The 236,940-nt window shown below is 46.5% G+C and overlaps 2 protein-coding genes and 1 non-coding gene across 4 annotated transcripts; all 3 read right to left on the reverse strand.

Annotated features, from left to right (window-relative positions):
* Nucleotides 1-24,008: 24,008 nt before the first annotated feature.
* Nucleotides 24,009-155,216, reverse strand: LRRK1 (leucine rich repeat kinase 1). Of its 2 annotated transcripts, none has more exons than XM_087428849.1 (34): nucleotides 155,129-155,216; nucleotides 150,272-150,490; nucleotides 104,813-104,976; nucleotides 97,381-97,552; nucleotides 93,331-93,507; nucleotides 92,760-92,908; nucleotides 73,077-73,303; nucleotides 71,896-72,023; nucleotides 71,644-71,807; nucleotides 70,422-70,559; nucleotides 68,277-68,389; nucleotides 67,108-67,184; nucleotides 62,141-62,270; nucleotides 61,318-61,430; nucleotides 60,671-60,885; nucleotides 58,168-58,332; nucleotides 57,435-57,607; nucleotides 56,200-56,320; nucleotides 55,773-55,932; nucleotides 55,055-55,331; nucleotides 51,562-51,733; nucleotides 49,067-49,230; nucleotides 47,928-48,067; nucleotides 45,815-46,064; nucleotides 43,212-43,378; nucleotides 40,452-40,649; nucleotides 36,576-36,853; nucleotides 34,753-34,947; nucleotides 33,816-33,967; nucleotides 32,594-32,711; nucleotides 31,352-31,468; nucleotides 27,775-28,625; nucleotides 27,281-27,382; nucleotides 24,009-25,469 (listed from the first exon to the last, which is right to left on the reverse strand). In XM_087428849.1, exons 2-34 carry the CDS (start codon nucleotides 150,366-150,368, stop codon nucleotides 25,292-25,294), a joined length of 6,042 nt encoding a protein of 2,013 aa, XP_087284975.1. In that variant the 5' UTR covers nucleotides 150,369-150,490; nucleotides 155,129-155,216; the 3' UTR covers nucleotides 24,009-25,291. The 2 variants fall into 2 exon arrangements, with proteins under 2 accessions (XP_087284975.1, XP_087284974.1); XM_087428848.1 differs by having other exon boundaries at nucleotides 24,009-25,487.
* Nucleotides 155,217-158,245: 3,029 nt separating this feature from the next.
* Nucleotides 158,246-195,217, reverse strand: ALDH1A3 (aldehyde dehydrogenase 1 family member A3). The gene is made up of 13 exons (XM_004431890.3): nucleotides 195,005-195,217; nucleotides 189,875-189,979; nucleotides 187,703-187,843; nucleotides 183,160-183,289; nucleotides 182,787-182,848; nucleotides 179,990-180,118; nucleotides 178,142-178,255; nucleotides 175,570-175,672; nucleotides 173,076-173,260; nucleotides 168,252-168,416; nucleotides 166,695-166,852; nucleotides 166,005-166,079; nucleotides 158,246-159,866 (listed from the first exon to the last, which is right to left on the reverse strand). The coding sequence occupies exons 1-13, from the start codon at nucleotides 195,101-195,103 to the stop codon at nucleotides 159,794-159,796; spliced, it is 1,539 nt and encodes a 512-aa protein (XP_004431947.1). The 5' UTR covers nucleotides 195,104-195,217; the 3' UTR covers nucleotides 158,246-159,793.
* Nucleotides 195,218-229,425: 34,208 nt separating this feature from the next.
* LOC147917663 (U7 small nuclear RNA) lies at nucleotides 229,426-229,488 on the reverse strand. Its single transcript, XR_015551791.1, has one exon. It is a non-coding gene; the product is annotated as a U7 small nuclear RNA (small nuclear RNA).
* Nucleotides 229,489-236,940: the final 7,452 nt, after the last annotated feature.

Consider the following 236,940-nt stretch of genomic DNA (forward strand, 5'->3'; position numbering starts at 1 on the left):
CTGCTGCAGTTCACTGATTGCTGGCTGGAGCCTGGGATATAAATAAATATCCCAGAGGCCTCCTCTGATTGGGTGCCCACAGAGACAGGGCACCCATGTCCCTCCAGGTATGGCTGATGCTTCCTCGCAGGCCTCCTGCTCTGGGGGTATTGAAGGAGTTTCTTTCAGCAGCTACTACACCTATGGGGGCAGGGAGGTGGGGCAGCAGCAACATCTGGGCCAGGGTGTCAGGGTGGGCTGGCAGGAGGCACAGCGAGGATGGGAATCGAAGGAGGGCCAGAGGCTGGAGCTGGACAAGAGGTTGGGACCAGGGTACGGGCCCTCCATCATGGCAGCACATCTGCGCCCCCAACTTCATCTCTGCTCCTTTCTGCTGGATTGGTCAGATCTTTTTAAGACTGAAAAGTATTCCATGGTGTGGAAAGACCACACTTTCTTTATGCATCCGTCTGTCAGTGGACACTTAGGTTGTTGCCACTTTTTGGCCACTGTGAATAACGATGCTATGAACATTGGTGTGCTGCTTTCTTTTAAAAAATTATGTTGTGAATATTTTCCTTACTGGTGTCTGGCTAGAGTCGAGGTTAGGAAGCAGAGGAGAGGCCTCTAGAAGGCCTGAGAGGGAGTGCTGTGCCTAGCCTGCGAGCTGACTCCTCGTGTAATGTTGCCTCAGCAGGGACTCAGCGTTTCCAAAGGGGAACAGAGTCAGAAAAGATAGAACGATGGGCTCACGGCTCCAGAGTGTGGTCCTGGCACAAGTCTGATGTGTATCCAGGGGCGGGAGCGCTGATGTTGAGATGTCAGACTGCGTGTCTGCAAATGGATATGACAATATCATTTGGCTAATATTGGAATTAAGCAAATTAGCCAGCTGGCAATTACATTAAATGACGAGATTGGTTTTGAAAAATAGCCATTTGCTAAAGTGTAGTCAGCCAAACAGAAAATGATTGACTTCCTGAATACATTTTGGCCCGTGTTGAAGGTACGGAGGAGTGAGAGTCAAGCAACCCTGAGAACACGGGCCTTTGATCAAGGCTCACTGTGTGCCAGGAAACGTGGGTTGATGGTAATGAAGGGGAGAAGGTTCGCCTCTGGAATGGGTTGAATGATGGCTCCCAAAAAGTGATGTTCATGTCCAAATCGCTAGAAACCTGTGAATGTGGCCTTGTTTGGAAAAAGGGTCTTTGCAGATGTCATTAAGTTAAGGATCTTGAGATGAGATCATCCTGCATTACCTGGGTGGGCTCTCCATGCAATGACAAGTGTCTTGATAAGAGATAGAAGAGGAGAAACAGACACACAGAGAAGCTCATGTGATTATACAGCCAGAGACTGGAGCGATGGAGCCACCACAAGCTGGAAGAGGCAAGGAACAAGATGTCCCCCAGAGCCTCTGGAGGTGAACACGGCCCTGCGACCCCTCGAGTTGGGACTTCTGGCTCCAAAACAGAGAATAAATTTCCGTTGTTTTAAGCCACCCAGTTTGTAGTAATTTATTGTGGCAGCCCCAGGAAACTAATATAGCCCTAGAAAATTAAATTATTGAAATCTGCAAACAAGGGGTGGGTGATTAAATTGAAGTGAACTTCAGCATCATCTGTCCATTTGAGATCAACCAGAACTTCAACTGGGTGAGGCAGGGCGGGAAAAGGTGATGAGTTAGCAGGAGGACAAGGCTCGGTAAATGGAGTGGCAGCAGCCTGCAACAGGAGGATTCCAGAATCCTGAGGTCCTGTGGGAGATTCCCCAGATGTTTGATTTGAATTTCATTTATCAGATATTTTTAAGTATTTGCAAATTGTCCTGAAAACCTCTCTCTCTCTCTCTCTCTCTCCCCCTCTCTCCCCACACACACACACAGACACACTCACACTCACACACTCACTCGGTGTGACTATTTACACATCAGAGCCCACCAACACGTTGACTTGTGCTGCGAGCTAATTCGATTTAGCATAAACCTTAGAATAACGCTTTTGCCATCTCTATGACAAATTTGTCAACAACAGTTACCATTTGCAACTAATTGTCTCTGTGAATCAGAATTTCCTTAATACTCTATAACCACCAAAAAAAATTGGAAAATAAGGCTGATATGAAATTGTCAACCATAACTTTCAATTTTTAATTGCATCCAGGCCTGAAGCTGTGTCATACTTAAAGAAACACAACTCAGATAATAATTTCCAACTTTATTTACATCTTCACAAAACATTTAAGTATTTGGTCCATAACGATTTTTACTGAAATCTGTATGTGTATTCCTATGCTGTAACAGTGACATTCCAGGGAAACCTCTGCTTTCCTAACTCCTTGTGCCCCCACCTTGGTCCCTGCCCCATGTCTCCCCTCACTGTGAGCCTGGCCACAGTGAGATCCCCTGATGACTGGCATCCTCTGTGGTGCACATCCCTTTTCCACCCTCATTGCTTTCTTTTTCTTCTATTGTGAAAATTCTCCTTCTTAGCTTTTGTCCCTTGCCTCAGAGTGAGGGAGTGTGGAGGCTGTGCAACCCCTCAAGTTAGTAATTTACATCCTGTCGCATCATGTTATATATTTGAATCCATAAAATGCATTTATACCTATAAACCACCACTGTTGTCTGTTGTATGTATAATTGTTGTGTATCGTATTTTATTTAAAGCCGAGGAGGTCACTACTAGACACGCCTTGCAGAGAGGAAGCCGAGGGAGGGAGTGCTTGCTGGATTATCTGTCAGGTCCAGGGGGACGATGCTTGATTGCGCCCCCAACTTCACGGGGCCCCCGCCTTGGTCTGGAGGCAGGATGCCCCACAACTCCCCACCCCCGTGCTCACAGAGCACGTGCTCACCAGGCGCCATTCCTAGGACTCGGCTTTCTGGATATTCCAGCCAGAAATCCTTCTGGGGAATCAATTAATTTCAGCCCCATGAAAAGAGCACCCCTCAACGTGAATGTATCATTTGGCAGTTCTGAGTTTAATCACATGAGTCGGCTTCCCGGAGTCGCCCAATTGTGACACATGCACGCGACCCAGGGCCAACCAAGAGCCAGGGGACATTTGCCTGTGGAACGACACCCTGGGGCTTCCTGGTGAAAGCCCAAATCGTCACCACCCCTTGTCAACTTTTGTCAAAGCGGAATCAGATGATAAACAACATAAGCATTAGCATTAGTTGGTCAAGACTGGAACACTTGGGCACAAGCCACCCAGCCTCAAGCAAAGCACCACCAGGCATGGATTTGTGTGGTAAGGAAGGCTCTCCAGGAGAGACTCTGCCCATGGGAAATGTCCCTCGTGACCCATGCTGAATATCACAGCTCCTCTCTCTGGACGCTTGGCTGCCACTTGGTATATCTGTCTGATCTGTGGCGTATGTCGTGAGGGAAGCTTCCTGGCATGTCTGGAGCCTTGAAAGGGTTTCCGTGTCCAGGTGTCTGAGAATCGGTTGGTTGAGACTGCCTTAGAGGGAGGTTTCCCCTTGAAGCTTGGGCATGTGCTGCTTTCATTGCAAACTGCCTCTGTTAGGAGAACGTGTTCCATTCCATCGGAGGAGGGCTACATGGTTCTGGGTCCTGAAGGAGGGCGTCCTGTGCTTGTCCATGAGGCCACTCAGCAGGTGCAGATCCCCTAAATGGAGCCAGAGTGCAGACGATGACCCAGGGCTGCCCGCTTCCGGATTATGACAGAGAAAACGTGTGCTTTACAAAGGCTGGGATGTCTGCTCGTTCTCTTCTGTCTTTATGACAGCTACAATGTTTCTTGTCTAAAACCTGGAAAGGGAGCCACCCCTGCAAGTGTGCTCGGCGTTCTGAGGGATGGGGTGTCGCCATGTTGTTGTTTGCTCATTCGGCTTTCTTTTTTTTTTTAATATAATTATTTATTTATTTATTTTTCCCCCCAAACCCCAGTAGATAGTTGTATGTCATAGTTGCACATCCTTCTAGTTGCTGTACGTGGGACGCGGCCTCAGCATGGCCGGAGAAGCGGTGCGTCGGTGCAGGCCCGGGATCCGAACCTGGGCCGCCAGTAGCGGAGCGCGAGCACTTAACCACTAAGCCACAGGGCTGGCCCTGCTCATTCAGCTTTGAGATTGGTTGGCAACTCCAAAATGGATCTGAAAGTGAAGTTGCCTTTAATTTGGAATTGATTGGGCATGCCTCCTCGGTTCCTATTAGCAGGTTCCCTATTAACAGGCTTTGAAAAGAGCTTTAAAAATTCCCTAATTCTAATTAGCATTCAAAGCAAACAGCCATTTCCAAGCAAAAAGCTCCTGTCCCAGCATAATGGGTCTGGATTTTCTATTTCAGACCTCTTTTTGCGAGTAATAGCAGTGCATGCTTTAAATTTATCAGAGTGTCTTTCAAATGTTCAAATGTGATTTGTGGGGATTGGGAATATCACTCTGGAGTCCAGCTCCTCTGTGTCCCACTGGGGAGAACATTATGGGCTTTATGGTTTGAAGACGATGGCTCCAGGAGGACTCCAGATGCTAGCACCTGTGCCACCTCCTCCCAGCTCCACGCCCATGGCAGACATCACTAATCGATCACAGCGTCTCTCCCTGACTTGCATACCCTTCTCAACACTGTGCTGCAGGCAGAAGCCCAGTGAGGCTCTTGGCCTGTTTGCCTCTGGGAGCATGTTATTCAACAGTTATTAACTGCCAGGCACTGAAATAGGTGCTGGGAATACAATGGTGAAGCAAAAGAGAAAAAGTCCTGGCTCTAGTGGAGTTTCTAGTCTAAGGGGGACTGACACAGTGAGGGGCCCCCAGGAATAAATGCACGATTACGCCGGTGATAGGAGAGAGGTGTGGTGCTGGGACAGCTTATCCTGGGGCTGTGGAGGAGTGAGGTCTGGAGGATAGGTGGGCGGGGAGAAGGGGAGATGTGCCTAGAAGCTGGAGGAGGAAGGCACAGCCCAGGCATAGAGAGGCCAGTGTGGCTGCAGCAGAGATGGGCTGTGAGTCCGCAGAGTTGAGAGGACCTGACCACATGGCCTTGCAGGTCATGTTGAGGACTATTGTCTTCACCGAGAAAGAAAAAAGCAGCCCCTGGTCCAGGAGCTGGCCTGGCCCTGAGAGCTGGGCCTTGGTGTCGGTGGTAGCTGGCCTGGCGCTCCCAGACCAGCCCTGGTGTCCTGTGGACACAAACACCCACAGAGCGCCAACACCAGGCAAGGTCACCCTGCAGCCCTGATGAAGTGTCACAGAGCCAGGCCACCTCATATTCATGTCTAAGCACAGCCACCAACAAGGTCACTGTGTGGACCACAAAATGGCAAATGTCCTGTCTCAGTTACAGTGACTCACCACTGCTTCCTCCCTCGCTCCAGGCTGCCCTCCCTGCAGACAGCGTTTAGAGGGACACTCAGTCAAGTACTGTCCCCACTTCCTGACAGCACCCAATCTAGAGCAAAGCCCGGCTTCCTGGGACCCACCCCAAAGCCGGGACACAAGCCAAGTCCTCAGCCGTTACTAGCACCTTCTGCCCAGACGCCCCTCAGTTGCCCTGGGTGTCCGGCCACTCCCTGAATGGGGCAATGCACTCACTTCGTTCCTGGCGGTGTTCACAGGAAGCCTGGAGTTGGGGAACGGGTGATGTCTTCTCTTCCTCCCCATCTCACCTTGCTCGGACTCTGATGCCTTCCTGGAAGAGATCAGAGTGGGCAGCCAGGAAGCTATTACTTGGTGAGTACTGTCATTATGATCTCGCATGGGCTCCTGCTGGACCAGATGGTTTTTTTCAAAGGATTCTCTTTTCTAGGCACTGTCTGTGTTCTCCAGGGGACATTCCCTGGGGTAGGCTCTGCTGAGTGCCCTTGACCCCGGTGACCACCTTTCCATAAAGGTTGACACCCCCAGCTTCTCTCTAACTGGGCCCCACAGCAGCTATCTATCACACGTGGCCCATGGCACTTAACCTCTGGCCTGACTTTGGGGGTGCAGTCCGCCCTCACCTCCACTGTGCCGTCAGAGCAGCATGCGAGCCCACCGAGTGCCCTCAGACTTTCCAGGTGGGCCTCAATGCACCATGTGCCCTGCACTGCAGGGGAACAAGATGAAGATTCTGGGGGGTCCTCTCAGGGCCCTGCTTCTGACATTTGAGGTGAAAGGGGAAGCACCCTCTGCTCTCCTTCTCCTTTTGGGGTTAGAGAGGGGACTCACAGGAAATCAATGGCGCTTTCCAAAACTCCGCGTCTTATCCCCAACCACCCCGCGTGCTTTAGACCCTCAACGTGCTTGAGGAGTTGAGGTGCCTTCAGAGTCTCAGCTGGAATGTGGAATCTACCGTCTTGGTGCTTCAGAGGGCACCTCTACAATGTCCAGGTGGACCAGGCTCTCAGCACTTCGACCACGAGGCTGTTCCAGCCCGAGCAAGTCAGTTCTGGGCAGCCTGGGAGCAGGAGGGGCCCCAGAACTCTTCCTGTCCCCACTTTCTGCCCTCGCTTCTCAGCGCACCCTGCTCTGGAATGAATGAGCTCCGTGCATACTCATGTCTGGGCAGCTGCCAGTTCTGGGCCCACTCCTGAGGACCAGAGCGTTTGCCTTGGCCCCACGTCCCTTGGCACTGAGGGCCGTGGCCATCAGGGTGGAGCAGAGCTGTGGGGTCAGCCTTGGTGCTGAGACCTCGCCGAGCGAGGGGCTGCAGTGCCCATGCCAGATGGCTTTCCCGGGTGGGGAGAGGCTGTGACAGCCACCCACACCCCAGTGCGAGTCGAGTGGACCCCAGCTGTCCTCCTGAGAAGTGTGACCATTTAGTCAGAGGGGACAGTGGCATCCTGAACCCCCAACAGTGGCTAAGAGGGCTCCAGCTGCCCAGCTGCCCTCTCTGCCCAGCAGAGGAAGCCATGCCGAGACCCAGCTGTGAGACAGTCTGCAGTTTCCAATGCCATCCACTCAGAAAGTGTCTTCGTACAGTCAGGGACCAGCATGATGGGGAGAAAGAGCTCTGTTTTCTTCTTGGAAGTTCCAGCCAAATCGGGCTGATTGAAACTCTTCCCTGAATCCCAAGAGAAAGACCCATTGCCTCCAGCCCTGAGTGTAGGATTCCCGTTTGCATGCGGATTCTCTTCCAGTGGAATTTGGAGAAAGGCCTGGACTTGGAGCCTTGCACGCGTTGTGTGATCACAGGCAAGCCACCCAACCTCTCCGAGCTTTGGTTTTCTTGTTTGCACAATAGGCAACAGGAAACGAGTGTACGGTGAGCAGTTTCTAGATGCCAGGCACTGCCTCAGGGGCTCTGTCACTCAGGTGCTTGTCATGAGCTCCACGGCTGCTATAGGAAGTGACTATGCCGGGGACCACCAGCTGGCCCCATAGGTGACTTATTCTCTTTATTCTGCTGCAAAACCTCCAGCCCCTCAACTGCAGAGATTGCTCCTTCCATTCTTGGCGCTCAGCCCTGTGACTACCACATGGAAGGTTCTTGACTAGGTGTTGCATGGATGCATACTAACTGGGAGGTTAGGGAGCATGGGATGCATGCTAACCTCTGGTTTTCACACATGAAATTAAATTTTCATAAACTCATGAATCAACAAGAGAAACTAAGTAGCGTTTTACTGAACACCTACTATGTCTGATGATTTACATATGTTTTGTTATTTAATCTTCACAGTAGTCCTGCCAGATATTATCTTTTCCATTTTGCAGGTGAGGAAATTGAGGAAGCTCAGGCCTTGTCTCGAGATCAGTCAACACGTCAGAGGGAGGGGCGGGAATTCAAATCAGAGTCTGACCCCTCAGACTGCGCTCTTTGCATTTCACTAGGTAGACATCTGGTATACTGTGGCTGTTACGAATTTGAATCGTGGTCTAGCAAGGGGAATAATGAATCCCAACTGGAGTCTGAAGGAGGCTCCTGCAGAAGGCCTGCTGCTCCCACAGGCTATGGGGATGAGGGACTGACACCAGTGCCTTCCCAGGTTGTGCCTGGAGGATCCTCCATCTAGACTGTCTTGGCTCCAACCTCAGGGCAGCCCAGGCAGAAGCGAGGAAAGGCTGGGCCTAGGTCTGCCACCCCTCAGCCCATTGGCCCTGTGGATGCTGCAGTGCAAAACCACACTATTTTGTTTTGACTTCCTCTTGGGTTCCCAGGAAGTTTATTTACAGAAGTAAAATTGCCTCGTAACTTAAAAAATTTTTTTTGTTATGGTAAAATATACATAACATGAAATTTACAATTTTAACCGTTTATAAAAGTATACAATTGCAGGGGCCAGCCCAATGGCATAGTGGTTAAGTTCGCGGGCTCTGTCTCAGCAGCCTGGGGTTCTCAGGTTCAGATCCTGGGTGTGGACCTATGCACTGCTGATTAAGCCATGCTGTGGCGGCGTCCCACATACAAAAAATAGAGGAAGATGGGCACAGATGTTAGCTCAGGGCCAATCTTTCTCAGCACACACACACACACAAAAGCGTACAATTGCATGGCATTAAGTTACAATGCGTGCATTCCCAATGTTGTGCAACCATCACCACCATCTGTCCCCAGAACTCCCAAACGGAAACTCTGTACCTATTAAACACTAATTCCCCATTCCCCACTCCCTCTAGGCTCTGCTAATCTCTAGTCTATTTTCTGTCGTTATGAATTTGCATACTCTAGGTACCTCATGTAAGTGGAATTGTACAGTATTTGTCCTTTTGTGACTGGCTGATTTCACTTAGCATAAAGTCTTCAAGGTTTATCCACGTTGTAGCATGTCTCAGAATTTCTCTTTTTTAAGACTGAATAATATTCCACTCTGTATATATATATCACATTTTGTGTATCTGTTCATCTGTTGATGGGCACTTGGGTTGTTTCCATCTTTTAACTACAGTCGTACGACTATACAGCTTAACGACCAGGATACGTTCTGCGAAATGCGTTGTCAGGTGATTTTGTCATTGTATGAACATCACAGAGTGTACTTACACAACCCTAGATGGTATAGTCCACTACACACCTAGGCTATATGGTACTAATCTTATGGGACCACTGTCATATATGTGGTCCGTCGTTGACCAAAACATCGTTATGTGGCTCATGACTGTGTTGTGAAGAATGGTGCTACGAATGTAGATGTACAAATACCTGTTCAAGCCTCTGCTTTCAGTTCTCTTGGGTACACACCTAGGAGTGGGATTACTGGATCAGATGGTAATTCTAGGTTTAAGTTTTTGAGGAACTGCCATGCTGTCTTCCACAGCGGCTGCACCATTTTACATCCCCACCAACAATACACAAGGGTTCTAATTTTCCACATCCTCATCACCACTTGTTATTTTCAGTTTTTTTTTTTTAATAATTGCCACCCTAAAGGATGTGGTTTTGTTTCTCTTAATTTTTTAAAACCCTCATATCCAATTTAAAAAATTCTAATTGTCCTATTTTACATTATTTATCATTATTTTTTTTAGTATAGGTGCAGTGCCTTAACATATTCTTTAGAGAAAAATATGAAGAAATGGGACACTTGGGTCCAGGGGTGCATAGATTTAAATGTTTAACGGCTACCATCAAATTGCTCTCCGAGGTGGCTGTTCCTATTTGCCTTTCCACTGGCAGTGTGTGAAGGGTGAAATTTCCTCCCATCCTCACTAACATTGATGTTATCAATCTTTTAAAATTTTGACAATCAGTTTGGCAAAAAGCGGTGCCTTTCATGATTAGATTTCCAAATCTTATTGTTCGCTATGGCTTTGTTCTCATGGCTTGCCCTTGGCAAGGGCAGGAAGCAGTGTGGTCACATTGCACCAGCTCCCCTCCCCTCTGCTTGGCTGCCCCGTCTCCCCTCTTACTCAGCCCTGCAGACAGATGCCCGGGAGCTGCCCCAGGATCCTCCTTCAGACTTGGAGGTGCCTCTGTGAAGGGGCAAGCACAGTGGCATTCAGAGACAGCACCAGCCAGGCTGGGTGAAGTGGGGCGTGAGCAGGGCAGTGCAGCTGTGTGAGACAGGGTGAGGGCCTGGGGAGATAGCTGCCTAAGCCCGGGTGCCATGGCGGGAGCTTGGGAATTAAGAGAAGGTGGTAATCCCTGGTCGGTTCAGCTGGCCTCCAGGTTTGCCCCAGCTAGATGCTCAGGACTTAATGAGTGGAAGGAACCTCCAGCAGAGCCTATGCTGACTTGATTTCTTCTGAAACAAGGGAAGCTGGAATTCTTCCATAATTATCTCATTCCTCACAAAGAAGTCTGGAGTCATGTCACACGTAGCTGGATTAGTGCTGCTTTTTGGTCTGATGTGACAATTAATTGAATGTGTGTGACAACATGAAATCATGACAAGTGACCCCCTCCACTCCCCTAACTTTTCAGAGAAGAGAAAATATGGCAAGCGCATCATGTTAGAGGCAAAGAACTCAATCTTTTAACCTCGTTCCTCCAGGAAAGTTGCTGATTGAATGAAGTAGACAAATGCTGGCAGGACGCTTGGGTCTCGGGCAGGAGCTGTGCACGGGTGTCTGGGAATCTGCAAGGGTTTCTGTTGGAATGTGTCGCCTCTCTGCCTGGGTTTGCCCTTTCAGGCGGTGTGCAAATGATGTCGTGTCCTGGAGCAGCATTTTAAAAAGCTGATTTGGTTCAGGCTTTTTAAAAATCAAAACAAAACAAACACCCACCCATGCTGTGAGGAACAGCAACTTGTTCCCAGGCTTGGGAGCCAGCGAGCCCTGCAGCCAGGTTGCCCCTGGTGACGACACATTTTGGGTTGGCTGCTCCTCTGGGCCTTTGTTTCTCGTGTGCACAATGCGGGTGGGAGAAGGTCAAGGTCATTTTCCCGCTGCACATTCTGAGAGGCCAAACCCACACCTCGGGCCTCTCTCCTGCCCCTTAGGCCCCTGGCAGGCATGGCAGCAGGGAGAATAAAGGCGTCTGTGTTGCAGGGTTCCCAGGGCCTCTTGCCTGGAAACAGATCTTCTGGTGGCCTAGGAAGGCAGCTACTGACCGCCCCGGGGCCCTGTCGGCTGTGGGCCACTTGGGCCCCTGGAGCTGGGAGCGCTTGTCCAGGCTGCCCAGCCTCCTACCCAGGCCCACCTCCGCAGCGACAGGGACCTGCTGTCCTTTTCCCCTTTCCTGGAAACCTCCGTCCATCTGTCCACTCCCAAGCAGTCAGAGTAGCCGATGGAGAGGAGGGCAGAGCCCAGGCCAGGGACAAGGGCAAAAGGAAGCCCTGTTCCCTCTCCAAGTTCACCGTCCCACGGAGGCAGTGCTTTGCTTTCCGGCCCCTGGTGAGGATTGGTTGCTGCTGTAACCCATGACTCGAGCCTCCATTCATCCCTCTGGCTCAGAAACGCCGAGCACAGCCTGGCAAATCCAGCCCTGGAGCTCAGCCAGTGTGAATGGCCAGCCCTCGGCCGCCAGCGCCTGCCTCGGCCCTGGGAAGGCGCAGGCCAGCTCTGCCTGGCAGGGCTTGCCGACTTTGCTTCCCTGGGCCCGGGGCCATGGAGGCTCATGGTTAAGCTGCCCCGTAGGAGGCACGCCCATGGCCGTGAGCCTGGGTCCTTATCTGCTGAAGGGGGGGCACGTCTCCAAAGGACCTGTGGCCTCTCAGTCCCGGCAGCATGCATGAAAGGGAAAAGGACAGGAAGGTTGACTGACACAGCTTTCAGAATGCCTCCCTTGGCCACCCGTTCCAGTTTCTGTTGCTGCGTAACAAGCCACCCTGACGCTTAGTGGCACACCCTCTTCCTATACACATGATTCTGTGGGTCCGGAATTTGGACAGGACACAGCAGGCTGGCTTGTCTCTACCCTGCGATGTCTGAGGCCTCAGGCGATGGCTGAGGGTGACCAAACGCTTGGAATTATCTGAAGGCACCTTCTCTCATGTTTCCCCCACATGGTGCTGGCTGTTGGCTGGGACCTCAGCTGGGGCTGTTGGTCAGAGCATCTGCACATGGCATCTCCGCGAGGCTTGGCCTTCCTCTCAGCATGGCAGCCTCGTCAGGGTCACACTTCTTACCTGGCTCAGGGCTCCAGAGGTGGGCACCCAGCTTCATTGCCTTTTCTGACTGAGCTTTGGAAGTCACACGGCATCGTTTCTACCACATTCTATTGATTACAAGCAAGTCACAAGTCCCCCAGATTCAAGGGAGGGGACACAGACTCCCCCTCTTAATGGGAGCAATGTCAAGGCCAGTCGTAGAAAAGCACCTGGGATGGAGACATTGTTGTGGCCATCTTTGGAAAACACAATGGAACACATCACTCGTCAGCTTTCCTTCCCGCTCCGCCCCAGCCACAGTCCAGCTGCACAGATGGCTTTGGCTGGGCCTCCCCAGTGCCTTTGTCCCCTCTTGACCGCTGGGGGGCCAGTCCTCAACAGGCCCACTAGTGAGCTGGGCCACACAGCACTGGGAAGGCCCCTGCACCTCTGCCTTTGTCACTGCAGCTGGGCTAAAAAGGCAAGTTCAGGGTTAACTGGAGCTCAGTGGCCACTTGGTTTGGTGGAGGATCCCTGACAGCCTGGGCCCAGGGCCTCCCTTGGTATCCACTGCTCTTCACGTGGCTTTGGGCCTGTGTTTCTTGGCTCTTGAGCTGCAGCTCTGGAGTGAGGAAAGCCAGGCAGAGCCTCACCCTGGAGCCAAGCAGCCTGGGCCCCCAGAGTCCCCCACTGGCCCAGAGGGCTGTCTGTGGATGGCTGCCCCTCTGCGGCTGTGGTTCAGGGATCTTAGGTCAGAACCCTTGGCCACCTTGCCCCTATTTGTGTAAAGGGGCAGGTTGTCCCCTGTGGAAGCCAGTGTCTACGGGAAGTGCACACGTGCTCCCTGCTGTCTCTGGTGGCTGAGAGGCCCCGAGGCATTTAGCTGAGAACAGCGCAAGGATTAGTAGGTCCCAGCTGTGAGAACTGTGGGGACTTCGTAGGTCCAGAAGCTACTTTTGTTGAGAGACTCTCACAGGAGCAATTTTCTCCGGATTTCCCTCCACTCTTTTGCCTGCTTGCAATGTGCTGCTGACCCTCAGACCTGCGTAGTCCCCAGAGTGCACACAGGGCCCTACTCAGGACACAGGGCCTGCGCCTGGCCATGGGGCCACACGCCAGAGATGAATGCATGTGTGCGTGTATGCGTGCACACACACTCACACACACATGCACACACCACACACACACACATCTTCCCATGTACATCCACATCCACACAACGCCCCCGACACGCACACACACACATACCACATCACACACACATATACACATACGTATCCCACACCTCCCACACATACTCCCACACCACACCACACATACACATGTCCTCCCATGCATATACACACCCATACACCACATACCACACAGCCCCCACACATATACCACACACATACACCATACACACATACATACCCCAGCCCCCACACACACGTACCACACGCATACATACACACACCACCCACCCACAACACACACTACAGACACATGCACGCATACCACATACTACACTACTAAAACCATACACCACACACACATGTACACCACGCGCTCCACACACACTTCACCCCCCCATATCACACCACACACATATGCACACACGCACACAGAAAAGCCTCTTCACAAGTCTGTGGCATATACAGAAAAGCCAAGTTACATTCTTAAAAATTGCTATTATGTGAGGAATGCGAGATGTCGATTAGAAAGTTCCATGAAGTCCCGAGAAGAAACTCTGCCCCGCCTCCCCTCCAGCCAGCCCCCAGGCACGCTGGGCTCCTTTGGGCCTCTGCCTGCCCCAGCAGCTTGGGTGTCTGTATTTACATATGTCCACATGCAGCCACAAGGGTTCCTTCTTCCCCAGATGGGATTATACTTGGGAATACTTGGTAAAGTAAACTCATCAAGCCCACAAACTCTTTTCAGAGGGCCAGGAGCCCAGGGCCTCCATTTTTCCACAGGCCCTGTCGAGGCTGGGCCTGATGGACAGGCAGAGGGCAGGGGCTGGGCTTATTGGAGTGGGGCGCCCTCTGGCCGTGGGTGAGGGAAGTGCTCCTAGGAGCAGGGTGAAATTGCAGGGTGGGGATGGGAGTGGCTGTAAGGAAAGGGGGTGGAGAGGCCACATTAACTCTCCTCCTCTCCTGGGCTCCAAGGAGGGAGAGGAGCTCTTCTATTTGGGAACAGCATGTCTTTTTGGCCAAGTCCCCAGCTGCTCGCTGTATGGTTGGTCGAATTCCTTCTCTGTTGTGGGAGAGGTGGGGCCTGGCCCCAGGGCTTACCCAAGGATGCCACCATCACTGTCTGGGGGCTAATGATGGCTGGAGAGAACTGGTTTACAAAGAGGGGCCACACTGAGGAGTGTCACATTTGCTGTGTGCCCGGAAATCCTCTGCACCACCCTCTCCACATTTCCCTGGTTCAGGATCCACCTGCCTGTTTCCCCGGCCCCTGACCTCCACGCAATCCCTGCCTGAGGACCATGAAGGGATGAAGAGGGGAAAGGTCCCATCGTGAGTTTGTCCACAGTCAGCCCTGCTTTGAGCAACTGGAATTCTTCTTTAGGGCCTTGTTGCCTGGGGAACTGGGCCCCTCAGCTCTGGTCCCTATGATGGGGACAGCCGTGTGCAGGAGCTGAAGAAGAGCATGAGCACAGCCATGCCTCTGGGTCCAGTCTCCTCCCTGGCTTGTGCAGATGTGGACAGGAGGAGGGACGGGCTCTCTCACCAGGGGCTGACACAGCCCTTGGCCTGGAGGGCGCCAAGGTGAGGAAAGGTCTGTGTGTGTGTGTGCACGCATGTAGGTGATGTGAGTCTTCAGCTCTGGTCAGTGGATGTCACCTAAGAGGAGTCAACAGAAAAGGCTCAGAGGCCTCCGGCCAGCACTTGTCCCATGTGCTGGGAGCCAGGGTGGGAGCTGTGACATCTCCCCTAACCCCTGGTCCTCCAGGGTGGTTGTCCTTGGGGGGGTTTGACCGCTACGTAGTCATCTCCACAGTGGAAAGTCGGTCTATGAACACATCCTGACAACCCGCTGTTCTAGCCTTGTATGGGCCCAGCCCCTGAGAACCTGTGCACTGCCCCAGACACACACATACACACACACACACACACACACACACACACACACACACACGTGCGCGCGCGCGCACACACACGTGGCTGTGGGGCCCACTACTGGGGCACAGAGACTTTCCCTTTAACTCTTATTGTGCTCGTGGAGCTGTCGCTGTCACCCTTGTATTATTTTCCCAATCTGTCAATGAGGAAACAGGATCTAAGAGGCCGAGAAACTTGCCCTGGACTTTAGGGCAATTGGCAGAGGTTGGATTTGAACCTGAGTCTCTCCGTCTCTACACCCTGCCCCCACCGCCACGTGGGGGAACTCCCTTAATCCTCAGCAGTCCTGAGAGGCAGGTTTGCGGGAGTGCCCAAGCCTGGGCACTGGGCTTTTGGAGTTTAGAGAGGCCGACTACAGTACCACGCAGAGACCCTGCTCCTGGCCGCCCCTTCCCTGTGCTCGGGGTCTGGGGCTTTGTGTCCTGAGGACCCCTCGGGCCTCCTCACGCTGGGAAGTGCTAGTTCACTGAGCAGGTGCCGTGGGTTCTTTGTCGCTACCCAGGAGCTGGGCAGGATGGAGGAGCTCGAGGTCCCAGGAGAGAGGGTCTGCCGTGGGCCACCTGCCAGGAGGTGGCAGACGAGGGCAGGCTCGGTTTTCTGACTCCTGCCCCAGCTGCCGCTCCCCACATTGAGCTAGTTCAGTGTGACTCTGTTCTCTCAATCCCGACCCCTGCAAGCGAATGTGAGAGAAAAGGAAACCACCAGTGGGAAGCTTAAAGGACAGAAGTTTGGGGGACGGGCGGACCAGCAGCTGGAAGGGGTCCATTCTGGCTCCTGGGATCACCGAAGGCCCTGGGTCCCCGCATAGCAGGTCTTGAGGAGGGACTTTGGCCTCACTGATGAGTTGGCTGGGCGTGAGTCTTCCAGTGAAGGCTGCAAACACTTAGTGGACTCTGATCAAATTTAAGCCATTTTTATAAATAAAATCCAGATAAAATGTTACTTTATTTTCACTTCCCCAGCTCCACTTGACTTGAGGTTTCAGTGACCCAACTCAGCTATTTCAGAGGTGGCGGTCTTTTCTAATCCCTTCCGCTACGTGTCTACCAAAGCTTCCACCCCAGCTGCCCCCTCTTCTCCCCGCTCCCTCCTTCCATCGTCTCCCACTGCAGACCTGGCGAGAGGTTACACTGTGCGGAGGGCAGGGCTGACAGGGACCGGCCTTGGTAGGACTTGAAGATAGAGGACTGGTTTGAGGCAGTGGGAACGATGTCACCTTGCCCTGCACAGCACACACGATGACTTGGAGGCCACCTGCAGAGGAAGTGAGAAGCCAGGCTGCCGTGCAGAGCTGTTTAGGATCCTCATGAGGGACTTGTGAGGTCTTGGAGGGCAGAGGCAAGACATGGCTCTCCAGAGAGTGCTGAGAAGCACCTCTAGGAGATTTGAAACATGCCCTGCCCTGCCACACCCACATTATTTGTTCCCCAGCTTTATTGAAGTATGATTGACAAATAAAACTTCTACATATTTAAGGTGTATGATGTGATGTTTTGATATACATGTACATTGTGAAATTATTACCACAACCAAGCTAACTAACATGTCTATCACCTCACATAGTTATCACTTTTTTTTGTGATGAGAACACTTAAGATTTACTCTCAGCAAATTTCAAGTACATGATACATTCTTATTAACTATAGTCACTATGCTGTACATTAGGTCTCCAGAATTTAATCATTTATAACTGAAAGTTCGTACCCTTTTGACCAATATCTCCCATTTCCCCCATCTTCCAGCACCTGGTAATTACCATTCTATTCTCTGTTACTATGAATTTAACTTTTTTAGATTCCACATGTAAATGAGATCATGTAGTATTTATCTTTCTGTGTCTGGCTTATTTCACTCAGCATAATGCCCTCTAGGTGCATCCATAGTGTTGCAAATGCCAGGGTTTCCTTCTTTTTTAAAGGCTGAATAATATTCCATTGTATCTATACATATACCACATTTTCTTTATCCGTTCATCTGTTGATAGACACTTAGGTTGTTTCCATATCTAGGCTACCGTGAATAATGTTGCAATGAATATGGGGTGCAGATATCTCTTTGAGGTCGTGATTTTATTTCCTTCATATATACACCCAGAAGTGGGATTGCTGGATCATATGGTAATTCTATTTTTAATTTTTTGAGGAAACTCCATACTGTTTTCCATAATGGTTGCGCCAATTTACATTCCCATCAATAGTTTATGAGGGTTCCTTCTCTCCACATCCTTGCCGACACTTGTTATCATTTGACTTTTTTTTTTGCTGAGGAAGATTCGCCCTGAGCTAGCATCTATTGCCAATCTTCCTGTTTTTTTATGTGAGCCCCTGCCACAGTGTGGCCACTGACAGATGAGTGGTGTAGGTCCACGCCCCGGCCGCAGAAGCGGAGCGTGCCTAACTCAACCACTAGGCCACTGGGCTGGCCTCATTTGACTTTTTTATAGTGGTTATCTTAGGTGTGAGGTGATATCTCATTGTGGTTTTGATTTGCATTTCCTAAGGATCAGTGATGTTGAGCATCTTTTCATATACCTGTTGACCATTTGTATTGTCCGTAATAGTAGTGGTTGTTTATTTCTGCTTTTGTTACCTGTGCTTTTGTTGTCAAATCCAAAAAAATCATTGCCAAGACCAATGTCAAAGACACTGGTCTTTTTTTTTTTTTTTCTTTTTTTGGTGAGGAAGATCAGCCCTGAGCTAACATCTGTGCCTATCTCCCTCCACTTTATATGGGATGCTGCCACAGCATGGCCTGACAGGCGGTGCATCAGTTCACACCCAGGATCCAAACCCGGGCCGCCAGCAGCAGAGCACATGCACTTAACCGCTATGCCACGGGGCTGGCCCCAAAGAGCTTTTCTCCTATGATTTCTTCTAGAAGTTTTATGGTTTCAGGTCTAACGTTTAAGTCCTAAATGCATTTTGAATTGATTTTTGGGTATGGTGTAAGACAAGGGTCCAATTTCATTCTTTTGCATGTGGATATTCAATTTTCCCAGCACCATTCATTGAAGAGATGATCCTTTCCCCATCGTGTATTTTTGGTGACTTTGGCAAAGATTAGTTGACTGTATACGGATGGGTTTATTTCTGGCCTCTGGATTCTGTTCCATTGGTCTATCTGTCTGTTTTTATGCTAGTATCATGCTGTTTTGATTATTATAGCTTTGTAATATAATTTGATATCAGGAAGTGTGATGCCTCCAGCTTTGTTCTTTTTGCTCAAGATTGCTTTAGCTATTTGGGATCTTTGTGTCCATATGAATTTAAGATTGTTTTTTCTATTTCTGTGAAAAATGCCATTGGAATTTTGATAGGGGTTGCATTGAATCTGTAGATCACTTTGTGTAGTACAGACATTTTAACAATATTAATTCTTCCAATCCATGAACACTGATAGCTTTCCATTTATTCATGTCTTCTTCAATTTTTTAATCAATGTTTTATAGTTTTCAGTATCCAGATCTTTCCCCTCTTTGGTTAAATTTATTCCTAAATATATTTTTCTTTTAAATACCATTGTAAATGGGATTATTTTGTTAATGTCTTTTTTGGATAGTTTGTTTTTAGTGTATAGAAACACAACTGATTTTTGTATGTTGATTTTGTATCCTGAAACTTTACTAAATTTGTTTATTAGTTTTAGCAGATTTTTTGTGAAGTCACTAAGGTTTTCTATACATAAGATCATGCCATCTGCAGAGACAGTTTTTCTTTTCCAATTTGGATGCCTTTTATTTCTTTTTTTTGCCTAATTGCTCAGCCTGGGAATTCTAGTACTACGTTGAATAGAAGTGGTAAGAGTGGGGTCCTTGTCTTGCTCTTGATCTCAAAGGAAAAGCTTCCAGCTTTTCACTGTCAAGTATGATGTTAGGTGTGGGCTTGTCAAATATGGCCTTTATTATGTCGAGATAAATATTTCTATACCTAATTTGTTGAGAGTTTTTCTTTTATCGTGAAAGGATGTTGAACTTTGTCAAATGCTTTTTCTGCATCTCTTTAGATGATCATATGTATTTATCCTTCATTCTGTTAATGTGGTGTATCACGTTGATTTGCATATGTTGAATCATCCTTGCATCTCAGGGATAAATCCCACTTGATCGTGGTGTATGATCCTTTTAATGTGTTGTTGAATTTGGTTTGCTAGTCTTTTGTTGAGTATTTCTGCATCTATGTTCATCAGAGATATTGACCTGTAATTTTCTTTTCGTGTGGTGTCCGTGTCTGGTTTTGGTATCAGGGTAACGCTGGCTGACAAACACCTACATTAAGAAAAAAGAAAGACCTCTTGGTCTCTGTCTACACCAGAGGTTATGAGTTTGCAAGGATGTTTCCAATTTCACATATTGTGCTGCTGTCCCCCCATGCCCCACCTTTCTTTTAGGATGAGACGTTTATTCCCGTTTAGACCTCTCTTCCCACTCCCTTCCCTTGAGAAGCTCCTGGCATGGGGAGACAGAGCTGGGGCCATTTCCTCTTTGTAGAGCAGAATGGCCAATACCGGGGAGGCTGGTGCCCAGGATGTGAGACCTGCGTGTGAGTGTCCTGGGGGGTGGGCATGGAGGGTGGTCGGGCGTCGGTGTCACACATCAATCAGGACAGCTGAGTGAACTCGGGTAACAAACCCCAAATCCCAGGGGCCCCAACCAGAAGGTTCACTTCTTTCTCTTTCTGTGTCCATAGTGGGATGTCTGGGCACTCTGGGTCATCTCTCCAGGATCCAGGCTGACTGACCAACCACTAGCTACAGCTGCAGGTCTCCGGGAGCGCCCTGAAGGGTCTCCCATAGGCAATGCAGTGCTCCCAGCCAGGTGATGGGCACCCCTTCCACTCAACCCCCCTTTGCCGGAACTAGTCACGTGGCCTCTCCTGAAGGCTGTGGGCAGAGGAATGCAGCCTGACCACAAGCCCAGAGCACTGGTGACATCCCTGAGGATGACACAGACCACAGATGGCAAAGTGGAAATTTATTTTATTTTATTTGTGGGCCTATCCTTATTCTTAGTTCATTTTTGAAATGATGTGTTCCAAAACGAGACTCCCAAACATTTCTATCATCTTTTTACACAGCAGCTTTCATTATTGTTCTATGTGCTATACCTTAACTCAGTTCTCAAGTAAACGTGTTAGTAAAAGTCTTCCTGATAGTCAGAAAAAACAGAGAGGAGATTTATTTTTAAACTTGGGCTATTTCGTGGGAACGAACCACTTGTGTTCCCCTGAGTGGTTCTCAGAGAGGACTTGTGTGCCCCCCTGGTGAGGGTCCTGGGTGCCCTTCCCAGGCAGGGGAGAGGGTGGTCATGACCAGGGGGCAGGGAGGGAGTCCTGGCCCTGGGTCGGGGGCTGGGCTGGGGCTGTCACATACACGGTCACTCTTGGTCCCACACCCATCTTGATGGGGTAAGAACTGTCATTGCCATTTCACAGAGGGGAAACCAGGGCCACAGAGGTGGGGGAGCTTCCCCAGGGTCAAGGATTTAAACTTTCAGGACATCAAAGCTGGCCTTTGGGTGACTAGGTTGCAACCCTGGACCCCTCTATAACCATGGTAGCTCCAGGGAAAAGAACTAGAGACCACGCCATACCCAGCTCTCACGATGCAGCAGCAAGCAAGCTCTTGGGGCACATCCAGTCACAGAACATTCCAGTCCATCGTTGCTCAGGCCCCTCTGCCCCAACGTGAACAGAGCTTGTTAGGGCCAGCTCCTGAGCAGCCCTTGTTAGCTCTCAGGGCTCTGGCTGGGCTAATGGAAAACGTACCTGAACATTTAGGAACCGCATTTGGCTGCTAGTAAGGGAGAAACAACAGAAAGTGCTTTCTGGCCCCTGAGGTAATGAGGAGACTGGAGGTCAGCAGCCAGGGCTGGCATGGAGGGCTCCTCTCCTTCCCTGTCTCAGGCCCTTGCGGCACCCCCAGGGGGGGCCCCGCCCTCGTGCTCTAGCGAGGACCAGTGGGGCAGGAGCAGGGTCGAAGGGGGTCCCACTGAGTCAGCCCTTTGACGGCACTTCCCTGAAGTCCTACTCAGCCATCTCCACGCCATCCCTGGCTGAGCTTAGTCCCAGGGCCACCCCTCCTATAAGGCAGGCTGGGAGATGATGCACTCACAAAAGCAGAGTCTGTTACTGAGCAGATGAGGGTGCAGCGAGCAGTTTCTGTCACAGTCATTCTCCAAGTGCTATTATAACCAACCCCCCAGCCCCCATCCCCGTTTCTTTCCAGACTGCCCCATTTGGCCCAGGATGGGAAACACTGTTACGCTCTCAGGGATGCAGAGTTTGAGGCCCCAGGCCCTGCCGTGCTGGAAGATGCGGCTCCTTCCAGGGCAGCAGCCTGCTGGCATCTGGAGGGGTTTCACGTTTGCTGGTTTTCCAGTCTTGAGTTGGGGGTGATTCTGTGTGACCCTGCCTCCTTTGGGGCTCAGCAAACACTTTCTGCAGGAGGAGCAAAAGGGAAAGCAGGACCCAGTCCCAGCCCTGGACGTATTTTGCAGGGGTGGGGGGAGTCTGGCATACCACCAGGCAGGGTCATTGCAGAGACTGCAGATCTGAGCAATCAGTGGCCCTGCACGGTGGTGGTGGCGGCTCAGCCAGTGACCATCTGGTGACCAGTCATCAGAAAGGCTGCTGCTTTCCCAGGTGCACAGTGGTGGGTGGCAGGAGGCTGGGGGAGGGGTCTCGACCCTGCGGCTGGGCTGCTCGTGCTCTCAACACCAGGGCAAGGGTGGACCAGGGTCAGAGCCTACTGACCTTCGCCGACTGTCCCCACACCCCTACGCCTGTGCCCCTGCTGTGGACGTCCACCTCAGCCTTTGACTCTGCCTACATTCCAAAGACAGCCAGGGCGGGTTCTGGTTGAGCCGTGCCATGTGGTCAGACAGATGTGACAGATTATCGTCCCTGCCCCTGGCATCTGATACCCTCCACGGTGGTCAGGTGGCCCCACGGAGGAGAGTGGACAGAGGGGGACTTCCCATTATTACCTCTGGACACCAGGGCCAGGCTGAGGTGTGTCCTTCCTGGGGTCCAGGGGAGAAGTCCCTCCCAGCCTGGTTTCCCTTCTTAAAAAGGCGCATATACAATTCAAACAGTACAGAGAGGACGGTAAAAACGAAGGGCCTCCTCCTCTACGCCAGCCCTCAATCCTCCTCCCCAGGAGCAACCAATGTCTACCAGACCCTTGGGCATCCTTCGGAATGTTTTCCCTGTGCATACCTCTGTAGCTGTACAACATTTTTGACGCAAATAGCAACTCTATACACACCGCACTGCAAGCTGCTTTTTGGAAAATCAATGCATTTATTATACCTTGGAGAACCTTCAGACCAGCATCCCCAAAGGGCTGCAGAGTATGGCATTGCTGGAGGTACAGGCATTTTATCACTTCCTTCTGGATAGAGGTTTCGGTCGTCTCCCGTTTGGGACCATTATAAGTGATGCTGCAATGACATCCTTATTCTGTATCTTTGGGCACTTTCACAGATATTTCAGGATCAAATATTTGGTGGGACTGCTAGGTCAAAGTTTATGTGCATTTGAAATTTTGATGGATATGGCCAAAATGCCCTCTAAGGGGTGGCCCCAATGTAGATTACCTTCCTTTTAGTTCATCTTCCACTCAGCAGTAAAAGTGATTTTTAAAGACAGTCACCTAACACCCCTGTTTAAAACTGCCAATAGCTTTGATGGAGACCCATGCCTATAATGCGGTGCCTAGCCGGCTCCTGAGCACCCCACTCTTCACAAACTCCAGCCACACCAGACTTTCATTGGTCCCTCCCACACAGCAGCTCATTTCCACCACAGGGCCTTTGCACACACAGGTCCTTCCACCTAGTGCCCTCAGATCTCCACATGCCTCTGTCTCTTCACCCATTCTCAAGTGGTACCTCCTCATGCAGGCCTTGCCCAGCCTCAGGAAATGCAGCAGCCCCCGTTGGTCATTAGCTCCCGATTTTCTCACTTGGTGGTCTTTCTGGTTTCCTAGCTCCATCATCTCATTCGTCTATTCATTGTCAAGTCCATCCACTAGAAGTGAGCTCCTAAAAGCAGAGATTCTCTTCTAGATTATCACTGTGTCCTGTGGACAGTGCCTGACACTTAGTAGGTGTTTAAGAAATAATTACTATTTAATATTTGCCAACATGAGGGCAGTAAATGGCAATTTATTGCTGTTTTTGTGACTCTTTCCTTACCGCTGGGTGAGGCTGAGTGTTGATTGTCATGGGCCTGTCTTTGTGATTCAGTTGCCTGCTCATGCCCTCTACCTGTTTTCCTGGTGGGTTTTCTCTCTGATAGGTACAAACTCTTTGTATACAAGATAAATGAGCTGTTTGTCTCTCACTTGTGACAAGTATTTTTTCCCAGTTGACTGTCCATCTTTTGACTTTAATTTTTCCACTTAAGTTTCTAATTTTTACGCAGTCAAGTTCATTAACCATTCATTTCCTGTCTGGTTTCTAACTTTCGTGAAGACATTCCCCAAGCTCGCTCTGGGAAGCCACGGGCTGAACCGGCCTCTGCTTCCAGCAGCTTGGGCCTGGGGCTGGGCTTTGCTCAGGGACAGGAGGAGCTGAGGGCAGAAAGGCGGTCTGGGGCCGGATCGCGGCGGCCCTGAGCTGCGGCACAGCAGCCTGGCCACAGGTGATCGAGAGCGCAGGTTTGGGCTGGGCAGGGACAGGACCCGGTTTGCATTTGGGGGTTAACTGGGCAGCTGCGGGGTGCTGGGATGAGAAGAGAGGCAGAGCCCTGCCGAGGGACCCGGGGGGAGACTGGTGGTGCAGTGGGCAGGAAGCACAGACCCTCTGCCCTCCCTGGGACTCGGTGCCCCGGCTAGTAAAAGGAAGTGAGGAGACTGACCAAGCGGCCATCTCTGCCCACGGAAAGTGCTAGGGGGCAGCCTGCATGGGAGCAGCCATGGGCCAAGGCGGGGCTGCCCACCCGCCCCGGGCAGGGATAGGCCTGTGTGGGATGGGGCCTGTGCTGTTATTACAGGCACTTTACAGACGGAGGCCATGACTTCATTCTTGAGAGACTCTGTTTATTTTCAGATAAAAGGAATCACATTTGCCCGCAGACCCCAGCAAATCTTAAGTTTGATTTTTATAATTTAATTTTAGAAAAAGGTCAACAACTTGAACTGGAGTCTGAGCTCATACTCAGATTCCTGTTCTGGGTTAAGCAGCCTCAAACGGTCACTCTTGGTAACGACGTGGATCCGTGTGCATGTGTGTACATGCGTGTCTGTGCATAACGTATAAAAATTCTTGCTGTGGTACCTGTAAACCCCTCCTTAAGGATTTCGCTTTTTATACTCCGCTCTACATGTGTGTAGTAAGTGTTTCGCAGATACATAATTTGGTATAAGCCCCATACGATGTGATTTCACAACCAGAGGCCCGACCGCTGAGCTATTACTTAATTTGTTAAAGTGATAAACAAGATTGTTATGTGCAAACAAACAGGGCTTGTGCGCCAGCTGCGTCCAAGTTTATTTTACAAAGCTATAAACACAAGGCCCTTTCTCGAGTCCTGCTGACTGAGCCTCTCCTTCCTTTTGTCGGCAGGAGAAGAATGTGAAGGCCGGGTTGGTGCTCTGGCCCTGCGCTGGCTCTTGGCTCTCAGCTGCATGACTTACTTAAAGGAGCCCATTCATTCCCCGGATTGGGCAGTGCTCCTCACTGAGGGTCCTTCTGAGGGTTTCTCTCTCACACAGAGACTTTCCCGAGGAGACATCTGATCTCAGCTTGCCCAAGTGGGGCCCTGGGCCCTGGGGACTCAGGAGCCTGTGAAATGTGCTGAGAGCCTGGGGGCCACTGGGGGAAGGGGCAGGGGTCACGGACCTCCTCTCACCCTGCCCCGAGCTGCTCCCCAACTGAGAGCCTCTAGTGTAATTCCATCCCAGACCTGGGGAGGAGAATGGGCAGGCCCATTATGCTGGGAAGGCCCAGCCCCCCGCTTTGTGTGACCCGCCCCAGAATGGGTCCCCCTCCCCTACTCCTGGAAGTGGATGGAGGAGGTAGGGGGAGTGTCTCCCGACCAGACCCCACTGTCTTCCCTTGGGGTGTAAACCCAGCAGTAGGGGAATGGGGTCTCCCAGTAACCGCCCTGGAGAACCAGAGAACCCCCAAACCACCACCAGGGTGGTCACTTCTCAGCATTTCTTAGCAGCAAGTGGTTGACGGGAGAACCAGGTCTGTCTTCTGGGTCCTCAGAGGGCTGCAGGCGGAGGGGTCAGGCCACTGGCCCCGGGTGGGTCAGCTCCGCGCGACCGTCATTCCACAGGAATTACCTTCTCTTCCGCGTGCAGGCCTCCAGCCGGCCCAGCTCCTCGTAGGACTGGTAGAAAACGTCAAACTCCCTGGTGCCCCAGCCCCTCCAGACAGCCAGGCACCACTCCATGTTTTCGTTCTCAAAGCCGCACACAACTGTGTCCTTTGCCACCACCGCCGCATCCACAAGCGCCCTGCAGAGGTGGGAGGGTCTGAGAAAACCCACAGGGGTCTCCATTTGGTTGGGGCTGGGACTCTTGTCCTGCACCTTCTCGGGATCCTGGCTAAGTGGGGCATTGCACAGCCCAGCCTGGCACCAGTGACCTGCTCTGATGCCCTGCATCTCCCTGGTGGTCCAGCCTGTGGGCAGAGGCTTTCTAAGGTCTGAAGGGTCAAGGGATTCATAGGGATTGTCTGTAAGTGACTGACTCCTTGGAAGGCTACTGATGTAATCTGAGCAGGTAGCCTCTGTAACTGGACTCAGACCCCCAAGTATCCAGAAAATACCATCGACTCTACTTCCTGCTGGTCAATGGCCCCTGATGGATCGTAAGCTTTAGTTTAATCCCCTGGCCATCAGCTCAGGCGCGATTCTTCCCCCATTCTAAGTTTCCACATGCTTAGGAAATACAGGGTAATATATCAGGCAGAAAACCTGCGCCAACAAGTCCTAACTATATGCACTTGTTTTTTGAGGCTGTGGGTTGTTTTGCATGATCTTTGCACGCACCACGAGTTTCTCTCTGGGCCTCCACCAGGCTGTGCAGCCTACCTCTGCACACTTACTGCCTGCACCTCCTCCCCTAGGGCCTGGCACCGAGGCCAGCATGTAAACCACGATGTCCAGGGCCTCCGGCTCCCTCGGGGCCTTGCAGGGCCTTGCACATTGCAGGCACTCGGTAGCTATTTGCCAAGGGAGTCAACATTTGAGACACATCTCAAAAAGCTGGCAGGCTCAGGCTACGACCCTCCTTTCTGGCCACCTGGGCTGCTTTCTCCCTACAGCGAGTGTGCCTGGCTCTTGGTAAACCTGCCTGTGGGGGCTGAATAGGAAAAACAACACCAGGGAAAAATTTGGGGACACTAACGGTAGACACTCTGAGGTAGACAGGCCTGGGCTCTATAGACCCGTCTGCTCCCCAGAAGCCCAACCTTTGATCTGGGAACTACTTTAGCCCAAGGCTGCCACCACAAACTCAGCCAGGGCTCAGCAGCAAACCCAGATCTTGTTTCTAGAATCACTGGCAGGGCAAGGGTCACTGGCCTTCGTGACTCGGGCAAGGGAGGGGAACTGCTATATATGTTTCCTCTGTCATTGCCCTGCTCTGGGGAAAACAGGCTGAGTGGGATTTCTCTATAAGGGAGATTTACCAAATGAGGCAGGGTAGACAAAGTGAGGGGTATAGACATTGCAAGCTGCCAGAGGGTTCTGCGAATACCGGTCAGCGCCAGCCTCCCATCTCCACAGCCATGCAGACCATGTCCAGAAAGGCCACTCTGTCCAGAATGACCCTCACAGTGGAGTCTGGCCTCCCTCCTGATAGGAGCCCCCAGCAGATGGGTATGGAGCCACTGCTGAGCCAGGCTTGGGCATGGTGAGGGGTGGAGGTGCTAGGCTGTGTGGCCCCACTCAGCGCCGTCTGGACAGGTGGGGCACCTCAGGAAGGACAGTGAATCACCTGGCTCATTTCAATTACACCTGAAGTCTGGCCCTGGAGACATACTCCAGGCAGGGCACCTGGTCCACAGGTGTACTGGATACCCCAGAAACAGGCAGTCATAACCAGTGGCTGATGTCTGGTTCAGCTGGTATTTGCTGAATCCCTAGGAGCTGCCTGGAGGACCCCATCTTGCTTCTTCTCTGCCTTATGGCCACGTTGGTGGATGTGACGTTTATTTGTGGAGGACAGAAGGGCGGGAGGCCATTGTGCAGGGTTGTGGCAGCGGGACCTAGATTCCCTGCCAGCCACACCGTGGGTCCTAAAGGAGTTGCCCTCCATCTTACCCACGTGGAGTCAGCTCTCGGGCTTTTAAGACGGCGATGACTCGTCCCCGCTGGGCGCCCGCATCCTTCTCCAGGCCAATGACGATAACATCTCCACCGCGCCTAAGAAACCAAAACCAAGAAGGGGAAGCGTTTTGTTCAGGGCTGGGCTCTCCCAGGGAAATGGAGCCAGCTTGCAGAAAGGCTCAGCAACAAATGTGCAGTTTCTGCAAATGGATTGAGTTACGGAGAGGGCACCGGAGCCTGACGGAGAGGCCCTTTCCCAGTAGGAAACTTGATCCCCGTTGACCTCGGCTCTCCTTTGTGGTGCCCTAAGCTCTTGGGCGGGAAGATGAGCTTTAGTGCAGCCCTTCTTAGATTTGCTAAAGAGACCCCTCCAGATCCCAGAGTAGAGGGAACAGCTCCTGATGGATCTCAACAGCACTGAAAGCTCCCCTCCCTCTGCCCTCCAGGCAAGAGCAGTACAGCATTGCACCCCCTGCCGGGAAACCTACCTGGGGACCCAGATGACATCTTTCACGGCAAGGACCTTCACGGCCTGCAGGTGCTGGCTGAACGCCTCCCCATCCACAGGGGTCAGGTCGTACTCTGACCTGTCGGAGCCCACGGTGGGCTCGCGCAGCCGGTCAGAGTCCTCGCAGTCGGTGGAGAAAGGCACACTGGAGGAGCTTGCCGGGGAGCAGGGCAGGCTTGCAGAGGACGTGGGGATCCGGTGGGATGGGGACGAGGAGTAGGAGGACATGGAGCAGTAGTCGGTCAGCGAGTCCTGGTGGGTCAGGATCTGTGTGCCCAGCTCCTCGCTGTACATGATGCTCACATCCGCGATGACGTCCCCCTCCGGCTCCTTTGGGCTGGCCACGTGGCTGTCTGAAGACTCTGGGCCCAACAGGCGCACAGGAAACATGTCTCTGAGGGGACTGGGGTCCCCGCAGAAGTACCGGGCACACAGCTGGTAGGTGGCTGAATGGTACATCACCAAGGAGTTGGCCCTGTCGTCCAGGCACCAGACCACCTCCTCCCCGCTGCACTCAGAGCTGCACACAACCGACGTGACCACTGAAGGGGCCGAGTAGGGTTCCAGCCGCCTGCTGATCTCCAGGGCCGCACAGTTGATGATCAGCAGGCCTGGCCCGTTGCTGTACCAGACCTCAGACCCGCTGTTGACCACCTCCATCGCCTTCACGGGGTAGGGGTTCTGCCGTGCATCTTCGTCTGGGATGCTGAACTTGGACCTGTTGGCTGTGTGTGAGCACAGGTAGGAACAGCTGTCGTCCGGGGCGCCCCGCACCACGGGAAACACTGCCACAAGCCCGTCAGCCAGGCCCGCCAGCACCAGGTAGGAATTCTGCCGGGAGAAGACAGGGACTGGTGATGATCTTTCATCTCATGTATTCCAGGAGAAAAACAGAGTGGGCACAAGACTCATCTTCTGCACAAACCCCAGGTGGGCATGTGCTTTCCACCAGCACACTGGAGGAGCAAGGCTCCTAAAAAGGCGGGGGCTGCCAGATGGAGCTTCTGGGCATGCTCCCAAAGGAGGTGCAGCTCAGACCCAGAAGACCCATACCATCCTCCCTGCTGTGAGCAGGAGAGGACCGTGCCTTTGAAGAGCATGGCTCACAGCACCGGCACCAAGTGAGAGGCATGCACCTGCTGGACCACCTGGCCCCACTTTGCTCAGGCTGGGTTTGCTGCAGGCTGGCTTCTTGCAATGCAAACAGTAGTGAGCTGCCTTCTCCTTCAGGTCACCAGAGCGTCCTTCAGAGGCAGGCATGGTTCCCTCCCTCCCGTGAACTCTGTTAAGGTGACAGCAGTTGGGGGCACCATGTGGGTCTACTCGCTGCTTCCCGCCTGCTGTCCCCACTAGGTGGGCGCTCCGTGAGAGCAGGTGTGGGTCTGGCCTGGCTCAGGGAAGGGCTGAGTCTCACTCATCAGTGTGTCCTCATCCGGTGTTCTGCTCGAAGAGACAATACGTGCCTGTTGAACTAATTCTCGAAGAAATTTTGCTTCCAACTCCACCCTCTGGTGGAGGCGCTTCTTGGCTGCTGTGCCTACACCCCCAGTTTATCATATCTACTCTGAAATGCCTATGGTCCGGCTGACATCGATGGGGTCCTTGGGGTGCCCTCCATCCCCACAATGAAATATGAGCTCTTCCACAGCCACCAGAGGTCACCGAGCAGAGGCCAAAGTTGCTGGGACCGGGCTGCACGCTGAGCCACACCTGAGCATGTGCGTAGAGCTGGGAGCAGAGCTCAGCTCGCAGCCTAGACACCCGGGTGGGGCTGGGGTGGGGCAGGAAGGGTTAAGGAGAACAAAGCCAGAGCCAGGACAGAGTGGGGACCCAGGACTTGTGCCAGTGAGGGTGAGCGGCAACAAGCTCCCTGGTTGGGAGCTGGAGGATCTTGGGAGGTTGGGCCGGCGAGGGTAACAAGCATCCCAGCCTCCAGCTCCACAGCAAGGTCACTAAGCCCTAAGAACGTTTATCGAAATCTGTCTTCAGGATTTTAGGAAAGAAAGCAGCCAAAGCAAACAGGAGCAACGTCTCTATCTGGAGTCCGGGCTCCAGGCCCCAGCTGGGGCGGTGGTGAGCCCCACATCCCTGCAGGGTGCGCACGTGTGCGTGCAAGAATGCAGGGATCTGCCGTCCCGGCCGCGCGGCAGCGCAGCCTCGGAGGGGCAGGCACCCTGGCAGGGCGGCTCCGCACAGAGCCGGCTTTATTCCCTCTGGTCATGCGGGCGGTGGTGCCCTGGCTCAGGGGCTCTGGCCAGCAGTGGCCTTAAATAACGCTTTGTGTCGTGTTCTCCTGCGCTCTGGTGCCGACCGGGTCCCGAGCTGCCCAGCCGCGCCCATGGGACCACAGTCATAAATGACTCTAAGGTTGATTTCACACATTTTTATATAAAGAAATGAAAGTGGAGAAGAGTGGAGAGAAGAGTGCATGTATTTCGGGACCGTCAGGAAGCAGTAATAACGCTCACATTTACCCAAGTGCACCGCCCCAGAGCTTCGGGGAGGTTGTGCCCAGAGATCTTTCTCACAATCTCTTCTTATGCCCGTTTTGCAGATGGGAAAACTGGAATTGCAGTTTGGATGAGGACAGCCAACACGTTTTAACCAAGCAACACCAATGACGACTCCTGTTTGCTGTGAGCGGGGAGCGCGTCTGCTGCACCAACAGCAGGGCCCGGAGTCCAGAGGCCAGTGAAGCTGGGGAAGGCCACTGAGGGGCTGGGCGAGGGTGGGGGCAGCTTCTCAGAGCCGGGGTCATGGCCATTGACCTTGAGAGCTGAATAGGACGTAGCCTAGAAGAGGTATGTGTGGCAGGGTTGCTCCTGGAGGGAAGGGCCCCCTCAGAGTGCAGTGCTGGGTGGGGATGGGTGTGAGGGGCCAGCGGCCAGCCTGGGTCTGATTCCGAGGGGCGGCAGAGCTGCCTGGGGCCCGGGGCCGGGGTGAGCACCACTCAGGATTCATCTGAGAAAGGCAGGGCCTGGAAGGTTGAGGAGATAAGCCTTCGGGGCCATATTGGACAAAGACGGACTGAGGTCTGGGACTGATGGCGAGCACTCCAGAGGAGGCAGAGATGGAGGGGAGGAGAGCTGGCTGCCCTACAGGTGTGGAGGCAGAGCCTGCCAGGGCCTGGTGACTGAGTGGCCATGGGGAGGTGCTGGCCTAGGTTCCTGGAGCCACTGCCATCAGAAGGGGAATCGCGTGCGCACACGTGCAACTGCTTCTTTGCACCATTTGCACCAGAAAAGCATTTCATCTGCATCTGGGGCTGCGACATTTGCATGTGGAATGCAAGCTTTCTATTTAGCCTGTAGTTTTACTGGTCACGTAAGTTCTCAGAAACCCAAAGGGCACCAATGATGGCCCAGGTCTCCTGTGTCTCTAAGGCTGACTGTGACCTGGGCTTGGTGGTCCTCCAAGAGGGCGTGGCTTTGCTGCCCTCTCCTCCTATCCACCCCTCCCCCCGCCCGCCCACCTCAGCGAGGGAGGAGATCCACCCCTAGGGAAGGGAATGGAGCGATCATTAGACACCTGTGCATCCACCTTCCCCCTTACCTCACCTTTTTTATAACAGGCACTGCCAAGAAGCAGGTGACGATAGCCGGGGTGTCCAAAGCCCGCTGGGGAGTGTTTAAGGGACACATGCCCTTGAGGCTGTAGATGTAGATCTTCTGGTCCTGCAGAACCAGACGAGCCAACGTGAGCCCCGGGGTTGGGACGGGCCTGCCATTTCCTGCAGGAGGCGCTTGGGCTTGGGAATCCCTTAGCGCCTTAAAAAGTAACCAGCTTTCTGGCTGGTTGTTTTCATATGTCTGTTCTTTGTAGAAACTTTGAAAACTACAGAACAGTCTAAAGAAGAAAAATAAAATTGCCCAGAATCTATTACCCAGAGAAAACCACTACTGGGATTTGGGGCCCAGTCGCAGTGTCTGGTGGGTATCTGTGTATGTGTCTGCATTCCCAACAAAAGAGGGACCACGCCTCAGTGCTGTTTCCTCTCTTTCCTTTTCACGTGATGACACAGGCAGAGGCCCCGTCCTGCCTGGTCCACGAGGGAATGAAGCTGGAGCACTCTTCCCCGTCTGTCCCTCGGATGTACCACAACTTGGCTAATCTGTGGTCAGATGTTCAGTCTGCTTCCAAGTTTCATGACTTTGAATTAACACCAGGATGAGCATTCTTCCAGACAAATCTGTCTGTCTGTCTGTATCTTGGTTATTTCCTGAGAACAAATTCTTAAACCTGAAATTACTGAAGCTTATGTGGTATGAATATTTTTGAGATTTCTGATGCTTCTTTGAACCATACTTACCAACTGCCATCTGGAAAGGTTGCACCAATTTATGACAACCTCCCCTCCTGCCCCCCTGTAGTTTCAGAATATTTGTTTTTGAGCATTCCTCTCTGGATTTCTCAGGAGACAGCTCCTGTGCCTTCTGCTGACTTCCTTGATGTGAAGGCAAAGGGCCTCAGAGCTGAGTGGATTTGCTGTGTAGACCTGGCAGTGTCATAAGAAACCCAGTCTCTTTACCAACCTACTGGGGTGTTCCTCCTGCTGGGATTCTGCACTTGATACTTATCACGGCCGAATCCCAGAGACCAGCCAGGGACAAGGCAGGCTGAGTTGCCCCTGGAGAGATGCTGCTGGCACTGCTCTGGGGGGCTCACAGGTGTGAGCTGGGGTTCTCTGAAATTCAAATGTACTTGGGCGTCCTGTATTATCATTTGCTAAATCTGACCCCCTAGGGGCTGTACCCCGGTGTTGACCGCCTCCATGAGGGCCCTGCACAGTGAGTGGTTACCTCGGTGGCCGTCCACAGAGAGCTCTGGACCTTAATCTGGCAGCTCAGCTTCATTCCCGCACAGTTCATCCGCTGCACTTCCAGAAGGCCCTTCTCTGTGTTCACCACGGTGTAGTTCCTACAATCGGTGACAATTGTTCAGTCAGCTCACGGTGGCCAGGGGCCGCCTCCCTCCTGGCCTGGCCTGCCTGGCCTTGGAGGAGGACTGTACCTGTGGGCCTCATCCACCCCCTCGAGCCCAGGGTCAAATTTTGTCTTGTTCTGAGGGACTCAAGGACTGTTCATGGCATGAGGCAGAGTCGGGTTCTGCCTGCCTGGTAACGCTTGAACGTTCAGGCAGAGAAAGGCCATTCCCATTGGGAAGAAAGACTCCTTTTTCTGTGACCTTTGAGGGCTCGAAAAGTTGCCTGCAGCATGGAGAAGGGACACCAGGAGGCTGCACCTCCACCAAAACTACTCCCTGCCCTCCCACTGGCCATATCTGCCCCACCCCAGTCTCATGGAGCCCCTCCATAGCAGAGTAGACCAAGTCAAGACTAAAGACAAGATGAGTCAATTCAGTGTAGACTGGGGGCCTCAAAATGGGCCCCCCAACACGAGTGCTCTGAGAACTAGCAAGCTGTCGTTTATGAGAATGGCCGTTCACTCCAACCTCAAGTGGGCCTCAGTGCTGTCTTGCAGTTGCCCTAGACTCCTGCCTTGATGCCCACGTCACACCTTCTCTTTTCTCCTTGAGCATCCAAAACCTCTCCCCACGTTCTCATCCTTCCTGGCACTTCACTGAGAAAAAGAAGGGAAGGGAAGAAGGGAAGGCCCACAGATTCTTATTTCAGGGCAGCCCTCCTGCTTGCCCTGGGTCCCCTGGCTCTCTCACTACTCAGCAACTCTACTCCACTAACTGTCCTCTCTCTGACCCCCACCATCATTGACCACTCTACCATCAAGCTGTGAATAGCTCCCATCTTAAACCAAAACCCTCCCTTGACCCCCACCCCTCACATCCCCCACAGACAGCACCTTTTCTTTGCTTCTCTTAACCACAAACCCACGCGTGCATGTCCGTCTGTGCAGACTCAGTGCTCTCTTTTGAGTGGACTCCATCAGGCTCTCAACTCACCGTCCACTAAACATCTCTCACCGTGGTCATCCCTGACTGCTCCCCAATTCCACGCTCACCCCCCACTCTGATACCAGCAGGGTGTGGCAAGCCTCAGGACATTACCTGGACTCCTCTTTCCCATCCCAGAACACCACCGTGTACTCCTGGCCCTGGGACGAGAAGAAGGCGGTCTGCTTCCCGCAGGGCAGCTGGTACATGAAGGTTGCGAAGGTTGGGTCCTTCATCTGGCTCACCACCGACAGGGCCAGTGGTCGCTGAGGAAGAGAGGACACCAGGGCCATGAGCAAGGGTCACTTACAGCCAGATTGATGCCCATTCTGCCCACGAAACCAACGGTCTTGAGCCAGGAGGAAGGAGAGGAATCTGCTCATTCAGGATCCAATGAAAACAGGGGCTGAAACAAATTTAGACGCCAGGAACAAACGCTTCCACGCATCTGCAGATGGTCATTGTTGTCCATGACAACTCAAAGTTGGGGGTCAGGTTAGCCGAAACTCTGATATTCCAACCCCCCTGCCAGGGGACACAGAATCTTGTAAAGAATTTTCCTCAGACCTCGTTTACTCCCAGTAATTTAAACTAGCACCTTTCAATTTGATAAATCAGTTTTAACTTTGAAACCAACGGCCTTTTCCAAAAACAACTAGTTTTAAAATGGTAGCATGACCCCTGCTTCTCATGAGCAAACCTTCTCCCCGTTACTTTACAAAGAGATCCTCACATTCTCTCTGCTCTTGCATGGGGACTGAATTGCTCTAAAGGGGTTGGTATGCTTTGTTTGCATGACGATGTAACACAAAAGTTGAGGAGGAAAAGAAAGTTCATTTTTCCTGAGTGACACACATAAAGAAAATGAACTGGATGTTTTAGGAGCAGTAAATATCTCTTTATAGAGAGGTGAGCAGGGAAGCGTTGCCCCATTTTTTCCAGACCCTTAGGGAAGGGTAGGTAGGAAGCCACACATGTGCACTCTGGAGACCTACAGCCTCCACCACAGCGGCAGAAGGTGCCAGGCCCCCAGGCTCTGTGCCCCAGGTACCTTCTCGGGCTTCGTGTCCCAGCACTCCATCATGAGCGCCTGGAGGCGATGGAACTGCACTTCCTCCGGCGGCCCCAGAATTGGGCGGATGCCCTTGGACAGCTTCTTGGCAATCTGAAGCTGGTGGTGGCCCAGCGCAGGCCGCTGTCCTGACAGCAACTCATAGAGCACCATGCCATAGGAGAACATGTCTACCTGGGCAGAGAGGCAAGCCAAGTCAGGTCCCCCGCCTGAGCCTAGCAGCTTTCTCAAGCTGACCCTGAGGTGGAGGGAGCAGGGAGACACAATTAGACTAGGAACACATGGGCCCTGCCTAAAGGGAGACAATCATCAATCATCCACCAACCCATCTGCGTTTCTTCACCAGTCCAAACATCTGACCAACCATCTGACCATCATCATTCTGCCCCTTTATCCATCCATCTTCCACTCCTCCCTTCTTTCCTTCTCTCCCTTCCTCCCTTCCATCTACCTGATCGCCCATCCTTCTGCACATTTATCTATCCATCCTCCTGTCCACCTATCCATCCATCCATCTGATTGCCTGTCCTTCTGTCCATTTACCCACTCATCCTTCCTTCCTTCCATCCATTCATCCATCCATCCATCCATCCATCCATCCATCCACCCACACACACTGAGAACTTGCTAACTGTCAGGCACTGGTTAAGGGCTCCAAGGACACCACGGTGCTTATTCTTAAATATCAAGACAAGGCAGGATACTCAGCCTAATGAGCTTGTTACTGGAAGAGCAGGGTATGCAGATCATAAGGAGGGGAATGTCTCCTAGAGCACAACACGTTGACTCCTCTAATTTCAATGTCATAAAAAGCCCAGCAAGGAGAAAGGTACAGAGGCCTCCGTAAGGGTCTAGAAATAACATTTTAGCATGAGAATGGCTGAGATAGACAGAATTTTCAATGTGAAGCCTCCTGTTATAATGTTAGTTTTGAGGAGCCTTGTCTGTGTCACCTGCTACAAAGAAGGTCTTATTTTTGTCACTCTGCTTTGCCTTTTCTACCTTGGTTAACAGCCACAGGTGCTGAGTTAACCCAAACATGCTTAGGTCATTCCTGAAGCAATTAGTCAACGACCCATCTGCCAATCACCAAATAATGAGAAATTATAGACCAAGGGACTTTCAATGCTGGGTGATTAATTAACCAGGGCTGGTACTGGATGCAACGCGAGCATTGTAACATAGTTTCAAGTTGTCTGTTTGCCTGTATCTACCAGCCACCGGGGAGGAAGGTAAACATTTAGCCGTTATCTCAGCCAAGGCTGGCCATGTGGCTGGAGGCCAGGCTTGTCCTGCTAGAATTCACTCTCTTCTCCTGGCTTTGGTGATGTGGTCTCTGCCATTGGATTTGGCTGATGCCTTGTGGTCAGTACCTGCAGGCCAGGAGCTTTTACCATCCCGATTCTGTCTGCTCCTCATGAGCCCCTGTGAGGCTGGTCCTCTGTTCCCATTTTGCACATCTAAATGGCAGAGCTGGGACCCAAATCCAGACCCATTTCTGTCTTGGACTCTTTGTCCACTGTGCACAGCCTTCACTATGTCTCTGAATCGAGGTTTGAGAATTCTGAGGCTAAGGCACTGTTCCTGAAGCTAAGGAGAAGTCAACCTTGACTTTACTAGGTGGACATAGGCCCCTGTGCCCTTCTGGTTCAAGCCAGAGCCTCCTGGTTGAGCAACTCCCTGGGAGAGGGAGAGACATGGGCATGGGGGGATGCGGAGCTCAGAAGCTGTAGGTGCTAGCAGGACTGCCTGGCTGGCCTCACACAGGCCTGGGCTCCTGTGCTGTCGGGCTGGGTGGGTACCTTCTCGTCGTACACTATGCGCGGCCTGATCTCAGGGGCCTGGTAGCCGGGAGTGCCCTCCACGCCGAGGGCTCCCTCGTGAAACGACTGCCGCGAGATCCCGTAGTCGGACAGCTTGATGTTGATGTGCTCCTTCACGTCGAGGGACCAGACCAGGATGTTGTCCGACTTCAGGTCACAGAAGATGATGTTCTTCTTGTGCAGGTAGGCCAGGCCAGAGGCAATCTGGTAGGCTATTTTTTGGGTGAGCATGTGTCCCAGGGGCATAAAGGTAGAATCTTTGCAAAGAAAAAAATATCAAACTATCATTAAAACAACTGTCTTCTTACCTTCTCTCTCCCCAAATACTTTATATTCTACTGACACATTCTCGTCATTCTCCATGTTGGATACCAGAAGAGACAGAGAATGACCTTCTTAAGTAAAATATTGTTTAGGATAGAAACGCTTGTTGTTACAGCTTAATTCATGGTATCTCATGCCCTGAACTGTTGGTATTTTTACGAAAAGATCAAAGATTCAAAATGCCTGGAGTTCCTCTCAGGCCGAGGTTGCTATATTGTCAAGGGGTGAGTTGCAGGTATAAGAGCTTAATTAAAAAAAAAAAAAGCTCTTCCATTATAGAAAATGATTTTAATTGTATTTCTTCTTCCTGAGTCAAAAGACAGCGACCTCTCTCTCTCTGTCGGCTCTTTGGAGTTTAGTTACCCATTTCTCAAGGTAAATTATTTTAAAATTTCATTAAAAAATAAGATAGGATGAAACTAACTCATTCTACGAAGCTGACATTACCCTGATACCAAAACCAGACAAGGACAACACAAAAAAAGAAAATTACAGGCCAATATCACTGATGAACATCGATGCGAAAATCCTCAACAAAATACTAGCAAATCGCATACAACAATACGTTAAAAAGATTATACACCATGATCAAGTGGGATTTATTCCAGGTATGCAGGGATGGTTTAACATTCGCAAATCAATCAACGTAATACACCACATTAATAAAATGAAGAACAAAAATCACATGATCATCTCAATAGATGCAGAGAAAGCATTTGACAAGATCCAGCATCCATTTATGATAAAAACTCTGAATAAAATGGGTATAGAAGGAAAGTACCTCAACATAATAAAGACCATATATGAGAAACCCACAGCTAATATCATCCTCAATGGTGAAAAACTGAAAGCTATCCCTCTAAGAACAGGAACCAGACAAGGATGCCCACTGTCACCACTCCTATTTAACATAGTATTGGAAGTCCTAGCCAGAGCAATCAGGCAAGAGAAAGAAATAAAAGGGATCCAAATTGGAAAGGAAGAAGTGAAACTGTCACTATTTGCAGATGACATGATTTTATATATAGAAAACCCTAAAGAATCCACCAGAAAACTTTTAGAAGTAATAAACGAATATGGTAAAGTTGCAGGATACAAAATCAACATACAAAAATCAGTTGCATTTCTGTACACTAACAACGAAGTAGCAGAAAGAGAAATTAAGAATACCATCCCATTTACAATTGCAACAAAAAGAATAAAATACCTAGGAATAAACTTAACCAAAGAGGTGAAAGATCTGTACACGAAAACTATAAAACATTTCTGAAAGAAATTGAAGAAGACACAAAGAAATGGAAAGATATTCCGTGTTCTTGGATTGGAAGAATTAACATAGTTAAGATGTCCATACTTCCTAAAGCCATCTATAGATTCAATGCAATCCCTATCAAAGTTCCAACAACATTTTTCACAGAAATAGAACAAAGAATCCTAAAATTTATATGGAACAACAAAAGACCCGAATAGCTAAAGGAATCCTGAGAAAAAGAACAAAGCTGGAGGTATCACACTCCCTGATTTCAAAATATACTACAAAGCTATAGTAACCAAAACAGCATGGTACTGGCACAAAAACAGACACACAGATCAATGGAATAGAATCGAAAGCCCAGAAATAAACCCACACATCTATGGACAGCTAATCTTTGACAAAGGAGCCAAGAACATACAATGGGGAAAAGAAAGTCTCTTCAACAAATGGTGTTGGGAAAACTGGATAGCCATATGCAAAAATGAAAGTAGACTCTTACCTTACACCATACACAAAAATTAACTCCAAATGGATTAAAGACTTGAATGTAAGACCTGAAACTGTGAAAGTTCTAGAAGAAAACATAGGCAGTACGCTCTTCGACATCAGTCTTAGCAACATCTTTTCAAACACCACATCTGACCGGGCAAGAGAAACAATAGAAAAAATAAACAAATGGGACTACATCAAACTAAAAAGCTTCTGCACAGCAAAGGAAACCATCAACAAAACGAAAAGACAACCTAACAATTGGGAGAAGATATTTGCAAACCATACATCTGATAAGGGCTTAATCTCCAAAATATATAAAGAACTCATGCATCTCAACAACAAAAACTACCAACCCAATTAAAAAATGGGCAAAAGACCTGAACAGACATTTCTCCAAAGAAGATATACAGATGGCCAACAGACACATGAAAAGATGTTCAAAATCACTAACTATCAGGGAAATGCAAATCAAAACTACAATGAGATATCACCTCACGCCCGTCAGAATGGCTATAATTAACAAGACAGGAAACAACATGTGTTGGAGAGGTTGTGGAGAGAAGGGAACTCTCATACACTGCTGGTGGGAGTGCAAACTGGTGCAGCCACTATGGAAAACAGTATGGAGATTTCTCAAAAAATCAAGGATAGAACTACCATATGATCCAGCTATTCCACTGTTGGGTATTTATCCAAAGAACTTGAAAACACCAATTTGCAAAGGTACATGCACCCCTGTGTTCATTGCAGCCTTATTCACAATAGCCAAGACTTGGAAGCAACCTAAGTGCCCAGCAAGGGACGAATGGATAAAAAAGCTGTGGTATATATACACAATGGAATACTACTCAGCCATAAGAAACGATGAAATCCAGCCATTTGTGACAACATGGATGGACATTGAGGGCATGATGCAAAGTGAAATAAGTCAGAGGGAGAAGGTCAAATACCGTATGATTTCCTTCATTAAGTAGTAGATAATAACAACAATAAACAAACACATAGGGACAGAGATTGGATTGGTGGTTACCAGAGGGGAAGGGGGGAGGGAGCAGGGTGAAAGGGATAATTCGGTACATGTGTGTGGTGATGGGTTGTAATTAGTATTTTGGTGGTGAACATGATGTAACCTATGCAGAAATAGAAGTACAATGATGTACACCTGAAATTTTTACAATGTTATAAACCAATGTTACTGCAATAAACAAAAAATTAAAAAAAAAAAAAAAAAAAAAAAAAGATAGGATGAAACTGACCCCAGGGTCTCAGAGTTTTAACAATGGTGGACATGTGTGGTGTGTTTCAGTTAAAGGAGAGATTTACGCGGCTGGTGGGCTTACAGGCACCAGGCTGGGGCTGCTCGGGGCCTCTCTGTGGGCCTCATTTGATGCCCTCGACTGCCCTCCCCGTGGGGCTATGATTATCCTCCTTTCACAGGTGAGTAAATTAAACAACTTCCTGGATTATGGCGGAAAACCAGGACTAGGAACATGGTTCCACCTGACTCTATACCGTGAGCCCCTCCAGCCTCACCAACACCACCACACAGGGTTGAGACATGGTGAAGGGACTTTTTTCACCCACACCAAGTGGGCCACATGAGCCGTGGGGCAGGTGTGTCCTGCTCCAGACAGCCGGGCCAGGCAGGAGATCCCCCAGGTCCACCCATGGCTTCCCTGGGACCTGTGCTACGGACCTTGGGCTCTTGGGCCTCCCAGGGGCTGGATCGGGCCGGGCTGGGCCCCACGCCAGCCCCTGTGGAATGTTCTTGGCATGGCCAGTACCTTTGGCATTCTCGGACAGCACAGTGTTGAGGCTGCCCAGTGGGGCGAGCTCCAGTGCAAAGCAGAGCGGGTGGATGCTGATGCCAATGAGCGACACGATGCAGGGGTGCTGTAGGGCGTGCAGCATGCTGGCCTCCTGCCGGAACTCCGAGAAGTTCTTCATGGCGTCCGTGGCCCGGAGGTGCCTCAGCATGGTGTCTGCAGGGGAGAGCACAGCTGTCAGTGCTGCCAAGGGCGGGCAAGGGATGTGGAGTGTGCACGGGCTGCCCCCTGGGCCCTGCACAGCCCACCCAGGGAGCCTGTCTAGGGCCACTTGGGGTGGGGTCCCTGTCACACTCAGAGCTGCCTCATAGGGACTCAAGGGGCTAGATGGGGCAGGATTTACATTTTAAGGCACTCAACATATCAGGGGTTCCAATATTATCACCCTGAATTTGGCCCCAAATGGTGGCACTCCTAAGGCATTCTGGGCTGACTCCTCCACCTCAGGTGCAAACTTGTCCTGTCACACTCGGCACTTCCTGACCTCTCCTTGCAGGACTGTGCATGTCCCTGCCCTCGTCATCCAGACGTCACTCTCATAGCCCTTGTCCCATCCTACTGTTGGCCACGTGAGGATCACAGTTGTATCTTATTCCAAGTCTGCAGCCCTGCGTGTTGCCCAGAGCCTGGCTCAGGCAACACGTCTGGAATATAACCAGGCCCCCAACGCCCACCTGCAGGGATGCTGAGGGCTTGGTCGCTGCTGCTCACCTTATTCCCTGCCCAGGAGCCAGGCACACCGAAGGCAGAAAGGACCACCACCCTCTTGTCAGTCAGAGAGAAAACCAGGGGGCAGCCACGGGCCTGTGATACATCATCTCAGGCCAGAGGAGAAAGGTCTACGGGCAGAGGTAGGCCATTTCCAGTCTGCACTGTCACCTCCCAGTGCCCTTAAAATGCATCCCCCATGGGAGATGTCTGCCCAGTCTCCCTGAGGGGCCTCTCCTGACAAACGGAGGTGCAGGATGCCACCCACCAGGCTGTGGCCAGCTCTGAGGTCATCGAGCAGGGTCCACCAGACCCTGTTTGTCCTCTTGTGTCCTGATCTGTCCCTCCTCTATGTTCAGATTTTAAAATTGAGGATCATTGGACATGGAGGTTGAAAGAGCACAAAAAAAACCTTGGCAATTAAAATGCATTGATGGTGCCAGATCTGTGTATGCTGGCCAAATTTGTTTTTTAAGTGTAAAGGTTTTGTTTTTCATATTGGGTCTTTAACCCATTAAGAATTTATTTTTATTTTTTATTTTTTTGGTGAGGAAGACTGTCCCTGAGCTAACATCTGTGCCAATCTTCCTCTATTTTTTGTATATGGGACGCCACCACAGCACGGCTTGACAAGTGGTGTGTGGGTCTGTGCTGGGGATCCAAACCTGCGAACCCTGGGCTGCTGAAGCAGAGCGCATGAACTTAACCACTACACCACTGGGTGGGCCCCAAGAATTTATTTTTGACTATGGTGTGAAGTCTGACCCAAGTCTCCAACTCAAATTAGCGAACAGTCAGCCTTTCCCCTCTGACTCACAATGTTACCTCTGTTACATGCCAGCTTCCCACACACATGCGGGCTGAATCTGCTCCCTTGACAGGCCTATCCTTGGCCCCGGAGAAAACGGCCTAATGCCTGTAGACTTATAAGTCATGATGTTGGCTGGGCAAGCCTCTTTCCTTTGTCTTCCATTGTAGAATTTTCTCGGCTGTTCTTGGGCTGTCATTTCATATACATTTTCAAATTAGTCAAATTTCTCTCTCTCTCTCTCACACACACACTCTCTGCTGGGATTTAGATGAGAACTAAATTGAATGATACATGTTCATTATTCCTCAATACCTTATGGTTTAATTGATGCCATGGAGAATATTTGCTAACAGGTCAGTGCTGCGTATGGGATCACTGCCGAATTCTGATCTGAGCTCATGTCTAGCAACTTTATGAAACTCTCATTGGCTCTGATGTTTTTCAGTAGAATTTCTTAGATTTTCTGTGAAGAAAGTCACATTCTCTTCACGTAGTTACAATTTTGTCTCTTTCTTTCTTTATATTGTTCTACGATTCTAACTTTTCTACCAAGAGTGTAAATTACCTTTATGATCATAAAGATGACTATGCTAAGCCAGGGGCAGTGGGAAATGTGATATTCAGCTGGCTGGAAGTGAGGAGGCCTCCCAGCACCCGCATTTGTGGAACATTAAAGACTGACAGGTGCATCTAGGTGGAATTGCACATGATGTGTGGCCCTGAGTGTGCCAAGGCAAGAAAGTGTTCCCTCCCCTGTGGGGGTGGGGGGTGGGGGATGGGGAGAAGCCACCCCACGCTGGCTTCCCAGTCCAATCAACTGGAGAGCCCACCTTCCTTTCTTTAGTGGAGTTGGCTAAGAGGGTCCTACAGGGTGAGGGGTCCCACTGAGGTCTGACTGTGTGCCCCCCAGATGCCAGGCCTGTGCTGGACACAGAGCAGATGGAAGCTGTAAGGATGGGCCCTGCTCTTGGGGGCTCATGTCTAGACAAGACAGTAATCTTCAAAATTTCCAGGCCTGGCTCAGCCTGCCCTCGGGCCTGCCCCACATCCCACCAGGCAGAAAGCAGGGCTGCCCCTGGGCCCACACTGGCCTCCCCAACCCTCCTCCTGCCCGTGTGGCCTCAGGCCGCCTTAAGGGGTGGGAAGTTTGGACCGAGGGAGCACATTTCTGAAAAGAAACCACGCAGGGCCCTGTTTACCTGCTGGGACGTTAGCGAAGTTCTTGAATTTCTTGATCTGGAAGCGCTTCACAGCCACAGGCTGGCCTTGGTACCGGGCCCGGTAGATGACGGTGCCGCTCCCTCCTTGGCCCAGGACGCTGCTCTGGTCCTCGCTGTGTTCCAGCTTGCTGTTCTCCAGGAAGAGCCTGCCAGAAACACATCACGGGGTCAGAACAGACCTCCCCAGAGAGGCCCGCTGAGGTGGGGGGCAGGTTCCAGGCTGGGCGGAGGCGAGGACACGCTGGGTCATTGTTCCCACACTGCAGAGAGTCATAGTGCAAAGCCATCTGTGGGGACAGACGGATCTGGGGTAAACCCCGGCCGGAGCAGTTTACACAGCTTTGCCAAGCCTTGTGTCCTCCTCTGTCAAGTGGGCTCATAATGGGTTCACAGGTGTGGATGGTGACTGGCACAGGGCGAAGCCTCTGAAGGGCAGAAAAAGAGATTCTTCTGGAAGTTTTCCTCCAAAGACTCTGTGCTTTGAAAGCTAGTATCCACCAGACAAATTGCATTTACTTACTGCTAGGTTAGTCACTTCCCCATTTATTTTTATTAAGCAAAGAATTATATAAATGGCCATGTAGAGCTTCTGATCAGCACAACCAGTGTCCCCACAACTGATGGCTAGGATTTCACCCAAGGGCAGGGAGTTTAGACCTTCTCACTGGTCTGTATGTTCTAATCCTAGGTAAAAGGGAGATTCCTGTTGGGCTTTTGGAAAAACTGCAAGTCACACCTGGAAGGGAGAGAGAGAAGGAGGGAGGGAGGGAGGGAGGACAAAGCAGCCTCAATGCCCTCCCACTTCAGGGCCACTCTCTGCTCTGCTGAGGTCCACCTGGGTTCCTCATCAGCTACCTTTGCCAGGTATCTCCACTGGATCCCTCGGGGCCCCACAGGCTGACCCCCTACTACCCCCTCCCTGGGGATGCAGTTGTTTCCCAGGCCTTTCAGGAACAGATTTTGTAGTTGCTCAGACTTTGCATAGCTCAACCGCATCACACTCCAGGCAGATGCAACCGCACCCATTGCAGCCCTCAGTGATGCAGCGGAAGATGAGCTGGGCTGTTCTCCAAGTGCCCACCCAAAACCACCTGCTCAGGAAGTGTGTGTGGCCACTTGGGACCCTCCTAGGATGGGCATGGGGAGCAATGGGAAGGCTGGGGATCCCTCGGGGCTTTCTGTTAGGACCCCTGTAAACTCGGGGCTATGGGACAGGGCTCCAAGGATGCCAGGTCCCCTTGCCTCCACTTGCCCAAACTCCCAGTGGGAGGAGTGTGATGCTTTGGGGCCGTGGTTGACCACAGCCGAAGTTTCCAGAAAGCCTCTGCTGGATTGCGAATTCTGTTCAGATTGTTGGGCTTTTCAACTCCTGGCCAAGTACCTTAGTTTAAGAACCACGCTACAGCCTGTAATTAGATCCAAACCAGCAGGGATATCAATCTGGCTATCCAAAGTCCATACAGTAGATTCCACAGCCCAGATTTAGTTGGGGCATAAAACATAAGGTTTAGCAAATAAATGAAAATTCTAAAATTTGGGGCTGCCTAATTGGGCACCCCCCCCAAGAAATCTGATTCAGACAAATACAAAACTCTGCATGTGGTCTCGGAGAAGTGATAACCCTCATGTTAAAGATCTAGAAATAAAAGGAAGTCATTATGCATAAGAGCAGTGTTTAATTGTCATTTCCACTGACGAGGTAACTGGGAGTATTGAAGAGTACTAAGGGGGGAGATGATCCAGTGCAGGAAGCAATTTCTTAATTTAATAGACTCATCCAGTAGCATGCTTTGGAACCCCAATTCTGCAATTTCTCAGAGTACTCCACATCTATTTTCTTGGGATGGAGGGGCAATTTGGAAAAATGAGAATATAAATATTCTTACCCCCAAAAAGTTTAATTTTCTTTAAAAAAATCAGATATAGCAATTCTTTGAATAATAAAACAACAAGACTTCACAACTCCAAAAAAGTTGGTAACTACCAATGTCAAATTGTCTCCATGGAGACCAAATCATAGCTTCTGGTTTCCATGACTACAGAAGATTCCATCTTTTACTAAGCACTTGGATGTGTGACCATTTCCTGCTGGATGGGACCACAAAACGTTTTCTTTTTCTCCAGCATTCTTTCCCCAGTTATTATCTCAGATTAGTATAGGTAGATTCAACTCTACGAACGGATTTAGGGGATCCGAATGCTCAGCCTCAGGGCAGCAGTTCAGAGCCAGTGTTTGCCAAGAAAGGAAAATGAGGCTGTAGGTCTGGGAGCGCCCCTTCTTGAACACTTTCTATTCCTTGAGCGAGTAGGAAAGTAGGAATGGAACGGGAGGTCCAGCTTAGTGGAAAGGAGCTCCAGCTAATGTGAGGGAAAAACAGTGTGGGGTCCTGGAATGGCTTCACCTTCCAAGTGCTCTGCCCAGCTGGGCCTGTTGTGGCCTCAAAACCAAAAGCTGAAGCCTGGGTCCCTTCAGGCAGCCTGGGACAGGAACCTAAAGTCACCGTGATTGGGTGGGAAGCAGAGGCTACAGAAGCTCCCCCACCCGAGGGTGGGCCGCCGTGCAGTGTGGCGCTGTGGCATACCTGGCTGGGAAGTCGGTCATGAACAGCTCAGGGACCAGCTCCTGGAGAGGCACAGGGAGGTCGGGGTGTCTGGGGCAGGAGATGAAGTCCCGCTCAATGGCCGTCAGCACACAGTCTTCCATGTCGAAGTACTGAACGCCATCCGACTTCTCACTCGGGTCAGCGTGCTGGGCCCAGGAGGTCTCGCAGACAGGGCAGGGCACATACTGCTCCATGAGTGGGGTCCCATCGCTCTCCGTGGCTGTCAGGGCTAAGTGGGGACACAGCAGGAGACAGCTCACACAAAGGCGGCTGCAGGTGGGTCCCTGAGTGGCATTCCGCAACCCCAGGCCAGGTGGGCCTTTCCCAGGAGGGGTCTGTCTGCCCTCACCTGGACCCCAAGAGTGGCTGAAGTGTGACTGCCACACTCAGGTTCGTTTTAGGAGAGCGCGAGCCGGGATCCTGAAAGGCATGCAGGGAGGGGTCAGGGATGCACAGGACAGCTGCCAGGTGGTCTAGCCCCTGAGCAGGCTGGCTGAAGAGGGGCCGCGGGGTTGGGGATCCCTCCTGCACAGCTGGGCCCCGACAGGATGCTGTGGGCTGGGTCTGAGCTATGCCATGCTCCAACGACCGAACCACAACCAGTAAGGAGCCCTTCTTAAAATTAGAAACATAAGGCTTGTAATTACTATGATCCTTTCTAGAAGAGCAGTGCAGGGGGAGAAATAAGTACAAATTATAACAGACAAAACCTAGTCATTTTACATGGGTTCCCCTGAGCAGGGGACACACAGCTTCTCTGCATGCCTCTGAAAGGAGGTGAAAAGAAACACCCTCCCAGGTGCCCTGGGAGGCACCCTCAGGCGAGCTGACGGCCTGTTTTGTGCAGGCTAGGAGGTGGACTCCTAGAACCTTCTGAGCACATCTGCTGTCCACAGGCCTGTGAGTAACATACCCTGACAGCTGTCTCCAGGCAGCCCTGTCTCAGGCCCTCAGCCCAGTCCTTCCTGTCTCAGGTGATTGTCTAATGGGCCCCCAGTCAAATCCCCAACAGTGTCTGCTGTGGGGGACCAATGGTTGGCAGGGAGCCACAAAGGGCCCAGAGCATTCATATGGGCCTGGAAGCCCCCCTTGGTTGGCCAAGCACCCCCAACTGCCACAACTCACACACTGAACTGCCTTCTCTTAGGACCCTAAGCTTTTTTCCTTGTAGGTCACCCTTCCCATCAACACCCGAAGGACCCCAGGCCCTGGTGTCCATGCATCTGGAGCATGCCCTGCCACCGCTCCTTAAGCATTTCCTTTGATGCTTTCCTGGGACGCAGGGATGGCATGCTAGTGAGGGAGCCAGCTCAGGGAGGCTAGAGGACTGGCCTAGAAGGTCATTGGCGGTGCTGGGACTCCAAACCTGCTCTCTGCTCTTGGCCGCCAGCCCTCAGAGGTTGAAAGGGTGCACCGGGTAGAGGCTGCCCCGTTTGGCCCCAGAAGGCCTCCCCCACTGCAGGACACCCTGTGGGTTTATCTCCACTCCAATAGCAAAACAAACAGAGGACCTCAACAGCTTCACTTCAAAAAGTATTTTCTTTGGGTGGACTGTCAATGAAGAAACTGATCAAAGGGTCTGAAAAGGGCCACGTGGGTGGTTAATCACCTCTGGGATTTGGGGTAGGGGGCAGGCAGGGAAGGAGTATGGGGGCCTTGGCAAGTGTGGCTCCCTTCTCTCCCCACCCCTGCACAAGGGATACATCTGCATCTGTGGGGTACTCCGAGATTTTAGCAGCTGTGTCCTCACTGTGTAAACAAGACCCGTGTGAGGCTCATGCTGAGGGTCTTCTTGGACCATGCGTGGTACCCAAGGTTGTCTTTCTTCCCACACACTGTGGGCAGCCAGGAGGCCGAGGCTCGCACAGGCCCTGCAGGGTCTGGGCCCACATCTGTCTTTCCTCTAGCGTCCCCACCATGCCCACAGCCGGACTCCCCCAGGGGTCAGGACTCTGCCAAAGGACCATTAGGATCCCTCTAGTTTCCTTGGGCTCAATCTCAGTGGGATTTCCATTCCCCAAATAAGTAACCACACCCTAATTTATAAAGACATTAACAGGAGCAAAGACTTGGTTCAAGAACATTCTCTTACCGGGAAACCACTGATCGATCAAGGAATTGACATGGTCTGTGATAAAAGCCATTGCCGAGAAGTCCCTCATTTCTGATTGGCAAATGATTTTTATTCCTCCGCTTTTTTTCTTTTTCCAGTTCACGTCCGAGGATTCCACACTGCAACCCAGAAACAAAATGGAGTCCATTGTGATCTGGCTGTGGAAGGCCCTGGGATGAGCTCCTTGCCTCCAGGGTGAGGACCTGACCCCCAGGGGACCCCTGGGGGGTCTGTCCCGGCAGAACTGTCAGGGGTCTCCCGCATTTGTGTACTTGTGTGCATGGCCCTGACTCATCCCCCGGCTGGCCCCCCGACACGGTGCAGTGGACACAGCGAGGACTTCGCAGTAAGGGATGCTCAGGCTGGGATCTGGCCCTTAAGTGAGGCCCTGGGGAAGCTCTTTCCCTCCTGAACCACAGTGTTCTCATTTGCCAAGTGGCAATGGGGAGATCTAACTGGGAACATCTATATGAAAGCACCAAGAGTGGCCCAAATCAGGCCCTCACAAAAAGTTACTTTCCCCTTTGTACCTCTTTTCTCACAGAGCTGAAGAATATTCTGAGAAACTTACTGTAATATGAAATAACCTTGTGTGTTTATTAAGCCTCACTAAAAATCATTTGTTAAACCTGTGGAGCTGACTTTATGTCTCTCTCTCAAAAAAATAAAGAAAATAGGAGAAGGAGCTAAGTTAGGTGTCTTGTAACATTGCACGTGGGATCTGGGCTGGGGAAACCAGTGGTGTCAGCTGGGGCATCATCTCTTAGGACAAGGGGGTGGGGCTGGATGGCTGCAAGGCCCCTGTAGGTCCCACCTAATGACCACAGGGGTGCCGGAGCCTCACCTCTGAGCTCAGTGGCCGCCCACCTCCCTCAAGTCCTGGGCTGTGGTCACCACACCCTCCCTCGCCTTTCCAGTCGTGCAAGGGGAGAGGAGCAGGGGCGAGGAGATGAGGAACCTCTGGGACATGTGCAAGGGGGGGTCTCCCATTTGCAGCGAGCTGCTCTCGGGAGCAGAACTCTGGCACCAAGTGGACAGTCTCCCGGTGGAGGCTGCCACGGGGGCTGTTTCCACAGCACAACGGTGACCCAGTCAGGCGGGCTCCCGCATGTTCCTACCTGAGGTAGCCCCCGTCAAAAGTGACCAGGAGCCCTTCCTGCCAATAGATGGTCTGATTTCTTTTCACTCTGAATGTGCTGCAGCGATTTCTCTGGTTTCCTGTAAAACTGTAAATGGTGACTCTCCTGTGCCTGCTTTTAGTATTCTTCTTGTTTTCAAAAAGCTAAAAGACAGAAAAGACCCTGCTTGAGTATTCCAGGCTCCTCAGTGGCCCTGGGCAGAGCTCTGAAGAGGCCACATCGTGATAAATGAGCACCGTTTTCCCAGCCTCCCCACCCCGCTCATCCTGCTGCCAAATTAAACGCTACATTATCTGAAGGGGTCTCCAGGAGGCTCTGGGAACACGTTTTTCCCAAACGACTGAAAATAGGCTTTTCTGCTTCAAATCTTCTCCTTCCCCGATTTTACAAACAAAAATTTAGGTTAGAAAATGTGGAAAATACTGAAAAATGTAAGAGAGAAAACAAAATACCAACTTAACACCAAGCAGAGAGACCATGAAAAGTTTGGTCTATTTTATTTTAGGATTTTTTTCTATCTACATATATATTTATAAAACAGCTGAGGCCGTATTTTGTAAATTTGTATTTCTAATTTTGTATACTTTTATAAATCACTTTTATTATGCCATTAAAAACTCATATAAAGTTCATTTTTCTAAAGCTCAATATTTTATTAAGTATAGTAACTTCCTGAATCATTCCCTTCTTTGGACGTTTAGGTTGGTTCCAATCTTTTGCTCCCTCAAATAAGCCAGATGAACATGAAAAGCACAAAGCTTTCTCTGATTTCAAATGACTTCCTTAGTTTAGATTTTTAGCAGTAGGATTATTGGGTCAAAGGGTCTGAACGTTTTCAGGCTCTGGATACGTACTGAGGAATCGCTTTAGAAATGATTAGACTGTATATATGCTGACCACAGTTGTGACCGGTTTGTGATTCTGGGGCTGGCTATTATGGCTTAACTCTGTGCTCATTTGATAGGTGAACAGTGGCATCTCATTGATGCTTGAATTTGCATGCCTTTGATTACTCCTGAGACTGAACGCCTTTTCCTCATCTGAATTTCCATAGGACTTCTTTCCCAATTTTGAGGTAGGGATGCTGCCCAGAAGGGAGCCTGCCTCCACACAGCTGCCCCCCCCCCGCCCCCACCTCCAAGCCCACTTGGGAGCTCAGGCCTCACACGATGCTGATGCTGGTGCTCAGTGACCTCCCACTTAGAACGTGGCGGGAGGAAGAGTTCAGAGGGAGGGCAGAGTGACCGAGTGGGAACCGGAGGACAGTCAGCTCCTGCACCCACTCCTTCCATCAGCACACCCTCCTGGCATTACAAACAAGTCTCCCTCCCGGCTAATATGGGTTGAGGCAGTTACGATTTTCAACCTTTGCATTAATTTTTTTAACATTTCAGTAAAACAGGAAGATCAAAGAATATCTTTATTTAGCCAAGAAGCTGTAATTCCATCAGGGCCTTTTAATTAGAATGTGGCAAAAGTAAACTCATACTGAGTTTAATGTCAATTATTCAACAGACCAGGTTTATGCCAGGGTTTCTCATACCATAGATGGGGTCAGAATGCCCTGGAAGGCTTGTGAAAAACGGAGTGCTGGGCTCTATCCTGGAGTTTCTGATGCAGCAGGTCTGGGGCGGGCTGAGAATTTGCATTTCTAACCAGTTCCCAGGTGAGGCTGATTCTGCTGGTACAGGAACCCCACTTTGAGAACCACCACTCCAGACAAGTAGGACTTCCATATTATTGTCTTGCCTGAAATTAACGTTGACGGACAGCTGGGACGACTTGCAACAACCCCAGGCGAACTCACAGAAAATAACTCCTTGGGTTAGGTCTTCATTGCTTGCAGACCAAATTAAAGTGCTATGCTGGGTGTTCTCAAGGTTGAATGGACAGTGGAATCACCTGGGAGCTTTAAAAAAAACTGATACCTGGGTGTTATACCCCAAAATTCTGATTTCAGTGGTCTGGGGTCTGGTCCATGTCTATTAGAAGCTCCCCGTGTGAGTCTAGTACACAGCCTGAGTGGCAAAACCATGGTTCTAAAGCTGTGGTTCTCCAAGTGTGGTCCCTGGACCAGCAGCATCACCTGGGGGCAGTGGTTAGATATGCAGATTCTTGGGTCCTAGTCCACACCCACTCAATCAGAACCTCTGAGTGGGGCCCAGCCACCTATGTTCTAACAAGCCCTCCCAAGCATTTTGATGTGGGTTAGCTTAGAACTAATGCTCTGAAAGGGAGTATTCTATATAAGCCAGCTGGGCACTAATTTGGTATTCACAGAATGGTTCAAATGGGTCCGCGGGCGTAGAGAAGAAAAGGCCGCCAGTCTGCGCTTGCCTCCTGGTCCTGTCAGCAGCTTTGCTGCAGGAGAGGGGTCTTCAGTCAGGCCCCTCCAGGAAAGGGTATGTCCCTTCCCCAAGGGCACAGCTGCAGCTACCTCGCATGCATCCCCCCTGTGCAGAAACTGCAGCTACCTGGAGGTCCATCTCTGCCAAGCTGATCAGCATCCGTGCTATAAACCTTTGCCAGAAGCCAACAGGAACGAAGCTCATCTTAAATACCCTCTGAATGGTGTTGGCGGTGGGGTGCCGCATGCCATGGGTGTCCAGGCCAGGTTTGGATGGAAGGAGATGTGGCAGGAGATAGCTGAAACACATCAAAGGGGACCGGTGAACCGTGTGGCCTGAGCTTTGCGGCAGGGCCCTGACCCCCGCAGCCAGCCTGGCCCGGGGCAGGCTCTGCTGAGACAGCCCAGGCTGCCTGGGCGCCTTCCTCCCGGGGCCTTTGGAATTGTATTTTTAGAAAGAAAGGGTCGTTTATATGATGAGAATAAATGCTCCAAGAGAAAATGAAGATGAGCACAGTGAACCTATTTATCAAGGTCTCTAAGATAGAGACTAGGATGATGTTAACGGAAGACATGAAAACATTTGTGGTCATAAACATGTCAGACATAGCAAATCGCAGTTGATTTTCTGTAAACTGGCTTGTGATTGAGGAATCGCTTAAAATTAACTTTGGATGGGGAAGGGAAATCAAATACAGCTGCACAGTTCCAAGGACAATGGAGATATTGGGGTCAGAGTAACGTTTTTGGCCTTCGAAGCTATTTATTCCTCTTGGCCAGTTGAGACAATACAATCACCTTAAAAGTTAGAACGAGGCTGTTTGTACAAAAGAGGGATGTTTTACGAGAGCCCTCTTGCTCATTATAAAAGTGCTGAATCACCGTGTCAGTGAGCCGTTCTTGACTGTGGTCATTTGAAAACAGCTGAAACCGGGGAGGTCCCTCCAAGAGTGTGCCTGAAAACCAGCATCTTCTGTGCACTGTGGAGCCAGAGGGCAGGCACAGGCGGCCGTCAGCGAAGCCTTGGGTGTGCCCTTTTCTTAACAAAAGCTTTGTTTCAGTACTCCTAATCCTCTTAAAATATATCAGTTTAGGTCCAGTAAAATGCCTTTAGAACTTTCTGGATGAGAACGCTGAAAATATTTTAGAAGGAAAATTCAACGACAGTCTCGTGGGCCACCTGCACAGGCGTCAATCCTGGCTCTGTGTCCTCAGCACGTGGCTTCACCTTGTTGAGATTCCCCTTCCTGACACAGGAAGAGAAAGGATACCCACCTCGCGGGGTTGGGGAAGGATGCACAGGGGCTGTGCGGTGAGGCCCACAGGGCGCAGGTGGTGAAGTTTTAGGTCCTTCTCAGCTGTTTCAGATCTTGGTGAAGGACCTTCTCAATCACCCTGGCTACACTGCCTCTCTCTCCACTCCCGGGCCCTCTCCAGCAGAGCACCCCGATTTATTCCTTCATGTTCTGAAAAGCCCTGGCTTGTCTATCTGTTGCGTCCCTACTCAAAACAGGAGGCCCTGGTCAGAGCCTAGTAGGATTTAGTCTGCATCTTCCACCCGCATCACACTTAGCTTGGATCTCTCGGAACCCGCTTACACAGGCCGTGCCCTGCAGCTTCCTGCTTTTTCCTCTCCTTGTAGGTGTGCACTGCGTGAGGGGAGGGAGCACCCTCTGCACCCAGGGGCCCCAGCAGGTGCTCAGTATTTCTGAAGGCAGAGATGACTTAGAGGCCAGCACGGCAAATAAGGAAAGCCCTTCTCAAGGTGAGCGGAGCCCCTGGCGAGACCGCTGGCACCTGCTTGAGAGCAATTACTAGTTGGAAAATCCTGTCTTAGGGGATGACCAGAGAGTCAGCAAGAGGGGAATGAAGAGGTGAATTCTTCATGTGTCTGTTGAACATAAAGCCATGAAAGCCTGGGTGGGGCATGCACTGGGAAGGTGGCTCAGGCTACGCCCCCGAGACTGCCTCAGACCAGGGCAAGAGCCCTTCCCAGAGTGCTGAGAGCTAAGGAGTCTCCGCCCGAAAGATGCACAGATGCTCAAGAGCATGTACGCCTCCAGGAAGTTCAAACATTCCTGAAGGTTTTCCATGGACCGGAGGAGTTTGCGGATGGCAGGTTGAAATCCATGCTCTAAAAGGAGCTGCACATGTGTTAGTTTCCACTGGTTTAGAGACAGTCAGTAGTGTTGTTGTTGACCATATAAAAGCTTACAGTGCAAGGAGCTGGAACTTGCCTAGGGCACGAGGGAACCATTATACCTATGCTAAGACGGAAAATGCTCAGACATTCATGACTTTATACGGAACCAGACACCACTGGCTGTGAGCACTTAGCACAAAGGAGTAACAATAACAGTACTGATAACAGCTGATGTTGATGGAGCTCTCAGGTGCAATGCTTTACATGAATTGAATCTTCACAGCTATAATTCTAGTAGGTGATAGTATTATTCCCATTTTACAGATGAGAAAAGAAAAATAGTTGGGACTCACACTCAGGCATTCTGGCTCCACGTTCTAAGCCACTGCACTATAAGCTTCCACGAGGACTTGGCAACGGTCTGGCTGATTTTATTGTTTAACCAGACATATATATATATGTATAACTGACATGCTTTGACTGAGTGCTAATGTCTTCTCATTCCTCTAACCTGTTGATAAGATCACCAGAAAACGGTCAGATCTCAGCCATGTTGTAAATTCACAGGCTGCCTCATCTTGGACTTTTTCATGGACCAAAGTCAAGGACACCCCTGGGCCGTGGTATGAGGGATCATGAGGATCTTGAATTCCTCTTTGGGGTTTCTCCTTTTGGGACTTACAGGCCCCATGAGGCTGCAGCAGCAAGAAGGAGTGAATCCCCCACCCCCATAGCTATAAGGCCAAGTGGAAATGATTGCAGGGGGGCTCAGGCAAAGGGGACCCAGGGCTGGCTCCCAGGAGGCCCAGTCTATGCCAACAGAATCTCTGGGCTGGCCGCACAGTGTCCAGGCCAGCTTCCCAGGAGTCTCCAGGGGGCATCCCCCCAGAGCTCTGGGGTTGGGGGGCAGGGAGGTGACATGTATGGTAGGTGCATGGAAAAGGTCTGTGGATTTGGGATCCTGGCTGCTGCCTCATGGCCAACATCAGCATCAGACCCAGGAAGTGGCTGAAACTGAAATTGGGGCAAGGAGGCCCTGAGGACCAAGATGGTTTTGGTCAGAGCATCACTAGATAGGACCCACGCCCCCCAGCCCCTGCCCTCCCTGTATCTGAAGCCATGCTTTGTAATTAGCATGCACATCCTCGTCACTGACTCCATTTTTATTCACCAAATAATCGATCAATCAACCCCCTAAAATGTGAACCCCCAAAGTTATTTTTAAGGCCATCCTTGCACATTTTCCTACACCTTTTCAATAAATGCATTTCTTTGAACTCCCTGAAAAGAGACACCCCTGGCCCAGGAAGGAACAGCCAGCTGGGGGGCCAGCCGAGCCCACCCTCTGCTGCCCCATCCCAGGCAGGCAGGTCCACGCTATGGCCCGTCCCTGGAAATCTTGTTCAAGCCCCTAGCAGACCCAGCCCCAACTCTGTCCTCCAGGGAGCAGCCTGCACAGCTCGGTCTGTGGCCTCACCTGTCGTTGGCGACGGGCAGGGCGATCTCAAACTTGGCCAGGAACTGGAAGTACTGCTCTTCTGTCTGCTGCGTGAAGCCAGTCCCCACCAGCAGCATCCTGAGGTCCTCCGCCCGGATCACCCCGTTCTTGGCCACCGACCGGGAGCCCTTGATGTTGAAGATCCTCTGCAGACATTCGGACAACCAAATGGGGTCGAGGAAGTAGAGGTTCCTCAGGCCGTGGCTGGTGTCCGGGAAGTGGAGCAGGGTGCCGGTTTCTATGAGGAAGCTGATGGCTGCCCAGGGAAGGGGAGGAGGGACAGCATCAGACAAAGGCCAAAAGGGACCCTGGGGTGATCTGCTGCCAAGGTGGCCGGGTCACACATTCTTCCTAGGAAGCAACCAACACTCCCAACACGCGGGGCCCTTCAGCTGGGTGGGCTGCCCCTCACGGGTTCTCTAGCAGCACCTCGTAACTCCTGCCAACGTGCTGATCTGACGGCCAGCTGGGGAGCTACAGTGGATCCATCTCCATTATTCACAGATTCCACCTTTGCAAATGCACCTACTGGTTAAAATTCACTTGTGAACCCAAAATCAATACCCGCAGTGCTTTTGTGGTCACTTGCAGACAGGCACAGTGGTGAAAATTTCAGTCCCCTTTCTGGGGGTCCCATCCCTGTGCCTCCTGGTGCCCAGCTGGGCCCCTCCGCCCGCCCACCCTCCCGCCCACCCACCGGCCTGCAGGTCCTCGTAGTCTTTGATGTCGTTGCCCGGTGTCTGCTCCACCAGCTGCTCCAGCTGCCTGTCCGTCAGGTACTGCACGTCGTCGCTCAGACTGCGACGCTGCTGCTCTGCCAGCACAGCCTCCTGTAGGCTCAGGTAGCTCCTGGGGATCTGGGGGACAGGTGGGCAAGGCTGGGCCCCTCAGGTCCCAAGGCACTGGCCAGCCCAGCCCCGCCTGCCGTCCCTCCTGAGGCCCGAGAAGGTGGAATGTTGTTTCCTATCGCTGCCCCATCTCTTTCCCCAAGAAACTGCTCACACTGGGACCACTGAGCCTGACGACACAGCATACGCTTTACAGTAGAGAGAGAGGGAAGTGCGGATTCCCCCCCAAATGGGAAGCAGGCCCCCTGGTTTCCACTGGATGAGTGAGGAACCCACCAGCCTCCCGGCGAGTCGCTGGCAGCCGATGGTGCTGCCCACGTCCTTCATGCTGCACGTGACGTGGAAGATCAGCTGTCGCAGCCCTTCCTGACCTTCCAGGCTCTTACAGGAAAGCTCGCTGTGAGTGCAAAGAACCGTGCATACTCGTCACACCTCCCCTCTCTGATAAGCACTGTAGCATCTCTGTTTTCCCAAGTGTTTCATCCCAAACACTGGCAAGTCGAGAGAGCTCATGAAAGACAGACACCGAGAGACTTACTGAGGCCTTACTTAGTGCAAAGCACTGTGCTGGGAGCCCCACCATATGTCGCTTTAGGCTGTCTTCCCAATGTGCCCATTTTACAGAGGAGGAAAGTGTGGCACGCAGGTAGAAGGTGACCCCCACGGACACAGTGGAAAGGAGCAGACTGGGGTTGGACCCAGGTCTCTGACCCAGAGCCAGCGTCCCTACTAACACAGACCCCAGGGGGCATTCTCAAGGGCACAGGAGGAATTCCTGAAAGCCTCATCCTGCATTCTGAGCCAGGCGGATGTGTCTGCAGGCTGACCTTGTGCACCATCACTTGCACTCCACCCAGAGTGAGGAAACCCAAGAGCCACCAGTGCAGCTGCAGCAACGCACACTTTATTCCCACAGAGAATGCTTACTTAACTCACTGAGCCTCAGTTTCATCATCTGCAAAGTGGGTACAACAATCCCCATAATCCACAGGGCTGTCGTGAGAGTCCAAGGACAGGAGGTGGCACAAGCAATAAGCCCAGGGAGCTGGTCCCATGAGCACTGACACATCCTGACCCCCACTCTGCGGGACCCTCCTCCCTCCCAGCTCCTTCTGGACCACTCAGATCCAACGTAAGGACCAGGACCACACCTGGGGTCTGTTCTTGACCAGTGATCAACAGATGTAATGGGTGGTGCAAGAGTTTACACCTCCTGGTCTCATGGGGGCAGTGCACGCTCAGCACTGGCCACGGGGGTGGTAGGTGGACCCAGAAAGACTGCACAGAGAGAATGTCTCCAGGCCCTGCCCTGCCAGGCCTCTAGAAGCTCCTCACCCTCCCCAGGGCCAGGTCAGCTCTGGGGGCTGAGCTGCTACCCTTTGCCCTAGAAGAGGCCTCAGGAGCCCTCTGCGGGCAAATCCCAGGCATCCCTGGGAAAATGAAGAAGTGAGGGACTGGCAGCCACAGCCACGCAGGACGTAGGAGCAAGCGGGAAGCCGTGGGACACTCACTGTAGGTGTTTGAAAGTGATGTCCGGGAAGCCTGTGGCCCTGGACCCGGAGGGCGAGCGGCAGAGCGCCAGCACGTAGGCCCGCAGTGTCGCAATTCTCTCCACGCGGAATTTGGTTTCAATCAAGTCCAGGTGTGTTCCGACCACCAGCACCACGGCATTTGGGGCCTTGGCCTGCGAGAGAGAACCCCGTGGCTGAGTGCCAGCTCCCTTCACTAGAACAAGGGACAGGAAACAGCTCCCGAGGCGTGGGTGTGCGACCCTGGATGCCGTGGCCCTCGCTCAGCTTGTCACCCAGCCAGTGCCCCACACTCCTCTCTCTCTAAACCTCGAGGGCCTGTAATGACACTGAGGGCTGTGAGGCGCCCCATGACTCCTCCCAGGGGGGCTGCATTTCTGATCCCTTCAGACAGGGCGTCAGCTGCCTGGGGCAGTGGCCTGCATTCACGTCCACATCACCTTTACACTTGAGAGGGGAGCCCTGTTCCCTTTGGGGCCCAAGAGTGGGGGGCTCTTAAATTTAAAGTAGAAGAAAATTACAAGTGCACCACCAACCATTTGGCCGAGGAGGGTTTTAAGTGCTTCACTGTGACCTATGATTCGGGCGCCCTCGTGAAAGCCTGCCAAAACGCAAAGTGTTTCTACCTAACAATTTCTTCTTTTCTCAATATAAGGGGGATGCATCAGAGAAGCGGCCAGACCCCTGTGATGCTCTGGGGCAGGCGTCTCCTCACCTCGATGTTGAGCAGCCAGAACTGGAGGTTGGCGACGGCCTCCTCTCCCAGCGCCAGGTTCCAGACCACCACGTACAGGGCCTTGTCCGTGAAGAAGCACTGGTTGACGGTGGCCATGCTGGCAGGCCCGCCGATGTCCCAGACATTGAACTCCACAGACTCAACCTACTTGAGCGACAAGGCAGTGACAAGGAGGCGTTTTAGATACCAAGGTTTGTCAATCAAATTGAAATACTGATCCCTCTGAATGCTGTACTTGAGGGCCTGAGGAAGGCACGAAGGTGGAAAAGCTTTGCCTGCCCTGTTTGTCTCAGGAATGAGTAATCCGAGCAAGGGAAGGGGCCCAGTGTGCGGAGGTGGACCTCTGGGGGCTTCCCTCTACTGTCAACGGAGCAGGGGGCAGGCCCTGGACGCTGGTTCCCCAGGCCAGGGCATTTGTGTCCCTCTGTGTCTGCGGAACATTGGAGGGCATTGTCCTGCCTCCGGCTCGGCTGCCGACGGTTGGGAGACATCCTGCGGGAGGAAGCCCGGGCGCTGACGTCAGCGCTCACACCAAGGCTTAACCTCCATCTGTGCGAGGGCGAGGGCAAGGAGACGGCCTCCGAACTCGAGGAGGTCAGAGGGCGGCGCCCACCAAGGATGATGGGAAACTGCCCTGACGTGGGAATCAAACAAAAGATTAGCTGTTGGGCTGCTGGGAAAGGCTGTCTAAACGGTGGTTTCTCTATCGTTCTATGAGGTCAGAGTCTGGCCCGAGCAGCTAAGCCTGCACTTCTCTGTAGCAAAGACTGGTTTCCACCATGCTGCTGTCTGGCTTCCAAGCACAGCGTGCTGACTGGCTTTTGTACGGAGATGAAAACGGACAGCTGTTCTCAACTGGCTGAAGGCCCAGCCACAGAGAGAGTTATGGGCTCGGCGCTGGAAACATCAGGTGGTTGTCCTTCCACCAAGAGTGGGAAACGTTAATGACGGCAGAAAGAAAGCCGGGGGAGAGGGGGGGCACTGAAGGATGGGAAAAATGGAAATAGTATTTCACCCCTTAGGCTTCCGACAACCATTTGCTAAAGAACAGCAGGAAGGAAGTGACATTGAATAATTGCTTAAAAAAGCAGGAGAAGCCAGAGATTCTGGTTACTTTAGAGAACCTTCGGACACAAGTTAGCTGGGTTCACTGCTGGGGTGTTGAGGGGGGCTGGTATTGATTACTTGACTGTTCTAGCCCTAATGGGCAGGACTCTGTTCTTCAGAGGACCAGTTTCTGAGGCCCTGTTAAAACACACATTCAATTTAAATGCCTAAGGACTTGACCTGGATTTCTCTGACTTAGAAAGTGATTTTGTGTGAAAGACTCTGCAGCAAAACTCATTTGTAGCTGGCTGTGGGGAAAATCACGCAGCCTCTGGCCCCAAGGGTCCCTGGTTTTCTACAAACAGCCTCCTTGCACCTGGATCCCTGTGTGGCTCCGTGCAACCACGAATACAGCAACAGGTGAGGGAGGCATTATTGGCGTGTGTTGGTTCCTTGCTCTGGGAGAAATAGCTAATGGCCCTGTGCTATGTTCCATCCCACCAGTATTCCACAGACTCTTTTCTCTGATTTAAATGCAAGACAATTTTCGTTTTCATTTACCTCATACCGAATGGAAAACAGGATGATTAACAGAATCACTGAAGGATTCATTTTAAATAGGGCTTAAAAACTAGAATTTTCAGAACTTGGGGTGAAAGCAGGTGTCAAGGAGGGCAGTGCATTCACTCAAGGGGTGCTTTCTCAGCCTTCCCGTTCTGGGAAGGTGCTGGTGTGTCTCACTGCCTAAGTTTGTTCTTAGCCCTGGGGAGGGTCCCTATACCAGACCATTTGAATTGCAGTCTTTGGGCCAGGGGTGGTGAGGACTGGGCACTGCTGTCCTTAAAAGCTCATCAAAGAAATCTAACAGGGCCGGCCTCATGGCTTAGCGGTTAAGTGTGCACGCTCCGCTACCGGCGGCCCGGGTTCGGATCCCAAGCGTGCACCGACGCACTGCTTCTTCGGCCATGCTGAGGCCACGTCCCACATACAGCAATTAGAAGGATGTGCAACTATGACATACAACCATCTACTGGTGCTTTGGGTGGGGGAAAGGAGGAGGATTGGCAATAGATGTTAGCTCAGAGCTGGTCTTCCTCAGCAAAAAGAGGAGGATTAGTGTGGATATTAGCTCAGGGCTGATCTTCCTCAAAAAAAAAAAAAAAAAAAGAGAAATCTAACAGACAGCCCAGGTTAAGAACCACTGTCTTGGAGCCTCAAATTAGCTATAACAGAAAACCCACAAGGTCACGTTAAGAAATTATTCACTGCCCTTGGCAGGAATAACTGGTTTGCAACAGTACACAATGGCCCCTGCAAATACCCAGGGCGTCAGACACCAGGCTGAGAAAATCCTGGGCTCTCTGGAGAGGAGGGACAAGGGGCCCAGGGAAGTTCCCTCCCACCCAGGGGACTCTGCATGCCAACCATCCTTGACCTTGGCTTTTGAACCAGCCGGCCTCTGGAGCTCCCACTTGGTGGTCCTGATGGTGGCCTCGCTGTGCATCACCTGGGGGGCCCTCCCCGTCTGCAAGATCTCCAGGAGGGTGGACTTGCCCTGGCGAGGAGGACCCACGATGATCATCTTCATCAGCTTGCACTTCTCTGCTCTCCGCAGCTGAGCACGCAGGTAAGACAACATTGCTTTGGGGCCTATGCAGAATCACAGAGGGGAAAAGTAGATGCTGCTGCTGCCCCATAGATAGGAACATGCTCACATCTCTTGGGAAACAAAATTGTGTCTTGAAGGAACACTTTCTATGTGTTCTAAGGGGGTGAGTTGAGAGGACTATTGGGTCTGATGGTGGGAAGATACAATACCAATCCCCCCAAAAGTGAAGTCTAAAAGTCAAGGACCTAACGACAACATCCTTACTGCCTACAGGGTCAAAGATAGTTTGATCACATGGTCAATTGCAATACAGTGGTCCTCAGCATCTATTGCTTTCTGGATAATTTTACAACATCTTCCCAAACATGGGAGCCAGAGCTGGGATCCTCAGGTCACCCAGCTGTTTCCACTCCAGGCTATTAATAACTGGACTTGAGTCGTCTTTCCAAGAAGTGACGCCAAGGAACTCCTACCTTCTTTTCTGATCTCTGCGGGCACGTTGCTGATGTTCAGGTCTTCAGTGTCCAACTGCCACAGGTTGCCCAGCTGCCCCAGCTCAGGAGGCAGCTCCCGGAGGCCAGGATTGCTGAGGGCACATACACACCATGGGAGAACACACACACACTGGTCAGCCTCTGGGGCCTGCAGGGGCCACCGACAGCCTGCACCCCAAGCCCAATGTCTTGGGCCCTGATTTCGAGCATTCCATTTAAATACTAATTACAAAGCTATTCTCCCTGGAAAGTCAGTGGTAAAAATGGCAGCTCTGTCTTCTGCAAATTCTCATGGCTTAGAACTGAGTCCCCTCCCCCAACTTTCCTGTCTCTTCTATTAATTATACTACCATAAAGATTATCACTACCTCTTCTTGAAAAGGCAACGTGACCTGAAAACGGACAGCTGCCATCATTAAAGTTTCCCCCTCCTTTGGTGGAAGGACAACCACCTGATCTTTTCAGTGCCAAATTATTTTATATTTTCATCAAGTTTTGCACACTGTCTGAACTCCCCAGCAGGGCCTGGCAGTAGGTACCCAGTAATGAGAGGATGAATGAAGGAGCACTTCTCATCATAACTGAGCAAAGGAGCAAAGCACACATCATCGCATCGCTACCCATCTGCCCCGCTACTGCCCCCACCCCTGGACTAAGCCCGGTTCTGAAAATCCCACTGCTGCCTCCTGTAAATAGATGGCTCCTTTCTCCCTGGCTTCTACGTCTTCAGATGGTTTACAGGAGGGCATTCTGCCTCCCTGGGCCGCAAGGGCCAGTGCGGCTGCTGTTGCTGTGTACTTACTTTCCCAAGTAGAGTTCTGATAAGCTCTTCAGTAGGCAAACCGTGGGAGGGACTCCGTCCAGGTGATTGTCGTTCAGACAAAGGACTTCTAAAGACTCACTTAGGAAGGCTGGAAATTCCAGCACACATCCTGCAAAGAAATGGCAAAGCAGACTGTACATTTGAAAATAATTCTGGACCATCACGCCGTGGAGGCCAGGTGGCTGTACAAACTGGTGCAACCTCTGGCAAGTCTATCAGAACAAGATGCTCATCTTATCAACCTAAGGATTCTAATTCTAGGATATCCTAATACATCCTTGCATGTGTGGCAAAGAGGTGAGAACAAGGATGCTCAGCGGCACACTGTTTTGTAATAGCAAAGACAGAAGATAGCCACCCACAGGGGGTTGGTTAAATGTGTAATGGCATAATATACAATTATTACAAAGCATGGGGCTGGTCTACATGTATGGGTATGAAGTAACACTCAAGAGCTACCGGCAAATCGAAAAAGCAAGGTGTGGAATCAGGTATCTAGAGGCTTAATTTGTGTACCACAAAACGTGTGCAGACATGTGAGCAAACACACTCCATTTATATGTGTATGTTATATGCATGTGTGTACACACACAATGCACGAACATATGCTATATGATGTTATATGCATGTGCACACACATGCATGTACACGTTATATGATGTATAGACGTGTATACACACCACACATGCACAAATGCATGTACATGTTATAGGCATGTATACACATATCACACATGCCCATATGCATGTATATACGTTACATGCTGTTATAGGCATGTGTATACACACCATATGTGCACATATGTATGTATATGTCATACATATGTGTTAAACACAAACATAACTGTTACCAGAGATGTACAAAATTCCACAGTTGTCTCTGGGGAGGGGAATTACTACGAGACGGAAAATTCATTTCATGCCTTTTAGTACTGTTCAAAAATGTTGTTTACCATGTACATGTGTTACTTCTTCAACTAAAAGAAGCTAGTTAACTAAAAAAAAATAATATGGGCTCGGTTTTTATGCTTCCTAAGATGGCATTCTCTGAAAAACAAGCCAACTGTCTAGTATTTAGGTGACTTCATTAATTAGGCTAATTATGAGGTTACCATGAAAATCACGTCAAATCTGCTGTTTCCACGGGCGCCGGAGTGTATGTTGAGAAAGAATGCGGTGGAGAGCTTGGAAACACAGCCTGATGGGAATCAGAGTTTTGGATTTCAGCAGAACCTCTGAAGGGCCTTATCCTCCCTCCTAAAGCAGGGAGGGGGCAGGACAGCACACCCCCGAGGGTCCCTTTCGACTCAGAGCATTCAAGATAAAACTGACTCAAAGAACCTCTCTCTCGGTTCTCTGCCAGACATGCGAGATAGAGAAGCCGGCTTCTTTTGTTGGGCTCAACTGGTGTTCCGCTGTCCTTCATCACGACTTCCCCCCTTCGCTCTGGCTTTTCTCCACACATATCGCTGCAGTATCAATGGTGATGGGGTAACCTGGCCTCAGAGAATGTTCTGGGAGAGACGATAACAGAATGCCGAAATGGGCACCTGGAAAATCTGCCCAGCCAGCCACAATGTGAATGGGACTCAATGCAGTGCCCCCACGGAAATCAAGGCAAAACAGACTTTAAAGACGGCTTTGTACCAGACCTTGTTCCATAAGAAAATGTTCAAAAGTGCTTTTTTTTCCAATGAAAAAGAAGGAACAACCTTAGCCTGCCCTAATTCACATTAAAAGAACATCAATAATCAGAAAGGCTCACTTTCTTCCCAGAGAACACATTCTGAGCACCTGGCCTCTGTGCTTTCCAATTTTCAAGTTTCCCCTTGGTGTTTATGAAGCCTCTTTAAGTACCGGACAGATGGAATAAGGAACTACAACTGCAAACAGAGGCAACACCTGTCATGGGCGTCCTGGCCCAGTGTGGAAACTATGGAAACCTGAGTGGGGAGAGCACAGCTCGAGGTATTTATGAACTGCAATTATTTATTCGTAAGTTATTTATAACCCCGCTGGTCTAAATTTTACCATAAAAACGGCCATCCAAATTATTTTTGGATGAGGCCACTGTAAAAATATGACTACTTGAATGTACATAAATCTACTTGGAATTTTACTATTCATCTGCAAACAAGTTATCTTTTATAGATAATTCCTTACCCAAGGGTCAACGGCCCCAAGAGAATAACGCTACTGAGGAAAAGGTTTGCAATGAGCCTCCTTCTTTTCACCCAGGTGTGGGCCTCAACTTTCTAGACGAAATTAAAAAAATCAAGAGGCCCTTGTCATATGCCAAGGCCACGATCCACTTCTGCCAGGGAAACTCCCAAGAGGTGTGGCTTCCTCAGCCTAGCTCCCCAGACATGCTCCTGCGGGCCACCAGCAAACTCGTTTTCCAGAACATCGGTACATGTTCCTACTACGCTTTTCATCATGTGCCTTTGTCCTTGCACTCTGGCGGTTTCACGGGGGCGTGGCTGGTCCCCCTGAGTATTGGGCCCACCTCCTTGTGCACTTCTGCATGGTCTGCATTTCTACACTGGCGACATGTTTCTGGTCAACCCAAACGTATGAGGCTCAACCCACAACAATGGAAGCAGGACCGAGATCCACACTTGCAACTCTTCTCACGCCCATCATCCCATTTTGGCATCAATGAGAAGAAAGTGTTTGTTTCTCCTTCCTTCCAAGTGAAATCCCTATGTCTGGACTCAATTTCCAAAGTCCTAAGTCCAAAGTTCTAAAAAGGATCAGTGATGAAATTCCTAATTGCGTTTCCCTATTAGCGTGGGGCAGGACCTTTCCATTTGTCACTGCACGATCTGCACTTCCTTTCCTGGACACTGTTTATGTCCATCGTCCACTTTTCGCCTATTGGGTTTTCTTTTTTTTCCTTTTAATCAATTTGTAAGCAGTCTTTGTATATTAGGGACTTAAGCCAATTTATGTTGCACTTCTTTTTCTGTGAACTGTTTATGTCCATTGTCCATTTTTTGCCTATTGGGTTGTCTTTTTTTTTTTTTTTTAATCAATTTGTAAGAAGTCTTTGTATATTAGAGACTTAAGTCAATTTATGTTGCAACAATTTGTGTTGCAAATGTTTCTTCTCAGTCTGTTTGCATTATGACTTTGTTTATGATGTCTTCCACTGAACAAAAGCTTTTCAATTTTTACAAAGCCCAAGCTTTTGGTCTTTTTTTTAATGAGTTCTGGATTTCCACCTAGTTTTTAAAGGTCTTCCCCATCCCCAAATTATACATATATTCTCTTAAATGTTTTCTTTTACACTTAAAGCTGCTATCCCCATGGACATTTTTGTGATTGCTCTAAGGCAGGGCATCCAGCGTTGCATTTTTCCCTTCCAGCTGGACAAGCATTTACACCAACAGCATTTATTGAAACAGTAAAACAATCTTTCCCACTAAATTGAAATGCCTCCTTTGTCATATATTGAATTCTTATATTTACTTAGGTCTGTTTTTGGACACTTATCTGTTCCGCTGATGATGTATTCCTTTTTCAATCATATGTAAACACACATACATGACTGACACGTGCATATCATATGTGTACACATGCACAGCAGTTCATCAAAAAGTGCAACAGGTGGACAGACTATTTAGTTCACCTCCCGCAAAAGTGTCCTTGCCCCTGTGACATTTCTTAACGATCTGTACTTAAAGAGCACTTGCCCACCCAGATTTATTAAGCTGAAGAAGAAAGTTATATTACATTTAAAATGACTTAAATATTGTTTCCTTTTCTGTGGGACAGCATCCTAAGGGATATTTCAGTGAGCCTAGCTAGCTTTAGAAGGCTTAGCTTTCAGGTTAAAAAGTAGGGCTGGTTGTTTAATATGAGGGACAGGTCCACACCTACTCCCCACACCTCACAGAAGATAACAAACGAGAAGAACTTGCTTTCCTAGAAATAGTCTCTGCTGAATTGGCCTTGTTGTGTGACCAGTACAAACATTCTAAGAAAAATTCTGTTTCTGATGAGTTTGGGGACAGACCCCAAGCCCCTCTGGAATCTCAGCCTGGCCAGAACGGCCTGTGGGACTGAGGGTTGCTGTGTTCCCATGTGGACTTCACAAGATGCTGCAGCGTGGTGTCCCCCTGGCCCTGGTGCTGGAGTCCCACAAGGCAGGGATGAAACCTGGCTCTGACCTCAAGCAGCCACATGACATCAGTCAACCCCTGTGCTACAGACTAAATTGTGTCTCCTCTAATCCTTATATTGAAGCCATAAGCCCCAATGTGATGGCATTAGGAGATAGGGTCTTTGGGGGGTGATTAGGTTTAGACAAGGTCACGAGGTGGGGCACCCAAGTTGAGATTAGTGCCCTTATAAGAGGAGACGCCAGAGAGCTTGCTCTCTCTCTCTGCTATGTGAGGACACAACAAGAAAGCAGCCATCTGCAAGCCAGGAAGAGGGTTCTCACCAGGAACCGACCATGCTGGCACTGTGATCTCGGGCTCCAGCCTCCAGAATTGTGAGGAAATAAAATTCTGTTGTTTGAGCCACCCAATCTGTGGTACTTTGTTATGGAAGCCTGAGCTGAGTAAGATACTCTGGGACCTTTGGTTTCCTCATCTGTAAAATGGGAAACCACAATCCATAGCTCATGTTGTAAGGCTTAAAGAAAGACTCTGACATATTTAACGTAACTAGGGCAGTGCTCACATGTAGCAGGCCATCCACACACAGTAGCTACTAGTCTTACTGGACTGCAGACAGGAAAGGGGGTTTCAGGATACTTGCGGGCCATATGTGTGACAAGAGCAATGGGCACAGTTCACTTCCAGGTTTTTCAGTCACACATGGACATCTCTGGCATTCCCATGGAGCATTGCAGGGGAAAGCCCCATATAAGGGCCACCCCCTTGGGCAGCAGGGAACAGCCTGCCCAGCTGCCTCTCATCTCCCGGCACTGACACACACCTGACTCCGTCCCTGAACGCTGGCGCCCTCTGGTGGTGAAAAAGGAAATACGCTTTGTTTTAAGTCCGTCTTCGTTTCTGTAGGGGGGGAAGAAGTCAAAATGTGAGGAAAGCACGACAAAGACATTACTATTTTGGCTATGACTATATAATGCCAAAGTATGCAGAGACAAGGGAGAAAATTCCATCAGCAGGGTGTTTGGGCCCCCCGCAAATGATGTCTAAGCCTTGATAGCTGCTGCCTGCTAATTGCACCATTGTGTTCAGAAGTCTTTTGGGGAAAAAATGTCTAGAGAAGGTGATCTAACGCTGGCATGACTGGTGGTTTCCACTCTTGAGCTTTTCCATTGCAGGCAGATGTGAGTGTTTCCGTGCCTGGCAGGAATGCCCATTCCAGCGGCTGTTCCATTTTATGCTGCTCACGAGGGGACTTCTCTTGGGGTGTAAGTTCCGCTGAGATACTGCAGAAGTGACCTTCAGCAAATGAACCGGAGAGGCTGGTCTCCAGGGCCCCAAGGGCCAGTTGCACTTGTCCCCAGATTTTCACCTTTTATTAGACGACCTCTGGTGGTGGTGGGGGGTTGTTATTCTATCTAGGTACATATTGGTTAGTGGCTGGCAAAAACTTTTGAACAGAATGACAGGTTAGGCTGAAGTGAGAAGATTCTCCAGGAGCCTTTAAAAATTAGAAATGGGAGGACACTATTATGGGCTGAATTATGTGTCCCCTCCTCCAAATTCATATGTTGAAGTCCTAACCCCCAGCACCTCAGAATGTGACTATATTTGGAGATAGGGTCTTTACACAGGTCATGAAGGTAAAATGAGGTCATGTGAATGGATCCCAGTCCAATTTGACTGATGCCCTTATAGGAAGAGGATATTAGGACACAGACACACACATGTGAGGACACGGGGAGAAGGCAGCCATCTACGTGCCAAGCAGAGAGGCCTCAGGAGAAACCAACCCTGCCAGCACCTTGATCTCGGACCTCCAGCCTCCAGAACTGTGAGGAAATAAATGTCTGTTGTTTAAGCCTCCTTAAACAACCTGTGGCACTTTGTTATGGCAGCCCTAACAAACTAACAGAGACACCATCCCAAGCGTCTGCCCGACCGCAGTCACACACGCATTTTAGAACCTGCCAGGGATGGAGACCCCCTGCTTACTTGCCAAATAGGTTTCTGGAGAGATCCAGCGTTTTGAGTTGTCTACAGGTCCACTTCTCTTGAGGTGGCAGTGCCACCAGCTGGTTTCCCTGTAACCTCAAGAACATGAGGGTCTGGGACAGAGAGAGAGAGAGAAGAACAGATGCTGTCAAACCCCAAAGGGGAGGAGGGCCGGAAGGGAAAGGTCAGTTCCCTGACTAAGTGCAGCTAAACGAGTATAACTGACTCACCTTCACAGAGGTTCCAACAGCGCCTCAAAACTCACAAAATTATACCAAACAGAGCAGACGGGACAATTTACAGAAGATCCTTCCCTCCAGATCAGTGGGAGGCAGTTACTCCAGAATGAAAGGAGTCCAAGTACCCCTCAGAGTTGAGGCTTCTTAAGAGTGACAATTATTTGTGGGCCTGACCTGGGAACAGCAGCCGACTCTGAAGGTCCTGGAGGACCTTGGTGTCACCATGGGAGGGGGACACAGCATGATGCTGCCTTGGGCTGGCCCAGTGAGACCCCAGACAGGGCAGGGTGGCGGCAGTGACACTGAGGGTGACGCACCCCAGTCTTGGCCCCCCCTGCTAGCCGGGCGCGCGGGACCACTGTTGTGCCTGTGGTGCTCTTGCTGACCGCCCGGGCCCTGCCCCTGACGTCCACCAACCTCACACAGGCTCTGCAGGCAAACCCATCACCCAGGGGACAAGGCTCTACCCTGGGACTTGTAACTCGTTTTACTTTAATGAGAGTACAAGGAGCAGATTATAACTCTTTCTTGATGCCATCCCCAGGGACACCAACTATTCTGTCCACAATGGGGGTGGCTCAGGAGGGTGAGCAGGCTGCCCCACTTTAAACTCCTTACCCTGCACACTTTTGTCTTCTCCCTTGTGGGAAGGGGGTCCACGCCACCCCCCACCATCAGAACCAGGAGGCAGCACCTGCAGCCTGCCCGTCCACCCAATGTCTATTAGAGCCCTGCACGTGCCAGGCCCAGGACTGGCACTGGGGTCGTGGAGGCCCTGCCTGAATGAATCCCACAGGGCCGAGTGGTAAGGTCCTGGACAAGGTTCTTTTCCCCCTGATTTGCTGCTTCTGGCTGCGATGGGAACCAGAAAACCAAGTTAGCTAGCTGTTGGTATGAAATAAGAGGAAACAGACTCAGAACAGGGGACCTTTGGAGGGGCTCTGCGTCAAGGACAGAGGTTGGGTGGTGGACGTGAACTTCTGGCCAGGGTGCCCCTGTGGATGGTAGTGACCAGTGTCCTCACCCACCAGCACCCCGCTCACAATGGACATACCCTGAGGTCCTTTCTTTGCCTGTGTTTGCCCTGGCGCCTATGACTTGATGGTCCTCTTCCCTGAGAACACGCACGTTGAAGGGGACTTTGCTGCCTTTTAGGGATCCCTGAATGTGGGGGGCTGTGCACTGGGCCTTGGAGGAGAGCCTGTGGGGGCCCTGGGCAGGACCAGGGGTGGAGGCCTGTGCGCTCTGCCCGGGGCTGCCCTGAGGCCTTCAGCAAACACACATCAGGCCTCCTTCTGGGGTTGGCCTAGGCGCCAAGCCAGGATTGATCCATGCTCTGCCTTAAGGAGTTTGCTTTCGACTTGGGGAAAACAGAGACGGCCCTGCACACAACCTACAGTGAGAAAGCAGCCCTGTGCTGGTGGGTGGGGAGGGGGCACATGAGGCTCCAGGAAAAGGCACTTTCCTGAATTCATGTCCAAAGAAGCTTCTAATCCCCAGGAACTCCAGTTATGCCACCTCTGGGGAGGGCGGCAGGGACAAGAGGGGCCTCACTATAGTGCTCCCTCGGTCTCGAGCACCAGCAGGCCTGGGGGGCCCACCCAGGAGTTGAAAAGGGACAGGGCCAGGCGATGTCAGACAGAGGGGCTGGGGACTGGGCTTACAATCTTTGACATTAAAGAAAGTCCTGGAGGATAAAAACCCATAATCCCACTGCCCTTGCAGAGCTGTTTTCATTTTGCACGTTTCCTCCCAATCTCTGCTCATAACCAGGTGTATTTTTGATAGTTAAGCTTTTCTTTCAACTATTTTGTCTCAGAAGCTCTGGAGAAGTGCACAGATTTCACTGCAATACGGAGTGATTTTCAAAAGCTGAGGATGAGAAATAAAGGACTATTAGACTTACGTCAAGCTGAAAAAGTCCCAGGGGAACTTCTTTGAGTTTGTTTTCTGAGAAATCCACATCCTTAAGGTGGTTTTTCCAAAAGATGGCCATTTTGTCTGGTAGGGATTCCAGGGCATTTTTGGACGCTTTACAATATTTCTAGGCGTTTGACAAGAAAGAGAATGAGATATTAATTAGTTTTTTAAATACAGCGGTGACTGTGACAGACTGCTTCTGAATTTGATGTTAAAAAAAAGACCATTAGAATAAGGCTCTAATAAATATGATTCAGCTAGTTAAGAGGCTGCAAACTGTCATCGTCCCATTTTCCTGTCCCTGCTCCAAGGAAGGTGGCTCATAGTCCTTTCCCTTCATTCCAGAACGTCTGGCCAATTGTCCTTGGAAATAATGGGACAATTCAGGGCCATGCTCTAGACAGAAGTATGATTTCCCACATACATATGTTTACCCTAGAAATGTTAATGTTAGTGATGGAGAATTTTCTGGTTTAAAACCAACAGCAATAAAACACAAATACTCTTGATGCTGTTCCGTTAGTGGTTTTTTTTTTTTCTTTTTGGTGAGGGAGATTAGCCCTGAGCTAACATCTGTTGCCAATCCTCCTCTTTTTGCTGAGAAAGATTGGCCCTGGGCTAAGATCCGTGCCCATCTTCCTCTACTTTATATGGGACGCCGCCACAGCATGGCTTGACAAGCAGTGTGTCTGTCTGCGCCCGGCATCTGAACCTGCGAGCCCCGGGCTGCTGAAGCGAAGCGCACAAACTTAACCGCTGCACCACCAGGCCAGCCCCATGTTCTGTTAGTTTTAACAAGCAAACTTCCCAAGAAACAAAACCACCATTTAATTGGCAGTGCTACGGAAGCAGGTTATTTCATTTTCTCTTCTTTACTCTTATTTCATAGCCGTCCTAAGGGAACCAAGCCTCCACTTTGGGGCAGAACTCATCCTGTCCAGACGTGCAAGCACTAACTGTGGAAAGTTCTGTGGGTGTTAACGGTGTGAATCTCAAGCCCAGAGCCAGGTGGGCTGCCTTTCAGGTGAGTTACCTGCCCAAGACACTTGGCTGCTGGATGCTGAGCGACACTGCTGGTCTATAACATGGGAACAATTCTGCTGCCCAGGGAGGCCGCCGAGGGGGGGAAGTGAGACAGTGGCCCGGGAGCTCTGAGAGGTGAAGGTGAGGTGTGGAGTGACTACACCTTTCATGATTCCCATACTAACCAAGGGGCAAGCCCAGGCGTCTGGAAACACCTTCAGGTTATTTCTGGAGACATTCAGACAATTGAGTGACTTGAAAGAATGAAGGAAAAGTGCAGGGAGTTCTGTCAATTTATTGTCAGAAATATCAAGTTCCTGTAGCTTCCGCAAACCAATCCAGTTAGTGGCTGGGGGAAAAAAAGGTATGAATCAGTAAAAATATCCTATCAAGAAGAAAATGACAAATTAAGTCAAGTTACTGATGATAAAACATACCACTTTCTTCTTCAAACAATTTTTCTAAATAATTTTTTGAAGCTGTCAGTTTTTGAAGTTTGGAAAGGTGCAAGAATCCTGGCGGAAGATGGGACAGCTTGTTGCTGGAAATGTCAATTTCGAGTAGCCTGCAGTTGGGGGAGAAGGAGGTCAAGGCATTAGAAGAAAGAGGTGAAGCATCATTGTTACATGTTTCTCTGTAAACATATTTCTCTTTTTCTCCTTGCAGAAGGCTAAAGAGGGCGCACTAAAAATGTAGCAATACGATTTTTATTCATTGCATTAATGTTACCATGTCCTGAGTAGACAAAGAAAATCAAATCTTTCTTGGGTGGACCCTGGTCTCACTGACCAGCAGGGATGTAAACCTTTCTCATATATGTGATAGCGAAACGAGCTGGTGCCCTGAGAGCTGCTGAAAGACCACAGAACAGGGCTCTTAACCTTTGAGACCCTCGAGTCTGGCCCCGGTTAAGGACCCCCGCTTGGATTGTTTCTTCTTCCCCACAGGTTACTGCTGACCTTCAGCTCTTTCCAGCATTCTTTCTTACTTCACTTAGAGCCCTAGCTTTTGAAGTCAGCTCCAACCCTTTACGGAACGAGGCTTTGCAAGCATGTATCGTCAATACATCAACGAACTAAGGTCCTTCCCCTTCCCATGCAGTCCCCGGGGGAAGCTTCAGGCCTCTTCCCAAGGCCTCCCCCAAAAAGGAGACAGGAGCTGCCTGCTGTCCACCTGCTATCAGAGTCCTGTGGAGTTAACTCTTTCTCTGAGGCCCTTCCCACTCTCCCGGGAGGTGGAATAAAGCTGCTGCCTCTGGGCCCCATGGCCTCCACCAGCCCGGAGGCTTTCAGCGCCCTCCTCTGCTTCCTGTGTGCGGGACCAAGACTGGGCATCTCGGGCAAGCAGAGGCACATGGCCACCGGTGAGCAGTGTAAATGTGGGCCAGACAAAACGCCCCTCTAGAACTCTCTGCGTTCACCTGGAAAGGAAGCAGCGACCTTGTTCCCAAGAGCTTGCATAAGCGCAGGCAGAACTTCCCTTTCTCATTTTAGCTGAAAATTTGCCTTCAAAACCACAAACTACAATCAGGGAGCCCGTGCAGGAGGAGGACTAGGGTGGCAGCCGGGGCACCGAGGCCCGTTCTCCCTCTGGGAGCCTGTGCGGGGAGGGAGCCCACCTGGAACAGATGATCTCATCTGATGACTGCACGCTGGGCAGTTCCCCCAGGTGGTTGTCTGAGAGGTTCAGCTTGCGGAGGTTGATGAGTCCCCAGGGGATGACAGAGGGGAGGGAAGCCAGGCAGTTGGCAGAAAGGTCCAGTTCCGTGATCTGGCAGGAGATGTCTATGAGCCAGTCTAGATCCACCCAGGGCAACTTGAGGTGGGACCATTTCACACGAAGAGGCTGGCGGTTGGAGAAAGGGAAGAACACACACAGGTGGTGAGCACAGGGCTGGTGTAGACTTGGAATAAAACAATGACTCATTCAAGGGTGAGCGTGTCTGCTCACTCAGCTGGAGTCCTGAGATGCTGGGGCCATGTCCGTCCTGTGGCCAGCACTGAGAAGGTACCTGTTCCCATCTGCACCTGCATCTCACAGGTCATCTCTGCATGGCTCCAGCTACTCCCTCTCCAATCTCTAGAGGGAGCACGTGGGCTTAGCGTCGCCTCTCACAGAGCAGATCACAGCCAGGCAAGAAGCGCAGCAGGAATGGCCCCTGATCTGCACAGAGGAGGCCATCCAAGCTTGGAGGAGCCTCCCCCAACTGGAGAAGAAGGCTGAGACCCAAACCTGGGTCTTCTGACCTCCTTCAGGGCTCACTTCCCTGTGATTAGAGCTGCTCCCGCCTGCACCACGCGAGGCTCCCCATTGGGTGCTTTGTGGACAGGCTGCCTCCAGAGTGAGAGACTGAATATACAAATAGACCATGGCCAGGCCATATACAAAATCAGAACTTTGACCCACAACCTGCAGCAACCTGCCCAGGAAACCAACCCCCTTATCTGTAATAAATAGCCCAGGAAGCCAGCCTGCTGTAAGCCAGCCTTGCAGGAGGGCAGATGGCTATCTCTAGTAACAATCCAGGAAGCTAGACAATAACTTCTGTAACCATCGGCCTCAAATGGCCAGCACTTGGTTAATTACTGACAGTACCCTAGGCTTTGTCCCCACTTCCAATCAGAGGAAGCCAAATATGCACCCCAGCCAACCAAGTGTGATACCCCACTTCTAGTGAGCTGCCTTCAGCTTCCCCATCAACAGCCTCCATTAGGGCACACCCGAAGCCTTCCCTTTTTCCCACTATGAAGCTTCCCCACTCCTCTGCCTGTCTTTGTGTCTACCAAAGCGAGGTGATGGTGACCAACTCCCTTGCTACAGCAAGCTCTGAATAAATCTCCTTTGCTTTTCTCATTTGGTTGGCCTTTGTTTATTTCCACAGGAGGGAGTTAGAAAGGCCAGCGGTTTGGTTTGCCGAGGTGGGGTGGTAAAGAGGCCTGGTTATACATACACGAGTAGGCTTTTCTCTTTCTTCTTGATTATCAAAGAATTTGGGGCTCAATTAGGTTTCTGGGAGGAAGAGACTGGCTTTTTGGCTTGTTTCTCCAAATCAATTGGAAATCCGTATCAGAAAATCAGAGGAACAGAAATTAGTGCTTCGGAAATGCGAAAATGTTACATACAACCAGGCAGACACCGGGAAAGACACCAATCATGTGGGATGTTTGCTTTCAAAATTGGCAGCAGCAGACAGACTTCCTTATCTGGCCACTAGATGGCGATGTGTGTCCTGTCTTTATCTCTTCCTTGGCTAAGTAGTCAGGATTGGAAAGGCTGGGTCTACTATACCCTCTTAAACTTTGATCATTGAACCAAGGGGATGAGGGACTCTCTCTGTCTTTGTCTGTCTGTCTGTCTCTCCATTCACCTGGATGAAGAGGGACGGACAATGGCATACTGGATTTTGGGTCAAGAGAATGAAGTTTTAGTCTCAGTTGATTTTTTTTTTTTTAGACAAATCACTCTACTACTGTGGGTCAGTTTTTATTGTCCTTAATGTTTCCCCCCACAATTTTTTGTTTTGAAAAATTTCAAAACTGCAGAAAAGTTGGACTAGGACACAATGAATACCCATTCATATAGCCCTCACCTAGATTCACCAATTGGTAATATGTTGCCACATTCTCTTTCTCTCCACACACACTTTTCATTTTTTTTGCTGAATCCTTTGCAAGCAGTCATGGCACTTCACCCCTAAATACTTCAGCATATATCTCTGAAGAACAAGAATATTTTCCCACATGACAACCATATACTTATGATTGTCAAGAAATGAAGTCGATACAGTATCATCAAATCCATAGTCCATGTTCAAATATTCCAAATTATCCAAGAAATGTCTTTTATAACTATTCTGTGTCCTGATCCAGGATCCCATCAAGAATCACACATGGCATTTAATTGACATGTCCCTTTACTTTTCCTGAATCTAGAAGAGTCCTCATGCCTTTTTATGTCTTTTTCAACTTTGGCATTGCAATTGTTCAAGTCATTGCAGGTGTCTTGTAGAATATCCCATAATCTGAATTTACTCAATTGTTTCCTAATGTTTAGATTCAAGTTAAGCATTTTTGGCAAAAATCTCAGACAATGTTGAGTCTTACCAATGGAACCCCACCAGAGGGCACCTGATGTCAGGTTATTCCACGAATGGTGATGCCAAGTCTGATCCCTTGGTGAAGGTGGTGTCTGTCAGATCCCTCCTTTGTTAAGGTATATTTTACTCTTTGTGATTAATAAGCAATCTGTGGGGTGATATTCTGAGACCAGTGAATATCTTGTGTTCCTACATCATTTCACCCAATGGTTTTAGCATCTGTTGTTGATCCTGGCCTGACTCAATAGTACATTGGTGGTTGCAAAGTGGTGATTTTTCTAAAACTACCATTCCTTCTACACTTGTTCCCTGGCATTCTACTGTACAGAAGGGTGTCCCCCATATGCCCCTTTTAAGTATCACTACGGACTCATGGATTCTTTTTTTATTCTAAGTATTATAATTGATTATTATCATTATTTCTTTTGATGCTTAAGTAGTCCCCAATATGGCAGTGGGATTCCCATCAAGGGGGCTCCTGTGCTCCTCTGACATATCCCTGTCACTTTGGTGCACTTCCTTACTTCCTGGCAAATCAAGATGTTCCAGTCTCCTCTGGTACTTTCTGAGTCCCAGCCCTGGAATCAGCCCTGATTCCCTTTAGCAGAAAATGGTATTTACAAACCAAGATCTGGGTGTTAGGTGTGCTCATTCCTACTGGGGAGTCACTGCTTCTCAGCCCATTGATCCAACACAACTCTATATTTAACATGAGAGCCTTCTGATGCCTCCAATTCAAATCCAGCCACACAGGCTTCTTCCTAATCTTTCCGTAATTCATAATCGTATCACTCTTCACCTTGTTATTGTTGGTTTTTATCTGTTAAGTGTTTTGGACCAGATGATATCTAGGTCACTTCTGGACTCAGGATTCTTTCTGGCTTGTGGTGCTGAGGACAGTGGCCTCCCTTGGGGTCAGCATGACAGCCAATTCAGGAACAGGCTGAGAGGAAGGTCGTCGTGCCAGTCTTTGCAATGCTAAGTCAAAAAAGGCCCTCCAAGGGCCTGGCTGCCTCCACTTTCTAGGTTCTCGGAGACACACCTGGGTCCTGGGCCGAGGGCCAGACAGCTGGACACAAAGCCAAGGTGTCCAGATTGTAGTCTGACTCTCTCCACTCACCCTGTGTGGCCATTTTGGTCATTCAACATCAAATGGACGGGACACGAACTGAAATGGCAGCCAAATGCAAGATGAAAAGGAGGCTAGTTTTGGTTTTCAAAACAACAAATCTTAGGTGTCTATTCAAAGTTTTATAAATAAAACTCTGTAGGACAATCCAAAATAAATAAAACAACAGAAATGAATCAGATTGTTATCGTGCCATGAACCAATTATGGTACAAATGAACTAGACATCCTTGGGGGATCAGCTTAGATGTTGCTGTCCTGACAATGGCATCACCCCCCTGAATCTCCCCCATGTCCTCTGAGCCCAGAGCTGCAGCCTAGAACTCCATAAGGAGTGGGGGCTCAACCCCAGGAGACCCGAGCCTTGTGACTGCTTAACTGACTCCATGTAGGGCCTTGGCAAGTCTCAGTGGAGGTGGGGACTTTCTCAGGCTCTGTCCGGCTCAACTCCCCTTATATGAACTTGCCCACTGATTTCGTGCTGCACTAACTCAGCCCAAGGGTCACCTCCTCTGCCCCAGTAGGCGGTGTGGCCGTCCAGAACCTGGACTGTGTGTGCCTCCAGTGCAGGGCCTTGTCTGACCATCTCTGAAGTGCAGCAGCATGCCTAGCATGCAAGAGACACTACATAAATGTTTGTGCACTAAAAGAGAATAGCCACTGAGACCTGTATTCCAACCATCACACCTCTAACCAGATCGATCATCCTAAAACATCCAGATCTGCTCAAAACCCTTCAGCCTTCCCCCACCCCTCCCCCCGTCTTCAGCAGAACATCTGAACCTCTTCCCTGGGCAGCCTCACACTTCCACAATCTGCCCCAACCAACTTTCCAACTTTATGTCTCACTGTCTCCTCCATGACTTCTGCCTGCCCTCTGCATTCCTGCTGGCAGATGGCTTGTGGGGTTAATAATTGGTTCTAGGTAGAAGAAATTGGGGGCTGGGCACACTCCCTGAGCAGAGGATTCAAGGCCAAGGGGAGATTGCCGATTAAAGCACAGAAACTGCCTGTTCATAAATGAATCACAGGGCTCAGAAAGTGGACCCAATGCTGAAATTCATAGGAAGGCTGTGGGGGCCGAGTCAGTAATTGACTGGCCAATGTGCCAAAGGACTACCGGGGTGCTCTGGGGCTGTAGATGCTCCCCCTGGAATGTGGGTTGTTACAGTGATGGGAGGATTCTGTGGGAAACACAAGGTTGTGGGCTTGGAGCTAAGAGAGTTTTTGCAAAGGCTTACTTCTGAGAGCTGGCCTCCTTAATGGTGGGTATCATGCAGTCACTTAAGGATCCAAGATTCTGTGGGCCAGGCTGGCCTCTGTCTTCACACTCTTCACACGGTGATGAAGGGGAAAGAAACCCCCTCCTGCCTCTGCACCCTGCTCCATTTTCTCTCCCCTGGAATTCATGGCCCTCTTCTCTCCTGTCTAAGTCCTACTACTCCTGTAAGCCTAAACTGGGGTCCATGTTATCACCCCCAGTTACATAACAGGGATGCCATCTTGCTTAACTTGCCTTCGTACATTCGGCAACGTTTACTTGAGTACCGCCCTGTGAAGCCATTCTGTTAGCACTGGGGCGGATTAAAGATGCGGATGCTGCAGATGGAACCAACGCTCAGGGAGTTTATGGTTCAGAGGGAAGACCTGTGTGTGTGTGTGTGTGTGTGTGTGTGTGTGTGTGTGTGTGTGTTGAACGTGCATCTGGTCACCCTAACTCACGGGTTTCTTGATCTTCATGGACTATGAGCATGTGATGTTGACTACAAAGCTAAGAAAGAACACCTGCAGGAAACCTCGTGTGCTTCTTTTGAGGGCATTCTTCTACCAGAAGAAAATCATCGGTAAGAAGTGAGTGGCTGTGTGTGCCTATGAATTCCCAGGACACGAGGAAGAAGAGCAAGCAGGTGCTGCCAGTTCCTAAAACGGAGCTCTTTCTAGGTCTTATATCCACCAGTTTCTGCAGGGTTGAAATTTGTTAAACTCAAGCCCTAAGAGAAAGCAGAAGTCTGAAAACCATGATGACACACTCAGAATGTAGACACGCTTGTAAAAAGACTTCTGGGCTGGATGGAGGTTGAAAAAACATGTAAGATTTCTACCTGGTCTTGGGTTAGTTTGAAAACTTTCACTTACAAAAGTTCTTTTCCTTTTGGTGCACAAACATCACAGGGTGCACAAGTGTTTACAAAGCAGCAGAGAGGAAGGAGCAGGAACACACAGTTGAGACGATGGCAGGACACTTGACAGCGAACCCTAGCCAGGCAAGCCCTGAAGCCCTCATTACTAATTTGTGTTTAGTCCAGGCAGGATCACAATAAACGAGGTTCCGAGGGAGAGAAGCCAGCAATTGTATAATTAAATCCATGCACACTGGACTGCAAAATCAAAGACAGCTGGATACGGAGACCTCACCAATTCAACAGTGCCGTGGTTAAGGCATACCCACTCTGGAGCAAACAGATGGACAATGTGCTCGTGTTTGACCTCAAGCATGAGCCCTTTAAATTTGGGGCCAAAGAGAAGAAAGTACTGCTCTCCCAGGAGGCATGGTGTGATGACTTAGGAAACTTGTTTTCCGAGGCAGTGGTAGTGCCTAGGACTGGTTCAAGCAGGACTAGATGTATTTAAGGGCATTTGGCTCATAACGGAGAGTGATGTTTGGGGGAGCTTCTGTGTAAGAAAGGTCTCCTTGGCCTGTGCTGGAGGCTGCGGTCCAGGAGGGCAATTATCTGCCTCTACACAATGCTTCTTGAAACCACGGGACATAAAATATCACGGTGAATGAGCCACAGGCCACAACGACATCTCTTATGCTTTTATGTCAGTGGAACCCTTAATGGTTGAAGAAAAATAATTGTTAAATGAAGGGCTAGAGTCTACAGTGCTTTTAGCCTAGCACTTGAGAGCTGTCGGCTGGCAACCAGGTTTAGAACAGACACAGAGAAGGATTCTCTGCTCAAATGATGGGCCGTATACCGCTGCGATTTTGTTAGGTAGAGAACAGCCTCATCAGAGCAGAGTCCCAGTGGTACCTAGGTCTCTACGAGCCCACAAAGCAGAATTTGCCCCTCTGCTCCCTGTGCTCCCAACTTGTTGTTCCTGTCAGTTGGTCAGCGCTTGACCTGTGACCTATGGTTAATCATGTAAGAATCTTCCCCCCCCACCCCGAGACCGTAAATCCCTTGAAGGGACAGACGAAGCTCGATGACAGCAGGGCATGACACAAAAAAGCAGTCAATAAAATCAGTCTACTCAATCAAGACACACATGTGAAAATGGGGGGAAATACATAGAATATTATAAAATATATTCATGAATCCTTGGCCCACAAAAAACCCAAGCCTTTCCTTTTGTGGTTAAGCAAAGATTCCTGGGATGATGGCAGAGGGTGCCTCGTCCTTCTTGAACCAGCCAGGAAGACAAGAGCCACCTTCTGCTGTATGAAGGAGCGGTCAGAGCAACCAGACAGTCAAGATGTAAAACCAGAGGGTCTCATCTCAACAGAGCTGACTCACTACAAGGCCTGAAGAAGAAGCCAAAAGAAACCCTAAAAATGAAGATGCTCAGAGCAGCAGAGCCAGTCGCAGAATCTGAAGATGCACCCCAGGTCACCCGAGTGATGTCAATGACCGTAGAAGGGAAGAAATATGGCTGCAGAAGGGGGTCTGTGGATGGAGGCCAACAAGTTGGGGGTAAATTCCAAGCCTGCAAATGTTCCCCGGGAACCCAGACCATCAGAGAAAGCCCTAGATGACAGGGATTCAGCTGGACAGAAGATCAGCACACAGGAGACAGCAGCTCTGTCCCAGCCTCCTCGCGCACACGCAGGCTACGACAAACAAGAACTGACAGTGCCCGCTGTCCTCGCCCCCAGGAGAAACCCTCCATGCGAGGCTTCCAAACACGTACTGTGCAAGTCCCTGCACTCTGGTGGGGACACGCTGTCAAGGAGAGAGGAGGCATTTAAAATGCAAGGATGAGGAGACTGGACCCTGACTGGCCGGCTGCCCATGTATGTGAGGTGGCCACGGCAGGTGGACCCAGGCCAAGGGAAATAGAGCAATGGCTGCAAGAATGGTGTTATGGGCTGAATTGTGTCCACTCCACAAAAGATATTTTGAAGTCCTAACCCCCAGTACCTCAGAATGTGAGCTTAATTGGAGATAGGGTCTTCGAAGAGTATAGTCAAGTTAAAAATGAGGTCATCAGGGTGGGCCCTCATCTAATATGACTGGTGTCCTTATGAAAAGGGGAGATTTGGACACAGACAGACAAATGCACAGGGAAGACAATGTGAAGACACAGGGAGAAGACAACATCGGACTGGAGTGATGGGTCTACAAGCCAAAGAATGCCAAGGATTACCAGCCACCACCAGAAGAGGCAAGGAATGATCTTCCACTAGAGGTGTGAGAGGGAGCGCGGCCCTGCCAACACCTCGATGTTGGACTTCCAGCCTCCGGAACTTGAGACAATAAATTTCTATTATTTTAAGCCAACCAATTTTTGGTAATTTGTTATGGCAGCACTGATACAGATGGTAACAAGTCAAGTGAAGACAGAAGAAGTCAAGACCTGAGAAACCGGAACATTCCATTGAGAGAGGCCCACAGATTACAAAAAGAAAAGAAAGAAACAGAGACTCTTGAAAGCCAAAAGGATGCCTATTGAGATAAGTAGATTAGAAATATAATAAAAAGGTGAGGAAAAGGACAGTAAAGTTAGTCCCTACATTAGGGAAAGCCTGTGAGGACGCTGTGGTGTAGAAGGAGAATTTCAAAAAGGATCCAAGAATACCAACGGAAGTAAGGGAAGAGGGAGATAGGACAAAAAAGCGTGTCTGCTAAAACATTGCAAATATCAGAATTAGCAGTGGTTAGCTGTGGATATAATTTAAAACAAACAAACAAAAAAGGAGCTATTACCATAGAAATCAGAGCAGTGAGAAACATAAGTACAAAAATAACTTACAAGACAAATGTATGATGGCATTTTAAACAGTAGCATGGAACAATATGTTACCCTCAAGGGCACACTCAAGACCAGACTCCACAGGGGAACCTTCTGGAAGTTGAGCTGTGACTGCATGCTAACACCTTCTTGGTGACTCTTTGCAATGCAAGCACAGCACTTTCATGCCCACTTATTCAACGGACTCGCACAGCAACCCTGTAAGGTCGGGCACAATATGCACATAAAGAGCCTCAGAGAGGTGACCTGCTCAAAGGCAGCAGAACCAGGATCGCAATTCAGGTGCCTGATGCTCTGTCTGGTCCCTTCCTACGGTTCCACCATGTTCACATGGCTCTGGAAAAGCCGACACAATTTCAAAGGCGTTAGGAGAGAGAACCATAGTGATAAAGACACTTAGGCAACCACAACCCCAAACACAACCACGCTAAATCTTTATGTTCCAACCCAGGATCAAATACGTAAAAGAAAAACTAATGAAAATTCAGGAAAAGTAGAGCAGAATATGCTAGATCAAATATGCAAAAAATGAATAGAGCAATCATAAAGCCACAACAACAATGGGAGATCACCAAATAGTAGGAGCAGAATTTGAAGAATTCTGTCTTGAACTTGCACCTAAAGTGATTTAGTTCTGAGCATGAAGGAAAAGTAAATAGGAAAAAGTAAAAGGAGAAAATGGAGGGAAAAAAAGGCAAGTCTCTATATACCTTAGCCCTAGACGGAGGCAAAGTATAGGTGGAAATCAATGAGGAAAGCAGAATTAAAGAGTGTCCAATTATTTAGACATTAAAAATTCCCTTTTAAGTAATGCTTGGGTAGGGGAGAAAAACCAATTCACAACTGCAGAATATATTTTTAAAACAACAAAAGCATCACAAGTAATGAAAGAAAATGCACAGCTCTGATGATAGTCACAAAAAATAAAAAGTGAAACATAATAAAAGGGCCGTGTCCCACTTAGAATGGAAAGCTAAAGAAAGCAGGAAAATGAGAACAATCAGACTAAGAATAGAAAAACCAAAATTAAGTAAAAACAAGGAAGTTGATAAATAAAACCAATTCAAGCATCTTTGAAAAAATAATAAAGTTGATAATCAACTGACTAAATTAAAAATAAAAGAAAATGTACCAGATTACTATCTGGGAATGGAAACGACAATCTAACAACCAATGTGAAAACAGTGTTTAAATTACGGGAGATGTTGTCCCTAGCCAGAGCTAACAATGAAATAACAATGTTGAGATGAAAGATCTCCTTACAAAAATAAAAATTCTCAAAGCGACACAAGAAGAGAAAAAAAAAATAATGTATATGAGAGAAACAAATAAGGAAAGTAGAGAATCACTCACTCCCAAAAGGCTCCTCATTCAATACAATTCTTTTCAATCAAATCTTTCAAAGAACAAATAGTCCCTATGTTATATAAATGGTTTCTTAATGGAGGACTCACTTCATTTTATGAGTCAAAACCAGTTACTTTGCAAGGGTCATTAAAATTTTAGGCCAATTACGTACACACATGGATGCAAAAACTGTAACAAAATCTTCTCTAATAGAAATCAACAGCTGAACTCAAAGGTTTAAGTTCTGAGGCCAAGTAGGACCTAAATTAAGAAAACAGCCTGGTGGGAACTTAGGGAAAGTCGTCAGCACATCCTGTCAAAGGAAAGTGGCCCTCTTTTAATCATCTGAATGCCAAAAAGTGTTTAATTACATTTATCACTTTTTCTTCACTAAAATTCTTTAAAATAGGTAATGAGGGTTTTTTTTTTTTTAAAAAAGAAAACATTGTGCTTTTTTTCCCCTGCAGTATTTCAGTCATTTCTTTTAAAAATAGGAAGCTTACAAGAAATCTCCCGTCACTAGTTCCAACTTAAGAATTTTGCCAATAGGTATTTGAAAAAGAGAGAAAAAAGAAAGAAATAAAAGGTCTGCAGTTAACTAAGCTACTTAACTTATTATTGAGAGAACCTCAGTTTCCTCAACATTTAAATAAAGACAAAAATTTCTACCTTACAGGACTGTATAGGAAATTAAAGTAGAATGTTCGGCAAAGTACTTTGTTAGCTATGAAGTCCTATGTAAATGGAAGGGAGGTTACTTCATATATAAAATTTCAACCATCCATGCATCCATTCATCCATCCATCCATGCAACTATCCATCCATGCATCCATTCATCCATCCATCCATGCAACTATCCATCCATGCATCCATTCATCCATCCATCCATGCAACTATCCATCCATGCATCCATTCATCCATCCATCCAGGCAACTATTCATCCATCCATCCATGGAACAATCCATTCATCCTATTCCAGGCCCTACACTGAGGGGAAAACACAGAGTGAGCAAAATTGGCCAAGTTCCCTGCTTTCGGGAAGCTTCCAGTCAAATGGGGGAATTGACATTAAACAAGAATGTCACCCAAACAGACAACCCTGAACTTTGTTAAGTGCTATGAATAAAATGGACAGGAAGCTCTGAGAGATACAAGGGCGGATGTGACCAGGCCTGTCGGTTAAGGAAGGCCTTCCTGAGGATGTTGTGTGGGGCTAAGATTGGGAGAGTGTCCTAGGATCAAGGAGCAGTGGCGTGCTGAGCGCTGAAGAGACAGGCACTCTTTTTCCTGGCTATCTGGTGTCCACCTGCAGGTATAGCATGGAAGGTATAGTGTCCCCTGCTGCTGGACATTCTGGTTTCTTTCTCCTAGTTTCTCCTTATTATACAGAGCAGTGCTTTGACCATGTCTGTAGCAACTGCTTTTTTTTCTTTTGAATTATATTCTAGAGGTATCTTTCAGAAAGGAAATACCAAATTCAGAACGGTTCACTGGGAGAAAAGAGTTTTATAGCTCTTATCACATGATGCCAATTACTTTCCACACATATGGAACCAATTTACAATGCCAGCAGCAAGGCACTGATGTGCCCATTTCTCTACGACCCTGCCAAGCGTCTTACTCAGCATTTATCTTTATTTTTGCTAGTTTAATAGGTATGTGACAGTATTCTCAAGTTGTTTTAATTTGAATTTTTATAATTGCCAATAAGGTTGTATGTTTCCATGCTATGATTTACTGTCTGTGTTTTCTTATTTGTAAATTAACTGTTCATTTCTCTTAACTTCTTACCCAATGGAACTTGTGAGCCATGTGATGGCAAGGGCTGTGGTTCTGGCTTGGTCACTGCTCAGTCCCAAGCATCTAGTAGGTGATCTATAGACAGTGGCTGAATTAAATGCAATTATCAACTGACATATATTTGTATCAATGACCTATTTTGGATTTAAGTTTCTGTCAGTTCTTTTTTCAAATATCTTCTATTGCTTTTCTTTTTAAAATTATATTTTACTAAAAATAATTTTGCTCTAATATATTAATATATTCACCTTATTTCTGACTATATATCTTAAAAATTTTGAAATGTAATCACCTCCCTTTTATAACTGGGATAAATGTGCTTTTAAAAATATATTCTGAAGAGTTTCCAATGTGTAACTCTTACCTGTCTGGAATTTATTTGCATCATTATGAATGTTATTCTCTAGGCTGATATCCAATAGTTCCAAAGATATTTAATAATGTTTCTTCTTCTTTCTTAAACTTTTCTTACTGTGTTTTCTAGTTAGTTACATAAGTCCAAATAATACTTTTATTATTTCTGCATCTCTATTTCATTAATAATTTTCTCCATTTTTAACTAAATACAAATGGTTTATATAATTGCTGCTTTGTATTATGTCTTAAGATCTAGTAGGATGGTCTGCCATGTACATCTACTTGAAAGGCTATACAGCATACCTGCTCGCTTATTCTACCCTGTGACCTTCGTTATCTGTTCTCAAGTTCTAGGAGGCACTAACCATGTGGATAGTGTCACAGTGGTGATTCTATTCTACAGGGAAAGCATACGAACACGGCATGAGGGCAAGGAAAGATTCAGTATTTGGAAACTAGAGAAAACAGACACATGTAGAACAATTGGCTAAATTTCTCACCAGGGCAAGAAAAGCAGAATTGATGGAAAGAGGCCCAGAACAGCCCAGAGTTTGATTTCATGACTTTCAGAGGGCAGGTGAAGGGCTTTCTCTTCCTCTCACACAAGCAAGTGGTGAAAAGGCCGGGCCATGGGCAGGCAGAGTCTGCTACCAGCACCGCCTCTTACCCGCTGAGGCCCTGCTGCTCCAGAGAATGCCAGTTCCCACATCTGCTACATGGCACAGCACCACCAGCTGTGAGGAGGGTGTTAGGAACCAAGAAGGTGGCAATATGTGTATGTGGAAATGCTCTGGAAAGCATAAAACTCTTGAATAAAACCCCTTGCACCAAACATTAGGCCTAACCTAGGACAAGGATGTTCCCCAGAGGTCTTCGTTTCCCTCGGGGAAGGCTGCCTGCCCACAGAACGTGAGGAGCTCTCAGGAGCATGCAGCCCCTCACTCAGCCAGCTCAGTCAGGGGCTCACGAAGGCCCCAGCAAGGGCCAAGAGGCCATACTTGCTGTATCTTACCCTTTCCGAGCATCCTGCAAATACAAGTCCACCAGATCATGCAGATGGAGAAAGGCTGCTTCAGCTCCCAAAATATGCAGCCAGGATGTTTGCGCTCGGGCACAGACACAGGCATTTGAATGGCGGGTCACCAGGAATTTTTAAGGTACATAAACCAGAGCCGATCCAAAAAGTGACACTAATAATAATAATAATAATAATAATAATAATAATAATAATAATATGTTCCTCTCTGGGTTAGCTGCCAGATTTGAAATCATTAGGGACTTTTAAAAGGAGATTAATAATTTCCCCATTGGATTGTTTCAAAATTAATTTCAACCCTTGTCTACTTCAAACACTCAGAACAGCCCCAGCGAGCCCGCGGGCCTGGCCCTCTAACTGCTGAGTGGAGATGAGCACCGTGCTTATTTCAGGACCTGCTCAGGCCTCTCTGGCATTGCTGAGTTTTCCTGCTCCTTTCTGGGCGTGCCAACGTCAAAGTGTTATTGTTTCTCATGGCAACAAAGCAAACATTGACAGGATGTTCACCACGAACACAGGCCGTCTCATTAAAAGTTCAGGCGAGTCTGACGGCTTTCAGATGGGTACCGACAAGCCAGAGCCAGGGAACGGCTTTGGCCAGCTCTGACTTGGTTCTCTTTTCCTCTTTTAAAAGTGTGTCCAGACCACGTGGTGTGGGCTCTCGGACCTTCCTTACCAGACACCAACAAACCTAAGCTGCCCGCTGCTGCCAGTGGAAAATCAACGTGGGCTTCTCTGCAGCCCGTTTTCGGGCAGAGGCAGTTTCTGGCAGCCTGAGAATTAGGCAATGCCTGACACAGAGGCATGCAGGAGGGCTCTGAACCTTGACTCCCACGGAGGCCGCAATTACATTAAAAAATACTGACCTGCTGCTGGGGGAGGCAGAGCACAAATACACAAAAAACAAGATGACTACTCAGCAAGGTCACTGCCACAGATGCCAGCAAAGCCAAGGGAGTTTACATGTATACATGGCAGCAAAGCACCCTTTTTATGCCTGCCCTTATCTCATATTCCGAACTGAAAATGCCAGTTCAATCCCACTGCACACCTGGAGAGGGAGAAGCACTTACCTCTGGTTCCTGAGTCATCGTTCCTGACTGCTGGTCCCCTCTGGGCTGCCTCCCTCTCTTCTGCCAGAAGCACAGACAGAATGTGCTGTCACAGATGAGAGATCACGGGCAGCCACACCTGCCCACTGTCAGGCACTTGGCCTGTGAAATTCACTCGAATCATAAAAATACCACTTGCTTTGGGGAAGGCCAAGGAGTCCTTATGACTCAGGCCACACTGTAATTTCATTTTCTCTTCCCATTCTACCGAAAAGGGCCAAGGAGAAGAAAAGCAACATTGTCTTTTCTTTGTCTTCTAGTTCGCAGGATGTAATAATCACTTCCATGCTCTCTGCCTATCTTGGCAAACGTAGCAGGAGTTACCCGTAGGAAAGATCGCAGGCATAGATGTCAACTAGCTGCTTTTTTTCAATTTTTTTTTTTTGTGTGAGGAAGATCAGCCCTGAGCCAGCATCTGATGCCACTCCTCCTCTTTTTTTTTTTTTCTGAGGAAGACTGGCCCTGAGCTAACATCCATGCCCATCTTCCTCTACTTTATATGGGACGCTACCACAGCATGGCTCGACAAGCAGTGCGTCGGTGCGTGCCGGGGCTCCGAACCGGTGAACCCCAGGCCGCCGCAGCGGAGCACGCGCACTTAACCACTTGCACCACTGGGCCGGGCCCAACAACTAGCTGCTTTTAACCTTAAGCCAAGAAAATCAAAGTCCCTGGCTCTCAATCTTGAGTGCACATTGGAATCACCTGGGGAATTTTAAAAACTCTTGATATGGATCCCACCCCAGAGATTTGGATTTAATTAGTGTAGGGTGTGGCCTGAGCATCGGGATCTTTAAAAGCTCCCAGGGATTCCAACGTACAGAAAAGAGTGAGAACCACTGATCTACATGGAACGCCTGGACGGACAGCGCAGGAATCAGGAAATGGGAAAAGTCCCCAGTTCAGAAGACTCAGGGTCTGGTCTGAGCATCACGGTTTGGTATTTGCAGTCCTCGGACAAGTAACAAAATGTCTCTACACAATATTTTCATCTGTAAAACAGATTATATTCCTTGCAGTTCTTACTGAAGTGTTATAAGGATCAAATATGATAAGAAAGTGCCAGAAAAAACACGAAGCACTACCTCAGTGTAAGGGTCAGGTGATCACGATTTCCTTTTGCAACATGAGGCTAATATTCAACTAACATCTATGCAGCACTTCCTAGGTGGCAGGCCCTGTGCTAACTGTGCAGCTGCCCTCCATGGTGGACACTCTAATTATCCCTGTCTTATAACTGAGAAAACCAACCAAGGCACAGAGAGGTAACATGGTACAGAAAGTAGAATACCAGTATTCTTTAGAAACTAGGAAACCAGCTAAAATAAGGGAAGGGCAAAAAAGGAAATAGCAATAGATATGATACAAAAAGATGGAAGGAATAAACCACTAGGACAGGTGAATTGAGTGGATTCCTCAAAGACACACTCTTGGATGGGATTAAAAACTGAATGCTGTTTATAAGGAATATACCTAAGACAATGAAAAACTGAAAATAAAGGTCTGGGGGAAACTTATACATGGTTGATACAAAGGAAAAGAGGGCAGTGTGGCCATGTAAAGAGGAGATAATCTCAATTTTAAGGACAGAAGCATCAACAGGATTAAAGCAGTTATAAGGAAATAGGTCAAAATGGGTCATAAACAAGGTATATGAAGCAAAAAATTGTAGAATAATATGAAGAACTAGATAAAAATCAGTAGAAGTAGGAAATAAATATATATATACATACATATGTATGTATGTGCATACATGTGTGTGTATTTCAGATTCTGATAAAGAAAGCCAGCACAAATAGACAGCACATGAAGGACTTGAATAATGCAACTGACAAGCTAAAATTAGGGAAAAAAAAAAGACTGAAATAAATATTTAACTCAATAAATCTGAAAAAGAACCCCAATAAAAATAGGAAACACCTATTAGGTACTTACTATGTGCCAGGCATTGTTATTAGAATGTTACAAATACTATCACATTTAATTCTCAAGCATCCCTCTGAGACAGGTCCTTTATCTCTCTTTCTGTTTTGCAAATGAGGAAATCAAGACACAGAGAGGTAAAGTAACCAGAGGAAGGTCTTAGAGCAGTGAAGCCTGGAGCTCAGATTAGAACCAGCAAGTCTTATGCCAGGGCCCTGCCTTAACAACACCACCACAAAATACTCAAAGAAAGAAATACTCAAAGAAGAAAATGTGAGGAAGGTTTTAGTACAGATAAAAGCTAAAATTAATGAAATAGAACAAATCACACACAAAAAGTAAAATCTAGTGTTTCTTGACAGGACTACTAGAATATACAAATCCCTGGCTGGTCTGATTAAGTTCAAAAGAGAAAAAGTAAAAGTGTTCAAGATTGTAAATGAAAAGGGAAATATAACTACAGATATAGAAGAAAAGAATTGCAATAAAAATGTAAATACAACACACCATGATGGCAAATTTAAAAATCTAAAGGAAACAGATGATTTTCTACCAAAATATAACCTCCTGAACTGCAAATAAGGGAAAGCAGACAACCTGAATTGACCGATGACTTCAAAAGAAGTCGGAAAATAAAGACCTGTTTTATCTAATTAACCCTTAACAGTAAATAATTCCTATGAAACTTCTCTAGATCATAATAAGATGGAAGGTTGCTCTAATCTTTTTGTAAAGCTAGCATAGTCTGATGCCAAAATCTCATAAAAACAATAAAAATAAAAAATTATAGATCAATTCACCTATAAATATAGATGCAAAAATTATAAATAAAATATGAATAGATCAAATCCAGCAGTAAAAATGTCAATTAGCATTTATTACCGAAATTCAAGGTTGGGTCAACATCTATCATCATTCATTACATCAACAAATTAAAGAAGAAAAGCTATATGAATATATCAATAGCTGCCAAAAAGGGATCTGACAAAGTCAGCAGTCTTTCCTAATAAAAACTCTAAGCAAAAGGGAATACATGGAAAGTACCTGAATATAATGAGTCTGTTTACTAAAAATCTACAGCAAATGCCCATAAATTGCTGATGTCAAGACCTTTAAAATCAGGAACAAGAGAGATACATATGCTATCATTATGATGATTCAACTTTTGAAATTTCTAGTGACATCATAAGACATGAAATAAAATAAGTTATATAGATACAATCATGCATTGCTTAATGACAGAGATACATTCTGAGAAATGCATCGTTAGGTGATTTCAGTCACTGTGTGAACTTCATAGAGTGTACTTATGCAAACCTAGATCGTATAGCCGACTGCCCCCCTAGGCTATATGGCACTAATCTTATGGGACCACTGCCATATATGCAGTCCATTGTTGACCAAAACATCATTATGCGGCACGTGACTATATTAGAAGAGACAAACCTGTTTTAAATTTGCAGATGACTTGATCATATACCTAAAAGTCTCAACGAACTTTTCTAAAAACTATTAGAATTAATAAGAGAAGTTGGCAAGGGGACTGGATAAAACATAAATAAACAAAGCAGCTTTTTCCATACCAGTAACATCAGGTTGGAAATGGAAATGGAAAAAAATTATGTATATTCCATTCAAATAGTGGCAAAAACAATAAAGAAGCCAAGACAAACAAGACAGGTCCAGGACCTTTATGAAGAAAATGATAAAATCTCATTAAAGTACATAAAATCTGCACAAATAGAGTCACCACGGGAAATGCACAAAATGGAAGAACAAATGTCTGATATGAGTCAAGATACTTTTGAAAAAAACAAATAATGAGTAGAAAACTTGCATTAACAGGTTGTAAGACTTACATGAAATGCCTATTATCAAAATAGTATGGCATTTACCTAGAAACATACGAATAGGCCAGTGGACCAGTACAGAGAATCCCAAAGTATATACAGGTAAACAGCGGGGAAAATGACAATGGTGAGATTTCAATTCAGAGGGAAAAGGAAGTTCTATTTTAAAAATTGTGCTAGAATAACTGACCATCCATCTAGAAGAGATGAAAGCTAGACTCCCTCCCTCATACCACATACACAAATAAATACCAGAAAAATTAAAACTTAAAATGTAAAAAATAAAAGAATAAAAATATTACAAGAGACTCTAGGGGAATATTTATATAAAATGGAGGTGGAAATGACCTTCTTATATAACTCAGATGGCACAAAGGAAAAGATAGATGTATTTGATTATATATTTTTATATCTTTGCTATCACAAAAGATAACAAAGAGAAGAAAAATAACGGATTGGGGAAAATATTGGTAACATGTATGATAAACAAAGTCTTAAAATCTCTAAGATACAAAAAGGCCCTCTAAGTGAGATGGAAAAGATGAACAACACTTTAGAAAAATAATCAACAAACAGTAACAGGCCACTCACATAAAGGGAAATGCAAATAGCTCATGAAGATATGACAAGATGCTCAACATTATTAATAGTAAAAATGTGGACATTAAAACAAGGAGGTATCATTTTCACCCATCAGACTGATAAAAATTAAAAGGCTCCTGGATATCTAGGGCTGGCCAAGGTGTAGGGATAGAAATTCCCATATAATGCTGGTGAAAGTGTGAATTACTACAGCTTTTTGGGGACGTGACTCCAAAAGAGTCTACTTTTAGGACTCTGATCTACATAAGCACATATCCTAGAAAACCAGGCCATATTACAAGGGGCAAAAACCAGAAACAATTCAGATATCCATCAAGAAGGGAAGGGCTGAGTCAACCAAGCTATATTCACTCTATAGATCTAAGGTACGTATTTAAAAGAATGAGTTGTAGCCACACATAGAGGGAGTCCATGATAGAGTGCTAAATTTAAAAAGCCAAGTTGAAGATAATGTAAATAATGCAATACTATTTTTGTTATTAAAATGGAAAACTAACTAAAACTAAATCCTGAATATGTTTTTTTTCCCAGTTTTATTGAGATATATCTGACATACAACATTGTGTAAGTTTAAGGTATACAATGTGTTGATTTGATACACTTATCAAAATGATTGCCATTATAGCGCTAGCTAACACCTGCACCACGTGACCTAATTACCATTTCTTTTGTGGTGAGAACATTTAAGATCTACTCTCTTAGCAACTTTCAAGTATATAATACAGTATTATTAACTATAATCACAATGCTGTACATTAGATCTCCAGTACTTATTAATCTTATAACTGAAGTTTGTACCCTATGATCAACATCTCCCCGTTTGCTCCACCCCACAGCCCCTGGCAAACCATCTACTCTGTTTCTATGAGTTCAGCTTTTTTAGATTCCACATATAAGTGACATCATATAGTATTTTGTCTTTCTCTGTCTGACATTTCACTTAGCATAAGGCCCTCAAAGTCTATCCATGCTGTCGCAAATGGCAGGATGTCCTTTCTCATGGCTGAAAAATATTCCATTCTATGAATATACGACCTCTTCTTTATCTATTCATCCCCAGGCAGTGACTACTCACCACTTTCCCCAGACAGCTGCTAGGCAAGGCACTAGCTTCGATGAAATACTTCCTGAGGAGATGTTTGCTGGGGTCAGGACTGTCCAATAAGATGTAGGAACAGAAGAAAGCCCCATGCCGCAGCAGGAATATGGCAATGTCTTCATTCCCTAAAGGACAGAAAATGGAACGCTAAGGGCATTTCAGATGTAGAGTGTCACATTGTTCAAAATGGCAGAAACTAATATGTGAAACAGAAACAAAAACATCCTTGAGCTGGTTGAACTTCTCTATTACTTCCCTTGATACGGCAAGTTCCTGTTAGTGAAGGAATTTTTGTGGGATTTTGCCCTTTGGAGCGCCTCCCACAATGGTCCCATTTGCCATAGTTGGTCTTTGTCCCTGAAATCCCCTTGCAGGTGTGAGTAGAGGGGAATGGGGAAGGTGTACAGACATTTTGAACAAGAAGCAAAGAACAGGAGTTGCAAAAGCCTCCATAGAGGCGATTTGAGAGCTGGGGTGAGTGGGAAGAACAGTCCCACATCTGGAAACTGCAACACTTCTCGTGGGCGGGATTAACTGGGGGACCCACCTGACTTTATGGCTGCGTAGAGGGGTAAGCGCACGATGACTGGGAACTCATTCTTCCTGACTGCATAGCTCTCCGGGTCGGCCCCGTGAGTCAGGAGGAGCTTCACCAGCCCCAGATGCCCTCGCTGGCAAGCCAGGGCCAGCATCCAGTTCAGCAGCCGCTGGGGGGTGCAGGGACCTGGCGGGAGACGACAGGGCAAGGGAAAGTGCACTGAAGGGGTACTGGTGGTTCCCACTCTGATCTCCCCTTTGACCATTAATAAAATCCAACTGTCCTCTTTCCAGCTGAAAGTCGCTTCTGTCGAGTTGACAATGTTTCCTGGAATAGTCCCTCTGAACTGTATATGACACTCCCCACATCATTATAAACCCAGCTGCTTGTCCAATATGGCCAAGTGAGGAAAAGCAGCATTCAAAACTGCATATACAGGGCCGGCCCTGTGGCTTGGTGGTTAAGTGCGCGCGCTGCGATGCTGGTGGCCCGGGTTCGGATCCCGGGTGCGCATCGAGGCACCACTTCTCCGTCCATCATGAGGCCGAGTCCCACATACAGCAACTGGAAGGATGTGCAGCTATGACATACAACTATCTGCTGGGGCTTTGGGGGGAAAAAATAAAAATAAATAAAATCTTTAAAAAAAAAAAAAAAAAAAACTGCATATACAGTGTGATTGTAACAATAAAAGAATGTATGCCTGGAAACAAGACTAGAAAGAACTACCCCAGTGTCGCAGTATTATCTCTGGGAAGTGGGATAGTGAACATTCCCCTTACTCCCTTCCCCACCCCTAGCCCTGACCTCATCCCTAGAGTAGCATTACACACAGGGGTCAGCGCTTTGGAGACAGCAGATCAGGGTTAAAATATTTTAGCTGTGTATTCTTGGGCAAATTTCTTAACCTCTCTTTGACTCAGTTTACCCATCAGTAACATGGGAATAACAACACCCATCCTCCCAAGTTTAATGTAAGGATTACATGACATAATGTATGTCAAGTGCCTGGCTCAATAAATTGTCACAACATATGTCAAGTGCCTGACAGAACTCATTATGTTATGTCATTATGTTCTTACTGTAATAACCCTTTTCTGCCTTTCCAAATTATCTGTAATATACATACACTACTGTCACAGGTTAAAAAAAAAAAAAGCTTTAATGAAAGAAATAGATCTAATTCTCTAGCCTAAAACTTTGAGAGTTACTCCTTGAAAGAACCGCCTACTTAATTCCAGGATGAAATAACACTTAACACATTGAGTGAACAGGGACAGCATGGGCTGAAATGTTACAATATCTTCAAGTTCAAAGTAGCGCAATGTCTTTTGGATCTCGCTGCCATGGAAAAACGATCTCATCCTTCACACTGAACTTCCCAATTGCGTCATAACATTGTCTCATTTCCAGAGGCGGCAAGTCCTTCGGAACCCAAGCGCTCCCAAGCAAGGAGAGATTGACCCTCCCATCCATGACAGGAAATTGACCAGGAAATAGGGGTGAGGTCAGGATGACAGGAATGAAAATCCAGCAGATAAGGCACCTGGCAGAGTGCCTGGGCTGCAGCAGGTGCTAAATAAATGTCCCTTCTTTGCCCCCACTGATAACTTGAATAATTCAAAGGAGATGTACAAGAACAGTGATCCCTAACTCATTTACTGTAAGGATGACTAGTTAAGAGAAATCCAGTCTCCTGCTCTCACTTCTGTTGAGGATGGATGTGCAGATGTCTGTCTTAGGAGCAGGCGCTATATTTCACAGCCATGATTTTAATATGAGGAAACCCAAGCTCAGGGAGATTTGAGAACTTGTAGAAGGTCCCACAGTTGGTAAATGGCAACGTTGAGACTTAAGCCCTGCTTTATCTAAAACCAAATCATATGAAACTCTACATGTATTCTCCCAGGCCCAAATCCAACAACACTCAGAGAGAGCCCCATTTTGGTCTCCATCCTTCCTACTCCTCCTTCAGTCCATCCCTGCTCAGCTCCAGAGACCATGAATTACATAATGATGTGCCTCAAATGACGCTCATAATTACACAGTGATGTACCCACCCCCTGTGAGCCTCTCATTCCTCCTCTTCTCAAACTCTCCCTCATTCTCTAGCTGCCTTGCGTGTGTCTTCCTGTCTTACATTATTCCTGACAATGGCTGCCTTCCTCTACAGTTTGGGAAGTCCCAGAGGGAGCACACTGTTCTGCCCATCTCTGCACTTCCCCAGCACAATGCTCTGGACTCCTTCAGCCTTCAGCAACTCTGTCCCCAGTAGAGTTAAAGATAAGATGCCCCTGGGAGCAGCTGAAAACCATGCTCAAGTCCAGCCAAGCTCCTTGCTCTGCAGAAGCAGGCAACCCAAGCCCTTCCCTCACTTGTCTGCCAAGTAAACTCCTACTCACCCTGCAAAGCCCAGCTCAGATATCAGCTCCCTGTGAAGATCCCATCCTGCACCCAGATAAGACTATGTGCTCACAGATCACTGTGTAAATACTTCAACTTTAGCATGGTTACGCTGCACAGAGTTACTCCTTTCTGCCTCGATTTCCTCTGCTTGACCAGGAGCTACTAAAGGGCTGGAACCACCTTTTAAAAAGTCTTTGTGTCTCTCAAGTTCTGTAGAGTGTCCAGTACTTGGCAAATGCTCAATAAATGGAAACCGTACAATTCAGTGAGTGAGTCAGCTGGCATATACTCTTTGGGGCTAGAACCCATGTATTCTTGGGGATCACTGAAGAGATGGAGTCAGACTCTGGCTCCTCAGGGGCACCCAGCCTCCTCCTTCCCCTCCTATTTCTCACTTGACCCAATGTGCATCTCTGGGCCCTAATACTGCCCTGATTTCTATCCACAGCCTCATTTTCCCTCCAGACAAAAGAGAGGGGCACTAGCTTGGACCCAACCCTGAGCACAAATCTACCTCAAAGCACACAGCAGGACACCTCCTAACAGTACTACTAAATAATTTGTGGGGCCCCATGCAAAAAGAAAAAAATGGGATCCCTTGTTTAAAATTATTAAAAATTTCAAGATGGTGGTTTAACTGCAGAGTGTCAAACTAAGTGTGGGGCCCCTCTAAGTGCAGGGCCCTGAGTGGCTGCACTGTCACACACCCACGAAGCTGGTGGCCCTGCTCCCAGGCAAAATCTTAACTCCCAAAGACCACTGCTAAGGTAATGCCTCAGCCTACAGCTGTAGCGATGCCTGGACTTGTACCGTATTGTGGATCCGAGGCCACTATGAGAAATTAAAGGAGACCAGGACACCTTGAGTCTAAATTACTCATTACTGAAAAAGCAACATAGCATGGTACATCCAAACAATGTAATATTATTCAGCAATAAAAAGTAATGCACTCCTAAGCCATGGAAAGACATGCAGGAAACTTAAATGCATATTTCTAGGTGAAAGAAATCCATCTGAAAAGGCAAAACTATGGAGACAGTGGTTGCCAGGGGTTGGGGGAGAGAGGGATGAAGAGGTGGTGCACAGAGGATTTTTAGGGTAGTGAAGCAGTTCTATATTGATACAGTAATGGTAGATACATGTCATTACATGTTTGTCAAAACCCATAGAATATACAACTATAATGTAAACTATAGACTTTAGTTAGTAATAATGTATCAGTATTGGTTCATCAATTATAACAAATGTACCACACTGATACAAAATGTAAATAAACAGAGGAAACTGTTGGGGGGTGGTATATGGGAATTCTCTGTACCTTCCATCAATTTTTCTGTAAACCTGAAACTGCTTTAAAGAATAAAGTCTATTAAATTTAAATAAAAGGCACATAGATCCATATTCTTTATAGAATATAGCTGAGAGAATTTACCTTGTGAGATAAAGAGAGTGAGATGGGGACGTAGTGCCGCCGTTGGCGGGCAGTTTTCACTTTGTTTGGATTGTCAGCTGGATGCCCCAGATTTCTGGATCTTCTGATTGGTGAAAGTGTGAAGAAACAAGCATTTGGGGGTGAAGCCCCCCAAACGCCTGTCTGATTCCTAAGAAGAGGATCTCCTGAGAGGTGGGAGGAGCTCACGCCCTGGGATTTACCTGGCAAAGACTCGAGCAATTCCTGCACCACGTCAGTGTGCCCAAAATGTGCTGCTACCACGGCTGGGTTGTCGTCGGTGGGCTCTGTTGGCAGCTGCACCCGTCTCTCGGTGAGAAGATACCGGACGGTCTCCAGATCCCCATAGGCCGCCGAGATGCTCAGAAGCTGGCACTAGTCAAAACAGAAGAGGAACAGGACTTCAGTGGGACGAGCACTGCTGGGAACTGCCAAGAGAACTGACCCTAAATGCTTCACCACGTCCACAGGCAAGCCTGGAGCTGCGCTGTCCAGGACAGCAGCACCAGCCCCAGTGGCTGTCGAGGACGTGAAACGTGGCTCGTGCAAAGTGACAGGTGCTGAAAGTGTAAAATCACATGTGATTTCAAAGACTTAGTATAAAAAAGGTAAACTATCTCGTTATCAATAAAAATTATTATATTGATTACATGTTGAAATGATGATCTTTAATATATTCAGGTTAAATAAAATAGATTATTAAAATTCCACCTGTTTCTGTTTACTTTTTTTTTTTTTTTTTGTGAGGAGGATTAGCCCTGAGCTAACATCTGATGCCAATCCTCCTCTTTTTGCTGAGGAAGACTGGCTCTGGGCTAACTTCCTTGCTCATCTTCCTCTACTTTATATGGGACGCCGCCACAGCATGGCTTGACAAGCCGTGCATCGGTCCATGCCTGGGATCTGAACCTGCGAATCCCGGGCCACTGAAGCAGAGTGTGTACATGTAACTGCTATGCCACGGGGCTGGCCCCACTGTTTATTTTTTAAATGTGGCTACTAGAAAATGTGATATTATAAATGTGGGTCGCATTCTACTTCTTTGGGACAGCACTGCTCTCGACCATAAGCTTCAGAGGACACAAACAGTGTGAATGTCCCCATGTGGCACAGAATCAGAGCTCAGTAACTGTCTGATACGTGTTGTGTAGACCTCAGGAGGAGAAGGCAGCCAGGCTCTCTGAAGGACCCCCCTGCAGGGTATTCATAAGTGGATGTGACAGACGAGGGGGCTCCACAGACCTGAAACCAGGAAGGAAGATCCTCCAGCCACATGCAGTGGGATCCCTGACTTAGTGGCCCAAAGGAAAAGGATGGGGTGGAAATTGGACCTAAACCTGAGTTCTACATGTTCCAGCCATTCTGGTATTTAAAGGCATTATGAGGTGGGCAGTATGTTAATACATGGACAAGGACATGGAGGTTCAGAGAGGTTTCATAACTTGTCCAAGATCACACAGCTAGTAAGTGGCTGCCATAGACTGATTGTAAAAAATGGCCCTGACTTTTCATGGGCTCCCTTAGGTCTGCAAAAAGGATGCTTAGATCAATGCTGGATTGGGGTATGCAGTGTTTGACTGCATTACTGAAACTTTAAGTCCTCCTGGAACTTGGCTGCTTCCCATGGCCCTGGACATCAGCATTGTTCAAGGAAGTAGATGCAGAACCCAAGTTGGAATGAGGCAGCCTGTGTGTGCCATCTTCGACATTTACTGAGGACCTACTGTGTGTAAGAAGCTGGGCTGAGCACTGAGGACGCCATGGCTGATTTCTGGCCTCCACGAGTTTACAATTCAGTTTGAGTCAGGAATTGGCATAAAACAGCCACAAGAGAGCATATTGCCTTGCTGAATGGTATAGAAAACAAGTGTCTTTGGAGATCACTTTAGGGTGAAACACGGGCAGGGATGGGTCAACGGGAACTGATATTTATCAAGCTCTTACTCTGTGCCAGATGCTGCATTCAGTGTTTTATTTACATGGTCACATTTAATCCTGATAACAGGAGGTATCTGTATCTCCATCACATGGGTGAGGAAACGACGGCTTGCCTACAAGTAGGGAGTTTATAGTCAGTCCGCAGAACTATCCAGGATTTGAACTGGAGTTTCTCTGGCTCCAGAGCCCATGTTCTCTCCATTCCATCCAAGGCTCCTGGGGAATGTGGGACTTGGAGGGAGGCTTGGGTTCTCTAAGTGGAGAGAAAGGGCTGGCAATGTGAGGTATGTCTGCCAGGTAAGGAAAGGGACAGTCTAAGGGACTGGAATTATTTGGAGGACAGTACAGAGTCACATATTCAATATGACCAGAACAGAAAACCCCACCGGCCTGCGACTCTGCCCAGGGTGGGGCCTTGTAGCCCTGCCATTCCAGGAAAGCATTTGCATTAGGGAGAAAAGCCACAGAGATTGATTAAATGATTCACTGCACATACCAACGGCTGTCTAGACTCCAGCCGGTTAGAGGCTTAAAAGCCCCATCCTCCTGAGGTGGTAAGTGATGTCACAGGAGCCAGCCCAAGGCCAGGAGGGAACCAGGGGGCCGGAAAGGGCAGGGCTGGTTCTCTGGCTAGATAGCCCAGAGGCTCTATAATAGGCATTATTTTAATTCAAACAGCATAGACAAGTATAAGATAAAAAGGAGGCCTCCTTTCCGCCTCTACCTCTCCACCCCCCTCTGCAAAGGAAACTGCTCCTACACAGCCTTCCAGAACATGTTTATCCATATATACACATGGATAATCCCATATGTAACCAAATACTTTTTTAAATTTCACTCATTATAACTTTTTATTGGCATATAACATACCTATAGAAAAGTACAAAAATTATGTGTTCAGTTTCATGAATTGCCACAAAGTGAACACATCCATGTAATGGGCACCCAGACCAGGGAACAGAAGATGACCTGTGCCCAGAAGTCCCCCTCCTGCCCTCTTCTTGTCACTGCCCTACTTGGAGTAACCACTATCCTGACTTCTAACACCATAGATTCGTTTTTGCCAGTTTTTAAACATTATAAATGTGGAATTATGCTTCATTTATTTTTTTAACTTAATGCTTTGAAATAATTAGAGATTCACAGGAAGTTGCAAAGACAGCACTGAGAGGATCCGTGTTTCCTTCACTCAGTTCTCCCAATGGTAACATCTTACATAATTGTAGTTCAAGATCAAAACCAGTAATTTGACGTTAGTACAATGTGAGTGTATAGTTCTGTCACTTTGTCACATGTGTAGATTTGTGTAACCACCACCAAAGGCAAGGTACAGAACTATCTCATCATAATGAAGATTTCCCCCTAGCCAACCTTAGGTTGCACCCACCATTCTCTCCTCTGCCATCTCTAACCCCTGGCAACCATTAATCTCTCTTCCATCTCTACCATTTTGTCATTTTGAGAATGTTATATAAATGGAATCATACAGGAGGTGATCTTTCGAGATTGGCTTTTTCTCCCCCCACTCAGCACAATGCCCATGACATCCATCTGAGTCACTGCAAATTTCAGTAAGTTCCTTTATATTGCTTAGCAGTATTCCATGGTACGGTTAACCACTCGCTTGCTGAGAGCTTTTGATTGTATCCAGTTTCTATGACAAATAAAGCTGCTATGAACAATCACCATGCACTAATTTTTGTGTGCAAATGAGTTTTCATTTCTGTAGGATAAATGTTCAGGAGTGCAATTGCTGGGTCACAATGTAAGTGTATTTTTAGTTATTTAAGAAACTGCCAAACTATTTTCCAGAATGGCTGTACCACTCTATATTCTCACCACTAATGTATGAGAGACAGTTTCTCTGCATCCTCATGAAAATTTAGTATTGTCGCTATCTTTTATCTTAGCTGTCCTAATAGATGTGCAGTGATATCTCATTGTGGTCTTAATTTGCATTTCCCTAATGGCTAATAATGTTGAACATCTTTTCACAGGCTTATTTGCCATCTGTATATACTCTTCAGCATAATGTTTATCTATTTCATACATTTTCTAAGTGGATTGTTTGCTTTTTAACGTTGAGTGTTGAGAGGTTTTTATATATGAGCTAGATATGAGTTCTTTGTCAGATGAGTGGTTTGCAAATATTTTCTCCAAGTCTGTAGCTTGTCTTTTCATCTTTTCACTCTCTTAATAGGGTCTTTCTCAGAGCAAAAGTTTTTAATTTTGATGAGGTCCAATTCATCAATTTTTTCTTTTATGGATCATTTCTTTTATGGATTTTCTATGTAGACTATCATGTCATCTGCAAATAAAGACAGTTTTATTTCTTCCTTTCAGATCTGTATGCCTTTCATTTCATTTCCTTGCCTTATTGCATTGGCTAGAACTTTGAATAATATATTGAAGATAATTATGTTATAATTATTCTTGAATAAAACTTCCACCATTATATTGAGAGTGGACATCCTTGCCTTATTCCTGATCTTAGGGAGAAAGCAATCTTTCACCATCAAGTATGATGTTAACTGTAGGTTTTTGTTGATATTCATCAGACTGAGGAAATTCCCTTCCATTTCTAATTTTCTAAGAGTTTTTATCATGAATGGGTATTAAATTTTGTGAAATGCTTTTTCTTCATCAATTGATATGATAATGTGATTTTTCTTCTTCAGTCTATGTCTTAATCCATTTGGACTGCCATAACAAAATACCACAGACTGGGCGGCTTATAAACAACAACAATTTATTTCTCACAGTTCTGGAGGCTGGAAGTCTGAGATCAGGGTGCCAGCATGGTCAGGTGGGGGTCCTCTTCCTGGTGGCCAACCTCTCATTCATTATATTCTCACACGGTAGAAGGGGCTAGGGAGCTCTGTGGGATCTTTTACAAGAGCACTAACCCCCTTCACAAGAGCCCTACCCTTATGATCTAATCACCTTCCAAAGGCTCCAGGTTGAAACACCATCACATTATTCAACATATGAATTTTGGGGGGACACAACATTCAGTTCATAGCAGTCTATTAATATAGAGGATTATACTGACTGATTATCGAATACTGAACCAGCCTTGAATCCCTGGAATAAATTCTACTTGGTTGTGGTGTATAGCTCTTTTTATATATTGTTGAAATCTATTTCCAATTTTCTGTTAAGAATTTTTGTGTCTATATTTATGATGGGCATTGGTCCGCACTTTTCTTTTTTTTAATATCTTTGCTTTTGGTATCAGGGTAATACTGGCTTCATAGAAGTGTTGGAAAGTGTTCCCTCTTCTATATCTGGAAGAGACTGTACAGAATTGGTGCTAATTCTTCTTTAAACATTTGGTAGAATTCTCCAATGAAACTATCTGGGCCTGTAGATTTCTTCTTTCGGAGGTTTTAAATTATGAATTGTATTTCTTTAATAGTTAAAACACTATTAAAATTTTGTATTTCATATTGGATGAGTTGTAGTTTCTACTTTTCCATGATTGGTCCACTTCATTTAAGTTATCAAATTTATGTGTGTAGAGTTGTTCTAGTGTTCCTTTATTATCCTTTTGACGTCTGCAGCATCTGTAGTGATAGTCTCTGTTTCCTTCCTGATGTTAGTGATTTTTCTCTTTTCTCTTTGTTAGTTTTGCTAGAGGTTTGTCAATTTTATTGATCTTTTCAAAAAATCAGCTTTTGTTTCATTGATTTCCTCTATCATTCTTCTGTTTAATTTTCATTAATTTTCTACTTTTATTTTTAGTATTTCCTTTCCTCTGCTTGCTTTAAGTTTATTTTGCTCTTCTGGTAGTTTCTTTAGGTGGGAGTTTAGATTATTGATTTGAGACTTTTCCTCTTTTCTAATGTAAGCATTTACTGTTATAAATCTCCCTCTCAGCACTGCTTTAGCTGCATCCCACAAATTTTGATATGTTGCATTTTCATTTTCATTCAGTTCAATGTATTTTCTAGATTTCCCTTGAGACTTTCTTTTTGACTCATGGATTATTTAGAAGTCTGTAGTTAGTTTCCAAGTGCTTAGAGATTTTCCTATTATCTTCTTGTTATTGATTTCCAGTTTGATTTCACTGAAGTTAGAGAACATATTCTGTATGATTTCAATTCTTTTAAATGTGTTGAGGTTTGTCTTATGGCCTAGGATATGTGATCTATCTTGAGACATGTTCTGTGGACACAAAAAGAATCTGTATTCTGCTGTTGTGCGGTGGAATGTTTTATAAATGTCAGTGAGATCCTGTTGGTTGATGGTGTGGTTAAGTTCTGCATCCTTGCTGATTTTTTGTCTAGTTGTTCTATCAATTGTCGAGAAAGGGTGTCAAAGTCTCCAACTATAACTGTGGATTTATCTAGTTCTCCTTTCAGTTACATCAGTTTTTGTTTCACATATTTTGCAGCTCTCTTGTTTGGTGCATGCAATTTAGGATTGCTATGTCTTCTTGGTGGACTGACCCCTGTATCATTATGTAATATCCCTCCTGTCCATGCTAATTTTCTTTACTCTGAAGTCTACTTTATCTAATATTAATATAGCCACTGCTGCTTTCCTTGGATTACTGTTTGCATGGTATATCCTTCTCCACACATTTATTTTCAACCTACATATATTGTAGTATTTGAAGTGAGTTTCTCACAGACAGCATATAGCTGCTCATTTTTTAAAATCTACTCTGCAATCTCTGCCTTTGAATTCATGTATTTGGACCATTTATGTTAATATAGTTATTTACATGTTAAAGTGTAAGTGTGCCTGCTATTTTTTTGTTTTCTGTTTACTCTGTCTCGTTTCTCTGTTTTCTTTTCCTGTCTTCCTGTGGGTTTCTTAAACATTTTTAAAATTTCATTTTGATTGATCTATAGTGTTTTTGAATATATCTCTTTGTATAGTTTTTAAAGTGGTTGCTCTAGGTATTACATACATAACTTAACAAAGTCTACTGGTTTCAACAATTTGTCAGTTAGAGTGAAGCATAAAAACCATTCCTCCTTTACAGCATACAAGGAATTTATAATCATATGGAAAATTCTTGAATAATATTATATGAGAAAAAGCTGTATGCAACACTACACATACAATATGACTATATCTATATTAGAAACAACAACAACAACACACGCTCAGATCAGCAGGCTGAAAGAAAATATACCAAAACTGTTAAGTGAGATTGTTTGGATATATTAGGAATATGGTTACTTTCTTTTCCTTTTTTCTCTACTTTTACATAACTGTTAAGTGAGATTGTTTGGATATATTAGGAATATGGTTACTTTCTTTTCCTTTTTTCTCTACTTTTACATAACTGTTAAGTGAGATTGTTTGGATATATTAGGAATATGGTTACTTTCTTTTCCTTTTTTCTCTACTTTTACATATTTCTAAATTTTCTTTTCTAAGCATATGCTATTTTTATAATGGAAAAAAAGGGTAAAAGAATATAGTAGGTTAAACCTTCAGATTAGCATTTTGTTCTTTACATTTCAGTTACCCCTCCCCTGTCTCCTGGGAAGGCAGGCATGGTGTGCTTAGATGATGACAGACTGAAGAGTCGACTCTAAAGTACTGGCACCCGCAAGTTTACATGTAAAATAAAGTATTTCCAGAACACCATAAAAAAATCCCCATTATGATGATAATGATAACAAGAAGATAATCTGAGTGAGTCCCCAGTTCTGGCCAGAGGGGCTGGCACCAACCTACCTTTTCCAGCTGGGATGTGCTCTCGTCACAAGCTTCTCTGAGTAGGTGCCGGGCCCTGCTGGGGTCTCCTTGCTTGTATGCGGCATGAATGCCTTCTGTCCTGGGGCACTGTGCTGTTGGATCAGTGCCTGGCGTGGATGGTTTGCTGCCCATGTCCCCAGCACCTGGGTGGATGGAAGCGAACACAGAGCGTCAACATCACTGCCGGTGCTGCTCATGGCAATCATTGGAGAGGAAAGCAGGATGTGCTATCCGTGACATAAGTCTGGGGGCTTTAGGAAAAGAAAGGGGTTGCCCAGAAATGCTGCCAATGTCACCAAGCACAGCAGAGCCAGAGACCTGCACCCTACTGGAGGGACGTCCTGTGTGGGGCTGGTGCTGAAGCCAGGCTGTCTCCGAAGGCACCAGGCAGCGAGTACAGCTTATGGGGATTCTACAGTGAGACTGTTGCCTGGAGTGGGTCCAGGGCATCCAAGGGCAGCTGCCTGGTGGGGAACTGCCAGTTGACCTTACTGACAGCAGCAGAGAAGCAGAGGCTTTGGTGGGAGAGCTGGTGATCCAGCCAAATTGTCCCACTGCTGTATCTGTCAGGGGGATATAGTATCTAGTGGAGGAAAAAAGACAGGTCACATCCTAGGGATGTGGAAATATGTACCCTCTCTGCCTAGAAAACCCCACAAAGGCTGTGGGATTTAGAATCGGCAGCCCTCATCCATACCTGCCCCTGTACAAATGTGCCATGTTATGATCTTGGCAATCCCCTGAAACTCTGGGCCTTGTGACACCCTGGAACTACTGGTGTGACTGGCCCAGGGCATCCCTAAGATACCTCCTGGCTCTGCCATTCTGGTTATCTGAAATGTGGCTTTGCCATCAGCACCTTGCTGTTTTCTAATAGCGGACACTGTCTGTAGAGGGTGGGGGATGGTGCAGGGCTGCTCCAGAACAACTGGGAGGAGAGGCCAGTCTTGCAGGAGGCCATGATGAGGCAATGCTGGGGCATTCACTGGGCAGCCATGATAGGCCAAGCACAGTGCTGGGTGCTAAAGAGGCAGAAGTAAAGGAAGTCAGCCCCTAACCTCAAGGAGTTCCCACTCTAGAATAGGGGTTTTGTGGACCCCAAGGGCTGATGAACAGGCTTCAGAGGTGCCCTGAACATCTTAAAATTGCACACAAAACTGTTTGTGTGTGCGTGTGCGTATTTTTCTGGGGAAAAAAATTCAAGGCTTCTACCAGATTTCCAAATGTGTAAGTGAACCAGAGTTAAAAGTTTTATCTCTATGGATATTGCAGAAAAGACTGCAGTGAATGAGGAGTTAAATTCTGATTGTGTTGAGTGACAGAAATAGGGAGAGAATTCTAGCATTCTTGATCAAGTTCAGTAAGATCAAGTACAGATCAAGATCAGTAAAAGGCAAACCAGAACTGAAGTTTGGTCTCCCAGCTTTCAGGCTGGGGTGAAACCCATCCCAACTCTCTGTGCCTCTTTGAAGAGATGAATAAAACAGGCTTTTTTCTTGTAAAAATGTAAATGCTGAGCAAGGTTGGCTTCCAAACATTCATATCACAAAAGCAAATCACATTATAGCAGCTAACATTTGGAAAATTTAAAAATTTAATTTATTCACAAATAAATTTAATTTATTTATTTATGCTATTTACGAGAGCATAAAAATTACATGCTTAGAAATAAATTTAACAAAAGATGGACAAGATCTGTACCCTAACAACTATAAAACACTACTGAAAGAAGTTAAACAACACCTATATAAATATAAAGACACCCCATGTTCATGGATTAGAAGAATCAATATTGTTATGATGCCAATTCTTCCCAATTTTATCTAGAGATTCAATGTAATCTGGACTATAATTCCAGTAGGCCTTTTTTTTGGGTAGAAATTGACAATCTTATTCTCAAATTTGTATAGAAAGTCAAAGGACTTAGAATATCCAAAGTAATCTTAAAAAAGAAGAGAGTTGGAGGACGTACACCATTTGGTTTCAAGTCTTACTATAAAGCTACAGTAATCAAGACAGTGTGGTACTGGTATAGACAAATAGATCCATGGAACAGAATAGAGTTGAGAAATAGGCCCATACTTGTACATCCAATTGATTTTTGATGAGGGCACCAAAGCAATACGAGAAAAGCAAAGTCTTTTTAACAAATGGTGCTGGACAAACTGGACATCCACACTGAATAAAAAGAAACCCTGAGCCCTACTTCTCACTACACACAAAAATCAGTTTGAGATGGATCATGGACTGAAACATAAAGGTTAAAACTATAGACTTTCTTGGAAAAAAAAATAGGAGAATATCTTCATGACTTGAGAGTAAGCAAAGGTTTCTTAAATGGGACACAGAGAGCAATAACCACAAAAGGAAAAATTGCTAAATTAGACTTCACCAAAATTTTGAACCTCTGCTCATCAAAAGATTGATCTACCATTTAAAAATGAATAGCCAAGTTACATACTGGAAGAAAATATTTGCCAAAAATATATCCAAAAAAGGAACGGTAATTAGAATATAAAAAGAATTCCTATAACTTAGTAATAAAGGACAAACAACCCAATCAAAAATGGGCAAAGATTTAAATAGCAGAAGATATTTAAAGAACTTAATATTGTTGGTCATCAGGGAAATGCAAATTAAAACCACAAGGAGACACCACTACACTCCTATCAGAATCACTAAAATGTAAAGACACAATACTTGGTGAAGATATGGAGCAACGAGAACACTCATACTTTATTGGTTGGAGTGTAAAATGGTATAACCACTTTGGAAATAAGTCTGGTGATTTCTTATAAAACTAAACATACACCTACCCTATGACCCAGCAAATCTATTCTTAGATATTTACCCAAGAGAAATATGTCTAAAAATTTATCCAAGAATGTTCATAGCAGCTTTATTCATAGCATTTCCAAACTGTAAATAGCACAGGGGTCCATCAACAGAATGGATAAACAACTACTGTGGTTTAGTAACTACTCAGCAATAAAAGGGATGAACTACAGATCCACAAAATGACTGATGAGGAATCTCAAAGAATGAGAAAGTGAAAGAATGACTGCACAAAATGATTCCATTTATATGCTGCTCTAATCTATGAGTGAAAAAAAAATCACAACAGTGGTCCCTGGGGGTAAGACAGGCATGAAGTTTACCAGGGAAGGGCCATGAGGAAATTGTCTGGATGATGGTTCTACACCTTGATGATATTTTCATTACACTGGTGTTATCAAGACTTATCAAACAGTCCAATGAAGATAAGTGTATTTTACTTTATATAAATTTTACCTAAAAAATCTATAAACAATATTGAACCATAGTTAATAATATGAATGATAAAGTATTTGAGGGTGAAGTATACAGATGTTTCCAACTTACTTTGAAATGCAGTAAAAATAATGGATTGATGGATGGATACAGAAATGGACAGAAATGTGAGAGAGCAATTGTAGAAAGTGTTAATGGTAGAATCTAAGTGGTGGGTATATAGATGTATATGGTTCAGTTCTTTTAACTTGACTGTGTATTTGAAATTTTCCATAACAAAATGTTGGAAGAAGTGAATCAAAATATCACACCCCAAATGCAAGGCCCACTGCACGGCATACTGACTGAGCTCCACCACCAGTACAGAAAAATCCTGCTCTGCAGAAAGGCAAATACAAGCTGCTTACAGGCCCTTGATACTGTCCAGGGTCTTTACAGCTCACTCTAAGCCATGACTTTCACCATGTCAAAGGCAACCATTCTGAAAATCCACGTTAAGTGGATGAGCATCACACACAATCTGCATCATTCCTGAAACATCAATGCAAGATCTCTGTGTCTGAGGGGAGAGTCTTGGTTTTTTGGCTGTGTATTTTTGGAAAGAGGAATCAGAAAAGGGCTTAGTGCTCAAGTGGTTATACATGTGAATATCGCAGTTTCGCTTCCCATCACACACTAACAGTCTCTGTTAATTATTTACAATCGGACACCCTGAAACACCGGAGAGCCAGCTGGAGGGAGAAAGGCCATTGGCAGGGGCGAACTGGAGGTAGAATCAACGGCCGTGTCATCCATAAGAAGGGGCATTTAATTAAGTTATTTCTCAGCTTTCAGAATTAAACAAATATCTCACTTATCCCTATAAAAGACAAGCATTCGTGTGTGTGTGTGTGTGTGTCTGTGTATGTGTGCACGAGCACACATAAAGTAACCTCTTCTGTTCACTTTACGAACGTAAATAAAAACAGTTAACCTCTCAGCCCAAGTTAAGCGACACTGAGGAGGAGGCACCTAGGACATGGGGTGCATATGAAATTATAAGGGAGATTTTACTATAACTTGGTTTTAAAATAATGCAACATATGTGAAGTAAATGACGTAGTAAGAACCAAGACTCTGCTCAGTTCTATTATATTTTTTTAATGTGGCATTTTCAGTTTTGAATCTGATTTTCTTAAGTTGCAAGGACAACGCATGTCCACTTTCACTGACCCCGAGAGCTGGGGGTCTGGTCCAATCAAATTGTTGGAAGGACGTTATGGGGAAACATCAGTTAATGCATATGCATTTAATTTAATCTCCCAACTTTGTTTAATTTCCTGAAATTATAAAGAGAATGGTTAACATATATTTAAATCGAAAGAAAAAAGACTAAAATGCTAATGACGATTAGGAAGGATGGGCTGGGGAGGCATTAGAGATAGGATTAGAAGAGATTTTTCTTCATTTCCCAAGTTCCTCATAATGGAACTATATGACTGTTTTATTTAAAACTCTAAAGAAATTACACAACTAATAAAAAAACACATTCTCATTGAAAAAAATTAAATAGTACAGAAATACAACACGTAAAAGGCAGAAAACTCCTCCTCCCCACCATCACACACCTTTTCTGAGAGGCAAATATTTACTTTTACAGTATTTTTTTTCAAAAATACTTCAGTTTTGTATTTGAGAATTGGTGACCTTTGATTTAAACTTACAGCAGGGGAATGTATTTATACTATTTGAGATCATTCAGTTATTTGTGCCTATTCATCAACCATTGTCTGTAATTATATTCTTTTATTCTATAAAACATCACAGGTCTAAATATTTTGCTCATAGAGATTTAAAATTCATTTAAAAAATATAACCCCCCAAAATGTATTCTTTTTCAATAAAATATTAATGTACCAAATAAGTAACTAAAACTAGTAAGAAAATAATAGTAGAACATAAGAATGATTTCGTTTTAAATTGAGAAAAAAAATTCCTTTTTGTTCTCTATTAAAATCTGTCATTATTTTCCTCTATATCAACGAAAATTCCCCATATACATGTATATACATATATAAACGACAAACAGACATTTCACTTGCTTTTAATGCAATGTTAATACGCTTAACGAAGTAGGTAAGTAAAAGAGAAGAAAGGAAACCAATAGCACAGTTCTTATTTTTTTTTTTTGGAAGTAGGAATTAGTGAGAGGAGTCTATAAATGTAGTGGATGGCTAGGGTCATGGATTCAGCACATGGAGATTTATTCAAGAATACAACAAGCATTTACAGTAAGCTATGAGATCAAATCAACACATTCCTGGTAGGTGACAAATGTTAACATCTACAAAGCCTGATATTTAAATATGCTAGGCATGGACCATAAATTAAAGTTCATTATGTGAAGAAGTATTTGGTTAAAAAATATTTAAGAACCTGTGGAACAAGAACATCATTTATTCCTTGATAATCATTTATTCCTTGATAATCACTTTCAATTTAGTATTCTATTTATAAAGAAATACTTTCAGTTAACACTGTATGTTTCACATATTCAGCCATTTCTAGGAGAAATGTTTTTGGTTGCCAATAACTCAATCTCTAAATATCATTTCTATAGTTCAGGTTTTAGAAAAATAAATTATTCTGATTACAGGAAAACTAATGGAAATGATTCTTCTCTTTTACTTTGAGGAAGTAATAAAACAGAATTTTATGAGTATTATAGAGTGATGTCTGACTGTAAAAGCCATGTCACTTATACCAACATTTCCTGTGGCCTTCCCCATCTTAAAGACAGTCCTCCTTTGTCTGTCAATTCTGAGTCTCTTCTGTCCTTACATCTGAAGGAGACATTCTTATACTTCCTTTTAGAACAATATTTGTTATATCATCCCTCCTGACCCAATAATTAGAATAAAATTCTCTCTCTACGGTTTTTTTCCTTCAAATCTAGGAAAATGGAGAGGTAATATGAAAGTGACTTTAATTATAATAATTTCTAAGTGTTGGCCTCTTACGTATATATATATATTATACATTTCTCTCATCCCCATCAAAGAAAACATGTACAATGGAAAGAAAATGCTGTCAATCCAAAATCTGTGGCATCCTCTGTACATCCTAGAAAAGACACTAACATTTTACTTGCACATACGTGAAATTTTTTTTATTACATTCACCTCTATCAATAGAGTAGCAAAAACTAAAAATATATCTATCAACCCATAGCTAATTGCAGAACAAACAAAAGCAAACTTTAGGATGGTACTGACCTGGTCATAATTGTTTAACAACCTTCCTGTACCATCCTCCACCGAGTCCTTGTGTGGCCAAAGTACGGGGGAAGGGGACTCTCCTTCCCCGGAGGTGACCCCCTCCTAGCACTGCGGGGGCTCGCCCACTGTAGCCCTGGGTTTACCAGCCTTCAGCGGGAAGGATGCTTCTTTCTTTGCCAGCTATCACTTTAGGGTTTTAGCCTCAGCAGCAGTTCTCATCTCTGAGTCGAATTACAGTGAAATCCAACCCTTTATTTCTTCGGAGAAGATGCAGAGGTTGGGGGTTTGGAGGGCAACATGACCCCCAGGGTGACCCTCAGCGGTAATTCCTCACTGGCTCCAGATGGCCCATGCTCAGCTCCATCACACTGGGCCACTTGGACCAACCAGCATCAGAAAAGGAAAGCAAAGACAGCAGTGACATTCACGAGGGGCCTGGCTCATGGCTCATGCAAAAAAGTCTCCAGCAACGGAGGCCAGGCGTTTCTCATACCAGCAAAGCCTCACAGCACAGATATACAACTTCTCTGTGGATGTTGTTACCAAATCACTGGAAATGGATTTTTGTTAATAAAAAGAGGATGGGCAGTTACATATACAAATAGATAGAGATCACACGTAAAAGTGCTATTTTCTTTAGACACAAAAAATACAATGAATCATAAGATGCCATGTTATGTCCACCAGAAACAGTGAAAGATTTAACAAGTTCTAACATTCACTGCTGGCCGGAGTTGGTGAAATCAGTACATTTGTCACTGTGGGAAGCTTTGCAAATGGTATGACTGTTTCAGAAAGCAATACGACAATACCATATAACAAGACCCAAGGAGAGGTTCTGCCAGTTCACCCATGTTTTTTTTTCTCCTAGGAATTTACCTGCAGAAATAACGTGGCACAAACAAAAAGACACACTCCTGAGTTATGACACTGTGCCCTGCAGAGTCACCTACAACAGCAGAGGGAAGTCAGGGAATTAGGGAGTGGCTTATAGCAAAGGGAATCCTGGGTGCCCAGCACTGACTGGTGCCTGATTTATGTCATTTAATTTAACGTTAAGAGTTATTTAACTCAGCGCTATGAGTAGGTGTCATGGCTGCCACTTTTCAGATGAGGGAGGCCAAGATGAAGACATTGTTTCACACTGAGAGAGCTGGCTGGTAGCAGAGGAAAGAGGGGAAGCAGGTCTTCTGGACCCCAGAAGCCATAGAATTTCCACTACTCTGCTTTTCAACTTAATATCTGTTATGGACTGCATGTTTGTGTACCCCCAAAATTCATATGTTTTAACCCTAATCCCCAGTTAGGGGATTAGAAGATGTCCGTCTGCCAACCAGGAATTGGGCCCTCCCTGAAAACGGAATCTGCCAGCTTGATCTGGGACTTCCCAGCCTCCAGAACTGTGAGAAAGAAATGTCTGTTGTTTAAGCCTCCCAGTCTGTGGCAATTTGTTATAGCAGCCTGGGCTGACTTAAATAGTTCCTTAGGGCACTTCAGAATGAGGAACTACTATGCAGCCATTAAAATTGATAATAATGAAGACTAAGGAGAAGTATGAAAAATACTTGTATAAAATTAAGCTAAAAGAGAGGCCGGCCCAGTGGTGTAGTAGTTAAGTTCGCGCTCCGCTTTGGCTGCCTGGGGTTCACAGGTTCGGATCCCCAGTGCGGACCTACGTACCGCTTATCAAGCCACGCTGTGGCAGGCATCCCACATATAAAGTAGAGGAAGATGGGCACGGATGTTAGCCCAGGGCCAACCTTCCTCAGCACCCCCAAAAAAATTAAGCTAAAAGAGCAGAATATGGGGCACAGACTGTGAAACACCATGGAAAGAATACATAACATAGAACACTGGTTGGCATCATTTGAAAATATGCCAAGTGAAAGAATTTATTCCAGGTTGGCAGATTATGTGTGATTAAAACGCTATGAAAAAAAGGTTTCTAATGAGTAAAGTCTATTATTTTTGTTTGAAAATTTAGTCTGCCTGTCTGTCTCTCTCTCTGTTTAGAAAAAAGACCTGAAAAACACATGTAAATGATAGCAGCAGTTGCCTTCAGAAGGTGAAATGACTGGAGTTTTTTTAATTTGTGTTTTTCTGTGTTTTCCAATATCTTTTTTTCCTCACCAAGCTTGTATTGATTTTAAAATTAAGAAAAAAAATAAAAGAGGAAGTGTATCCAGGACAAAATTGACTACCTTCAACCTGACTTAGTGAACTAGTTCTTTGACGGTATTATCTAAACTGAAGTAACCCTTTCCTCTTGGATATACCAAGTCCTGACTCAGTTGTTCCAGAAAAAAGACAGAGAACAAGAAAATCTCCTGGGACAATAATTGGCAAAGGTGTCCCAGAGTTTAAAAGATAAAATAAAATGGTCTATGGTGATATTTAGCATATCATTAATTGGTGCCATTTATTGAGTACTGCCAGATGCTACAAGAAATGTCCTGCATACATCCGCCTTCCTCCCAACACCCAGGCAAGGTAGAGGTTCTTGGCACCACTTTCCACGAGGTGCCCAGCACTCTGAGTGGTTAGAGAATCTGCCCCCACCCAGCTCTCAACAGCGAGCTGGGACTTGGACCCCCAGCACCTGCCCTCAAAGCCCAACCCCCCACTACCCAGGCTGTGCACTCCCAAACAAATGTGGGACACTTATTCGGAACATAACGTGCTTGGCAAACACGTGGGAACTAAAAGGTGGGATGATCCTGTCTCATTAGGAGGAAAAACCAGAGAGGAAATGGAAACCAATTCCTCCACGAATTTCCTGCAGCAGCAGCAGAGAAGCACAGAAATACAGAGCTACAAAGGTGAGTTCTTTCCTAGTTCTTCTTCCAAAAATACATTTATTTATTGCTCATTCATTCTACAAATATTTAATACCTAGTATGTGCTGAGCTAGATCCTGGGGACACAGCTTGATGAGCTGGGCAGGAAGTGCCAGAGGGTGGTGCTACAGTCTTCCCAGATTTTACTTTCAAATATCTGCAACAGAAACCATGCTCAAGAGACAGGATGGTAAACAGACCAACACTAACCTGGTAAAGAAAGAAGAACCACCCTTCTGGGGAACTAAAAATCACAGAACTAAGCCAGTTCGTTTATTTAATACTCACTTACATAATAAAAAATGGTACGATCTGAAGATATAGAAATCAGTCATACTCTGATCTTTGGGGAGATGACTGTGGTTATAAACGCTGAGAAGTAGGCCACCCTCTGTCACAGCAATCCAGCTTCTAGGGAACTGACTCCAAGGGAATAATTCTATACACTTAAAAAGTCATGCCAAAAAAAACAAAAGCAATATGCACAAAGATGCTGACTGCAGTATTGTTTAGTTCAGCAAAGAATGGTGGTGATGACGATTATCAAATGCATTAAAATGCTTATCATGTTGAGCACATGGAGGGATCCTGCACACGGAAAACTGACAAGAAGGAAAGACCCCAAAATGATAACATCGGTTTTTTCTTATGCAGTGGAATTTGAAGTGATCTTCCCCCTTTCCTCTATTTTCCAGTTATTTCTCCATTACTGCTATGATGGAAAACAGTTTTTTAAAATATACTTTTCAGGCTAACAAAGTCAAATTTCTAACTGAATCCAACTTCCTCTCGGCAAAAATGGGCACAAGGAAAGGAAGAAGATATCTCCATCCAGAGGGAAATTTAGGATAAGGCACCAAGATTTTTCCAGTAGTCTTTTACCAAGAACGTGAACTGTGCTAAAACACGTGGTTACAGAACTAGAACTGTACTCAGATGACGAGTTTGGGTTCAAGTCCTAGCTCTACCACTTAACAGCCGCATGGTCTTGGCAAGTATTTAAGATGTCTTGTCATCTTGTAAAAACAAAACAAAACCACAACGTCACATATAAAAAATACTGCAAAATGCATGATAAAAAAAAGGACCAGCACACGAATGGGGGTTATTTCCAGGGGGCCTGTCCCCTCCCTCTCCACTCCAGGCACCTCTGAGGCAGCTACACTGCACTCTCATCCCCTCCATGGAACCCAGGCTCCCTCAGCCTTCACTCCAGTGTCTCTCCTATCTAGAAGGAGCCCCCACCCATTCCCTGCTTATCAAGATTCTCCTCCTCCTTCCAGGCCCAGCACAGATGCTACTCTGCAGGGAGGACTCGAGGAACTTCCCATGGGCTCCCTTCTTCTTCCTCTGCCTGCACCTGGCCTGACTGGGATCACCCACCTTGTGAGGTGTCTGTCTGCCTCTTTTCTCCCAGTGGTGCCTGCAGGCTGGGCCCCACTTACTTAGCATCATGTGTGCCTACACTGTGCCAGCCACACAGCAGGTGCTTGTTAAAAGCTTCTTGAATTCAATTTGTTGAACCTCCAGAGCTCTCTGTGTATCAGTAAGAGGTTCACCTAGAACCTTGCCCATTTGCTGTATCGCTCAGAATGGCCAGAGGGGCACAGAATTCTCCTGGTAAAAGAGGAGACAGATGCCCTCTTCAGGCCCTTCTGGATTTTTCTTTCCATGAATGCTTCATTTTGGCCACGCGACCCCGCCCCCACCCCATCAGCTCTAGAATCTGGCTGCTTCAGCACAACAGGGGTAGGGTTCATGTCAGGTCAAAGTTTATACTGTTTCAAGATAATACTCTGGGGCTTTCCAATTCATAAAAGTATCCCAGGACTTAGTCATATGTACAGCCAGGGAAGGAGCCCCCAGAGCACAGACAGCCATGGAGAGGAGCAGAGGGGTGATAGCCATGTCACTCTTCTTTTGCATCCAGCTGGGCATGCATGTTTACATCGCCCCTTGTGCCTCCTCGTGGTGATGGCAGCACCTACCTTAGACGGGTGGTTGTGAGGTTCAAATGAATGGAAGCATGGGAAGTGCTTAGAAGTCTATCTGATCCCTAGTGGGCTCTAGATAAATGCCAGCTCTCATTGTTGTTATTTAAAATTAAGTTAGAAATTTGGCCCATGTCTGAAAACTGTGAAGTCTGGAGTTCTCATCTTACTCCTCCAGCATCTGAGATAAATCATGTCACTTCAAATGGACAAGCTGGTGGTTTCTGAATCTTATTTACTGAGCTTTGGGTCAGATGTGAGTGGACACCAAATAGTGGGAAACAAGGGGATTGCCCTCGCTGGGCTTGCAGGGGAACAGAGGGACAGATGCATCCAACATGCCTGGGCATCACCTCCAGACAGGACGGTATATGCCAGTGGACACAGCCAGGCCCTTGCACACTGCCCAGCACACAGCCGAAGCTCCATAAACATTCAGTATAAATGCTACTGGCCAAAATGAAGAGCCCCAGTTGTTTACTCTGATGGTGCCCTTATCTAAAAACGCTGCTGAATGAGATCAGCCAAGGTTCAAATGAGAGGCCTTAGAGTTCATTTTGGTTAATAGATCATCTTAAAAAATTGTCTTAGTCCATTTGGGCTGCCATAACAAAATACCACAGACTGGGTGGCTTATAAACAACAGAAATTTATTTCTCACAGCTCTGGAGGCTGAAAGTCCGAGATCAGGGTCCCAGCACGGTCAGGTGGCTGACTGCTTGTATCCTCACATGGCAGAAGGGGCTAGGGAGCTTTGTGGGATCTCTTCTATAAACACTCATTCCATTCCTGAGGGCTCCATCCTCATGACCTAATCACCTCCCAAAGGCCCCACCTCCTAATACCATCACCTTACGGGTTACAATTCAACATACGAATTTTGGCAGGACACAAACATTCAGACCATGGCAAAGATCTCGCTTAAAAGCATGGGGAAATGCCCAATAATATTCCCAACTAGGAGGTAAGCTTATAGTCAATGTAGTTTTAAATCCTGGAGACAGTGTTCGGGGTTAATTGTCTGGTTAATCAATATAAAATCCTTGATGGGAACATTTACTGGGATAAAAACTGGATGTAACCAAAACCAGACAAGCAATTTGATACTTTCTCCAGAGAAAGGTGCTAGGACTGGATGCTGTCCCCTCTCAAAGGAGAGGGCACCCAGGACAGGAGTCAGGTTTAGCAAGGACATCTTCCAAAGAAGAGCATGCTAAATGGTGTACGTACAATTGGGCAGCCACATGGGAAAGATATGGTCAGATCCATTCCTCACTGATCCACCAGGATAATTCCAAATGGATCAGAGACATGAAAGTAAAAAAAATGAAACTACATAAGCATTAGAAGAAAACATGGGTGAATTCTTTTTTTTAAAAAATTTTTTATTGCAGTAACATTGGTTTATAACATTGTATAAATTTCAGGTGTACATCATTATACTTCTATTTCTGCATGGATTACATCATGTTCTCATGTTCACCACCCAAATACTAATTACAACCCATCACCACACACATGTGCCTAATTATCCCTTTCACCCTCCTCTCTTCCCCGTTCTCCTCTGGTAACCACCAATCCAATCTCTGTCTCTATGTGTTTGTTTGTTGTTATTATCTACTACTTAAAGAGTGAGATCATACGGTATTTGACCTTCTCCCTCTGACTTATTTCACTTTGCATAATACCCTCAATGTCCACCCATGTTGTCACAAACGGCTGGATTTCATCGTTCCTTATGGCTGAGTAGTATTCCATTGTGTATATATACCATGTCTTCTTTATCTATTCGTCCCTTGATGGGCACTTAGGTTGCTTCCAAGTCTTGGCTATCGTGAATAACACTGCAATGAACACAGGGGTGCATGTATCTTTACGCACTGGTGTTTTCAAGTTCTTTGGATAAATACCCAGCAGTGGAATAGCTGGATCATATGGTAGTTCTATCCTTAATTTCTTGAGGAATCTCCATACTGTTTGCCACAGTGGCTGCACCACTTTGCACTCCCACCAGCAGTGTATGAGAGTTCCCTTCTCTCCACATCCTCTCCAACACTTGTTGTTTCCTGTCTTGTTAATTATAGCCATTCTGACGGGCGTGAGGTGATATCTCATTGTAGTTTTGATTTGCATTTCCCTAATAGTTAATGATGTGGAACATCTTTTCATGTGCCTGTTGGCCATCTGTATATCTTCTTTGGAGAAATGTCTGTTCAGGTCTTTTACCCATTTTTTAATTGAGTTGTTAGTTTTTCTGTTGTTGAGATGCATCAGTTCTTCATATATTTTGGAGATTAAGCCCTTATCAGAGGTATGGTTTGCAGATATCTTCTCCCAATTGTTAGGTTGTCTTTTCGTTTTGTTGATGGTTTCCTTTGCTGTGCAGAAGCTTTTTAGTTTGATGTAGTCCCATTTGTTTATTTTTTCTATTGTTTCTCTTGCCCAGTCAGACATGGTGCTTGAAAATATGTTGCTAAGACCGATGTCGAAGAGCGAAGAGCGTACTGCCTATGTTTTCTTCTAGAAGTTTCATAGTTTCAGGTCTTACATTCAAGTCTTTAATCCATTTTGAGTTAATTTTTGTGTGTGGTGTAAGGTAAGGGTCTACTTTCATTTTTTTGCATGTGGCTGTCCAGTTTTCCCAACACCATTTGTTGAAGAGACTTTCTTTTCTCCATTGTATGTTCTTGGCTCCTTTGTCGAAGATTAGCTGTCCATAGATGTGTGGGTTTATTTCTGGGCTTTCGATTCTATTCCATTGATCTGTGTGTCTGTTTTTGTGCCAGTACCATGCTGTTTTGGTTACTACAGCTTTGTAGTATATTTTGAAATCAGGGAGTGTGATACCTCCAGCTTTGTTCTTTTTTCTCAGGATTCCTTTAGCTATTTGGGGTCTTTTGTTGTTCCATATAAATTTTAGGATTCTTTGTTCTATTTCTGTGAAAAATGTTGGTGGAACTTTGATAGGGATTGCATTGAATCTATAGATTGCTTTAGGAAGTATGGACGTCTTAACTATGTTAATTCTTCTAATCCAAGAGCACGGAATACCTTTCCATTTCTTTGTGTCTTCTTCAATTTCTCTCAGCAATGTTTTATAGTTTTCAGCATATAGATCTTTCACCTCTTTGGTTAAGTTTATTCCTAGGTATTTTATTCTTTTTGTTGCAATTGTAAATGGGATTGTATTTTTAATTTCTCTTTCTGCTACTTTGTTGTTAGTGTATAGAAATGCAACTGATTTTTGCATGTTGATTTTGTATCCTGCAACTTTACCGTATTTGTTTATTACTTCTGAAAGTTTTTTTGGTGGATTCTTTAGGGTTTTCTACATATAAAATCATGTCATCTGCAAATAGTGAGAGTTTCACTTCTTCCTTTCCAATTTGGATCCTTTTTATTTCTTTTTCTTGCCTGATTGCTCTGGCTAGGACTTCCAATACTATGTTAAATAGCAGTGGTGAGAGTGGGCATCCTTGTCTGGTTCCTGTTCTTAGAGGGATAGCTTTCAGTTTTTCACCATTGAGGATGATATTAGCTGTGGGTTTGTCATATATGGCCTTTATTATGTTGAGGTACTTTCCTTCTATACCCATTTTATTCAGAGTTTTTATCATAAATGGATGCTGTATCTTGTCAAATGCTTTCTCTGCATCTATTGAGATGATCATGTGATTTTTATTCTTCATTTTATTAATGTGGTGTATTATCTTGATTGATTTGTGAATGTTGAACCATCCCTGCATACCTAGAATAAATCCCACTTGATCATGGTGTGTAATCTTTTTAATGTATGGTTGTATGCGATTTGCTAGTATTTTGTTCAGGGTTTTTGCATCAATGTTCATCAGTGATATTCGCCTGTAACTTTCTTTTTTGTGTTGTCTTTGTCTGGTTTTGGTATCAGGGTAATGTCGGCTTCGTAGAATGAGTTAGGGAGCTTCACCCCCTCTCAATTTTTGGAAGAGTCTGAGAAGGATAGGTACTAAGTCTTCTTGAAATGTTTGGTAGAATGCACCAGGGAAGGCGTCTGGTCCTGGACTTTTATTTTGGGGGAGGTTTTTGATTACTGTTTCCATCTCCTTACTGGGGATTGGTCTATTCAAATTCTCTATTTCTTCTTGATCAAGTTTTGGAAGGTTGTATGATTCTAAGAATTTATCCATTTCTTCAAGATTGTTGAATTTGTTGGCATGTAGCTTTTCATAGTATTCTCTTATAATTTTTTGTATTTCTGAGGTGTCCATTGTAATTTCTCCTCTTTCATTTCTGATTTTACTAATTTGAGCCTTCTCTCTTTTTTTCTTGGTGAGTCTAGCTAAAGGTTTGTCAATTTTGTTTATCTTTTCAAAGAATCAGCTCTTGGTTTTATTAATTTTTTCTATTTTTTTTTTTTGTCTCTACTTCATTTATTTCTGCTCTGATTTTTATTATTTCCCTTCTTCTACTGATTTTGGGCTTTGTTTGTTCTTCTTTTTCCAGTTCCTTTAGGTGCATTGTTAGATTGTTTAGATTTTTCTTGTTTGTTGAGATAGGCCTGTATTGCTATAAACTTCCCTCTTAGAACCGCTTTTGCTATATCCCATAAATTCTGGCATGTCATATTTTCATTTGCATTTGTCTCCAGGTATTTTTTGATTTCTCCTTTGATTTCTTCATTGACCCAGTCGCTGTTCAGTAGCATTTTGTTTAATCTCCACATATTTGTGGCTTTTCTGAATTTCTTACTATAGTTGATTTCTAGTTTCATACCGTTGAAAAGATGCTTTCATGCCGGTCAGAAAAGATGCTTGGTATTATTTCAATCTTCTTAAATTTATGTAGACTTGTTTTGTGGCCTAATATGTGATCAATCCTGGAGAATGTTCCACGTGCATTTGAAAAGAACGTGTATTCTTTGGTTTTTGGATGGAATGGTCTGTATGTATCTACTAGGTCCATCTGTTCTAGTGTGTCATTTAAGGCCAATGTTTCCTTATTGATCTTCTGTTTGGATGATCTATCCATGGCTGTAAGTGGAGTGTTAACGTCCCCTACTATTATTGTGTTACTGTCTATTTCTCTTTTTATGTCTGCTAATAATTGCTTTATATATTTAGGTGCTCCTACGTTGGGTGCATAGATATTTACAAGTGTTATATCCTCTTGTTGGATTGTTCCCTTGATTATGTAATGCCCTTCTTTGTCTCTTTTTACAGTTTTTGTTTTAAAGTCTATTTTGTCTGATATGAGTATTGCTACCCCAGCTTTCTTTTCATTGCCATTTGCGTGGAGTATGTTTTTCCATCCCTTCACTTTCAGTTTGTGAGTGTCTTTAGGTCTGAAGTGTGTCTCTTGTATGCAGCATATACATGGGTCTTGTTTTTTTATCCAATCAGACACCTTATGCCTTTTAATTGGAGCATTTAGTCCACTGACGTTTAAAGTAGCTATTGATAAGTATGTACTTACTGCCATTTCTTAACTTTTTTTTTTCTCAGTGTTTTAGTAGTCATCCTCTGTTCCTTTCTTCTTCTCTTGTTCTCTTCCCTTGTGGTTTGATGGCTTTCTTTAGTATTATGTTTGGGTTCCTTTCTCTTATTTTTTTTGTGTATTTATTATAGGTTTCTGGTTTGTGATTACCATGGGGTCCATATACAGAATTGATGGTCTCTTTAGTTTGACCTCTGTCTGAAAGCTGTACTCTTTAACCCCCCTCCTCCCACATTTTATGTTTTTGATATCATATCTAACCTCTTTTTTGTGCATTTGTATCCATTACCCTCTTATCATGGAAATAGATAATTTTTCCTATTTGTCGTCTTCTCTTTTCCCCTTAAATAAGTCCCTTTAGCATTTCTTGTAGTACTGGTTTCTTGGTGACAAACTCCTTTAATTTTTGCTTGTCTGGGAAACTTTTTATCTCTCCTTCCATTTTGAATGATAACCTTGCGGGGTAGAGTATTCTTGGCTGTAAGTTTTTTCCTTTTAGCACTTTAAATATATCGTGCCAATCTCTTCTAGCCTGTAAGGTTTCTGCTGAGAAGTCAGCTGATAGCCATATGGGGTTTCCTTTGTATGTAACTTGTCTTTCTCTTGCGGCTTTTAGGATTCTTTGTCTTTAATTCTGGACATTTTGATTATGATGTGTCTTGGTGTGGGCCTCTTTGGGTTTATCTTGTTTGGTGCTCTCTGTGCTTCCTGTACCTTGATGTCTGTTTCCTTCCTTAGGTTAGGGAAGTTTTCATCTATTATTTCTTCAAATAGATTCTCTGCCCCTTTGTCTCGCTCTTCTCCTTCTGGGACACCTATAACACAGATGTTAGTGAGCTTGATGTTGTCCCAGAGGTCCCTTAGACTGACCTCACTCTTTTTAATTCTTTTTTCTTTTACCTGTTCAGCTTGGGTAATTTCTTCTAGTCTTTCGTCCAGCTTGCAGATCCGTTTTTCTGTATCCACTACTCTGCTTTTGAGTCTCTCTAGTGAATTTTTCATTTCTAGTATTGTATTCTTCATTTCTGATTGGTTCTTTTTTATATCTTCCATTTCTTTGTTGACATTCTCACTGAGTTCATCCATTCTTCTTCCAAGATCAGTGAGCATCCTTAACACTCTTTGTTTGAACTCTCTGTCGGGTAGGTTGCTCATTTCTGTTTCACTTAGTCCCTTTTCTGGGTTTTTGTCCTGTTCCCTTACTTGGAATGTATTCCTTTGCCTCCTCATTTTGCCTCTTTCCCTGTGCTTGTGTCTATGTATTAGGTAGGTCAGCCATGTCTCCTGCTCTTGGATAGGTGACCTTATATAAGTGATGCCTTATGAGGCTCCCAGTGTGCTTCCCTCAGTTCTCAATGTTCCAGGAGTGACCCCTATGTGGGCTATGTGTGTCCTTCTGTTGTGGCGTGTTTGCTCTCCCTGTAGGTGCCCAGGGAGGCTGAGTTATGCTCCTGGTCAGTTGTTGTAATGCTCCACTGCTTGTAGTTGTTGTGGGCCCTTCAGTCTCTTTATTGGATGTGGGGAGCCCCAGCACTGTTGGCTGCAAGTTCTAATAGCACATTTGTGTTGCAGTATTTCTTTTAAGTGAGTAGGCCCCCAGCGTGGCAGGTTGTTAGGCTCAGGGGCTTACAATTGCTATAAGCCTCCAGCCTTTAGGCCTCTTGTCAGATCTCTGAGGATTGCAGCTGGGTGGGGCTGGCCTCAGGCACAGGCATGGGAGCACCCAATTGTTTCAGGCTTTGGAAGGTGGGGCAAACCCCCTATGTGGGTCTTTAGGAAGCACAAGTCTTCTGCAGTTGACAAGCCCTGCCGCCCACAGGTCCACATACACAGTCAACACAGTCCTGCCCCGTTGTACGCCCTGACCTCCTGAAGTGGACCCAGTCTCTCCACAGCGGGAGCCCCACACACTCCACCACCACCCCACACTCTCCACCCACTCCTTATGCATGCCCTGCCCCACTGAAGTGGGCTCAGTCACCAGGCTGCAGAGAATCCAGTCACCAATCTATGCAGGCCCACAAGTTGGCTGAGGGCTTGTTGTTGGGTGTGGCCAGTCCCTAGGGTGGGCTGCCTTCCCTGGCTGAGCTGGATTAAATTGGTGCTCTAGTGGGTGGGGCAGACCCTAGGCTAGCAGGGAGTACTCCAAAGGTGTCTGTGTCACCATGCCCACACCAGGCCATAACAATGGCCACAGCCAATGTCCCAATCCCTGGAGAGGTCTCATCTCTCACTGTGATGCACTCAGAGCCTATCATGTGAGTCTCTTTTCATCAAAGCACTGTGCACCTTTCTTTCTGGTGATTTTAGGTTGCTTTCTTCTGAAGTGGGTGAATTTGTGCCTGGGCCCTTTAAGAGGCAGTTTTAATTTCTTTGTGAGCCAGCTTTTCTGGGGGTACTCCCCAATGTTTTAGTAGCAGGCAAAGTCAGATATTATGCCACTTGTCTCGATTGTGCTGGGTCCACAAAATGCCTACAGCGGGGGCGCTCCCCGGCTCAGGGCCCCCCTCCTCCAGGGAGGGCTGTGTACTTTTGGGCTGCTCCTGGGCAGCCGTGAGGCACTGCAGCTTGTGAAGGTGACATTTTTTCTCTCCTGAGGGAATTTCTGCCTCTTCCACCTCAATTAGGATTGTCGTTTGTTGCAGGAGTTCCTCTTATCCAGTTTTCAGTTCTGTCTCAGGGGTAATTTTTCCACAAGTAATTGTAAATTGGCTGTGTCTGTGGGAGGAGGTGAGTTCAGAGTCTGCTTACACTGCCATCTTGACTTCTCTCCTGAATTCCTTTTTAATCTGGAAGAGTGTAACCCTCTTAACTGTGACTCAAACCCATTAACAATAAAAGATTTATAAATCTGACCACATTTAAAAAATAACAGCTTTACTGAAATATAATTTACTTATCATAAAACTCACCATTTTAAAGTGTGCAATTCAATGGTTTTTAGTATATTCACAGAGTTGTGTAACAACCACCATTCCTCTAACTTTAAAACACTTTCATCATCCCCAAAAGACACTTTATATAAACGGAATCATACAATATGTGGCTTTCGTAACTGGTTCTTTCACTTAGCATGTTTTCAAGGTTCATCCTGTTGTGGCATGTTTCAGTACTTCATTCTTTGCTATTGCCAAATAATATTCCATTGTATGGATATACTACATTTGTTTATTCATTCATCAGTTAATGGATCTTTGGATTTTTCCACTTTTTGGCTATTATAAATAATGCTACTATGATCATTTGTGTACAAGTTTTTTGTGAACTATTTTCAATTCTCTTGAATATATATGTAGGAATGGAATTGCTAGGGAACATGGTAACTCTATGTTTAAAATTATGGGGAACCACCAAACCATTTTCCAAAGTGGCTGCATCATTTTACATTCCCACCTGCAACATATGAGGGTTCTAATTCTCCATATCTTACCATCACTTGTTAGTATTCATCTTTTTTATGTTATTCTAGTGGTTATGAAGTAGTATTTCATTGCAGTTTTGATTTGCATTTCCCTAATGACTAATGATGTTGAGCATCTTTTCAGGTGCTTATTGATCATTTTTATATCTTCTTTGGAAAAATGCCTATTCAGATCCTTTTCTGTTGTTTTTTTTTTTTTTTGTGAGGAAGATCAGCCCTGTGCTAACATCTGCCAATCCTCCTCTTTTTTTGCTGAGGAAGACTGGCTCTGGGCTAACATCCGTGCCCATCTTCCTCCACTTTATATGGGACGCTGCCACAGCGTGGCTTGCCAAGTGGTGCATCGGTGTGCACGCGGGATCCAAACAGGCGAACCCCGGGCTGCCGCAGCGGAGCATGCACACTTAAGTGCTTGCGCCACCGGGCCGGCCCCTGGATCCTTTTCTCATTTTAAATCATTTTAAAAAAAAAAATTTTATTTATTTATTTTCCCTCCAAAGCCCCAGTAGGTAGTTGTATGTCATAGTTGCACATCCTACTAGTTGCTGTATGTGGGATGTGGCCTCAGCATGGCCGGAGAAGCGGTGCGTCGGTGCACACCCGGGATCCGAACCCGGGCCGCCAGCAGTGGAGGGTGCGCACTTAACCACTAAGCCACGGGGCCGGCACGTCCTTTTCTCATTTTAAAATTGAGTTATTTGCCTTTTTATTGTTGACTTATAAGAGTTCTTTATATAATCTGAATATGAGCCCTTTATGATATATGATTTGCAAATATTCTTCCATTCTGTGAGTTATCTTTTTACCTTCTTGACGATGTCCTTCAAGTAAAACAATTTTAATTTTGATGAAGTCTAATTTATCTATTTTTCCTTTGTCACTTGTGTTTTTGGTGTCAAATCCAAGAAACCATTGCTTAATCTAAGATCATGAAGATTTAATCCTATCTTTTTTTCTAAAAGTTTTATAATTTTATCTCTTACATTTAGGTCTATGATCCACCTTGAGTGATTTTTTTGCATACTGTGTAGGTAGAGATCCAACTTCATTCTTTTGCATGTGCATATCCAGTTTTCCCAGCACCATTTGTTGAAATGATCATTCTTTTCCCAGTGAATTGTATTAGCATCCTTGTCAAAAATCATCTGACCATAAATGTGTGGGTTTATTTCTGGACTCTTAATTCTATTCCATTGATCTATATGTCTATCCTTGTGCCAAGTCCACACTGTTTTGATTACTGTAGCTTTGTAGCACATTTTGAAATGAGGCAGTGTGAGTCCTTCAACTTGGTTCTTCTTTTTCAAGATTGTTTTGGCTATTCTGTCTCTTGCATTTCCATACGAATTTTAGGATCAGCTTGTCAACTTCTATGAAAATTTCAGCTGGAATTCTGATAGGGACTGCATCTGCAAATCAATTTTGGAAGTATTGCCATGTTAACATTACTAAGTTCTTCCAACCCATGAACATAGGATGTTTTTCCATTTTTTTTAGGTCTTCTTTAACTTCTTTCAAAAATTTTTTGTAGTTTTCAATGTATAAATCTTGTACTTCTTGTTACATTTATTCCCAATTGTTTTATTCTTTTTGACATTATTGCAAATGTAACTGTTTTCTTAATTTCATTTTCAGATTGTTCATTGAGAGTATATACAACTACAATTGATTTTTACATTTTGATCTTGTATTCTGAAAACTTGCTGAACTGATTCATTAGTCCTAATTCTCTCTTTGTGTGTGTGGATTCCTTAGGATATTCTATATACAATACTATGTCATCTGAAAATAGAGATAGTTTCCTTTCTTCTTTTCATTTCTTCCAATCTGGATGCCTTTTATTCTTTTCTTTTTTTTTTTTTTTTGTGAGGAAGATCAGCCCTGAGCTAGCATCCATGCTAATCCTCCTCTTTTTGCTGAGGAAGACCGGCTCTGAGCTAACATCTATTGCCAATCCTCCTCCTTTTTTTCCCCAAAGCCCCAGTAGACAGTTGTATGTCATAGTTGCACATCCTTCTAGTTGCTGTATATGAGACGTGGCCTCAGCATGGCCGGAGAAGCGGTGCGTCGGTGCACGCCCGGGATCCGAACCCAGGCCGCCAGTAGCGGAGCGCACGCACTTAACCGCTAACCCCCGGGGCCGGCCCAAGGATGCCTTTTATTCTTGTCTTATTGCCCTGGCTATAAGCTCCAATATAATGCTGAACAAAAAGTGGTGAGAGCCGACATCTTGTTTTGTTCTCAAAGATAAGAAGAAAACATTCAGTCTTTCATAATTGAATATGATGTTAGTTTTGGATTTTTAATAGATGCACTTTATCAGGTTGAGGAAGTTCCCTTCTACTACTAGTTTATTGAGTGTTTTTTATCATCAAAGGGTGTTGAATATTGTCAAATGCTTTTTCTGTGTCTGTTGCAATGATTTTTTTCTTCTTACTCTCTTAATATGATGTATTATGTCGGTTGATGTTAAACAACACTTGCAAACCAGGGATAAATTCCACTTGGTCGTAGTGTATAATCCTTTTTATACATTACTGAATTTTGTTTGCTGGTATTTTGTTGAAGATTTTTGCATGTATATTCATAAGAGTTATTGGTCTGTAGTTTTCTTTTCTTATGATATCTTTGTCTGGTTTTGGTTTCAGGGTAATAATGGCTTCATGGATTGAATTGAGGAGTGTTCCCTCCTCCTCTATTTTTTAGAAGAGTTTGTGAAGTTGATGTTAATTCTTCTTTAAATGTTTGGTAAAATTCACCTGTGAAGCCATCTGGGCCTAGCTTTTCTTTGTGGGGAGTTTTTTGATTACTAATTCAATCTCTCTACTTCTTATAAGTCTATTCAAATTTCCTATTCCTTCTTGAGTCAGTTTAGGTAGTTTTTGCCTTTCTAGGAATTTCTTCACTTTATCTAGGTTATAGAATTTGTTGGTGTACAACTGTTCATATAGTACACTATATGTACACTATAGTACACTATAGTCTTTTTTATTTCTGTATGGTTGGTTGTGATGTCCCCCTTTCATTCACAGTCTTAGTAATTTGAGCCATATCTCTGATTTTTCTTGGTCATCCTAACTGAAAGTTTGTCGATATTGTTGATTTTTTCAAAGAACCAACTTTTGGTTTCATTGATTTTCTCTATTGTTTTTATATTCTCTATTTCATTTATTTCTGCTCTAATCTTTGTTGTTTCCTTCCTTCTGTTCGCTTTGGGTTTAGTCTAGTTTCTTAAGGTGGAAGGGTAGGTTATTGACTTGAGATCTTTCTTCTTTTTTAATATAGGCAGTTATAGCCATATATTTCCTGCTACACCCTGTTTTAGCTGTATGCTGTAAGTTTTAGTATGTTGTGTTTTTCTTTTTATTCATCTCAAAGTATGCTCTCATTTCCCTTGCAATTTCTTCTTTAACCCACTGATTATTTACCAGTATGTTGTTTAATTTCCACATATTTGTGAATTCTCCAAATTTCCTTCTGTTATTGATTTCTAATTTCATTCCATTGTAGTCAGAGAACATATTTTGTATGATTTCAATCCTTTTAAATTTATTGAGGCTTGTTTTATGGCCAAACATAAAATTTTAACACATAAGGAAAAAACCCCACAAATCTCTATGTATCCCAAAACACACAAACAAGGTAAAAAGGCAAATGAAAAATTGGAAGAAAATATTTGCAACTTATATCACAAAGGGTTAATACGATAAAACAGGCATGCTTTTACATTGCTAGAGGGAATGCAAAATGGTGCAACCCCTTTGGAGGGGAATTTACCAATACCCAGCAAAATTACATCTGCATTTTCCCTCTTAACTAATATTCTGAATTTTATAAATTTATACTAAAGATATGCTACCAAAAATGCAAAATGATGTCTACACAAGGCTATTCATTGCAGCATTATTGCAAGGGAAATGATCCAGATGTCCATCTAAACTGGCTAAATAAACAATGGGACATCCATACAACAGAGTCCTATGCATCGGTAAGAGGAAAGAGAAAGAGTTCTATATACTAAGGAGTCATCTCCTATTGTTCTGTGATTCTCAGGGCAGCCCCCATTATCTACCCTGGGGTGGGGCACACAACATCCCAGCTCCCCTTGGCCCTGTGCGCCTAGAGCTGGGAAGACAGAGGCTGAGCTGAGGGCAAATGAGGAGCCTGAATTACACCCTCAACTGGCAGCTCTGGCATAGTGCAGTGGAGGCACTGTGGCACCCGAGCCTGGCTTGGCTCTAACCATAAACTGGCACTTGTTTGTGGAACAGGGAGAAGCCCACTCCCCTCCACCCTGCCACCATGCCCATGGGTCACACTGCCAAGGCTTCTCCTGATGCCTTCCATAATCTCCATGCATCTCTAAGTACTGATGGTGGGGAAAGAACCTGCAGTGGAAGTGTCCCACGGCCCCTGCCCCTCCTCCCAGGCAGAGTCCCAGTGCACCTTCCTGGTGGAGGGTGGGCAGGGCAGGTGTGCCGAGGGGCTGAGGTGTCTGTGCTGGAAAAGGCAGAAGTGGGGGCAGACAGACACACACACACCAAGACGGTCTGGCTTTGGGAGAAGTACCTGGGGCCTTTCTTGAGAGAATGAGATGACAGATTGAGGACAGAGACTGTATTTTGTGAGTTTCTGGGGAAGAGCTGGGCAAAGGAGTTCAGAGGCTTGGCTGTGTGCTCTCAGTGGAATTCCTCGTGGATGCCTTGTCAAGAAACTTTAGTAAAGATTTACGCTGCTTTTTGATTTTAAGATTCCAGGCTGGGGTTTCCTTTGAACACATCACTGTGCTGACAGAGGCAATGAAGCCGCTCACATTTCCCTGGATCTCACATAAATATTCAGTTCTCCTTCTCTTTTTTAAACACAAATGGATTATACTATAATTATGTTCTGCAACTTGCTTTTCCCATTTAAAAGTTATTCCGTATCGGCACATGGAGATCCAGCACATCCTTCTTCATGGTAGCTCTTGGTCCACACTGATGGACAGTTAGGGCATTTCCAGTTCTTTGTAATTCCCTTCAATGCTGCAATGAACATCCTCTATGTGCATTTCTCCTCAACTGTGAACTACATCTCCAGGTTAATTTCCTAGCAGTGGAAGGAACAGAGGATATATTCAGCCTTAATTTTTGTAAAGATTGCCAATTTGCTTTTCCAAAAGTTGCACCACTTATATCCTTACTTATCAACTCAATTTTAGTTAAAAATAAAATATGAAAAATGGAGCAAAAATCATATCTTTGCTATATAAAATAATATCAAACTTTCGGATTTTTTCCAATCTTAAAAGCAAAATAACATATCTCATTATTGGTTTTGGTTTGTGTTTCTTTCCATACGAATGACATTCAGCATATTTTCATATATTTATCAATTATTTCTATCTTCTTCAATGAACTAAACTCTCTAATTCTATTTTTTGGTTCATTTGAAAATTGGAAGGTTTTTTTCTCATGGATTTGCAAGTGCTCTTTGCAGATGAAGGAAGTTAGCTCTTTGTGGTATGTTGAAAACAGTTTTTACTGGTTTGTTTTTCTCTCTCTTGAGAGAGGCTTTGCTGCAGAATGGTTCTAATTGTCATGTAGTCACATTTATTAATCTTCTCCTCCATGTTACCTCAGTTTTGTGCTTTGCTTAGAAAAAAGTCCTTCCTCATCCCCAAATTATTTTAATTTCTCCTTTTCCTAGACTTTAATGCTGTTAATTTTTATGTTTAAATATTTGATTCATCTGAAATTGATTTTGGGGTGGAAGCGAGAAAGTGATACGTTATTTCTATCCTATTACCAAATAAACTTTCTTTTCTGGACTAATTTGAAATCCTAAATAGTAAAGCATAATTGATGTGCATTTTGTCCTATTTTCTAATTGCTACTCTGTTCCACTGCTTTCTCTCTCCTTCTCTGTCTAGTCTTCAACCCCTTTTGTTACTGTGGTGTTGGAATAAATTCTAACATATGATGGAACCAATCTCCCTTCCTCTCAACCCACCTCCTCCCCATTTGAATTGTCTTGGCTATTCTCTTACGTTTGTTTATTTTTCTAGAGTAACATTTATTATTCTTTGTTCATGTTCCAAAAAGAAATCCTGTTTGTATTTTAATTGCTATTGCACTGAATTATAGAATTAACTTGTGGAAAACTGACATATTTACAATGTTGTCTTCCTATACAAGGGGACAATATGTCATTTTATTTACTCAAATATTCTTTATGTCCAAGGTTTAAAGTTTTATTCAGATGGGCCCTGTATATTTATCATTATTTCTGCTAGATATTTTATACTTATATTTTATTAATTCAATAATTAAGTAAGAACAAAAACATTTCCCCTTATAGTCCCTTGGACGTTCAACGTTTTCATTTCAGTTTTCTGAGTTCTTAAGTGGATTGCGATAGGGCATCTAATTATGTGTTAACATCCAGTAGACATGATGCCAGCAGGAAAAGCTCCTAGAAATTGATAAGTAAAGATCAAAGAGCTCCTAGAGATTGATAAGCAAACGGTATGAAGAGAGAGTTCAAAAAAAGCAAATACAACCAGCTTTTACACATGCAAAAACATGCTGAGGCTCACGTGTCATAACAGAAATGCATATAAAACTATACTGATATACCCTTTTTTCACATATGAGGTTAGGAAAAACCAAAAGTTTGATAACAAACACTGTCGTCAGGCCTTTCGGGAAATAGGCAAGCACACACATTGTGGGAGATGGGAGTAAACAGGAAAAACTCCCATGGAGGCAATTTGGCAATATCTGGCAGATTTTTAGATGCATATGCTCTTGACCCATCACTTTGGGAATTTATTGTATAGGTACACTTGTATACGTGCGGAAAGATATCATAGCATTATTTGTTATAGTAAAATACTAGGAACAGCCCAAATGGCCATTAGGAGGAGACTGCTTACATAAACTGAAGGACATCTATACAATAGAATACTAGGCAGTTGTCAAAAAGAACATTGATAATGATTATGGTGGTGGTGATGATGATGATGGTGGTGGTGATGATGATGATGATGGTGGTGGTGGTGATGATGATGATGATGGTGGTGGTGGTGATGATAATGATGGTGGTGGTGATGATGATGATGGTGGTGGTGGTGATGATGAAAATGATGATGATGATGATGATGGTGGTGGTGGTGATGATGATGATGGTGGTGGTGGTGGTGGTGATGATGATGATGATGGTGGTAGTGATGGTGACTGATGATGATCATGGTGATAGCTTTTATGTACCAACATGTGACAGAAACAGGCAAAGTACAGAACAGTGTGTGTGATCAGCTACATTTTGTATAAAAGACGGAACAATAAGAATCTATATTTGCTTTGCTTGTATACCTATAAATAAATTCTGGAAGGATGTAAGAATCTAAGAATTGTAGATTGATACTCATGGTTTTTGAACTGCGTGATTGTATTAAAACAATTACAGTTTTAAATCTTGGCAAGGAAAACACATGAGGTCATTTGCTCTTCCTTTTCCTCTGCATGGCTTCAGGCAGCGACACACACCCTCAAGTTCAAACAACAAAAATTGACTCCAGCTGATTCGCCTCAATACTGGGACTGCCATCTGCCTTCCAAATCCAAAAGCAGGCACATAAAAGGAAGCAAAAAGGCCAGGATCGGGGGTCCTCTGTAGCTTGCAGAGATGTAAGTCGATGTGTTTAATGCATGGATTTGAGGGAAACCCAAAGGGTGATGACAGTGTGGCCTCTGAGAGGTGAAGAGCAAATGCCACAAATGCTTCCGCTTAAAAGATAATGCTTCACAGAAGTGAACGCCTCCCCGCCCCTTTGACCTAAGACAAAAACTCCGAGATCTTCAGTCTGAGCAGCAGTTAACATTCCTGGGAGCTGCACTCCTCTGCGGCTGGGTTTTTAGTGTGTGGCTGAGTTGGACACACGCTGCTCTGTGGTTGTCACATTCACAGCTATTTTTCCCGTATGGAATCTGCCCACTTGCGTAGTACAAACTTCTTCAGTATAGTACAAACCCTGGCTGGACAACAACATGGCTCTTTGTTTTTATGAGTGATAGTCTGATTATTAAGTGAGGAGCTCCACGATTCCTCAGTAACCGCAAACATCCCAAGAATGCCTGGGCTCTGCTACCATGGCACCTTGCCCACGGAAACCTGACTCACACATCCCTGCACGATTTCCCTATGACCCATGCTCAGGGCACTCCCTATGGACAGCTTGTGGCTGAACATTTAAAACATATTCATGAATATTAGAACTTCAAGCTTTACTGGGAGTTTTCTTTTATGTGACAAAGATTTTTCTAATTTGGCAAAAAAAAATGCATTTTGAAGATGAGGCAAGGAAAGATTTTGACTTTAATGAAAATATTTTCATTTAAAACTTTAATTAAACAGTTTTAATTAAAACAATTTTGGTGATTAGATGTGGGGTCATTACATTGCAGCTATACACACATTTGAAAATGACAATTGGCCATGTTTTGAATTCTGTGCTTTCAATGGCTTAGAGCCAAATAAATCAAAGACCTCCCCCCATTTTTAAGGACTTTCTCATTTTTATCATTGTAATATTATTCACATTCACCAACAGAAATAGAGTCCAGGTGAGGCTACATACTTTCCCAACATGGAAAGAGAAAGAAATCTACATTTATGGAGAGACTGCTTAGCACACACACTTGGCATAGTGCTAAGCATTCTGCAAACAGATTCTAACCACGCCTGTATTACAGATAAGGACTGAGGTGCAGAGAGACCAAGATATGAACTCAGCTCCTTCTGATTGCAAAGTCTACATTCTTGACACTCACTCAGTTTTTTCTGCAAACTGAACACCTCAGAGATGCTGAAAGACAGGATCAAGACAGCAGACCGGGCCCTGGCTGGAGCCACCACCTCCTGGCCCAACTCCTTAGAAATTATTAAAAGTATATTAAAAAAATACCGACAAGCCATATTAGCACAGGAAAACAAGGAGACCTAACAGGGCCAGAAACGATGGCGCCTGAGGTGGGGAAAGCTCAGGAGTACTCCAGGGCTGCCTGGGGTGCATATGGGAAGCAGGAGGGCCCCCAAGGCCACCAGCAGGTGACTGAGGGGAGGGGGGAACCACAGTGAGCCCACCTGCAGCCGTTGCTAGGCAGTGGGGGCCAAGGGCTCTGCCTCTTGTGTGCTCAAGAGGAAGTGTGGAACCTCAGGTGGTGGGTGACACCCAGGAGGCACATGGAGCCATTCACTCAGAAGACACTCTCCAGGTGCACCCCCAGGGCAGCCGGTTGCAGTCGCCCTGCCCTCTTCTTGCAGGCTGAAGTGATTAAACTCGCGTTCACAGACCACTATGGGGAATCCCAAACAAAGATCAACATTCAGCCACACACCCACAAACATTTGAGGAAGGTCAACACCACAAAGGAGAAGCACCCAACTCTACCAACCAAGCCAACAAATTGGGCAGGCTGCAGATTGGCAGGAAGAGACCCCTCCCCACCTCCCACCTCTACACACGGAAAGTAAAGCTAAATTAAGTTCCCTGCTTATGTAGCCAAGGACCCAGCACCACTGGAAGCACACTGTCCACCAGGGCAGGAGAAGATGTGGTATGTCTCGCTGCAGCTCCCCTTGGGCCTCAGAGTCCCCAAGGGGAACTGAGCAGCTGATTGTGACAATGCCTGTGCAAGGCAGGGTCTTGCCAGATCTGAGAGCCTGCATTTCTTGCTCCACCCTTACATTACTGCTCAGGGAGGAAACCCACATAAATAACCCAGGCACTAAGATAAGGGAGAGTGGGCAAACTTTGGACTCTCTTGGTTCACAATTAAACTTGATATCAGCAACCACCACCCTCATCTGGCAGGAAAAGACTAAGTCAGTCCCTGAGCTTCCCTAAGCAGAATCTTAGGGCTCTGGCTTTCCAGCATATCAGGGGCCCATCTCCACCCAGAACCGGTGTTTGTAAAGCAAGAACAAGACCTCAGAATAAATATGAATGACATCTTGGAGAGATACAGGAGGACACACCATCCATAAACAAGAATTGACTAAATGGCTCGGAAATTAAAACTAGAAGAATTGAACTATAAAACACGGTAAATAGACAGTAAAGCAGAATGGACAGGGCTGGAGGACAAATCAGTAATCTGGAAGACCAAGCAGAGGGTGCAGCCCAGGACACAAAGAGGTTGAAAGTACAGATAAAAAATTAAGAGACATGGAAGATGATGCTTGAAATTTTCCAAAAATGTGTCCAATTAGAATACCAGAACTATATACTCAAATAAATAAGAAAAATTCTCAAGTTGAAAAAAAATGAGTTCTCAGAAGTGAGAGGATACTACTTAAGAAGTTGAAAAAGGGAAGAGTGAATTTAGAAAAAAGAAGAAAATAGAGATAAAAGCAGAAATTAATTAAATAGAAAGCAAAGAAATAAAAAAGAGCAACAACAAAATTATCAAAGTTATCCTGAGGTCATGTCATAAGATAGAGGAACCCACCCAAAGGGGCTTCCGCTGGCCACAGATAAATAATTTTAGCATCAAAAATCAAATAAGTTAAAATCCATGAGTTAATAATGATACTAAGAATAAAACCCTCATTGGTTCCTTTTGAAAGATCCTAGGGAAATGATTTACTTTTAAAAAAAGGAATAAATAAACTAAGGGAAAGATTCATTTATCCTGACTTTGCCATTCAAACTGTAACTCAAGGTATCACAGAGCTGATGGGAGAAAGTCTTTCTTTAAAGATAGATTTCAGCTAGATGTAGAAGGAATAACAGACTTAAAATATCACCACTTTGCAACGCCAAATGAATAGCTGACCTAAGCAGCACCTGACAACTGATAAAACCATTAGGTGAAAAGCTGAAAAACCAGTAGGACCTTTATAATGAATTATCAGGCTGAGTTCACCTGAAATCACTGAAAAATCTAAACATCAAAGATAGACAATTAGACGTCATCTGACTCCTGCAGTGATGCAACAGGAGGTACGCAACACTGGCTATCTAGTGTTCTTGCCGAAACATCTACTGAATCTAATCAAGCCTCTGGATCTGTGGAAGCACAGAGGGAAGAACTTGTTAAGCAACACACCAGATGCAACCACCCACGTCCAGACTGTGGGAAACTGCAGAAGACAAGCAATGTGGTTTTACAACAACTAAATTGCAAGGAAAAAGAAAGTGAGGGAGGAAGGTAGAAATTAAGAAACTCAAGAACCATATGCAGGGATCTTGATTCACAAACCTGATTCAAACAAACCAATGATAAAAACGACTTATGAGAGAATCAAGGGCATTTGAACACTGACTAGATATCTGATGTTATTAATGAAATATTTTTATATTTTTAAAAAGTGTATGTAAAATGTATTGTGATTGGGTTTTTTTTTTAGACTTCTTAACATATGAAGTCTGGAACGGGGTTCTAAATAATCTAGAGAGAAACAGAAGGGGATATGAATGGATCAAGATTGGCTATGAGTGAAAGTTGCTGAAGTTGGGGCAATGGATACAGAAAGCTCCATAAAAGCATTGTCTCTACTTTTGTAATGTGTTCAAAATTTTCCACAATATAAAAAACAAAAAACCTAAGATAAAAACATAACATTTTGAAGTTTTGCCAAGGCTAAAGATTTATGCAAAGAATAAAAACCATTTTGAATCTACACCTAAGAAACTGTGGTTTCTGAGGGGAAAAAAAAAAAGAGGGAACTAACTATTTTCTCTGATTCTTTGGAAGAGAGGGGAACTGGAAGACTGGGGACTGGGGTGGGAGGGAGTGCTTTTCATTGTATTCCCTTTTGTACTTTTGAATTTAAGATCAAGTATATGATTTATCTATGAAAAATGAAAAAAATAATTTAAACCCTGAAGCCACTATGACCTTTATGCTAATATATTTGAAAATCTAGAATAAATGGATTACTATCCAGAAAAATGTATTGCCAAAATTAACTCAAGAAGAAATCGAACATTTAAAAATAAAGCTATAACCTTTAAAGAAATGGAATCAATTGTGAAAAAATCTACGCATAATAAAGCACCAAGCCCAGATGATTTTATAGGCAAAAGGTTTTATCCATCTTCTTAGAAAATATGGCCCTTATATTGTACAAACTTAATGTTGACTGAAAAAGAAAGTTACAAAAGATTGGCACAGTATGAAAACGTTTAGTCAAAACTCTTAAATATGTGTACTGTTCTGAAAGGAGTGGGATTGCTGAAATGTGGGGGGATTGCCATGCTGGACCTTTCACAGGACTGCAATCCATCCCTTCTGGGCCCCGGCACGCCTCCCTGCGAGAGGCTGAGCGACTGGGGCCCACGTGCAATCCACCCAGGCTTTGTGATCTCCTTTCTTTCAATGAAGCCTCTTCCTTAACCCAGGCAGGTGACGTTGTAGAATTTATGCCGACCTTTTGTACACCAGGTAGCAGCCCAGAGGGGACCTACTTGGCAGGACAGAAACAATATTTTGTATTTATGGGCACACACATATTTAGCAATAGTACAAAACATGGTAAAGAGTTCGCACTAACTTCAGAGTAATGGCTACCTTTGGGGGCTGATGGAGAGCAGTAATCAGGGAGAGGTCCAAAGGGGGCTCTAAATATACCTGCCATGTTTTACTTCTTAAAAATAATTTTTTGAAGTAAAAATGGCAAAATATTAATATTGGTTACATCTGAGTGGTGGGTACCTCCTCGATTCCTCTTTCTTTTACTCCTCACATCAATCCATTATCAAGCTCTGTGGTGGACTAAAGATGGCCACACGCTTTTCACCATTCCTCCCTTCAGGAGGTGGAATGTGTTTCCTGTCCTGCACTGAATCTGGACCCGCCTTTTGACCTGCTTTGACCAACAGGAGGGGCCAGAAGTGATGAAGAGACAGTTCCAGACCTAAGCCTTACTAAGGCCTCGGAGTTTCTGCTTCTGAACTCTGGAAATTCAACTGCTATGCTGTGAAGAAGCTCGGGCTAGATGTCTAGATGATGAAATGCATATGGAGAGCGAGAAGTTGCGTGGAGGAGTACTGAGGCGGCAGACACGTGAGTGATGCAGGAAAGACCTCTCAGCTGAGCCCTGCAGACTCCTGACCCACAGAATCCAGGGAAATGATAAATTGTTGTTTTAAGCCAATGAGTTAAGGGGTGGTTTGTTACATAATAAAAAATATCTAAACATGTCCTGATAGCTTTCCCTTCAAAACAGATTCCCAGTCCATCCTCTTCTTCCGTTCCTGCCCCACCCACCTGGGCTACACGCAAGGCCTTCCCTCCAGGGGTCTCGTAACAGCTTTCTAGTTCCCTAAACCTGACCACACTGCCCCTCAGGCGCTTTCACTTCTCTCGGAATAAAATCCGAGCCCCTGCGGTGGCCTGCCACAAAGGCCCACCTCTACAGCCTCATTCGGTGCTTCTCGAACTCTGCTCCAGCCACACAGGCCATCTTGCTGGTACTCCAACATGCCAAGTTCATCCCCCTTCACAGCCTTTGCACTCACTGCCACCCTTGCCAGGTGCACCATTTCCCTGCTCTTTACAGGACTCACTTCCTCACACCATTCACTTGATTCTGCTCACAGAATCAAGCCTGGTGATTTTCCCTGTGGCCTCTTTCGCTCCTGACAGTAAAGCACATGTCTGTTTATGGTGTTTCCCTCTTGAATGATAAGCATTATGAGGTTTTCCTGGTTCCTCAGTGCCCAGGCTGTAGCAGGCTCTGACACAACATGGAGTGAATGAGTGAGCACAGGAAGGAGAGCTGGACACATCCTTCTCTGTTTTTTTCGGTATCTTTGAAAAGCACTCTTCTTCCCAGCCTTCCCGTGGCTCCTTTCTTCTGGTCAACCCAGCAGATCTGAGATTCAATGTCACTTCCTCAGAAAGGTCTTACCCAGTAACAGTTAAACATAGCCACGTGGTGCCTCTTTAACACATCGCCTTGCTGTAAGGCATCTTCATGAAGCATCACTCTCGATTTTTCCCTATTCTTTGTTGTCTATTTTTCCTACTAAAATTATGAGCCCCATGAGAGCAGAGGCCGTGCTCCTGCCACATCCTCAGAACCTAGAACAGTGTCCACCACAAACAGATGCTTGATAATTGTTGAAATAATAATGCTAAATTAATACAGACAAACAAAAAGCCAGGTCTTAGAAGAAACGTAGATAATGCAGGGCATTAAATAAAACTTCAGGGGCCGGCCCGATGGCGTAGCGGTTTAGTTCGCACTCCGCTTCAGTGGCCTGGAGTTCGCATGTTCGGATCCTGGGCACGGACATACGCACCGCTAATCAAGCCACGCTGTGACAGGCCTCCCACATGTAAAGTAGAGGAAGATGGGCACGGATGTTAGCCCAGGGCCAATCTTCCTCAGCAAAAAGAGGAGGATTGGCAACAGATGTTAGCTCAGGGCTAATCTTCCTCACCAAAAAAAAAAAGAACCTCAAAAATAAGTGCCAGTGAAAATATATTTCCTGTCAGCATCTTTGCTGACTTCTCTTAGCATCGTAGGAAGTTGCTTCCCATGTAACTTACAGACATGCTCTGCCTCCAAAGTCAGCTGATTGCAAATTTCCCTAATAATGCTTTGAATCATATAATTATTGGTTTATATGGAATTCATTGTAAAAATGTTGATTTTAATCAACCAATTTGACATTAAGAAGTAAATTTAGGGCCGGCCCCGTGGCTTAGTGGTTAAGTGTGCGCACTCCGCTACTGGCGGCCCAGGTTCGGATCCCGGGCACGCACCGAGGCACCGCTTCTCCGGCCATGCTGAGGCCGCATCCCACATACAGCAACTAGAAGGATGTGCCACTATGACATACAACTATCTACTGGGGCGTTTGGGGAAGAAGAAAAAAAAAAAAGAAAGAAATTTAAAAATTAACTGAGAAGATAATAAGATTGACCTCAAAATAAAATAAAATAAATGCCAATTAGGATCCTCAGGAGAATTCAGGAAGACACTACATATATAACACAGGAACAGAATGCTATGAGAAGACACTATCAAGAATAGGAAAGAGCTTTCGGAAATTAAAAATGAGAGCCAAGGGGCCGGCCCGGTGGTACAAGTGGCTAAGTGCGCGCACTCCGCTACAGTGGCCCGGGGTTCGCCAGTTCGGATCTCGGGTGTGCACCAACGCACCACTTGGCAAGCCATGCTGTGGCGGTGTCCCATATAAAGTGGAGGAAGATGGGCATGGATGTTAGCTCAGGGCCAGTCTTCCTCAGCAAAAAGAGAAGGATTGGCAGATGTTAGCTCAGGGCCGATCTTCCTCACCAAAAAAAAAAAAAAAAATGAGAGCCAAAATGAAACGTTCCATAGAGGGGTTGGAAGATAAAGTCAAGGACATCTCTCAAACTTTAAGAGAAGGAAGAAGAGGTGGAAAATGTGAGAGAAAAGATAAGCAACATGTATCTTAACTAATAGGAGTGCCAGAAAAACAAACAAAACCAAAACAAAAAAGGAAAAAAACAGAGGAGGAAAATAATATCAAAGAAAATACAAGGACTTTTCCAGGCCTGAAAGGGATAAATGGTTGGCCTACCCAATGGCAAGCAGCATTGACCAAAAAAGACCCTCACCAGATCTTTTGTTAGGAAATTTCAGAAGACCAGGCATCTAGGGAAGATGCTAAAAACTTCCAGAGAGGAAAAAACAGGTCACCCACAAAGCAATGAGAATCAAACCACACCAGAGGACAGCAGAGCAGACTCTTCCAAGTTCTGAAGCAGACGATTTCCAGTTGGGATCACGGGGGAGGGCCAAACGAATGTGATTTCAGGAGCACCAAGCCTCTTACCTGTGCCTCCATAAGCCCTTTCTTAGGAGCTTTCTTGATGATGTGCTCCTGATAAATAAGGGCTCAGAGTAAGAGGTGAAGGGGGATGCAGGTAAAAAGAAGGGAAGAGGTGCGCACCTCCTGGGCCCCACAGATCTAGGGTGACACTGAGTCGCCAGGCGACGTCATAGCAATGGGAACACATTTAACACTACAAATGCAACCTAGAGATGCGTCAACACTGATAGAAGTAAACATGGTGAGAGCAGCAGGGATTTGTGGTGCGAAAGTGAAGGGAATCTTCATCTATCATGGCAGGCAGGCAACAGACACTGTCTTAACCGATGGAGCAAGAGACACGTGCAGGCACACTCTTTACGTAGAGAAATGGTAATGTCTTGAAGAAGCAGAACCAGAAACAGGAAACAGAGCCCGGGAATTGGCCCTGGGGCCTTGCCTTATAGTCCATTGTGTATCACTTGCATCTTTATGGGGTGTGTATTACTTTGATAATTTTTAATGTGCTTATTCTTTGATCCTGCAATTCTGCTGGGGCATAAGCAGTAATATTCAACTCTTATGATAATAAGCAAAATGTAAACAGAATCTAAAGGTTCTTTAATAGGAGATTGATTAAATAAACATTGTTGTATTCACACTATTGAATTTGTTGCACACGAAAGACTCCAAGACTTAAAACTTAAGTGAAAAAAGTTGCACAGCATATATACAATTGAATACCATGCACGTAAAACCAGACACATACAAAAAGAATTGGGTATGTGTGTGTGCACATGTGTACAAAGAGGTTGGGAAGGAAACACACTCAGCTAACAGTGATCATCATGGGCAGGACGGAAGGGGCCAAGAATTTCTATGTGGCTTTGTATTATCTAGATGTTCTATGAGAATGTGTGTAATTATACACAAACAACCTTCTCTTAACTTCAGGGAGCTCCCTGCCCACTCAGGAAGGGGCTCTTTGCTTGCTATTTGCTTTTGAACCCAGAGGTTTGCAGGAGACAGGAGCAATGGCCGACGGGAGCCTTTTGATCCTGACAGCTGGCGTGGGGGCAGAGTGGGTTGAAGGGCCTGCCTTGGCCTCTCTCCACCTCTAACTCCCATATGAGCTATACGAGCTTTTAGAGGCAGGTGTGGGCCACCTGTGACCACCCACCTGCCTCTAAAAACTCATATGGCCAACTGAAATCCAAAATGAGCTACTAAAAGAAACCCTGAATGTCATTCTTGTCAGTTTGTATTCAAATTCTAACCTCAAATTTACATCATCACATATTCTATATTCAAAATAATGGCCTACAATTTTTCAATGCCTTTAAATATCTCTAAGTCTCTGATAAATTCGAAGTGCCAAAATTAAGCTGTTTTTGTTCCTGGTTCTGCTGAAATGAGCAGGTAGTTAATTTTAAACCAAAACCTGGCAACGTGCCCCGGCCACTGGGTGCTGGATGCTGGGTAGGTGAGATAAAAGCTCTAAGCACAACCCTAGAGAGAATCAGCAAGAGGAAGTCTAATCCTAAAAAGTTCTTTACAGTTGAAACTATAATTCTAACTAACGTGTGGTTCCTTCTATAACATCAGTTATGGGCTCAGGAAGGATTCTATTGCATGAGATGCATGTTTCCGTTTTTTGTTTTTTTCTCTTTTCCTTTTTATGACAAATGTCACTCAATAAATAGCAAGATGGTTAAGTGGAATCTAGACAAACTGAACACAGGGGCAGCCAGCATGGTAAAGGGACTCAGAACTGGGACTTCTAAGGAATGTCAGAAGCCCCTGTTGTCATTAATTGGGGTTCCTACAAATGTGTGTGAAATTCATCCACTAGAGCCTGGACTGACATGTTCTTGGTGGGGAGGGGTCCATTCCCAGAGAACTAAAGAATTTCACATAAATCCCTATTTATGGCTCCTCCGAGGTCTGACTCATGTGGACCAGGAAACCAGGCAGGTGGGAGAAAATGCTTGTCCCTCTGCACTGGGTCCTGGGGATGTCCACACAGGTACCTCCCTCCTCACAGGCCACTGACCTCTTCAGTGGGGGCCAGGGCGTATGGCTGGAAAGAAAATCTCCTCTCTTGGCCACTGAATACATGCCAGGTGGGCCTGCGCTGCTCACCAGCGAGCACAGAGGCCATCAGGGAGGCGTACAGAGGCCATCAGGGATGCTGCCTGCCCACCCCTTGTAAAGGGAGCCAGGTCAGGGGCAAATGTCGGGGACAGGAAAGGCAGGCAGCGGGTGAGGGCTGAAGCCCTGAGGGAGCTTCAGGCTCTGGCACCTAGAATGTGTGGGGGGCTGGGGGTGCTCCCAAGAGCCGGCCCACGGCAGGGTGGAGGGACGGAGTGGGAGGCAGCTCTTCCCCTGTGCCCAGGCGGCCATGGCCTAATGGTTAGTCCACAGACTAAGAAGCAAAATCTCGGGATATCCAAGCAGAGTGTGTGAGGTTGTGGGCTGCCTGCTCTTGAAGGCAGTGGGATGATTTACTCAGTCTAAAAAGGAATCCACAGGGAGGGCTAGGCATCTGCTTTAGTTATTGCAAGAAAGGGGTGAAGGGATTCCGATCAGCCTAGATGGGTGAAGCTAGATGCAGTGAGGGTAGGACCGGTTTCTGCAGCATAAACTTCCTAACAGAGTTGCCCACAGAAAGGCTAGCATTATTTAATAGGTAGTCAGCTCCCCATCGCTAGAAGTAAGCAAGCATATTCTGAACAAATAATCAGGAGATCTAAGCCTCAGATGAAGGTTAATGTTAAAAGCCCCCTCAGACCCAGAGCTTCTGTGGCATGGCTCTGTGGGCATGAAGCACAGCTGTGTTAACTCTGCCCATGTGATGGATGCCCACGGCTGTTTCTCCCATGACCCCAGGCCACCGCGCAGCCTCCCTTCCCTTCTCCTCACTCAATAAGGGATTCCTTACTGAACACTGGCTACGGTCCCTGGAGGGCCCAGAGCTGCTCCTGAGGCCAGGCTGGAGGAAGGCGCCCCATTGGCCATGGTCTCCTCCCTAGCAAAGCCCTGTCCACCCCTCCTCGCTCCCACGGTGTGAATACAGCCCAGCAGGTATGAGCAGGACACTGACTCCAGGAACAAATTAAAGATGTGGGCTGGCGGTTACGCTCTGAAGGGCACTCATCTGTGGATCTGCCCCTTGTAGGATTCTTACAGTGGCCTGAAGAAAGCCCCCTACCACCCGAGGGGCACTTCCTAGTTCAGTCCACTTCCTACTTCTATTTCTGGAAGGCAGGAAGAGCCCCCCACTTCAGCAAACCACTTGGATCTTATATTAAGAAGCTATTTTTAATACAGATTTGAAAAAGCCAAAGAAAAAGAAAGAGGCATTGAAAGTAGTTATGTAAAAACCTGGGATTTGAAGACCCGCCGGACTGTTCCTTCTCCTCCTTTGATCCATGCTGGTTCCGGTGGAGGCCAGTGTTCTGAGAGGTGGGCAGCTGAAGTTAGGACCGCTCAGAGAGGTGGGGTACGTGAGCCATCTCTGGTGATGTCTAAGCACCCCTCACCCTCCATGATTCAGAAGAGTCTCACCAAACATTCTGGGCCTGAATTATCTAGAAGTTTCCTCACTTCTCTACTTTCCAGGGAGCCTCACCTCAGCTGGCAAGACAGGTTTTTCAACTCTGACTAGCGTAAGACAGACGCAGAAGAATGTCTAATGACATGTCTATCAAAATAGATTGCCCTCGCAGCCCTGGCCCAATATCTCACTGACCCTTGTTCTGTTAACTTGCATGCTCTAAACTCATCCACGTTTTCTAAACATTCCCCCAGCACCGCGGACGAGCGGACTGCTGATGGTGCTAATAAAGTTGTGATGCACCTTCCCGGGACACAATTGTGCTGTACAAACACAGGACCGGCACATACAGACCACCTGGCACCACATGACAGCTCACAGAGCACTCACACATTCATGGGCTCTGAAAGGGTTAACCTTCTAAACAAGTACAAGGTGGGTTACGCAAGTTAGAACAGGTAGGGGCATGAAAACACACACACACACAGACACATACACAAAATGCCATTACCAAAAACCCAAAAGTAAAAATTAGTTTTTACTAATTTTGTTTTTTTTTTGGTGAGGAAGATTAGCCCTGAGCTAACATCTGTTGCTGATCCTCCTCTTTTTGCTGAGGAAGATTGGCCCTGGGCTAACATCCGTACCCATCTTCCTCTACTTTATATGTGGGACACCTGCCACAGCGTGGCTTGATAAGTGGTGTGTAGGTTCGCGAACCTGCAAACCCCGGGCCGCCTACGCGGAGTGCGTGAACTTAACCACTACGCCACTGGGCTGGCCCCAGTTTTTACTAATTTTTATTAAAGTTTGGATCTTTCTCTAAACTATACTTGGAAGTATAATCATAACTTGATCATTTCCACAACATGTTAGCTTCCAAGGATTTTCTTTTTTTTTTTTTTTGTGAGGAAGATCAGCCCTGAGCTAACATCTGCCAATCTTCCTCTTTTTGCTGAGGCAGACTGGCCCTGGGCTAACATCCATGCCCATCTTCCTCCACTTTATATGGGACGCCTGCCACAGCATGGCCTGACAAGTGGTGCGTCGGTGTGCGCCCGGGATCCGAACCGGTGAACCCTGGGCCACCACAGCGGAGCGCGCGCATTTAACCACTTGCGCCACCCGGCCAGCCCCCCAAGGATTTTTAAAAGGTGAGAAAGCCGTTTCTACATTGAGCATAGTTTGAGTCTCGTTGGTTCTCTTTCTGGCAGTTGACTTTCCTTAGGCAGCGCTGGGAATCGGGTCTGGAAGAGTCTTCCCTGGGGTGAGGCTGGTGAGTTGTCAGGGGAGCAGTAGGACTACCCACGACTCCAGGGAGTCTGGGCAGAAGGTGCGGCAGAACAGATGCAGCTCATCTGCTAGGTGGGCCCTGCTGAAGGGGCAGCTGCGGGCTCATTGAGTTCAATATTCCCCCAATTTGTTCCGGAGAGAAATGAAAGGGAATCAGGGCAGGTGAAGCAAATTTGACCTTGGCTGTGAGCACCGAGGTGTGTGAATTAGATCTTTATCATGAAACATCGGCACTTAAAGACACAACAATTTTTAAAATAAACTGCAATGTTATTCTTTTGGTTGCAAAAGTAATGCAAAACTGAGCACTAGCATGCGTGCTCAGTGTGGAAAATGTTAACACTACAGATAAGCAAAGAGCAGTGGCTGCAATCCCCACATGACTGGCTACCCTTTGAGTGTCACCTGCCCCCAGGCTGTGCTCTTAGTGTATATAATTTATATTTTGTGAAAACAAAATCTAATATGAGATGTTTTAAAATTGGGCCTGCAGAGCTCTGGGGTCAAGGTGAAGATCAGCAGGTAGAATTCACCACCCCCACCATCTCACCATTGCCCCCAAAGCAACTCCACTTCTATCTAGATGTTATATAGGCTGGGGCTCCAGGCAAGACTTCATGTGACAAAAGGGCTCTGCTGGCTACTTAAATAAATAAATAAAAATATAGAAATAAGATACATTTTTGTTAAAGGATGAAGCCCGCTAACTCCTATCACGGTAGACTGAACGACGGGCTGTCTGCATCCACGGCCTGGCCATGGCCTCTTTGTAGAGGGACCTCTTCACTTGGGGTTGGCCCTGTGACTTGCTTTGGCCAAGGCACAGGAGTAGAGGGGACAGCATGCCACTCTGGTGGCCCAGGCCTTAAGAGACATGGCATGTCTCTGCTTTCCCCACTTGTGCCTCTGCCACTGGCAGGGGAAGGCCCCCTGCTAGCCTGCTGGTCTCAGGAGGATAGGAGTCACGTGGAGCAGAGCCCCCAAGCCACACACTGGCCTGAGGGTCAGAAATAAATGCTGATTGGTGCATCCCACTAGATTTTACGTCTGTCTGAATGAGGGTTCAGAGAGGTTGAGCCACTTGGCCAAGGTCACCCAGGACTGAGGGTTGAATGCAGGCCTGAATAAAGGCACAGCAGGCTGTGGAACCTCCCACCACACTGTGTGAGTCCCAGAAGCTTCTCCCCACCCCTTCCTACTCAGTGAAAGGAAACACAGTCATAAAGTACCTGTGGGGTTCTAAACAGGACAGTGATGAGAAGTGCCCATCACTTTAGCTGACACGCAGTTAGTGGTGGCTGCTTAACCCAGAGCCATTGATAATGGATTCAGCATTCCCAGAGCCCGTGGAGGTCCCCGTGGTGACTCTGTCCTCCCCTGGAGGGGCAGGTAGGCAGAGGCGGGTCCTCTTTTGCCCTTGTTCTTCCACTGCACTCACGGGGGCTGAACAGTGGTTGCAGGAGGCCAGGAGGGGCCTGTTGCCTGGCCACCAAGTAAGTAGCCCATGGCCAGCAGGAGGGGGGTGTTGTAGGGTTTCATCTGTGGGGGTCCAGGGCAGGGGTCTCACACTCCACTCCTCTCTATCACCTATGGGACCTTTAAACTCTCAGTGTATGGGCATAAATTTGTACCTTCTTCACAGGGGTCCTTATGAGGATTTAATAGAGAATATAATATATAATGCTAAGCCATAGGACAGAATTTTCCAGTGTATTTCAGACCACTTTCCTGTCATCTTCTTCAACTCTGTGGTGCACGTGTTTGGTCCCTGCATGAACACCTCCGTCAGCATCAGGGGTTCACAAGACATCACCTCCCCCATCAACACCCCCTATCTCCAGGCACCTAGAACAGCACTCATCCTCTCCTCTACCTGTGTGTGTGTCCTGAAGTTCACTCAGAACAGGGTGGTGGGAGTCATGAGATTCCACTGGGGAAAGAGGCCTCTGGGGCAGAAAAGACTTTTCTGAGCCTACTCCTTCTTACCTGGTGATCACAGCTGTCAGGGAGAGGGCACCCACTAGCAGAGCAGAGTAAAGTTCAGACACAGACCTTTGAGGGGAAAAAAGTGGGGGCTGGGGAGTGTCAGCACTTTGGCCTCTCAGTACACATGAACATTTTCTGTCCTACCGCAAGCCCAGAGGTGGGGCTGGTTCTGAGATGGTCCAGGGTCTACTGGCCCAGGTCCCTAGGACCTGTAAAACCAATGAGGATCCCTGGGGACCTCAGAAAACTATCATCTCAGCCTTGCCACCTTGTTGGCAGACCACAACATCGGCATGACCCAGGAGCCTATTAGGAATGCAGACTCTTGGGACCCCTAAACCCACAGAGAATCTGCATATCACCAAGATCCCCAGGGAACTCACGTATTCATCACAATCTGAGAAGTGCTGCTCTGTGGGACCCAAACCATTTAGACCAGTTGATTCTCAACCCTAGCTGCACATTAGAATCACGGCAGGGAGAGAAGCTTTTAAAAAATGCCCATGCCTGCCACTCCCCACCAGAGCCGCTCTAGTGGGTCTAGATGGTGCCAGGGCATTGGCAGTTTTTGAAGCTCCCCAGTGATTCAGGGTGGAAAAGCACTCATTTAAGATTACCAGCTCTTGACCAGGAGGGGAAGGGACAGAGTTCCCTGTGGGGCTTTTTCAGATGACACAGTCACCCATGAAGCAAGCCCCAAATGGAGCCAACATCCCTGCCCCAACTTTCATTCCTCAGGACTGCTAAGAGGAGAGGCAGGTGGAATCACGGTGCTGAGAACACATTGGAAAGGTCGAGGCACTACCCAAAAACCAGGACTAGCATTCTACTGCACGTTACCTTGATCTCATGCTAATATGACAAGGCCTTTCTAACAAGCAAGTAAAAAAAGACATACATCTGAAAAAAGGAAAAGTAACTTCAAAAGATGCAAGTCAAACACTCTGGGAACATTTAGTGCTGGGCAATGTCAAGAAGCAAATTCTTTTCCCATTTCATAATTTGATTTATGTGCAAAGAAATCTTCCAGAAACATCACCCTAGTTAGCCTTTGGGCATTTTTGATGGACAAAAAACACTCAAGCAACTAAGCAAATTGTCTGCTGAGCCAGGTGCAATATTGAATCCCTAATGCAATTGAGGATACAAACACACAAACCCTCTCAAACCCAACATACGGGCCCTCTCAAACCCAACACACGGGCCCTCTCAAACCCAACACACGGGCCCAAACTCAACATACGGGCCCTCTCAAACCCAACACGTGGGCCCTCTCAAACCCAACACATGGGCCCTCTCAAACCCAACACATGGGCCCTCTCAAACCCAACATACGGGCCCTCTCAAACCCAACACACAGTCCCTCTCAAACCCAACACATGGTCCCTCTCAAACCCAACATATGGGCCCTCTCAAACCCAACACATGGGCCCTCTCAAACTCAACACATGGGCCCTGAAACCCAACATATGGACCCTCTCAAACCCTGCAGGATGGCCTAGACCTTAAGGACAAGAGAGTTCTAGGGTTAAGACAGGGTTCAAATTGCAGTTCTGCCATTTACAAGTTGTTGAACTTGACCAAGTTTGACCTTGACCTAGACCTCTCTTACTCTCATGTTTCTCAGCTATAAAATGGGGATAAAAGTACCATGTTCATAGGTTGTTGGGAGGATTAAATGAGATCATTTCCTAAGGCACTGAATCCAGTGCCTGGTATGTACCAAGGATTTAACAAATATTTATTGTTAATGACAATATCAATGATATTCTATCGGTGTTAAAAGTGAGGCAATTCTAGTGGAAAATCTGGCAATATGTGTAAAGAGGCTTAAAAATGTTCAAACCCAATAGTCCCACTTCTATAAATCTATTTACGGAAATAATCTCAAAACCATATATAAAAAGATGGAAATGCTTACTCTTTTGTTAAGAGTGAACAACAAGAAGCAACCCAAATGTCCCAAACACCCAACAGGAGAATAGGGATTAGGTCAATCATTTTAGATAGTGGTCCTACATACAATGACGTTTCACTTGACGACACGAGCTAGGTGACCACACAAGATTAGGAGAAAAAAGTAGGATACAAAATTATATACACCATTATAAGTAAATAAAATTAAAACAAAGTCTCTGAAGGCCAGAGAAACAGACTAGAAGAGAACACACCCAGATATTAACTGAGCTTGTGTTTAGGGTAGTGGGACTCTGGTGACATTTTTCTACTTCCTTTTTTTTTCTTTTTTCAATTTTCTTTAAAAAATACATATTATTTTTATAACAAGAAAACAAAACTAACTGCTCATTTAAAAAAAAAAATCTTTTTAACCAACATGAAATGATGCCCTGATTTTTAAGATCTTTGAATCCACAATAACTTTTGTCCCACGGCCTCTCAATTTTTGGAATTTAAGTGAGAATCTCAAGATAAATTTTATAATGAAAAATTCACCAAATAATAGGCATTTTATATCCTTCATTTGAAAACCCCTTGTTCTTACGTAGCCTAGGCTCCCCACAGGATATGTACAGAAGGCTTGGCCAGCCCTGTCCTTACCGAGATGCGTCTCCATGGCACGTTCTGGACACACGGCTGACCCCTCAGGCCCCACACACCAGTACATGCTGGGTGGTCGCCGCGACATGCCAGCCATCAACCCTCAGGGTGGCCACTCTCCCAAGTCAGTTCTGGTAGTAGTCACCGCCGCCGCCGCTGTCCGAGGGGTAGACTAAGGCAGGGACACACAGTCATGGCTGAGCAGAAAGCTGTCTCGTTCTGCTGGTGAAAAACATCATAAAATCAGAAAGCTTTTCTTAATTATCAAGTCCCTTCCTGCACCCTTGCATATATTTGCTATTTATATTGATTCATTGGTATTTCCCGTCTTCTTTGCAACATTCCATTTATCCAGCCATGCCCCATCAGTGGGGGCAGTGAGAGGACAGAGCTCTCCCCACCTCACCTTGCAGCTGGGCTCTGATCATGTCTACCTGAGAAAAGTCTGGAAGAAAACTCAAACAATTGCAGAACACCTGCTGATAAAATGTTCAGTCATTGTTCAATCAGCACATATTCATTGTCACTTGCACAGTGACACCAAGAACACTAAATGAGGCTCCTGCCTTCAGGGGCTCACACTTCAGTTGGGGTGCGGCAGACACACTTACATTTAGTCACAAAGCAAGGGCTTCCCTTTTCCCAGGACAGACTCTTCCAGAGGCCCAGAGCAAAGAGGCAACGAGGCAAACCATCTCAAAGAGAAGGGGTCTGGAAGGCACTGGAACTGGTTATGCAGCCAAGTCAGTTTGAGCCCTGGGGGATAACAGAAAGGAGCCCCATACACTTTGCGTGCCCTCCACTGCCCCAGGGTACATTTGGCAGTGTCTGGAGGAATTTTTGGTTGTCCCAACTAGGGGTGGGGATGCTACAGGCATCTAGTGGCTAGAGGTCAGGGACACTGCTGAACATTCCTCAATGCACAGCGCAGCCGACCACAACAGAGAATTATCCAACCCAAATAGTTCCAGTTATCCAGAGAAACTCTGAGTTAGATTGAGATTCATTTCCTAAGACTAACGATGCTCTGATGAGAACCGAGTCAGGGCACTGCCCTCTCCTGCTGGGCCTCCACTGAGCTTGGGGGGTCCCCCAACACAAGTGCCCATCTTGCTCTGGTGATTAAATGACGAGAAGTGCCTTGAGGGCAAGGCCCAGACCCAGCTCAGGCTTGGCACAGGGTAAATTGCACAATGGGAAGGGTATTACCATGTGAAATGCATGTGTTTCTATTAGCGTTCCTATAGAGTCTACGCTATACATAACGGCCAGGGTAATGGCAACCATTCTCTGAGACAGACAGCTCTGAAATGGAGAGTGACAGTGTAGCCCAAAAAACCCCAAAATCAAAGCCATGTAAATGATGCCCAAAACAATATGGAAAGGAAAAAGCACCATCTGGTTGTCAAAGGCTTGGATTGTCCCTGTTACATGTCAGCGGTGTGACGTCAAGCCGAAACTTATGTGTTTCAGTCTTCTCATCTATTAAAAATAGACATGGACCCCCCTGCCCAGGCAGCCTCGCAGGGTTGCTGTGAGACTTCATGTAAGGTCAAGTTTCTGCAGCCACTTTTGACAACAGAGCCAGAGGTGGTTCTTACCTGTAATAATAGCAGGAGGACTGGAAGGCCAGCAGGGTCTCCCACCTGCCCCCTGATTAACACTCAGAATATCAGTGCTGGAGGGCAGACTGTGCTGTCTCCCCAGCAAGCAGGTTCTAGCAGGTGCCCTGAACAGGTGGCCACTGAGCAAAATCCACTTGAGACAGAGACAAGGAGAAGACGCAAAACAGAATCTCCGTTTTAAAATAAGGGCTCCAAATCGCACAGTAACATTTGGAAACCAAGAAGCACAGTTGCTAAATGTTTTCAAACACCTCTCAAAATCCGCTACCAAATATACCCACAACACTTCAAAACTCCAAAAGCTAGATGTTCCTTCTGAAAACAGAAGTGTCCCACCATATAATGTTTTAGGTTTAAAAAAATTGTAAAAATATTTTAGGCCAACCCTGGCCCAGCACGTTTTGTTCCCCTTTTCATTTTCAGTTTCCTTTTGAAAATCACTTTACTAATGGAGGATTTTGCCAGTGGAGCAGTTTTTCAATTATAATTTGTATTTTGGTATAGACTCTAAGGTAGAAGTTTTAAGATGAGGTAACTCAAGTTTTGCTCAATGTTTGCCCTCAAATGGATCTTTGCTTCTTCCTGCTTCTTTTGGGTTCAGACCAATGTAACAAATTATGGTTGTAAGTTACATGTTTTCTTTTCACTATGGCATATACATCCTAAAGAGGGCTTCAAGAGGTTGTCCGCAATAACAATTTTTAAAACCTCATCAATTTTCTTTGAATAAAGAATAAACATAAACCTAAATGAATAAATCTAAATACTCAAGGAAAAAGAAAAGAACCTGACATTCATTCTACGTATGTTTTTATTGGGCCCTTTGCACGAGGGTAAACTTCATGAGTTCATGAAACTTACAGCTGGTGGGAAGGACATAGTTAAGTACTTGCTGTAAAGTTTCTGACAGGGAAGAAACATAGGAGACCCTGAACCTGCTCACCTGTCTTTTCAGGAAGCTTTGAAAGGACTGCCAGCACCAAGAGCTGGAAGCCACTTGCAAGTGAAGCATGTCAGCAATGTTCATATCATCCAGCACTCTTTTGAATCAAAGCCTGGTTGAAATGGTTGGCTCATAGTCCTAGACATGCTTTTGGCACTATTAGCATCTCTTGACCAATACTGGCCTGCCTACAAAACGTGTTTAATGGATTTGTGGACATCAAAACATCACAATGCTGCAGACTGGAGAAACGTGTAGTTCTCAATCCCAGATAAGCACCCAAGAGGTCCCCAAATTCTCCATCACCATCTCCCTCTGACCCCCAGAAGTCCCTAAACTGTCCATCACCATGGCCCTCTGACCCCGAAAAGTCCCCAAATTCTTCATCGCCATCTCCCTCTGACCCTCAAAAGTCCCCAAATTCTTCATCACCATCTCCCTCTGACCCCCAGAGGTCCCCAAATTCTCCAAGGGTTTGGGAACAGAAGCCCTTCATGAGTCTGAAAACACAAACAAGTTAAGGCTGTCCATTTGCCATTCAGTCACTGTACCAGGATGCACTGGGCGTCTCCTGAATGGTTCCGGGAGTCAAGATGCAGCAGTGAGCAAGGTAGGCACATAGGAACAGTCTCTGACCCCTGGAGCTCCAGTGGAGACCTCGAGGTAATTAAAGCAGAAATTAAACAGATAAAGTAGGAACACACAGGCAGTGGAGACTGCAAGAAGGACACAGAGAGAGGGATGTGAGAGAGAGGCTGGGTGTAGAGAGGGTGGCTGGCCATGTGAAGAGTCAGGGGGCAGCACTGCAGAGGCCGCAAGCTGGAGAGGGAGATGGGCCAGGGTGGCTGGGGGGCAATGGTCAGGTGGTCTGAGACAGCAAAGGCCAGATCAGCTGGGGGGTGTGAAGGGAAGGAAGCCTCCTGGATTTCATGCCAAGCAAACACAAGGAGAAGCTATTGAAGGGTTCCACGCAGAGGAATGACACTCTCTGATTTACCTATTTAAGAAAACAATCACTCTGGTTGCCAAACAGAGAATGTGAGAGGACTGTAACCATAAGAGACAGATGCTGGTACTTTGAACTAGGGTGCGGCTGTGAGAAACAAGGGGATGACCTGCACACATGTTGCTAACAGACTGAATTCAAGGGATGAGGGAATGGGATGGAGGATAACTCCTAGGTTTTTGATCTGAGCAAGAGTTGACTATGAAGGCACTTCCTCAAATGTGGAAGCCTGGGGAAGGGAAAGGTTTGGCAGACCCCAAAACCTCCTTTAGGGACAAATTAGGTCTGAGGTTCGTTATGTTTTTAACTTAATTTTTTATTCTTCCAGGACACAAGCAAAGATAGTTAAGTCAAATCACAAAAGGCATTGAATGTTAACGTTTTCCAAAATTGTGCATATTCTAGTCGTCCCTTTAATGTCCGGGGAACTTTGAAGCAGAGCGAGTGAATGGCAAACTCTGCAAGTCGCGTATTTGGGAAGAGGATCGCTAAGAACATAACTCCATGATCCTGTTTTTCCACCTCTCCGACCCCTGCAGGGGGATGTGTTTGTGGCAGAAAAACTTCGTGGCTCCAAAGCGCGAAGAGGCAGGTTGAGCTGGCTGCAGAGGTCCCCAAATTCTCTGTCACCAGCGCCCTCTGATCCCAAGGTCCCCAAATTCTCCATCACCATCGCCCTCTGACCCCCAGCCATCTCAGGTTCCCCTCCTTCCCCCCGCCCCGACCGCACTCATCTCCCGCGCCGCCGACAGGGAAGGTCGCCCGCAGAGACCGCTGTAGAGATGGCGGTCCTTATCGGACCCGGCCAGAGACGCGACCCTTGGGCAAGAAGCACACCCCAGACTTTGAGGAGGGTGAAGGCGCGCTCGGCCATCCCGCATCACCAGGCCGCCCCCGGGCAGAGAGAGACTCTTGGACAGTCCCTTCTCAGCACACACGCACTCACACTCACACACGCACACTCACTCACTCAAACACGCGCGTCCACACAGCCCGCTCCAAATCGAAGGAAGGAGTTTTCTCCAAACGCGGAGGAAACATTTAGACGCCCTGGTGTATTTTTCTACTTCTGTTTCTTGCCTCTGCTTCCCCCGCCCCGGCACCGTCCTGCGCGCGGTTTCGGGGTTCCTCTCCCGGGCCCCGCACACCCCCCATCCCGCGGACTTGCCGGAGCACGCAGCCGCCCGGAGCGCGGGCCTGGGCTTCGGGGCCCAGGGCTCCACGCGGACCCGCTGCAGGAGGCGGCCAGGCCCCCGGACGGGGCGCGGGCCGGGGCAGCTTACCTGCGGCGGCGGCGGGGCAGGGCCAGCGGGCTCCCCGGGATGCGGGGCTGGCCGCGCGGGCCTGGCCAGGAGGACACCAGCGGGCCGGGGCCTGGCGGTCCCACTGCCCTCCGCGCCCGGCGCCTTGGGCAGCGCGCGCCGGGGCCGGGCCGGGCCCAGACGCACTTCCTCAATCCTGCGGCCGGCGGGCGGGGAGGGCGGGCAGCGGGCGGCGCGAAGAGCGCGCAGGGAGAGAGTTGGCCGCTGCTGGTCCTCCCCGGAACCGGCGCGGAGTCCCCGTGGCGGCCCGCCTCAGTTTCCCTAGCCGTAAACCGTAGGTGATCAAATTCACTGCTCCTGCCGAGGAGACGACAGGGCCCTCGGGCCCCTCTAGCGCGAAGTTTCCTCCAGGTTTGGGTACTCTGCTCTCTCCATGCGGCGTAGGCGCAGCGATTAAGATTGGTGGGTTCCCGGCTCAACCCAGCTTTCAGTGTCCCTCTGTTCTGTTCAGCTGCAAAATCCGCGGATTAACCTCTGACTTGTACATTGGCCGTGTACTCTGGCAGTAAACACTAAAAGGACAGGGAATATTCATTTGTGTACAACTCTATAGGGCCGTATAGAAATGGGTATTTTTAAAGCTTTAGTATTTTGGAAACTTCACCCCCTCCACTACATGAATTTAGTAATTTAATTATGGACATATGCAAACATGTCGTTATTTGATGAATCATTTTAAATTGGTTTTTTGGGGGGGAGGGATAGATAAAACATGGTGGAATGTTCGCAATTTATTGTTTCAACCTAATATAAGGACGTTCATCACACCGTTGAGGCCATTACCCAAACGCAGACCATAAAGATGCACGTCCGTGCTGCAGGCAGGCCTCAGGTTCGGCTCCAAGTGCCCACCGGGGAAAGAGAAGCCTGCTCAGAAAAGGCAGATGGTTCTGCACCCTGGCAGGACCTGCACCCTAGGTTCCTCTCATGTAATGTCACGACTGGAACACTCCCAGGATTTAGCACGAGGCAGAGACAAATCGCCACCACCCTCACCGCCATTTCACGAAAACAGAGCAGCCGCAGGGCCCCCACACCACCTCGCGGACACTCCGGGCGCAGAGGCCACTTGGAGTGGCTCTTTGGGCCCCTGGTTTGCGAGGGGACCACCGGGCAGCTTTGCTCTGCTCCCAAGAGGCTGCCCTTCCAGCTCCCGCCACGAGACGCCCTTCCAAAAGGGTGGGCGCAGTTTTGCTATCCTGTTCTCACCACTGCGGTCCTAATTCCAGTATGCAAAAGGCAGCAGTATGATTGCTATCGAAAAGTCCCTAATAATTTGCAGGGCGTGGTGTCTGCAGCGCTGAGTGAGCCTGACGACCGCTGGGCTGCGCCTCTAGGGCGCGCGGCCCCCCATCTAGCGGCACCGTGAGGAAGCGCACGCCCAGTGCCGGGGCAGACACGGAGCGGACGTGGCCCATGCGAGTGGGGGCAACTCAACTTCCCCTTTAAATGAGCTTGGGAATCGGCTAGGAAATGTCTCCAATGTAGAAAACAGCCGGGACACTCGACACAGGGAGGCCTGTTTCAAGCTGGTTATATCCTAGCATTTAACTCTATCCGTTAGGCATGCGTTAGTCACAGGTTTGCATGGGACAGTCGTTAACAGGTTAAGATTTCTTACTGCTTCTTGAACCCCGCTGACCCATGGTCCTCCAGCTTTTGCTCTGCATCTTACCGGATTCTCAGCAGCTCATGTTGGCATGACCCCTCCTAAGGATGGGTCAGGTGAAAGCTACTCCCTGACCTGACATTTCTGCCTTCTGAAGGCATAGTGGCTGACTACCCCCTCCGTGTCTTCTAGTCATCTTTCTTCAGCTGGGTACTCAGTTTCCTCAGACATTCTTCCTTGGGCCGTTTTTTTAAATGTCCCTCATCTACTGTCCAGCTTGGGTCAGCCATGTGCCAGGAGCAAGGACAGTAGAAGGAAGCGAGGGCATTCCAAAGGATCTACCTTTAGAGAACGTGCCCATCTCCTGCACCCACCCCCACACGCACAGAAGTGCACACGTGCACACACACATTCACACACCACAGCTGGTCTGTGCCCCCAGGATGGTTGCCTTCAGAGAGTCATGCTCTGGTAAACCAAAGGAAGGCAAAGGTCATTTTTCTCGAATTTTCTGCTCACATCTGGATTGAGAAATGGGAGGTTTCTCAATATATTAATGCATACATAACGTGCATACATTAAGAGGTATCTGATCCCAGACTCCCTTAAGTTTTCTGTTAAAGGTTGTGACGTTGCCACTGCATGGCCAAAGTGATCTGGGCTCTCACATCAAACGCCCAGGTTGAGCCTGGTGGACCCAACTAAGTACAAGGAATGCTCTTGATCCAACCTCAGTGTCAGCTCATGACTTGGTGATCGACACTTCTTGGTTCGAAGCCTTAGAAACTTTAGGTAAGTTAAACCCCAACACCTAGATCCTCATGTAGAAAAGTGACAAAAATGGATACTTGTGCACACAGTTGGGGGATGCCACATTTTTCCTAAATTCCCATGCAATCCTCCCCACTATTTTCCACACTCATGTCCTCATCATTCTATGATAAAACAAGACTCAGGCAGCTTAGATGACAACTTAAATGTCGCCAACTAAGACAAGAGTCTCTGAGATGAGCTCCCTGCCTGGTCAACCGCCAAAACCACAGACGTGGATTTCACACTCAGGCTAAGCGCTTGGCCTGATCGATTGAGCAAACGTAAATTTATTCTTAAGTTATTGGTGCTGCTTCATTACAAGCCATGTTGTACAGAAGGTCTAAGAAAGAGAAAGGTCGGCCACAGAATTAAAATGGGTTTGGTCTTTAAATAAAAAAACAAACGTTTTTCAAATATCCAATTTTATTTTATCATTGCTGCATTGTTGAACACAATCTGCAGTCAGGATCAGAATTCCCAGGCTAATAGATTTTTAAACCATACCACAGGAGTAAACCTTAAAAGAAGTGAAGTCTAATAGTAAATAGATTTCCATTTCTAAATACAATATATTACAGAAGGTTAAATATATCACCTCTGTGTACTTACAACTATAAAAAGATACATTAAGTATACCAATTATAAATAATGTAGCATTTCATATTAAAGTCATTATTGTACAATGAAAGAATAAGAACCTTCTAATGCATTATTATCAAGGTTAGTGTCTATAGATACTTGAGATAAAGTCCTGAAAATTCAGTGTATACAGTCAAATCCTGATTTAACAAGTTACTCATAATATAAGTGATAAGTGTTAATTAACAGAGAGAAGGTGAATTGTGTATTGCATATTGCTGACAAGAATAACCCCATTTCATATATGAATTTCTTTATATATATACTGTTTTTGACATAGACCTTCATCTCATTATTGCCCCCCCAATTTAATTCTCAAACATAAGCACCATTAGAAAAGACTAGTTAGTAACAGTAAAAGTATCCGAATAACACAATTTAAGTTTGTTTTTGTTTTTTGTAAAGCTACATGGGAACACTTTCAGTTTTCCAAGTTAAAACATGGATTTGAACATCATTTGGATACAGAAAGAGGAAAAGAAGAATTCACAACTTGTGAGTGCAGGACTCAAGCTGCTTTAGTAGGAGACCCAGTCCCTCCATGGAGTTCAGGTGTTATTTGTTAATTAATCATTAATTAATATCAAAATAGGACTTGAGAAAATCAGAGCTGTATAATAGCAATCTTTCCAGTCGTGTAGTTTTACTAATCTAGAATGGATAACCCAACCGGAGAAAGGAAAACTATATAGGCTTCTCATACACCGTTAATGCATGTGATAGAAATGCATAATTAGTAACAGCGAATTATGGCTCTGCTTTGTAAAAAGCGGGACTCAATTATCCTAGGATTTGCTATGCTATTGTAGTGTCAGAACAGGGGGTCCTTAGCAGCGATGGTGACACTAGTGATGTTTTCTACCTAAGAAAGTGCCTTGGTTAAGGTAGACTCTGACATGGTTTTAGACAAGTTTTTTGGGCTGTTGATTCGGTCATATTCCAAAGGCAGTACTGGTTTGAAGCTGAGTCCTATTGTCAATGGCAAGATGCAGTCCTCAAAGACCCACGCCCGTCCATAGCCAAGGCCTCCAGTCTCCTTCCATGGCACATGCTTCCCCAAAGCTCCCCACACTGGCTCCTCGCATTCCTGTTTTTTTTTTTAACTTAGTGCTAATCCTTTCCCATTGAATGGGGCTGGATCTGTGGGCAGGTAACCCTGAGGAGACCGCAGGTGCAGGGCCCTGTTTGCAGAACACGCAGGGAGTTACTTTCCAAATTCTTACTGGAATCAGAGTCAGCAAAGCATTTTTAAGCGACTGCTGGACAATTCAAATACAACTTCCTGTTGCAAAGCCCTGAGCCTCTTCACTGTCCCCGGGGCCTGGTGGAAAGGGGAGAATAGCAAGGACTCATAGCTCCATCCCCAGGCAGGACTGTGACTCCACACACAACATACTGGTCAATAAAACAGGAGTGTGAGAGGAAAGACAAATCAGTCCAATCCAGTAGATTTAAAGTCTCCAGAAGAAAGTATCCCGGAAGGTCAGAAATGTAGTTTTTTCTTCGGCAAGTTCGATCTGCCACATTCAGCTGTTGAATGTTGGAGGAAGGAGCCCACCTCTCCTTCAGGGGTTCTTGTCATCGAGTTTGATGGTGACAGTTTTCACTTCAGTGTATTCGGCCAGAGCATATTCACCTCTGTGATCATAGAAAAGAGGAGAATTCACAATGGCATGTCCCTGAGCGGTGCTGTGGGACCCCTGTTCCAGTGCTGGGTGGGCTAGTGCTCTGCTGGGCAGTCTGGAGTTTATGCAAAAGGTCACAATGCGATGAGCTGATAGATAATGGCCAGGACTATAGCACCATTAGTAAGTTTAAGTAACTGGATATGTAACTTAAGTTTAAATATCAAGTTTTTTGTGTGTGATGCTCTTGAAATATTCAGAAGGACTAAGGGTTTGCCTTTAAAGAATAAAGGGGATTAAAAGAAGAGGTGATTTCCCTGGATGGAGGAGTAGAGAGCTAGAAGAGAGGGTCTGCGTGGGTGAGGGAGGAGGGAGCTGGGGAGCAGACATTACACTGGGTTTATAACGCTGGCAATTGGGAGCCACTTGAAGAGACAGAAGAGGCAGAGGCCCAAAGCTGTTGACTGGGGATGTGGCCAGAGGATCCATGAGGGACAGGGACACGGAGGGCCTGGAGCTGGCCTCAGAGCACATGGAATGGTGAGGTGGCCTGGAGCGGCGAGGGGAGCAGACATTAGCACAGACTGGACACAAGGAGATCACAGCCTTGGAGTTAGCATCTTAGGTATATGCCCTTTCGTTAGGTCCTGAAGAGCCCAGGGGACCCTTCTTGGGCATCATGGGCCGTCCTCAGGGCAGCTCCCCTTCCCAGAACTGACAGGCAGCTTTGGATTGATTTAAATACCTCTATAACACTTGTTCTGCTATTAAATAAATCAAAATGTATACCTGTTTAGGAAAAGAGGTGGAAGCGGAGGTGGCCACCGGAGGTTCTGCAGCTAAAAAGACTTGAGACAGAATCCCATCTCACCCCTTAGACCAGTGCTTCTCAATGTGTGGTCCCCAGACCAGCAGCATCGGCCTCACCTCAGAACTTGCTCAAAATGCAGATTCTCAAGCCTCCCCCAGACCTACTGTGGGAGGCAGAATAATGCCCCCTGACACACAAATGTGTCCATGTCCTAATCCCTCGAAACCGTGATTATGTTAGGTTATGTGGCAAAGGGAAATTAAGGTTGAGGTGGAATTAAAGTTGCTAATTAGCTGACCTTAAAATAAGGAGAAAATAAGGGCCCAGTTAATCACAAGCATCCTTAAAAGTGGAAGGAGGAGGCCGAAGATGAGAGTCACAGGGAAATGAGGCTACACAAGCAGGTTCAGGGAGATGCAACAGTGCTGGCTTTGAAGATGGAGGAAGAAGCCACCAGCCAAGGAATGTGGGAAGCCTCTAGAAGCTGGAAAAGGCTAGGAAGCATATTCTCTCCTAGAGTCTCCAGAAAGGAATGTAGCCCTGCAGATACTTTGATTTTAGCTCAGTGAGACTGTGTCAGATTTTTATCCTACAGAACTGTGAGATTATAAATTTATGTTGTTTAAGCCACTAACTTTGTGTTAATTTGTTGTAGCAGCAATAGAAAACTAATACACCTACTGAATCTGGGGGCAGGGCCCAGAAATCTGTGTTTTAACAAGCTAGGGGATTAACAATCCAGGGGATTCTGATGCAGCTCAAGTTGGAGAACCACTGGATTAGATCTAAGTAGCTTAGGCAAGTTCTTTGCCTTCCCTGAGCCTCAATTTCATCATCTGTAAAATGGGAATACCATCACCTCCTTGTAGTTATGATTAGAGATATTCATATAGAGCACCTACTGTGTGCTAGGTAAAAAGTGAATGGTAGAGAGTAATATTATTATTTTATTATCAATAAGTCATTGAGATTTCTTGGTAGTTTCCTAAAACACACAGTTCAAGAACCCAGGATAGTGGGTGAATTTTTTTGTAATCTTTTCTAAACATAACACAAAATATAAAAGCCTTACACAGAATGCTAAATTCAACTTTTGTAGAGCAGAAACTCCATTTAAAAAAACCCAAAGACAAATAAGAAACTAAAAAAAAAATGACACTTAGAGCCCTGTGTGAGAAACAGAGTGCTGTTTTCCTTAATATACAAAGAGCTCTTACAAATCAATTAAAAAACTCACAAACAACCAAAGGGAAAAATCAACAAAGGACATGAACAGGCAGTTCGCAGAAAAAGAAATACAGATTACCAATAAGTGTGAAAAAGTTGCTCAACCCCCTCGCAATTAAAGAAATGCAAACCAAAAGAGCAGGGAGCTCATTTTTCATGTGGCTGATTACCCAATTTTAGGAACTTACTCTGAAAACAATCTCCCACAAGGGCATAAAGATTTATGCACAAGAAAGAATATCAGCATAGTTTGTAATAGCAAAACACCCTGGAAACAACACAAAAGTCCATCGTAGGAGACCACCAGTAAAAAGGAAGACAGAATATCCAAAGCCCATTCTTAAAAGAAAAAGCAGTTTGCTCTCATTTCACTTGAAAACTGGAAAGGACATACATATTTACATCCATTGTATGCAGAGAAAATGCACAATAACATTTAAAGATTTTATTTATTTATTTTTTCCCCCCAAAGCCCCAGTAGATAGCTGTGTGTCATAGCTGCACATCCTTCTAGTTGCTGTATGTGGGACGCGGCCTCAGCATGGCCGGAGAAGCAGCGCGTCGGTGCGAGCCCGGGATCCGAACCCGGGTCGCCAGCAGTGGAGTGCGCTCACTTAACCACCAAGCCACGGGGCCAGCCCACACAATAACATTTAAAAGTGAGCATATAGTGTTGCATTGTAAAAGTTCAAAGTAGTTCATGATTTATCAACTTAGTAAAGAAAAGAAAAGCAAACCAAGTGATGAAACCATGTTGAGTTAGCACATAACTAATCAGTCCAGTATTAAATCATTCCTGTAAGATGAAGTGCATGAATCACTTCATTCTTTCTATTCCTGCCATCACTGCCCTCGTTCAAAATCTTGCTGCTCTTATTCAACCCACTGCATTGTCTCTGAACTGGCTTCTCATCAAGTCTCGACCACCATAGTGCTCAAGGCCATCCATGGGCCCAGCCTTTCTCCCATTAGACCTCCAGAAGTCAGAAGGGAGAGGGACTGCGACTGTACTGTTCACTGCTCTGTGCTCAGAGCCCAGCATGTGCCCAGTGCATCAAAAGTGCCCAATAAATATTTGCCAGGTGAATGAATGAGCAAAGGAACAAATGCATGACTGAACAGTGTTACCTCTAACAGATGGAATTGAGGGTCAGGGGCGGGAGGCCTTGACTTTCCACGTCTCTACAGTGTGGATTTTTTTGTTACTGTATTACTTTTATTGCAAAGCAAAACAAAGAACTAAGAAAAGCGCCCAGGAGGAAGAGAAATTGCAGGCTTCATCCTAAGACCTGCACAGGAACAGATGGCAGACGGGCCTGTGGGTGGGCGGCAGATAGCCAGCCCTAGCCAGGCGGCCTGGGATGGGGAAAACCATGGAATCCACCACACAGTGCTCCAGCTAAAAAAGGGGAACTTAGTGCAACACGAAGACATCAGTTAGAGATAACTGAAAACGGAAATTGGTTTTCAAGGCAGTTTCTAGGCTCCTTGTGAATTATGCTAAAGTACTTTATCAAAAGCCTTGGGAAAATATATGCCAAGTGTCAAAAAAAAACAGACATTCAAAAAAAGTCCCGACTGTGGCTATCTGGCAGGATAAAACATGGACCGTGTTCAGTGCATACTCACCCGGCCTGATCTGCGCCAGGCCGGGGGTTTGCTAAGGACCAAAGCACTGTCGTGGGTGGGAAGGGAGACGGAGGCGACACCGGTGACGCAGGTGAAGAAAGCGATAAGCGAATAGTTGGTGTGAGTCAGTACACCAGAAGTCAGGTGGGCCCCATACTCTTCCCACAGCTTCGACATCTAGGGACATCTGCTTTGGAGACTGAAGTTCTTGCTGTGGGAAGAGGCTGTGCCTGGCCTCTGGGAGGAGGACCTTGTGGGGTTCTGGGTCCCCCAGCTGTCATGACCTGACTGGTTGAAGGCAGCAGGTCAGAGGAGACAAATGACCATGTGTGCCCTGGCTGGCTTCATCCCAGGTGACTTATGGAGGTGACCCCCGCTGAACACAGCCCTGTGGGGTAGTGGGTCCACGGTCCTGTGGGGTAGTGGGTCCAAGGGTTCAATCCCAACTCTGTCACTTGCTGGCAGTGTGACCCGGGGAAGGCATTGGAACCTCCCTGGCATCCCCGGGTTTCCTCATCTGAAAACAGGGATCATCTGAAAACAGGGATAGCAATAGTACCCACCCACAACAGACTGAATGTTTATCTCCCTCTGAAATTCATATGTTAAAGCCCTAACCCCCAATGTGAACGTATTAGGAGGTGAGGCCCCTGGGAGGTGATTAGGTAATGAGAGTGGCGCCCTCGTGAAAGGGATTAGTGCCCTTATAAAGGAGATCCCAGAGAGCTCCCTTGCCCCTTCCGCCATGTGAGGACACAGAGAGAACATGGCTGTCTATGAACCAGGAAGAGGGCCCTCACCAGACACTCAATCTGCTGGTGCCTTGCTCTCAGACTTCCAGACTCTAGAGCTGTGAGAAATAAATGTTCATTGTTTAAGCCACCCAGCCTGTGGTATTCTGTTACAGCAGCCTGAACAGACTACAACCATCTCATGGACTGTTGGGAGGACGGCATGTATCAACATGTGCAGGGTGCTCGGACAGAGCCTGGCAGAGTCTGTGCTCAGCAAATGCCAGTTGTTGCCAGCGTTACTGCTGTTGGGGGGCCCTGGAGGGGACCTGGGTGACCCCAGCTCAGGCCTCATGTCTCTTGTGGGCAGGTAGCTGTGAAGAGGTAATGAACAGAGGCTCACAGAACACAACACAAAAAAGCCACTCAGGGGAAGGAATGAGGTTTCTGCAAAGGGTCTTCCTGGCCAAGAATTTACTGAGGTTCCCTGCAGGGGAAATCAGCCATAGGAATTAGGTGGAGACCAATGGACACACTCTACTCAGATGTTCAGACAGCTCTGGGGTACTTGCCATGAGTCAGGAATGGACTAGAAAGAAGAACCAAGATGGGGCAAGGGACCCCAATTCCATAGAGACTGGTCAAGAGCATTTGCTCAGGAATGGAAGGCAGCCTCATTCTTTCATAATATCTTTATTAAGAATCTGGACGGGGAGCTGCCCAAAGGCCCTACCAAGACCCAGGCCGAGGGGAAGTGTTTGGGTATCCCCACTGGAAGATGAACAAACACATATGAGGTAATGGTTTGTATATAAATAATACAAACTGTTTAAATAAAAGGAAGAGCTCAGAGCCCTTCAAGATGTCCCAGGAGCGGCCCTTTGTGTTGTCATAGATGGTCCCCCTGGGAAGATTGATCCTACAAGCTGTTTGTCCACAAAGCCTAATAAAACCCCAAGTACCACCAAGAAGGACGCGAGAGAGAAGGCAGCGTCCAGCTGGAAACCACAGCGTGTCCAGCCCCGGAACACTCCGTCCAGCTCTGTGCCTGGGCCTTTATCTTGGGCCAGACAGAAGAAGGCCTGTGCATTAGTCTATGCCTATGGAGCTCATCTTCCCAATGGGCAAGAAAGAAAGGAACCGTGAAGGAGTATGTGGTGCGTTTGAAGGAGCCATGGAGGGCAAGCAGGCGATGCTGCAGTATGCCTCACAAAGAGGCATCAAGAAGGAGCCAGAGTCGCCCATGGTCTGTCCCAGGGGCCTCTGCTAGGCTCAGAAAGCAGGGAGACAGAGCTGGAGCCCCACCAGGGAGAGAGCCTATCTTCCTCGCTGAGGGCCAGGGTTTGTGTGAGTGATTACATCCTGTGTCTGGCAAAATAGTGCACTTTTCAGTTTTGCCCTTATCCTCAACTAGCAAGCCTATGTCAAGCATCTACTGAACATCCCCATGTGTGATGAATACTGGGGAGGACACATCAGCTGAGGCTGGAGGTTGATCCTGGGGCCTGAAGGAGCACAGCATGAAGATGACAGTGGGGAAGGGCAGAAATGGGAAGGCAGGAAGGGGCAAGAGGAGGGGAGGGATCCATACCAGCTTGAGAGGGAAAGGACCACCACCCTTCCTGACACGGCTGACTCAAGACTGACACACAAGAGCCCAGGTCAGTGGACTGGAGCACACACCACCACCCTGCCAATCTAGTATATTTTTCATTCACCCCACTGGCAGGCGTGGAGTAATGGAAACACTTACAGTTCTCTGCCATTTCCAGACATTTTAAAGCCACCAAATGGAGCCTGTGCGTAGATGGCATTGTAGCAGTTGATCCTAGAGAAAGAATGAAAAGATGCTCACGATTACCCGGAGAAGTAGGATCTTGGGCTGGATCTTGGGCGTTCTGGCTATTGGGTGCTTGATGCAGAGTGTTGCCTAGTGAACGATCTTTTGTCAAAGTTTTAATAATGAAAACAGTGTGCTTTCAACTTCTGCCTTCTCTTTCTTGCCACCAGAAACTAAAATTTGAATATTCTTAAGTATAAAGCTTTTTGGAAGCAACGACTTCCATCCATACTTTGCACAGGACCATGCACTGTTTTTAGAATCAGAATCAAAAACAGCGCCAGAGGGGGTGAAGTGTGAGGAGCAGTCCAGTCTGGTGGTCAACAGCAAGGGCAGCAGAGCTGGATGGCCGGCTCCGAGCTCTGTTCTGCCACGTACTAGCTGTGTGACCCTGGGCAAGTCACTGGGTCTCTCTGTGTCACCATTTCCTTATCTGTAAAATGGAGACGATAATAGTACCTACCTCGGAACGTGGTCATGAGGATGGAGCAAAGCACTTTGACAGTGCTTGGTACCCAATATGTGACTAGAAGTTCTCTGTTGGGAGAAGAGTAATGAAGCCAGCAGCTCAGGAGAGCCGAAACACACACACACTTTACTCACCAGACAGTCCCAGACTCTAACGCGGAAGCCAGCTTCAGTGCTTTGTCGAGGTTTTTTGTGAACACAGCTGCTGTGAGTCCATATTCAAGGCTATTTGCTCTTTTTATCACTTCTTCAATACTTTTGAACTTCAGTATTGGCTGCACCGGTCCAAAAATCTATGATTAATTGCAAGAATGGCAGTGAGAGGCATGTTGGAATGAAATGTGCATGCTCTGAGCAGGCATTTCGTTTTATGCCTTTTTTCATAAACCCAAAGTGCTCACATGCAAGAGAAACAATGACTAGAGAAGAAAGAACATCCAAAGATCTTTTTAGCTGTGTGATAGTTGAAATCTGAAGGGAAGGATTCAAATAAAACAAAAATAAAAATAACACGCAAAAGTGTAGGTCGGGTTTAAGATCTCTGACTGTCATCAGGGTGTCTGAGAAGCCCCAGCCCTCGAGCTTCGGGACAGCCTCTGCACTCTGGGATGCACAGAAGACAAAACCCTGGAAGATTTTCTTGGAAAGTTATCTCGAAGGATGTTTACAGGCACAGCTGTGGGACGTGTGCCCCACCCCTTTGTGCTGCACTTTCCACCAATGAAGATGCCCTGAAATGTTTCCCTAATAACTCGCAGGGGAGGGAATGAGACACTGTTCCTCACAGTCTAGGACACAGCAAAGAAAAGGAAAGGAAAGAGCTTGAGGCTGAATTTTTAAAAGTAACTTTGAAGGGAGCCTGTAATTGATTCAATGTTTGGCATGACTGTAACCTAGCAGGATGAGGCCAGCTGCTGAAATATCTTCCCAGGTTCCCTAGAGCTCTTGCCATAGAGAGGTTTAGAGAGCTGAGTCTCATGCCATCAGAGAACAGTTAATAAGCCATAAAAATCTCACAGAGAGAGTCTATAAAATATCCACACAGTAAGCCCTCAGTAGTGATTCACTCTTTCATGCGTCCCAAAAGGCCACATCTCAGGGTCCAACCACCTGGGACCCAGGCAGGAACCAGTTTCCATCTAGCTTAACAGTGGAATTGAAAGACAAAATTAGATTTACACTCTTGTGGGGTCTCCTTAATTTCCACCATTTCCAAGGATGCCCATGATGGAAAATTTCAAAGAGAATTCTAGCTGTCACATGTTCTTTGAATGAACACTTGTCGTTTAAGTTCAGTCTAGGGGACTGAAGACAGCTTTGGGCCCCGAATCCATGGCTCGATTCCTGGCAAAACCCATAGGTGTCAATAGCCCTCCATCCCGGGCTAACCCAAGGATGTGTTAGAAGATGGAAGAGGAATTAGTGCTCCCCAGAGACGATGAATGTTGAGTGGAAATGGGGTTAGGACAAACTCTGCACCCACTATACAGTCCTCAGGGTTCGCCAGAGGCAGGGGGGCAAGATGGCTTCCCTAAGGACCCCAACGGAGAGGCAAAAGGCCACAGGAGAAAGGAAGATGCTCTCCTCACAAAGATTTCTGGGATTCTGGGGCCCTAGAGAAGACTCTTGTTTAAAAGGCCTAGTCCCCCTTCCCCCTCCCTCCAACCCGAGCTCAGAATGAGGCCCCAGTACCTCCTCTCTGGCAATCCGCATGGTGTCAGTAACTTCTGAGAAGACAGTGGGTTTGATGAAGAGCCCCCTGTCTTCTATGGCTGAGCCTCCACATTCCAGCTTGGCTCCCTCCTTCTTCCCACTCTCAATCAGATCGAGGATTTTGTTCAACTGCTTTTGATCAATCTGCAAAACACAACGGGAAGTATAGCCTGGCTTCCTTCTGGGCAGAGGCTGCCATCTTGTATGTCCATCGGCCTTCAACATGATCAGCTGTCCTACCCCTAAATGTGCTGCCAAGTCATAATTCATGGAATAAATGTGCCGTGTATGCAAATGTTCCTCTGATGCACAAATCTAGGCTCTTTGGAGCAGGGGAGAGCTGGGGGGATAGGCTCTTCTCATCCTCTCCAGGTGTGGGACTTATTCATACGTCTGTCCCCACTCCCAGCTGCTCCCAGCAAATCAGTGGGTGAAATAGGATCTGAACTGGCCACATTCTTTGCTCTCCCAACGCTTTGTATACCGCGCTGGGTCACCAGATTTAGCAAATAACACTATAGGATGCCCAGTTAAATTTGAATTTCTAAAAAACAAAGAATGATTTTTTTTAGTGAATGTTATGCTAAAAGTGTATTTGTTGTTTACTTGAACTTTAAATCTAACTGGGTGCTATGTATTTTATCTGGCAACCTAGTGCCCTGCTCACAGGGCACCATGGATCGGGGTAACATTTATTGGAATTCTCCATCCACATTGCAGAGAAGAAGTGAGAAAAAAATTGACCACCTTACTCAGCACCCCGAGAATCAGAGTGGAGTGAGGCTCCATTTGGGCCGCTCCTTGGTTGGCGAGGAGCCAGCTCATCTGAAAGCCTCCACCTTCTGCCACCTCGTTTAGGGGTCTCCCAGGCCAGAGTGCACCCCGTACCACCAGCCTAACATCCAGCTTGTGGTCATGGTACCCAACCAGCCGTCAAAGAGCACCCCTTTGGGAGACTGTGCTCAAGGGGGGAAGTGCTCTCCCCACCCCTACTGGCCTTTCTTCCTAAATACACGGGAGCCCTGTTCTTGATCACGACCTTGTTGCTAGTCCCCTCCTCCTTGACTGAGAGAGACAGAACTTTCATAGGTTTGCTGTAGCTGAGATTTTTATATAGAAAAACTGGTTTCATTTAAATAACTTTAAATAAAAAAATAAGCAAACTCAATGGTGCATTTGGATGACTGTCAGTCTCTCAGGAGCAGGCTGGCTTTCTCAGCAGGGGTGGACACGAACCATGCATGTCACTTGACCAGTCATCTCAGGAAGTGTGGATCCAGTGTTAAAATACCAAGTTGGATCCATACCTCACACCTTATACCAGGATAAATTCCAGACACATCAAAGACTTAACCATGAAAAACAAAAGCATACAAGTTTTCAAATTCTCTCCTGTGGGAGAATGCCTCCATAAACTTGGAGTGCTGATGGCCTCTCTATGACTCGAAATCCAGACGCCAAAAAGAAAAGACTGATAAATTTGAGTGTGTAAAAAAAAAAAACAAAAAAGGCAAAAACATCATAAGTAAAGTTAAAGGGTAAAACAACAAACTGGAAAAAACTGACAAGTCATATAGATATAGAGCTAATCTCTCTAGTATGGAAAGAGTTCTTAGAAGTGATAAGAAAAATGACCAGCAATGCAAGAGAAAAATATGCCAAGCACAGGCACAGTTGATAGAAAAGGAACTACAAATGGCTTTTAAACATATGATAAGATGTCCTACCTCACTCATTATAAGAGATACGTGCATATTAAAGTGAAATGAGATAACACTTTTAACTATCAGAAGGCCAAAAATCCATATTCTGTTAGTAAGGCTGGAGAAACAGAGAAGGTCATACAAGGTTGGTAGGAACATAAATTGGTTCATCCTCTTGGAAGGTAATTTAACAATGCTTCTAGAAATTACAAATGTGCTCCCACTCAGCAATCCCACTTGGGGAATCTGTCCAACGGATTTCCTTGCTCGTGTGTAAAACAACATACTCTGTGGCATCGTACATGACTGCACACACCCACAGGTCCATCGGAACATGTTATTTGAATTCTGGTGGATTCATACAGCAGAATTCTGTGCACGTATGAAAAAGAACGAAGCAGGTTCTCATGGACTGGTATGGAAAGCTCTTTAGGTTTCTTGTTAGGAGACAAAAAGCAAGGTGTAAAACAGTATAGAAAGCACAGTTATCTTTTGGGTAAAAACGGGAAATCAGAATACATACTCATATTTGCTTGTATACACATAAAGAAATTCTAGAGAGATACACGAGAAACTAAGAACATGGGACACCCATGGAGGGCAGGGTAAGAACCAGACCCATGAATGGAGGGGGAGGAGGAAGGGAGCCTGTTCACTATTGATCTTTACATGTGTTTGGGGTTTGACCCATGTGTATGCACTCCCACTTGAAAAAGTAATTCAAACCACTGCAATGGATCCAGTAATATCTCCAGGTTCTCTCAACTTCCCTCTGGATAAACCAAGCCTTGGGGTTGAAAGTTCCAGGTGTTGCTCTCCTCCTCTCAGGAGGCCAAGAGGGCTTTTGGGGCTCCATATAAGGACAGGTCCTGAGTCGCCACTAACCATGTAAGACCAGGCTGGACGCCCGTCTGTCCTGCAAGCAGTGCCGGGTTCCCATGGAAACCGTACACACCCAAACGCAACTCTCCCTGGCAAGTCCGCACAAACACAATGTTTAAATCTAACCAGCCCCCATGAAAGGTCAGCTGGTGCCTTACAGTGCAGGAAGAAGAACCTGCCGGAAGTGATGGACGTGGCAGGGGACAGCACCGAGACAGAGAAACACGGCCCCTGAAGGCCGGCCAGAGGCTGTGCTTGGCTCTGGGGGGAGGATGCAGATCTAGCCCTGCCAGGTGGCCTGCATGATGGTTATGTGCCTCGTTGCTCAGTTGCCAAATAAACCTGAATGATTTTGGAGCATTCCGGCGAGCGGCTGCCTGCAGTGGACGCGGATCTAGGTCAGCTAGCTGTTTCACAGGCATGAGACAGACAGGACTATTTAGACAGAAGTAAGTCCTCTCAGAGTAAAATCTTATTACCATAGATGAAAAAGCACTTTAGGGAAAAAATCCAACAGCAATCTAAAATAATAAGCTGAGGTTAGACAGCTTAAGTGAGCTTTCAAAAGGACTTGCAACAGCAGCATCAAAAGCACTGATGAAATCAACACCCATTCTACTTGGATCTGCTGTCTTGGAAGAGATTTGTACATCTGGTTTCAAAAGTCAAGCTCGGAGTCTTGGAAAGAGACTTACGAATAATGATGGGGTAAAACGGTTTCCTTAGGATGGGATCAGCTCACGTATTTTCCACAGATTCTGGATTAGTTTTAAAATCATAGTAGATTTGATAATGACTTGTTGCTATGTTTGTATTCAGCTCTGAAATCCAACCAAGGCCACTAGACAACTGTTGTGTCACTGGCCGCTGGGTGGAGCTGAGGCCTGGCAGGATGGGGAGTGTTGGCCACAAGTGGAGATGCTTCTCTCCCCCAGGGCCACGTGGCCTCAGAGCCGCAGAGCATGTGGGTGGGGGCAAAGGAGGGTGGGCACTGTGGCCAGAAATGTACCTTTTCTACATAGTCCTCCCCCCTCCTCAGCGCGACCCCACAGGGTAGTCAGGCAAGACCTGACGACACGGCCTGAAGTCATGCACAGACATTCACTGCCCCCTAGATGAGGGAGCCTGTCATTTAATGCTCTCCCCTTTAAAAAATAAAAATTTATTAGGTGCCCTGAAATTTTCATAATATTCATCGATTATTCCCATTTTCCAGATGAAAAAATTGAGGTTTGGGAGGAGCTCGTGACTCTCACAAAGTCACAGAGCCAAATGAGCTCAGATCCATGGCTCCCCGTGTAAACATTTGGTGCTGATGCAGTGGTTAAGTGGCCAGTTCCCAGGACGGATGCAAGTGGGTGAGTCCTGACATGTGATTTGACACTTCACGGCTGGGGCAGGACTTTGGCTACAAGCAAAGTGGGTTGCTGTCGAGCTCCATTTCAATAATGCATGGGATGGTCAGCCTGCCCTCTTTTAAATATTTATCCATCTGCTGCACTGCATAATTAGTAAGAAAGTGATACAGGACGTGCCCTTCTAAAGAGGGTATTAAACCTCGTGGTTATGATCATTTTCAACCTGTCGTTACGTTAGCTTTGAAAACCAGGCCTCCAGAGACATGTTCCTACTGCCCAGAGATGTATCCCCATCCCCCAACCTCTCCATGGGATTCTTTGGTTTCTGATGGTCATCTTGTCCTACAACAGACATGGGCTCCAGGGCCTCCAGGCTGAGACTGTCATGTCAGCTCCAGGTCCTGCCTCTGCCTGCACTCTGCTGCCTTTCAGCCAGGGTTACAGCCCCTCTTCTGCAGGGAGACCAGCAGCTAAGACAACCTCTGCCCGAGGATCCCTCCTGGGACCCCAGTGGCTCAGAGTAGGGATGGTCCTCCGGCTGGAGGGTGCAGACACATGGCCTTATGAACTGGAACACCTCTCTCCTGCCAAGGCCCCAAGCTCAGCATTATCTGCTGCAAAGAGCAAAGCCTCGGTGTGTCCACCCCCTTTCCATCACCCCCGCTAAGACCTGATGGGACTGTACAGTTGATCAGCATCTACACAACAGCCTAAGTGGCAAGGCAAGGCAGCCTCCCTTCTGCTTTGAGATGGACCCTGGAATCGCAGAGCACCGGAGCTGCACGGGGCCAGGGCCAGAGAGGCTGCCTGGTTCAGTCCCCAGACGCGCCCCCACAGGATCTGACACAACATTAGGTTACCTGCGGCCCCTGTTCAGTCCTGACGTCAAAGGGGTCTCCGACAGGCCGTTTCTTGGCATACTCCACGCTCCGCCTGACAAACTCGGTGTAGACCGGTTCCTCTACGAACACCCTGGAGGCGGCCGTGCAGCACTGGCCTTGGTTGAAGAACACTCCCTGATGGGCGCACTCCACTGCCAAGTCCACTGGAGGGAGGCGGGCGGCGGGGGCAAGAGGAAGCGATTAAGTTGTTAGGGCAGACTGGCGACAGCTGCAACTCTAATTGCCCACACCAGAAAACAGGCCCCGGAATGGCTGTGTTTCAGAAATTAATTTTGTTCTCAGTATTTCCCAAACAGAGAGGATGGGAAGAAGGATTTTTGAGTCCACTGAGTTTGGGGTTAAATAGGTCCCCTGACTGCAGGACTTCTCAGTACCTTTGCTATGCTAATGAGAACAGAGAGTTGTGGGACCCACTTCACCTGCCCCTGGATCCCTTCCCTCCCCTTTCTGCAGACTAATGTTCTACAGAATAACCTTTGGGAAGTATTGATGTCAGCCAATTGGCGAGAACTTTTAAAGGAGCCAGAATTTTCCACCTTGAGCAAAAGAAGGGTCTTATTAAGCAACATAACACCATGTATGATTTATAAGGGTTAAAAAAATGCACTGATTCTGCCTGATGAAGGCTAAAGCTGAATTGCAGAGCAGACATTCAATTAAAACCAGTTGCTAAAATGAACTAGAAAGGTGCTTAGTAAGTAAGATTTTGGGGGGATATGCTTAATGGGATGCTAAGTGGGATGTCATTTATATTCACAGAGGGACTTCTGGCCCCACCGTTGGCTGGTTTTTCAGCACTTACCACTCCCTGCACACACACACCACTGCTAGCTTAAGAAGCACAGCTTTCCTCTGCACAGAGCAAAAGCAAGAGCCCTCTGGACACGGGCAGGCCACCACCGACGTCCAGTACTGCTCTTTGGGCAGCTCCCAGGAACACGGCCCTTGGCTTTGAGAACCAGGCAGCTGCCATCTGGCAGGGTTTTCTGTGTAAGTCGCTGGGGCAGCAGGACGGCATCATAAGGTTCTCACCCTTCCCTGCACCCCCCACCCTCTCTGTGCCAACTTAAAACTGCCCCTCCTCCAAAAGAACTAATTCATTTCCCGCACCCTGATGGGAGCTGGGGGTGGTGGCTGCAGTGGCAGGGAATGGTGCCATGTCACTGTTGATATCATGCCTGGGATGCCAGTGATGTCAGGATTTAACTTTGTGGACCGGCGCTGCCCAGATGAGGAGTTGGAGATGGCTACATAGGGTGTGTACGACCCTTGTCAAACGGACCCTCAAACAGGAGTCCTGGCTCTTTGGGGTTGGAGTTTGGGACTCCAAATGTGGGTTGCAGTGGGGCCACACCCACTGCTCCATGTGGCTCCAGAAACCATTAGTAACACTAATGATGCTTCCACAAGGGAGCCCCAACCCAGGCAGAACACGAGCAGTCCATCCTCACGCTCAGATTCCCTCTCCTTCCTTGGAGCCTGTTTACTTACCCAGGCCTCTCTCCCATGGACAGCCAGCTTCAAGGGAGGAACTGATATCAGTCATTTACACCTTAGCAAGAAATTGTGCTAGGGTCATTTTTTCTCAGGAATATTTGCAATTCCAACCTTATCTGAGTGTGGAATGGAAGGCTTTGTTCTCCAAGAAAGGAATTTCTGGCACCAGTGAGCAGGTGGGGGAGGCTATTCTCTAAGGCAAAGGTGCTTCAGGGTACTTGGGAAGTCACACCTTTGACAGCTGACCTTGTCAGCAGGTGGATGAATGCCCTGTGTGGCCCTTTCTTCCTTCTTCTGGACCTGGCAGCCAAGAACAGCGTATATTTTAATATTGTGTCACAAACTGCCCCCAAGCTGCTGGGCAGGATTGCTGCCCCAGGGAAGAGGCGGTGGAGGCAGAGACAGTACCCAGACCAGGAGGGTATTTTTAAGGGTCAGCTGCCACTGTCCTCTGCTTCATCAGGCCTGAGACAAAGTGGGAAGAAACATCTCAAGTCTTGGGAGAGCCTGAAAGCACCACAGGAAACACTGACTCGGGGGGTGGAATGATCGATGCCTGCGAGTGGGGAGCACCTGCCCTCTCCCCCTTCTCCTGGCCCTCCCCCTGCACGGGGACTCCAGACAAGAAACCGACTGGCTCCTCACGGCCCCAGCTCTGTGGGGACAGGGAAAGTAAACTTAATCTTGAAGGGCAGGACAGGCAGTCCCTCTGGCTCCCACCTAAGACATGCCCTCCTCCCACGCTGCTTTCTATCAGCAACAAAGCTCCCTCCACCTGCCTATTTATGGCAGGACGACCCCAGGTGAGAAAACATCCCCATCGTGTGTGTGTGTGTGTGTGTGTGTGTGTGTGTGTGTGTCTTTCTCTCACTTGGTCCTGAATCTGTGCAAGGAAGCAGGGAGACTTATATGGACCCCCGAAAGCCGCAGCAAGGCCCAGCGGGGAGAGACTCACAGTCAGCATCAGCACACACGATACAGGGGTTTTTCCCCCCAAGCTCCAGTGTCACCCTCTTCAGATTGCTCCGGGAGGCAGCTTCTTTAACCAGCTTTCCAACCTACGGGAAACAAACCAGACCAGATTAAACCTTGAACATGGCTGGATGTGGCCCAAACGTTCTGGACATGCCTGGGAGGCAGTGGGCGCTGTGTGGCCAGGCCCCCGCTTCTCTGCCCAGGCGCCCTGGGCCTTGACGCTGCTGCCTCACTTCCTGGCCTCTCCCAGCATCTCCTCGAAGATCAGACCTTGACACAGCTGGAATCCTTGGTCGGAGCTGCTCCACTTACAGGGGTGGAGTGGGAGCCCTTGGAAGGCCCAGCGACTCGTCCATGGCCACACAGCCAGCTAGTGACAGAGCCGGCTACTCACCTGCCCTGGTGGCTGTCCCTCCCAGCAGCAGGCTGGTCCAGCTAGTCTGGTAAAGGGCTCAAGGGGACCAAGGGGCAGTTCTTCTACCCCTCGCCAGTGCGGGAGGTGGTTCTGTGTGGCTCTTTGGTGTAATCTAAGGGAACCTCTGAGAATTTGGGAAACAGGGAAGCTGACCTTCAGGATGAGGAGGAGCCAATTCTCTGGAAGCACTAAGACTGAGGCTTCCCCAGGGGGTGGGGAGAGGACAGGTGTGCTCTGAAGAAACAGAAGGACCACTCAGCAAACCATGCAGCTCAGCTTCCCCCATGTACCTCAAGGGTCTCTCCTATCACCCCACACACTGCTAGAGGGGAGGCTTGACCCAGCACACAGCAGTGACTTGCCTTGGGCCAGACGCCGGGAACTCAGAGCTGGGAAGACTCGCAGAGACAAATGTGCACAGACAGCTAGCAAGAGGCAAAGCTGGGCTCTTCCAGGGCTGTTTCCCCAAAACTGAGGTGTGAGTACATTTTAAAAATTGGCCAGCTCATGAGTGATGGACTGAAGGAGGTGTGGAATAGATCCACCGTAACAAGGACTGTCCCCAGGAAGATCAATAGAAGCAAAACCAGCCTGCCACAGGCTGGCAGTTCCTGAGAGGGGTAGAGGTGTGCTCTTACAGCTGGACGCAGCAAGGGGGCCTAGGGTGGAAAGCACTCCCGTTACAGAGATGCCTGCCAGTCGAGCACTCCCTGGGGGCACAGAGGCCATTTTCTTATCCATGAAGTTGGTTGCCCAGTGAGAGCACTACCCCGCTGGACCCACAGGCAGCCCTACAGTTGCCTGGAGAGGGTTCAGGGCTCCTCTGCAGAGAAGCCAGGCAGGGGCAGGGATGATTTTGCTGTTGGTGGGAAGACTGGGAAAGCTGCTCCCAAGCTGCTCCCCAGCCAGGTGTGGGTCTGCGGCAGCTCCCGGTCAGTGTGCTGAGCGCCACTGGCTGTTCTACTGCCATGCGGGGCCCTGATGGGTTCTGACTACGCTTCTCGAACAATGCTCACCCTGGCCGGCACAGGAGGGCGGCGGCAGTACTGTCTAGCAGGCCACAGGAGCAGGGCTCGGCCTCCTGGCTGGACTAAACTAGGAGATGGGGACACATTGCGTGGAAAGTGTTTACTCATTTCTTTTTTAAGGACAGAGGAAATACTTTCTCATTAAAAATAGTTCCACATACAGATACACGCAAATTAAGAGGGAAAGTTTTCATCTTCCCTCGCCCCTGCCCCAGGACCTGCCCCAGAGGTGGCCAGGGTAAGAATTTCTTGGCAATCCTTTCAGACAACTTCTATTTCACTACACACACATTTATTGATGGGATCGTATTGTATATACTTTCTTACAGTTGACTTCTTTGTGCTTCAACAATAGATCACAGACAGCTTTCCTTACTGTAATGGCTGTGAAACACCATATAGAACAGATATACTAGACTCCTGGAAAATACATCCATGAAAGCTCATGAGAATATTTCTCTAAGTAGTTGCTTCAAAATGGAATTTCCGAATCAAAAGTTTTACACTTTCCAATCTGTGATCGGTGCCACAATCCTGCCCTCCACCTCAGGCCCAGCGTGGGTGACAGCCTGTTCTCTCAGAGCCTTGATTACACCAGATTTCAGTTTTTACCAATCTGACAGACAAAGGGAGAGTCTGATTCTCATCTGAATTTGCATTTCCCTGCTTACCAGTAAACCAAGTGAGGCTTACTGGGCATTCAGTGTTCTCTTCTCTGAATTCCCACTTTCCACCATTGAGTTTGCCTTTTTTTCATTGATTTTTAGGGGCCCTTCAAATATTATGAATTTTAACTTTTGGAGAGCTGCATAAATTATGACTGTTTTTCTCCCAGCTTATAAGTTATCTTTTAACCTTGATTATGATGTTGTTTGTCCTATGGATGTTTTACATTTTTATCTTGTCTATCAGTCTTTTCTTCTAAGGTTTCTGAGTTCTATTAAATATTTATTTAGTTTGGAAACTGGACCAGTGACTTTTTTTTTTACTGATCATTATGTACTAAAACGTGGTCAACTTTAGAAGGATAATAAATCATAGTTTAGCCTCTCAAAAGAAAAGTTCCCAGGTCTCCAATCAGGCAGCGACTGAGCCAGTGAGGAGCTTACCTCTGTGGACCCCGTGAAGGCTATCTTGCTGATCTGAGGGTGAGAAGAAATCGCTGCCCCCACTGTGGGCCCAAATCCTGGCACAATGTTCACCACGCCTGGAGGGAATCCGACCTGGGAGAAAATCAAGATGGCATTCAGAGGAGGAGGACGGGCCAGTGTCCACCCCAGAGCCTCACTTGGGCCGAGAGCCATGGCTGTATGCTGTCCCCAGGCAGAGCGGCATCCTCTGGGGAGGCCTGGGAAGCTTGGGTCCAGGTCATACATCCACCCAGGACCCAGACCCAGTCGGCCGGTGTGCGGGCTGCGCCAGGGTGAGGTGTACACCCCCCCTTCCAGGTAGTGCTTCTCATCCCAAAAGGGCCTCTGAGCAAAATGGCGGTGGACCTCTGTAGCAGGGCACCATTCTGTGTGTGTGTGTGTCTGTGTGTATGTGTCTGTCTGTGTGTGTCTGTGTGTGTATGTGTCTGTGTGTATGTGTCTGTCTGTGTGTGTCTCTTTGTATCTGTCTGTGTGTGTGTGTCTCTGTGTGTCTGCGTGTGTCTTTCTGGCTGTGTGTCTGTGTCTTTCTGGCTGTGTATCTGCGTGTGTGTCTGTGTGTGAATGTCTCTGTGTGCTATCTGTCTGTGTGCTGGGGGAGGTGGGACACCTTGGTCACAATCCTCAAGGCTCAGAGGCACCTGCAAAATATCCTTCTGGCGCTTCAGCTTTCATTTTTCAAACCAGCCCCATGAATGTTCCAAATGGCAACACAGTATCACTCTCTCAAAGTCCTTGGTGTTGAACCTAGGCCACACCCAGAGCTGGCACTTCCTGAAGGTAGGGGCCGCCATTTCCTTCACATTCACGCCTCGCGCTTTGCATGCATGAGACATCTTTATTAAGCAAAAACACCACAAATGAACAAGGGGGGAATGCTATTCCCCACATGCCCAGTGTCTTACTTAAAACACAATATTTTAGGAAGGCAAGATTTTTGGGCCTGGTGCTTGAGTCTTTAGTTTTTCTAGATGCTGTTTTTTAACAGTTGTGATTTTAGAATCTCTAAGCCTCATTAATATGGCATAATTATGTCCTACATCCCAGGTCAAAGGGAGGTGGAAAACGGATCAATTATTGGCTGCTGCAACCTGCGTCTAAGCAACAGAGGTCGTGCTTCCGATGGTATTAGCCTGGCTGAGAAGAAAAACGAGTGGATCATTTCTCCCACCTCTCTTTCCTTCCTGTTTCTTTTTAAAACTCTTTGCAACATACAAGGTGGGGACAGCATGACTGAAACATGTTGCCAGGTGTGTCTGAAGCAGGTGTTCCTTTGGGTTGCTTCTTTCCCTGAGCCATGGCTGCCCCGGGGAGAGGACAAGCACCCGAGAGCAGAGCATTGGTGAGGAGGCTCCGGGTGAGAGAGCCGGGCTCGGTGGCAGCCACTTCAGTGGGAGCTGGCAAGAGTACCCCTCCAACAGAAAAACAGATCATTTCACACACCACAAATGCAGGGCCTGAAGAACTTCCCGAATATCTGGCTCCCTTTCAAGTAACTCTCCTGCAAACTCTCTAGACAAAACATTTGGTCCTAAACCATAGGTTTGAGCCCATAGTGAGAGTTAAGTATTCTCATTAGGATCAGTGGGAGGAAAGGAGTTTCTTCTAGCTCAGTGACCACAAGCAGGAGAAAGAAAGTGCAGCTGCCAAGTGAAACACAGGAGTCACCCCTCCCACTCAGTGCGAGCAGGCTGGCACTGTCACGCACGTACAGCTCCACAGGGCAGCTTTATCTCGTGACGGTGGCTTGGCTTCTAGGAGTGGGAATGTTCTCAAGAACACATAATATTTTCTTTTCGGACGTCTTACCTCTTTGATGAGAGAGCCCAGATAAAGGGCGGTGAGGGGAGTCTGTTCAGCTGGCTTCACAACCACAGTATTCCCACAGCAGAGAGCGGGCGCCAGCTTCCACACCAGCATCAGCAGAGGGAAGTTCCACTGCAACAGAGCACAGAGGAACTTGGGGGGCCCGGATCGGGTAACCCCACTACCCTGTCCTGGAGGCCCAATGATGCCTCTGTGGAGGACACTTGCTTTGCATGGTCTAGATTTGGGGTATAAAGGGTAGCACAGGAGTGTGCAGTGATCAGAACTGCATTCCTGCTCGGAGCTTCCTAAACTGCATTCTGGGAGATGCTAATTGGTAGTCTTTGCAAAGAGGATTCTGCTGCACGTGCACTACCTTCTCCTCTGGGAGGTTTATAATGTCATCAGCATGTTAAAGCCTCTGAAAAGTCCTGCAGGAACAAGGCTTGCCTCTCCTCAACTCAGATGCCACAGGATCTTTTTCTCTTCTTACAGAATAGATACAAACCTCCCACACTGAATTGGTGCTTGGTGAAATTCATTTTGGGAAATTTTTTTCTTGTCGTCTTTCACCTACAGAGGCAAAGATACTGACATCACTGTGACAAGCCTAACAAGAGGTAACGCCTATTGAGCATCCAGTGCCGGCTGCTGTTCCAAGGACCTCACAAAAACTTAACTCAGTTGATCCCTGCAAACCCATATGATGTAGTCATATGATAACTCCATTTATAGATGAGGGACCTGAGGCACAGAAGGGTGAGGTCACTTGCCCAAGGTCACAAACTAGCAGGCAAAGACCAGGATTCACAGCCAGGCTTGTGTCTTCTGCTACGTTGATTCTTGAAGTGTCATCTTTGACGAGATGAGATGAAACCAAGCATCTCCAAGAGAGCAGTTAACTTGATTCTAGCTGTCCCTCAACTTCCCCCCTAAAAAAAGTCTATTTGGCTCCTTATGCTCCAAGGATGCAAACAGAGGAGCTCACCTACACACCCACCCCCACGGGGCTGACCCAAGGTGGCCACCTCCTGGTACAGCCACTCGAGTTTCCCCTCTCCCACTCTGTCTGGAATTCCTACCATAGACAACAAACATGAGATCCTCATTCCCAAGGGCCTGTGTGCTCCGATAAATGACAGCAGGCATTGTTTCTGGGTTCCCCACTAGTGATCAGGAGCCCCTTTTCTTCCTGAATTCCTGCTCCTTAGCATATAAATACCAACATCTCTTCTAGTCTACAAACAAATATGCGCCTTCCCTTGGCCTCTGCCTCTTCTAGCAGCTCCCTTCTCTCTCAGCACAGCTTCTTGGCAGAGCTGCACCCATGTGCCCGGCTCCCTCTCCGGAAGCCCCAGCAATTTGGCTTCGGCTGTACCTGAAAACTCCCCTGACACTGCTCTCGGAGCAATTCCAACAGCTGCGTTCCTGTTTTTAATTTCTGGGTAGGATATCACCCCATTGTCTCTTTCTGGAAATGTATTCCATCCCCGGGATGCCCCTGACCCTGGCTGCTCAGACTTCTCAATGGGGTCCCCTGGCGGTCTGTGGAATTTGGCCCCAGGCCCTCTTCTTCTCTCACTCTACAACCCCTCTTTGGGTGACTCCCTCCCAACTGCCTCACCCAGCTTGATGCACAGAAGCCCCTCTGGGACGACCATCGCCCAGGGGTGGCTCCAGCCTTGGCCTCTCTCTTGAGCCCCAGACCCAAAAATGTAAACGTCTAATGGGATCCTCTTCTTGGCTGTTCCACTGGCCCCTCAACCTCACCTGCCTGGAATTACAGATATCTTTCATTTCACTCCACCCCAGCCTCTACTTCTCTCCCAGTCTCCCCATCTCACCAATCAGTAATACCATCCACCCAGTTCCAGCCAGGACTCACCCCAGTGTCTGATTAGCCACCAAACTCTATCAACTCTCTCTGCTTAGAAGCTTTCAAATCCACATCTCTGCTTGTCCCTCAAATGGTTCCCGTCTTACCATTTCTCCTGCCATGAATTCCTCCTTCTAACTGACCTGAAAGTTCTTCAGGGGCAAAGGCTGGGCCCCTTCCCTTCATGTCTTCGGTACCATGCCTGGCACATAGTGGTTCTCAAAACTGTTTGCTGAAGGGACAACATCTTCCTTGCCTCCACGAAGCACTTTTCCAATCCTCTCTTCATGCTGCCACCTGTCTCCCCAGCTCCCTGCCTGGCTGCTGCACTGGCCCAGGGCTTCCTCCAACAGACGGGCAGCATCCCCGGCACCTGCAAGGCTCCCCACTTCCCAGTGACTAAAGGGCCAGGCTCTTAGCAGCCAAGGTCCCCTGGAAGCTGGGCCTGTACCACGTGACACGTGTGCTCAACCTCTTCCTCACTCTCTCCCCTACCTAAGCTCTGGCCCCACCAGCTGCCCTGCTATTATTGCCTTCCAAGTAACTCAGGCACTTCCACACCTTGGCTCAGGCCATTCCTACTGCTTAGAGAACACTTTCTCCTGCTGAACAATTCTTTCTTATCCTTCAAGGTCCAGTTCAGAGACCACTACCCTCAGGTTGCTGGCCATTCCTGACCCCTACATTTGGAATCCTCAGTGCCTTGCGCTGCACTCCTGGAGTCAGCCCCTTGAGAGCAGGAATGGGGTCTAATCCATCTTGATAATCCTCAAGCACTGAGCTCCACGCCACACACAGAGCAAATGCTCAATTAACGCTGGTGTGATCTAATCAAAACACCCCAGAAATTGGTTCCAAAGGCCACAGGGGAGTGGGGGTTGGGGCGATCTATATAGATCTATCTAGAAAAGCCGCTGTACTTACGGGAGTGATAGCCCCACACACACCTATGGGCTCATGTCTGGTGAAACACACAACGTTGTCATCTGGAGGAGAGGAAGACACTCGCATTAATCTAGGTTAAGAATTTTAAGTAGTAAAAAACCAAGAAAGAAACCCAGAAGCCCCCAAAGATGTCAGCTCCAAGTCTTGTCTATTTCACAAAGAAGTGATTTTAAATTCAATTTCAAAAGTAAAATTCCTCTGAAGAAGAAGGCATCGCCATTTCCTTTTTGGGACTGTGAAGGATGCCCTGGGGGCAAAGACCAGGAGCACTGTGGAGAGGCTGCCTGAAAGAATGAGAAGACAAAGCCCCAAAGAGACCCCAGACGGGACTGCGAGTCCTGCGTCGGCTCACCTGTGGGGATTGTCCGGCCCTGTATTTTGTCTGCCCACCCTGCGAAGTATCTGAGGGTTTTAATACAGCCCTCCAGGTCGATGAAAAATGCATGAAGGAACGGCTTTCCCGAGTCCATTGTTTCCAGGGTCTGCAATCACAAGACGACACCAGTCTCAGATGCAGTGTTCTTTTCTTTTTAACTGTCAGGTTGTTAGGGACAGGGAGTGGGCAAGGGGCGAGAGCACGGTCCCAGAACACTGCTCTCTGACCTCACAGACATATCTGTCTCTTCAGAGAGCAAGACACGAAATTTAAAATAAGGCTTGACCCAGACTATCAAGGACTGCTTTTATTTCAAAACATCTAAAGCTGGGGGGTCGGCCAGAGCACTGGAAGCGTCCCCATGGAGGACGGTGGACGTGAAGCCTCATGGGAAGCAGTGCAGAGTTAGCATTTGGTCTTCTGTCCAGAGCACAGGTGCCCCAGCCGTGTGACCTGGCCAACGGGTTTGTCCTGGGAAGCTCTGGGAAGGTTAGCTGGCTTCGGGCTGGAGAGGGGGCCAGCTTCCTCTAACAAAGGAGAAGCAAGGACGCAAGAGCAGCTGTGGAAAGAGTGACGGAGCCCAGAAGGGTCACAGCACCAGCACAAAGACGCAATCCTCTAACCGGGCTGTGAGGCCAGATGCGCAGTCGGAAGGGAGCAGACTCGCCCCTGGTGGTGCGGGAGGTGACTACCCAGGGCAAGTGGACAGCTCTCAATGGCAGGGATTCTTTTCTGTTTCCAGCCTGAGTTTAAGAGAACCCCTTTGTCCCTGAGACAAGCGGCCCCAGTGAGCCCAGCACTGAAACTGCCCATCATCCATCTCTGCAGGAAGTGGCCACCCTGACAGATAGCCCAGGGCTGGATTCTTGTTTTAGAGTTGATAGAGTGAGATGATGATTTACAAAGGAAGGGAGGCCCCTCCGCGTGCACCTGCATGCACCCCATCTCTAAGCTTGACATCTCTGTCCCCACTTCAAGGTGTAGACACCAAGCTAACAGAGCCCAGTGACTCATCCAAGGTCACCCGGTGGGTCAGCAGCATGGCTGGCATCTAACTCCCAGCCAGCACGGTGACTGCTCTTTAGGCCACTGCCTCTGGACATTTGCGTCTGGAAAGACTGTAGGACAGCCACGCAAGATGCTGGGGCTACTCGGTCTGACCTTTGCTTCAGGGATGAACCAAGCATTCTCTAACAGGAGGCCACCACTGCCCTAATGTGGGCAAGTCCCTGCATCTCTCTCTGCCTCAGTTTCCTCATCTGTAAAATAAAAATAATAATAGTAACAGTACCTACCTCACAGGGCTGGTGTGAGGGTTAGAGGAGTTAATATAGAGGAAGCACTATCCATGGTGCCTGCCTGCAATAAGGGCCATGCTCACTGTTAAAGTAACCATAGTAACAGCTGAGATGATCATGATCATCTCCCTTTTGGAGCCAGACAGGTGCTCAGCAATTCTCATTTGAGGACACCGAGGAGACAGGGCTGTGAGTTGCTGAAGCCAGCAGGGCTGGTCTGGGTCTGCGATGCGTCCCACCCCCAGGGGATGCTGCTCAGGGACCGAGTCAGGCCAACGTGACATCCAGGACACTGTGCCTTCAGCTCCTATTGATTTACATTCCAAGTTAGAACTTTTATCTTCCTCAGGGAAATTCAACAATCGCAAATAATGCCAAAAGGTCTGCAGGGCTACGCTACTCCAGACAACGTCTGCGCATCTGTTGGTGGAACCAGGAATTTATTCCTGGCCCTTTTCTGGGACGTAAAGGGAGAGAAAGCCAGAGGACCACAGCATAGCCTTGTGGCAACTGTGGGGTATGGGGCATGCAGGCATCGCTGGCTGAGTGACCTTGGACAGGTTACCTAACCTCTCTGGGCCTCAGTGTCCTCATCTCTGAAATGCGATAATACTACAGGTCAGGTGCCTACAATAAGCCTGGTGCGCGGTGAGCACTCGACAAGCATTGGCAATCTTTCATTATTAACGTGGGCAAGTTTGCTCACTGAAGTGACAACATGAATTTGCCAGATTGGTTTTATGGAATCTGTCCAGGCAAAACCGGGTCATGATAGGTTTAGACAGGAAATTCTTAAAAAAACAAATTTAAAAAGATTCGCAGATGAATATGCAGGTCTGAAGCTGAGAAGTCAGGTGTTAGCTACTGATTGGGACTTTTAAACAGATATTGGCCGGACCATGAGTAAACCACAGCTGCTCCTAAGTTTATTTCCTTCAACGTTTTAAGAGGAAAATATGCCTTCTGAAAGATTAACACGTAGGATCCCTCAGACACGAAAGAATGCAGGAAAAGTGCCGTGGGAACCTGCCTCTGGACTCACAGTGTGCCGAGGCTTAACATGAGGGGGCCCAGAAGTGGGGTTCAGGTTGAAAAGAGAGTAAACAGGGAGGGCCCCTAGTTGGGGGCTCCCCAAATGGGCACCCGAAGAGCCAGTCTGGGCCCAGGTCCCTCAGTGAGAGGGAGAAAGGTGGGGCTGCTGGATCCCCCACTTCTGTTTCTAAACATTGAGCACAGAAGTCAATACCCCGCTCTGTCCAAACTTGAGCCAGCGAGAGAAGAGGACGGAAAGAAGCACTCTGTCGCGTGAAAATGCAGGGAAATTGTATCGAGGTGGAGGGCGAGGGGTGCTCTCCTGCAATGTGGTCCGGGCTTTAAAAGCCACATTTGCCAGTAATTCTCTTGTTCCTTTCATGATGTGGCAAAGAGCTGGATCTTAGTTCTCGTGGATAGCCAGGTCCTGACGACGGAGGCAACTGGCTCTGCCTGCCCTCACAACCCAGGCCTGCCCGGACAACAGGGCGGCTGACCGTAAAGGTGGCCTTGCAGCCGCTGCTCCCTAAGAAGATACTGACACTTGAGGACAGGGAGGGGAGGGGTGCCCAGGGCACATCCTCTCTAGCCTGCTGTTCGTCCACATGGACATTGCAGACTGATGAGCTCATGCTGGGTGAAAACAGAAATGTTTTTGAAAAAGCCAGTTTGGCAGCTTGAGAGTTGAGGCTGGCTTTCATTGCAGGAAGAAACTCACTCCATGGAGGGAAACACTGACCCTGGGAGGGAGTCACCCTCACGGGGATTCGGAACAAACACGCAGGACTGGCCAACGGGGGAGGAAGGAAGGAGAGCTCAGCTCCCTTTGCAGACGCACCCTCAGGGCAATGCACCCAAGAACAGCACCCAAGATGCAGAGTTCCTCCACCCTCTACCCCCAAGACACACATTCAGGGACAAAAGCAATTTCAGTGTCCTGGCTGACACAGTCCTCCATGAGGGTGGCCACTCTACTGCTCATTCCCACAACAGATCAAGAAAGGAAAGAACTGTTTTCCCAAATCAGAGGCCAAAAAGGAGATTTCTTCCCCTCCCAACCAGGCCTCAAGGTTTAGAGCAAGTTTTAAATAGGAGTCTGAGCCATATGAGGGCTGCGTGCGCAGGATGCAAAAGACCCCAAGGCACGGGGTGGTCCTGAGATTTCTTCTGATGAACCACTGCAAGACCAAAGGAAGGTCTTAGGATCCCTCTAAATAGTGCCTTTACAACTTATGTGTTCACAGTCCCATCACACGGGAACAACCCCACCTCATGAAGTGGGCTGAATTAACATCCCCATTTTGCAGTGGAGGAACTAAGGTGCCTACAAATTACTGGCCAGAGGGCATGTAACTGAGCAGGGTTTAGAACTTGGGTCTTCAGATAGCATTATTATGAGGACGTTATTACCAATAACAGCCATCACCTATTTAGTGCTTACCGCACGCCAGGGACTCTGCTAAGGATTTTAAATGAATCATTCTCACAACATTTAGATGTCATTATTATTGACATTTTCCATGAAGAAATATATGCTCAGAGAAGTTAAGCAACTTGTCCAAAGTCATACAGCTAGTAAGTGGCAGAGCTGAAGTTTGAACTGAGGTCTTTCATTCCTTCCCTCACCATCATTTCACACATGCTTGCAGCGCCCAGTTCGGGGGTGAAACCAGGGTGATTTTTAAGTGATATGGAGATGATTTTTCCTATGTTAAGTGGTGGCACTTATTTTAATAAGTATTAGAAAAAATACAACCAGTGCATTAAATCTGTGATTTCATGGATATTATCACTTAGGATGAGATTTAATCTAAGTTTAAAAGGCATTTCACATGAAAAAAAAGTTAAGTTCATAAATGTACAGACAGGTAGGAGCACGATACAGCCCAGCCATCCCGCAGTCAGTGAATATCCCAGGCCTGGGAACCACTGACAAAACTGAACTTCCTCCAGGCAACTTCTTGGTCAAGAAACTGAACTGCACGGGGCAAAAGTCTGCCTTCACAATGAAAAGGATGAAGTCCAGGGGCATGGACACCTGCCTACCTCCAGAGAGCTATACCTTCAAGGACTGAACAGACCCACTGTCTCACAAAACCAGCCCTAGGTCTTTCTCCCACACCCCATGGGGGACAGGCCCCTTGGTGAGGTCAGCGAGTCCCACGCCTGACCCGTGTGCATGTACTCACGGCGAGGACAGCGCGGTCCCTCTCCAAGAGGTCAGCCAGCTGGTGCAGCAGCCGGCCGCGGCTCAGGGCATCCAGCTGGCGCCACGGCGAGCCCCTCTGGAAGGCAGCTTGTGCGGCCTCCACGGCCTTGTCCACGTCGGGCTGAGCGTTGAAAACAAGAGAAAGAGAGTGTCACCTTTTGATGCGACTGCAGTTTGGGACAGCTTGCCGGCAGTTACAGCAAACAGCAGATCCTGCCTCTGTCGTGCGGCAGAGGAAGGAGCGGGTGGCAGGCAGGCTGAAAGCAACAGCTAGGTTTTAAATCGCTGATATGGCTGGGGGCTTGCAAGCGATTTTTTTCTTCTTTACATCTTAAGTCTCTTTCAAGATTCCTACAGTGGCCAAGTATTAACTTCCTTTCTGATTATAAAAGCTGTTTGAAATAATTTATAAAACCACCGACCTTAACTAAGTATTTTTCTTGGTGACCCAAGCAGGAAAAGATTTTCCACTTGCTAGCTCAGTTTCAACCCACACAATCCTACAGTCCACAAAGTAGGTGGGAAATGTCTGTCTTGGCATTTTATTCCAGCTGAGAACGGTGGTCCAGTGGTGAGAATGGGGCGTGAGTGCTTCTCTGCATCTCGGAACTGACTACATTGGCAAAGTCCATAGACAGGGAGGACCAGGAACTTTTTCCCCCTTCCGCCTCACTTACCCCCCGGGGGCAGAACTGTCGCACCATTTCAGGCACCAGACACTGGATCTGCCGTGCACTAATAGAAGAATTACAATCGAACTTTCTTTTCATAGAAAGAAACAGAAGTGAGAGCTGTTTAGAGTTAAGTCACCCATTCTTATTTTCAGGAGAATGGTGTTCGAGGCTCTGATTGCTCACGGGCAACGGCTTATGCCCCAGGCCCCTCTGAGCCTCTCTCCCTAGTGGATGCCTGACATAGTCAAGAGGGACATTCCACCGAGATTCTGTGTCTCCCAAGTGTGCTTGGAGGAAGCAGGCAGAAGCTTTGACAAGACAAATACTGGGACTTTGAATTCCTCGTCCCAGGCTCTGTGGGGGGAAGCCAGGACCTTTCCAGCTGCAGGACACGGCAGCCTCTGTCTTCAGGTACTCAGAGTCGTCACCCAGACCAAAGAAAAGCCAGAGCCTGGGGCAGGGATCTCATTTTCCTCCCTGGAACCTGTGTACTGCACCTGGGAATCACCCACTGGGAGTCCTGCTCAGCATCATGCCCCCCACCCCCACACCCTCACGTCTGCACGTGAGCTCCTCAGTGCTACTTTCTCTGTAAACAGAGCTTAGCAGGAGGGGCTGCACACAGGGGGCCTTACAGATGGAACCACTGTGTACTGCACACCCATCACAAAACCATCACGGTGGGGTCAAAGTCAAGCCTGTTCTACATGCGTCATTCACTCTCTCCAGTTCAACACCACCCACACACTTACTGAGAACATCAGATCAGTGCTCTGCTGTTCGAGGAGAGGCTTACGTTTCATTTCCTTTTCTCCTTATAAAAGCTTACCTTCAACCTTCCCCCCAATGGCACTTACATTCAAAATAGACTTTATGACCTTGGAGTGAATCAAGGACACATCCAGAAGTCCCTTAGCTTATAGTATTTTACACATACATATATATGTAATATAGGATATATTATTATTTATACCCTGCACTATCAAATAAGCTTATAAAGACCACAGCTTTACACGATCATTTAAGTTTCTGGTAGAAAAGAAATCTGGCAATTGCGTGATGCTATTATCCCTGCATGACGTGGTTAGCAAGTCTTTTTTCCTTCAAGTCTATTTTTTTTTAAGTGTCTCCTGCCAGAATGCTGCGTTTGGTGAAACACAACAGCCGGAAATACTTTCTGGGAAGATTCTTTAATGCCTCCAGGTTCAAATAATTGATAAAAACCTTTCCTTTAGCCACGTGATGAGGATAGCTGAGGTCATCCTCATAGATGGAGAAATATCTATCAAAGGAGAGTGACTCTCAGCGGTGGATCGTCCCTAATTGATTCCATTCTGGGCTGTGTGTCTGAGAAGCGGCTAGTGCAGGCCCTCACCCGAGTGTGGGCCAGTTCTGTCTTGCAGCGAAGCCAAACCGCTTCCTTATCCCTTTAGTTATCTGTAATTGAATTACTTAGGAGGGAAAAAAAAAGCACCCACCTTATCTCCTTCTTCCACTTCACATATTTTTTCTAGAGTTGAAGGGTTATATGTTGCAAACTTTTTTCCACTCTTGGATTCGTGCCATTCATTGTTGATGAATATCTAACCAGGAAAGGAAGTTGTAATGCATTAGGTTTAAATCAAAATCATATAATTCCAACATGCTGAGGACCTTAGGTAACGTCTTATCCTTCCCCACCACCTGCCCCCCACCCCCACCCACTGATTTACAGATGGGACCTGGACAGGGGATGGAGTCACATGTCCAGTCGGGAGCACACTCCGAATTAGAATCCAAGTCTCTTGACTTTCAATACGTTTTCAGAGAATTACTTGTTGTCATAATAAAACTGAAGTCACTTAGAATTTTTTCTAAAATGTTCCCCTTTTTTTAAGCTGTAACACGGATTCACAGAGAAATAGCTGAGTTAGTTTAATAAAGGGTGTAAGTCAAATCCTACATGATTGTAGAGTTTGGGGGAAGATTAAATAGGTTTACATATAAAGTGCCACCCATCTGCCTGCCCCTGAAGGGCATGTCAACAGTGAGCACTCCCTTCTCTCTCCCTCCTGCTGTGACCCCCTGCTAGATGGCCAAAGAACTTGCTCTATACAAGGATCCCACTGTCACCCTTCAGTTTTCATTAATGCACATCAGCACTCCCTCCCCCAGTCTCTTTAAAAATGTCTATTTTCACATTGGGCTTAATAAAAGCCAGTGTTGGAACACAAAGATAAATATCTGGGTTAGGAAATGTTCTGGTTATATCAACAGATGTAGCAAATGACGGTTTATATCCAGAACCAAAGAATTAACCCGCAAAATCATCTAGTTGTGGGAGCCTCAATTATTTAGAACACAGGCAAGAGTAAAGATGTTAGAAATAAAAAGACACCATGAGCAAACTAAAAAGAATTCACAAAGTCCACACACTGAAAATTGCATACTATTTACTCTTAGTTTACTCTAAGTTCTAACTGCCTGAAAAAGCACTGCATTAAAAGAGAAGGTTTTTGGAAAGAACTAGGAACAGAGGTGAGAGATAATATACGACACACGTTCTGACACGTCCCGGCTACCCGGCGAGAGGACAGACAACCTCCTGCTGCACCAGCTTGGGACAGCCTCGTCATTACAGTCCACCACGGCGTCAGCAAGACTCCAGTGGCGGAAATGGGTGACATACGTAAGAAGCATTTCCATCCAATAAAACGCTGTCAATAATTTCTAAGTACAGAACTAGCTCATCAGATTCCATATCTTTTGCTTCTCTTCAACTTGTTTAAAAGAAGAGTTAATTACAAGGGCTAATTTCATTTATTGTGAATTTTATTCATTTGGAACACTTGACTCTGCAGTGATGACAGGGGAGAGGGGAGACAGGGGAGAGGGGAGTCGTCTCATCCAGTGCGCTTCTTGGTTACATTCTCCATCCTGGGCTCTCCTGCAAAAACTCCGAAGCTCACTGGGAAGGAAGCCCGCTCTGGGAAGCTGCTGGCGGAGACTGTTTTGACAATGCTCCCTAGAAAGCAGGAAAGTCGGCATTTGGTGGGGACTGGTGGAAGGCCGGCTCTGGCTGGGCAGGTAAGAGCACCGCCCCCCGCGCCACCCCATTTGGAATCCAGAGCTGAGAGCGTTCCTCGCCCGTGGGATGTGCCCATCCAACTTCTGGAAGCTCAGCGCCTTCAACGTGAGGCCAGGCCCCCAGGGAAGCGCAAGGAAGAGGCCAGGCTACAATTACAGGTTTATTCTTCCAGCTGAAACCAAATCCAAGAGTTCACTTTTGCCATCCAGCAAGCAATCACTTGGTAACAGGGAGAAATTAATAAGTGGAGAAGAGGAGTTGAGTTAGCATGGGGAGGAGAGTACAGCCAGGAAGAGAGGCCCATTTGTCAGAAGATGAAATTTCGTGGGTTAGATAATAGAGACTGTCAGTGAAAACTGCTGATTCTAGGTCCTTCCTGGTGTCAGTTCCAGGGGGGAGGGAAAATGAGAAGGTGGTGGAAGAGAATACAAATAAGGGGATGGAAACAGATTGCAATGATCGGATGTCTGTTATACTTCATCTCCAAGCATGTTCCTCCAAAAAAAAATATTACGTGGTCGTTCATGACATTGATCTCGAGTCCTTTCTAACCAGAAACTTAAAAAAAATTCAGACTGCTCAACTATGACCATATTCTCCCATCACAATGTTCCTAATTTAGTGAATTTTTTTCTTTATACTACACTAGTAAATAATCCTGTGAGTGGTTTCTACTGTTGATTTTCTCTCCACTAAAACAAAACAAAAACACAAATAAGGAAGGGGTCAGTGAGTGTGGCCTATCAATTATGCTGGCTGTATTGTTTCAAACCCCAAATCAGGATAACGGGTCTAGAAAAGAATTGTTCTCCTTGACTTGTGAATTGGTCTGAAACAAATCTTACAGAGATATAAAATTAAGTTACATTAATCTGTAGACAAAATTCACATTTTACTAAAGGAATGGAATGGCATGTTCCCTGGATTGGGCTGGAAAACCACAACTGTTCTGAGGAACTGGGTGCCCCGGGCGGAGGTGAAGGTGGTGAGTTCTGCTGACACCATTTACAGTAACTGCCATTGGACCCCAGCTAAACTCAAAAGGAGTATGTTTTCAGAAAAGGAGATTTGAGGGAATTTTATTTTTCATAAAAGAGATCATAAAAATTGGTGTTTTAATGAACCAGAAAATGTCAAAGAGAATCTGCTACTGGAAGAAAATTTATAAGGAAAGGAAGGGGCCCTGTAAAGTCAAAGGGGCCGCTATCCTCTGAGATCTGTGGTGGGGCGGTTCCCGGGGGACCCTCCCCCCACCAGAATCACACAGCCGAGCCCAATGTTAAACCGTGAGAACAAATGAAGGAGCTTCAACAAGATTGTTCATCTGGAAATTGGACTCACCCTGGGAAATGGCACCCCCAAGGCCGGGGCTCAGACCACCATCTCTGGTGTGTCCTCCATTTGCGAGAGGCACCGTGAGCCAGGTTTGAAAAACAACAGATCATAACGGGCTCACACACTCCACCCCTCCCGACGCCCACCCTGGGCCTCCATCCTGCAGTTCTGTTTCTTCTGCTCTTTCCTCGGCCCTGTCGGCTGCCTCTCCAGACACAGGCTCCCCAAGTATTGTTCCTCCAGCTGCCCACTAGCAGCAACAACCACACAAGCTGCCTGGGCCCCACGACTGCTAGGAGGAGGCCTCTGCAGAGGTGGGCCCAGAGCAAGGACAGAGCAGGCAGAGGCCTCGCCCTCCTCAGGGAAGGAGGTACAGTGGCCATTGCAGCCATCATTGCCTGGGAACCCCTCAGGATCCTGGCTGTCCATCTGGCCCCTCCATCTCATCACCTTTTCTATGCCTTAACCACACCCCCGGGTCTGTTCCACTGGGAAGAGGGGACACCCAGCAAGACAACAGACACTCTGTCGCCGCTCTGTGAATCTGCTGGGGTCCTCCTCTATAAGGGCTGCATTTACACTCATAGAGGGCCATAAAGAATTGCAGAGATAGAAGTAAACTTTCCATATGTGGCTGTACTGCTCTGATAGAACTCAAAATGGTAAAAAGTAAAAGGACAATAATGTATGCAATTTCTGGGTTTTATATTGTTTAAAAAACGGCTATAAAACAAAACACGACCACCAACAGGCGAGCTGTTAGGGTCTGAAAAACTGCAGCTCCTATTCTCACCGTTCCCATAATTTGTGTTGGAATTTTCGCTCTGAAGCCAATACTACTAGGGGAACTACATAAAAATAATCTCCAGCGATTACAGTGAAGTGTCTCTGTTGATTACAGAGCCCTCTGAAAACAGTTAATTTAAATGTCATATGATCAGAGGCCCAGCCGACATTAAGTGGCAAGAGACCAAAATCTGAAGGCCACACATAGCGGCCTGCAACTTTCTCTGCTTGATTAAAATTATTTGAGAGACATAATTGCTACTTTTGAAAGTAAAATTGATGGGGGAATTTTCTAAGTGCTTTGCCAGCTGGAGTTGGGGGCTATGGATTAGACGCAAAAATAAAAGAAGACAAAGCTGGGGAAAGGGAAGACAACTGCGGCTCTCCGCCTGCGCCCCTGAAGTGCCCCCAGCTCCAGCCCACGACCTCCAAACAGCCTCGCGGTGTCCTCCCAGGGGACGCGCCCCGGGAGGCGACGCGGAGCTCGAGGCCTGGCCATCTTCCTTTCTGCCCTAGGCAGGTGATCTCACTGCTGTACCCAAGCTCCAGCCTACCTGGCCCGCAGCGCAAAAAGGCAGACAGCCTCGCGACTCCGCGGCGCAACGAGGCCTTGCCACCCGCGGCTTCCTAGGGCCCAGATCTGAGACCATCAGGGATCGCGTTCTACGTCTGTCAACACCAGGGCCTCTGGGCTCCAGAACAGTTTCATCAGCGATCACCTTCCTACTTCTCCTTGCTCTACTAGTAAGCTAAGTACAAGCTAGGCACAGAAATTGCCAGACGTTTCTCCCGTTGCTCCTGATGACACGTTTCTGGAATCTTCCAGTTGCAGCGTCCCCGATGTGGCCTGAGCTCTCAGACCAAGTCTTGGCGTTCTCGCACCCTCTGACCCTCCCGAAGCCCGACCCGTTCAGCCCCGGAAACCATGTCGCAGGGTCCGCGAGGAGACCACGGCGCCCGAGGCACCGCGGCCGCGCACCGCCGCGCGCCTTCAAAGCGAGCCTTCAAAGGGGCACGTCGGGCCGCGCCGGACTGCAGCCTGGCACGGCGCGGCCGCTGCACAGCCGCCCTCACGCGGCTTTGAGGCTTAGAGCGCTGAACTCTGCCGCCCCAGAACCCGTCTGGGGTGTGGATCGCGGAGTCCCCTTCGGGGTGCGGGATGGACGCGCGCGGGCGTGGGCTCCCGCCCGGGATGCCCTGTGCTGAACGCAGCTTCGGGAAAGCCCGGCCCAAGCGAAGAGGCTTGGGTCACGGGAGCTCCGGGCGAACTCAGCTGAGGGCGCGCCGCCAGCACCGCCCGGCACCCCCAGAGAGGAGCAGCGGGGCTCTCGGCGTGCTGGCCCCTAGTCCCCGCCACCCCGGGCCGGCCAGCCTAGCGCAGAGCCAGGCGGCCGTCGAGTGGGATAGGCGTCCACCTCACCTTGGTGAACTTGACCTCCAGGTTGCGGATGGGGCGCGGCAGGGCAGGCGGCTTCCTGTCCGGCTGCCCGTTCTCCACGGCCCCGTTGGTGGTGGCCATGGCTCCTCCGCGCTCCCCGGCCCGAAGCGCCCAAGTCTGCGGCCCCGGATCCGGCCTGGGCGGTGCGCAGCCTGCTCGCGGGGTGACAGCTCCGCGCCGCTTTATGGAGCGCCCCACGCCTCCCGCCCGAGGGGGCTGTCTAATTGGCTGCAGGACGGGAAGAAGGGAGGGCGGGCGGGAGGGGAGGGGGCCGGCCTGCCTCACCCCACCCCGCCCGCCGCCCCTGCGGGAGCCGGGCCACCTCCCGCCCGGCCACCGCGCCGCGCGCTCCCCCGCCCCGGAGGCTGCCCTTGTAGGAGCTCTCCGAAGCGCCGCCGCGCCCCGGAAGTCCCAGGGCTCGGGCAGCGGGCCGGGGCAGGGAGCAGGGGCGCGGGGCTCAGCGCCCGGCTCTCTCCCCGAAGTCGGGCGAGTTCGCCCGCGGCACCTGCCGCCCCCTGCCCGCCGCCGCTCCGCGCACTCACCCAACTTGGGTCGGCGCGCCGCGCTCCGGGAGTGCGCGCCCGCCGCCCGGGGCCCTGCGCCGCGTCCGGGGTCGGGGCGCCCGGCGTCGCTGCCGGCACGCCTCGGCCTAGAGTCCGGCCTCCGGGTCCTCGCTCGCAGGACAGACGCCCACCGCGGCCCCACTCGACCCGACGTGGGACAGTCGGCCGGCGCGCCCTGGGCCCTGGGGCTTCACACACCGTGGGGCAGGAGGCGAAGGAGAAGCGTCCGGCCCTTCCTGCGCCGCGCTGTGGACTCCCGCGCGGCTGGGCCTCTGACCTCACAGGCGCACACAGCCCTCCAGCCCCGGGCCCTGGGATGCAATTATTTTGATTTTTAAAATGCATAAATTATACCTCAATTTTAAAAAAATGAGAAAAAGAGAAAGCACGTGAGATCTTTGCAGCTTTATGTTTTAGGAGTTGGAGCTTTTGTTCCATAGGTTGCTCATAACTTCCCAGGGAAGCAGAGGCTAGGCCAGCTCCTCCTCTCCTTTTGCCATTTGGGAAACGCTCCACCAAACCCAGGGTTCCCTCTGCGACATGGAAGCGGCTTCTGCATATCATCCCTCAGGTTTCTGGAACAGCGATGTGGGGCACGAAGTCGAGGACAAAAGCAGTGGTTTAATCCCCAGAGAGGCTCACCCCCTCAGTCCACTTCCTTCTGAGAGTGATCTCCAGTGACGGGCAATGGGGGCACTCCTTACTGTCCTGAGGCTCCTTCTGTTTGTTTTGGGGGTCTCAGTGTCTGTCCTTCTGTCTCCTCTCTCCTTCCTCACTGCAGTGCTGCTGGGGGTCCTTCTGGATAGTGGAGTAAGCTGTTAAGCTTTTGCAAACCCCTCCTCAGCCCACCTGCCCTCTGGGGGTGGAAGGATCCTATGCTGGTATGGGTTAGAATGCACAGGGAGGCATGGAAAGAGGATAATGCGTCTCCTGACTGGGCTGGGGCTGACCGACATCAGTGAGTCTGTCCTCCATGCCAGGCTCACTAACACTGATGAGTCCCAGAGCCACCAGGCCTCTTTCCTCAGCTGCTCCTGCCAGTGCCTGTGCTCCGTGTCCTGCTTAGCTGGCCCCATGGCCCCCACTCAGGTCTCCTGGGAACATGTGTGCAGATGTCTCATGTCAGGGCCTCTGGCTGGATGCTGAGCCCCAGCGTCAGGGTGCCTGGGCCCAGGAGGGCCTGTGGGGTCTGGTGACAGACCTTCCCTGCCCCGAGGCCTGTGGATGCACCAAACGACCAGAGGCTGCAATTAGAGAAGCTTTTCAAACTGAACTCCCGTTCTAAGATTTTCTCTGGGATCCTGGATGGTTGAACCTATGTCACTCATGCCAGGGCTAAAAAATTAAATAAAAATCTGAAAATTTGTAGAGGAAACTGTTAATCAAAAAATTGCTGGCTGGATAGGTGGAGGCAAATGGGGTGGGGGCTTAGAACTCTGCTCCTTTAGGGTAAGAGAGTGGAGCCTGTTTGCTTGAAGGTGTCCACCTTGCTCGCTATGAAGTCAGAAAGGGAGGCCGCCTCACCTCACAGCCAAAGACACCCTCGTGATCTGCAGTGTCTGGCCTTAGGGGCCAGTTGCAATGATGCTGACTGCCTCACCTGCACCTCCTCCTGCTGACACCTACCCATGTGATCCCAGGAGCCTGCGATGGAGTGGGGCACTCAGCTGTAGTGGGCGACTCCCAGAGAGCAGGTCAGGAGGATGGGCCTGGCTCCAGACTTGTCCAGACCAGCAGGCTACCTCTGCTCCCCTGTCTTGCTACTCAGTGGGAAGGATGAAGGCAAGATGCTCTTCTCCCCATTTTACAGGTGAGTAAACAGAGGCATGCAGGTACTTGCCCCAGACATCACCAAGGCCGGACTGTGTGGGGGTGGGTGGTGCAGGGTGTGGAGCAGAGAGTTCTTTTACCTTCCTCTGCACGCTTCTTTCACTAAGGTAGGCACCTGTGTCCTGTGGCCCCATGTCACAGGGGCAGCATACAGGACAGCGAAGATACAGGTTCAAAATGGTAGCAGCGTCCCTCTAAGCTGTGCCTTTCATAGGAATCAAACCCTGAGGTCCTGGCCTCAGAGGTGGTGGCCACAGGTGTCAGGGGAGGAGGAAGTGAGCCACTTGGTGTCTGGGTGGCAGGGGGTTTGCCTGAGCTTCCAAGATGCTGGAGGCCCAACCCCTTCTGACCACATCCCTGCCCTGGATCCCAGCTGTGTGCCCTTGTGTTGGACACTTCATCACTCAGCTTCATTTTCTTTTTGTATAAAATAATCTCCTACCCACTTAACAGTGTTTGAGGAGACTTAAGCAAGAAAATGGTGTGAAAGGATGCTTTATAAACTGTAAAGTACTGCATACATGCCAGTTCTTAATTTTCCTATTCTTTCTGGAGACTGATTTCTCTTAGCAAGCTTTTCTTCTGGGAGGTTAGCAGCTTCCTCTAGCTTCTCTCTCGCTTGTGGAAGCTTCCCTGGTCAACAGTCACTTGGCTAATTTTATTGTAAAAATAACATTTTTATTTTGTATTTGGTTCTGTGGCCCTGGTATTGTCTCCTGCTTGACTTCTTGGCATGTCCAGGGATCTGAGTCCAAGATATTTCGTGTCAAGGGCTTATTCGTTTGATGAACATTCGATAAAAATAAGCATGAATAAAAGACTAAAAATTGAAGTTAGATACCCCCCCGAAAGCTCAACTTAATTCCGTTTTGAAATGCATAAATGTTGTGGGAGATGTCGAGCTCTGTAGCAAACATAATTAATAATGATGCTGACAATAATGGAGCCCCCATTTTGTTTTACTTTACTTCAAGTCTGGTACCTCAGCCTTGTGGGGGGTGCCCAGAGGCCTTCTGAGGGCCCCCTGCAACCACAGAGCTGGTGGCCAGCTGCACGGCTGCCTCCAACAGGCCACTGACCTCACCAGCAACAGGGAGTCCAGGCCCGGCTCTGCGACCCGGGGCAGAGCCAGTCTCCTTGGGTGAAGGTGGTTCTCCAAAGTAGGGAAGCAGTGTGGCTCTTAGTGACTCAGAGCAGGTGACCTAACCTCAGTTTTCTTGGCTATAAAATGGGCTGACAGGTTCCCCCGAGGTGAGGAAAGATTGACTTTACTGCGAGCACCTCCTTGCTGGTGTCAGTGAAGTACGTTCCACATTTCATGTGAGTTGTCCAGTGTTGCCCAAACTTGACCTGAGGAGGGAACTGCTTGCCTTCCCGCTTCCTGTAACCAAAGATGTCGTCGGGCCCGCTCTACGCTGCCCCATCATTCTGTCCTCAGGGAACACGCAGACAAATCTGGTTTCTGTGAGTTTTCATCAGTGATTACATCAGAGGCAGGAGCACCCAGGACTGAGGAAGAGGAGCCAGCTGACACCCAAACCACGTGAAAGAGAAAAGCGCCACAGCACCGCTTCCTTCTTGAGCCCCACTAGTCCTTTCTGGCCCTGGGGGAACATCTTGTACACACGATATTGGTCTGAGGTAAATCAGATTTAGACCAGGCAGAAGCAGAGAAATAAGGACATAAAAGCAAAGAAGACATATCAAAGTATCTGTGGGTCAGGCCTTGCTGAGGCCTCACACACACTCAGCCTGACAGTTCGTAGCTGCCAGAACTTTCCCCTGGTCCACCTTCCACCAGTAGCCCCCAGGATTAAGAGTTGTGAGTGGCCAGGAGAGAGCACGGCAGGTGAGGTAGAGACAGCTGGTTGATCACCTGGTTCTTCTCTTCTTTCCTGCCAGTTGAACTTCATATTATTGTGGACAGCAATGTACTTGATAAAACATACTTTCCAGCTTCTCTTGCAGACAGGAGTGGTTAATGAGATATAAGCCTAAGTCTTTAGTTTGGGCTTCCAAAGAAGCTCTTTACATGGGGATGAGTCAGCTGACAGGCTCTCCTTCCTTCCTGCTGCCAGGAATATAGACAGGAGGGCTGGGGCTCCAGCAGCCATCTTGTGGCTATAAAGCAATTCTGAGAATGGAAGTTATATGATAAGGAAGTTGAAGCAGGCACACAGGAAAAGCCTACGTCCCCGATGACCCTGGAACCAAGTTTTCTGCCCTCTATTTCCTTCCTTGGATTTCTTTCATGTGAGCAAAGTGTAAATCCCTGTCTTATTTGAGCCTGCTATTTGGGCTTTTTGTTATGTGTGGCTGAACCTAATCCTAAGTGATACTGCTGGCTACTTAAACTGTGTCCCATCACCATGACTAGAAAAACAAACTTCTAAACTCAAGTGGAATAATTATATCATCTTTGTAGAGAAAGTACAGCACATTTAAAAGAATCCTATCACCATCTCTACTTTTTTGGCTTCCATCAAATGCTCTGAACATTCTGTGCTTCCACAGAATGGGGAACTATAAGGTTTATAGTAAATTAAAAAAACAAAGACAAAACTAACCCTAGGTTGCCATAAATGAAACTAGCTCTTTGATTCAACCACAACTTTCATTGCCTAAATTGTATAGTGAGGTCCTACTCAGGGAAGAGAATCCTTTTGGTACAAAGGCCCTCATGGGGCTGGGCAGGTAGCCCACCAACCTATGGTGCCCGTGAGGAAGGTCCAGCGCTCAGAGAGCTGATGTGACTGCACAGGTCCCTGGGCCGCCCCGGCCAGAAGCTGCTCGGCCAGGCCAGCACTCAATCCAGGCAGCAAGATGTCTGACTTTCGGTTTTAAAATACACAGAATGTCACTACATGTAATTGCTGCATCTCACTGGTAACACCCCACACCTCTCAATACTGCCGCCAGACTTCCTCAGCGACATGAAGAGTTGTTTGCAAACTTTCCAGTCCCCTTCAGAATTCAGGGAGTCTGCATTTTACACCAAATTTGAACTATTTGGGGGTTTGAGTTCAATTTATTCTGGACAAAACACACTTCTTGGTTAGAAGGAAAGTCGTGAGAGGGGCTTATAAAAGAGTTCTGGGAGATTCTTGGACACAAAGTGGCTCTCACTAAACAATTGTGCTGAGTTAAGCCTAAGTGAATCAGAAACATACATATTAAATTTCCCTTGAAATCCACATGGGTATAAAAATGTCGGGAAAGGGGGCTTAGCAAGATGCAGTTTGCCAAACCCAAAATGTTTGAAAACTAATTTGAGTGTGTTAGTTTGGCAAATCACTCTTGGGTTTATCTATCCTCGCCACACGGTGACGAGACTTTCCTCCTGCTTTTCAGCCGGGACTCCCTGTCAAGGAGCATCAATTACCGAAGAATCTTCCTCTGGGTTTTTGCCATTATTTGAATTCTCGGGTGGAGATGGGTGGGGAGTGGAGAGATCGTTAAAATCCGTGTTCTCACGAGACCGCCTGGGGATCCTCTTGTAACTGTGCCTTTGTGGTGGGAAAGTACTCAAGCTGTGCTCTCGAGGTGCCCCTGTAAACAGAAAGTCTCTATAAAGCACATCACGTCTTATCATATGTTTAGGCATAACAGATAGGAAACCTCTTTATGTATATTTTCATCTAGCTTTTTTGATATGGCATTATGGTGATCATAAAACATCCATCCCACTCCCAGGGGAATACGTTAATTAGGATGAATTAATATTAATATATTATATTACATTATATCATTAAACATAGTTTATTAATTAAAAGACAATGGATCAGATAAGGTGTATTTTCCACCAGTGATAGTAAATAAGCATAAATATTAGGAACAAAAACTAGAATTATAGATTTTACATGGCTTAAATGTGCATCTTGTAAATTCCATGGACGCTTCAGTTATCCTGAACTTCAGCCCATCTTTATCCCGGGAGGTACCAGCATTTGCACCTGCTGGCGCTGTCCAGTGATTCCACTGCACTCTTCTGGTTAGCCACTAGATGTCATGGGACCAAGTTAAGTAGGAAATTGGCACTAAAGTTTTTCCCACTGAGCGAAACATGAATTCCCCAACTTACAAATAAATGGTGTTGCAAAAGCTTATTGACGCTAGAGTGCCCCAAACTTCAACTGTAGCATAGGCACAATGCTAGAACTGGAGACGAGTGCCCAGGCTAGCCCTCAAAAGCCCCCTCACTTCTTAATGAGTCTAAAAGGTGGTCCTAGCTTTGAGAGCAGACACACGTGGGTGTGATTCTCCGCCCAGAGAGCATTTGGGCCTGGCACCTAAGCTTTGCAGGCCTCTACTTCCTCTTCTGAAAATGGGAGTAATGATCCTGACCAGCAAGGGGGTCGTGGGGATAAACAAGAGAGCGGGTGTGACACGCCAAGCATACTTGCAGTAAAACAGGAAGACATCACCACTACCCAACTCATAACTGATCCAACAGCACCACGTCGGAATCCTGCCCTGCCTGACCTTGGCTCCCGGGTGTCACTCCCGCTTGGGTGCCACCCCCATCCTGTCCTGCCCCTCGCACAGGCAAGGCAGCCAAGGACCCTCTAATGGAAATTTGCTGAGAGATTGCAGGAAATAGGTTTTTAATGCCAAAGGATAACTATGTCTGAGCCTAGGAGATCAGCCTTGCAGTCAAACGGACAGACAGACTGGGTAGGATTCCTGCTAAGGCATTCACTAGCCTCATTATTTAAACTTCTTGGGCCTCGGTTTCCTCATCTGTCAGAAGGGGATGGTGGGACCTCCGTCACAGGTTGAGAAACCCAAATGAGATCCCCTATGTGACAAGGCCAGTCTCTGCCTGGTGTACCGTGCATGCTCCATTGATGCCACTTGAGACTCTCTTGCTAGGGAGACAGACCCCAGTCCCTTCCTTTAGCCCTGGCCAAGAAACTCCCTGCTGGGTAGGGAGCTTCTCAGCCTTTCCAGAACCTTCTTCCTGGTTTTCTGTCAGATGGATGCTACCAGTGGCGTTCAGAGGCTCCAGACCCTAAGGGACAGGGACCCTTCTCTGGCTGACTCCCGGCCTACTCCCCCTGAAACACATGTTTATGCTTCATCCCAACATTGCAGACACTTCCTGGGCTCCTTCTAGAAATCTTTTTGGTTTGGGGGCTTCCAAAAGCCTGACTTTGCCCCGACTTGTTTCTTTGTCTTCTGTTTCATTAGCTGTATGTTGGGGCTGCTTCTTCTCAATCTTTCTAGTCCAGACCGGCCACAAGCTGTCTTTCCCAGGGTGACTCTCAGGCATTAGTAAGGCACCTGCAGCACGGTGCAGAGAAGGATCTTGACTCATCATCAGTGTGGTGATTGATTAGCTATGTCTGCCATGGGCACAGCATGCAGGGAAGCCCTAGAAACCAGGCTTCTCACACTGTATCAGGCACAGGAATCACCTGGGATCTTGTTAATATGTAGGTTGATTCATAGGTCTGAGGTAGGGCTCAGGATTCTGCACTACTAACAAGCTACTAACAAGTATCTAAGAAGTGTCCTCTCTAGATTGGCAGCATCAGCATCTCCTGGGAGCTTTTCAGAAATGCTGACTCTCAGGCCCTGCCCTAGACCTACAGAGACAGAACCTGCATGTTAACCAGAGCCCCAGAACTTTCATATGCACATCACGACATGACAAGGGCCGCCAGGCTCTGGTCCCTGCTTGGCCAATACCTGGCCTCTCATGAAAGACATCCCCCAGCCTCCCAACCTGAAGCCCACCTTATCAGGATGGCTGAAATGAGTCCTTCCTCTCTTTCTAGTTCTCTGTTTCTTTTCAGAGTGGAGATGACTTCACATTTTGCTATGAGCCCAAGAAAAGTCCAATACCCATCTCAACAAAGACCCAACTGCTGCCGCTCTTCAGAGGCTCCTTATAGCTACCCCCAAGGGAATGGCTTTGCAGAATTTTAGTCAATATCGTTTTACAAGGTCAAAGCCCAGAAACACCAGGGAAATACTATGAAGAAGAGGTTATATTTTCATTACATGGAATAAAAATTTCTCTTTATACTGATCTTGAGTTCTGGGGCTGGAGGAAGGCAGGTTTAATGGGATGGGATATAGACTCAGGGAAGACAGGAGGGACATTTAGGGCACTTTGGGTGTTAGGCCTCGTGCTCATTGGATGGGCTGGGATGGATATGACTAGGCCAAGAGGCCCACTTTGGGACATGAGACCCCCCCCTTCCCTCGGGGGCAGCAGGGCACAACAAGGTGTTTGCCCAGAATGGCTGAAGAGGTGACATCAAAGGGGCAAGTGTGAACAGTGGACGGTTGAAGCAGGCAATGGGAGGCCAGAGCAGGGAGATGGCACCAAGCCTCAGGCTTCTTTGTAAGAGCGTTGACTCTGGGCATTGTACGTATTCCAACTCATGGGATAGCTGCATTATAATACACACAAAAATTCATATACACTAAATTATAGTTATGCATCTATTTGTGTAGTCATTGATTTGATATTGGTCTTCTTTTTACTTCTTTACTGCGAGGGTAGGAACATTCTAGTTTCTCCCACATTGCCTAGCCAAGTAGGCAACACAGTGGATGTGCAAAACAAATTTTTTTAAATCACTAAATGTTGAGTCAATGCATTGCTTTCATATTATGTCATGGGCTTAGAGAAGTAAAATAACTGGTTTGGGGCAACCTGGCCCCAGCAGTTGCTGGCTGTGTGACCTGGGGCAGGTTTCTAACCTCCAGCTTCCTCTTCTGTAAAATGGGGCAGTTTAGCAGCACGCAGCTCTGTAGATGGCCTGGTGTTGAGGTGCTGGGCTATTCCGGAAATGGACCTCTCCCAGTGAGGGTGCCTGTTCAGGCCAGGTGTGTGGTCAGCCTCCATCTCCTCAAGGACGGGTTCTCCAACACCACAGTGCATTCCTCCGCCAAGGTCAGGGTGGTTTTGCTCCCGATGGGATGGAAAGGAAGGTTGATTAAGGGAAGAGAAATTTTTCTGAGATACCTGAACAAAGGATGGAATCGAAAGAAATTAAGTGGGACTATGAGGGATGCACAAGAAAATGCAGAAATACAGCATAGCGGTACCACGTCACTCTCCTTGCTGACTCCTAGCCCCTCCCGCTCTGACTCAACTCCTCCCACCTGAGAGGCCTCTGGCGATCCGCCCTCCGCCCTGTGCCACATTTGTGCTGCGCTGTGTGCTTGCCAGGCGCGGGCTGTCTTTCTGTTCTGAAAACACAGTCATCTCGTCTCCACCTCAGGGCCTTGTGATTGCACCTGCCTCTGCCTGGGATGCTCTTTTGTGACCTCTTCTGTCATGAGAGTCTCAGCTCAAATGCCGCCTCATCAGAAAGGCCTCCCCCACCAGCCCAAGACAGTGTCCCTATCTATCCTTCCCTCACAGCGTCCTGTTCTACTACTTTATAGAACCTATCCTAACTTTACAAGTTGTTGGTTTGTTATCTGGATCCTGCTTCTAGAACCTAAGCGCCTAACTGCAGAGACCCCTGCACCAGCCACCAGGTGGCGTCATTGACCCAGGACAGCTTGGTACCAGACATTGCAAGGGGCTCCAAAATATTCAAAATGCAAACGGCCATTTATATATTTGGCACATTCATCAACTGTGAGTTGGATAGTTTATTGTAGGTCTGCAGTGAATGCATCAGGACCAATTCTCTTTCTAGAACAAATTAAAATGGGGCCTTGCCCTGTGGCTTAGTGGTTAAGTGCACACCCTCAGCTACTGGCAGCCTGGGTTCAGATCCCAGGCGCGCACCGGTGCACCGCTTCTCCAGCCATGCTGAGGCCGCGTCCCACATGCAGCAACTAGAAGGATGTGCAGCTATGACATACAACTATCTACTGGGGCTTTGGGGAAAAAAAAGGAGGAGGATTGGCAATAGATGTTAGCTCAGAGCTGGTCTTCCTCAGCAAAAAGAGGAGGATTAGCATGGATGTTAGCTCAGGGCTGATCTTCCTCGCAAAAAAAATAAATAAATAAAATAAAATAAAATGGGGCCTTGGGTTGGAGTAATAAAAACAAATTCTGCTTGTTCTCCCACCCATTCCTAGGATGTTACTAGTGAAAAAACATTATCAGTGGTTAGCCTATGTTGTAGACCTGGTAGAAACCATAGGAATCTCCAAAACCTATTTCTTTATTTCACAGGCAAATCAACTCCGGACTCGGAGGGCCAGCATCTGTGCAAGAGGACAGAGTTAGCCGTGACTGAGCCGGGACCAGAGCGCCCCGCCACCTGACTCCCAGTCCAGGATGTTGTCCTCGATGCCACATGGAAATCCATGACCCCCAGGCATACGCCAAAGTGCCCTCCTGGTTTGAATCTTGCCAGAAGTGGAAAGGTCAATCCTGAGTGAAGCGGACTTCTGATGAGCCAAAGGGTTTTGACTTTTGATGACTACAGAAAAATGGGACATGGTTTTTGCCCTCAAGGAATTTGTAATTTAGTTGGGAAAATATGTCCAGGTAGAATAATTAATTATCAATTCAAGATATTATGCGATTCTAGACAGGCAGGGATAGAGGCAAGAGGTGGTACTCCTGGGTATAAGGAAGATCTTAAAAAGAGAGAACTATTTAAGACCATATACTTGGACCTTTATGTTGTCACCTTGCTTTGACAAAATAATAGCTGGCGGTGTTGGCTCCGCTGCACCAAAGGTGCCAGAGTCCCACTTCACCTCTTGGCAAGGCTCTAAGGATGACACTGGGGCCATGTGGCTGGCAAGGCACTGGTCATCCTTCGGACCTGCCGTTTCTGCCTGGCCCTCAGCATCTCCCACGTAGGGCATTTCTAGTGTGTGCTTTAAAGATGAACAGCTCCTCAGGGCGTCCCCAAATGGCTGTAAACTCGGAAAGTGCCAGAAATAGGCCTGACCGGGGCTGTTACTAGGTAGTGCATTTTCTATATGTTTGGACACAAAATAAAGGCCACCAACTTATAGCAGAGCCCCCTTCCAGAGCAGAGGGAGAGAGAGCTACCCACACCCCCAATCTGTCTCCCTCCATCCTGAACCAGTGCTCAGGAAGCTGTGTTGTCAGGCTACTTGGCGCCCCCATGCTGGACATACTGTATTTGGGGTGTTGGTTCTCAAGAGGGAGAACATTTTTTAGTTATTGCTTTTCTTAAACCATAGCACGCAGCTATGAGCTGTTACAAATAGCTATTTCGGGTCTACACCCTATATAGGGACTAATAGACAAACTTACTTTTTCTCCTCCAGCTGTGCTGGATTTATTGTCTATTATATGCATTAAATATGAAAAAAGCTTGAGTGTAGGTGGTCTGGCATACCTTTGTCTGTAACAGTTCTTACTTACCTAGAGTCCTCTCTTATCTTTCAAATGATCTAGCAACTTCCTTTGTGCTAACCTTTGTGATTGAAGGAACTTATTTTTGGTAACTTTCCCAGCCGGCAAAACCAATCCCTTTTTAAGGTGGAAAAGTACAATGTAACAATGGCATCACTGTTTCTTTGTTGGTGACGTGAAAATGTTTAAGCTTGACCCTAACACCGGTGACTGTTGAAAGGTACTGCCTTGTACAAAATAACAAACCAAATCCCAAACTGTCTGTTTATGGTCATCACGGTTCACTTCATTAAGCCATAACTCTGATTACATTCTTTCTGCCCTACCCTGAAGGTTGAGCTCTGAGGCCAGGGGCCTGGCCTACTCTTCCCTGGGAACTGTGCATCCAAAAACACATTTGGGCAAAATAGATGCAGGGTGGACAAAGGAAACTCTTAAGGTCTTTGGGGACTTTACTTCAGGGGCTCCTTCCAGGTGCTGGGGTCCTGCTTCCTCCCCCGTCCTGAGCACCTCGCCCCTCTGTGGCCCCTGGTTCCTACTGCACCTGCAGAGATTCAACTGGGAAATTCCTAACCGAGGGGAGAGAGGATGAGGTAGGAAAGGTGCACCTGGGAATATGTTTTAATCTGTGATGATGACGCACAGGCAGAAATCTTGAAAGAATGGAATGGATTGGACAGAAGGAGCCAATGGTTGTGGTTCAGGGGAGTGTGGATGTCCCTGCCCTCTGTGTGTCAGCCCCTCTATCAAGTCACCCTTCCTCTTGGCAATAGTTTTCCCAGGGTCCCCTCACTGCTGTGAATGACAAATCTAAATGTGTGAATGGGGGAGCTCTCTTCAACCCCAGGTACTCAGCCCTTAACAATGTGCACTTTGGGTAGAGTTCTGACCTTGAATGCGCCTTCAGGGACATCCCTTTGTGCGAGAGGCTGAGTGAGGAAGAGGAGAGAGGCCAGGCTGTGGAGGTGGGTTGCCCTGGGTTCTAATTCTACTCTCAATGGTGTGGGGCCAGGCCTAGCCCCTCTCTCAGCCTAGGCCTCCTCACCTATAAAATACAGGTCATCACGCCTACTCATGGGGTGCAGCAGCAGCAGCTAGTCCCCAAAGATGGCTCCCATAACGGTGCCTCCTGGTGTTTACATCCTAGTGCAGTTCCCTCTTATGCTAACTCTGGCCTGGCCCTGCCACTGCCTTAACTACAGAATGTGCCAAGTGATGCGGGGCTGGTTCTGGGCCTGACCCTTAGGAAGGCCTGGCAGCTTCTGTCTATGCACTTTTGGGGGCCTGACCCACCATGTAAGAAGTCCAGATGTCCTTCAGAGAGACCATGTGGAGAGGCCACTTAGGGAGAGACTCTGAGACCCCAGGTGTCCCACTGTTCTGACTGAGCCAGGCCTCCTATCTACCCATGCTAATGCTCCAGGCAGAGGAGTGAAGCCACCTTGGACATCTAGCCCCAGCCGCCATCTTGGACATCCAGCCTCAACCGCCAACATGCACATTCAGCCCCAGCCATCATCTGACTGCAGCTGCATGAGAGACACTAAATAAGACCAGCAGAAGGACCTTCTAGCTGAGCCCCAGACAACACTTAGAATCATGAGAAATGATAAAATGCTTATTGTTTTAAGTCACTGAGTTTTGGGGCAGTTTGTTATGCAGCAGTAGATCACAAGACTTGGGACGTATCCTAAAGTAAGGAGTGCCAGCTACCTACACAATATACACTGTGAGGATTGGAAAGATTTTCTGTTAAGCCCCAATATAGCACCTGGCACATAGCAGGGGCTGGAAAATAGCCATTTTATTGTTATAAATAAATATAAATAGGTGGTTTTTTCCTCTTCTGAGCCCTAATTAGTCTAAACGTTATCTCTCATGGGCTCTGGCTCCCAATATCCTAGAATCTTGGTTAACTCTGAGGAAAGTGGCTCTAAGAGTGCCCAGCCACAGGCAGAGCCATATCTCAGGGGCCTCTTGTTCAATGAACATTTATAGGGCTGCTATTATATGCCAGCCTCTAAGCCAGGCACTGAAGCTCCAGAGGCAAAAAGAACAGATATATCACTGATCTCATAGCTCTTACAGACTGGAGAGAAGATAGACATGGAATGAGAAATTGCAAGTGTGAATAGTGAAATGGAGAACTACAGAAAGAGGAGGGCTTAGTTAGGTTTAGTTTAGCTGCTAGTGACAGAGACTGGAAACCATGGTGACTTAAAAAAGATAGAGGTTTATTTTCACATAAAAGAAATATAGAGATGGGAAGTCAAGGGCTGGCAAGGCAGCTCCACAGTCATTCATTAGAGAGCCTGACGTCTTCTCTCTTTCTTTCTGCTCAGCCATCTTAGCTTGTAACTTCCATCCTCGAGTTGGTCCCAAGATGGCTACTAGAGCTCCAACCATCTTAGGTACATTCCAAGGGGAAAGGCAAAGAAAAAAAACCTGTCTCCAGGTTTAATTATTCCCCTTTTGAAGAACTTTCTCTGAAGGCCCCTCCCTCCCCTCAACGTCTTCTACTTACGTCTCCTTGGCCACAGATGTCTGTAAACCTGGGAAATGTAGCTGTTTAGCTGGGCCCATTGTGCCTCCAACAATATAGGGATCGGTTAGTAAAAAAGAAAGAGGAATAGGTATTGGCAGGCACCTGGCAGTGTCTATCACAGGGACCACTGCTAATCACAGAAGACCGTCCTGGGGAAGTGACATTGGGAAGCAGAAAGAAAGTATGAGTCAATTAGGCAAAACCATTGCAGATGCAGAGAACTGTTGCATAAAGCCCAGAGGTAAGAAATCTCATGGAGCCTTCGAGGAACTCAGGAGTCCAGTATGGACCTTTCACGCCTGAATATAATTCCCTCATCTGCTTAGCAGGAGCTTATTTTAGCTTAAGACCTGTAAAAACATGAGCCTCCCCATCCATCCTGAGAAGAAGCTGGGGTCACCATTCATATTTGGTTATGAGTGAGTTTCTACTCTTTGCAGAACAGACTTGTAGGAAGAGAGAAGGCAAGGAGCTGAGGCCCTGGAACATGAGTGGGGAAAGGGGAACTCTGCAAGTTAAGGGAGACAGACCCTTGCCTCCTCTTCTGGGCTGAGGTGGCCTCTGAGGGCAAGGGCCACAGGTGATCTTCTAAAGCAGTGGCCGGAGAGGACCCAACACGCTGCTACCTGTTTGCTGATTTTGTATAACAAATGCAGCCTCCTTAGCTCTGGGCCCTGTAGCAAAACCCACTCTACATTCCTTTGGTTCTGCTCCTGCACATCAATTCAGCACGTGAGGGGTCTGCAGGGAGCTCAGCTAGATATGCAGGCCAGACAAATGGAAAACATGTTGATTTTTTTTCTTTTCTTTCTTTTGCCTTTCAACAGCTGGTCCTGCCAAGCCCACTTCAAGGAAAGGAGCTGCGTTTTGTTAGCCCCATTTTCTGGAACTGGTGGGAATGTCTTCATTTTTCAGGTTTCCACCTGTGGTTACCTTGTGAGGCTTCTCCGTTCCTTTGTGTCCCCTGTCCTGTGGCATCCCGGCTCCTCCTGGCTGGAGTTCCCATCATATCTGCTGTGGGCTGAGTGCCCAATAATTTTCCATGAATGCCTCTGTACAGAGAGGCCTACACAGCTGCACAGCTCGAGATGCAATGTGCTCAACACATTCACTCACTGCCTGCCCCCTCCAACCCTGGCCAGAGAGCCATCGGAGACTTGTGTTTACTGGGAAGCGATTTGACTTTGTAACTAGGTGATCACACCACCCTGCTCCACGGGCCAACACAGCCTCGAATATTCCCTTCTTCCATGGGTTTCCTGTCCCTCTCATAGTTGCTGTTTGGAAATGTATGTCTCAGGGAGGGAAGTGGAAGGTGGTAGCGTCGTAATCTGGGAACGAAAAGGTATCCACATACTTTCATTGGAGGTCCGGGCTGCTGTGCATGTTGGGTGAAATGTTTATTGCTGCTCCTTGGAAAAGGGAGTTATAACTCTTTAAACTTGCCCAAGTCATCACTATCAGGATCTGATTCTCATCTCATAGAAGGCATTACATTGCTTTAATATGCAACAGTCTAACATAACATTAAATCATTTTTTAAAGTTTCATCTAGTTGAGCCTGAGCCAAGGTATTCTTGGGTTGGGTTTGCACATCCACCCTTTTTTTATAGAGTTAAAAAGAAACACACGACAAAATACCTATTGAGTGATTTCACCCTTGCCAGCATCCAAGAGTGATCTGCTTAAGTGGGCCCTTTTGGTTTGGCCCCACAGGAAGGCTTCATTGTCAGCATCAGCAAGGATTCTCTGAGGGCCCACCACACACATCAGACTGCACAATGGGAGGTGGGAGACGTGGTGGGCTGGCTCCAGGGATGTCAAAGACCTGGAGAGACAGGCTGACCCAGGGCTGGGAAGAGACGGAGGGTGTTTGCCCGTTTATAAAGCAATGTTTTAGCAAAGCCTCACATGTGCTGCATTCCCCCTCTGCAAAATCCTGCACATCCACTGAGGCCCCGAGTGGGGATGGCCCTCTCAGGAAGGCTTCCTTCCTCCAGCACCAGACCTACCCCTTTGCTCCTCGTTCAGACCACCTTTCAAACCCCCAAAACAACCCTCAGGAAATTCTGCCTTGGGTTATGCTTGGTTGTCCACATGTCAGACTCCGCATCTGGTAAGAGAGGGGCTGTGTCTGGACCACCCTAGAATCTTGATGGCTTTCCAGAGTCCTTTGGTGACACAGTGTATGCAGCAGAGCCCCCTAGATACACAGCTGTTGAGGTGGGGAGCCGCAGCTTCTGTTGTGACATCTGGCCTCCAACGCAGCTCTCAGCACAGACCAGCACCCACGCCCCATCTAGGTTCCTCTCGTTTCTCACTTCACCCTGACTCTACTCTTCCCCTAGGCCCTGTTCTGCCCACCTTGGAGCTCCCCAAGCCCACCTTCTCCCCCGCTTGGTTCTTCTTCAGAACACATAGTTGGGTGGGAAAGATAAACTTGGGGACATCTGGTGACTGTGAAGGGAACTTCCAGTCTCAGCCACCTCTGGAAAATGGCCCTGCACCCTTGGGACGGGGCGATGATTAGGAAGAAGTGGTTGGGTAAGCAGAGGCCCAGATGGCTGCCCAGAGTCTTGGCAGGAAGCTTGCCTTCGGGGGCCCAGCAATGTTCTGAGGACTTGCTAGAGAATCCACACTCTGTCCTCATCCAGGGACTCGGCCCCTTGGGGGCCTCCTCCTGGGCCTCGTACCACCTTGGCCTCTGCCCAGATAGGGGTGCACGTCTAGCTCCCCCTGAGATGCCATGAGCTGCCAAGGTCCTGTGTCGCAAGCCCGGCCTCTTCCCAGGACTGGGAAGACAGTCTCCCTGGGCCTGGCTTCTCCTCCCCAGCCGGCTTGGCCAGTCTGGAAACAATGACTGCGGAGAGAAACTGCATCTCACGGGGGTTTTGGAAACCGCGGCTGGGCATCAGCAAACAGCTTTTGCACAGGGCTGTGGCTCCCGAGTAGATGCTTCAACGCTGGGAGGGTGGAGAGGAAGTGACAGAGACAATAGGCAGCATTGTGTCTTCTCCCAGGAAGCTCTGCTCTGTGTTGCTTTCAGGGAAATTGACTCTGGGGAAGCTCAGTCTGTTCCAAAGCAAGAGCTTTATGTGATTATGTTAGTCCCAGGCTAGGACAAACCCGCCCTTCCTACTTCATTAACAACAACGCCAGCAGGGACTAGCCATGCCATGGGGGGCTCTGTGCCCTAATTCCTCAAGCAAGGGCTGAGTGTAGGAAGTCATGGCAACAATGCATCTTAGAGCAGAAGCTGTCTGTGGAGGGAGTGCAGCTTTGATGTGGGGCCCTGTCCTGATTAGGGCTGATGGCTGGGGCCCGTCAGTGCTCGGGAAGGTGGCATAAGCCGGGATGGCATTTGGGATGTGGGTTTTTGCACCTGGGCCTGATGAAATTTGATGGGGTTTAACACATGCAAACAGCAGCTTTTGTTCTGCTGGACAAAGGCCTCCCAGGCCTGGGCCCAGGCTGAGACCCCGTGGCAGCCGTTTCCTCCCCATCGCCTCTTGTCACTCTCCTTGTCGAAGTTTAATCAGGACAACGAGCTTTCACAGGCTCATTTCTCACTCCAGCAACTTTCTAACACTTCCTAACGAGGAGGCTGGAGCCTGAGGACTGGGGGAAGAGGAGGGGGCCGTGGAGAAGGAGAGAAGGACCGTTGAGGGGGCCGGGAGGGGCCGGGCAGGGGTGTGTGGAGAAGAGCAGAAGAGGCAGGCGCAGAGGAAGCTCAAAACCACACCGGATCCTTGGGGAACTGGGGATTGATCTGCGAAGAAAAGAAAATAAAACAAATCCTAACTGGCCTTTGTTTTCTGGGTGGCCAGACAGTAATTTCCCCCAACTTCTCTATGGTTCCAGAAAAGAAAGCAAAGGATCAATCAGTGTTGACTTTGTGACTTTCAGAACTGGATTGCACGGGCCGTTAACACCTTAAACTCCTCTAACTCACATGCAAGCTTTTCCCATCCACTGGGTTCTAAACAACAGGAGCCATGGTGACAGTGCCCAACCTCCCAATCCACTCCTGAACCAGGCTTGGACAGGAGGGAGTGCTCTTCCCTGTGTAGACGATGGAGATCCTCCATTAAGGGTGCAATCACCCCGACCTCGAAGGAGATGTTGGCTTTTTCCAGCCCAAAGAGCTGGAAGAGGTGGAGGTGGAGAGATGGAAGATCCTTCTGTATCCTTGCGTATATTTGTCAGTATAGTTCCGGTCGTGCTGCGGTAACAAACACCCAAGATATAGGTGCTTAAAACACACAAAAGTTTATTTCTTCTGCTGCTACTTGTCAATGGTGGGTCCACTAGGAGCTCTGCTCTGCATCGCCCCCACTCTGGGCTCTGAGCTGATGAAGCATCGTCCCATTATCAGCAACACTGACGATTGGTTGGTAGAGGGAGAAAAAGATGGTGACAGTGCAGTGGCTCTTGAGGCACACTCAGGAAGGTGACACACATGAGTCTTGTTCACATTTCATTTGTCAAAGAAAGTTACGTATACATGTCTAACTTCTAAGGAGGGGAGCTATGTCCTCCTGTCGTGTTTCTGGAAGGTAGAATCAGACATATTTGGTTAGTAGTACTAATAACCTCCTGTTTTAGTTATCTATTGCTGGGTAACAAATTACTCCCAAACTTAGTGTTTTGAAACAATAAATATTTATTTTCTTACTTGGGAATCTGGGAGCAGCTTAGCTGGGTGATTCTGGCTGGAGGTGTCTCTTGAGGTTGCAGTCAAGATATTGGCTGGGGGTATAGTCATCTGAAGGCTTGACTGGGGCTGGGAGGTCTGCTGCCAAGATGATGCACTCATGGCTGTTGGCAGGAGGCCTCAGTTCCTTACCATGTGGGTCTCTCCACTGGGCTGCCCACATGTACTCATGACACAGCAGCTAGTTTTTCCCCAAAGCTAGTCGTCTGAGAGAGAGGGAGAGAGAGAAAGAGAGAACAAGCAGGAAGCTTCAGTACCTTTTATGATTTTGTCTTGGAGTCACACACCATCACTGCTGCTTTCTTCTATTTGTGAGAATGATAGCATTAAGTCCAGCCCATACGTAATTAGGCTTTGCCTCTTGAAGGAAGGAGTGTCAAAGAATCTGGGTTCATATCTTAACACTCCACACCTGCCTGAGCTCCCCAGCTAACTGTCAGGATCCTGGGACCAACCTACTGGGCTATGAGTCCATCTGGTCCTGATGCAGTCCAGCCTTTGCAGTTGTAGCCAGGGCCTCCCCACCTGTCCCTGTCCCTCTCCACCTGGGAGGAGGGTGAGAAGAAGGGAGTTCACACCTTTCAAAACAGTCTCCTGGTGAAGAGGGACAAAGGGAGAGAAAGAAGGGAAATGCTTAAGCCCTCAGAGTTGCTCTAACCTCTTCTCTGGCTTAACCCAGCTCTGCTCTGCCACTGGTGGGTATGACCTGTTGGAGTCAGGGGTCTCTTCCCAGGCACACCAAGGCATCTCATTGTGCAGAAAGTGAACAGACAGCTGGGATCCCTGACTAGAAAAGTATACACTAAGCATATAAGCTTCCCAGGGCATGAGGTTCAACTTTGTGCTACGGCAAAATGACAAAGCACTATGCACATCAACCCTTTGAGTTATGAGTGAAACTTCAAGGCCAAGCACCTACTAAACTTCCTGGCATGCATGAAACTCCCAGCAGAGATTTCAACCAATCATCGCCAGAGATAAAAAGAAAGAGCAGACGCTCTGAGAGAAAATCCAGTAGGAATTTGGCAAATGGAGCAATGGAGGCCAGGCGTGAGGTGGGCAAAGTTTGCCCAGCCACAGACCTTGACTCAGAGGCTCTGACCTCCAACTCACCCTGTGACAACCCACACAGTTCCTGTCAGTGGAGGATTCTCAATTTGGAGAGGGAGCAGCAGACACATTCAATTTCAAAAATGTTATTGTGCTGGTTGTTCAGAAAAGTCATTAGTAAGGACAATGGTCTTGTACCAGCTTCTATCTCCTTTATTTTTCTAGCATTGCTGGGGGGCAGTGTTTTGGGTTCTGGCCTAGCTAAAGCCCAGAGCCCAAAGGCCCCCTTCTGGGCCCCTCTGAGGGTCTGAATGTAAGTGGACAGGTGTTGTCCTCAGAGGGCCAGAAGGACACATAGAGGGCAGCAGGGCCACTGTGGGTTGGGGGATTGCTGGCCACGAGGATGGCGGATTTCCTTAAATAGTCCCACTATTTACTCTTTAGTCTATAATTAAAGAAATTCCTGGAAAAAGAGAACGTATGGAATTTGGCCCAAATGAGAAGAGCTCAGGTGACTTGTTGGATCAAGTAGGCAAGTCACATGAGTGTCACTCTTCAGGGCTGTGAACCTGGCTGGCGGGTGCTGGAGGCAGCCTGACCCTGAGAGAGCCTCACTTGTCCAGGGAGACCCTTGGCAGTGCGCATGTGGCCAAAACCCCTGAGAGTATGAGCTACCCAGCCAGTGCCACTGACCCTCACTCCCCATCCAGCATGGGTGGGAAACAGTTCACACAGAGAGGCCCCAGGACCCCAGCCAGAGCCTGCTTGGCTGGGGCCAGCCCTTTCCTTGGGGAGTAGTTTTCATTTTTTAAATATTTTTTCTTACCTCTCTTGTTGCTCAGTCTCAGTGTACTGCCTTTGGGGAACAATTGAAACTTTGTTTTCATTGATGAGACTGCACCTGTGCTGCCATTCAACAAGTGCTCCATGGACTCCTGGTGGGAGGGCTGGCGGATACAACCTCATTGGAAAACAGTTTGACAGACTCTCCCAAAGTTGCACAGACTCAATGACCCCGGAATTCCACTCCCAACAGAGGAGAACAAATGCTGACTTTCACCCAAAGACGTGTTCATAGGAGCTTTCTTCCTAAGAACCGGGACACACCCACAGGTCCATAAAGGTAGGCTGGATAAAGTGTAGTGTATCCACACAAAGGAAAGCCACACTGCTGCAATGAACATGCAGGAGCCCAGCTCTCCAGAGCAACGTGGGTGGAGCTGACATGTAACCTTGAGAGTAAGAAGCCAGACAAAAGCATATATACGTCATGGCTCCACGTATGTGAAATCCAGGGACAGACAAAACCATTCTGGGGGAGAGAAATCAGGATGGGGGCTCCCTTGGGTGGGGTGTTGACAAAAAGGGGTTGCGAGACTTCAGGGGCTGGCAATGTTCTCATTTTTTAACTTGGTGGTCGTTACATAGGTATATACATAGGTGACAAATTCATCAAAATATACATTTAAGATGTGTGCACTTTACTGTGTGCTATGCCTCGAAAGAAGAACAATGAAAGTGGTCAACAGGTTTCCTGTATGTTCTGGCTCTTTCTGGAGTTTTTAGAGATGTTTCCTTCATAATGAAGAATTGATCGTTCCATAAAAAAAAACAGTACAAATGTCACTTTACCTCCTGGATTTTACAGTATTTCCAGGAAGAAATAATTTTGGGGGAAATGACATTCTAGTCGTAGAACTTTCTCCCTCTGAGGAGGCGAACCCTGCCCCCTCCTCTCTGTGTCGAGGTTTGTGCAGCAAATAGTTTCAACTTTCAGATGTCATCTTCCAAGCAAAGAGTTCTCATTATGGTCTAATTACCTTGGCTATTGGAAACAGGAAAAGAATAGCTGAGCTATTGAACTTGGGAAAAAAGAAAAGAGAACTGCTTCCTACCAATATTTTTAAAGTTTCAAAAAGATTGCTGCTTAGTCTCCTCAGGGCTGTTAGGTACAGGAAAACTCTGCCTAATTATACATTTTAACAGAGAACCAAAGGAAGGACCAAGAAAGTACTGTTTTAATCTTTTGAATAAATAAAAATAAATGTGTGGGTGTAAGCTATAAATAAATACGTCATATTTTAAAATGCCTGATCACATATTTGCTTAAGGAATTTCTGGACATCATGGTAAAAATAATATATGTCATATAATTTCCTCTGAAAGATATAAATATACAAATAAATATAAGACACTCAATTTTTAAAAGATTGTGCAATGAGTTCTGGTCAATAGGGTTCCTTTTTCTTCACAAATTTTTATGGTTTGTGTGAACAGTCTAAGCAAAGGAACTTTGTGAAAGAGATCGTAGTGACAGAGAAGCCCAAGAAATGGAATATGCTTGTCTTTCTGTCGAGAGCTCTATATCGCAGCCTTCTACCCCCTACCCCTACTTCTACCACAGAGAGCATTTCTTCTATGGGGACAGTGAAAAGTGGATCCCCAACTGATTTCTCATTGTTCTTGTAAAATATATGTTACGCCTACAAGCCCAGAGAATTGGCCCCCATCAGAAGCATTTCCATGTCGCTCTGCTGCCAACCTCTGTGATATCGGATACTACATGAAAAGTAAGAAAGCAAGGAAGATCGACATGGAAACACTGGGAAACAAAATCTGTATATTTTATTTCAAAGGGAAAGTCTTCATGAATGTCTGTCCCCGGCCCGTTGGAGACACATAGGTATACTTTTAATCAAGTAAATTAAACTCCCTTTAAAGCAAGATGAAGCAGCCAAACTGTATCTTGCTAGAGAGGTCAGCTTAGATGAGTAAAAACACACCAGGTCCCTTGAAACAGAACACTGGGCAGGAAATAATTAATAGTACCCCTACCATTTTAGAGGAATATTCTGCAAACTGATAGAACCCTTTATCAACAGTTAAGAAGTAAAGGAACACATTTTTAAAGGGTCAACCAGGTGTAGACACCCAATTACTTTTGTGCAAAGGATAGAGCCTTAGGAGTGGCTTTAACTGGTTTGCAGTCTGTCTCAAACGCATCTGTGTATTTAGCAAAAGGTAATGGTTTCTATTAAAATTCATTTAAAATGATTAAAAATAGCAATAGGTCAATGGTAGTGCAGTTGCCACCTTTCTGTAAAAAAGTGTGCATTTCTCAGCTTTGCTTTCCTGAACCCTCATCTAAAGTGCTATGAGTTAGATTGCTGATAGGTTGCTTAGACTTATTCTTGATATTCCCATGTAAATGTTTGAACTAATGACACAGTAATTAGCACACAGACACAATTATACTTTGTTGTTACTTGGTGGGGGGAATAATGCTATGTTCATTCAACTATCTTAGATACTCAGAGTCAAAGATGGGAATTTCATGGATGTGGGAAATTGCTTGTTCTGTAGGCAAATAACTGTCATTAGGGCATCAATTTTTAGCTCAGTGTGGCCTGAACCAGTAGCCCTGGCATCTGCTAGGAGCTTATTAGAAAAATGCTACATCAGACCTGAGCCCGTTACTGACTCCAAATCTGCATCTCCCCACAGGGCACTGCTGTGCACATGAGGGTTTGAGAAGACTAGTTCTAGAATATGGGATGACTGCTACACACCCCATCCAGGCATTGTAAATGAGGAGCCCAAAGATGAGTAAGAGCTGGTCCTTTCCAGCAAGGACTTTATATTTTATTAAGCTAAGACTAAAAGATGTGAACAAGGATGGGATATTATCTTCAAAAGTGTTTGGATGGGCAAATCTGCCTTGGGATCGCCCTGGTTCTCCATACTGAGGAGTGGTCCTGTTCTCTTCTCAACAAGGAGGAGTGAGGTCACGGTTCCACATCCTGACCCCTACAACACCAGCCTTGACTCGTGCTTCCGAATTGTCCCAAGTTAGATTCCTTTCTGTGACTGCTGTATCAGCCATGGCGTAAAGCTAAAAGAAGCAATGCAAGATTTTCCTCCAGAAAGTAAACTTTTTGAAGCAAAGGTGGAAACACGGTGTTTTAAAGGTTTCCAAGGGAAGCCATCCACACATGCAGGCACTGATTGATCCTATGCCAAGTGTCTGCCTGCTCTCATGGAGACACAGCCAGCATTCTTATCTGGTAATTGCTTCAGGAGGGCGAGAGCAGTCTGGGGGCAGGAGAGTAGGTTCCAATCCTCCCGTCCCTGAGTCCTCAGCGCTTCCTCCTCTGTCTGGGGGATGTTGCCTCAGAGTTCTGTGGCCCTCATCAATATCGTCCTTCCGTGTAGAAGGACTCCCTCTGCCATTTGGCTACGGCCAACTTCGAGGTCTGATGAAACCGGGCCAAACGGAGCAGAGAGGAAGATTTGGGCAGGCTGGCCTTCTGCAGGCAGGGGTGTGATTGGGTCCTGGGAGCCCCCCTCTCCACTGTGGGCCCAGGGAGGCCCCCCTGGATAACATGTTCCAGGTGTTCAATCGCAAAACAAAGAAGCTTTTCTCTGTTGCCTGAGAATGAAGAGTCCTCGCTAGTTGCATAAAGTTTTTCCAAGATGGTAATATTTGGTTACAGTAAGATCTGTTATTTCACAGGAAACCCAGCAGAGGTGCCCGTAATTTGATTCACGTAGTAACTGGGAAAACTCAAAGTAGGGAGCTGAGGGGAGTGGAGCCCCCAGCTCATTAACGCAGTGTTCAGTGTGGTCAGTGTTCAGCCCCCGGAGCAGAACCTCATACAATAGGCCGCCAGGTCCCCAGCCACCTTCTGAGGTCAGGGTGACTGCAGAAGTTTTGCTGTCATCACTCTAAGTATAGCACTCCAAACAGTTTCCATGATCTGCATTATTTCATCTGATTTAATGTTTCTAGTGATTGCTAATGTGCAATTCTAAAGCCTGAACAAATGGCATTATGTAACAGAGCTAAATCCAACATTTAAGAGTGTCGAAAGTCAATTGCTACAAATTTGTTGAGGGTACAATAGTATTTGGTACCTGAAGAACATAATTTTATAAAGTACCCAAGATGACTTGAAACAATACCTACAGGTTTTCCTGAATGTCTCATATTAATTCATATCTTTCCAGGAATTTGTATTTACAGCACTTCTATATCAATTAAATAAATCTATAAGTTAGTAGAAAGTAATAAAGATTCATATCAGTTAACAAGAATGAAAGTAATATAATTGCATATTCAACTTATGATGTGTATGAATGACTTAAAACCTAATTTATTAGAATATATTTTATCTAAGATCAAGAGCAATAAGAAACACATGTAATGTGAGAGTGATTAGATAAAAATTTTTATCAGTTTCCAGATCTGATGATGTATTTATTTAAGCACTCTTAAAGAGTTGGTTCCTGCTGTCCGTGGCCAGGCAGCGAAACGCTGAAGGAGTGAGAACCTTTTTGGAGCAGCTCTACAAGCCCTCAGATCCACTCTTACCCCCAATTCCAGGAGGTGCCCATGGCCAGTTTCTCAGAAGCAGAACAGGGACAACGACTGGAGAGCTTTAAAATATCCGGGTGAAGGTATTGTGGGAAACTAACAGTTCTAATGATGATGTCTTTGTTTCTCATTGTTTTGAGTCCATTTGTTGCGGAACCAGGGCTGATGAGTGGTGGGCCTTCTTGGTGACCTGCAATCAGCAATTTGAGGGGTGAGGGAGAATGGTTGGGGTTGGGAGTGGCATACACAGGGGCTTGGGAAGAGGATGGAAACCATGAATTTGAGGACTTTGAGTTACTGATAACTTCCAGATCCATGCTTCTGGCCTCCCACCCCTACCCTGGTCCTCCAGGTGGGCACACTCCATGCTGGATGCAGATATGTACTGCACTGGTCCAGCCAGAGCACATTGTCAGGTCACCAAGTTGTCATCTGGAAATTCCCGGCTAATGACTACTGAGATGTGCTTTGGTCCATTCACATTGCACCCGGCTTCCCAGAGTTATTTACTGCAGCAGGCGTTGCCTGGTTGGTATAAATAAAGTAGAAGTACTTGATAAAATCATTACATGCCACTCTATCTCCACCCCTTTTCCTAGGTTTAATAGTTTTGCCTTTCCTCCACTAGAGCTGTATGGAACTAAACTCAAGTCTGCCTGTCCCACTTACACTTCCAGAAAGTCCCAGATCTTTCTATTCTTTACTTTCATTTGTCACATGAGCTGAATACACTAATCACTTACATTTATACATGTGACTTTCTATCAATATTATTAACTTGTTATAACTGATAAACATTTTAAAAATAATTAGTAAAATATTTAGATGCTTTACAGTTTAATTTTTCCAACTATATCAAAATTGTGAAAACCATTAAAAGGATAAGCACTTAATGGGAATATTTATAACACTATATTTTAGTGTAAATAGTGTTAATATATAATAGTGTTAACTATTAAATATGTTCACCTTCCTCATCTTTAAAATGAGAAGAGCTGAGAGATAGGCTGTCTCAGTTTCCTTCTCTCGTTAAAATTTTCTAAGATTTTGGTTGTAAGCCTCTTTTTAGTCAGCACACTCCAAAATAAGTATAGCCAGATCTATTTTCATTCTAACTTAAATTATGAAAAATTTTAAACACACAGAAAAGGTGAAAGAGTAGTACATTGAATAGCTGTGTACTCACCACCTAGATCCCACAGTTATTAACATTTACCATATCTACTTCATCTCTGCATGTGTGTGTGTCCTTGTAAGCCATTTGAAATTTAAGTTGCAGACATCATGATCCTTTACTCCTAAAGACCTCAGCATGCATTTCCTAGAAATAACGACATTCTTCCGCATGACACAACCCAGTAATCACCCCTAAGAAAATGAACAACACTGAGATATCACGTCACTATAGTACCTGTGACACTGTAACGGCATCTAAGAAGACACACCATGTCTCCTCAGTCTCTTTTCGTCTAAAACAGCCATCCTCCCTCCTCTTGCCCTTTCCCCCATTACGTTGTTTTTTTTTTTAAGAGATTAGGCTTAATACTTTGTAGAATGCCCTGTTTCCTCAGCGTTCTTTGACTTGTGCTTCCAGAGTTCAGTCTAAAGGCTGGCTTAGATTCAAGTTGCACGTTACTGGCAGGATTCTCTCCTCGGTGAGGCGGTGCATCGGCAGCTCTCTGGGAGGCATTCACAGCAGCCTGAGAGGCTAAGCCAGACTACTGTCCACAGAGAGAGGTGGCACAGGCCCAGGAGAGTGCAGCCTCAAGAGCTTGACTGCCTGGCTTCAAACCGTGGCTCCCACGCTGACTTGAGTGGGTTATCTGCCATCCGTGCCTCGGTTTCCTCATCCGGGGGGGGAGGAGCAGAATCTTCCGGTAGCTTTGTTAAGAGAACTCATTACATTAATACCCAGCAAGTGCTTAGGACAGTGCCTAGTATGCAGCAAGCATGGGTTAATGTGGGGTTTGGAAAGATATGTATTTAGCCAGAGAACATCAATCATCAGAAGATGTAGAAGCTTTTGAAACAGCCTCTATGAAGAAGCCCCAACACACACACAGTGGGGTTCACTGAAGGCTCTGTGTTGAACGGGTACCACGTGCTGGTTCTGTATACCCAGCAAAAGGGCAGTGCGGGGTGCCAGGGATGCTGAAGTCACCTTGTGGGACACACTGATCTCTCCATCACATACAAATTCCATGTTCACACGCGTGTTGCATGGGCCGCACAACTGCAAATTGCCAATACTCTCATCTCCAAGTTACGTCATCAGAAACATGCAGGTAAATATGATACTGGGAACCTGTTGAATACTGTTAATTATGTTTCATTACCCCTATCTGCCTGCTGCTAGGTTTACTGTAATTTTTCTTGAATGGCAAATAAGAAAGCTTTTTATTTTAAATGACAGGCGGGGAAGAATCAGGTTGCTAATTTCCCTGAGACGCATGAGGGTGTAATGACAGATAGAGGCTGGAGACCCAGAGTCATCTTCCCTAAAAGATATGATTTGAAAGTCACTCTTTAAATGACTTGGATATGACCTAGTGAATTCCAAGGTCCTAATTAAAAACAGAAAGCAGGAGGACGGAGGAGGAAGGGGAGACGGTGAGATCCAAGTGGGCAGTGGTCTGGGATACATTTCTCGTTGGAACTCAGAGACTATCTGTGGTCTCTTTTGAAATGCTCTCTAATTCAAGTCGCCAAAAGTCACAGGGAAATGTTCAGATTTCCCTTTCCGAGGCAGAGGCAGACTGGTTCTGGGCTTTTGCGTGAGAAGGAGAAAGAGGTGGAGTCTCCTGTTTGCTCTGGATTTCTCATCAAAAGCCTCAGCAGGTCTCGGTTGGTTTGTCCATCCTGTTTTGTTACTGACCTGATTTGTGACTTCAGGCAAATGAGTCTCAGATTTTTCTTGTGCTAAAAAGAGGATGAGGGTGAAGTATCTCCTGCTTTCCCCTCCTCCCAGGTCTTTTCGAGCTCTAAAATACTATAACTAGAATCGTCTCTAAATTTTGTTTTATATTTCTTTTCATGTTTTATTGTTTTCCACTGTAATCATTTCAGAAAAAATATGACATTTTGCATAGCTAATGATCATGCAAATCAGTTGGTGTTATCTTGAAGGATGGCTCACTTGGGTTGGCAAGGTTGTAATAACCCCCCCTCGTGGGGGTTGCTGCTGGTGGCGCTGGGAATGGGTCCTATGATTTTGAGACGGTAACTTGGTGATATGTATCAGGAACCATAAAATATTGCATACCGTTTGACTAATATTCTCCTTGGGAATTTATCCTAAGATAATCAAAGAAAAACGCTGCATATGTGAAGGTGTTCACTATAGTTTAGTATACAATAGTGGGAAAGCTGAAATTGTCAAATTTCAATCCAGCAATGAAAGATTATGCAGATGCTAGAAATGGGGAAAATATTCACGATGTAACGTTTTTTGAAAGAAAAGACAATAAAATTATATATACATTGTGATTACAATTGTGTAAGTCTATGTAAGAGAGTATGCAAAAATAGAAAGGAGTTAGGCTAAGATATTGAAATTATGGGTACAGTGAAGTTAAGGCATGCGTGAGGAGAGTTTATTTACTTTTTTAAACACTTAGCAACAAAGACCATGAAAACAAAGCAAAGAAAGTCGGGGCCATGTCACTGTCAACTAGTGAGCCTGTTTTTTCAACACATGGTCCACTTAAAGCTGACACAGGGCGTGGCAAGCATGCCAGCTTTGGTTCAGACAGAGCCGAGCCTGAGTCCCAGCTTGGACTTTTCTCAGCTGGGTGGTCTGTTTGACCTGAGCCTCAGTTTCCACATCTGTGCAATGGGAAGATAGCACCTGTCTGTGCAGCGCAGAGGTGGGGTTGGTATGCATGTGAGTGTGCATGGTGAGTGTGGGCTCAATAAATAGCAGCTTTTCTTTTATTTTTAAATGATTTTTTCTTTTTTTTTTGTGAGGAGATCAGCCCTGTGCTAACATCTGCCAATCCTCCTCTTTTTTTGCTGAGGAAGACCGGCCCTGGGCTAACATCCGTGCCTACCTTCCTTCACTTTACATGGGACGTGGCCACAGCATTGCTTGCCAAGCGGTGCATCAGTGCGCGCCAGGGATCTGAACCAGCGAACCCGGGCTGCGCAGCGGGGCGCGCGCACTTAACCGCTCGCGCCACTCGGCCGGCCCTCATTTTTATTTTTATAAAACATCCATCACCACACATAGTTACAGATTTTTTTCTTGTGATGAGAACTTTAAAGATCGACTTTCTTAGCAACTTTCAAATGTACAATACAGTATTATTAACTATAGTCATCATGCTGTACATTACATCCCCAGAAGTTATTTATTTTATAACTGAAAGTTTGTAACTTTTGACATCTTCACCCATTTTACCTCCCCTACCCCCACCTCTGGCAACCACCAATCTGTTCTCTGTATCTATGAGACGGGTTTTTATTTTGGATTCCACGTATCAGTGAGATCATAGGGTATTTGTTTTTCTCCATCTGACTTATTTCACTTAGCATAACGTCCTCGAGGTCCAATTGAACATGTTTGTTTTTTCCCTTTTATTATTTTTTGAAAAATATATTAATAGGTACAACAGATGGTGTGAAAATGCGTTAGTTATAGAGCACCACGATGATGATGACCACTCATGAAGCATGACCAATAGCTTGACAAGCTGCTGCCATGCCCAGTGCTTTCCCCGTCCCGTCTGCCCTCCCAAGAACTGCTTTCTTCTCGTTTTTAAAACAAGTTTAAAATCCCAAATGTACGTATGCCTTAACTGTATCAGAAGATGTGCAAAGCATTAGAAAATGTCAATTTCTGAAAGCGATGACAAGAGAGAAGCTGCTTCTAAGTTGAAAAATATGTCATTTTGTTGTTTATGCATTGGATTGAGATATCTCAGGTACATAAAAAGTTATTCTGATTAGGATATTGAACTGAACCTAACTGTGAACCAAACATCAGAGCAGTCTTATCATTCCTGATGCCCCGCTGTCTTTCTGAAACACGCAATGGGAGAGTTTTGGCGTGTCCGAGCTTCTGCTCCTTGAGAAGGTCGTGAAGCACAAGGTCATAGCCAGCTGTCTTCTGGCCCCTCACACCTGTGTCCTCTGCTTCCCTTGGTGTTGCTGAAGGGCCTCCCTGAGCTGCTGGAAGCAGGCACCTGTGACCTGGGCTCCCTCAGGGGCAAGTCTTGGTCATTAGATGAAACCCACTTAAGTGACTCCATATGACCTTGGAGCAGTGGCCCTAGATGACCTTGGGACAATGGCTGAGTGTGGCTAGGGTGAGGCAAGGTGATTTACCAAAGCATCTTGCCCAGATTTGAAGGCCGTTTGGCCCTTCACTAGATCAGATTCCAGAAATCTGACACCGGGGGAACGCGCTCTTCAGGGTGTGGCCCACGTACCGCACAGGTGTCAGCTGAGGCCGTGAGACCGACGCTCAGAAAACACACTGCTCTCAGACACGCAACCAACGTTGTCCTGGCCGGAGCGGGCTCTCCCACGCACCGACACTTCACTCCAGGCATCCAGCCCTGTGTAACGTAACCAGACGGCTCAGGGCTGGTGGGGCATGACTTTGACTTTCCTCAGGGGGTGACAAATCTTTGTTCTTTAAGGGGGGGTTTCATGTTTGAAAACAGTTCTAAAATCATTCAGATCTGGTCAAAAAAAAATAATCATAGTAGGTAATATCATTTTTTATTTTAAAAAATCTTGTGATCTTAAGAAAAGTAATGAGACCACTTTTTTGACGAGGTTTGTTAACTAGTACTTCCAAGAATATTCCAAAGCTTCGTAGTGGGAGTGGCTGTCCAGCCTCCCAAAGAGGTGGCTTCTAAAGGTAGCGCCCAGTTGAACCTGCGAGTTTGGATTTGGCTCTTTGGGAATCGGTTTATTTTATTCATCGTGCCTTATGCTTTTCCAGCACAGCTGTGTTCTGAACGAGACACCCATCAGCTTGATGTCCATCCTACTTCACAGCATTTCCCTACAGACCAACCCACATGCGTTTCAGTTGCTTCCAGGTTCAAGAAGCATTTATCTAAACAATAAGTTCTATAAATTACTGAATTTCCTCAGCCAGAGATCATAGCACCGGAATTATTTGAATTATTTTCTGCTTTCCTTGAAAATACTGTCCCGGGGCTATTGTGGGTCAGTGAAATTTACAAATTATACTTACATCAAGATTGCTTTGAATTCAACCAAAAAACATTTTTTTTTTTACTTCTGACTTTATACCAGAACCTTCTCTTACTATGTCCATATCACCAACCTCTTTCTTGTTAATTTTCCATAATCTACATTAAAGAAACAAGGCATGTTCCTATTCAGAAACTTATTTTTATGAACAGAACTCTTGATGCTAAAATAGTCAGTGTAAAGCCAATAGTCCAGCTGTTAAATACAAAAAGTTTCACATTTCTTTTTGTTATGAGGTAAAATATTTCCTTTCCAGAAAGACAACTAGAGTTCAGTGGTCAAGCTAAGCAATTTCTCTGTAAGTTGTAAGACACTATCATTTTCCTCTAAGAGGCTGTTTAAACTTCTAAGTCGTGTTGCTGATTTCAGATAGGATGTGTATGTATTTTGGGGAATGTGTGCAAGCTTCCATCGTGGCGGTATTTATGTATGATATTCATGTCGACTGAATAAAGTTATAAGTTTGCCAGAGCTTGTCCTCAAAAGTGCAGGCAAGGCTGCCTGCCGTTGCTTATGAAAGCACGGTGATGATAGTAGCAAGGGGAAGATGCTCACATCATAAATAAAGTTAGAAACAAAGAATTTAGCCAAAACGTGGAAAATATGTGCACACCATCTGAAGTGGCCCAGTCCAGAATTAAACCCGACAGGAGGAAGGCTTTGCAGCTCACAGAGGGTTTAAAGGCTTCCTTCTCTGATTGTTATCTGCCTCTGATTACCTGGTTTTGAAGGTAACAGAAAAATGTGCTCACGCCTTGGAGGATAACATTAATCCCCTTGGCAGAAAACCTAGCACCAGATCCAACATGGGCTCTCTGGCCGGAGAATTTCACTTTTTGCTTTATCTCTGCTGTCCATCTGGCCTGTCAGGCCTGTCGCATACCTGCAGCCTACAGCCTGGAAATCAGGGACTTTGATGTTCTAAAGGACGCTTTATCTTGGGTAATTTTCTCCAATTCTTATGTTATTGTGTAGGATGCTCAGAGATTCAGAGAATGAGCGATGGCTTTGTCTACTAAGATCAGAGCAATTTGCAAGCTTTACTGAGGGACAAGGTCTAATAAAGGGACTTTTGAGCTGGAGTCTGTCAACGCCACAGAGAACTGGCATGACATTAGGCTCTATGATTATTGATAGCTTAAGCATCAGTGGGCAGAGAGAAAGGCTGTGGGCATGTGGAATTCCTCCTAACCAGAGCAGGGATGCTTTCAGCTTATTACTGGCTTAATACTAGATTTATTTCTTTAATTAAAAAGGGAATTCATACACATAGGGGAAAAAAAGTCAAACTGTATGATGAAAGGCAAGTTTCCTTCTGTCCTAAATTCCCAGTAGAACTTTTCTCTCTGGAGGAGTCATTATTGCCCAGTTTATGTGGGTGTAAATATTCGAGGAGTTCAGGAAGTGTGGTCTTCCCCCACCTTCTACACCAAAGGGAGTGACCACTTACCAGCTTCTGCCTCCTGCTCTTTTCCCTTATCCGTGTATTTTGTAGGTTATTTCTTCACTGTAATAATGACTAACTCTTACATGTTCTTACTATGTGCAGGGCACTGTGCTTGGTGCTTGTATATATATTTTTAATCCTCTCAACACTCTTATGAGGTGGGTACAATTATTAAGCCCATTTTACAGAGATGGAAACAAAAGCATGGAGGGTGGCATGACTTGTCCAAGGCCACCAGTCTGAAGGGGCCAACCCAGGATTCTGAGCCCAGAACCTGTGTGTGACCACTACCGATGTTGTTGGCTAGAGCCACCTCATTCCTTAAAAACAGCTCTTAGGTGACAATGCTTGATAGATACAATAGAATATGAGAGTATGATAATACTTGATAGATACAATAGAATATATGAGTATCCAGTATTAAGCACAGTAATAAAACCTAGACCCTTGAACCCACCAACCCAGCTCAGAACCAGACCCTGTCCAAATCTGTAGGGGTTCCTGCATACTGTCTTACTTTATAAAAATCATTTTACTCCACGTGTAATAATCTCTAAACAACATCTCATTTAGTTTTGCTTTTATTTTTTTTCCTTTATGAAAATAGTGTCCTATTTCCTCTCTCATTTACACAACCATGTAGTATTCCATTGTCTGGATGTGCCAAAATTTACTTAACCAGTCTCCTAACTGGTGGCCATTTAGGTTGTTTGGATCACATTGTTGCCATGAACCTTCTTTCATGTGTGTCTTTGCACACCATTGTGAATATAATGAAGGAGAGAATCCTATCTCGACTGAGCCAAAGGATAAATAGTACCAAATTTACTTCCCAAGAAGTTGCACCTACTTCATCACCATGGTGAGCAAAACTAAACTTTTTTATAATTTCCAATTTGAAAGGTAAAAAAAGTTTTATATTTTTAAATAAAATAAAATTTACTTAATTATGCTTAAGTTTGGCAGCCATTTGTATTCCTTTTTATGTGAAAATAGCCTTATTTATGTCTCTCTTATCATTTCTTAATGAGTCTTAACAGATTATGGCATATTACGAAAATCAGCCCTTTTTCTATCTTCTATGTGACAAATATCCACCCCCCCCGATTATCATCTATTTTTTGACTCTGTTTATGATAATTTTTCCTAAATAGAATTGTGTAGTCAGATTCATAACTCCTATTATGTCAGGATATTATGTCTTGTGTGGAAAGTCCTTCTGGAAATACTCAAGGATATTTATTTATTTTTGTTTGTTTGTTTATTATATATAATAATTGCTTTATGTCTTTTTATGTTACATTATAATTTTTTTTTGAGTCCTTTTTTTTTTTTGCAAAAGGTCTTCCGGTGAGGACTGGAAAAAACTGCTAGACAAACTCTAAAAGAGCTGTTAACACTTGAGTTCTTTTTTTTATTATGGTAAGAACACTTAACATGATCTCTACCCTCTTAACAGATTTGTAAGTATACAATACAGTATTGTTATCTATAGGCACAGTGTTGTAGAGCAGATCTCTAGAACTTATTCATCCTGCATAACTGAAATTTTTGTACATGTTCTTCAGCAACTCCTCATGTCCCCTTTCCCCCAGCCCCTGGCAACCACCATTCTACTCTTTGTTTCTATGAGTTTGACTATTTTAGATATCTCATACAAATGGAGTCATACCATATTTGTTTTTCTGTGTCTGGCTTATTTCACTTAGTGTAATGTCCTCCAGGTTCATCCACGTTGTCACATATTGCAGGATTTCTTCCTTTTTTAAGCTGGATAATATTCCATTGTATGTATATATCGTATTTTCTTTATCCATTCATCCAAGGGTATTTCTTTAAAATATTCCTGAGCTTTATTCTAATATCTTGGCAGTTTCATCTTTTGTATGTGTTTACATTTTTCATCCATTAAGAAAGTTTTGTTTAAACAGAATGAGATAAAGATCCCCATATTATTTTTCTTGCAAATTGCTACCCAACTCCACTTTTGAATCATCTACCATTTTACCCACTGATTTCAAATGCAATTTTGATCATAACCAAATTCCCATATGATTTTGCCTATTTCTGTACTCGTCACATAGTTCCATTGATCTTTTTGTCTATTTGTGCCCCAAAACCAAACTACAGCTTTATGATATTTGAACATGTTGTAGGGCAGATTTTCTCACATTGCTCTTGAGTTTTAACAATTTTTCTGTAAATCATCAAATGTTTATTTTTTTTTCTATGTGAATTTAGCATTAGCTTGTATACTTAAAAAAAAGGAGATCCTCTTGGTATTTTTATTGAGATCACATTAATTTAGGGAAATTACCATCTTTACAACATTGAGTTTTTCTGCCCAATAATAAGGTAGTTTTTCCCATTTTAAAGTCTTCTCTTATGTCCTTTGGTATCATTTAAAGATTCTTTATATAGGACCTGTGTATTTCTTATAAAGTATGGTCCCAGCTATTCTCTCTTTCTTTTTTTTTTAACTCTTTGCGTCCATTATATTTTCGAATGAGTTATTGCTTGCACATAAGAAAGCTACTGATTTTTGTGTAATTTTTTCATCAGCCATCTTACTAAATTCCCTTAATGTTTATAATAATTTTTCAGTTGATTCTCATGTGTGTATGTGTGTGTGTGTGTGTGTGTGTTTGAGGCATACTATGATGTCATCTGCAAATAATGAAAAATTTACTTCCCAATTTTTGTGCATTTTGTTTCTCTTGTCTAATTACATTGGCTAGTATTTCTAGTACAATTTTACATAATTGTAGTAATTGTAAGCATCCTTGTCTCTTTCCTGACTTCAGTAGAAATACTTCCCATGCTTTCTCATTAAGTAAATTGCTGCTGCTGCTGCTGTGCATGTGTGTGTGTGTGTGTAAAATCATGGTGAGTGCCTGTTTCTATTGTATAAAGATATGAAATTATGAATTATTTTGAAATTAATAAATACCTTTTCTAAAGCTAAGGATAAATGAATTTACTTTTTCTCTTTTGACCACCTCTGTGCTATATTAATAGATTATCTAAATTGGAACAGTCTCATATCTTGGCTTGAACCCCAGTTGGCTGTAGTGTTTTTCTTCTAGAGCATGGCTGGATTATTTAGATCTTTTGGAGCTACGTGTGTGAGTGAGATTGATCTGTATCTTTCTTTTTGGAGGCCTTGTCAAATTTTGTTATCAGTATATAATTTTTTGCCTCATAAAAGTTATTTGCCAAATGCAACACAGTATCTTGGATTAGATCCTGGAATAGAAAAAGGCCATTAGTGAAAAAACTGGTGAAATCCAAGTAAACTCTATAGTTTAGTTAACAGTTTTATGCCATTGTTAATTTATTAGTTTTGACAAAGGTACTCTGGTTATATAAGATATTGACATTAGGGGAAGCAAGGAGAAGGCTATACGGAAACTCTCTGTACTATATTTACAACTCTTCTGTAAATCTAAAAGTGTTTCAAAATAAAAATTCTAAAATAAAAAGTGGTTTGGAAGATTTCCTTCTTTCCTTGTGATCCATAGCAGTTTAAAGAGCACTGAAGGTATCTGTACTTTGGATATTTGAAAGAATTCATCTACAATACCAACTGCACTGAGTGTTTTCTGGAAAGTAACTTTTTGATAACTTTAAAAATTTCTATTGTGCAAATCATTTTGTTTCTATTTCTATCTCTTCTGGTTTCTATTTTTACTAATTTGTATTTTTTAGAAAATTAAGTTTTCACATTTATTTTTGTAGAACTGAGCAGAGTAATCATTTATTATTTTAAAATTTTCCCTTGGAGCTAAGAACTTTCCCATTTCCATATTTTTCTTTCTTTTTGTGATTTTTCTTTGATTTAATTAATTGTTTATTTTATTTAATAATTACAATTTAGTTATTAAATAATTATTTAGTTTATCCCTTTTTCCCTAGGGGTGTGGGGAACAGCTCTTGGACTAATTTGGAGGTTCTGCCATTTTTTTCTCTATTCTTCTTTTATTTTTACTATTTCTCTCCCTGTGATATCCTCAAATGTATTATATTGCTCTCTCCCTAATTTCTTTGAGTGCATGTACTATTAATTTAAGTACTTAAGGCTCTGAAATGTCCTCATAGTGTTGCTTTAGCTATATCATAGAGTTTCTGATACACATATTTTTATTGTTTTTATTTTCTAATACTCTGCTGTTCTGTTTTCTTTTCTTTTTTTTTTTGTGAGATTTGTATAAGAGGAAGTTTCTAAATTTTCAGCAATCTGTTCTTTTAAAAACACTTACTAGACTGATTATATTTATTTGTGTAAAAGTCCTTGTAGGTGAGAAACCACTGTTAATTTTTTTTCTTTATGACTATTATTTGATCTTGAATAGTCATGATAAATCAAAAGCAGATAGAAGAAAATTCTTTATCTTCATTTCTGCCATGCCTCCCCATGCTTTCAGAAGTTCAAATTCCTTTTCATAGCTTATTTAACTTTACTTTCACAGGTTATCAGGCGTAGGAATGAGCTCTCAGTTAAATGAAAGGAAATGCACAGTTAGATCATGTCATTTTGAGAAGTTGTAAAGATTTAGAAGTTTAGGTTCAATGAGGATTTAGAAATAAAAAATACAATGGTAGAGACATATGGGACATAAAGGGGAGAAAGGAGCAATGAAATATGCTCTTAAATCTGTGAATTTCATATCATAGGAAGCCAAGAGACTCCAGCCCCTACTGCTAAGCTAGGATTCTCTTAGAGTCCCTGTCAGAAATAATACAGGCCCTTCGGTACAATGCAGCATGACATTACTTATATCAAGTGGGTGGCCAGCACTTTCAGCCCTATTTCCCAGCTAGGGAAATTGAGAATCTAGCCAACAACCTCAGAACAGATAACTTGGACACTCTGTGGGGCATCATCTCCACCAGATGGGCACTTCTCCCACTCCACCCCTTGGCCTTCAGAGGGGTCACACTGCATCCCTTATCTTTTCCATGTGCCACTATGGAGGTCAAGAGCCTCTTCAACAGTTCTACAATCTGAGATGCCTTCCTCCTCTGCTGCGTGTCTCCAAGGGAAGGCATTGCTTCAACTCACTCAGAAATGTGGCGTATAAAACCCAACATGGGCTTTGTAAATATTCACACAAACCTATAAAACTGTGACTTAGCCCTGAATGCTTCCTTAAGTAATGGATTTTGACTTGCTCCCCCAAATCTTCCCGCAATGACTCAATCTGATGAAAACGATATAATTCTCAAAGGATTCATTTGGTTCCATTGCCCACACCATTTGCCATTTTCCACGCTGTCCCCATGTGGTGGGTCTTTTCTAGTTGTTTCATTTGGCTGATTGCTGTCCACGTCTTCCGTGCCAGCCCCCATGGTGTGCATTCTTTCTCAAGACACATCACCAAATCCAAATCCTGTAGTGAGCTTCCCCTTCCTCCTGGGTATTTATTTATTTAGGTATAAGAAAAAATGACAAATGTGTTTTGTATTACATGCTATCAACTACAGCGAGCTGCAGTTCCATGGGGCTGAGGGGTGTTTTCCATTAAGGCCTCTAAGTTGCCCCTGTGAGCCAGGCATTCCTGCCACTGCCAGCTGGAGGGAATGGCCTGGGTCCCCCAGTCTGTCAGCTCAAAGTAGAGAATAGAAGACATGATCTACTATTTCTCCTCCTGTACTTTGCCTTTTATGTCTTGTTGTTTCTCTCTTTCCACAGCTTCTTTTCTTTAGAGCAAGCACAGCTGTGTAAGGATTTCAAGGCAGCTTGCTCATGTTCCTTATAAATTCCACCAGTGCTTGACTTCAGTGCCATATAGTAATAATAATTATTAGTTTATAGTATTTACTATTGTTTTATAATTATGAGCCAAAAAGAAACTAGGAATTCTAATGCTTAATAGTTTATAATTAAATTTGGTTCTATGTATTCTGTGTGTGTGTGTTTGTGTGTGCACATGTGTGTGAGAGAAAGGGCAAGAGAGAGAGAGAATGAGACTATATTAGGTTTGGCACTGATTAGTTCATCCATCAGCTCACGAAACAATACAGTATTTCCCAATTTGGACACCCTCAAGGTATCATCCATCAAATAACAACCACGACAACAATGATACTAGCTAAATTTCGTTGAATCTTCACTCCATGTCAAGGCACTCTTTGCGAGTGCACTACGTATGTTACATCTGTTAGTCCTCACAACAGCTCTGTAAGATAGGAATCTTATTCCCATTTTACACATAAGGAAACAGCTCTCAGCAACTAATTCATCTAAGGTGGGGATGAGATAAAAGCCCAGATCATATAATTTGTGATGGTCAGAATGCCATAAGGGAGACCTAGCCATGGTTACTAAGGCTTTTCTCTAGCTTTCTAAGAGTCTTTTCTCCTCAAAGTGGCAATATACTCCTTTCCAGAGTCAGGTAAAGAGTCTGAGGATTCAGAATGAATGAAGCAATGTTTGGAGCAGTCTTCTGATTATCCATCTCAATTCCTGTCTCTCAAGAGGGCCCTCCTTCCCACCTGATCTATTTTTCTAATTTATCTATTTTTCTGTTTATCTAATCAAATTGACATAATTATAGGATTTTAGGCTTTTTTTTCTTGTTATGAATGCTAATTTTTATAACCTATCGTTCCCTATCTTGTCTCATCAAAACATACATTATTTTATTTCCCATATTTATGAAGTGGGAATCTAAGCTTTAGAGAGTGACATTATTATCATTATTATTATTATTATTTTGATGAGGAAGTTTCACTCTGAGCTAACATCTGTTGCCAATCTTCCTCTATTTGTATGTGGGTCGCTGCCACAGCATGTCTTGATGAGTGGTGTAGGTCTGTGCCCAGGATCCAAACTCATGAAGCTGGTCTGCTGAAGCAAAGCATGCCATACTTAACCTCTATAGCACAGGCCCAGCCCCATGACATTATTTTTAAAAGTAAAATTTCACTTCGCAGACAATTCATGTTTTCAACTGTTTAGTTTACTAGAAGAGCATTCTTTATTTACTGAATAAATAGTAGATCAAAGCTAAGAAATGGTTCTTAGAAAGTTTCAACCTATAAGTCATCATCAGTTTTCTTGGATGTAGGCCCTTGAAACATGGGCTCTGGGCAACAGGGTTTTACCCTTTTACCTTACATTAGCCTTATAATTAATGCCAGGGATGTAAAAATCTCTTAAATCCATCTGACAGAAGTTTTGTTAGGCGCTAAACCTGCCTAATGGGCAGCGCTCTAAGCCTGACAGTGTTTAGGAGCAAGTTCGGGGACTCCTGTTTGTGAAATCCTTTCCTTAACTACTTTCATCCCAAAGGGTCATTATGGAAAATGATCTTTCATAACACAGACATTTCAGAGCATGCCAAGGATATGGGAGTTTTTCCTTTAACAGCAATCAGAAAACACGGACTCTACTTCTTTAGTAACAACAAGAAAGACATTTTTAGTCTTTCACATGTTCAGTTACATGTTCAGAATAATATTTCCTGTGGCTGAAAATCTCAGGAGACAGAGATCTGGAGCAACAAGGAGGTGCAAACAATTACTTTAATGAGAGCCAAGACTTGCAGCTCGCGTGAGGGGATGAGAGCTCCCTCCTGCCGCTCTCACATGGGCGCTGGAGGGCAGCTGTGTGACGACGGCGCTGCAGCTCTCGGGAGAGGTGCAGTCTGAAATCCTGCAGTGTAATTGCCTAGGCTGCCCTATAATTTAGGGCACTGAGTGTGATATAAGAGGGTCATTAAGTGAGGACATTAACTATGTCAGAAAGTAAATGAGCTCCTTTGTTGGATGGGTTCTGTGGTCTTAAAGTCAAGGGGGTAAATCGTTCACATGAGTATGGCTCCCATGAGGATTCTGCACAGGCAGACTATGGGTCTGCACAGAAGCAGTGGGTTTCATACACATCCCACGCATGTGCATGCGTCTACACACACTCATACGCAAGCTACACTCCACAACTTATGAGGACAGTTTCCAACTTCAGCTGAGGTCAATGTATTTTTACAGCGAGCCCATCTGACCGCTAACTGGAGTGGACAAGGGACCTGCCTTGTTTCTACAGAAAGGCAGGGACATTCTTCTCCAGATCTGTCTTAGAGGGGCCGCCTTGGAGCCAGTAATCACTATTCTTTAGTGGCTTTGAGTTAGTGCTGCAAACTTTACCTTGTGATTCCAGAATTTAATTTTAATCTTTGGTTTTGTTTTGCAATGTTTCTTTTTTCTATGAGTGTGTGTGTGTGCACATGTGTGTATTTTAAACCAATATTTTATTTATTTTTCTATGAACTGCATGCCAGGCACTGAGCTAGGCCCTTTCACATGTATCTTCACATTTTAGGTGAGAAAAATGATCTTCAATTTACAGAGAGAAAAACTGATATAAAGAGGGGGTAAAAAATTTGTGTTAATATTGGCCAACAGAACAATTGGACAACCATAAGCAAAAAGAGAAAAAAGCCTATAAAACTAAAAAATCCTTGACCTAAGACTCATACCTTATAAAAAATTAACTCAAAATAGACCATGTAAAACTATAAAACTCTTAGGGGAAAACAGGAGGACATCTCCATGACCTATGGTCAGGAAAAAAGTTCTCAAATATGACATCAACAGCATGACCAATCAATAAAAGAAAAACTTCATAATCTAGATTTCAACAAAATTAAAATATTTTTCTCTGCAAAAGGCACTATTAAGAAAATGAAAAGACAAGCCACAGACTAGGAGAAAATATTTGCAAATCGTTTGTTAGATCAAGGACTTATATCCAGAATATATAAAGAACTCTCAAAACTCAACTGTAAAAAAAATAAACAACCCAATTTAAAAAATGGACAAGATATTTGAACAGGTACTTCACCAAAGAAGATAC

This window comes from Ceratotherium simum, chromosome 3, assembly GCF_057802395.1.
Source record: "Ceratotherium simum simum isolate JZ-2026a chromosome 3, ASM5780239v1, whole genome shotgun sequence".
Classification (NCBI taxonomy): domain Eukaryota; kingdom Metazoa; phylum Chordata; class Mammalia; order Perissodactyla; family Rhinocerotidae; genus Ceratotherium; species Ceratotherium simum.

Excerpts from the sequence above, each read along its gene's own strand:
- ALDH1A3 (XM_004431890.3), bottom strand. The coding sequence starts at position 195,103 with ATGGCCACCACCAACGGGGCCGTGGAGAACGGGCAGCCGGACAGGAAG. Across the intron at positions 187,844-189,874 it reads AAGTGGAAGAAGGAGATAAG|CCCGACGTGGACAAGGCCGT; the intron begins GTGGGTGCTTTT and ends TTCAACGCTCAG. Across the intron at positions 180,119-182,786 it reads TGTGTGGGGCTATCACTCCC|TGGAACTTCCCTCTGCTGAT; the intron begins GTAAGTACAGCG and ends GCTCTGTTGCAG.
- LRRK1 (XM_087428848.1), bottom strand. The coding sequence starts at position 150,368 with ATGGCTGGCATGTCGCGGCGACCACCCAGCATGTACTGGTGTGTGGGG. Across the intron at positions 46,065-47,927 it reads GATCGATCAGTGGTTTCCCG|CCCTGACAGCCACGGAGAGC; the intron begins GTAAGAGAATGT and ends GTCCCCACTTAG. Across the intron at positions 25,488-27,280 it reads CGAGAGCTGACTCCACGTGG|ACCCTCCCACCTCTGCAGGG; the intron begins GTAAGATGGAGG and ends GGGTTTTCTCAG.